We start from the raw sequence: 256,897 nt of genomic DNA, 5'->3' as shown, positions 1-256,897 counted from the left end.
TTTATTTTGTACACCAACCTCTTGTGTGAAACCGTATCAAAAGCCTTTGCAAAATCTAAGTAGACCACATCAACTGCATTACCCTGGTCTAAATTCCTACTTACCTCCTCAAAGAAACAAATAAGGTTAGTTTGGCAAGATCTATCCTTCATAAATCCATGCTGACTATTACTAATAATTTTGTTTTCCATTAGGTATTCCTGAATATTATCCCGTATTAAACCTTCAAGTAGTTTCCCTACTATTGAAGTCAGGCTTACAGGTCTGTAATTTCCCGGTTGTGATCTAGCTCCCTTTTTAAATATAGGCACCACATCTGCTTTACGCCAATCTTGTGGTATTGAGCCTGTGGAAATGGAGTCCTTGAATATTAAATATATTGGTTTTGCTATTACTGAGCTTAACTCATTGAGAACTCTTGGATGTATGCCATCGGGGCCAGGTGCCTTATTAACTTTAATTTTTTCAAGTCGCTTATGAACTTATTCCTCAGTTAACCAATTGTTCATTAATATGGAGGTTGTGGCTTCCTTCTGCGGCAATACTATTGAACTTGATTCTTCCCTGGTAAACACAGAGGCAAAGAATTTGTTTAATACCTCAGCTTTTTCCTTATCTCCAATAATCTGCCTACCCATCTCACACTGAAAGGGTCCTATATTTTCTTTTCTCATTTTTTTGTTATTAAGGTACTTAAAGAATTTTTTAGGGTTACCTTACTTTCTATTGCAATCCTTTTTTCATTATCCATTTTTGCTAATTTGATTGCCCTTTTTCAATTTTTGTTACAGTCCCGATAATTCTGATACGATGTCTCTGTCCCTTCTGACTTAAAGAATCTAAACGCCTTCCTCTTCTTGTCCATTTCCTCTCCTACCTGTTTATTTAGCCACATTGGTTTTGTAGTTTGTACCACACTGAGAAAAGACTATTGCAGGTGATTCTAAAGTAAGTTATCAGGGATGGACTGACAGTAATAAAGATGTTTTCTCAAGTAACATTAAATTATCTAAAGGGGGGGGGGGGTGCGATGTTTGTCAATCAAGTATCTTCTCTTCAATTATTGAAACTGGTCCTTTTTTTTTTTTTAAATAAGAGAACCAGGGAACGAGGAGGGCTCTGGCTGTGTAAACTCTTGCTAAACCCAGTTTTAAATGTTTCAATGGATTACAAGCAAAAGGTGACACTGTGTGCTCATTTGCATGTAATTTCCCAGAATCCCTAGCTGCAGTGGAAGCACTGTATGCTATCCGATAATGGGGGAAAGGCAGGGTTGCAGACCTGTCTGAAACGTGAATGTGCTCACAAGTGATATTCTTATTTGTTAAACACAGTGAAACTGTTCAAAAGGGAGTAGACAGAGGAAATTAAACCCCATCCGGGTACCATGTTCACAATCTAACTGGAAAACATGTTTATCTTGGGTAAAAGCTGTCAATCGGCCCGTAAAGCTTTGAATGCCCCATGATGTAGCTACAACATTGTGAGGCCTGCCACGCCAGGCTCCCCATATAGTAGTAGCTGCGTCATGAACCTTTTGTGCTCGTTTGCTATTCACGGGAAGGAGCAATCACATCATTGGGAAGTGCTGTAGGGGCTGTAGCACTCTGGTACCACAGTCCTTTCGGCACTTAATCCTTTTGAGTGCCTGAGGGGCCCAGCACCATAGGGCCGCATCGTAACCACTGATAACATGACGGAAGAAGAGTACTTTTCCATCGCTCAGCCGGCCAGATCACATTCTACAGCCGCACAGAGAAGAGGGGCACATGGCGTAACCGCTACATCATGGAGCCTCTGACGTGCCAGATCCTGTTACATGGTTGCTGCTATTGGGCACCCAGGAGGTTAAAGTGTTAACAATGTCCTGCAGAAAAGAAACACTCTACTCCGAATGAAACAGAATAGAAAATACAATTTCTTAAAAAATTGGAACATAACCCATTTTAAACTCAAAGGTCTTTGTTTAATGAATAGTCTGAACATGCAGGCTTTAGCATGGGCTGGCCAATAGCAATATTAACTTCAAAGAAGTCTGTCTGAAATAATTTTTCTTCTGAAATCTAGTCATTATAAAAATGTGTTAACTGGGATAAGACTGCAGTATTCTATAACACAGGTGTGAGTAATGTAAAATGAAGAGAGAAAAAAGATAATTAATTGAAAGGAAATGCCTTTTTGTGGAATTTTATAAAAGGGATTAAAGGATTAAAGAAATAAGATTAATTAGAAGTCCCCTGAAATGATTTATTTATTTTTTTCTTTTTTTCTTCTTTGGACAAAGATGTCTCCAACGTGTATTGGGTAGAAACGAAAACATGGGAAATCATTTTCAAGAATTCTTTGCAAATAAGCAATGTCAATTTTTTCCTTGGATGGTAAAACTTCTAATTTAAGTCTGGTTACCCAAAACGGAATATATTCATGTTTGTGGCACAAAGAATATGAACTCAGAAGTCATTGACATGATTTCCACAGGCCCCCCAAAGGCGCTCTTACTTCATTGCCATATGATTAAACTGCAGGTGAGGATTGTGGGTAATGACATGTAAATGAGCACATTACTTTTTCGGCTTCCTTTTACTTTTGAACATGGCTATTTCCCTTGTCAGTGGTTGAAGTGTGATAACAGAGTACTAATACTTTTTTTTTATATATATAGACTAATCCCATTTTCTATCCGAAGAAAAGGTTATTTTAGGAAGCCACTTTCCCGTTTCAAGATGTATGTAGTCCCCTATGCCTATGGGAACTACGCGGGTGACTACGCGTGCTGCTGTACCTGTTACTCACTGGAGGCCTAAGCCTCCGCCTCTGGGTGCCTGGGGTGAGCTCTTTCTCTTTGCGTGCAGCGCCTCCACCTGTGAGGGATCCCAGCATTGGTGGGATAACCTCTCACAGGAACCAATCACAGTAATGAATAATACACACACAAGGTATATAATTAATGTTTACTGAACACGCATGCAATAACAATAACTAACCCCCAGTGTGCACCCAATACCCAACATGTGTTGGTTCCCCAAAAGTACTGAGGGTGCAGTGGCACCAATACCCCTCGTGTCCTTCTCAGCAAGTGCCACCCAAATGTGAGGTAGCGCTACCCCTGTGAACTGTTGGTGCACGTGTATACCTTCCCGGGCACTCCTGGGCACGTGTGTCCTGGGCACTTCCTGGGCACACCCAGGTGCAGCTGTCGGATAAGGAACAGTCAGGTCCCACGCCGCGGGCCTTCGACACCAGTCCCCTCACTCCTTAGGGTCCTTATCCTCCTCACGAGGCGAGCTCCAGCTGGAGGGTCTCACCGGAATGTCTATAAATCCTGTGACCTGGTCCCAGGCCGCAGGGCATTGCGTGGCCATCCTGTCACCGGTGCAACAATATCGCATAAAGGGAAGAGTCCCTATCTGGGGCCTTCCCTACAACACTCCTCTTAGGGTGACTCTGGGCTTAGCTGGTGCCTAAGGGGCAAGCCTAGTCCAGGGGCATTGCTCCATGGACACTACCTGCTATCTTGCTGCCCTCTGTCCGACTGACTCGCGGGCTTTTCGCGAGAAGGATATCTCTTTCCTCCTGCCTGCGCGACTCCTATTGGTTGGCTAGCCCCATGTGGTATTTCCCTCCCCCCAGAGGATCCTGGGACTTGTAGTCCCGCGCTGCGTCTTGCGGAGCTATCTCAAGATGTCTGCCGCACTCTGCACATGCGCGCCTGCCCAAGATGGCTGCCCCCGCACTCCCGATCCTGCAGCAACCCAGCAGCTCCCCATCACCGGAGGTAAGGAGGAGGGGACTGCTACATATATACATTTTTTAAAGCTGCAGTTCAGTCTTTTTTTTTAATTTATTTTTTTTAGTTCAATAGTTTCATGTGGGCAATCTCTAATTACCTAAAGAACTGCATAGCTGCCGATCAATTCGTTCTCCGTCTTGATCGGCAAAGTTTGGCGACATCTTTAAATATGGGGAATATAAATCGTTGCTATAGGAACAAGCATGCTTGTTAAAATAGAATACAAGAACATTGGTCTTTCAAAGTTGTTTTTTTTAAAACAGAAAATGCTAAAAGTATTTTTTCTTACTACAGAACTGATTTCTTAAAAAAAAACACACATGCAGGATATTGACTGAACTGAAGCTTTAAGGCCAGTAAACGCTTCCCCAATGTTAAATACATACAGATGATTTTTTTTTAGTGAGTGACTACTAAATATTGTGGAAAAACTAGAGCACCCAGCTTGGCAACAATGTTAATACTGAAACATGTAATACTGGGGTTTCTTTAGTATAATTTGGCAGATGAACTTAAAACAGTACACTTTAAACTGTTATCATTGACTCCATTAAAGTCTCTGTAGCAGCAAAGAGGTTACACAGGTTCCTGCAAAGAGGTTACAAAATCTCCTGCATAAGAACATATATAACTTTAAAACCCAATGTGGGCCACTTCAGATGGTTTTGCAGATTTTATACTTGCCCATATATTGTGGCACTCTCTAAAGGAGAAAGAGACCTCCGATTGTTAGCTGCAGGAAAAGGTGGTGATGATGGGCACTCAATACTTTAAGGGATAGTCTGTGGACTGGTGCAGGATAGGCAGAGATCCAACTAAATGCCAGTACAATGAATATCACAGCAAGACCTGGCGCACACAGGAGCGCTAAACATAAGTCACAGGCACATTAAACAATGATGTATTGCAGAATTGAGTACAGCAAAGCACAGTGTTCGGAGATATGACCCTCATCCCCAAAACTAAGTTCTTGTGTGTGACAGGTCTTGATGTTATATTTACTGTACAAAAACAGTCTTTCTGTGGAAGAGGAAACTTGCTAATCCCCTCCGATTTGGTAGTTGGGTACATGAGAAGCCGGAAATTTCCAACCACATGGAAAAATAGTATGTGGAATTTTCCTTCAAGTGCAACACCTAGTGCTGCATAACCTTCTTTTTTTTTTTTTTATATATATCTATCTTATAGTGACTGTGTAGTGGACATTGTTGCTTTCAGTAGCGTGTGCTCCTCCGTTAGATAGAAATCTCCATTGACGACATTATTGCAAGCATTATTTATTTAAGATGGACAAACAGTAGATATATGTACACTTCCATGGAGCCAGAAAATAATGAATGCTTGAGTAAACAAATGCCTACACACCTATTGGAGAGTCTTTCTGATGAAGTGATCAACCCCTGAAGGCCAGGTATGGGGGAGACGGATCTGGCATTATTAAAGGCTGTAGATAGGGGTGTTTCAAGAGAGTAAAGTTAATATAGGTAATGACGCAAGGGGAGAGGACAACTGTCAGGGCAATTTGTTATATTTTAGAACTAAGACGGCTTCTAGATTGTGATGATTTGGATGTATTGCATAGGGAAAGGAGGAGGAAGGCCAGCAACTTGCCAGTTTACATTAAATACTGAAAGCTGGTAAGTATGAAGCAGTATGAGCGCTTTGGCTATCCAGTAGGACGGCATTTTACCCATTTGGCATATATGGTAGTGGGATGTGGCTAAAGTGGAAATTGTATTTATTTATAAAAAAAATTACCAGGAAGTAATACATTGAGAGTTACCTCGTTTTCAAATATGTCCTGGGCACAGAGTTATGATGACAAATACATGGTTGCAAATATATAGTTACATTAAGTGAGCAGGGTTATAAATTATATACAAGACATTGCATGCACACTAAGAGATATGTTATAGGCGTATGTAACTAACAATTGCAGACCAGATTAAAATGTGAGACGGCTTTGGATTTGAAAGAACTTAGACTGGTGGCGGCTGTGACAGTCTCCAGTAGATTGTTCCAGTTGTGGGGTGCACGGTAAGAAAAGGAGGAGCGGCCGGATACTTTGAGCCGTGGGACCTTGAATAGTCTTTTGGAGTCAGATCTCAGATAGGTGCTGCATGTGGTAGGGGTGAGGAGCTTGTGCAGATGGGTGGGTAGCTTGCCCAGAAAGTATTTTGAAGACAAGACAGGAAAGATTAACTTTTCGCCTAGACTCAAGTGATGACAAATCTAGTTATTTGACCATTTTGCAGTGATGTGTGTTGTAGTTGCATTGGAGGACAAAATGGCATATTGATTTGTAGAGGGTGTCAAGTTTGCCAGGGTGGGTAGGGGGGGCCCGTGCCATATACTATGTCCCCATAGTCTATAATTGGCAACAGCATCTGCTGTGCGATACGTTTTCTGACCAGCAGACTTGGACGATTTTCCCCACCTAGTGCACCGAGTTTTGGTGTACTTTATATCAGCAGCCCCAACTGGGAGTTCTAAGAAGTCTGTGGGTTATCCTGAGGATTGCTGAGAAACATTGAGCAACAAAAACAAAATACAGACCTAGATGCTAGGGGGCAGCTCTTGTATAGATTCATTTTCTTTCTTTCACCAGCGGAATGAATGGCCAGAAATGCAGACTAGCCAATGATTAATAATTTGAAAGCCTATGAAGGGCATTTAAAGATTAAGAACATTATCAGGAAATAGGCTAGACTTGACCATGAAGAAAAGAAATGTAGCCATGCTTCAAAAAAATGTATACAGTACAAAGTAATGATAATTCATGCAATATGGGCTAAGCCTGGTTGGGGGAAAAAAAGCTTGCATAGGTTAGTGAAGCGAGTTTTAAACTTTGGTGTATGCGAAGAGGTAGTTGATGATCAAGTTAGATATGTTTTATTTTCCAGTACTCAAGGATTGATACTTGGTTATTACTTTTCTTGTATTGTTGTAGTTATTCCAGACTGTGGGGGATAGGAATTCATCTTCTGAAGACAGTAAACTATTTGTTGGCAAGGATTCCGTTTGCAATAATCTAAATCCAGGATATGTTTGTGATTAAACATTGCAGATATCATTGTGCGTAATTTATCATTTTAAGGCGCATAATGAGACACTGCATTTGCCTAAAAATACACCAGAAAATATATTCAATATGCATTTATTTGAATGGAGCTGACCTCTTTTCTGCCGCAGGGAAGACTGCATTCACAGCATGTTAGATTAAGGGATGCGTATTTTGGCACATATTCAGTGATTGTATTATTGTGACATATGCTATGATGGTAAACATGCGGACAATGAAACAAATCCGCATAGTAAGGCTGCGTTTAGAGTGCCTGGCGACGCGACGTCACTCAAACAAATACATTGAATCCGTCACATACGCTTATAGTAAGCGCGACGGCGACAGAGCGACCAAAATTTTGAAGCCAGTGAAATAAATGTGTGTGTGTGTGTGTATGTGTATATAGGCAGTCCTCGATTATCCGACATAGGGCCTCATGCAGAGAGCAGCGCAAAAAGGAATCTCGCCATTTGCCGGCGAAAATGGAGCTTTAAACCGCCGGAAAAGGCAAGTTTTAAAAAAAGCTCCATTTTTTTTTTAATTTTTTGCTTGAAATTCGCCGCGCGGCTGGAGAGTTTCTAATCTCTACAGTTTTTTTTTCCTGCCGTATGCAGAGAGCCGCGATCGCCATCTAGTGGCTGTTCGCGCCAAAAAAATGGCGCGATTTTCAACATTTTTCCTCTCCACCAAGCAGCTGGCGCTCCGCGGACGGTGGAGGGGGAAAAAAAAAAACGCGATTTTTTCCCCACTAGTTTCAACAGCGCTTATAGCGCTGGTTGAAACTCTCCATATGCAGAAAGGCTTGTAAATGCAGTTTTCTGCCCTTTCTGCATATGGAGTAAAAAACTCTCCAAAAAAGCTAAAAAAATTTCCCCCTCTCCAATTCTAAATAGCGCTGCTCTCTGCATGAGGCCCATAATGTGTTACTCAAAATGGCGTTGGATAGCGAAACGTTGTAAAGCGAAACACGTTTTCCCATAGGAACACTGTTTAAATGAAAGGTTCCGTTCCTGAAGGCATTTTTAACACTAAAATACACCAAATATTTTACGCAGGCAATAAGATATGTAGCACACATTATATAGTGTGTATATACTACGTTGCCAAGCACACTCACACACACTCACTCGCCACACGTGACTGGTTTAGAGACAATCACAGAGCGCTGCCCTCCTCCTTGGTGATGTCACTGGCCTTGTCACCAGCGACGTCGCTTAAAACTAAAGTTTAACTTTCGGCAGTGGCGACAGGTGAAATCATCGGTCGCGTCGCCGGCACTATAAACACGGCCTAAAGATTGCATATTTTTTAATAACAGCATTAGTAGTATTAACACATTGGAAACTATGTATGCTTCAATTTACAGATTTCTCATGTAGACGGATTCAAATACATAATGTGTTTGTATAGTTGGAGCAAGTGTTGCATGCAATAACTGTTTGGGGAAATTTTGAGAGATGTGAATGTTTGGGGAAAAATGAATTAACAAAGACCTACTACGAGAGAGAGACAAATGCTGGCACACTCCACTTTCTGTGTCCAACATAAAATAAATCTGTATATTTGTGTTAAACAACATTTTTGGAAATTCTTTGACTACTCCCAAGCCTCCATTGTGGGTTACCTGCAAAGGTGTCAGCAAGACTTCTGTATGATATGCCTCTCCCATCAGCTTTTTTTTTTATTTCGCATCTTTTCAGGTTTCACACCACTACTCCCTTGTTCAGTGCCCTGCCCCTATCACTATTTACTTCTTTCTTCATTTTTCTTCTGCAACGATTTCTAAGCTTTCAATATCACACTGTGCCATTTCTATGGTAACAGTGCATGCAAAGCTGGAGGTTGATAGCTCCCCCACAGGCTATGCGAATGTGAATAGAAGGTAATTAAGTTGGTGGCTACCAGTACACATCAATTGGATAAAATGCTGGCTTTAGTCTCCTCCATTCAAACGCCCATGGCGGTGTTCTTGAGGTGATTTAAAAACCTACTTCCACCTTGGGACCAAAGTGAACTTGTAGTAATGATATGGTTAGTGGGTTAAATGCAGGTGATGTTGGTCAAGTATAAGCATTTCTCTTATAATGTGTGTAATATACATGGTTTAATGGTTCTACAGTAAGCAAACGGTTTGGAGGGTGTTATCCAATTGTTACTTAATCTCTTTAGAGATGAGACATTTAGACAAATTGCAAATCCCTGCATTTTTTTTTTTTTAAACGCAATTATGATTCTATTAGCCAGGTGGCTAAGATTTGAGGTCCAATAAGTATCTTTTTGATGATGAATTTCAATTGAACCACTGAATGTAAAAACATTTATTTTTCACAGGACAGAGAATATGGTTTATATACTGGGCAGTTTAATTTGAAGGTGATTTAATGTCACTGAATTTATTTATTTTTACCTGCTAAATAAGACTGGCCAACAAATAAGGGACTCGTGAACATAGCTAAAAATTTACTTTTTTTTTCCCTTGCTGAAAAGGCAGTCCAATTACCTCCCGAAATAACAGTTTGGAACCCATGTAAATGGTTTCATTCAAGGGGCAATCCATTTTTAGGCTTGAAGTGAACTAATTCTAGTGATGTTTTAAGGGTCTCACTTGGGAGGGGGGTGATTTCCTCTGGTTACTCCCTTTTTGTGTGATGTCACTGTGTCCCCAGGAAGTGCTTATACTGCAAGAGCCCACTTCCCCATAACTTAATTGGTTCTGTGGTAAAGGTAAAGAAATCACTTGATTAAAAACACTTCCCCATTCAGAGGCCACTAAGGCCGAGGCCCCGGTGTCGGTGCAGCTGGCATCTCCTGTCTGCGGTGAACTGCAGGGGGAATGACGCAGGGCGGGGGGCGCAGCCATGATATCACCCGGCAGGTTCGCCCTCATTGGCTGAACCACCCGGGGGTGTGTGGCCAGCGCTCCCTGCAATGCACACCATAGCAGGGACCTAACCTAGGAACTTAATCTTGTAACTCATTTCCCCAAAACTGAAAGCAGCCAACCCTTTGCCGTTAGCACTGTTAGACTTTTACAAAAAGTATGTTTTCTGTGGAATTGCATCTTAAAATGAGGCATCCTTGAGGCAAAACAATTTGGTGTTGTGTAAAAAATCATGTAGGTTAGTTTTTAACTCAAGAATTCTGATGTAACTATGTATTTCCACCTTTTTACTTGTCTGGCACTCATGATGATGTCTTCCATAGACTGCTCACCCTCTCTCATCCTGTTTCCTACAACTTTTACAAGGCGCGTTCCTCTCCCCCCCCCTCACCCTCTGTTGACCAAGAACCAAGCAGAAAAAGTAGTGACATCACACAAAAGGGAGAGAGTACAAGCCCTCCCAAGTTCCATGTTACCATCCCTTTTTTAAATGAGACTGTAAGACATTTTACTTGTAACCATCCTTAAGCAGGCCATTGGTATTTGTACACTTTGCATGCAGTGACTGCACCATCAACATTTCTGTTATTCAATAGCTCCCATGTGTTCCGTGCATACTGCTTGTAGTCAGCACTTATAATATATTTGGTTGTGTAGTTTCTATTATGAAGACATTTTGTGTTATGTTTTCCCAGTGATATACTGCTGAAGACATGATTGATATAAAGGCTTGGGCAGAATATGTGGTGGAATGGGCTGCCAAGGACCCATATGGCTTCCTTACGACCGTAATCTTGGCCCTCACCCCGTTGTTCCTTGCGAGTGCAGTACTGTCGTGGAAATTGGCAAAAATGATCGAGGCCAAAGAACGGGAGCAGAAAAAGAAACAGAAACGCCAGGAAAACATTGCAAAAGCCAAGCGGACAAAGAAGGATTAAGAGGAAACTAACTAACCTTTTTATAATGTAAATAAACTAGTCTTCAGCTAAAGACGTTCTTTATATTCATCATTTTTTTTTTTTTTTTTTTAACGTTTCAAAAATGTTTCCAAAAATGCTTGATCAATCTGGAAATTCATTGCCGTACTTTGAACACATAGCTGTCGCCTCTTGAACATTATGTACATTACATTGTGCAGCTCCCTAACAATTCTTTGGTTGATCTTTCCAATATATTTCTTTTACGGTAAAATTATTTATTTAAAAGTAGATTTTTCTCAATTTTTAACATTTTATTCTGCATAGCAAAAAAAAAAATTCTGTTTTTGGTACAAGAAAAATTGTCTCCACTTTTACACTTCACCTTAATTTCCCTTTTTTCTTTTTTTCCCTATAACAAACCAAAAATGTAGTTTGTGGTTTTAATGGGGCATCCAGTTTCCGACTGCTATGGCTCAATGGATGGAAATATTAATTACTAATTGATGTGGAAACGGCTTTTCTTCAGGAATCTACCAAAAATGTTCGATTTTGTGTACGTCCGTGTACTAACGTTAATCTTTAGTAAATTACCAGATGTTTAACTTTTTGCATATCCATGTTTTTTAAAATGAATTTAGCCCAGTTTAATTTTTTTTTTCTTTTATTACTTAAAATAAAATGTCTCAATTGTTTTGCTTTTGCAATCATTACATTATAAAAAGTACATTTCATCTTGATGCTTCTAGAGCATATGACTGGCTTAATGAGGCATATACCTAGTTTAAGCCAGATGAGACCTACCCAGGACTTGAAAGTCCTGAGGAGGAATTATTGCTATCAAAAGGTACGCGTTTGGCAAGACCACACACTGACTGGGGAATGGCATTGACTGGCATATTTCAGGCAGGAAAACAATACATTTTAGTGTTATAGTGTAAGATCAGAAAAAATTCTGTTGCATTAGCACAAAGACATAGTAAATATAATTACTGACACGTACAGAAAATGGTCACTTCTTGTCAAGATGTAGGTATGTACAAATTCACTTGGTATGTCATTAACTGGTTGAAGGATAGACAACAGAGTTGTAATAAATCAAATTTCGACAGGTTGGGAGAGGAGTACCTCAAGGATCGGTACTGGGACCACTGCTTCTTAATTTGTTTATTAATGACCTTGCTGTTGACATAGAAATCAAAGTCTCCATCTTTGCTGATGACACTAAATTGTGTAAGGTAGTAGAATCAGAGCGGGATATAATTTCTCTCCAGAAGGACTGATAAACTGGAAACTTGAGCAGCAAAATGACAAATTGGGTTTAATACAGCAATGTAAGGTTCAAAGTCATGCAGAAGCTGCAAAGGAAAACAAGATCTTATCTTGCATTACATGGACAAGGGATAAAAGGGAAGTAAACATAATTATGCCCCTTTATAAAGCGTTAGTAAAACCACACCTTGAGTATGGAGTACAATTTTGGGCACCACTCCTTAGAAAAAACATTATGGAACTAAGAGTGCAGCAAAGAGCCACCAAATTAATAAAGGGGATTGGATAATCTGATTTGAGGAGAGGTTAGCTAAATTAGATTTGTTTACATTAGAAAAGAGGCGTCGAAGAGGGGATATGATGACTACATACAAATATATTTGGGGACAATACAAGGAGTTTTCAAAATAACTTAATCCCAAGGGTAGTACAAATGAAAAGGGGTCATTCTTTAAGATTAAAGGAAATTAGACTTTACCAGCAACAAAGGAAAGGGTTCTTTACAGTAAGGGCAGTTAAAATGTGGATTTCATTACCCATGGATACTGTGATGGCAGATACAATAGATACTGTATGTTCCAAAAAAAAAGGCTGGACATCTTTTTAGAAAGGAAAGGTATACAGGGATATACCTTTTATAAGTAAACATGGGAAGGATGTTGATCCTGGGAGTAGTCTGATTGCTAATATTTGAAGTTGGGAAGGAATTTTTTTTTTTTCCCCCTTTAATGAGATTAGATGATATGAAAGCTTTTAATTAATGATATCAATGTTTTTGGTCAATTACTTTTTTTTTTTTATATATTATACAAATGTTTGGGAATATACAACCAATACTACTTTCATATCTAAGTAAGGTGACCCAACATTACATGTTTGAACTGTTCGTATTTAATTTTGATGAAACATACCTTTTTTAATTCTAGCAAGAATTTAGTAGAGCTGCTATTTATACAAAATGCACACGCTATTTGTGTAAAAAAAACTAAAACAGCTTTACATTGTATTTGGTATAACCATTTTATAACAGGCATATGATACTAAATTAACATTTCAGGGGATCAGCCCTTTTCCTTTCATCGGCAAAAGGGTAAGTGGTGATTCTTCCCAAATCATCAATCTTGTACATTTTTTTCTTAAATATAATTGTATGTGTTATTCAGGACTTTTAAAGGGAATGTAGAAGGTTCCCCTTCAATACACGAACACCATATCATTTTATTCTGTTGACAAATAATTTTGATTGCAGACTTGCAACTTTGAGTGCTGATATTGTCTAATCTGTCTATAGCGTGAATAAATGTATGCTTATCACATCCATTCGAGCTAACCAGAATCCGCACTCAAATGTTATCATGAGAATAGTAATATCTTCATTTTTCTCTGCGCACATTTTTTTAAATGTTAAATTTTTCAAATATAGCATCTGTATGTTCTCTGAGATAATCTAACAATTTTTATACGAACAAATGTATCTATTGAACATATGATATTCTGGAGAGAGGGTGATTGGTTTTATACTTTTTTGGTTTCATATTTTTTTTTTGCTCTGAGCCCCTAGCATGGCTGTGTTGTGATGGTTGGTGATGTTACATGCATAAATTTTCAGGGTTTCCTTTTAAACATCTCGACTGCCTTCCAGATGTCATTTTTACCATAGGAAAAGGTGGTTGTAGAGAACCTGTTTGGTAATGGTGTCTTCTATTCTGACAACAGCCCAGTCCTGCAAGGGTGGTTTATTACAAGCAGTGATTAAGTTCTTTGGCAGCTTGGTGCGAGAGACAATGTCAAGGTTTATTACATGGTCATGCCAGAAGATGCCCAGGATCTGGCAGTTTTGGCATTGAAGCTAACAAAAAGATATGCTTGCTTTGTAGATGCAAAGACATATCTCGTTATTAATTGTTGACTATCTTCAGCCAATATTGCAGTAGGTCAGCTGTAGGATGGGCCATGGACAGATTGAAACATGACCTGACTTTTCAATGCTGAGAATGAGGCCAAATACTTTGTATGATGCTAAAAAAAATTGGCATTAGTGACACAATTCTCAACAAACAGGAGCACTTGGAGGATGCATTCAGTGATTTTGGTTTAGGCCTCAAGGTTAAGTAACACATGGTTGCCTATGTGCACCAATTTGTCGCAGTCCAAGAAGGAAGAGCTCAGGATGAGGCACAGAAGGCTGAAGAAGCCAGCACGCAGCCCTGTTTTCATTCGTCTGAGGTAGATCTGTGGGCTTTCATTCCATCAAACAGCAGAATTCCAGATTCATTCTGGTCAACTCGGTTTCTAAGGGTGCGCCTATAGTGCCCGTGACGTTACCCGTCGCCGCTAGCGAATGTTGTATTTCGCTTTGTGGTGGCGTCGCGGGTGACCTGGGTATTGATTGGTTCAGGGGCTGTCACATGAGGCGACAGCGCCTGAAAAATCAAATATTCCCGGCTTCAGAAAATCGCGTCTTTGTCGCCGTTGCGCTTACTATAAGCGCACGCGGCGGCGACAATGCATTTGTTTTCGGGCAATGTCACCGGCACTATAAGTGCAGCCTTAGAATCATCCACAGACCTCTATTGACCGTCAAAAGCTTTCACCAGGTAAGAGAGCATAAATAAGATTCTGGTTTTGCTCTATGCACTTGAATTTATCTTGCTGTGAATATTCTAAATAGTTCCACAACCAGAACGAAAGATGCATGGTCTTTTAGGAACCACATTAACAGGGCGAGTGTTCCATCAGCACCGGGGGCTGTACCTTCCTGCAGCTGTTGCAGAGCTTGTTTTACTTCATCAGCTGCCCACTGATTCAAGAGAAACCAGGGATCTGAGAACTGACCACATTTCTTCTACACACTTTCAAAGTTGTGCTGCATGGAGGATTTATACGGTGTTACACTTTTAATGTACTTATGCACTGTCTATTAGTTCCTTCAACAAGTTATTTATTGTGGTGCTTTTGTATGTAAGGAAAACCTTTTACCCCCCCCCCCCCCATTTTTTAAAATTTAGTACTTCTAATAAACAAAATGCAATGCACACACTCCAAATACTGTATACTCAAGTTCCTTAGAGTAGTAGTATACTTAAGGATTAAGTAACAGCAGCAAGGAACTTTGTATTGAAGTACCATGCTGCTGTGACCTCACATTCAGAAAAATGATTGCTGCCCAACTGCTTTCCTCTGTAAAGGAGTAGACCCACACATTACTGTACCCGTGAATGAGATGCTTATTAGATACATATTGTCTTGCACTTCATCCTTTTTGACTAATTGTAGCATCATCATTACTCAAACAACAAATGAAAAACGCTAATTAAAAATCTGTTGATTCTGTGATGCACAGACGGTCTTAAAACAAGATTAGTCGAAGATCATAAAAACAAGGGCTAAAACATTTAAATGGCCAATAAAACCAAAACATTTATGATTCTGGGTGTAAAAAGGCTCATTTCCAGCATGTCTCACAAACAAAATAAGCATTAACTTAAGATAAACCCTTTGAGATTTGAGAACTTGTAAACTATTTGTTGATTAATGCAAGATATATGACCTTTTTTGCCTTTATTTTTCTTCCTGGGATGATTTGCATTGTACAAAAATGGTCTGTGCCCCCAGCAGTAAATAAGTAAGTTTAGTTTCCCTTCCAAAGCCCCCGTTTTATATCGAGGAATGTTTAAGTAGTAAATACACTACGCATGGTAACAAAAATGAATATTTTCTCGCTCTCATTGTGAAGCCACTTTCCTTATAAAAGCAATGTCACCCGTAAGTAGTTACATTCAAGAGATATTCGTTGCCGACCATTTGATTACCAAGAATGTAAAACTGGCCACTACCAGTTCAACACACGCACTAAAGTAACAGCGGGTGAATAGAAAACAGTGTTCTCAAAATAGAACAGTGTCGTGTGGTTCTATTTATTCAAATAAGTGGTGATGGATAAATAATCACTTGCGATATTAAAGTGAAAATCAGGTGTAATATAAATCAGTGCACCTGTGAAGGTGTGTGAAATATAGCAAACCAAATGTATAAATAAACGATAAGCGTTGATTGCAGCTCTAACCCTGGTGTGGATTGCTTTTTCAATCCCGTTTTGCAGATTTCCAGGTCATGGGGAGCGCAGGTCAATATGAAAATATAAAGAGAGACACAATAGTGCAATATGTTTGTGACCTGGGTCTGTAAATCCACGGGGATATACTCACATATTCCCCATTCTTTTTAGCATATAATAAATCAAATCAGTGGCAGTGGTGTGTGGTCTTGTACCCTTGCCAGTCTTAGGCTGCGATTATAGTGGTGGCGTGCACCCGCGTGACCTACACTGAAGTCCGAGGCGACCGGGAGGCATGGCTGTGATGTCACGTGAGCGGTTCGCACTCATTGGCCGTGACCCGGCTGTTACGCGGCAAAGACAACATTCTTCAGACGCGCATGCGCAGTCGAGCGCTCTATGGGCGGCATCACGAGGGAACATACATTGGTTCCGAAGGTGCGCGCATGCCGACACTATAATTGCGGCCTTAAGTGGGATGTCCTTCGTAAATAAAAGGCAAAGAACCCAATCTTGCGGTGTGGATTGTCGGTAAAAGAATAAACCGTATCAGATTACAAGAATTACCTGTAATCGAAGAGTTTAAGGGCCATACTTTTCCACTGCTCTGCAGGTGGGAAAATAGGACCTCTCCACAAACAGCAACAGATTCATCAAGTAGGAACAAATACCGGGCAGATGTTTTGTTCTTTGATCAATATAAATGACAGCCACAAACCTATTAAATAAAAATCTAGTTCAACAAACTACAATAATGAGATATTCATTCTTTATTAGAATAGTTTACTGTATGGTGTTAAAGCTGCAGTTCAGTCAATATCCTGCATGTGTTTTTTTTAATAAATCAGTTCTGTAGTAAGAAAAAATACTTTTAGCATTTTCTGTTTTTAAAAAAACAACTTTGAAAGACCAATTTTCTTGTATTGTATTTTAACAGCCATTTGCTAAGGCACTGCCCCTTCATGTCCTGTCACAAGCTCTGGCACACCCCTTTGTCAGCCCTGTCCTCCCTCTAGCACATGTCAGTGCAGAATTGCTCATGAATATTCATGAGCTTCCACTGCCAGTCAAGCAGATTATAAACAAATGCCAGCTTTTAATATGTCACCAAATTTCGACCTATCAATACATGGAAAACGAATTGAGCTGCAGCTATACAGTTCTTTAGGTAATTAGAGATTGCCCACATGAAACTATTGAAGTAAAAAAATAAATGTAAAAAAAAAAAAAAAAAAAAAAAAGACTGAACTGCAGCTTTAAATACAGATCGTGAACCAGTGAGAAATAATAACACAGTAGGCTTACAATTCTGTACCATACCCAGTCTGTTAGCACACCCAAAACTTAATACAGAAAATGTTGGAACTGCTAAATATTTACCGCTGTGCAGTTGATATGTAATGTATAAATGCAGCAGAAAGCAATATCACCACAATTGTACCTCCTTTAACCCCTCAGTATGTCAGGAAAAATGTATATTTTACCACCAATATTAAACGCCTGCCGTGACACCATGGTAAATCTGCATTTTGTGGTCTAACTTGGTCGCAGGCTTTTAATGTTTTGGCCAAAACGTGTAACTCGAGAACCTCTTGCTAAGAATCCGGGAAGAGTTGTTGATGATGATTACATCTTGCAGGGATTATATACCAGAAAAAGGGAAAATATTCCTACAAGCTTGAGTGCAGTATTGATAATTAAAAGGATGTTGGTATTGTATTTTATGCTATATTCCGAGTACACAGATGTAGCCAGACTTCCTGTCCTTGCGGCCGCGGAGAAAAATGCAAGTACATAAGTCTCGCGGCCCGGAAGGGTTAACGCTGTGAGGTTCCATGCTTTTGAATGGAACCTTGTACGTTATTCCATCCCTTGATGGGCCATCCTGCAGGGAGAGAAACCCAATACTCTCCTTTTTAGAGCTGCGCAGCTGTATCTGGTCCCTGCCTGCAGCCGCCTCTGCCGAGTGGGTCCGTGGTCCCTGCACGCTGGAGGTAAGAGATACAGCCCTGCATTTTCCTCCCCCTGGATGATGTAGATGTCCTTATATGGGGCTCTACATCATGAGGGGGCGGCATGACCATAATTGGTCATCTACATCAAGAAGGGGCTGGACAGGTAAGGGGGACAGGGAGCGGATAAGGCCAAGGCCCCAGCGCTGATATGCGGTCTGTAGGGAGCCGGGGCTGGAGTGGGAGGGAGGGATATGGTTTAAGCGGAGGGGGGCGTGGTTTAAGCGTAGGGACCCGCTACCCCCCCCTCCCTCCATGGGCTCGAGCTCCCGGGCTGCTGGAGGGAGCTGCCTTACTCCCGGGCTGCCCTACTCACACACACACAGGCACACAGACAAGCACTCATGCACACACACACACAGGCAGTCACTCACGCACACACACACACACACACACACACACAAACACTCATGCGCACACACACACACACACACACAGGTAGGCACTCACGCTGCTTTCCCTCCACACTCTCCTCCCCGCTCCCCGAAGCCTCCCCTCCTCCCGAAGCCTCCCCTCCTCATTGGCTCACAGCCACACCACGTGACGCGTCGACGCTTGGGATTACAATTCTCTTGAATCCCCTAGCGGCTGATGCGTCACAGCGTGTAGTGAGCTGTGCCGTGAGGGGGGACTGGGACCGGCTCGGGAGGATTCCCCTGCTGGTGGGGAGCGCTCGTGCGGCCGCCCGCGCCGCCGGGCACAGCGGGTCCCAGGCCTAAGGCTGCACAGCTCTTGTAAAAGGCGAGTACCTGTGTAGTCTCTCTGCACAGGTCTCAAAACGATCAACGCTGCGGGGTCCCATTCAGGAGCACGCAACCTCGCAGCATTAATCCGTGTGGGCAGCTTGTCCTCAGTCTACATCTCTAGTCTGTTTCAGCAATATTCTATACAACACCCTGCGTAATGTAGTGTATCCTGGTGAATGCACTCAGTTCATTGTAAACACTTCTAAATCTGTCACTGTATTATCCAGAAATGGGTAATTATGTATGTTTCTATTCCTTTTCTCTTCCTAAAAGCGAAACAAAAATAATATATGCAAAGAGAGCATAACATAGCATGAGTTTTCAGATATAAATGTCCATTTTATTTAACAATAGCAATTATAAAAAAAAAATACTTCATTTAGATAAACTGGTTACTTTTTAGTGTTACTAGCACCTGGCGGAGCCCAAGATCCCGGCTCAAATGTATTTGCAGTGCTTGTTGGCTCTTCAGTGGGCGTGTTTCTTCCATAGACTGGTGCAGATGCATGCCCTTTAATCTGAGTCTGGCCTGACTGAGCAGCAAGTCCATCTTTGTATTCTTCAGCCTGCTTTACTTTATCCCTCTCAGAAACTTCAAAGCCTTTGATTCGCATTTCTGCTCTTAAGTTTTCATTTTTAAGAATTTCCTAGAAATAAAAAAAAAAGTAATTAAGTGCAGTTTCACATAAAGTAGAAAGTAAAACATTAAAAATAATTAAAAAAAAAAAAAAAAAAGCATGACTAATTGGCTTCCTTAGATTAAATTCTCCTTAAAGTAAACATTTCCGTATTTGTGTACAATGAGTCCGTTTCTATTTTCCGTTTCCACCTAAATTGTAATTATTGTTCTATCCCCTTTATACATGTTGCCATTATTTGCCAATCATAACATGTAATGAAAAAGACGGTGGAGGAATAATCTACCTGCATACATACAACAGTTTGCAAACCGTGTAATGATGTTTAATAAAGATTATAAAATCACTCCAAAATAATTTGGTTATAATGCATTGAAAGTAAAAAAATGTGTGCATATCAGTGTTTTTCAACAGGGAATCCTAGGACCCAGTGGGTTCCCCAGGAATCCCCAAAGGATCCCTGCAATTTTCAGGTCATTTGAAAATTGTACCAAATGAAGAAGAATTGACTGCATCTGATCTCAGATGCGCTATTAGAGAGGGTTGTGGTTCCTTACAATGTATCTGATCTCAGACGCGTTATTAGAGGGGGTTGGGGTTCCTTACAATGTATCTGATCTCAAATGCGCTATTCAACAAGGTTAGGATTCAGCAAAATATCACACTAATTATAAGTGTTCCTTAACCAACATTTTTTTTTTTAGGGTAAAAAGCCTACTTAAAAGTTCCCCTTCTCCAGCAATAAAATAGTGAAAGGGTTAAAAAGAAATACAAATATTTAAAAATAATAATTTGGGGCTATAGTTCACATTGTAGAGTAGTAATGAGCAACATGATATTCTGTATGTCCAGGACTGTATGGGCAGCCCTTGAGCACTCATGAAGGGCCGCACTTGAAATATATTAGTGCACAGGCAGAAGCGACGTCACAGTCGTGGGTAGAAGCTTCCCTCCGCCTCCTCCATTCAACTGCATAATGCCGTTCTGCTCTTACACATGGTTAGCACAGACGAGGAGCGTGAATGTATTTATCAGCACCCTGTCATTAAGCAGCTGAAGAAGTGGGGAGGAGTTACTATCCATGCCGACAACAGCTAAGCTCCCTCTGCTCTAGCGAGAGAGAGCGGCCAGCATTTGGGGCCCACCAATATTCTATCTAGATCGTAAATTGCAAAGTTGTAGTCCTGTTTTGTCCCGATACACAGGACTGCAACAATAGTATTTAGTTACATAGAGTAACCAGCTAGAACAGGGCTCTTCAACTGGCAGCCCGCAAACATTCGTCAAGTGGCCCTTGGAATATCTGCTTCTTCTAATTGTATTGTAGTTGCCCAAGCAATGCACACTAAAACTCAATTGGAAGCCAATGTACATATATATTGTACATGTAAATTGTTAAAGTATAATCATTTTTTTTTTTTTTTTACAAGTATTTAAATGTGTCCTAAATTATATTCTGATATGCTTGTGGCCATTCTACGCCTAATATTTTCTGATCCGGTCCCTTTGGAAACCCACTAGAATATATAGATCAATGCTACTTTTCACTAAAGGAATTTAACATTATAAAAAGATGTGTGACTTTTTAGTTTTAGCTCGCGTTTCAAACAGTATCAACATTTTAGTGATAGTTACATCTTATTTAGCAACACATTTTAGTTACAATAAAATAGGATGAGTAAGCCCTGTAGATTTTCACTCTAAAATTTGGTTCACAATTCAAAATCATGCCCGACGGTACGTGTAGCCTGGCCAGCACATTAAAGGATAAGGCTAAGGCCCCGGTATCTCCGCTGCAACGCGCGCCCGCGAGATTGGCTGCGCGTGCAGCCGATTACCTGGTCTGCAGCTCACTGCACGAAGAGAGACCGGGGGGGCGTGGCGGGGGAGTGACGGGGCGCGGCCATGACGTCACCCGGCAGGTTCGCCCTCATTGGCTAAACCGCCGGGGGGCGTGCCGTATCGCTCGACGCGAGTCCTGCTCTCAATTCTATTGAGAGCAGGAGCAGCTCTCGCCCCAGCGCTGCGGCCCCCCCTCGCAGCGAGCCCGGCGCCATTGAGGGGAGGGCTCTCGTCCGTGTAGCGTCCGCCACAGCGGACGCTGCAGTAGGCACCGGGGTCAAGGCCTAAGCCTGGCAGTTGTCCCGACCTCTCAAGATGGATGCCTATGTTACAGGATTAAAGACCATCTTATTACAGGCGAAATGACCAGTGTGTTTCTATTTATCCCCCTATAAAACAGTTTATTTCCCATGCATATGCAATGTAAGGTATTTGCATGCCTCCTTTGTGTGCTGGGCTGGTAATTCATTTAACCAGCCAGCACAGAAAGTAATCTGGGCCTGCTATCCACGTGGGCTGGGTGTGTTGCTAGGGACACTGGAGAAGTCCGTGGGCTGGGCGTGTTGCTAGGGACACTGGAGAAGTCCGTGGGCTGGGTGTGTTGCTAGGGACACTGGAGAAGTCCGTGGGCTGGGCGTGTTGCTAGGGACACTGGAGAAGTGGAGAGGGGTATTTACTCAGGTCTGGGGGAATAGGGACTTCAAAACCACAGCCATTGTTCATCACAGACACTGGGGCATCTATCTCTGCAGGAGGAGGTATTAGTCAATCTAAAAACTGAGGCCTGTGTCCTAGCCCCAACCAACTCAATTTCGATTGGTCAGTTTGAATTTCTCACTCTCCTTACGCCCAAGTTTACACATATACACAAACATTTTATCTATGACAAATATTGACTGCCTTTCATATTGCTATTTGCTTGGAATAGGATTCCATATAAATGTTATACTTTTTTTTTGTGTTTACCATTTGCACCGTTTGGTGGTTACTTTCGGTTTACATGTTGCATATAAAATCTTGTAATAGCCACTGTCTTTTTTCAAGACGTATCATTTTTCATGACTATAATTAAAATTACAGACGACATAATTATACATGTTGACTACAATTACTGCTAATACTGTGTGATCTATTAATGCTTTCTATTATTCATATTCAGAAAATATGATATCGTATTCGGAATGATGCTATCCAAAAAGTTTTTACTACCTTGCACCTGGCTTGCATTGCTGTATATAGGAGAACAATCTTGCTCAGGTATACGCAAATAGCAATAAATATGGGTGTTCAAACATGAAGGATGTGAACATATTGTGATTGTTTTAATACAACTCCATCAGAGTTTGGGTTACTGCCCGAAAAAATAATTACAAATACTAGAAACAATATTTATGCATTTACAAATCCAGCACATATGTGTGGTCCAAGAATGGCAAAATAGAAATAGCAGAACTGCTGTGTGTATTATTTGTTTATGACTAGTGTCTGCAAGTCGTGAATTACAGTGTCAGCAGTGTATAAGAAGCTTGCGTTCAAAACGAGTCACTAACGCAGCTTCTAATGTTAACAACTAAAATAAAAGGTGAGTACACCATGCTGCACGACAATGCTCTCTGGTAACATCTAGGATCATTTTGTTTAGCTTGGTTGAGAAAGATCGAATGGGGCCAGGGACAGCATAAGGAGGAAACATCAAGTTACACATCAGCAAGGAATGTCCTCAACTAAGGAAATTCCTGCTAGCTCAGCAAATCAGCACCGACTTCGCACATAGCAGCAAATGCTGCATTGCCAGAGGAAAAAACAGCACAATGTTAGAATACTCCAAACCAGAAGCCAGTAAGACACATTTAGGACTCGGTGAGAAATCTGTCTCAGGACACCAAAGGCTATCCAAGCCCTTTCTTTGTGTTCTTGCCAGCTAAAAGTAAACATTTGCCAAATCAATGTCAACCCCAATTTATTCAAATTCAATTTCAGAGCAAACATCCTTTGATCAATTATAATAATTAAAATGTGAACTGTGTTTGGGTTCTTTGAAACGCACTGCCTTTCTGTATTTTTACCGTTTCTCGAAGCAACACATTTATCTGGGAAGTCCTGGTTACTTGGGGACAAGGCCTTTGTTTTTCTCACTGGGTGGAGCTTTTTGCTGGGAGCATTTCAAGTAATGCCAGACGAATGATACAATCTCCCAATACCAGTGATTATAAAAGATTTGTAAACCAGATCAATACTAACCTTCTACTTATACGGTGTTTTACAAGTTACATCAACTCTTCTGTACCACTGAAACATACTTCTTCCACGGATATAGACAAAGGAAGCAGACAATCAGGGTTTGGTTTCTTTCAGTACCACTGTCACAGTACAGGCATACCCCGCATTAACATACGCAATGGGACCGGAGCATGTATGTAAAGCGAAAATGTACTTAAAGTGAAGCACTACCTTTTTCCCACTTATCGATGCATGTACTGTACTGCAATCGTCATATATGTGCATAACTGATGTAAATAACGCATTTGTAACAGGCTCTATAGCCTCCCTGCTTGCGCACAGCTTCGGTACTGGTATGGAGCTGGTATTGCTGTTCAGGACGTGCTGACAGGCGCATGCGTGAATTGCTGTTTGCCTATTGGGCGCTATGTACTTACTCGCGAGTGTACTTAAAGTGAGTGTCCTTAAACCGGGGTATGCCTGTACAATGGTTTTTGTTTTACAGCTAAACTAATTGATTAGTTTTACTTTAGAACTCACCTCCCCTTGTCAATAACCTTTGAAGCCACTTCCCGTGTTGGAGAAGAGTTTGCTACATGCACATGAATAAAATCTTCTCCAACATGGGGAAGCGGCTACACGGCATATTCAATAAGAGAGCCATGACGCAAGTACTGTGCCGCTAAAACCTGCAATGTAGGGGGCACTGCTGGCCGGCGCTGGAAGTTGGACCATAGGTTGGTGTCAAGTTCCTTGATGGCTGCTTCTTCTCTCTGTAATTGAGAGCGTGTGGGTGTGTGTTGTGATTGAGAACGTGTGGGTGGGGGTGGAGGGGGTTGAGTGTGTATGTGCTGAGGAATTGTGTGTGGGTGGGGGAGAGAAGAGGAGCCCTGGGTGGGGATTGTGGGTGTGGAGTGGAGAGGAATGTAGTGTGGAGGAAAAATTGAGTGTGTGTATGCGGGGGGTAATCGAGTGAGGAACGGCGTTGTGTGAGGAAGCAAGAAAGGGGGAAGAATAGTAAGACACAGGGAGAGAGGGGGACAGTAGGGGGAGGGCTAGTGAGGATGAAAGAAGGGCTGAGAGCAAGGTGTGTGAGAGGGGGGGGGTGGGGTGAGCCCGCTGACATGGTGACCACCAGTAGAAACTAAATGTATTTTATGTTTTTTGTTTAGGAAGCCCTTGCAACATTTTTGCAGGGGGTGGGGGGCCAAAAAAATGCAGTTACACCTCTGTAAAGTGAAGAAATGGATAACAGAAGGACAATTTGGCCTAACTTCCTTAATTTTACCTCCTCTTGATGTTTGGTTTTCATTCCTTATTTGTTTGCAGTCTAGCATACCTTGTCAATAATAAAGCTGCAGTTCAAGCTGCCGTTTTTTAAAAAATATATATTTTTTCCCCCATTCAATATGTGCATCATCAATATACAATCTGCACACCGACAAGTGATTTGCTAAGTTGCAGATCGATCCCTTCTCCTGTAAATCGATCGCTTGCTCTGGTTATTTAATTCAGTTCTTGCAATAATGTACATAATGTAGTCCAGCAATATTATGCGACTGGCCAGTTACTAGATACAATTGGTGCACTGCTAGAGGGAGGGGCTGATCGGGAGGGGCTGATCGGAAGGGGCTGTCACTTTGGAAATGCTTCCTACATTAGAAACATTAAAAATGTCTTTAAAACATTTTTTTCTTTTAAATGCTACAAATATTTTCTCAAAGTACAGAACTGATTTATTTAAAAAAAAACAAAAAAAAACATGTAGGATATTGCTTGAACTGCTGCTTTAAAAGTTAAAACTCTGGAGTCTTTTTTTTGCCCTCCCCCCTCTGCATGGAACATGACTCCATGTTGCAAATGTTGTTTACTTTTATGGTCAATGTTTCCAGCTTGTAAAATATTTAAAGGAGCAATTAACTCGGCATCTTTCATTTTTTTCTTCTTCACAATAATGTACAGAAACTATTGCACCAAGAAAATTACCCTCATTTCTAGGATGCTTGCGGAGCACAAGCTGTTGCAACTTCCAGCACCCATGGACTGTAAACTGCTCATAATGTGCTCCCCATCCGTGCTGACTGGCATCGGTAGTAAAACTTGCCAATTTTGAGTTGCCAGAGGAAAACATTGCCGGGGTTTTTTTTTTTTTTTTTTTACTCTCCCACCAATTAAGTGAGTCTTGCCTGTATCGAAAGAAATATATTATTTTGTCCAGAGATACAGTTTGCCTGTCCAAAACTGACAGGACATTGGTCTGTAAGGACCACATATGCTTTCTTTTACCAACGGAACAGGCTCAGTAGTGTCACACCTTAGCCCCAAAAATGTGATACAAGTCATTCAAAGTTATAGGAGAACTTTCATCCTCCTTGATTAGAGCAGTAAATCTGACAAGAGGAGAAATGCCTTTTTCGATGCCAATATTCCAACCTAGGAATTGGAAACTGAGTTGGTTACAGCTGGCCATTTTCTCCAATTGATAAGCCACCCAAATTTTGATAAAACATGGACTTTTACAAATTGTTTGGAGCAACTTGCCTATGTCATTCAATCGTCTAGGTACAGTGTAACTCTAATATCTTCTAGCCTCAGGGCTGTTGCCATTACAACCTTGACTTTGGGAAACTCGTGAGAAGCCGAAAAGGTAGTGATAACATTGAAAACGTCTTCTGGGAGATCCGCTTTCCATTGTACTTTTCCTGCGAGTAATTATTCAATCTTGTGAAAGGACCGTCATCCAGATATTTTCTTGATTACCTGCTCAAGCTCTAGCTTGAACAGAGATGGTCCATCAAAGGAAATAGCACACAGATGGGATTTGCCGAACATTCAGCCATAAGACTATCCTTGCCGAGACAGACAGTGGCAACCAAAATCCAATCAATCAAATCGAATGTCTAGTTGCATAAATAAAATTTAAATAAAAAATAAATAAAAATAAAAGCTATTGTAGCTTGATATTTTGAGTTTTCTGGTAAATCCGACCTCCTTCCACCAACTGATCTTGTTCCACTTGCGCTAGCCTTGCTCTTATCGCGTTAAGAACATGTATGCTCAGGCCACAGCTGAAAATGGTGCCAATTTGCCACAACCACGTGAAAACCCAATAACTTGAGATTCCATGCAGTAGTGCCAAATCACACCTTACTCAATTACCCCCACGTAGTGTTAAAGCATCAATACTACATTGCCCCTATTTCTTCTTATTTTTATACAGTATGTGAAGCATGTGGCAATGTATAATTCTACATTCTTACCTAAGCTGGAAATCCTTTAGTACTCCTTTTATAAATATGTAAGAATCCTGATTGTGTGCCTAACATAATGGCCACCTTTCAGTTTCAATCAACCCTTCAGTAAGTGTAACTCAGCAGCTACAATGTATTCTTATATTACTAAGGTAACATTGTCTATTACAGTTTACAGCTCAAACTGCTGGGAATATTGGCAACAAATGATCACAAACTGGAAGGTTTTACAAAAATCTTGCACTGTTGGGGAGGTGGGCTAAAACCTGCTATACAAATGAAAGGATGCTTTAAAACGCATTAAAAATGACATTAAGAATTGATTTATTTTTTAAATGCAGTAGCTATTATCAAATACTATGGAACAGATTTGTTTAAATATGAAAGTGGGTCTTAAAACTTTTTTTTATCATAATATTGATTTATTTTCGGTTGCAGAAAAGCATAGAGGTCTTTGATATGCATTTTTTTATTTCGACCTTATATAAAATTGTATTTATAAAAAGTACACAATTTGTTTAAAATATTACAGTGCACTGTACAGTATCATGTAGGGAGTAGGCAATATTTGGGTTATCTAACATCAGTAAAAACGACCCATTTTCAACTTAAGCATTGAGAATATCATGAGATTTCATGTATTTTAATCCATCTGGTGCTTCAGAGGTTAAAAAGGTACAACTTAAAAATACCATATATTGGGTTATGACAGGTCCAGGCTTATCATGGGTGGGTGCTGCGCTTCAAACATAACTTAATTGGGGGGGGGGGGGCTGTCATGGATAGCCCACTAAAAGTGACACGTGGGGTTTAGGGGGGGGGGGGGTCATAAACTCTAATCACATACTAGTCTGTCAGCATCAAATTTTGTGAATCATCGCTGGTACATTTTAGAGAAAGATGACTCACAGGGTAAGCTCCAGGGAAGGTCAGAATATCCTGTGATGTCATCTCCTTTGCATAATAAGAGTTACAAATCTGTAATTGTGTCACCGAGGAGCACATTCTGACATCCCACGCTGTATATTTAAGAGGTAATAAGGGACAGATATTCCTTTGTCGCTCAAATTTAGGATTAAGATGGTCATGTTCATAGTCTGGTCATGTCCACCATGAGCGCCTGAATGTATTGATGTGACTCACGTGTGTGCAAGTATTAATTAAGGAAAGTTATTAGGGCGTATAGATATTGAGGAGAAACCGAAACGTCATTTTTGTTGAGTTTCATTTTTAATCTGTTAGAAAAAAGAAAAAATTGTGACTATAGCGCTAAAGTGTCTAAAACTAATCAGTGATAAAACAAATAGTGACAATATTACACCCTTTACATAAAGGTTAGGCTGCCTGATAACTACTGCCTAGTACAGACAGAAACAGATTGTGACCAAAAATAAACTTGGCGCCAAATAAAAGTCCAATATGGCAAGTCCTGTAATCCTCAGTAAAACTGCACGGATGCTTTCAAGCCATGGAACGAGAAAAAAGACAAACAGAACAAATCATAGCGTAACACTGCTGGGTAATGACAGTCTATGCTATACACAGAACATTAAACAAACTCCTAGTGACAAAGCTAAAACTTATTTATTAAAATATATAATGAACTATGCCATTAACATTTCCTGCAAGGTGTTACTGAACAGCTGATCGTCCGGAGATGTAAAATCAAAACCCTACTCACGAGAAGCAGGGTAATAGCAAGCGGTGGTAGTACAGTGTCACTGTCCAGGGGATGATGTCAAAACAGAGTTTCCACTCTGCAGCGCCGGCTCACTCGCCCGGATCTCCCTTCTATCACACACGGGGATGTGTCGGTGGGGGAAGCAGTCTCTCTGGGGCGCCCACGCTGGAAGAGCGTGTAGCTAATCCCCCTCCTTCTGCTCCTCCTCTCCGCCCGACTGTAGACGCGCGCCAGCGCGCGTGTGCTTAAGGTGACACAAACTCCTCCACTTGCACGGATCTGACAGTGCTACTGCGACCAGCTAATCAAGCAAACCTCTATGCAGCCACAAGAGTGATAGATAACACCCACCCTACGCGTTTCGTAGAACGTATTCTACTTCCTCAGGGGCTACTGAGGAAGTAGAATACGTTCTACGAAAAGCACTTCCAGTGTGGGCGCCCCAGAGAGACTGCTTCCCCTACCGACACAGCTTCTCTGCTTTGTGTCTTGCAGAGGGGGCGTGGCTTCTCTCTGCAAACAGACAAGCCCTCCTTCTCTTGCTGTCTTTTTCTCGCCCCAGTTTTTTCAGCAGCATGGGGCATCAGAGCATGTCCCCCTCCCCCCCCCCAAGTGAAAGTGTGTAACTTATGATTATGATTGTGTCTGTGTTGGTTGTGATGGAGTTTGTGTTGTGTGTGTGTTGTGATTGTGTGGGTGTTATGATTGAGTATGTGTGTGTGTGGGTTGTGTTGTGTGTGTGTTGTGATTGTGTGGGTGTTGTGATTGAGTATGTGTGTGTTGTGTCTGTGTTGGTTGTGATTGAGTGTGTTGTGTCTGTGGTGGTTGTGTGTGTGTGTGTGTTGTGTGTTGTGATTGAGTGTGTGTTGTGATTGAATGCAGTGGTGCACAAACTGGGGGGGGCAAGAGGGCACAAAATTATTTAAGGAGGGCGCAGGCAGCGGGCCAGCAGACGCTGTGTGCGGGAGGGCGAAAAAGCTGTGCTCGGGCGGCCAAGAAGATGTGCGTGGGCGGGTAGCCAAAGCTGTGCGCGGGCGGCCGAACAGGATAGTGCAGGTGGCGGCCACGTGATGGTGTGTGCGCGCACGCCCGGGGGCTTCTGAGGTACGGAGAGGAGTGCGGTGAAGTCAAACGCCCCTCCTTCCGGTGTCTGTCCTGCAATAGCGCTGTGGTCCTGCTCTCCTCTGCTGGCAACCTGCTTCGCTGCGATCCTCTGTAAGTGAAAGGGTAGGCTGCCACTATATCAATCATACTATGAATGTACAGAAATAATAAAAAAAACCTGTGAAAACACAACATTGAAAACGGAAAAAAATAAATAAGAGTTTGGATGACACTGGGCATAGCAAGCCAAAGAGCAGGGAGGGGAAGGGAAATAAAAAGGTTGGGGGGAGAGAAGGGAGGTAGCAAAGAGATGGATAAATGCACCCTCCACCCCACTTCCCCCCCCCCAAAGTATTGCCTTTGTGCACGTACGCTCTCCCAAGCTTGGCGCTTGGGGAGACAAACAAAAGGATCGAGAGTGGATCAGGAAAGTTCTGGTCTTCATTTCCGGGCAGCCGTAACGGAAGTGACGCAACCAGACGCTCGAGCACAATGGACCGTGGAAAGCGGGAGCAGTGACATCGCGACTCACCCTGCATTCGGAAGTCATTGATTATTCTTTTAACGCTTTTAAGAACTTACCTCTTGTAAGCTTTAAATCTGGAGGGCTTTCATTGTGTTATAAATACTTTTGCTATTGCTGATACTGTCTGCACTATTTGTTGTTTGTTTCTCTCTCTCTCTGTCTCTCTCAGTGCAGCCGCCCACACCCCTTCTCTTTGGAGAATCACCGCTGATACAGAGCAACATGTTCCAGTTACCCTTTTTACATACCGAGTATCAAAGCCGAAGGAGCAATGTTATATTAGTGCTGCTGGAATAAATCACATCTGACATATAATACAATTATGCAAGAAGACAATTGTGCCAGCCAATATTGAGCTACACTGCTGTCTATATTTTTGGCATCAGCATCAAAGTATTCTAGCAAATGCAGGATGAACAAACAACTAGATTTTACACTGGATAATTTGAATTTGTAATTATTCTTCTTAACTTGGTACTGCATGGTGAGGGCTCTGGTGAGGCATTGATAGGATCATTTAGAGTGTCTGGTATTTTACAGGCTCGCAGTAGTCTCGGCTGAAAAATAATGAGCAAATTGGAGTTATAAAATGGGCTAAAAGAAACAATTCAAGGACAGACCTCCAGGAAGAAAGCTAGAGGCACGACTGCGGACACCAACACAGAGAAAAAATTGTAAAGTGAAGCCAAGCACGAACTCTTGTAAAAGAAGGGCTCAGTACTTTGGTTCATGTCCTAAAAGAGCCGAATATTTATATTACAGCAATTGCAGATTCTTGGTCTCTGCTTTGTATTTTTAGTAAGAGATACAATGCAACTATACTTCCCAAGACCCTTTGGACACCCCTATACTTTACTGAAAAATCTATATTTTTTACAACTTTATTCCTGACAAACATTTCCATGTCCTAATGGCAGGAAGATGTATTACTCACATTTTCATGGGTTGGCCAGTACGCCTGTTACACACCGTGACAATAAAATATCACCTTTAATAAATATTGATCTTTCAAATAATTGTTTGCCAATAGTATTTTTCTGTAACACTATTAGAGTCTTCAAGTCTTACAGACATGATGTGCATATAGATAAACGGGCATCTAAAACATATTCGAAATTGATGAAGGTCTACAGAAATAGGTCTAGTCTAAACAACTTACCCAGAAGGTGCAGTCTGATCGATGTTAATGTCAAATCATGGACTATGACGGCACTGTACATTATACAAATCAGTAGACTCGGTCCTACTAGATATACACAATCCTAGCTAGCACAAAACCCAATTCCACAGAATTATATTTTTATACTTGCATAAAAGACCAGCAAAATGATGTTTAAATTAAAAAAACATCAGGATTCACATGCATCACCTCCAATTTCTCCCCCTCTACTGCATTGTCTGCTTTCCGTATAAACTTTATAGCTATAGAACTCTCCCTATCTGCCACCAGGTTATGTGCATTATGATGTCACGTGCTAGATACAGTAGCCTACTAGGTACAACACCCACTAGCACACGCACACACACACAATAGCCAATTGGAGTGTTACTGGGAAAGTTACCTGAAATATACTGCAGTACACATCTAATATGACAAATTATTTGATTAATTTCTATATTTAGTTTTTTCTCATAAGTATGGGTCATTTAGTTGAATCTTTTGTCCAAAACATGCGAAGCCTTTACTCGTACGATTGCAATATCCTTTAGGACTAGAACCAGGAATTTCAGCCACCAGAGATTGCAACCTTGATTACTCATTTAACTGGTTCTGCTTAACCCGTTATTCATCTATACCTATACCTTCTGCGCAACAATAACAGTTATCTACTTCTGGCCGCAGTGTGAACCCCAGTGACCAAAACCTTTAGTCCCATTTCACTTTGCTGCTACACACCCTGTGAAGGATGAAAGCTTGGAATTTATCAACTTTCTATGGGGCCAATAAAAAAGTCTCATATTACCTACTTCTACTTTCTCCTTTGTTATTTTACTACATCCAAGCATTACCCCTAAAACACAGTAACTTTCTAATTCCCACAAAACCAAAATGACCATTTCTGATCATCCTTCAAAATACTGTTTACAGTGCCCAGGATTAAAGCGACTATGGGCATTGTTCATTCTCTTACTTTGCCCCCCACTTCTGGACTGACCAATTCATCTCCCTTAATGCAGGGACGCGCAAACTTTTTTTGCAGCGCCCCCCGTGCCTGCTCTCCTTCTTGGTGCGTCTCTCTACCCCTCCTCCTCCGACGTCACATGACCCGCGGCGTCATTTGCCGTCACGTTACCGTGGCAACCGTGACGTCACATGACCACCACAGCGTTGCCATGGTAAAGCGTCCTGGAGCTGGCTGAACCTCGGTAAGTAGGAGGTTGCAGAGGCCTCAAGCAGTCCCCCGGCATCTAATTTAAATGCCCGGGGGGAGGGGAAAGAGCGCGGCACCTCTGCAACCACCCGCGCCCCACCAAAAAAAAAAAATCTTGCGCCCCCCAGCCTTAATGTATCCAAAGGCCTACTTGCAAGTGAGAATATCATCTCAATATGTCGGTTTGCTAAATATTTCATAGCGATTGTGCTCACATAGTAACCAGAGCAATTAATTACAGAGACAAACTACAGTACTACAGTAGAATGGAATGGTGTATGGTAAATGCCACGAGTAGCTGCACATCAAATGGATTAATCGTTTTTGAAGGTTTATCACTGCTATGGTCGGTGTGAAGTGCAAAGATTCACTAAAGAACTTCTTCGAAAGGTGGCAAATAATTACTGAAATGTCCTCTGTGATTTATTATACTATACGTAATTGCCGAAAGAATGGTGCAGTGATTAGAAAATGACAGTAATCAACGCCGATTTATAAAGCACTTTTTCGAAGATCCACTGCTATGGCCATTGGGAGTTACCAAAAATATCTTGCATTAATATTCATCCGAAACTGAAAACAACTGGAGGATTTCACAATGAGGTATGTGTGAGGATAGAAAGGAAGCCAATTACCCCTATTCAATGTGGTGAGAAGCTGTTAAGATGTAATTAACAAAGTGTTAACTTCCATTCATGTCAACTGCCTCTCACAATATTAGACACGGAAGGAAAAAAAATAGATAAATGCATGTTTAAAAAAAAAAAAAAAAATATATATATATATATATATATATCCATGGATAAATATTTTTCTTTTAAATAAAAAAATAAGTTTACTGCACATACTGAACACATTATCACATCGTGCATACTATTTACAACATATTTCATTTAGTTTTGCCAGAGACACAGAGAGGAGGGAAGTTAATACAATTAGCTACATAGTTGGAAAGGGATAAGAAAAATGTTGTTTTTCGGTCTGCAAATACTCCGAAGGTTGGAAGGGAGAGGCATGAGATAAGGAGTATGTGGGCCATGCCTCTGGCTGTTTGATATTGGAACAGATGCACATACCGTATATAATAAAAAAAAAATTAAGTTTACACGATACAACAAAGTAAAAGCAGTCAAGCGTGCAATACTTTATTTGTTTAAAAATGTGAAATGTTCAAAAGGTATTCAAATTGTGGTCCAAAAGCAAAATAAAAGGTCTTAAAGCAGCAAGCCCAAGCCCTGCCTATCGTCCACATAAAGTGTGGGATTCACACCTCCATTTTGTTTGCCCTGGAGGGGGTGATACCAGCATCACCTTTCCAGGTTTCTGGGGGACCAGAAGCTCAGCAAGTTTCAGCTCTACAAGGAACCCCTACTTCCCACTCATGCCAAAATAATAATTAGCACAAGGAACAGATGGGATAGATTAAAATCTTAAGAGTCTCAGTAGCTGATTCTAAAGTCTTTCATTTTTACGATATGTCCACTGTGGAAAGGACTTCTTCAGTCTGCCAACTGTACAGTTCTTTACAGACTGCACAAGAAAACCAATGACCATTATAGTCTTACAAGCATTGTGAGATTTTTTGTGTGCTTAGAATAGGGCAGAGTCGGCCAACTCCAGTCCTCAAGAGCTACCAACAGGTCAGGTATTGGGGATATCCCTGCTTCAGCACAGGTGGCTCAATCAGTGGCTTCAGCACAGGTGGCTCAATCAGTGGCTCAGAGACTCAAAGACTGAGCCACCTATGCTGAAGCAGGGATATCCCGAATGCCTAACCTGTTGGTAGCTAGAGGACTGGAGTTGGCCATCCCTGGAATAGACAATAACATTGTCGTATCCATCTCAGAGAAATGTGTAATCACAGCTATATCAATATGAGAAATCATATGAATATAATATTTATCCCTAATTACACCAAAGGAACTCGAGCTGCAAACTAGATTGAATACACCAGACAAGGGGCGATTGGATACAATTTAAACGAGCAACATTCAATAGTATTGCCCAATAATAAATAAATGATATACAGATACAGTACAGTTACTGTAGTTGCAATGTATATTCTTTCAATTAAATTCTGCTAATAATGGATCAAAACTTAAATGGGCATGTGTGGGAATAGGACATTGATTGTGTATTTATACAATTGCCATCTCCCACATCATTTTACTTGGATATTAACTTAAAGTAGGAAAAATTAGCTAAAAGTAGGAACCCTTTTAATTTTAAGAACCAAAATGTCAATATTACAATTGTATATGATGCTGCACACCTATCCAATTGTCCATGGCAATAACCATCAGAAGAGCCTCTCTCACATATCACATTTTAAAATAGATGCTTAAGGAAGGTTGCAGGAAATTCCTGTAGGACAATACAAAGAGTCTGGGTCCTCTTCTCTATGTTTCCTTAGTCCCCGTTATCCAAGTCAAAGAGTCTTTAGCTGATTGGAAGTACAGAATGCAGCCATATAGCCAGTGATTTCTATAAATGTCATGTTAAAGCAGCAATACAGGTTTACTGTTTTTTTATTAATTACAGGTTTGAAGCAGGGGGTCTCCGGAGCTTAACTGTATTCATTTGAGCTCCGGGGACCCCCTGCTTCCAGAGATACTTACCTCGGTAGTGGTGCCGGTATCCCTGCAGGCAGAGAAACAGTGTGTCTAATCTAATGGCAGTTTAAATATCCCGCGTCACGCGGGCCAATAGGAAGCAGTGACATCATCTGGTGCGGCTTCCTATTGGCCCATATGACCTGGACCTTTAAACTTCACAGAGATACTGGCAACCCCCTACGTAGATAAGTATCTCTGGAAGCAGGGTGTCCCGGAGATGAAATTAACAGGGTGCAGCTCCGGAGACCCTGTAATTAAAAAGGAAAAAACATAAAAATGAAATACATATATATGCATCGCCGTTCACACAGCTTTTAAACACAGCATGGGACTAGCAAAGCAAGTCAAACCACTCACAGACATGTTTCAACCTTAATGGGTCTCATCAGTGTGAGGTTGGTTTATACTTGACAATGTCTTTTCTCAGTAAGCTCTGCGCTGTACATGGAACACACACACACAATACAGCTTTGTTAATCATAACCAACTTCTGTAATACATGAATATTCTCGTGCATTCAAGCGAGTTACTGTTACTGCTTACGGGACCACCATTTTACATTCTAACTTGCCTTTTTCGCTAAAATAAATAAATGCATTAAAAGCATTAGCATTTTTAGGCTAGTGACTAAACTGGAACATTTCAAACTTCCAATTATTCCGCACTTTCTCCTTTTTAGGTGGGTATAATAGTTACTTTAAAACTTTTTGTTCATTATCATAAGTACATCTTTCTTCACATCCATAAAAAAAAAAAAAAAAGCGTCTGTCACAACAGTAGTTATGGGAATAATGGAAGACAGCACTGTCACAAAAAAGTTTTTCATGTAACATTTTACCTCCTACCAAATTTTGCAGCTTTTTACATTATTGTATACTATGGGGAACATTGTGCAACAGAAAAGACAATCAAAACAATACCTTCAATAAGAGTTCAACACAGAAACCAACCTGTTTCTAAGACTTATCAAAGAAGCTCAAAGCTTTGTTTTTTTATATTAAATAAAATTATGTAGATGACATCTGCATACTGAAACAACTATTTACAGACACTAATAGTGCTGCAATCAAACCAAATCTGTTGCTTGCTGTGGATACATATTTGTTGCAATTCCTTTTTATGAAATGACGGATATTTGTCTCTTAGTGGCCGAAGTATTAAGGAAGCCATGTATCCAAATCTTGTGTAAAAAAACGGCAACTGGTAAACAGGCACAATAGACATGATAAAAGCAGGATGCAGAGCTACTTCTGGTCCCACCCTTCAATTTGAACATGGTCTTGCTGATCCCCAGGGTCTTTGCCATATGTAAATTACTGTAGTCCTGAGACTGGTCACTGGACCAAACTTCCCAAGACATTCTTACTTCCGAGGAAAGCCCTAGCAGTGTAATCTCAAAGTGCAGCCCCCTTTACACAATATAGTTCCTGTAGCCCTCAATACCAACAAAGATAGTCATGCCAAAGGTTTTCATGCTGTAACTACCAAGCATTGATATTGGTCATTGCACTTTTGCTGGTTAGGCTTTTGGACCTTTACACCCAAACTTTAAATATCTTTGAAATGATGATACAAATAGTTATAAAATATCAGAATGGACTTAAACCAACAAAATTTAAAAAGTTATTCTCACATACCATTTAGAACAAAAGCACTGATATCATTGGAATAATGTTGGTACCATTGCAGCACTTTATTCAGTTAATTATAATCCCCTACATATTCATTTAGACGTTTGAGATAGTGAGCCTCATGTTTGTTATTTTCCTATGTAGCTAGGTCTTCCCTGGGTCCCCTTTCACTGTTCCATTACGGCTGCTGCAGCGCTGCAGGACACACACTCTTACATCACTAACATTCAGGGACTATTTAACACCAAGTCATAAATCGCATACTACACAGAGGGGGGGGGGGGGGGGGGGTTGGTTGTTAGGTTTCAGTCACAGATAACATTCTTATATGCACTGTTTTTATGTGAAACCTTGCTTCATACAATGTACCATCGCTGCAAGAGGAGATCAGAGATCTCAAAAGCTCGCACAAATAAAAGCATTTCGTTAGCCACAGAACAGTATTGTCTATTCATTTTTGATTATTAAAGCTCGGCTAACACGGTACTGATACATATACACATACATATATAAATTTATGTACATCACCTTGAGAAAGGTCCCGTTTGGAGGACCGAAACGTTGGTTTTTTATGTCTCACTAAATACAAAATCTTTTGACTACCTCGTGGAGTGCTGCCTTTGATATTCGGTCACACGGTATCGTATTACTTATTTGGTTCATATAGGATTTGCACCCACTCTCATTTACTTGACGGAGTGCCTTGCTCTTATCTATTTATTTATATATATAGATTTATATATATATATATATATATATATATAAAAGAAGAAAAAAAGCGCCAAATCCTAGTGCATTACTGTGCAAAAATCGATATATTTAATTCCCAAAAATCTCAATAAAAATGAACTCACAAACATAAAACAATTAAAAGCATTGTATGAGATATACTCATGCTCCTAGGACCAGGAAACGTTGCTCTGCTGCTGCTCTGCTGCTGTAATCACTTCGTGACTCCACTGAATCAGAATGCTGCCTCCGTTGTTCACCGCCTGCAGGAACTGACGTATCAGGCACTCCGCGATGGTCTCTCACCGGGTACACACCACCAGATGCTCCTTGGTTCCCACCGGGGACGGTAGATGCCGTGGACCAGCGGATGACGTCACGGGAATTGTACTGGACACCGGATCGGTAGAGATTCGTAGCAGTTCAGTGGCAAGCGTTTGTGAAAGTCCACTGCACACCTTCCCTACGCGTTTCGTCAGATTAACTGACTTCTTCAGGGGATACGTCAGTTCCTGCAGGCGGTGAACAACGGAGGCAGCATTCTGATCCAGTGGAGTCACGAAGTGATTACAGCAGCAGAGCAGCAGCAGAGCAGCGTTTCCTGGTCCTAGGAGCATGAGTATATCTCATACAATGCTTTTAATTGTTTTATGTTTGTGAGTTCATTTTTATTGAGATTTTTGGGAATTAAATATATCGATTTTTGCACAGTAATGCACTAGGATTTGGCGCTTTTTTTCTTCTTTTATTTTTCTATGCAGGTGGAGAGGGAGGTCGTTGTGCCCTTTTAAAGAAGCTGCCTGTCTGTCCTATTAGTGCTACTGTCACTCCCCAATCATTGGACTTAATTTGTATGGACTCCATAGGACTATCTGCATTGAGCAGATTAAGGAAAGTTCACAGCACCACACAAATATATTTTTTTGTTTAAATTGTATTTATTAGCTGTTTTTTATTAGACATTGACTATTATGCAATATTGGTATATTAATTTCATTTTTTAAGGATATATTGGAATAATTTTTTATATTTATAATTTATATTTATTTAGCATTTAGATACCATTATATTTCTGGTTATTCATACACTAGCGCAGACCACTATTGTACATATATATATATATATATATCTATCTGGGAAATATATTTTAAATAACAGGGAAAAACAAGGTCCCAAAGGATAAAGACAAGGTATGACAAACACAAGATAATAAATAGCAAAGTACACAAATGGAGAGAGTATATACATATATACCAATTGAGTGTTCGATGAACAAACTGATGAGGAGGATTAGGAGTAGAGTTGGTAAAAGTCCCTAATGCCTGTAGCACGTGAAAATGGGGACTAATTGAGGCTGGTATAATGAAGTATGTTGCAGCCGATAATGATAAATGATCTTGATTGAAGAATAAACAATTCTGTTATGTTGCAAAATGTAAAACATACTGGACACCTAACAAGCTCCTATTGAACCCCCAAAATGACCACAACATATATATAAGCATATGAGTGTCACAGAGGAGTGCTACTCAGCATGGCAATATATATTTTAAAACCAGAGACAGAACATAAAACACAGACAAAGCTCAGTTTTTAGCACATCCAGTGAGACTCATACACGGTACAGTGCCTAAATATATATGTATAAATATCTAATAAGTAAAATGGACCATTTTACTTATTAGATATTTATACATATATATTTAGGCACTGTACCGTGTATGAGTCTCACTGGATGTGCTAAAAACTGAGCATTGTCTGTGTTTTATGTTCTGTCTCTGGTTTTAAAATGTTGCAAAATGTAGCCAGATCATACCCATCAGTAACAAGATGAAATGACTGAAAGCTAGGACCAAGCAATAGCAGTGAATGGAGACATAGGAACGATATCATCAGTAGTGTGTAAAATAGACAATCCCAAAAGGTGCACGCGTCACTCTGTCAGCTGCGCCCCACTGATATGCTGCTCGGTGGCAATATTATGCTGATCTGGATACACACAGATCGATCTCCCTCTTTCATCCAACCATTGCAAGCCAGCCTGACTGGTAAAACTGGAAGCCTGTGCGATGTAACACTCCAGCCTGTAGATCTATTCTCACGCAGGACTTCCAATATCAGCAACAAAACGAGTGAAGCTGCACGCTTCAATAGTCTCCGTGTGGCATACACCTCAGGAACGCCTCACTCCTCCTAGTAACGGCCAACACGAGCCATGCATGCGCAGTGAAGATACATTAGGTAGATATGCATTGCGCATGTGCAAGAACTCCCCGAGAACGATGTCCGACAACATGGTTCAAAATGGTCGGATCAGCACATTAGAGATCGCTGGAGCGCAGGTTTGGCGGGCTTTTGCCTGATTTAATTGTTTTTGGTTTCAGGCACGAGCTTCACTTTATTTTAGGGGTATATGTCACAATCATTCCCTCACTGCACCACCTTGAGAAAGGTCCCGTTTGGGGACTGAAACATCGGTTACTTGTGCCTAGGTTTGTTTACATTACAAACCTATTTACCCGACCGAGTGCTGTCCTTTGATTTTGTGTGAACGGTATTGTATGATAGATATATATCTATATATCTCTCTATATCTATATCTCTCTATCTGTCCCTCTCCTGGGTCCCATTTGTCCCCTTACCTTTCCATAGGCAGCGGAGGCTTGGGAGAGTGCAGGGGGATGCACAGTAGCAAGCGGCGACCATTAGGACTATAGCACAGCAGGGGAACTACACTCCCCAGAATGCTGTAGGGGATGATCACGCGGCGCAGCTCAGCCAATAGAGCTGAGAGATGCATGGCAGTTAGAATTCTGGCAGTTGGAGTGTCTGGCAGTTGGATCCAGGACAGAGAAAGGGAAGGTAGAGTCTGGGTGTCCGTGGCATCCAGACTAGGACAAATTAACCCTTTAGGTCCAAGATAGGCCCCCTCACCTAATCAGATTGTGGCTGCTACAGGGAAACCCTTAACTAGGGACATTTCCCCTTTAGCTGTATACAGTTAGTATATAGTGCCATTTTAAGATGACGCACAGCGATTTGCTGACTGTGGTCTGGGGCAAGACCACCACCGCACTATCATAGACTATCAAAGGTGATACCCTCCTACCGGAGTTCACCCCACGCAGAGGCGGAGACTTCACTGACATCGACATCACTGGATCAGCGGATCCCTTTTGCTCTTCGGCCATACCCGGGTGCTGGAGCACCTGGGCAGGTACCTCACAACGTGCACCAACTATAACACTTTCAGTTACTGTGGGCAGCGCTGTCTCACACATTGGGTGGGTTGGCTCTTGTGGACACCAGGGAGGTTGGGTGTCCAGGGGCACCTCAGTACTTTGGGGAAATCCCATCAGGGGTGGACACTACGGTTGGAGGGCATGGTGGGGCTACGGCCGTGTGAGGCCTATATTGTATGTGGGTTAATGATATATCTAGTTATACATGTGTTCAGTAAACTGTTATTATATACAAGTGTGTGATCTTATTGCATTGGGTCCTGTGGAGGGGTTATCCAGTGCGGTCAGGATCCCTCACAGGTGGAGGCACTGTCACCAGATGGATCAGGTACACCCCGGGCTCCCAGCAGCGGAGGTCCAGACAGAGCCACAGGTAAAGCACCACACAGTGTGTGTGTGTGTGTGTGTGTGTGTGTGTGTGTGTGTGTGTGTGTGTGTGTGTGTGTGTGTGTGTGAGCACTCCGTCAGGTCGATCAATAGGGTGGGTGCAGATCCTGTATAATAAAATAGGCAATACGATACCGTGTGGACGAATATCAAAGGCAGCACTCCAAAGTTTGGTCAAAAAAATATATTGTAATTTAACCAGACATCATTCCAATGTTTCGATCCACGTGCGGGACCTTTATCAAGGTGATGTGCTTACAAAGTGAACATGAACACATAAATACCTACAAAGACCTATAACAAACAGGTGCAACATATATCAATGATTAAACAGTACTTCACATACAATATGATTGCCTCTCACATACCTGCCAAGCCTCCAGCGTTGCCTGAAATGCAAGGACCCGCCCGTGTGGTGAAACGCACCCACTGCGCATGCGCGGGTCAGAGGTGAACAGCAAGAACCTCCGTCGCGTGTATCTCAATCTGAGAGGGCGCCTGAGGCTAATGGAACGCATGACAGGCCAATGGTGTGCGAACTGCGCATGTGCGAGCCTCTTGAGAGGGAAGGAAATAAATAATTAAGGCTGCGGTCCCAGTGATCACTGTGACACGCGTGCCCGTCCAGGGAGTGGGGGGAGTCGGGGGGGGGGCGGCGCGTGCACAGTGCTACCCGCGATCTTTAGGGAGATTACGATGGGAAGGGGGCGTGTTCGGGGTTTTGTGGGGCATGGCCATGACCTCACGCGGCTGGTTCCCACTCATTGGGTGAACCGACGGCGGTGGCGTGGCCACGCCTCCGTCGCCAGTTCTGAACTAAATTCCATTGAGTTAAAAAAAAACTGCGAGTACAGCGCGGCTGCACCTTCAGCGGGAAGGTGAGTACTGGGCCCAGCCCCATTGAGGGGTGGTGCTACACGCACAGCGCACGCCGAGGTGTGCGCTGTAGCAGTGACTGGGACCGCAGCCTAATGCATCTGCAGGAGAAGCACGCGATCGCGATGTAGGTGCAACTGCGCATGCTCAAACTGTTGAATAGCGCTAATGGGCAGTCAGATTAAGTGCAGAAAACGAGCTGGATGGGAATATACATCCCTGGTCGACCAAATTATGCCCTATTACTATGCCTGACAATGTCTGAAAGTGCCCAATGTTGTGTTATGTTGCAAAAAGGATGTAACACCAACCCCAGGGGGGCTAATACAAATGAGAGGCATTTTGAATAAATGTATTAAGTCAGATGGTTGCACATAACTGAAACAGAAGCAGAAGAGTACAAACAGTGAAAAAATTAATAATAAATATGTACATAAATGATGAGGTGGGCTGGCATGATCAAATCCATATGTATACAGTGTATCTGGCAAGATAGCTGGTATCAGGAGCTAGTAAACAAAAAGTCTGTGAAGATAATCAGTTCATAATGTGGCTGATAAGTGGCAGATTGCCACTAAAGCCACTTAGTCCACGAAAGGCATCTTATGTAGCAAAACAACTGTATCCTGGGAAAAAGGAGGCAAGACATAACGCGTAACAGTGAAGTGAATTAACCCAGAGCATTAAGAGTCACATAATCTGGAACCGGCATCCGATTCACTGTTGGTAAAACATACCTAGAGTACAGTGGGAATAAAAGGCAATTGAATCACATAGAAAGCGAGATAAATGTGCAACAATAATATCGGCAAATATTGAATAATTGACCAAAATTGCATTCCTGTACAGGAAACGTAAAGAGTCCTAATATGGACAGGAACGCCGTTCATGCGCACAAACCAAACCAGTACAGTAAACACAGTCAAATAGACTCCAATCCTTTGGACGATAAGTCACCTAATGTGGACGAATCAATGACTGGACAACCAGGTTATAGGAAACAGCTCAGTGTGAAGTCCTCGTTTAGCCCACGTGGACTGAGTGTGTCCAAACTGTAGATGGTTCTTGCTTCCAGTTGAAGTAAAGCTCTACTGTGGTCCCTCCTCTTGGAGATGCATGGATCTGTGCAATTGGCATGCAGCGCAGGGTTGCGAGGCTATGCTTCATTGCTTTGAAGTGATGAGCCACTGGTTCTTGGGTTAAATCTTCTTTGTTCTTTGTTCTCTTTCTAATGGCAGATCGGTGAAGACTCAGTCGTTCCTTTAACATGCGTATAGTCTTGCCTATATAGTAGAGCCCACATGGGCATCTGATGAAGTCGATGACAAATTTTGAGTCACAATTCAAAAAGTCTTTGATTTTGATACGATGTCCCTGATGAGGGTGTGGGTATGTTTTGCCAAGTACCATGTACTGGCAATTAACACAACCCCTGCATTTGTACACTCCCATCGGTCTGTTGAGCCAGGACTGTTTTTTGGCATATTTCGAAACAGGATCTGCTTTTGTGAGGATTGCGACCTCTACGATAACAAAACCTTGGCGGTTCCTTGAAAAATTGTCCAATTTGTTCATCCTTTGCCAGAATGTGGGTATGGTGCAGAATACTCTGTTTGATTTAGCTAGATGCCGTGGTGTAAGTGCTCGTAATATTGAAGCGGTTATCGTATGCCTTGATGGTTTGTGGTTGTAGCATTGTCGATCTTTGTATGTTTTTAGCACCCTGTAGAGCCACTGTCACCTCCTGATAGTCATATCCACGTTCCAGAAAATAGTCTAATTTCCTCCAAAGCTATCTCCAACCTAGAGGGATCACTTGTAAATCTTATAACTCTTAAGAACTGTGAAAAAGGCAAGCCCTTCTTCATAGGTACTGGATGGTGACTCGATGCAAATAGCAAGGTGTTTTTATCTGTGATTTTCTTATAAATCCTCGTTGCCAAATGCCCATTATCTTTGTAGACTACTGTGTCAAGGAATGCTACTTCAACTCTACTAAAGCTAAGTGTAAAGCGTATTGTAGAGGGTAGACTGTTTAACATGTCAACAAATGTCAATAATTCTAACTCTGACCCTGACCAGAGAAGAAACAGGTCATCAATGAAGCGAAAATCCTGGTAATATGCTTATTGTACTGCTTATTTTCCCACAAATGTTTTTGTTCATAAGAGTCCATGAACAAATTTGCATATGATGGGGCCATATTAGACCCCATCGCAGTCCCCATGAGCTGTAGATAAAAATTATTTTTCGAATTTGAAATAATTTTTGTATAAGGTCACGTCCATTAATAACAGCAAAAAATCAGGGAGAGGGCCAGTAAATGCGTCAGAGCTCAAAAGATGTTCTCTACTTGCCTCAATACCGTCAGCGTGATTGATGTTTGAATAAAAACTTGCGACATCCATGGTAGCCAAAATTACATCATCATTGATGTCAGTAAAGATACTTAATTGATTAATAAAATCTGTCGTATCTTTTATGTATGTTTTCATTTTCGCGACCATGGGCTGAAGGAAGAAATCTACGTATTGGGAAAGGGGATGAGTTAATGAACCACGAGCTGAAATAATTGGCCTTCCTGGGGGTGTTGTGATATATTTATGGATTTTAGGTAAAATGTATATGACAGGAATGATGGGACTGGCTTGTTTGAGAAATTTACTAGTCTCCTCCGAAATCCATCTATTAGTAAGACCAAAATCTATAATGGTATCTATCTCCCTTTTGTAGCCAATTGTGGGGTCCGAGTTAAGAAGTTTGTAATGTGTGTTGACCCCTAGTTGGTTCTCAATCTCTTGTTTGTAGTAAGTATAAGGCATTACTCCCACTCCACCGCCTTTATCAGCTGATCTGTTGATAATGTCAGTATTTGTGCTGAGGGATTTGAGTGCTTTATATTCTTCTCCGGACAGATTAGAATAACTGGTTTTGTAATTGTTTAATTTCTCCCTGGTATCTAGTTCTATCATGTGCATGAAGGTATGAATACTATGATTATGTGTCTGAGGGTCAAAAGTGTTGCGTGGTTTGAATTTGCCAGTGAGATCAACAGGATCAACATTGGTTCTACTCCCAGTGGATCTGCTGAAAAAATCTTTAAAGTTTAAGTTGTCTATTGAGAAGGTATAAATCAATTTCCCATTCAAAGGGATCTTGTTTGAATGTGGGAACAAAAGAGAGGCCTTTATTGAGAAGGCTAAGTTCAGCGGGTTTAAGTGTATATTTGGACATATTGAAGACTACACACTCTATGCTTTGTGTTTGTGTGTTCCTCTGGATGTCGCCTGCCTTACTGGAATCTTGCTCTTGTGTCCACCCCTCCGGGTTTTGCGCCTAATGCGCCTGATTTGGGGATGGGGGGGGAGGGGTTCCTTGTCCTAAAAAAGAGGACCCTGCAGAAGTTGTATCCTGAGTGTCTGATTGATCAGTGTCACTTGTGTTACAGGTACCACTAGTGGCTGGTGTTTTTTTGTGTTTAGAAATAAATCTCCTCTGTCTACCTTTTGTCTGATTGGATTCGTTAATTCCCAACAACCACCTGTATACGTGTCTCTCGGTATAATCTGCTTTAACCACTTTAAGTTTCTCTCTCTTATGCTTAATAAGATTGTCCCTATATGAATCAATAGTGTTTTGAATTTTATCTTGCCAATCTGTGGATGTATCTGAGTCTAGTGTGTCTCCATGTTGTTGGGTGATGGTCTCTATATTATTCCTGATTTTCACCAGTTCCTTACTAGACTGTTCAATTACTAAGATCATTAAATCGAATGAGCATTTATTAAGGATACCTATCCCTTTTTTACAAAAAATGGGGTCCTCCCGGCCAATCGTTGGCTGATTACTCACACGGAAGCTCCTAGGAATAAGGCCTTCCTTGTGGCAATGTGAAATAGTCACACCATGTAGATAAAAATCCACCTCTTTCTTCTTCAATTTAATGAGGTCATTGAACACGTCAGAAGGCTTGTCAGGTCCAAAGACAGCTTGAATGTCATCCGTATATCTAATTTGTGCGATTTCTGTATCGCTAAAACTCACCGTATCAGAGATACTTGCGAGTATGCCAGCCACATCATCAAACTCCTCCAGAAGTCACCAATAGAAAGTCACGAAAATAGTCACAAGAACAATCAATGTAATCTTCAACCCTTTAAGTCAGCAGAGTCAAATGAAGCAATTAGAGGGTGCACTTGGTTCATAATAGGATACAGTAGCACTCCGTCAGGTCAATCAATAGGGTGGGTGCAGATCCTGTATAATAAAATAGGCAATACAATACCGTGTTGACGAATATCAAAGGCAGCACTCCAAAGGTTGGTTAAAAAAATATATTGTAATTTAACCAGACATCATTCCAACGTCAACACGGTATCGTATTATATATATACACACACACACACACACACACACACACACACACACACACACACACACACACACACACCTTGGGCCCCGCGCTTGCTCCTCTCCCTCCTGTCGGCGCACGGAGCACCGGACAGGCAGAGAGGTAGGTGTGTGTGTGGGGGGTGTATTCACTCTTACCATCTCCGCTGCAGGCCGCCTCCTGCAGCGTCGTGTTGCCATGGCAATGCAATGGCGTCATTACATCATGTTGCAGACACTGGAGGAGGAGGGCTGATTGTCTAGATAAGTCACTAAAAAATTTTTTTAACAGGGGGGCCCTGCTGCCAGCGTTTTGTCTTGGGCCCTGCAGGGCCTATTATTTACTCAAAGTTATTTTGATCCAGCCAGACTAGCTTACGTTTATAATTACAAAACGTGACCATATTGTGACTTTCAATATGTAAAACGTGCAATAAAAGTAGGAATGGTCACTTTTTTTTTTTAATTCCTTTTACCTATGCTGTGTGCCTGGTTTGCAACCTGCTGTTCATTTTCGCAACATCAGACCTTGATTAGGGCTACACTGATGAGTCCTTAGCGACAACATGCAAGATTGTGGATGGTTTGATTGGCTTTACCTTTTCATTTCAAGATTAAGTGGAGAAGTCTGTGAAATACAGCAGGTTGAATCCCAAGGACATTCTTTGTAATGTGTTTTCAAACCTAAGTGTCTGCTTGTTCATTGTGATCACATTTGTATATCCATAACTTAAAATTGGGTATTCAGAAATTCGATGAAGGCTGCAAAAGATGTATGTGGCTATGTGGCTTTTCAGAAGGCATATATTAAAATCGACACTTTCAGTTGTCATACGTAAACAAAAAGCAAGCTTAAGATAAAATGAGGAGGCCTGCATTGTTCAAGACGGTTTGTTTCTAGTCTTCGAGAGTAATTCTATATCCACCAAGGAGTTTGGGCTGTTTTTGGAAATCAATCACGATGGTCATGGGGAAAATACTTTATGTCCCACATGTAATTGTAGAATTATAATTTCACCTGGTTATTATCTTTGCCTGTTGGATGGTGTCAGGCAGACCAGCATGCAAGAAATGTTCAACCCTTGCGAAGCGAGCGTACGGACACAGGGGAATGGTGCTATTGTAAATATGTCCGTACTCGCGAGGGTCCGTAAATTGAAGGTCTGTATAGCGGGGTATGCCTGTAGTGCTGGGGATGTGAGCTGAAAACTGCTCTAAAAATCAAAAGATGCTCAGTATATTAAAACTCATTAAAAATGGCAGAAAGAGTTGAATTTTAAAATTAAAAAAAAAAAAAGCTAGTAAGTTTTATCTAATATTACAGAACGACTATTTAAAAAAAAAAAAAAAAACACGTAGGATATTGCTTGGATTCAGGGCAGGCTCAACCATTAGGTCAACTTGCAGGCCGCCGAGGGTGGCAGATTTCTAACACTGCAGGGGATTTAACTGGGCAGGGAGAGAGCTGGGTAGTTTCCTCCATCCTGATTGGCTGCATTACCCAGCAGTAGCCAATCAGGAGGAGGTGTATGGAGCCTGGGGGCGGGGATAAGCATGGAGGAGAGGGGTGAGGCTGTCTCTCTGTTCTGTGTGTGTGCGCGTCCTGCTATGCGTGTGTGCGTGAGAGAGAACGAGAGAGAGAGCGAGAGAGAGAACGAGAGAGAACGAGAGAGAGAACGAGAGAGAGAACGAGAGAGAGAGCGAGAGAGAGAACGAGAGCGAGAGAGAGCGAGCGAGAGAGAGAGAACGAGAGAACGAGAGAGAGAGAGAACGAGAAAATGACAGGCAGGGGGGAGAGAATGACAGAGAAAGGGTGGGAGACAAGACCACTTGAGTGTCACTGTTACTTGTACATTTGGACTGTCAGTGGTTGCTACACCACTGTGGGACCACTGTTGCCGAGCACCAGTGGCAAGTATATCAGATACTGTGAGTGTACCACGCTTTGAATCTCACACACACACACACACACCTTTTGAACCACTGTTCCGCAAAGTATAAATTAATATAAATGCTTTGCCTGGACATTAAGTGAATGTCACTTGGATTTTAAGACAGCTCAGCCCTTCATGGGAGCCACAGGAACAGAAGAGAGAAACTACTTCTATTTGAGCACAAGGAAGCATTTCCAGAGTCATGAGATTACAGTGCCAGCAATCACATGACTATGAAGCCTAGAAGTATTGCCCCCTTTGGCAGTGAAAATGTCAATGGGCCATTGTGTGTTCCAGAGCAAATAAGTGAAAATGATGGCGGGGACTTTACCTTTTACAACGCCGCGTTTTAGCCCTATGATCCCGTATGTAAAAGTTCTAAAAAAATATCACATTCATTACTGGCCTTTTGTACGAATTACCAAGAGAAAAATTTGGCAGACAGACAAGAAACTCTGCACCACAAAAATCATCCAGCAAAGGTGGGTGAAATTAAAAACGATTTATTCACAGATGGTAAATCACACTGACATGTTTCGCTCAAAAGAGCTTTATCACAATTTGATAAAGCTCTTTTGAGCGAAACATGCCAGTGTGATCTACCATCCGCGAATAAATCGTTTTTTATTTCACCCACCTTTGCTGGATGATTTTTCTGCTGCGGCGTTTCTTGGCTGCCTGCCAAATCTTTCTCTTCGCAATTCCTGCGCGACGCACGCCTGGACTGATGCCCTGCACGTTGGAAATCTGTGGAGCCGAGAAGTCACGTCTATGTGATTAATATCTAATTTATCCTGGACATTCATGTTGATATTGGAGGTTTCTCAATGCGCTTTGTTCTCTAGCTAGCGTTAAGAGTCTAGTGCAACGCTATCCTCTTGCAAGATTTACGAAGTTCATGTTATCTCCTTTATACTTGCTCAAGTTATTCCTCTCACAATTGCATATGGGTCACGCCTTTCAAGATTATTATATTTTCCACTGAAGGATTCTTCTTATTATATATCTAGTTTTCTTCTATTTTTTTGCTGTATCCTATTCCCTTGAGCCCCAGTCCTCTCCTCCTAGGCATCATGCTGTACTCCAGTGTCATGGTACCCAAGCTAGACACAAATGTGGCAGTTCTGGGAAATGTGGATTCTGTCTCTACACTTTAGCTACAGCTTATTGCTTGATCGCAGATATGAACAGTGCTTTGAAAGAGAAGGTCCTCTCTATCATATTATGCTACAGGCCAGTGTGTGGTTGAAAAGCACGTTTCCTCTGTAGCCCATTACTCAGGCCAGGGATAAACATTTTGCACCTCACCTCAATTGTTGGAGGGTCTTTCCTTTTGCCTCGGATCCAAGCTGTAAAATAAGAGAAGGAATGTTAGAAAGGGCTCCAGAAAATAGAAAGGAATATAGTCTCAAAGAAGAAGAGAAAGTCTGTAGGTTGCAAAGATATGTGCAAAAGACTAGAACAACGTTTAAGTTGCAAGCATCTTCAAACACAATAATTCTCAGAAGATTTTATATTTTCAGCCTTATACAAATGGTCCATTAATGAATTTTCAAGATCTTCAAAAAATGTTTATCTCTGTCTGAGATATTCCCCAAAGTATCTAGAAACCTTCTCTAATAGCTCCCATTACCTGATTGTTATTTACGTGTGTGCTTTCAGAGACTATGGGAGCTTTATAGAACAGTATAACTCATAAAAGAGGAATTAGCCAATCCCAGTGCAGTATCTGGATGGATTCCAATAATTTTGACCTTATTGAAAAGCACTGTATATAGAGAGAAATATATCTTACCATCTATTGTGTTGTCTGTTGCTAAACATCCAAGATATATACAGTATATTTCTATATCTATCTAGATATATATCAGAAAGGATTCTGGGAAATGACATGCAAATGAGCACACCGTCACCTTTTGCCTGAAAAACCATTGTTACATGGAGCCCATATAAGCTAATGCTCGCTGTTAACACAGCTTTAAAGCACAGCATGGGAATTAGATGCAAAGCCAGGGAAACCATTCACAGACATGTTTAAACCTATAGTGGACACATGATACATATAGCTTGGCCCCCTGCAGACGCACTTACCAGAACTCCCTCCTACTGTCTCTGTACGTTCTCCCTACCTACCAATTAGACTGTAAGCTCCTCGGTGCAGGGACTCCTTTTCCTTAATGTTACTTTTATGTCTAAAGCACTTATTCCCATGACCTCTTATTTATATTATCTGTTATTTATGTGATACGTATTACTACTGTGAAGCGCTATGTACATTAATGGCGCTATATAAATAAAGACATACAATACAATACAATACAATACAATGGGTATCATCAGTGTGAAGTTGGTTGTACTGCTGGCCTTGCAATTTAAGGCTGTAGGATTTACCATCACGTTTTAAGTTATGGTGGGTGAAAAGGCAAAAAGAAACCTCCACTGTATTGCATATAGCAAATAAAAAGATCACTTGTGAGCACATTCATATGTCTTAAGACATGCAAATGAGCACATCATGTCACCTTTTGCCTGAAAAAACATTGTTACATGGAGCCCATATAAGCCAATGCTTGCTGTTAACACAGCGTTAAAGCACAGCATGGGAATCAGATGCAAAGCCATTCATGTCTGTGAATGGTTTCTCTGGCTTTGCATCTAATTGTATCTCCTACCTACTGGACCGAGGCCGACCTCAGTGGCGTCACCTGTTTCCACTGTGGCCAGAAGGGTCACATATCATGGAACTGTCCGAAGAAAAAAAACTCTGACTTCCAACTCTAAAACTATGACCTGCTAAATATTTGTTAAATCATGACAGTGTAATATGTCATGTGTTGTTGTTCATCTGAGGTTGTATTTACCTAATTATTAGACCTGCTAAGGAACAGATGATTGTTATTATGTCCAGATATGTAAAACCATAGAATTCAAAGAGGGTGTACTTTCTTGAGAGAGAGAGAGAGAGAGAGAGAGAGAGAGAGAGAGAGAGAGAGAGAGAGAGAGAGAGAGAGAGAGAGAGAGAGAGAGAGGAAAAGAGGGAGAGAGAGAGAGAGAGAGAGAGAGAGAGAGGAAAAGATGGAGAGAGAGAGAGGAAAAGATGGAGAGAGAGAGAGAGAGAGAGAGGAAAAGATGGAGAGAGAGAGAGAGGAAAAGAGGGAGAGAGAGATAGAGGAAAAGAGGGAGAGGGAGAGATAGAGGAAAAGAGAGAGAGAGAGGGAGAGATAAAGGAAAAGAGAGAGAGAGAGGGAGAGATAGAGGAAAAGAGAGAGAGAGAGAGAGAGAGAGAGAGAGAGAGAGACAGACAGATTTAAAACACTCGACCCTTCTATTTATAAAGTAATTATATTTTTGTTAAAAATAAATAACATTTAAAACATGGGAAATGTTCTAGAGTACGCATAAGGAAACTATTACAAAACTAAACCATTGGAAGCAGAATAGGAGATAGGAATACACTGAATAAATATGCACCTTGATGTCTAAAGACATTTTAAAATCATACCAGGTACATTTGCACACAATATTTTCTATTACTGTTCAATACTAAAAGATATCTACCTCAGTAGATCTAATCGGTAACAACAAGACCATGGCATAATGTTACATGGTACCAATTCTTCACATTTACCTCTCCTGACAGTTATTAACATGGTCAGGAATCCAGCTTCTATGAGCAAAAGTTGGTTCATTTTTCCCACTCTTCATTTCATATTTAGCGGCATAGCAAATGTAGTTTGTTTCCTTACAGTTCAAGCAATGTCAGTGGGAAAAAACATATAATTGATTGTCCTTTGAAATTCTATTAGGGGTTAATTAGGTAGCCAAGAGAAATCTATGGTTCAAAGAGCCTGCAAGGATGGAGACATCTTCACAAGAAAACAACTTTAATTAACACTCGCCGCATCAGAGAAATTCATTGATCAGTTCCGACACATTGGTAAGTGACACCAAAGCAGTAAAAAAAAAAAAAAAAGAAGAAGAAGAAGTAACTCAGTTAATCTAGGCTCAGGCAACACAAGTAGTAATTTATTAGATTTCCAACAAAGCAAGGTAAGTTGAAAGTTCAAGATGTGTGCTAGATAACATAACCTTTACAACGAAGATCAACTGTACCATAAATTGGTATTTGAAAGGCCACTGCTTGCGAGTAGAAATTAATCTTGTAGTTTGTCAATCTGAGTAATGACAGATTCTTATCTATTTTGCAAAACCATATTACATGTCTAGTTTTTAGAACAATTGAAAGTAAATGGTTAAGTGTTTCCAAATGTCAAGGTTACATTCATTTTGGAAATTTATTTTTAACTTACTTTAATGCCTTGAGTGCAAGAAGGGCCAACAATTCAGCAAAGGGACCAATTTCCTGATGAGTGTGCTTGTATTGTACAAGATATTTACTTCATGTAGCTTTTTACTGCCTACATTGTCCATACATTTGAAAAAGGTGACTAATGGTCTTTCCTGCTTCTCTAATAGAATTTGTCAATTGAGCTACATTTAGAAGCAGTTCAGACCACTCCCTCCCCCACTTTAATGTGTCAGAGAAAAAAAAAGAACAACATTGAAGTTTTGGTTGTCTAAATAAAGGAGTGTTTAAGAAATGTTCATTGCCCAAACAATGTCCAGATTGTACAAGCGCTCTTAATTGTGAACACAGGAAATCGGTGAAAAAGAAGCAATTATCTCCCGATTTAGATTTCCATGATGGGGTCATTAAATCCATACAAATTCCTTTTTAATTTCTTTTTATTTAGGGCCTCCATGGTCCCTTGTGAATTCTGCCACTACAACTGGTTTGCAGAGGTTGGCTAATTCATAATCATGAATACATTCTGCCTGCTATACATCTTCATGCCTTTTTTACAGAGTAGCTGAATGAAGACCAGATGAAGTCTGATATTTTTTTTTGTTTCTTTCTTGGGGCAAAATGCCTTCCTCTTAAGAAATTGATCGTGAATGAGTTCAGAGCGTTACCAAAGTGAAGAGAGTCTACAGTGTGAAGAAAAAAGTCTGCTGCCCAATGTTTCATACATGACCACTTTCCTTACGCACAGAGCTGAAGGCACGGCATGTAAATATATATTCTAGAATGTAAATCCATAGGCCCAGTAAGAAAATTCAAGGATCTACCTCAATTACACGGACTCCAATATTTTCTTCCGTGGTGGCTGCTCTCTCCCAGCTGTTCTGGACACACATGCCGAAGCCATCATTGGCTTCCAGATTAACTCAATAGTATAGCAATTTATCTTCCATGGTTTCTTTAGAAGAGAATCTATCTTTTAACAGAGCAGTGTTTCTTCCCAGAACACCACTGCTATCAGACACGTACTCCAAATGTACCGGAGTGCAAATTCACACACACACACAAAAAAAAAATCCAAACTCAATGTTCTTGCCTTGGTACGGGGTTTCTTGTTCAGAGAACATTCTGCTGATGAGCTCTGAGTATATATTCTTATATAAACGAGACAAACGTCATAGTGCGACTTTGAAGCCAACTTATCCAGCACAAGGTCAGGACAGGTCTCATGATCATCTGGTTCATGCTCATTGTATGTTTAGATATTGCTGCTTTACACTGTTCCATCATAGACTCTCTCACCAAGGCAAACATATGCAACATCCAAGAATAAGCTTCATGCTTAGCATTTTGAGTTTCCACCACTTTCTATGGGATTTCCTAGCACCCTTCCCCTTGGCATTTCTGGTTTATTCAAGGTTAGTGAGCTTTGCAAGCAAGGCAGACAATATTTTAGGTGATTATAGATGATTCAGGTCAAGAGAGAAGTGAGGCCTGGTGACACCAATGAGTGTTAATCATTTATGCTTGGTTAACACAGAGGCACAACTGACATTTGCTTGGCAAGTGTCAAAGTGTTTTATGAAGAGCCCCCATAATTAACTTTGATTTTACCTTGCTTCAGACTAAACTGATCAGACTTGGGAATCATTATTTCTGAATTAGGGTCACAACCAGAAAAGCTAGTATAGGTTTTTCAGACACGGATATAAAGGCAATGTAGATCAAAATGTAGAGATTACAGTATGGTAACTTAGTCAAGACAGTAAAACATGTTATGTCTGACAATTTAGCAAGTTTGGGTGCAGACATTGGGTGAGACACCTAACGCAGGGTCATACAGAACACAGCTGGGAATTTGTAGGTTGATTACACAAATCCAATTGTTCTATAGATTAAAAGTAACATCCTGCTACCTGAGTTACTGAGCCTGACCGGGGAGTAGGCTATAATCACTCTTTTAATGGAAAACAATACATTCGTCAAATGAAGTAAAAAGGACACTAAATAAATTGAGCAAAGACGTCTGATATTCCCAAACAGTCCCGAAAATACTGTAGAAATAAAAAGGCTAATTAAAGCCACCAAGTCATGTAGTGAGAACTGATCTATAGGCACATGGACATTGACAGCAGCTGTGAGGGATTACAGTATATCATGTGGATAGAGTCCACTGACAAGATACTAGCCCCAAATATTACAATTGGGCATGACCAGGTCATACAGTATAATAAAGCACAACCAAAATCAACTGAGGATTCAAAATATTAGTTTTAAAGGAGCATCTATTAAGGACACCAATCTCTCTCCCTGTGTTGGATGACAATACTAGAGAAAGTAGATGTACCTATTTACAGTAAATCAATGATAAACATGAGGAGCAATAAATGAGTAGTCAATAGAGCGGACAATACTATCTGGGGGCTTTATAGCGGGAGGCAAGACCGCAACAGCAAGCATCACACTTCTTATTTATTTATAAAATGTTTTACCAGGAAGTAATACCTCTCGTTTTTAATTATGTCCTGGGTACATAGTTATCATAATAATACAAGGTTATAATGTATTAAATTAACAGGGTTATACATTACATTTAAAGACATTGCATGAGCAGTTAAAGATAATATATGTTATAAGCATATGTAACAGTTAAAGACCCGATTAAAATGGGAGACCGCTGAGGTCTTCAAAGAACTTAGCCTGGTGGCGCCTTTGAGAGTCTCCGGTAGATTGTTCCAGTTATTAGGTGCATGGTAAGAGAAGGAGGAGCAAACCGTTTCTTTGTTGAACCCTGAAACCATGAACAGTCTTTTGGAGTCAGATCTCAGGTCATAAGTGCTGCATGTGGTAGGGGTGAGGAGTTTGTTCAGATAGGTGGGTAGCTTTCCTAGAAAGTATTCGAAGGCAAGATAGAAAAAATTCACTTTGCACCTAGACTCAAGTGATAGCAAATCTAGTTTGAGCATTTTGCAGTGATGTGTGTTGTAGTTACATTGTAGGACAAAGCGGCATATTGAGTTGTAGAGGATGTCTAGTTAGCCAAGGTGAGTTTGAGGTGCTGTACCATATACTAATGTCCGCATAGTCTATCATTGGCATCAGCACCTGCTCTTTTGATGCGCTTTCTGACCTGCTAGCTTAGAGAGGCTTTGTTCCTATAAAGTACACCTAGTTTGGCATAGGTTGTAGATGTAAAAATCAATATGTAGTCCAAATGTTAAATGGAAGTCAAACCATATGCACAGATATTTAGAACTAGAGACAGGAGATAGAATGGTGTTGGAGCTACAGATCAGAACCAGCTCTATCCTTGGGAGCTTTAGAAATATAGCTTAATAGTCCCAAATACCTTTATTACAGTTTTGTCAGTGTTTGAAAACCGTTTGTTTTGGGAAATCCAGTTGTCTTTAAAAATCAGATTGAAGTACGTGTTCAAGGTCAGAGGGGCTAGGGCTGTGTACATATAAGGCCTGGGACATAGTAAATAGAAGCTCGCTGAGGCGCGCTCCTGCTCTGCCTCGCCTGCTGAAAATCCATTGGATGGGAGCGGTCACGTGACCGCTCCTCCGCTTCCCCGAGCGGCAAATTTGAATCCTGCCTGTCTCGGCAAAGTTTCTGAGCCTCCGCACGCATGCGGAGGGGGAAACTATAGCCGCGCTGATGACAGATGCAGGGGCTTTGTGCATCTGCTTAGCGCGGCTCAGCGACGCTTAAATTTACTATGTCCCAGGCCTAAGATTGTGTCATCCACATATATGTGCATTGAAGCTCCCGTACAAGCTGCAGTTAGATCATTAATGAAGACCGAAAAGAGTAGTGGCCTCAGAAAAAGGTTGGAATTAGAGCCCGAGGTAGACATGTTGAGCTCTACCTGATAGGTAGGAGTTAAGATCCTTATTATGTGAAAATACAGATCCAGAGAGGTTTTTATTTTTACATTTCCAAATATAATTTATTCTTGGGGCAGTTAATAATAATAATAATAATAATAATAATAATAATAATAATAGCATGTTCTTGTATAGCGCTGCTAGTTTTAAGTAGCACTTTACAGAGACATTTTGCAGGCACAGGTCCCTGCCCAGTGAAGCTTACAATCTATTTTTAGGTGTTTGAGGCACATGGAGATAAAGTGACTTGCCCAAGGTCACAAGGAGCAGACACCAGGAATTGAACCACTCCTTCTCCAATAACAAGCTTCATTCAGTTCGTATGGGCAAGGACAAGTTAACAATGGAAAATAGACTTGGGCCATGTATTTTTCTGTTCTGACACATCTACTGAGAAGCATGATTCATATAGTAATTCCTAGCTACTAATTTAACCTGTGCAGCATAGCTTGTTAGTAAGAAACAGTAATACAATTAAACAATTCTTGAAAAAGTCTGGGCACAAAGCCTATACCCTTATCTTGGCCTTGGACAAACTTCGTCTTGTATCAAAATTTACTATAAACAATTCACTTGTTCTAACTTTCCTACAAATTAATTAACGGTTTCTCTTAAATGTGTTTTTCTTATATTCCATAATCTTTCTCAGTTCAGTCTGGGGATACAAAATGGATTCTAAGAGAACATTGATTCCGAATCACCTGAATTCCATTTACAGTTAGGAGTGAAACCAGTTTATAGCATATTTCCCTATTCCACAGCAGTGGAGCTTGTTTAACAAGATAAAATGAACACTAAATATCAGCGCCGCACACAGCTTTCCTGTGGCCCAGGAGTTTCCACCAGGGCCCCCTACCCACGTGTCAGTGGCCTTGCGAGAACGCCCCCCCAGTTTTCTCTTACACACACCTTACTTTCACACCTCTTACACTCCCGTCACCCTTTCCTTTCCCCCCTCTGTCTCCCTCTTCCCCTTCCTCTCTTACACCCACACATCTCCCCTCCCTCCCTCCCTCTAAAACTCCCACCTCCCCAATACACACACACACACACTAAGCCCCCTCCCCAAATACACACACACACACAGAATAAACCCCCTCCCCAAATATATATATATATATATATATATATATATACACATATATATACACATATATATATATATATATACACACATACACACACACTAAGCCTCCCTGCCCAAATACAGGGGGGGGGGGTGGCTGGGATGGTGGTATAAGTGGGGCTTGGGGCATGTGGTCTTACCTGGGGCCTTTGGATGGTCCTGCAGGAGCAATATGGCCGGTGTACAGAAGGGCTTTGCAGGCCCACGGAGCCAGCCAAAGGGCCTGGGGAATTGAGGGATAGATGGGTGGTGCCCAGCAAGGGGACGGACCCTTCAGTCCTGCAGGAGGGAAGGAAGGGACAGATGGGGTTGCATCTAGAAAAGGGAGAGCCCGCCTTGCCTGTAAAGAGAGTGAACTGTAGGGTTGCCGGCAGGGAGGCTAGGCCAAAGGCAGCAGTCTCGGCTGTTCGCCCCTGTCGGTGGCCCTGCTTTCAAAAGCCTTTGCAAAATCTAGGAATATTGTACCCGTAAGTTGTCCAAACTCCATTCCACACTGGGTCTCACTGAAAACTTTGAGGGTAGTTACCATGGAGTATTTTGGGTGAAAGCTAGATTGGCGTTGGCTTAGGAGATTTATCTTGGTATAGTAATCGCTTAATTGGGAGTGGACACACTTTTCCATGACTTTGGATAGTATTGGGAGAAAAGAGATTGGCCTGTAGTTGAAGACAATGTTTTTGTCCCCACTTTTGAAGATTGGGGAAACTCTGGCAGTTTCCCGAGTCGTAGGACTTTTGATTGCATTAGGTCAGGTCCACATTGGCTGTTTCGTTTTAATTTGAGGAGCGCTTGTGTAATATCCTCTTCAGATACTGGGACAAATTGAAAATTGTGAGCATTGTTGGAAGAGGGTGGGGCTATAGGGGTTTTCCCAGGTTGAGCTTCATGTTTTTGGGTTGTGCTTCTTACCTAATTTTCAAAGCACCATTCGAACTACAAAGTATTCATTGAATGTGTTAGCTATGTCACTGGGATTTGTCATACTATCATCATCCTTTTTGTTATTAGATGATTGTTGATGGCTAGAAGGCTCAAATATATTGTTGATGATCTTCCAGAAGTTTGCTGGATTTTATGTATTTTGGTAAAGATTGTCAGAGTAATAATGGGCTTTTGCGCGTCTTGTTTGCCTTGTGCATGTATTCCGCAGGCATCTGTAGTTAAGATACTTGGTAGTACAAGCTACTTTGTATCTTTTCCACAAGGCATCCCTAAAATGGTAAAGCGCAAGAAGGTCGGTTGTAACCCACGGAGGGTGGGCCCCCCATACTCTTATTCTGCGTAGTGGAGCAAGGGTGTCAGAGTTTTAAGAACTCTGTTTGGAAACAATCAAGCGCAGAAACGGGGTCAGGTATCAAGTTGGTTCTGTATCAAAGGCAGTTGGTAAGATCAGCCAGAAACGGTTGTGGGCTTGATTGGGGTGGTCTGATTTTATCTTAGAGACTATAGGGGGAGCCCGCAGCTGTCAAGGGAATGGATGTAGGTGCTCCCTAGGTGGATATAAATAGATAACGAACGGAGAACAAAAACCTAGATTGGGCACTCAATACATCTGGTGGGTGATGAATGAACAAATTAAAACGTAATTTTATTTACCACTTAAAATATAGGGGAGTAAAACGTGTATTAAACACATGGATCCTAAGTATGAACATGCAATGCCAAGTTCTGGATCACAAATATATTGATTGCAAAACACTATCTAGAGTGTATTGGCAATCAAAAACATGTGAGAGTAACCAGAGGTAAGAAACTCTACTGCAGTATGTGTGTCAGTACATAGACCCTGAGATCACAATAAAGCAACGAACACAACTACAGATGCGCGAGTAGGCATGCGAGTCATGCGCATGCACCCATTTGCCTGACGCGCGCGTTTCGCGTAACCACGCTTTTTCAAAGGCAAGTACAGGCAAACGGGTGCACGCGCATGACTCACATGCCTACTGGCGTGTCAGCTGGCGGCACTATCCACCGGCATTTGCTGCGTGCAGAATAATTATAAGTGGCTTCTATGACTGGATTGTCTACAGGAGCAGCTGTAAACAGAGGTTTTTTCTCTTTCTGCCTACACTATACCAGTAGGGTGCACATTAGTGTACCTATACTATGCCTGTATACTGTTCTACCCTCTCACGAGCACTGACCCTTTATTGACCAGCCCTGACTAACAGAGCAGGTGTTGGGTCAGTGCTGTTTAACCCTACCTTAACCACCTACCTTGAGGTTTGTACTATGTGAACCTCTCTGCATATACCTAGTGCTACTCATGGTGAGGGGCGATGGCCTGCTTCAAACTAAAGCTGTGCTTGTCTTTCTATTTAGTGTACTAAGTGTGTGTAACTCAGTCATATATATTTGCCATATTACAGTATATGGCTTGGGGACTATATATCCCCGCACATGAAGGTTCGCTATACTTGAGATTCATCATCTATCCAGGTGAACTGAACTATATCCATATACCCTGCTCTGGCAAATTATACCACACAGCAACGTGTATCTATACCACCATTTGCTCTACTTTTATGGTACACACCTACCCAGCCACTTGTGTCTACGTGCCACTAGCATGGTTTTTTGGCGATTGGCAGACCTGGCTAGCATCCGCATCAGTATTTGTGTTCGTTGCTTTATTGTGATCTCAGGGTCTATGTACTGACACACATACTGCAGTAGAGTTGCTTACCACTGGTTACTCTCACAAGTGGCTTATTGTAGCCACTATCTAGAGTGTATTGGCAATCAATATATTTGTGATCCAGAACTTGGCATTGCATGTTCATACTTAGGATCCATGCGTTTAATACTCCCCTATATTTTAAGTGGTAAATAAAATTACGTTTTAATTTGTTCATTCATCACCCACCAGATGTATTGAGTGCCCAATCTAGGTTTTTGTTCTCCGTTCGTTATCTGATTTTATCTTACACAATACAGTACACTAATGCATGGCCACTGAAAATGTGAGGGAGGATACCAAAGGATTGGGTTCTGTTGGGACTAGAGCAGCGGTGCGCAAACTGGGGGACACAAGACTTTATTGGGGAGAGGGGCTGGTTACAGAGGCCCCACACAGGATGCAAAGCCTCAGTAAATTTACTTACCGGCTTCAGTCCGCGCATCTCCATGGCAACGCCCTTTAACATGAATACGTGACGTCAAATGACGCCGCGGGTCACATGACCCTGCAGCGTCATTTGACGCTTCATTGGAGGCAAGGGGGAGCGCAACCGAGGAGAGCAGGTGGGGGGGGGGGCTCAGCGCAGGAATTTTGCGCACCCCTGGACTAGAGGATAAAATCCAGTCTAGCAAGGAATAGTTGTGCGATTTAAGGTTTGTCAGTGTAGGTTTGGAAATTAGTTGGGTTTGATTTAGTGACTGGAGTTGCGTCTGGATTTTGTTATTTTTAGGGTCAAGCTAATAGAGATTGAAATCCTCAAGAACTTGTAAAAGCTCACTTCCCATTCATAGAGGAAATTGTGCCAAAAAAAAGTGAGCGATACAAGTCAGGGATTGTAGTGGGACTCTCCTTAGTCATATACAAGGAATTGAATGCAGTTAAAATGCCAGTAATACCACAATCTACATATCACAAAGTACTTATGGCTGATAGATTTTTGTAACGAAAAGGAATGAATAACCCAGATATAAATAACCTTTTAAACAGGTCACTGCAATTAGTATACTTTGAGCTTAGGATCAAATAGCCATGTAAAAATACTGCAGCATAACTAAAATGAGGGGGAAAAAAAAAAACCACAGGCACGTAGAATTTATCCGATTTGTATTTTTTGCTTTGTACCTTTAATAAGAGATTTAGATTAGTGCCATTACCTTTTTGTGTGTTTAATTATGCTCTCCACTGCCAATTATATCAGTGTGGTACATTCAGAACGCAGCCCGTTTTATACAATGCTACTTATGCCTAAGCAGGGCTTACAAAGATAACTGGACATTTCATACCTTGAGACCCTGGCATTCTTTCATCTGTGCTTATTTGCATTTTGATTAGTATGCATGAGATTTCCATTGAACTTTAATACTCCTACCAGCACATAATACACTTTAATGAGCGTAAAAGTGAGCAGGCAAATTAAAACTGCCATTAATCACTAAATGTTACAGGAAATAGAAAGGATGGAAGAGGCAGGCAGTAAAAGGCATGCACTCTCCAAATCTCCATGGGCACTGGCAATGACGGATATGCTTTCAGGAGCGCTGCTGACACAAGGAGGAGACGGTAAATGAAATATTCTATCAGCATATACAGTAGGTGACCATTCAGCATGAAAATTATGGAACAGTAATTTGCAGAGTGCATCCAAGAGATACAGCACTGAAAAAAAGAACGATTAGCTTTTGAAAGTTGGCAACAAACCACACAATGCTTTATTAGAAACACTGGCGTGTTTACAAGGGATCCTTCTCATTAAGACACTTAAAAAATGTTTTTACCTGTATAGTGCAATCTCAAACTGCTATGTTTCTGTATTTTATTATCAGGTTATAGCAATACAGTATGTTGAGTATACATTGGGAAAAAAAATCTGTTTTACATTTTTAAGGATTTTGTTTTTTGGCTCCTTTTCATCAATACACAATTATATTTCTTAATAACAAATGTACAAAGAGATTCTCAAGCGCTATAATTTGCACTGCGCTATCTGCAGATTTTCATGATAAAAGATAAAAGGTTTTTGTTTTGATTCTAACACAACAATAAAACAGATAAGCAGAGTACCATATGGAATACATATACAAATGCCGTCTCCTAAAGCAGCAATCTGTTCTGCTCGTCTTGGTTCATCAGCAGGAATAGGTCTGACATTCACTATGGAAAAGTACAAAATGTCCTCTTTTGAAAAAAATAACAAATTCTTCTGAACCAGAGTCTCTCAGTGAAGAGCGACTGCAGCCTTACACAAGGAAACCCCTGCCATCAGATACTTAAACAATAAGAAAGGGGGATGAGTTCAAGGAATTTCAGCTTTATTGTTTCTGTCAATTTCATCCATGAACCAGGCTGCTCTGTGAGCCTTCAATGCTGTGAGGTCTCTCAACTCTAACAGTAGACACAGAGATTGTCCTACCGTTCAACCTTATCAATATTAGTTGGTATAATATGATTATAGTACAACTGAGGTGCAAACGGGAAGGAAATCCATATAGGGCACATAAATGTTTACCCAAGATGGGCAAACAAAAAAGATTCCCGTATATTTCGCACTCATTCAGTTAAATATATGAAATTTAGGGAAGGGCTCAGTCTTCTTCGAGTGAAATGCTCAAGTCGCCAAATAGGTAACATAACTCCCAAATGTACTAGGGGATTTTATACAGAATACATAATATATATATATATATATATACTAGCTGATATACCCGGCGTTGCCCGGCATTGAATTCTCCCGCTCCCCCCCTCTCTCCGCTCCCCCTCCCTCTCTTTTTTTCTTCGCTCCCCCTCTCTCTCTCCCCCCCTTCCCCTTTCTCCCCCGTTAACAGCAATCGGGGCCCCCCTGCACAAAAATGTGGCCCCCGTGTTAATAGCTGGGTTCCCCCCTCCCCCCCCCCGTTCACAGGCCCTTCCCCCCTTCACACCTCCGTTCCCACCCCCCCTCTCACATGTCCAATTTCCCCCCCCTTCAGAGCTCAGTGGGTGGGTGAGTGACTGGGTGGGTTGACTGAGGGACTGAGTGAGTGGGTGGGTGACTGAGTGGGTGGGTGGGTGGGTGACTGGGTGGGTGGGTGGGCGACTGAGTGACTGGGTGGGTGACTGAGTAACTGGGTGGGTGGGTGGTTGGGTGACTGAGTAACTGGGTGGGTGACTGAGTGAGTGGGTGGGTGGGTGAGTGGGTGGTTGAGTGACTGGGTGGGTGGGTGAGTGACTGGGTGGGTGGGTGACTGGGTGGGTGACTGAGTGACTGGGTGAGTGGGTGAGTGACTGGGTGGGTGACTGGGAGGGTGACTGAGTGACTGGGTGAGTGAGTGACTGAGTGACTGAGTGACTGAGTGACTGAGTGACTGAGTGACTGAGTGACTGAGTGACTGAGTGACTGAGTGACTGAGTGACTGAGTGACTGAGTGACTGAGTGACTGAGTGACTGAGTGACTGGGTGGGTGGGTGGGTGGGTGGGTGGGTGGGTGACTGAGTGACTTGGGTGGGTGACTGGGTGGGTGGGTGAGTGACTTGACTGAGTGACTGGTGGGTGGGTGACTTGACTTGAGTGACTGGGTGAGTGAGTGGGCGAGTGTGTGGGTGGCCGTGGCAGCCGCAGCCGTAGGGAGGGGGGAGGACAGCAGCGCGGGGCCTGTGAGGCGCGGTGAGGTGGCCGTGGCAGCCGCAGGGAGGGGGGAGGACAGCAGCGCGGGGCCTGTGAGGCGGCCGTGGCAGCCGCAGCTGTAGGGAGGGGGGAGGACAGCAGCGCGGGGCCTGTGAGGCGGCCGTGGCAGCCGCAGCTGTAGGGAGGGGGAAGGACAGCAGCGCGGGGCCTGTGAGGCGCGGTGAGGTGGCAGTGGCAGCCGCAGCTGTTGAGGGGGGGAGGACAGCAGCGCGGGGCCTGTGAGGCGCGGTGAGGTGGCCGTGGCAGCCGCAGGGAGGGGGGAGGACAGCAGCGCGGGGCCTGTGAGGCGGCCGTGGCAGCCGCAGCTGTAGGGAGGGGGAAGGACAGCAGCGCGGAGCCTGTGAGGCGCGGTGAGGTGGCCAGGGCAGCCGCAGCTGTTGAGGGGGGGGAGGACAGCAGCGCGGGGCCTGTGAGGTGAGGTGGCCGTGGCAGCCGCAGCTGTAGGGAGGGGGGAGGACGGCGGCGTGGGGGCTGTGAGGTGGGCGTGGCAACCGCAGTTGTTGGGAGGGGGAGGACGGCGGCGTGGGGGCTGTGAGGCACCCGCAGCTGTTGGGAGGGGGGAGGACGGCGGCGTGGGGGCTGTGAGGCGGGCGTGCCAACCGCAGTGCCCGTCCGCTCGATCACTCACCCGTCCGCTCCCACGTGCATGAGAGAGAGAGAGAGAGAGAGAGAGAGAGAGAGAGAGAGAGAGAGAGAGAGAGAGAGCGACCTTTGGCCCGTCACTACGCCTCAGGCCAATGAGAGGTGTGTGCGGGGGCAGGCGGCCAAGGGAGCAATCTCATTGGCCTGAGGCACAGGACAACCAGACACGCATACAACACTTTCAGAAATATATATATATATATATATATATATATATATATATATATATACACATACACATACACATACACACACACACACATACATATATAAATTATACATATATAAATATATACATTATACATATATAAATAACATTTTATTAACATATATACAAAATTAGTGTAATAACACACTAATTTTGTATATATGTTAATAAAATTTTATTTTTTTAGTACATTTGGGAGATATGTTACCTATTTGGCGACTTGAGCATTTCACCCGAAGACAACTGAGTCCTTCCCTAAATTTCATATATTTCACTGAATGAGTGCGAGATATATACGGGAATCTTTTTGGTTTGCCCATCTTGGATAAACATTTATGTGCCCTACATAGGTCTCTCAACGGACAACGTTTCACCGAAATGCGAATGGAACCTCAGCTATTATGGCCCAGATTTACCAAGCGGCTCTGCGCCTCATCACCCTACAGTACCTCTTGCATGGGCCAGGTGGTGTCCCCCAGCACGGGAAGCGACTTTATGGCACAGGAGTTTAGGACTATAAAACGTAGGCAATTCAAGTGAATGAAACATCAGGTGTCATGCAGCATGGGTAGGCGTCCTATGGCATATCCCCATTATGTAAATATGGCCCCACAAAGTCAGACTGTGGTTTTGCAAAACAATGGATCTTTAATATGGATCACTAAACGTTAAGGGTTTAACCCCATGTTCAGCACCATGCTCCCGTACTGGAGCTATAGGACTGCCATTTGTTTTGTTTTAGATTGATGTCCACAACCTTACAAGGATCTGTCATTACTGCAGTAACCTACCTGAAAATGCACACTAAGGGCCTCATGCAGAGAGCATAGAATTTTAAAAATGGCGAATTTCATAAAAAGTACCTTTTTTGGAGAGTTTTATTCTCCATATGCAGAAAAGTGCGAATTCTGCTATGTTTAACATGGATGCGTGTGGCGAGTTTAAATTGGCGAGATGCGCGCTTCAGAAACGTGTAAAAACAAATTCGCGCCTTTTTTTTCCCCTTTACTATAGTCGGCGAGCGCCATCTTGCCATATTTTCGTGGCGCGGCAAAAATGCGAGAATCGCGCCATTTTTTGGCGCGAACAGCCGCTACTTGCCGTTCGCACCTCTCTGCATTCGGAGAGTTTTAAAAATGGCGCGATGGAGGTTCTCGCCAGCCGCGAGGCGAATTTTAGCAATTGAAAAAACAAAATGGCGCGTTTTTCGGAACTCGCCATTTTCTGCCGGTTTCTGCGCGAAATTGAACAAAAAATGGCGAGTTTTGAAATAACGATGCTCTCTGCATGAGGCCCTAAGTGTCCTCTTATGCACACTCACCGTCTCCCTGTGCATATAGCACAGCTGTTGTATTTACAAACAGTAAGGTTTAGTTAATAAAACCACACGTTATAGTATGTAAGCAGCATGCAGGTGTAATCAATGCTACTGTACATTCAGAAGTGTATTAATGTCCAGGACAATACTTATTATTTAAGATTGGAATAGATGTGTATCACAATTAACAATTTTAAAATCAACTATAGAGACCCCATAACCAATCTTGCCTTAATCTTGGTATCTGGTTTAAAGGGTCTCTGCTTCTGAAGTTATTGTTTATACACTTACAGTATTGTATATAAGTATAATTCTCAGTGAATACTGCTTACTGCTTACTGATTTGAGGAAAAGAAAATGAAATGAATATTACCCTCCCATTCTGTAGGAATGTGGCCCAGCTCATATTCGTATGCCTTTTTATGCACGGGATCAAACATTCTTCTTTGTCGAACAGTCTGCCCTTTAAAAAAAAAAACAAAAACAAAAAAAAAATATATATCTTTTAGGTTTTTAACTCAAAACACAATTGCAATTTTGTTTAATATCTTCGTAGTAATTCATCATCATGCGCAAGATTCAGCTCGGAAAGAAATATAAAAACACGACAGTCAAGAAAACAGCAATCTAGGAACATTTTCACTTAAGCTCAATGTTATTTGGAAAAAATTTCTGTGTAACCTGGGGGGGGGAAATGGTTAAAGCAACGGGGCATTATATATGCATGGAAGATTTGAGATAGGGAGTCACTGAAGAAACAACTTAATCCCCAATGGGCTCTGATAAGTCACCAGTGGCAAAGCATTGCAAACCCAAGGCAAAGCAGTTATCCAAGCTCAGTGGGAATGAGAAAAGATGTATGTCTCTCTCCTTCAAGCTTGCAGTGCTCAGCTGATCAACACACTGATCAGAGGGACAGTTATCTGCAAATATTTGGATGACATACGGACTGTAGGTAAATATCTACAAACATTTACCACTTAGTACAGCATATTACTCCAGTTTTCTAACCAATTAGTACTTTAACGTGTCTATTTGTCAGCTTGCTACCAATTCCTAATATTAAGCGAAGGTCATGGGACTTGGTTATGGAAAATGAACCACTGCTATTGTGGCGGTAGAAGTGGTAGAAATATTTATTTAATGCGGACCCTATAATGTGATAAACAGGTGTGGCCTGAGCTGTCTACATGTATGTGAACCCTAGTGCGCTAGTGATGTGTCACCTGCAATAGGGGGATACAATGCATTGTTGCAGGACAAATCTCATCAACTTTTAAAAAGCTACAAAAGAGGCCAAGGGGCTGTTCAGACTTCCCTCGGCTGGTATACAACCTTCTTCCATCTTTGAGTTTCCCAGTTTGTATTACAGGCATTGCAATAATGTTTTGCGGGAAGCTCACAACACATCAAAGCTCCTACATTTAGGTGGATCTATATCCAATTGAAACAGAGAAAGGAGATACCCGCTCAACCCCAATGAAGTCGAAAGATAGGTACACTAAGGGAAGGGTGAACACGGTGAAACAAAGGGTCCAAACCGAAGGATGCTCTCCAGGGTGGAGAGTAAATAGGAGCGCCCCCAATTGTGCACACTCGGTATCCAACTATGTTGCAATTATGGTTCAATAATGGTAAAAACCGTCAGTGATACAATGGAGCTAATTTATACCGCAACCTATGGGTGCGGAAGGATGTCTGTGATACTTGGATGAGAGTGGCTAACTAAATAAGTAACACAGGCACCCTTCCGACTCCAAAAAGGTTGTGGTTTAAAGTGCACACAATTGGGGGGTTCCTACCTACTCTCCAACCTGGAGAGAATCCTTCGCTTTGGATATAGATACAGCGAAACAAAGGATCCAAATGTAATATTTGACAAAGAATAATGAATGACATATAATGGTTTGTGAACCTGCAATCTTTGTAACCCCTTCAGTGCTGGGGGGCGATCTGCTCAAATGAGCTTACAAGATGAAGACGTTTTAACATATGGCTGCACAGTACAATATTGAGAATGAAAATTGCATTGTGAATTAGCATTGCTTTGAACTAGAAAGAGTCATGTTGAGCCTAAAGGAATTCATATCCTCAGATGGATTAGAAAGGAACAAAATTCTTTGTCAGAAAAGGTCACTTGAAGGAAAGCGGAAGATCAAAGGGAGGCAGACGCCTCATTGTCAGCCTGCTCGGGAGTCGAGCCCAGAGGCATGATACAGCTGCCAGCAGAATGGAGAGATGCGACTGGCTGAGGAATGAATAGTGCCTCAGACTGCAGCCACATCACAAGAGCAGGTGCCTGGTCAAGCATTTTCTTCCGATGGCATTAAAGCGGTGCAACGAAACCACCTGTTCATGTTTCTGTGGCAGATTTCCCCATGACAATGAACTGCTCCGTTATACAGCGATATTAAAGGGGATGATTCAAATGGCAATAATGACCATCAGGGCTTCAACAGACGTTTCAGACTTTCCGTGTGGTAGTGCCCCGTTCGTCACAATCACAGTTTAGTGAATAACCGCCGATCTATACTTGGAATTGTTTGCCAGGAGCTTATTTACTAGAAAGGCAAAAATATATAAAACTTGAACAGAACATGGCAGGAAGGTGTGCTTCTGGCACCGGTTCCTCTTTAAATCAATGTAATAACTAACCCGAGAGCCACTTTCCATAATATATGTTTCTGTATTCGTGTTTGGAGGTAGTTAGACTGCATTGGGTGTGCACCGCGAGGGACAACAGCGGTAACAGTGTCAATTAGAAGATATTGAGGTCTTCATTGTGTAGGTAGACAAGACTTCTGACAATTGAAATAATGAAGCAATAATCACCATTGTTTTATATTGCAACATGGTCATTTAGAGAGATTAGTGAACAACAACAACGGCTTCAAATGCTCTTTTCAAATAAAATTAAAAAGTTATGATCAAAAATGTTTGTGTTCTTTTGCTTCCCTTGTGAGTAATTAGAGGAATCTTTATTTCATTAGAGAGGAAGTTTATTAGAAAATGACTTCACAAAAGAGGCAAGGTCTGTTTTTTTGGGTGTTTTGAATTGTTGCGGTTGCATCTGTAAAGCAGTTCATCCATTTTTATGGTTTGCTCTCTAGAGCTTTTGCTATTTGGAGGCCAAATATTATTCCTTGTAGCAGGCAGAAATATACAGCGGAAAGTGTCGCCCATGAAACAAAGTGGGAGCAATCAGGATGCGCCCAAGTTTCTCAGGAATCATCACATTAGATTGTGAGACGGGCGTCTGTAATTCACCCACTACTAAGGGGGAGATTCGCTTTATTTCCATTGCGGGATAACACACCTGATCCACTGTTTATCTGCCACGGATGTGAATAGCAGGTAACGCAGGATCGGGGGAATTACCCGCAAAGAACCTGATGGTCACTCCCTATGTTGTCAGCACCAGCATACATGTTGGTAAAATGTCCTTGTACACGCAAAACAAGATTGAGAGTTGTTGAAATGGTAGCTTTGAAAAAAATCTCTATCGCAGAAACAATTACGGATAATTAAAGATATATTAGTAACGTAAACAAAAAGGAAAATAATTTCATGTACCAGTATGATCGTGAACACTGCTAAGACTATACAAGAAAAAAAAGTGACTGAAGCACAAACACAAGTTGAAATCATGATGACCGATAATTTCCCAGAAATGTAGAGACCTGTGCCATATGTACCAATAGAGTGGGTACATATAAACCTTTTCAGGTATTGGACCTCAACAATAAGCACCGGGTTTGTCCTCCCAATAACAACATTATATAGAATAGATAAACTAAATGCAAAAGCTGGAATTGGAGATCTCTCTTAATGACCCAATACTTTTTGTTCCACCTTATTCTCGATATATAGGGCTCCAACATATATACCTGCCTGCACCGGTCTACTGTGAGAAGCCACTCGTCCCCCACAGGGGCCAGCGAAGACCGCGGCTGCTGCAGAACCTCATCATCATTTAATTTTTTAAGTAAAAACACGCCTCCACAATACTTTACAGTCAGTTGAAGGAAAAAAAAAAAAAACAATTATATACAATTATCTTCTTAGAAAGGAAAATCCAGAAGGAAGAAACAGTGGTAAAGTCGATATACTACTCTGGCGGTAGCGAGTTCTAGATCTCTGAAGCTGCACACGAGAAGGTCAGCCTTGCGTAGGGTGCAGTACCGTTGACGCAGAGAGGTTTAGCCCCGCCCTGATGATCTGATACTTTCCATGGTATCTCCCTTCCCTGCCACCCTCCCCCCATGCATCAAAAGAGTCTACAGATACAGTAGGCAGGTCCTTGGCCTTGCAAGGTTTAAAAGACCATAACAGCCAACTTGAACCGAACACGGAAGATCACTGGAAGCCAGTGCAGATCGTACTGGGTGAAATATGCTCAAAGCGAGAAACAAGTCACAGCATCCTGCAGCGTTCTGCATAAGAGCCCGTCGCGCACCGGCAATGGAAGCTCGGCGGTGTGGGGCAGAGAAAGGAAGAGGCTTATAGGCAGCTGAGAGCCGGGGCCCGGCTACAACCGGCAGAAGGGCCTGGCCAGAGGAAATCAGCAGCACCGGCTGGGCCCCCCCCCCCCCCCCAGCCAGCGGACCCCTGCAGACACCGGCCTGGCCTGACCCAAGGTAAGTCTGTATTTTTATATGTATTGGTGGTATTTTTCTATGTTTTTTTTTGGGGGGGGGGGGGGGTTCTAATATAGAGATATAGATCTATATGTGTGTACATATAAAAAAAACTATCTTTCTCTCTCTCTCGTGAGAGGGGGGAGGGAATGAGTGAGCATGGGGTAATTGACAGAGGGAGAGGAGAGAGGGAGCGAGTGAGGAAAAGAGGGAGTAAGAGTGAGACGCAGGGGAGATAAACATGCGAGGGGGTGAGACGGAAGGGAGAGAAATTCATGGGAAGGGAGAAGAGAGGGATCGTGAGGTGTGAAATGGGGGTGGCTTGCTATACCGCCGACACACTTGTTTAAAATGCTTGTCCTGGGCCACACGCTGTCTGTTGGCGGCCCTGCCCACAATCCCATCCAGAGCCACAAATCTTTCAGCTGCACACATTACCCCCAGTGGACAACCTTTTTTTTATTCCAAGCCCGGTGGATATGGTCAAATTATAAACACACTGTTCCAATATGGTTGGCGTTTGTATGTATGCATGTATTGTGACAGAGTCACTGTCTGTGTAGGACAGAGATAGGTTCAATATGTATGCTTTCCAGCAGGCAGAAGATTAAACTGCTCTGGAGATGTAAGCAGTAGGTGCACTAATTAAGGCAGACTGAACTCCTGACTGCAAGGGTTTTTTAAAAAGGCAACCAGCAAGCTGCCAAAGCTGAGAGACTTTCCCTAACCAGTAAGGACGCTGGTTGGTACTGTTTCCCAGGCCTGCTGGATGCAGGGCCTGCTGGACAAAGGGCCTGCTGGACGTGCCTGGGACGCACACCCAGAAACCGCAGTTACAGAAAGCCGAGGAAGCAAAGCTGCCTTTCTGCAAGGTGTCGTAGTATCCAGAGGGTTTGGCTGGAGACTCCTGGCATGGATTTTCCAGCACCGCAAGTTAATGACTATATATTTTTTACTCTATAGTTTGTAGTGTTTAGCCTGGGACTAGTCTAGCTAGCCAGTCAGATTGTGAAACTGTTATGTTTAGATAGTGTCCCTAATATGGAGTAGGCTTCTGTGATTTGTTTTTTTGCTCTGTGATGGTGTTTTTCACCAATACCATGTTTTTGATGTGAAAAAATAAACCACTTGTAAATGGGTATGTCTCTTTCTACCCGTCTTTCCCCCTGTTATGCAAGTTCCTGCTAGATGCAGGCAATAACAGGTTTGATGGACAGGAGTGCGGTGGTGACTCATGGCCTGTGTAAGCCTATCAGGGATAGGTATAGACCATGAGCCCACCCCTTCTGTTTCTTCTTGATGAGAGGCAGAGCCAAAGCTAAGAAGTCCTGTTCCTGGTTCTGAGGAGAACAGAAGCAGAGGGCTGTGAGTCTCTCCCATGGCGGGATGAGCAGGCCCACTCTCAATCCTGGGGACTGAGAGAACATCTGATCTGGTAGATGACCACATACTATCAGGGTCAAGCACCATCCAGAAGTTGGAACACTCTGAACCCTTGCACCGCTGTAAAGATCTTATGCAGTGACTGCTAAATAAAGCCCCTCTGTTAATCATACACCAGCCTGGATTGAGTCAGTGCATGGTGTGTATGACTGATGTGCTTCCGAGAGGACTGTCTCTGGTACTACCAGAGCCCCCTGAAGCTGGAGGCGCTGAACACCAAAGGGAAAGAACTACAGATGATATCCAAAAGCATGTCCTGGTCTCCATATCACCGCAGACAGCTCAGATCTCCTGAACCTAACAGGTATGCCTCAGCAACACACTGTAGCAATAGAGTGGTTCTCCCAGAGGCTGGGGGAAACAGTGCTACACACTGAAGAGTTTGATAAGGCCTAAAATACACTGTGTGGACACTCTGACCCTACAATGAGGCAGTCTTGCCACAGTATGTAGGTCTTTATTTATATAGCGCTGTACTTCAGAAACACACGTGACATAATAGGAATAAGTGCTTCATACATAAAAGTGACATTAGGAAAATGAGTCCCTGCCACAACGAGCTTACAAACTTTAGTAATCTTACAATATAAATGTGCTTTACATTAAAAAAAACAAAAAAAAAAAACACTTTAAATATTGACCACTATACATCCCCATTTTTTATGTTTCAACAACCAGCTAGACAGGACATGCTCGAAAATTAGATGTGCACATCATTGCATCTTTCCTGGTAATATATATTACATTAAATAATTAACCAGTGCTGCTGAGGCCAAAAATACATTGCCCTCCAGTGAAAGACTAAAATCATTCATTAAATGTATTACTCTGCCAAAAGCAGTCACTCTCTCAGCTTAACCTTAATGACTCCTCAGGATTCAGTTAGCTGCAAGCCCAAGTAACCCCTTTGCTCTTATGAGGGGGCTACATATTGTAATTATATTAGGGGCAGAAAAGGGGCTACGGATCTAATTTTACTTCATCTTCAGTGGAATTGCAAAATGTTCACATCAGGGTATTGCCAAGTCTAGATGCAGAATATGGAATAGGTACGGTCACAGGAGACCAGAACTTAACACAAAAGGCACCAAACAGGCCAAAGCAGTTTGATAGAGTATTTATTCCGTCCAGAGCCAGCAAACACAATACACAAACGGAGCTTATACGTGAAAAACCAGGGCGTTATGGGGGGGAGGGGGGTTGAATCACTAGCCCCACGTTTGAGGCCTACCCAGGAGTACATCCCCGTCGGTAGGGGTATTAGGCCTCTCAGACGTCAGGGATGCAGGTTCTAGGAGGTTCCAGGTCTCCTAGACCTCGGGGGTGCAGTTTGCCAGGAAGCAAACTCCAAAGTCCTGCTCAATTCTCTCGTTCTCCGCGTCTCCAGCAAGTATACAAGTCCCAGGGCACAAAGCAGGTTTGAATCTCCAGCTCAGATCGGCCCTGAGCCTCGTTCCAGTGTGTCTCTTACAAAGACTCAGGTCACACCGCTTAGTTCTGCAGGAACTCAAGATGAACTCTGGAAGGGAGATTGGAAGCTCTTTACATAGACCTTGGCCTCCATTTGAAACTATGGAGGTGGGCTGCCAAGCTAATCAGTGTACAAATGCTACATGGGCCAATCACAGAGCGAGCTAAATCTACCAATCACAGAGCAAGGCCATGCCTGTGATGGGCCAATCAGCGCCGTTGGAGGGACAGTGCTTCAAGACAGCCCAAGGAGAGTGGAAATTTCAAAATGACCAAGGAGACCCGAGTCATTTTGGGCTTAGAACAAGACCTCAAGTTCCAGTTTCAGCAGGATACCTACTGTGGAGATGGATGACTCAGAGTCTGGGCTGAACAATGGCCCTGCCCTCAGAGTCACAGCTCCTCAGGCCCGAGTACACACCTCTCCCCACACTAACAATGTCCCATTCACTTCCCCACTCCCCAACATAAACACACCAAGGAAACAAAGAAATAAATATACAGGTACAGTTGTGCACCCAGTAATACAGCACATTGAATCAAGAGTTACAGATACATTCATACAGTTCTAAAATACTGTAGCTGTTTTTTGTGCCAGATGAGTGACAGGAATATGGGTCTGCAGGGCAAATCCTGCAGATCCAGATGGGCAACAAGGTCTTCAGTTTATCCACTGTCAAGTAGGTAGAACTGGGACACTGTAGTGTAGTGTAGTCAAGTAGTGATGGTATATAGGCATAAATGTTGATCATTTATATGCTGGCCTGCAATTTTAAAGTACAGACAGTGATATTTGCACCAGGATTGAACATGCTCTGATGCGAGGTATTACAGCCGATAGTGGTGGCCATTAAGCTAATGCCGATTAACGCCCTATCGGCAAGACCCTCTGTGTTTAATTAATCTGCACCATATACAAAAAACCCCCATCTAAATAAGAAACACCTAAAACGCATGCTACAGTACATAGTGTAACAAAGTAAAAAATATATATTTAATATAGGGGAGTGAATCCATATGCACTCACAATGTTCAATATATTGTAAGAATATAAAAGTGAATCTTTAAAGTTCCAGCCCGCATAGTCTCTGGGGGAGGGTGGTTGACACCAGATCCTCCTGAAGTTTCGCTTATGTGATGAAACACGTTAGGAAAACATAGACCACGCCATATACGTTATCACGTTTCGTGGGATAGGAAATACAGACCGTCTGTATTACACGTGGAAAAGCATTTGCAAACAAATACGTATTGATGCTTTATGGAGATATAGAGCTGCACATTGAGTGCACAATCTATACGGGCGCCAACCACTTTTCCCCTCCAGGGACGTAGTGGGCTGGTAACTGTGAAAGATTCACTTTATATGCTTTAATATATTGCAACATTGTGAGTGCATATTTATTTCCTCCCCTATATTAAAAATAGTTTTCTACTTTGTTACACGAAGGAGTTGCACTCCCCGTGTTTATTTTATTTTTTTGACGATTTCTACAGATGTTGTCCACCTTTTAAGAAGATGCCATACTTTTCTACTCCTGGATTAAAATCCAGGCGAATTTTACGATATGGACATATACTTGTACAATGGACGTGGACTTTCATCACGATTTAGAGAGATCCAAATGGGTAAAAAGCAGAGCAAAGCATTCGCAAAAATATGGGGCTACCAACCAAGAGCTATGTTAAAAACAGAAAAAAGGGAACAGTGCGCAACTAAAACTGGGTAACACGTGAAGTAGAGGCAATAGTTAATAAACTAAAAAGCCCCATATAAGTGCAAGTGAACAATAGTGCAAATATATGTAATATAACCTTAAATACAGGTGTACAAAATAGCGTCTGCAGCCGTAGTGGGGGGTGGCTCAGCACCCCTGGAACTAGGAAAATTAAACAAACAAAAAAAAAAAACAGCACACAACGCTAATAGTGAAGTAAGTACTATAAAAAATTATATTAAAAGATTAAAGTTCTGCGTACATCAAGCAAGAAATTACAAGCAATCAACGAATCATGGGGTGGGTTACCGCACGCTGGAACTGAGGATCGCAGATCAGACTCACAGCAGGTCACTTCCTATACAGCAGCAGTGAAATCGTCCGATAATACGAAGTCCACAGACCTCCCTTAGGTCTAGCCACAATCAGGAGTGTCCTTAGTATAGCAATAGGTATAAGGGGAGCTGGTATATAACCACTGTGGCGTTCAGAGTACTCTCCGTGTTCCTCGCTCCACCCGACGTTACCGACACTTCCAGTCACGTGACTCAGGCGCTTGGTCACGCAATGATGACACCGCTCTCACGCGATCTTCTCCACAGAGACTAGATGTAGATTCAGTTGTAGATTCATTACGTAAGATTCCCCTGGGTAAGAACAATAGCAACACACTTCACATTGTAACCATTTACTGTAAGTACTGATAGAACCTTATCGTATGGATATAGCAATAACACACATATAACACATCAACCAAATTCTTATAATATAACCCTAGTGGCTCGGCCACTCTCATAAGGAGAAATGTCACTGTCCCGTCACTGCGTTCCCCCACACCGTATCCATTTAACTGTAATTATGTATATAGGCTCAGTCCTTTGGCCACTCCACTTGGTGTCCCCAAAGAGTGTTCGGGATCAGCGCCTGTTGACCGGTGTTGGTGCACTTTAGTAAATACCTTCCGGTCACTGTGGTGACTGGCAACAACTTCACAAAGGATCCGTCGATCCAGCGCAGTCTCTCACGAGCAGTGGATGATGCACAGCAGTCTGGGCCCAAACGTCTGTCACCAACCGCAGCTCCGCGATACGATGTCCCTGTCTGTCTATGCAGTAAGGGGCATGTGTCGCTACCAATATAGGGCGTCCCTGCAGCACCACAAGCTATGGTGACTCAGGGAATACACTAGGGCCTGAGGGGGAATCTGCCTACGCAGGTGGGTCACTGACCCCCTGCACACACACATTACCTCTCCCCTTGCTCCTCCGGTGCCCTTTGGCTAGTGTGGTCTCTCCCCCACGCTTCCCTTTCCTGCCGCCCGCGAATCCGGCCCTCCTATTCGCTCCCTGGCGTCAGGTGACTTCGCTAAGGCCCCTGGGAATTGTAGTTACTGGCTGAGCCTCTTCCTTATTGGCCAACCGTTCGCGCGCTTGCACTGCGCATGCGCGACCTCTCGCCGCTCTGACAGTGCTCCTAACTATTACGCAACAACATGGCGGTGCCCTATGCTGTCGGGCCGCCGCGGAACCTTACAAAACACTTCCTCTGGAGACACGCTGCAGCGAAGAGAAGCAAACTAAGACATCCCTACAGACATTAAAAAGAATCTTGGCTGAAGCATGTACAAATGTTTTAGAAGACAGCTACCAGTGATCGCCAACCGCAACACTAATTTGATACATTTCACATTAAAATACAGTTGATCTAAGAATCATGGTCCTATCTTACGGATGCAGCGGCCGTTATTTGAACACATCACGGCACCGATTTTGAGTTCTCTGCTGTTCCCCACGCAGCATGAACGCGGCCAATCGCCCCAGGCACCCGCGCTTATCGCGGATGTTTTGTTTGAATTTTATGGATTCGGTTTCTTCGTTTGCAATAAAATGGATGAATTGTAAAGTGTACAGTAATGTGCTTCTGTGCTACGGTGTCAACTTCATGTTTTTAATAGCCAGAACACTAAAATTCATTTTTCTGCTCTCGCCGCGCTCGCATCTTAGTGCGGCGAGGCTGGAATTCATCCCGCGGTTTCAAATCGGGATTCCGATGTACATGACGCGTTAAGTGTTCGAATAACGGCCGCTACATCAGTACATCCAAGCTAGTCAAATGGAAGACTAATCCCAAACAAGGCAATGAGAGTAGCTTCCTCTCTCAGAACTGGACTATAAGAATGGAGACTGCAGTTTGCCCACGTATCCAGACCCAATAAATGTAACCGGAGAGGGAAAAAAAAAAAAAAAAAGTACGCAGCTGTAAACAAAATAATAATAATAAATAATTGCACCAAAATGTAAAACGTATATATCCAAAATCAAAGACACAATCCCTGTAAGCTCAAACCCAGTACATTTACATATATTATTATTATTTTTGTGTGTGTCAATAGGAGTGCTACTGGGTGTGACCAAATGTATACAACAAAAGACAAAAATACTCAATGCCATCCATTTAAGATTTAAAGTGTTTATTTCTAAAGAGCACAGCCATTGTCCAGCTTCAAATTCAACTTCAAAGTTTTTTTAGCACCGGATTTGTGGATTACTTAGTAGCCCACTACCACATATACAATGCTACATCCAATATGACAAAAAAATATAAAGTTAAATACTTAAATGTTTGTATTCTCATAAGGGTCATTTAATTAAACCCTTTGGCCAAAGCGTTATAAGCCTGCAGCCACTTCACGGCATGACCAGTATGCAGGTCCTAACACTACCTGTGACAATTCTCATTTTCCTCTACAGTGAAGGGAGAATATCTCAATAGACCAGTCTTGCATAAGTACCAGTACATGAAAAAAAAAACTGCTAATTAAAAAGTGGGGAGCTCAAACCCTTAGACCTTTCTCCCTCTATTGCAGAGGTAAATGAGAATACTCACAGGTAGTGTTAGGACCTGCAGAGTGGTCATGCCGTGATGTGGCTGCAGGCTTATAAGGCATTGGCCAAAGGGTTTAACTAAATGACCCTTACTTAGTAAAATACTTAAATGATTGTATTCTCATATGTATTTTCTGTCACATTGGATGTAGCATTGGGTATTTTTGTCTTTTGTTATATATCCAAAATCCCCTGTATTTTGTAACATCACACATTACATAGTTGATACCATACATAAAGTAAAAAAATTAAATAGATGCCATAATTACAAATACAACAAATTGGTTGTTTTATTCAGGATCTGTTTATCACCGATGTCGCTTTAAGAGCAGTATTACTTGTCCTTGTCTTCCCTTGTACAGTAGGTAACTATGTATATAATCTAATTCCTGAGGCAAACGCTTCTATGAAACTGGTCAGTAACTGAAATAAAATATTGAACTACCATGTTTTATATTTTCAGTTGCAACAGTAAAACAAGGACAATTCCTATTCCTTTAAAAGTTGGCTCATATAAAATATGTTTCATCAGCAATACACTAAATGCACACAGTCCTGCCAAGTGTCACACATTAGGACTGCATCTCACTGTACCGGGAGGGCTCGACATACATTCTGAACTTGGCCCACATACGTAATTCCCCTGCCCACATACTTCATTACCCACAGCAGACACTCCCCATCTCTCTGCAGTCACAGATCCTCTGCTCCAGAGGGGAGTAGAGATGGATTTTGTTGCGGATTTGGATCCGACTGGGATCGGTCGGTTCCTTTAGTCTGATCCTTTGGTCTAGAGCTGTGGCTAAGAAAAGCAGTAGTTGTGGATTTTAGTCATGTTGGGTCCGACACCATTCCAGTCATTAAGTTGGTGCCTTAGACCAGCGGTGAGCAAACTTTTTATGCAGAGCCCCCCTTTTTATCCATGAAATTTCCCGGGCCCCCCCTGCCTGATGTAATCAAATTCACATTAAAAAAACGGTATACAATGTAAATACATACATGTCTAAGGCCGTGCATATAGTGCCCGCGACGGGGACGCTAGCGAAAGTTGTATTTCGCTTTGCGGCGGCGGCGGCGTGGGCGATCAGGCTATTGATTGGTTCAGGGGCTGTCACGAGACGACAGCCCCTGAAAAATTAAATACTGCCGGCTTAAAAAAAAATTGCGTTGCCACGTCACGCTTACTATAAGCGCACGCGGCGGCGACAATGCATTTGTTTTCGGGCGACGTCGCGTTGCCGGCACTATAAGCGCAGCCTAAATACTTACATACTTCAACAGCTCGCTCTTGCAAAATTAGGCTGCGTCCACGCTGCCGCTGAGAGCGGTGACATCACCAATTCTCAGTTTGTGCACCTCTGCATTCAATCACAACACACACACACACACAATCACAACACACAGACAGACAACAGGCACAGCACACACACACACACACACACACAACACCCACTCAATCACAACCAACACAGCACACACTATATTATGTGTGTGTGTGTGTGTGTGTGTGTGTGTGTGTGTGTGTGTGTGTGTGTGTGTGTGTGTGTGTGTGTGTACACACACACACACACACACACATATATATATATATATATAAAATATACATATATATATATATATATATATATATATATATATATATATATATATATATATATATTATATATATACACACACACACACACACACACACACACACACACACCTGGGGGAGGGAGTAACTAAGCCTGCTCAGGTCCACCCATGTGCGGCAGAAAATGGGCGGGTAACAGACAGGAGGAGGAGGGCTTGTCTGTGTGCAGGGAAGGCCCCGCAGCAAGGCCCCGCCCTCTCTGCAGGCAGACACAGCAGAGAACTGGAAGCAGCTTCTGCACAGCTCTGCCCGCCCCCAGGTTTCCCCGCACGCAGCCTGCGCCCCCCCCAAATAATCTTGCACCCCCCAGTTTGCGCACCGCTGCCTTAGACTTATTATCAACACTATACAGTGGCGGCCGCCTTTATCCTAATGCGGCCGCCACTGCGGGAATTTAAAAAACGCGGAGGCGCGTGGCTTTTCGTCCGGTTTCCCGCGCCTCGGGCGCTTTCAATGATAAGCACTTATCTGATGATGCGGCCGCCGCGCGGGAAACTCCGATACAAACGGAGAAAATGCCCGGATAAATCCGGGTGTTAGAATAAAGGTGGCCGCGACAGTATAGTTGGTATAGAAATCCTTTTAGGAAGTGTGGGATGGGACTCAATTATACTTTGCATATCTCCCAGCTAGGTAGAAAAAAAAAAAAAGAGAGAAAGAGAGAGAAAGAGAGAGAAAGAGAGAGAAAGAAAGAGAGAGAGAGAAAGAGAGAAAGAGAGAAAGAAAGAGAGAAAGAGAGAAAGAAAGAGACACACACACACACACACACACACAAACTGCCGACATTTATTACATTTGAAGTATGCATGTTCCTTTTTAACAATCCAACAACCGATTGTGTTCAATTACGGATTTGAAAGAATCCATACGGATTTTTTAGTTTACAATTCGTAGCCGACTTTTAGTGAGGGGGTGGGAGGGGGGATTTGGCCAAAACAATCCACGAAATTTCGGGAACCGGATTTGGGCTGTTCCACGCATCCCTAGTGAGGAGGGATCTCACGCATGTGTGAGGCCCAGTCTTACGCTCTGAAGTAGGGGACCTTTGGCAGCTCATAATTGGTTTTCTTTTGGAGAATGCTTCAGGCTAGTCCTTTGCATTCTTATGGGCTTATTCAGTAAACAGAGATTTACCATGCACAAATGGCAGACAATTTAATGCTGTAAAAATCGCGAGCTCATTATGGTTTTAATAAAAATTATCTGCGGTATGCAAAAAGATTGCTACAAAAAAATAAAATAAAAAAACATTTGCTATACTGTACATGCCAGTACAGTGATTTCACTGTGGAATTTAGATCTGTGAGCAGATGTGTTATCACAGTGTAGCCTAGTGCCCCCTGGCTACTTAATTCTCTGGCCCTAACACTAAGTCCTGGTAAGGAGCAGGCAGTGTTGGGTATAAGTCCATCATAACATGAGTCATCCTGTGTGTTCACCATGAGGTTGATCATTTGTTGTGGTCTACAGGTGCTGGCTGGGACCGTCGAAGCATATGACGGAGCATGTGACCATGGGGGATGGGTTTCCTGGAGGGGTGCTGCCCTCTTACCGGGCCTAATGAGTGGGATCCTCCCCTGGGGTATATAACATGGCTCTCTGCTACATTTAGGCAGCTCTGTTCTATGTGGAGTTCCAGATAGCCTCTCCTTAGGGAATGGGTGAAAACCCCTTACCCCATCAGGGGGAAAGGGAGCGAAGGGTTCTTGGGGCCTCAAGCTCTTTGGGCTGATTCCAGGGATGGGACTTGCGAGCTAAGCTCTGGTCCAGAAAGATACATACCAGCTGTGAGGGGTAGGAGAGAGAACTGCCTATGATTGTACAACTCTTGCATGGGAGATGAGATGACCATCTGCCACAATAAAGATCCAGTTGTACCATCACTGCTGTGTGTTCTATGGAGGAGAGAACTGCCTGTGGGGGTTACCCCTGTTTCTATAAGGGTCCCTGCAGGATGGAGGCCTTGCATCAAGGAGAAAGAAATATCCCTAAAAGCCTGACCCCATGATCTTCACTACTACCGGCGGATGCTCAGAGCTCCTGAGAACCTACAGGTGAGCACCACAACACCAGGTAGCCAGACAAATTATCCCTGGTGTGGGGAGGGGGGGGTAGAGAGAGGTGCTACAACGGCATCGCTGGATTTCTTATTGGGAGATGGGTGAGCAAGTTTACCATCTCCCACCGGGCTGCTATCACACATGCAAAGAAACATATTACTATTCTATATGAATAAAGAGCACACAGATATGTTCCCCTTTCTCCCTATAATCTTATTTCACGTATTCATATTTACATTTGGGGATATGTAAAAAAAAAATTTTTTTAAATAAATAACAGTCCAAGGTTATGAAAAAAGCCTTAATAAAACTTGTTAAAATGTTGATGTACAGGGATGCGCTGCTCATTTGTCTTGTGTAGATAAGTGAGACAGTAAATTCTGGTACCATGTATTGCATGAAAAGACGATGCTGCTATATGAATGATTGCTGCAGCACTTGTGTTATTGATGATAAAATGTTCTTTTTCATTTATATTTATCCAGGACTGTTCCAAGGTTTATTGCCTATATTTTGTGTTATCTAATTCTAAAAGCTACTTTGTTATTTCAAGAGTTGATGATAATATAACCACAAGAATTCATTGCTCTTCGCTGCTGAAAAACACTGCAGGACTGGCACTGGTATTGTGCCAACAATTCCACTATCATCTCCTGCACCCACAGAAGAATTTGCACTGCATAGTGATAAACAGAACATTGTCACTACAACATTACAAGGAATATGCGTCAATATGGTGCAGTTTGCTCCATGAAGCAGAGCAAAAGTTTCCTTTTGTGTCATATGTATTGTGACGAACGCCCCTCTTTTGTAGCGCTGACGTCTGTCTGGGTTCTTCCCGACACAGTCTTCTAGGGTTATTTATACAACAAACAGTAACATGCAAAGTATTACGTTGCTTAACTCAAGCTTCTGCCTGCTTTATTTTCATCCAAGTAAGGTACTGCAGCTTTAACATGTGTAGGCAGGAGGCACTCAGACATTTAACCTTCGGCGGTTTACTCATATCAGTGTTATAGCATTTCACACAGTGTCACTTTTCAGAACCAAACCAAATCAAATAAACCAAATCCTATCCCATTCAGGGATCTAACTACACATCAGAATCAGCCTCTAACTGCTGCTGGGCCAACTAACCTGGTTCCCCAGTTTAAAAGAAGGCCCTCTCATTTAGGGTCACTAGATAAAGCATAGTCTTTTAGATAAGCAATAAAGATTTGTTTGTCTTATCTGTTCGTGGTGGGAACTCGGTCCCAAGTGTCCAGGCAAATCCTCTGGTACTGTGATACTTGAAGGGGCCATCCACCCCGAACTGGAGTCCGGGGAGCAGCGACACCCCCAGCCCCCAGGCTCTAAGGAGAGAGACTGAAAAGCAAACCTCTCTGCTCTAAATACCTGTTCTAGTGATTAGGAGAGCAGGTGAGGGAGAACTAGACCCATTGTAATCTGTGGTCTGGATTTTCCATCCACCAGCCTGAGTAAATGTGAAGCTGTGGAATGGATCATTAACTATTCCTGCACTTTCTGACCTAAAATGGGGCAGAAAGCTGCCTAACATCTTTGGACTATGTCACAGTATGAAACGCGTTATATTATCTGACACAATCTCTTGAGCATAGAGGGACATAACGCCACACACTCAGATCAGGCAGATGTGTCAGATACCCGCATAATTTTGTGGATGCATTTATTGATACCTCGCATTATACTATTGCTCCAACCAACCCACTCCCTATCCACTTTACAAAGCAATCCTAACATCGCCGTCACATGTGGAACAAAAGCACCTTGATACACTGACACAAGCGTGGCGCAGTCAAATGACATAATGGCCCTTAGTGTGTCATTCCCCCCACTGTGGGAATTAGAGGCACATTACAGGAGGCCAGTTGTAATTGTTGTTGAAAGCCTAGAACGTACTCTATGTCACAGTTCTCTAGATAGAAAAAGCTTTTGGCACTGGCCACATCTTGTTTGCAGTTTTTATTTCAGCGAGAGGACCTACACATTTAGAGAAGAATTGCAAGCTCTTCAGGGCAGGGCCTCTTTTTACCTTGTTGCCATTTACTTGCATCGCTTGTCCCCACTGTTTGTACTTTATTTTTCTCGTATTATAATTTTGTAAAGTGCTGCATACACTGTTGGCTGTATACAAAATACAATTATACATATGTAGCCAGGTCCCCCTCTTACCTTCAGGCTGTGTGAGGGGGACGGCTGTTGTGCTCTGCGATGCGGGGAGTGGGCGAGCGAGTCGCCTGTGTTCCGGAGTGGGTGTCGCCATCTTGTAAGGAGCCGCGCATGCGCAGTACATCCCACGCATGCGCAATGGATTTTACTAGCGCGGCGGCCATCTTGGTACACCTTGCGCATGCGCAGGAGGCATACAAGCGGCGGCCATTACAACCAAGCTCCGCAGCACAGGGGAACTACAAGACCCAGCAACCTCAGGGGCTGCCTGCCACAAGCACAGTAAGAGCCAATAGGGCTGCAGGGTTCTCGGGCTGGCAAGAGATACATTTGGCGCGCTCAGGGGACCACACCAGTCGGGAGAGGGAGCTGGATCAGGCAGGTAGTGTCTCGGAGCCACTAGGCCTAGTATATCCCCCTCAGGCCCTGGCTCATCATAGCTTGTGGTTACTTCAGGGAAGGCCCCCTTAGATAGGGACACTTCCCCATTCTACTGTCTAGTGTCAGGGACACCGTGAAGACGGCGCGTGGTGAGCGCAGCCCGTGGTCTGGGACCAGATCCCCTCCGTTGCAAGAGACTCCAGTGATATTATCCACGCCGGAATTCACCCCACACGGAGGCGGACGATGACAACATAGGATCACATGGATCCCCTTGTTCATCGGCATTACCCGGGTGCTGGAGCCCCGCCAGGTACCCAACTAAGTGCACCAGCACTTCAAGGGATAGCGCTATCTTCTACACTTCTGGGTGGGCACTGACATTGGGGGTAACAGACATCAGGGTATTGGTGCCAAGCACCCTAGGTACTTTGGGGACACTCAGGGGTGGTATCGGGTTGGGCCTATTCTACTGTGTGGTACAAGGTACTGCTTGTTGCATGCTCAGTAAAGGTTGTGATTATATACCCGAGTGTGTGTGTTATTGGTATTGTTCCTGTAAGGGGCTCACCCCACCACGTTGGGATCCCTCGCAGGTGGAGGCGCTGCACCGAGACAAATCAGGAATCACCCCAGGCTCCCAGTGGCGGAGGCTCAGGCCTCCTGGTTGCCAGACAGGTAATAGCAGCATTGGTAGTTCCTTCCCTGGTACGGGGGAACAAGGGCTACACATACAAAGAATGGAAACACACAGCATTCATTAGGTAGTGTCTCTTAATATTGGTACCACTATCACTGCCAACAGAGTTCCCACATCGGTCTGAGAGGTTAAAATTAGAAATAATATATCGATCGTTATCAAAAAACTTTAGTTATAGTCAAAAAGTCCTCTCAATACCAATATCTGTAAAAGGAAAAAGCACAAGAGTCTACCAAACACTAACAACCAAGACGCATCTCCTCCCTAAGGTGTCAGCCTATAGATTATTTGCTTATTGGGTAAGAAGGTTTTACCATTATTTACGTGTTACTATTTTGGTCTCTGATTGTATTTTATCAGTACGCATTTTTGTATTATATCTAGGACACTATAGTCCTATTGTGAGATGATATTGTACATTTAAATACAACACTATTTTGCATCAACATTTTATGATTTCTCACTTTTTTGGGTGTTTGGACTAGCTTGTGGCTTTTATACAACTATTAATACAAACAACTATCATTATTGTGCAAATAAATGCACCACCATTCACCCGTCTGACCCCTTTGCAACAACAGAGGCTGACAAGTTAATGTAAAAGGTCGGACTTTAATGCACACAGCACAAGGGAGACGAAGCCCCGAAAGGGGATGTTTTTACCACTCTTATCTTTCCAGTGACGGGCAGTTTTTTCCCCATTTCATTCCAACTATTTGAAACTTGTGATTATGGAAGACTGAATGTTACTGAGCAGCAACCCACCTGTCTTGCCCAGTGCTTTTTAAATGGTGAATGGTAAACAAAGAAGGTGATGGAATTAAATAAGAAGCTCTAGTCCTCTCCTCGCTTCTCTCATGGCAGGGACAAACATGTTGCATTGCTGACGCATTTTGCTGGTGCCGGCTTTCTTCTTTGTGATTATTCAATATTCATTTAACAACATTTATTTCAGCCTCAAGCAAACATCTAGACTTTCAACCTTTAACACAGAATGCAATTACCTTATAAAATGCTATAGTGCGCACGCACACACACACACACACACACACACTTTTCTTGTTGGAGGTCATATGTTTCATTCTGATTTAAAAAAAAACAAAATGTAATTTAGAGGAAAGCTTTATTTTAGCTATTCCTTTTAATATCAATTTATATAAAAAATAAATAAAAACAAAACAAAAACCATATACTGTAGTTAGGTGTTAACAGCCCGTTTGAGAATCAATGTATTACACCAACAAAATATTAGTTCAATTGAGATGGGGTGGGCTGGTGCTTCTGTTTATATTGCATACATCTAACAGATATATATTTCTATTTTGAGTCGGAATGGTACAAATTACTGTAAATATTTGTAATATATTCAGTAGAAAAGTAAGCAGAATAGATTTCATCCTTTGTGAGACGCGGCTTAAAGTGGTGGCTATAGAGTACATGAATTTAGCAATATGGGAAAGGAACGTACTTTGTACTTTTATTAGATGAACATATTGTGTAGGTAAAAGGAGAGCCAGTCTTGCTGAAATTGACAAAGTAAAAATGACAGCTAATGCATGAACTGTGAATTCACAAGGAGAATAAAAGTTACAGCTGCAGAGAGCATCAATTAATTAACATAACCCAATGCAACAGTAGCTCTGAGATGTACTGGTTTAAAATTGGAAAAATCACCTATGTCACTTTATTCTTTTTTTTTTTTGTCTAACATTTAAAAAAAAACTCAGCAAGATTGTAAAGTATATGACAACAAAAGGTACGAATGTCTGGCTTCAAAACACTGATGTCTTCTTTGGTACTCGAGGAACAGAAATATAAAGTAACTTACAGAAGGTCATTTGGCACCAACTCATTTGTACCCAAATTCTTCTCCCGAAGCCGCACCTTATTGCCAATGTCAAGATGTGTTACACTTGCTAATGTAAACGAACGTGTTGGTGTCAGAGACGCTTGCAATGCATTGCCCATGTTATAGCCATACGAACGCACATCTTCAATCAAACAGCCATTTAACATTCGATAGAAACGGCTGTGGTCAAATTTACTACTAATAAAAATGATGAGGGCTACAAGAGAAACACACGGATGTCCAATATGACATCACTGTCCAATCCATTCATATGTATCAGGGACACAAAGGTCAAGATAAATTCTAATGACTAGTGAACACAAGCCAGATTGGATTGACAGAGAAACACAGACTAAAGTAATTTAGATTTTCTGTTGATAACTTTGAAACCAGAGGTGTGAGGTTTATTTGCGACCTTTTGTGTAAGTATTTCTAAAGTTTTCCGTAATGTGGACGACTTTAAATGTTATGGTTAGTGCTAACGCCGACCACACTTAGGCTGCGCTTATAGTGCCAGCGATGCGACGTCGCCCAAAAACAAATGCATTGTCGCCACCGCGTGCGCTTATAGTAAGCGCGACGGCGACGGGGCAACGCGATTTTTTGCAGCCGGGAATATTTGATTTTTCAGGGGCTGTTGCCTCATGTGACAGCCCCTGAACCATATCAATGGCCTGGTCGTCTGCGATGCCACCGCAAGGCGAAATACAACTTTTGCTAGCGGCGACGGGTGACATCACGTGTTGCATCGCCGTCACTATACGCGCGGCCTTACTGCTGCTGCCCATTACTTTATTTCTATTATATTGTACATAAGGGATTGCCAGGAGTGATTGTGCAGCTCCTGGGCTGTAAGAATAAGACCTAAAGCAAAATTTTAAGGCAGGGGTGGGGAACGCCCTTCGCGCGCTCGCGCTGTGCCTGCAAGAAAGGAGGGAGAAAAAAAACCTCCCCCTTTCTTGATTGGCTGCCTCGTGTTTGCATACTGCCAAGATTGTTTTTTTTTGGCCAAGACGATCCCCTCCCACACCCCTCCCTTCGCACGTCCACAGAAGAGCGAGTCTGAGGAGGGAGAAACACTTCAATACTGATTCTCCACACCGGGCAGCAATTGCATGCATGCCACCCCCCCGCACGCAGACCTCCTCCGATCCCCCCCCTTCTCAGAATCCCCCCCCCACGCACTTACATGGTCCTCCTCCCCACACCGGGCAGCAGTCGCGGAGGAGGGCACATGCTCCGATCCACCCTCCCCCCGTGTGTGTCTGAGAGTATGTGTGTGTGCGCGCGAGAGAGAAAGAGAGAGAGAAAGAAAGAGAGAGAAAGAGAGAGAGAGAAAGAGAGAGAGAGAGAAAGAGAGAAAGAGAGAAAGAAAGAGAAAGAGAGAGAGAAAGAGAGAGAGAGAAAGAGAGAGAGAGAAAGATATAAAGATATAAAGATATAAAGAGAGAGAGAAAGAGAGAGAGAAAGAGAGAGAGAAAGCGAGAGAGAAAAAGAAAGAGAGAGAGAGAAAGAGAGAGATAGAGAAAGAGAGAGTGCGTGTGTGCCTGAGAGAGAGTGTGCGTGTGTGCCAGAGAGAGAGTGTGTGTGCGTGTGTGCGAGAGAGAGAGAGAGCGCCTGAGTGTGTGATTTCCCTCCCCCCTGCCCGATTTCTCCGTGTCTGTGTATACACACACCAACCCACAGTCAGTGATAGTCACCCACCACCCAAGAGTCAGTCAGTAACCCAAAGAGAAGCAGTTCCAGCCATCATATTAGTAGGTGAGTTAATAAAATGTTTGACAAATATAGCAGGCTAATTTTTAAGTTGATAATTTTGTATGGCCCTCGAATGATTTTATAAATATCAAAATGGCCCTTGGCAGAAAAAAGGTTCCCCACCCCTGTTTTAAGGGGTCACTGGGACCATAAAAATAAAATCAAAAGACAACATGAGAACCCACAGTTACATGGGGAAGAAAGAGGCTGCAAGCAATTTCCCTTAAAATAAGAAAACCACATTAATTGCATGTTCTGTCATTATAACATAATGCATGTTTCATTAGTAGATACTAAAAACAGTGTCAATGTTATGCTTTCAGATTTTTAACCACTTCATGCTGTCTCCATTTCTTTTCTTTTTTTTTAGAGCTTCTATGTAATGTCTCACAAGCTTTGTGCCAGTGTTTATAATCTGTTGGAACCAGGCATAGTCGCCCTTATTTTTAAATGCACTTTAACCTCCACTAATGTAATTGAACACACGAATACTGTATGCTAGAATAATCAGCAGAAAATAGATATCATAAAACCTGAAGCTCTGTAGGTTATTCGGAGCTATGGTTATGATGGCAACGTAAAAAAAACAGAGCGTATGAGGAAAAGGCTTTCAATGAGATGTTTTAAATTTTTTACCCAAGACAAATCTGGGTGCACTGTTCATTTGAAAATGATTTCCCTCCTCAGTTTGGCCTTACTGGCAACATTCGCTGCCTCCAAAAGCAAGAAATGTTCTGTTCCTATGAAGACACCTACTGGGCATTGTAGGAACAGAGAAAAATCAAGTACCTACAACAGAGCAGGGGAAGAAAAGAGATCTGGCCTAAAATATCATCCAGTGAGCAAGCCCAGGAGGAAACACATTAAGGATTTATATTGCGTGCATTACTCTACACTATTTGCTGTTCTGTTTCAGACTATATGCAGCTAAATGCCTTAAAGCAGCAAAACATTTACAATCCTATATGTTTGTTTTAGTAGTATTAGATAATACTTCCTCCATTTTGACCATTTTTATGAATTTAATGAACTGAGCATCCTTTTGTTGCTATAGCAGGCTCTGGCACACCTCTTTTTGAGCCCAGCACTGGAAGAGCTTTGGCAACAAATGATGACAAACAGGAAAGTGATCCCAGTCATGAGAGAGTTGAAATCTGCAACCATAGACAATGTTACGCTTTGTAATGTAAGGTTGTATTGTAGTTGTTGCGTGCTATTGACTGAAGGGTTGATTGAAAGGCAGCCATTAGGTGAACCCAGGGAGCAGGATAGTCGCTGACCAATCACAGGAGAACGGATTGATAGGCTGCTTAGATAACTAGCTTTCATTACAAAGGTATATGCTAAAAAGGTATTTGCTATGGTATATGTTAAATGCTGTATATCTTAAAACTAAAATGAATTTTTTTTAAAGTGTCGTCTTGAATGCTGCTTAGGCATACAAGCCAAACAGCTACACACATTCATAGAACATAAGCTCAAAGATTCCAGCAGTCTAGCAATAGGCAACTCTCAAATGCAAAAAGGATACAAAAATGGTTTGCAGTATCCTATTAATTCATGGTTATTGCCTGCGGTATCCAATCAGTTCAGCAACAAGGATGCAGTTTTAAGTCAATCCTAATTTGCATGAAATGTATGTAGCCATGTCTGGTTTTGACTATCCGTCTGCCCTTCCTGACATGCAAGCCCTGGTACAGTGCAGGCAGTGACAGGACCAAACCTGGGTTTTCCCCACCAGCAGCAGCTCCCATGAGTGACAGGGGAGGAGGTGGGCTAAGGCCTGTGTTCTGCCCAATCAGGGTCTCAGACCTCGGACCTTCCTCCTCGGTACTTAAGGGGCTGCACTTCCTAAATTTAGTTAGTGTCTCTCCCCCCTTGAGAGAGACAGGTACCACAGCAGGGGTGTTCAGAGCTCTGGTACCTTCTGTCCCCTTCGGGAGTGGGGCTGAGTACCTTACCTCTGACTATTAGGGAGTCAGGGAAGAGTTGGGACTGCCCTTGGTGCCCTACGCAAGGGGTGGACGTCCAGGGACCATCCTAAGGTTGAAGGCCAATTGACTGTGAATGCAGATACCGGTTATGTTGTGTATGCAGAGGAGGAGAAATATAATAATGTGTTCACGTTGAATATACTCCTGCCTGGTGTGCAATCCATCAGTGAGAAATAGTGTAAATTCTTCTGCAGGGATTGCCTTCATCTTCCTGGAGCCTGCAAGGGATGGAGGCGCTGACATCCATGAGCTAAAGAGCAACTATCTACCCCAGAAGCCTGTCCTGATGTCCCCACTACCACAGGTGGATGACTCCACATCCTGTAAGCCAGCAGGTATCCAGCATCACACACACACACACACACACACACACACACACAGTAATAGGAAGATCTCCCAGAGGGTGGGGAAGCACCGTTACATGTATAAGGCTACGGCCCCAGTGCCTGCGCGCTGGAGAGGCTGGCGGCACGTGCAGCAGGGTTCCCCGGTCTGCAGTGAGCTGCAGGGGAAAAGACGGGGGGGGGGGAGCGTAACGTGGGCACAGCCATGACGTCACCCGGCAGGTTCGCTCTCATTGGCTGAACCCCTGGGGGCGTAGCCTAGCACTCCGTCGCTACTACTAAATCTCAATTTTCCTGTCTGCAGGAAAAACGCACCATACGGCGCGGCGGCTGCCCATTGATGGGCGGCTCTTCCCCACAGCGCCCGCCATAGCGCACTACAGTAGCCAGCAGGGACCAAGCCTAACACTTGTGGATGGTAAATAGTGGACTTCATCACTTCAAAATATACTAGTACAGTAGGATGTTGTGGGTTTTCATCTCTCTGTAAATTGCACATCTGTGTTTTAACGCTTTGGCTCCCTGAAGACATAGCTGCTACGTCAGGAGTGGCCAACTCCAGTCATCAAAGGCCACCAACAGGTCAGGGTTTTAAACGCAATCTGCATTACGCCAGTCGGACCTGGGACACGGTCAGGGTAGGAGGTATGTGCAGGTGTCTGTGGCACCTGCACTAGTCTAGAGACGCCCTAGGCCCCGACTCCCCTCACTTGTAGTTGCTGCAGGGACAGGCCCAGGAGATAGGGACACAGCCCCTGTAGCATCAGTATTAGGGACAAAGCCAGTACGCGGCTGCATCCTGGCCTTAGGTGATCTGGGACCAGATCACCCAGCTGCAATTCAGAGACATTCTACATGGTGGTACGCTCCACGTGGGACTCACCGGAGAGGTGGAGGCTACGCGACATCGCTGGATCAGTGGCTCCTCATCACCCTCCACCATACCTGGCAGGTACAACAAGTGCACCAACTTACACATCAGTTCTTGTGGGCAGCGCTGACCTACTGTCACGGATGCTCACTGCAACCTGGACTGAACCGCGGGGTCGAGGTGGGAAATATATATATATATATAAAACAAACAAACAAAAGCACAAGCTCCATAGCACGTAACTGAGTAAAAAATAAGGTACATTTATTTAAAAAATCAGCAACCCATAATGTGCACTTACAGGATTTTAAACAGAACCATTTGTGGGAGAGAAATCTCTATTGTGGTCATCTGTGGTGGTAGGGTGAGTCCCAGGTTTGCTGAGTGGATGTAAACAGCCCAGGTTCACCATGAACTCCTATGGAGCGCAGATTCACATTGCGGCCAGCTGACATTTAGTACCCGAATTCAAAGACTGTATCATTGATTTTAAGGAGCCTTTCGACACACGCACCAGAGAACATCTACCAGCAGCTTCAAGTGAGAGTTGGACTGCAGGGTCTGGATGCCGAGTGACCAGAGTTGGCGGTGATATATCACACACTGCTTGATTTTAATTTACCCTTGTGAGTGGATTTTCTACCACCACCTCCTCCCCCAAATAAATGTACTGTATTACGCTATGGGGCGTGCACTCTTCTTTTTCTCCAATATAAATATATATATATATATATAAAAAAATCAAAAAATAAATAGATGATACCGTTCGGTGGTTAACGGTACTGATACCTCTACATGAAAATATGGAAGATACCACATTGTACCGCACTCAAATGAAGCTAAAGGATTTACTGAAAAAACAGGCACACGGTATTGATACCTCTACATACATACATACATACATACATACATACATACCACCCTAAGCCACGGGGTTGGGTCCGGATTGCAGGGTCGTGAACGTAGCCGGGTCAGGATAGGAGAGTGGAGAGGGTAGTGGGATTGGAGAGCGTAGAATCATCGAGATCCGTAAGCCGTAGTCGAGGATTGGAGAGCGTAGAGTAGTAGATATCCGTAAACCGAGTTCGTGGAGTAGAGAGCGTGGAAGTCCGTTAGCCAAGCCAAGGTTCAGGGGAACAAGAAGTGACAGGTCAGGTACAAGCAGGGTCACCGAAATAAATACCGAAGGGAACCAATCAGGGAGAATAGGGAGGAGTGGCTCAGATATAGGTAGACCTGTGATAGCTGAGGCAGGGTGAAACTCAGGTGTAGCCAACCTGAGATTAGTTCAGGCATTCTTGTAGGTGTGTTTGTCTCTTTAAGAGACGTGCGTGCGACGGGAGTGCAACTTGCTGAGGTGTGCTCACGGACGGGACCCGCTCCGTTCCCCCGGGAGTCGGGGACAACGCGCCGCCAGGATGGGGCCGACGGAGGATGCGGCTGCGCGGACCACCGTGGTAAGGAGGCGCGGTAGAATGTAGAAACCGGACGCGCGGTCCTGACACCTACACATTTTAGGTGGGATAGTCGCTTGTGGACACCGTTGTGGTTGGGTGCCCAATGGCCCCTCAGTACTTTGGGGCTCTCTCACAGGTGGGGTCAAGGTGTTGGGGATTACAGCGAAGGTACGCTCGTGTTTTGTTGCATGGGGTTCCTGTAACGAGTCATTCCAAATAGTAGAATCACGTAGAGTATCATCGACTCGGGTACACGCCAGGCTCCCAGCAGCGTAGGCTCAGGCCTCCAGTGAGCCACAGGTATTGCAACACACACACACACAGGGGGTGGGGGAAAGTGTGCTACATACATACATGTTCCAACACAAAGAGTTGCAGTAATAAATTGAATAAACAAAATAATCATTCGTCCCATAGAAGTAAATAAGTGAATTATTCAATACCATTACAATATTAATAATCTATTAGACCCAAATGTTTCATGTAGTCAGAGAATGAAGAGCCGTTTTTTGAGAAATCACCCTTTTGTATAACGAATATATGCTAAATATACAGTGAATGGTGTATATTCATATAAACACGGTCTTAGAGCCTTTTTCTATATGGCCATTTTCAGCTAAGAAGCCCCATTGAAGTCTTTAGGGATTTTCTGCCGAAAAACGGCTTCAGACTTTGACGAATAACCCCCTTAATCTGCTATTAAGGAGGAAAGAACAGAGGCTGAGAAAGCGTTAGAATAAGGATTAGATAGCAACTCAAAAACAGATGCAATCCACAAGATGCTGTATTACTGTAGGTTATTTTAATAACTAGAAAAAAATAACCTAACTGTAACAGAGCTTATATTTAGACAAAGCCAGACCTATGTAAATATACGAATATTACAATAGATTTAACAGTAGAAACCCTTGACCGAGATGGTTACAAGCTGCCAGGAACCTATTTCACATACGATTCACCCATGTGTTGTAGATAGCAAAATGCAAAATATTTAGATGTCAAGCTTAGACGTTTTTAGTTCAAAATCAATTAAATCTCATTCTCCTTTGACTGCTTTCATTTCAGTTATTCCTGGTCAGCCAGAGTCCTTATTAAAAATAATTTGCAACTATCAGGCTGGGGGAAAAATATGCTAGCCTCACGATTTTTGTCATATTTTCACTTTGCCCTTAGGCTGCTATTGTTGATGGCCTTTATGGAAATCTAAATTCAATCAGCAGCTGCAAATTTCATGAAACGTCCATCTTCATGCCGAATTTCTAACCGAGTGTCAAAACAATCCGTGGATTTCTCCCCAACGAAACACGCATTGAATTGTAAATTTCTGCAATTTCCTCACGTTTGAATTTCAGCTGCTGGAAAATAGTGCAAGCCTAGACATCCTGTCTATCAAGTTGAGGCAAGTCATTTTTTCCTCGTTATCCATGGTACACTTTTCAAAGTGTTGCGCTGTGGCAATCCACTAAACTAGAAGGCTGGGGGGGGGGGAGGTTCTCCCCAAATTAAGTCATATTCCATATCGCGGTTATCACAAGGAACTGCGTTCTGTTTTATTGCTAACAACATTTAATAGCAAACTGTGCAAATGTTAAAACAAAATGCACACAGCCAATGAGAATTTTGTTCTAAATACAGCACAATGGCCGTTGATCTGTCCTCTTAGTATCATTTCTATCCCACTCCTCACAGTTTGACCAGCAAGGAAAGACAATTACTGTATATCTATATTTTTACCTTTTGCTGTTTGAGGCCCCGCTCACACAGCGCGCTACACGACGTGCGCACGTTCGTCACAGATTCCTGGCGGCCAATGGTAGTGTTCAGTATTGAAACTGCCATTGGCTGCAAAGTACGGCGTCGACGCTGGTGCAGTCGCGGGAGTCTTTTCAATCTGTGATCTCTGGCTGCAGCAGCGGGATGTCAATTTCAGCAGCCAATCAAACGTCCTCAACTTAATATGCACAGCAAAGCGCTTGTCAGCGAAGGGGAGGGGAGGGGATAATTAGTTATATATTAATATTCTGAATTATTTTATATTCTCCCCCCCCCCCTTTGCCCTTAACCCTACTTGCTTTATCTTTCGCCCCGTTCCTCTCATCGGTTCTGCTTCCCTCTCCCGCTGAGAACACCCTTCCATCTCTCCATTTCCTTATTCATGCTGCTCATCTCAGTTCCTCTTCCCCACTGCCTCCAACTTCCCCCATTCTATTTCTATACAGAGACACCCGTACACTTTGTGTCGCATCATTCCGTCTGCTGGGGATGATCACACATCGCCCAGCAGACAGAGGCGCGCACACGTGGACGCGGAAGTTAGTGCTCAGAATGTGCGATTTTAAGACTGATTGGCTCTTGCTACAATGGTTTGGTAGGAAAGTTAGAGAAATGAAAACGGATGTTTGCACCTTTTATTTTTGTAGTTATATCAGGAGTGGCCATGTTGTGCAGTGGCAGCCATTGGCAGGATAGGCTCTACAGGGACTACAAGCAGAGGCAATAGGGCTGCAGCATTCCCTGCACCTGGGAAAGGATACATTTGGAGCACCAGGGACCACGCTAGTCGAAGATGGGACAAGGAAGGGGTAGGTTGTATGTGCAGGTGTCTGTGGCACCTGCACTAGGACAGGTACCCCCTATTATGCCCCAACTCATCTTTGTTTGTGGCTGCTATAGGGACAGGCCCCATAGTCGGGGACACTGGCCCGCTTAGCATTCCTAGTGTCAGGGACACAGCAGAAGCTACCCAGCATTTGCGGCCTGTGGTCTGGGACCAGACCACCACTAAAAGGCACAGAGACTCTTCATGGTGGAACACTCCAACCTGATACCACCCCATGCGGAGGCGGACTCATCGTGGACGCCGCCATCGATGGATCAGCGGATCCTGTCTTCATTTCTGTCAGTGCGCCCGCACCCGGCAGGTACCTCATCTCACCAAAGTGCACCAACTATACACAGGCTAGTGGGGCAGTGCTGTCACACACTTGGGTGGGGGGTTGGTTCTGTGGACACTGGGATGGTACAGTGCCCAGAGCACCTCAGTACATTGGGGTAACCCCACAGGGGTATGGGCACTGTACAGAAAAAAGAAAAAGAAAACAGCGCAAAAAAACCTCATGGTGTAGTATTAAAAATAAATTTTATAGGGTAAATTGGTGATTATTGCACGTACATCAATAAAAGCATAATTCAGCATGACATGTTAGGGACATGTTACCACTCGCAGGAAACAGCTATGTGCAGGCTGATGTGTATCTGGATCGTCCTCTGGTCCTCTGTATACAGCTCAGCAACGGGTTGCACGTCTCTTAGGAAATCCTCCTCGTATGATGTTTACCAGTCTCCGGCAAGCCGCTTGGTGGGAAGTTTAAACCTCCTTCAAACCCTCCTCCTGCAGCAGCCGTCAGCTCCGACACGGTATTCTCACAGGCAGTTCCGGATTGACCGCAGTAGCGTCTGACGTCATCAGACGGCGCCCGTCTATGCTCGCGTCTCTCTGCTCACAATGTTCAATAGAGTGGAAGTCCCACAGGTCATACGCACAAGTTATGCAGTGAAATAAAGCCGCAATGGGGTTCAGATAAGGAAGGTATTGGAACGCGCCCTCTCCTACGCGTTTTCCCTTCAGGACATTCCCTGAAGAAGTATTCATTACGAAACGCGTAGGAGAGGGCGCGTTCCAATACCTTCCTTATCTGAACCCCATTGCGGCTTTATTTCACTGCATAACTTGTGCGTATGACCTGTGGGACTTCCACTCTATTGAACATTGTGAGCAGAGAGACGCGAGCATAGACGGGCGCCGTCTGATGACGTCAGACGCTACTGCGGTCAATCCGGAACTGCCTGTGAGAATACCGTGTCGGAGCTGACGGCTGCTGCAGGGAGATCCCTGAAGGAGGTTTACACTTCCCACCAAGCGGCTTGCCGGAGACTGGTAAACATCATACGAGGAGGATTTCCTAAGAGACGTGCAACCCGTTGCTGAGCTGTATACAGAGGACCAGAGGACGATCCAGATACACATCAGCCTGCACATAGCTGTTTCCTGCGAGTGGTAACATGTCCCTAACATGTCATGCTGAATTATGCTTTTATTGATGTACGTGCAATAATCACCAATTTACCCTATAAAATTTATTTTTAATACTAAACCATGAGGTTTTTTTGCGCTGTTTTCTTTTTCTTTTTTCTGTATTAGCTGGATAGCTGAGCCATCCCCTAAGAGCAGCAGCACAAAACCTCCCTATACCAAGGTTGTATTTATCTTGATCACAATATCACTTAATCCTTATATACCATTTATGAGCGCAATATTTGTTTGTTCCACGTATGGGCACTGTGTTGGGAATACACGGTGAGGGGTTTCGGCCCTGTGAGGCCTAGGGTTGTAATAGTATTATCAATGTTTGTCATTGCATATATGTTCACAGTAAATTGCTATTGTTTTATTGCATCAGTGTGTGTGTGTTGTACATATATGGTCCTGCACGGGGTTATCCCACATAGTTGCGATCCCGCACAGGTGGAGGGGCTGTCACATAGAATCAGGTACACCCCAGGGTCCAAGCGACGGAGTTTCAGGTTTCCTGCGAGCCACAGGTAACGCATACACACCGTAGACGGCTTATCTCCCAGGGGATGGGGGAATTGTGCCACACACACACACTTAACTTGGGGATGGCCTCTCCCCCACACTGCTACGGGCCTCCCATGCTGGTGGCTGCAGCGGGCCTGGCCGGTGCTGCAATAGCTGCCGGGCCCCCACTCTACCCAGCTGCTGCAAGCTTGCCTCTCTACCTCACCCTCCTGCGCCCCTCTTTGATGCTGGCACGCACCGGAAGCTGGGCTCTGCTTCCACTGACTGTCAGAGAGAGGCCCTCAGCGGGACAGTGAGGGAGGCTCACATCAGCCTGGGAAAGCCAGGGCCCAGCGGCAACCAGAGGCCCGGCAGCCGGACAAAAAAAAAATTAGACCCGGACAGAGCCAGCCGGTCCCCCCCGCAGCCACCAGGTCCGAGATAATTGCGCCAGCTCACCCCCGTCGACAGCCCTGGTACAGTATTTTCTGCACCATCACAAATGACTTCCCAGTGACATTCCGTGGTGTCATAAAATTAATTGGAGATGCTACAAAGCACCTAAGCAAGCATGTATTCTTATTATTGTACGGAAATGTAATAAAACATATTACAAATATTGGCGATACGTTAAAGAAAAACTGGATCAGGTCATAAAACTATAATTGTTCATCACTGCGCTTTCACTCCTCAACTATGTGCTTTGTTATACTTGTGTTTCAGGTATTTGAGCCATGTTTTCTATTCCGATGCATTAAAACATTAGGATGTACTGCAAGCAGCTTGTCAATTCTGGTGCGCCAATGTGCTGTAACCAAGAGCTGTTAATGGCATCCATCGGTGGGAGAAACCACAGGCATTTCAGAAATCACTCAGCAGAAAGCCTGTAGTTTAATATTTAATACAGGATACCACTTCAGAATGTTTTATTTTGGGGTGGAGGCCAAATTGCACAATCAAAGCTGTTCCCTGCCATATAACAAGTTAGTCAACCACCGTTAACCAGAATGTTTACGTTGCTAAGAACAAATAAACTAGTTTTAGATATGTATTATCCCACTACCAAACATGCATAAACCAAAGTTCAGTAAATGGAACAGTTTTCTTTTTGAGGATTTCGGTCTCCTATTCCTATGCTCCCTTAGGACCGAGAATGTGTTAAATGACAGAGTTTCCACATTGCTGAATCATTAGCGAGTGTGGTTTAGTGGGACTGTACCTTTAATTTTCTTTACAAAAGATGCAGACTCCTCACACATCAATACAACCACAAACAGGTAAAGTATTTTGGGAAGGTCACCCCGCAGAGCGTTTCTATTGCGACATTGTCCTCACTCGTCCAAAGACCTGCCAATATTCACAAGTATTGCATTCCTCGCTGAAGGAGATTAGATGCTAGACAGGTAGCAAGCAAAAACGGTGATGAAGGTCAGAAGAAAAAAAAATGCTTAGCTGACCTACACAACTATGAAAAACCCATTGCTTGCAAGCAATAAAACTTAATTGGAAGTGACACAATGATTGAGTATATCCAAGTGTAAATTAAAAAAATAAAAATAAATAATGAAAGAAAATACTACCATCTTGTCTACCTATTACATTTCTATCAATCATAACGTCCTACTTAATCCTTTATTCAAGAGTCCTGTAGTACAGTATTCAAGCATGACTTCTCCCCACTCCCAAACCTACAGCTATATGCTGTAACAGGATATAGATACACACACACTCACACTCTTTCTCCCATATCAACTTATTCTTCATGCATGAAAAACACCAAGTGTACGGAATCCAGGTTTCCGGATATTCCGCTGTATTCTGTAACAGATAAGTGGCAGCACAGTATCTTTAAAAGGCCCGCCAACCAGGAATGCTGCCCAATTAAATATGACAAGACTAAAATGATGTGCAGCAGGAGAAATAAGAATAAAGACATTACATTAAAATAGATTTGAAACAAAATTACCAATAGGCAATTTTATTTCAAAAGGAAAAAATAAAATCACATTGTCGGTCAATTAAAAACAAAACAAAAATATTGGGTGGTTTCATTTTGTTGAAGTGCAATGCTGATAACTATGAATCGTGTGCTGCAGAAGCATTGGACTGAACAGAAAAGGCTCTTTCATTAAACGGCATAAGTTCCTATAGGGGCCCTATATGGGAGTTTTCGTGCGATAGTGCCCTGATTGGCGCTGTCACAGTTGAATTGAGCGAGGTGGTGTTGTAGTGGTATATACACAGTACAGTAGCTTGTAGGGTTGATTTCAGTCTCAAACACTTATGTGATCTTGGTGAAATCATTTACTGCTCTAAACTGCAGTGTACGTATGTGTAATTAGATAATGAGATCACTTCCCTGTAAAAAAGGGAAATCTTCCGCTTTGTCTCATTATTTGATCAACTGCAATTGCAGGAGCTCTGATCTCCAAGATATTGTAGCCACTTTAGTCAACCAATTTTCCATAAATAAGGTCCCCCAACTAAACAGTTCCAGTCAGTGTCAGATTAAAGGGGTTACACCCCATTTGGCCACCCTCTTCTCTCACCTGGGAAGCAAGGGGTTAACTGGACTGGGGTCCAGTAATGTGTTTTTGCCTTGCTTCAGCCATCCAACTGTTTATTCCCCTGTATAAATGTATTGTTTCTGTGCCAGTGTCTGCACCACACACCCTGGGGCTTAAGGGGTTAATGAGCTACAGTTTAGGAAAATACAAATATCTGTGGTGTCTTTTCAGAAATATCTGGGCTTCAAAAGGCTTGATTGAAGTTGGGTGTGAAAAGTACAGAGGGGGTTTAGTGTACAGTATGTTAATACCTAATTGGCAGACCAAGGGTATATTGCTGGTAGAGACAGCTAGGCCCATGTCTGGAGCATTGGGTGTGAAATCTAGCACCTGTGACAAATGTTCTCTACACACGAGTCCCTGCTTCAAAGGATTTATTAACAAGGGGTTATGGGGGCCAGGGGTGCGGTTACCCAAGGAGATATCAGAATGAGTGACCTTATTAAATATAAGAATATTATGAGATGTCCTCGGCTGAATGTGCTAAAAGCTACATATGTGTATTCGTGGGACTGATTCGCACATAAGGATTACAGACACATGATGTCTAGTAAGTACTAAGAGACAGATATTAATATCTCTCTTAATTTTAGTATTACACGGTAATATTTAGTCTTATTGGGAGCGTCATGCGTGCCGGAATGTATTAATATGTCTCACGTGCCAGTAAGTACTACTGAACTGAAGTTATGAAGCTATTTAGATAGGAAAAGCAGTTTTTAAACGTCCTTGGGTGGGATGAGTTTTACTCTGGGGTAAGACTGTCAACCTCAACACTGATTTATGAGAGGGGCTGGGTTTAGGTTGTGTTCAATGGGAAATAATTGTATATAAACCAGGCTCAGCCTATGGCTATTGTCTTTCGTGTCTGTGTCATTCTGAGATTGCTGTATGAACTGCTAGTCACGATTTCTGACTATTTCATAATTCCCAAATTTAAGTAAGTGCATATTTTGTCTGTTATTTGTATAATCTGTTGTGTTCACCTTTTTCAAGGAATAAATTATATTTTATCATATCTAAGCCTCGTTCAGTTCAACCCAGTTATATTTTTGGTGTGTATTATTAATAGCCTGTCACAAAGTTACCGTCACAGTCAGTGTTACGTGATCAGGGTGAAAAGGAAAAAAATCGGAAAAAAGTATATACATTTTCTCAGCAAGTGGTGCTGCAATGTTAACATGAGAGTACATCAATCTTCTTCCAATGGCATTATATGCAAACCTTTAAAATGTATATTCCTCTCAATGTTTTTTAACCACATATAAACCCCACCCCCCCAGATCTGCAATGCTATCCCCTAATTACATTCTTTTCAATGCAGCCTAACCTTCACTGCCAGAAACTGTCAGCCATGTATCTTCCTATGCTTGTAAACATGTCTCTTGTGGCATAAATAACATCCATGTTTCACTGCCTGTGTGTGCCGTCGAAGAGCATATAAAACACAATATACATGCAGATTAGATGCTACAATGACATAGGAGTTTACAGTGCATTATAAATATATATATATATATATATATATATATATATATATATATATATATATATATATATATATATATATATATATATGACACACACACACACACACACACACGTTAATGGATTTGTAATGCATTTTATTATACATACAAATAATTGTTTTATTCCATTGGTTATCCCAATAGGAAAGCTGTGTATAAATGCATATTGACCGACAGTCCCCGATATGCTTGCAGCACAATATCAATACAATGGCACCATACCACTAAACAATGTATAAGCACATTGATGAATTTCTCTGGGGGGTGCAATGAATTGCAATGTTTTCATGTCTCTCTGTCACTGAATTGGTAAAAAGTAATATCCCATCTGCACACTTCAATTAGCCAGAGACATAATGCTAATGTTTTCTAATACTGATGTCATTTTTTAACTGGCGTCTCAGTAACAAAACAGTGGCAAATCAGATTTACCCAGAATAAGCAAATGTGACATGTCAAATGCAAGGGATTTACATATCTGCGTTAACAGACAAACATAACTTTAACACACAGATAAGCAACACAAGCATGTGTGCAATGTCTCATCTGCATATGGAGCAAAATTACAAGCAGTTCCTTATCTCTAGGGTTTTATAGTGTGCAAAATATGTATATTCATATATGTAGCATGAATAGGATAGCTCTACTGATGACACAGTTAGCTCCCATGGGTCCACCATTTGGGCAGATCGCCAATTTCGGTAGTCCCTTTTGCTAGAATATAAGTTTTATACTGACACTCCAGAGGTGTTTAAAAATGTATGCAGACAGATACCAACTTTTCGGTACTCGCCGTCTTGATAAAAGTTCACGTGAGGACGAAATTGGCGTTCCTGTACAAGTTGCATCACTTATCCATATATGTATATACAGTTCTGCCAGTGTGTATACTGTATAGTCTCAAACGAGTGGAGTGCAGGTTTTGGGTGGGGGTGCTATACATACAAATTCAGTAACACACATTCATTCTAAAAATGTATAACGGCAGTGGGGACTGCAGCCCCCCGCACTACTAGTTCCAGTGTGTGATAGATAGGATATAAAATATAAAATATTTAGGCGCCAGCAGTTTAAGCACCAAGGGGCGCGTTCCTGCTTCCCATGCGTTCATGATAGCTAGCTACCTACTCATGTGTGCTTCCAAATAGTACTCATTAAGAGCAATGCTAGAATCCTGATAGACGAAGAAGCGCTGTTAATGTGCACTGTATCAGAATTCGCCTACCTAATCTCATAACGCCAAGAAAAAATACACAATAGGTCAAGAATCAGAGTAAACTCCTGCATACAGCAATACAGAGTGTCACTTAAACACAACATGCACAGTCTCAGTAAGAGATTATGGCTGTCAATTTGTTTATGCTTTTTGTATGTTATATGTGTAGCCCATGGACCCCGGGGCAATCGCAAATCAGCCCCCCTACACTGTACTAGGGTCTGGCTACATGTCTGAGTGTGGTGCATACCTGCTGGCAACAGGAGGGCCTGAGTCTCCCGCTATGGTATGGGGGATGACAGGATCAGGTTTCTGGGGTGAATGCCTTCGTTTCATCTAGTGGTGCAGCGTCTCCATCTCTGGTAAGCCCCAGGAATGCGGGGTGGAATCCTTCCAGAGAATTCCCACACAGGGAAGAGAGATTCCAGTCTCACACGGTTGATCTTTCTTAAAAGCAGCAGGTCTTTATTCACCCAGCAGCAGTAGCAGCAAAAACAGCAACAGCAGCAACAGTACGTTCAGTCAAGTACAGGTTGTCAGCTCCTCCAGACCGCTCTCCCTCAGGATTGTCTCTTTCCCTGCCACCACCCCAGGCCAAGGGCACCCAGGGTGGGGCTAGCTCTTCCCTCACCCCCTAGGCAGGGTGAGAGGAATTGGTCCACCTCCCTAACTATACTTCCATCAGCTCTACTCATAGGCTGATGGCTTCTTCTCCAACTGAACACTCACTAACTACTCAGTCACAGAGTCCTCTGCAACTGAACACACTAGCTAAACTCAAGATCCCACTCAATAGGCAGTGCACTGCTCTTTATCCTTTCAGCAGGCCCCTCCCGTGTCTCTTGCCTTAGATACAGGGTCAGGTGACCTACCTCCACCACTCAGAGCAGTGCTTGAAGTGGGGGAAACCCACGATAACTTCTGGCAGCCTGCCCTTACCAGGGCTTATACCAGAAGGAGGAAAGATATATAGCCCAATTTCTTACCAGGGCTACATATGCTTAAGTGTCTATTTGCCCCGTTGCACAGATAAAAATCTGGCATTATAGCAATTCATAGTTAATGGGAGTGGATTAGCAAATTTTAAAAAATAAACAAAAAACCCAGCCGCTTTCACAGCTCGTGTTGCAAACAGATTAGTCATCAAGGTAATTGTGAGATGGACATACACAGTCTTAGCAACGTCAAAACACACACATACACACACACGTTATGGTGGGTAAAAAAAGTGACAAAAACCCTCCACAGCAAAGCATATAGCAAATGGAAATATTACTGTATGCTCATTTGCATGTCTTAGACAGGTCTGCAACCCTGCCTTTCACCATCACCCAGCACACAGCACACAGCACTTTTTACTGGCTATGCTCAAAGCTGTGACCATGCAGCAAGCTTAAGCCTATTTGGACCAATGTTAAAAATGGTTTTGAAGCAAAAGGTGGCACTGTGTGCTCATTTGCATGTCATTTCCCAGAATCCCTTGCTGCAGAGGAAGTGGTGTGTGATAATGGTGAAAGGCAGGGTTGCAGACCTGTCTAAGACATGCAAATGAGCATACAGTAATATTTCCATTTGATAGATTATATATGTGTCATTTTGAGTGCTACTGGGTTTATGACCAACATGTACTGTATACAACGAAAGTAAAAACGGGTAAACTAGTTATCCCATCAGGTGCATCAGAAGGAAACGTGGCAGTTGCTGCGTATAAATTCACTCTATCAGGATGTTTGGCAGTTAGGCGTAACCTCTGAGTATGTATATATCAATATAGCAACTGGCCCAGCTCTGGGCACCAACAAAAAAGGTTAATACTGTTTCAACTGACAACAAATACAGAATTTCAACATTTATAAACTGTCATACTAGATACGTTGTATATGTAATTTTATGTGGTTGCAATGCTAAATATGTTGGCAGGACCATCCGCCCACTACACAAAGAATATCTGAACACATGAGACTGATTAAAATTAAGGATCTCTCCCACCCAGTATCCAAACATTTTACTTTATGCTCATTAGGCGGTTTTAAGAACTTTAGATTATTTGGTATTGCACATATCCCCACACACGTCAGAGGTGGTGATAGACTAAATAGGTTAAACAAAATGGAGATGCAAATGATTTTTTCTCTAAACACTCTCCAGCCACATGGTCTCAATGTTGACTGGGAATTGCAACATTTTCTCCATGATTAAATATTTTCATTTATATATTTATTTATTTTTTTGTTTGTTTCACTGTACCCATTCCATTCCTCCTCCCCCCCCCCTCCCTTTCCCCGTCATCATTGTCAGACCATTGAAAGTTGCTGTTACAAATATGTTGTTGTTACAAAATGTTGCTGCCACGGATCACCCATCCTCAACAGGGATGTCCATTTGCTATTAATTGTATTAATCAACATTATATCAGACATATGTATATTTGCTTATGATTATATTTCTTTTGTTGCCGGGAGTATCTTATTATATATATAACATGTATTTATTTGTCTCCTTATACATTGTACTGTATCTCTTGGCATTGTTTTTAACCTTGTTTTTAACAAGTGGCTGTTATGTAGTGATTAGACAAGTCACCCTCCTCACCTGATTTCTACCTGGTGCAGGTGTTTTGTGTTGACTCTGCCTATAACTATGTCCCTCCCACAACTGATGGATCACTCTTTGACAAAGGCCTGAGGGCTGAAACGCGTCAGAGGATCCATCAGCTGCACATGTCTGCTCAATAAATCTTTTAGTCACCACATCGGTCTAGCCCTGTTTACTTTACGGCTGTGCTCCACTTTGCTTCTTGCTGCTGCTGGAGGAGTTTCCTGCTGTATACAACGAAAGAAAAAAAAAAGGTCTACTACATCCAATATGACAAATTATTTAGTACCTTAATATGTATTTTATCTATATTCTTTCTTAATAAATATGGGTCATTTAGTTCAACCCATTGGTCAAAATATTTAAAGCCTACAACCATGTCACGGTAAACCCATTTCAGTAGTGGGAAAAATATAATAATAATCATACTTCCCATGCTTGTAGCCATAGCAGGTACATCTCCACTGCTCCCCTGGGAGGGCCGAGCTTTCTTAATAAGTTATTAATTCGTGTGGGTTCCAGGACCCACTGATTAAGTGGGATGTTTCCTCTTGAGGGATTGAATTCATTGTGGCATTATTGACAGTGAGAGAGAGTGTGACAGTGGAAGGGGTAAAGAATACCAATTCTGTTTTGGACATATTAAACTTTAGGTAACGGCGAGACATCCAGGAGGTCCAGGAGGTTGCAGAGAGACAATTGGAGACAGGGGAGAGGTCAGGAAGGAGAGAGAAATGTGGGTGTCATTGGCATATACTGTAGGTGATACTGAAAGCCAAATGAAAGTATTCGTTCACCAAGGGAAGAAGAAGTGTATAGTGAGAAGAGCAGAGAGCCAAGTACAGAGCCTGGTGCGACTCCAACAGAGAGAGGGAGTGAAGAGGAGACACCAGAGAAGGAAACACTGAAGGAGCGGTTCGACAGGTAGGACGTGCGCCAGGAGAAGGCTGTGTTATGGAGGCCAATCGAGTGGAGAATGTTCACAAGGGGGTGGTCAACATTGTCGACGGCAGCAGAGAGATCCAGGAGAATTAGTAGGGAGGAGTGACCCTTAGATTTAGCTATGAGCAAGTCATTGGCCACTTTTGTTAGTGATGTCTCAGTGGAATGTAGAGGACGCAAACCAGATTGCAAAGAGTCGAGCAGGGAGTTGGAGGAAAGAGAGGTTAGGTGGTTGTATACAAGTCACTGAAGTAGCTTGGAGGCAAAGGGGAGAATAGAGATAGGGGCAGTAGTTAGAGGGGGAGGATGAGTGAAGTGAGGGTTTCTGAAAGAATGGGAGCGATTAGTGCATGTTTGAAAGAAGATGGGAATGTGTCAGAGGTTAGAGAGAGGTTATAAAGGGGAGTTGGGCTTAGTGTGTCAGAGAGGGTGCGGAGATGTGATGAAATAGGATCAAGGGGGTAGGTTCAAATGTGAGAGGAGAACGAAGACCTCATCCTCAGTCACAGGGGAAAATGAGCAGAGTGGATTTGTGTGTGTGAAGGGAGGTAGATGTTGCTTGTGGAGCTTGACATAGAGATGTCATGTCTGATAGACTTAATTTTGTCTGTGAATTAGGTTGGCAAGGACTCAGAACGTGAGGGTGGAGGGCGGTGAAGGTGAAGTTGGGCAGAGAAGGGAGTTAATGGTGGCATATAAAAGTGTTGGAGGTCAACGTTTGTATGAGTGAAGAAAAATAAGTTTGCTTGGCAGGGGAGAAGGCAGTGTTATAAGAGGAGGGCATACATTTATAGTGGAGGAAGTTTGCTTTAGAGCAGGATTTCCTCCTGTAACGTTCTGCAGTATGTGAGCACTTTGGAGGTAGTGAGTGAAGGGTGTGTGAGGTTGTGGCTTGGATCGGTGGGAGTAGTCATGCCTAAGGCTGATGAGAGTATGCTGTTGTATGACAGGTTGCTAGGTTGTGACAGGAAAGAGTAGAGATGGAAGAGAAGATGTTGTAGAGATGTTGAAAATTGGACAGGGTCTAAGGTATATAGGTTTCTGTATATGTATGTGGAGGTAGGTGTTGTGGAAGGTGCACATAGTAGAGTGAGGTTAAAGGTTAGGAGGTGATGATTAGAGAGAGGGAAAAGACTGTTAGAGAAGTTAAGAGACTGAGGAGAAGCGGGAGAAAACCAGATCAAGTATCCATTGCAGTGAGTAGGAGATATGGTCGATTGGGATCATAGGATTTGGTTAGAGCAGTGGTTCCCAAAGTGGGTGATACCGCCCCCTAGGGAAGGGGGAGCGGTGGGAGAAGCTAGGGGTTGATAACAAGCCGCCGTTAGAGAGATCAGATGGGCATCTGAAGTGGCAGTGGGATTGTCAATAAGTACATTAAAGTCTCCCAGTATGACAGTAGGTGTATCAGAAGGGAGTAATAAGAAAAGCGGCGGTGCATCTGCTGCTGTTGAAGATGAATTGTAACCCAAAAACTGCAGACTGCAAAGATCTAGGTTGAGCGTGGGATACCACGTGAAACGCGTCAGAGTGACCTTTGGCTGTTTTTAAATATGCCTATAATAAATTTTTGCACCTAGATCTTTGCAGTCTGCAGTTTTTGGGTTACAATTCATCTTCAACAGCAGCAGATGCACCGCCGCTTTTCTTATTACTTTTGCAGATACTCCTGGGTAGGAGCACGCCGACAGGACCAGGACATCCCCCAAGGTCAGCAGTGAGTAATTAAGTTTATCTCATTCATGTGATCAGTCCTTCACATTACCACATAAGATATACCTATATAGGCTAGTGGCAAGTGTATGGGAGTGTGTTTGTTACATTGGACAATTGGATTCCTGAGTCTCATGAACTGTCTTATGCAAGGAAGATGTTGATCTATTATATCAAGGCATAGTCTGCTCCAGGTTAGAATCACACCCTCCTCTTTCTCTTTTGTATCAGAAGGGAGGAAGTGAGGGAGCCAGGCTAGATGACAGAGACACAGAGGGAGAGTGGGGGGTGAAGGAAGAGAGACAGACAGCGTGGACTTCAAAGGGTGAGAAGCGGAGGGAGGAAAAAGGGGGTATGACATGAAATGTGTAGCGTGGGGAAAGTAGTAGGCCAACTCCTCTACCCAGTCTATTCCTTGGTCTGGGGGTGTGGCTGAGGGAGAGACCAACATAGGGGAGTGCAGCAGGAGAGCCAGTATCCGAGGGGGTGAGATGCTGTATAAAGCATCTAATTATTCAATATACAGATGACAAGCAGATATATGTAATGCACAATATAAACTCAAATGTGTATGTATGAAGGTTTGGAAACCTTAAGGGATCCTGTCAAACCCTTAAAGTGTGTTTATGTATATACAGGCATACCCCGGTTTAAGGACACTCACTTTAAGTACACTCGCGAGTAAGGACATATCGCCCAATAGGCAAACGGCAGCTCACGCATGCGCCTGTCAGCACATCCTGAACAACAATACCGGCTCCCTACCTGTACGCAAGCGGGGAGACTATAGAGCCTGTTACAAATGCGTTATTTACATCAGTTATGCATGCGCAGTATATGACACATATAGGACGATTGCAGTACAGAACATGCAACAATAAGTGGGAAAAAAAGGTAGTGGTTCACTTTAAGTACAGTTTCGCTTTACATATATGCTTTGCACCCATTGCGTACGTTAATGCGGAGTATGCCTGTATCAATTTAAAAAAAAAAAAAAATATAGATCCAGCACTCTTAGGCCAAGTCCCCGCTGGAGGCTGCTGCACGAGCGCCTGGCATCCTGGCGGCGCGTGCACAGCGCAAAACCGCTATCTGCAGGCAGGGTTCGGAGGCGCGGGGTGGGGAGTGTGGGCAAAATGTGGCGGGTGGGTGCGGCCATGATGGGGGGGGGGCGGGATTATTCTCTTTGAAGAGCATTGTACTTGCAGTTTGTTGTTTGCAAGTTGAGATTAAGAAGCAGTTGTAGATTTATGTAAATGGCGGCATGGCCATCGTTTAACCGCTTCCTTGCCAACTTGGTAAGAAATATGCTGCTACCCAGTGCTGGTCGGTATTTAACCCTTGCTCTGCCAGATGGGTGCTGTGCAATGCGTTACAGGCCCATCTGGGCCACCCCTTTTCTGTGCTCTGGCGTTGACAGGGTTAAAGCCTCAGCATGCTCTCCCCAGGGAGGTATGAAGAAGCAGGGTTATGAATTTCCATATGCCCGATGGTATCTCTCACCTGTCGGCCTGGCAGAGAGCAGCAAACCACCCGCAAATAATGTTACCTCGCCTCTAACACCCCATCAACCGCTTATTATGGCTTTGTGTGCTTTTATTTTCATGAAGCATGAGAAAAGAACAAAATCAAGATTGGAAAAAAAACATACATGTGCATGCAGACACCTTACACCAGGCCTGCACAACTCCAGTCCTCGAGGGCTGCAAACAGGCCTGGTTTTCAGGATATCCCTACTTCAGCACAGCTGGCTCAATTAGTGGCTTAGTCATACTTAGGCACTAATTAAGCCAGCTGTGCTGAAGTAGGGATATCCTGAAAACCTGGCCTGTTTGTGGCCATTGAGGACTGGAGTTGTGCAGGCCTGCCTTACACTATACACATATAGATAGATAGATAGATAGATAGATAGATAGATAGATAGATAGATAGATACAAAGAAAACAAAACAAACAGTGGGATTCGAAGGGATCTAGCCTCTGATTGGCTCCCGGCACACCATGTGACCGCGTCGCCGCACGGCAACACAAACCAGTTGTATCCCCTGCTGGCTGACGCGTCACAACACGAAGAGGGCCAGGAAGCGAGGAAACACCCGGGTCTGCTAGTGAGGAGGTAAGGGATTGGTGTGAGGCGCTCACGGCCGCCGTCACCAGTGGGGACCTAGCCTTAGGATTTTTCATTTAAGAAATATTTAATGTAGTGATCACTACATTAAATATTTCTTGAATGAAAAGTCCCAATTTGTTGGACATACTACCACAACCGTGGCACCTGGGTTGGTAATCACATAGAGAAGTGTCTTACTTCACAGAATAAATTTATGTATACAGTAAGTACGCTGATAATCTAATCCCTAGTACAGCACTTAATTACCATCACGAAGGATTACCGTATGAAAAATATTAAGCAGTGAAGAATGATAATGATGAGATTACCAGAGAGATAATACACGTTAGCCATCATCCAGAGCTGGCACAAGGGCCCAATTCTCACTGCGGTTACAGTCCTCTCTGCTCCTCTCCTCCACAGCGAAGATCAGGCTCCGTCCCCCACACGCGCACACTAGCTGTGCCTTTCGGGCTTTATACAGTATCTTGATTCTAGATGTATCCTGCCTCTGTCCCCACAATTTCAAACTATTTTTGAACCATGTTTTTTTTTTTATGTATGATTTAAATAATGAGTATTTATGGGAAGTTTTTTTTTCTATTTTTGTAATATTTGCAGCTATAACCCCTTGCATTGCCCCTCAAGTAAGTCTTTGCTAGTTAAAACGTCCGTGTGAGGACTTACCTGTACTTCCGGCAGTGACGTATACAAGGGGTTACATTTGGATGACTTCTGCCTTTTTTATCCAAGTATTTTTATTGTAAATATGGTGATCTTAGAGTTATGAGGGATGGGATTTTCTTAGGCTGCTCCCTTTTGTCATCACTTGATATCATAGTATGTTCCATAAGAATGTGTGGAACCAGAGCTCCCTCTACCTCCCTCCCCTTAGCTTTATTGGTTCTTATAAAGAACAGGATGGGAAAGGGTAAATGAAACACTTGATGGGTCCCCCATTTACAGACTCCAAAAAAATGCAATTTGCCATTCATTTTATTAGAGAAACAGAATAAACCAAATCTTTAATTGTAACTGTTCGATTAGCTTAAAAGGGAGCCAATGAGATTGTTAAATTGTTTGCAAAGGGGTGTTTTTTTCCCGGCCTGCTGCATTGTGCACCTTTAAAGCCAAAATAGCTCAATAGCCTGGGACATTCCAGTGTGATGAATCTGTTCCAAGGTGGCAAAAAAACCAAAACAAACAAAACACAAAAAAAACACACGTCTCGTTCCCGCATAGTCCAGAAAATAAGCTTTGCGTTTTTCTGTTTTGCACCCTCATACTGTACATGCAGTGTCCTCAATTATGACAATTGATCTTTTGTAAATAAACAAATCTCCCACGCACCTAGCAAGATGCTGGCTCCTAAAAATTCAGGCAGGGTAAATATAAGTATTTTATATTTGTTGTCCAACCCTGAGTCGCTTACACAAAGCTTTTTAAAAAGCTGAAAAACAAAAACGAAGTGTGTATATATATATATATATATATATATATATATATATATATATATATATATATATATATATATATAAACAGTTATAAAGACAGCGCCCCTTTTTCAGTACACCCAAATTGCTGCCACTCCGGTGACGTGTGCCAAAATGTTGCACCAAATATCAATAGTGATTATGATGTTTGCATGAACCAACTAGTGTTTGTCTATTACTAAACGATTATTAATATATATAAAAACAACATAAATCAAACAAAAAATGATGGAAAAAATGTGCAAAAATATATGCAGATATAAATAATCTGTTGGACATATAAAATAGCATAAAAATACAAAAATTGAAACTATAAAAATTGATACTTAAGTCCAAATAAAGTCCATGAGTAAATACAACAAAGGTCCAGGCTGCTTCTTCTTGGGTTCACCAAGTTCCCATAGTACCTATTAGAAAAAAGAAAAGAGAAAAAGCGCCCGATCCTTGTGTAAAATCAGATTGACATTTTAATAAACCATGGACAAGACAATTGCACACTTACAATTAGTCTGATTAAAATAAGCATTTTATGGGACCTGCCCATGCACCAGACGAAGACTTCACAGTCACCTCCGCTCTGTAATCTCACGATCAGTTTAGGGACCCAGCAATTGAGAACGCCGTTTTCTCCAAGGTGTGTATATAACAGACATCCGTCAGGAGCTTCTCAGCAGCGTGCGTCCGCCATTACTCCCACACATGTGGTGCTGGATACCGGAAGGACTTTCCTTGTGTTTCCTTGGTCTCTCTCTTGGTCTCTCTCTGGTGCCGAAGGCAGGTCAGCCACCGTAGTTTCAATGCAAACCGTCCCTACGCGTTTCTTCCGCCTTTGCGGATTTCATCCCCTGCTGGGTCCCTAAACTGATCGTGAGATTACAGAGCGGAGGTGACTGTGAAGTCTTCGTCTGGTGCATGGGCAGGTCCCATAAAATGCTTATTTTAATCAGACTAATTGTAAGTGTGCAATTGTCTTGTCCATGGTTTATTAAAATGTCAATCTGATTTTACACAAGGATCGGGCGCTTTTTCTCTTTTCTTTTTTCTAATATATATATATATATATATATATATATATATATATATTTATTTAAATAAACAGAACTTAAGGGTATGGGTTCCTGATAAATAAGAAAAGCAAAAACAGAAGGTGCAGGGTGAGTGGGGCAGGGGGAGTACTCCTTTTCTGCTTTGAACTTGTACAATTTGCAACACTACTCTGTCTTTTTGGCTCTTTGTCTCTTCTCCGTGCAGTCCAATGCCAGTCTCCCCAGAGGGCAAGCTGCGGCCCCTCTAGATCTTGAATCCAGTTACTAATCCCCGCCGAACGAGAGAGAGTGCACCCAATACAATCATAGCAATATTGTGGCCAAGCTCACCCCTAGGATGTCCGAATGTGCCAACCATGGTAGCCAAACTTTTTGGAATTTAGAGCCTGTATCATTTAACAGGTTTGTGAGCTTCTCCATCTGACAAACCAAAATGTTATTCCCGATTTAAGATAACGACGGAGAACCCTTCTGTTTCCATAATGCTGTGATCTCACACCTCATTTCTGTCGCAAAGTGCACAATAAGCTTATTTTCATCTCTGGATAGCTCATGTGCTGGTATGTTCTATAGGAACAGCCAGGGGTCCAGTAGAATTTCGAGGTTCAATATCTTCTGTAGCCAATCCTGAATTCGCACCAAAGTGGGAGATATTCGAGGGCTAGACCACAGCATGTACAACAGGTCCGCTTGCTCTCCACATTGTGTCCTAAACAATGGGGAGTAGCCGTCCACAAATGTTGACAGTTTTAATGGGGTGAGGTACCACCTCATCATCACTTTATATGCATTCTCCTTCAGCGAGGTACAGATTTATCTCTTTGCGACCGCTAGAAATATTTCATCCCACTCCTTATCTTCTAATGTTTCCCCTAAATCTGCCTCCCATTGAGATATGAATGGCAGCTTCTGAGCATATACTGGGCCGGAGCAGATCACTTCCTAATACACGTGGACTGACATCTCAAATGTATCTGACTTACTTAAACAATGAGTTTTTCAAAATTTGTTAAAGGGGAGTGGGGGGGGGGGGGGAAGAGGGGAAATAGTGAAGTCCCGGTCAACCTAAAGACCTTGCTTTATTTCAACTAGGAAGGTTTAGATTTGTAGCCCACACCCCCAGTAAGTGTGTTTTCTCCTGTATATTGTAATCCATTGTGTGTACGCCTGTTTCTAAGGAATACATTGCAATCTGTTTTACTTCTTGGTTTTGCTCAGTGATATGATCCCGGTATGAAAGGTGTAAATCCCTAGTCTCCCATGACAGTCCCCCACTGGGCTTTTGCAGAAGTGCTGTAATCCCTGTCCGGGGGAGGATGTCCAAGCCATCCCTCTCTGTGATAGCAGTCTCAGGCCCCATCTGAGCCCTCAAAAAGGACCCTAGTCTGTTTAAGTTCCTCTTACCCTTGTTGCTGCAGTCCACCGGGGTCTAGTGTGCCTTGTCGGTCTGGCACAAAAAATGTTTTCACTCCCCCATCTACTTACCAGCTGGCGCTGGACTCTGTGGCGCTGGAGCTTCAACTCTCCCCTCTGGTGACGTCCGTTGACTCTCCGGTCTTCTCCATGCGCCTATGACATGTGCCCTGAAGGGCCACATCTGCGTTCCTCATCGGCTCAGTCTCTGTCTTCTGTCTCCCCTCGTCTATGGGCCTCGCAGATCTCCTGGGTAATCTGTTGCTGTTCTTCTCTGCAGCAGAGTCCATTTCATCCATTCCTGGCCTTCTTCCCCTCCATCAATAGTCCATTCCATAGTTTCTGGTTTGCTGCGGCCACCTTGACCAATGGGGGCAGTGCTGGGCCCTCCCTCACAAAAGCCGGACCGGAGCAGAGGGCATGTATGTAAGTTAACAATAGCAGCTTGTGTCTTTAAATGTTGGCGAGTGTTACTAATCAATATATTTTCTCCAATAGGGACGCAGAGAGGCTGAATTGGTTGCCATGTCCTGGCTGCCATGATGGGATCCTCTCACTTCGGGCCAGGACTGCACCCGGACAGGCTCTTCTTCAACCCCGTGTTGAGTAGCTAGCATTGCAGTCGCGGCGTCAATTTTCTTTAGCAATGCCTCTCCTTCGGAAAGCTCTAATCACATTAGACCTGCCATTTTTTATGACCAGTAGGCCGAAGGGGAACATCCACCTATACAGCAACCCTTTGTCCCACAGAATTTTTGTGATAGGTTGGAGTTTGCGGCACTTATTAAGTGTTGTGTGTGAGAGATCTTGAAACACCTGAATATTTATTTTTTCCAAAAGGTGATGGTTTTCTGTTACGGGTGATGTTGCTTAGGGTCGTCTTAGTTTTGTAGCGGTGGAAGCGAAGGGTAATGTCCCTCGTGGGGGAGAGTCCCCTGGTTGCGGCCCATTGGCAGCGATCCATTTCCGAAACAGCCCTGTCTGGCATCAAGCATGTCAGCCATTTTGAAACCAAATCGTCTGGGACCCCTCTTAAATAATATTATTGCGCCTGCCCCTATTCTCAGAGTCCTCCTGCGACTCCGTCAACTACTTTATCAGACTTTTTAGCTATATTGAGGTCTTAATGGTTTTATTGGAGGACTTTGACGGACACATCCAGTTTTTTTTCTAAGTCATCAGTTTACCTCCAATGAGAGATAGCTTTCCTAATCTCATGAACCTGTCTGGAAAAATGATTTTAGCTCACGAAGGAGGTTTTAATGTCTGTTTTGGTGAACATATTTGTAAATGGATCTGTCTGCCCCTCTTCAAAAATCGATTCCCGTTCAGAGTCAGAGCCTCCGCCATTTGCTGTGTCTGGCTTTGCAGCCGTTCGCTGTAATAGCTTATCAGGTCTGGCGATTTTCTTTTCACCTGGACTCTTGTGGTCATTGCGGCAGGTCCAGCGATCAGCACTTATGTTTATTTTGTCGCTGGTGCTGTTTTTAACTGGTGTTTCTTTTACTTGTATTATGTGGGTATACGGAGCTGTCACATTAGACGTCCATCTCCGTCTCACATGCGCCTCAAAAGAAGTATTTTTTAATTTACAAATGGTCTCCACCTTTTTTATGCTAATCCCAGTTTTTATTCTGAAATCTTCCAATTGTTTTGGAAGTTATAAAAAAATAAAATAAAATACACCTTAAAACAGCAGTCTGCACTGATTGATATATATAAAAAAAAATTGCACTTTGTTTTAACCGACTCTCTCTTCTTACCCTTTTTAAATCGGAAACTTTGTTTAGACGTTTAAAATATTATGTGCCCAAGAGAATAAGATGGAGCTCTCCCTAAAGTCCAGTGGAATCTAAAGGTTACTATGGTAACCCCAGAGCCTGGGAGATTCAGAAAATCATGTTTGCAGCACTTGGGAGGGAAAAAATAAATAAATAACAGAACATGCTAGGTTTCTGGGGGGGAGGGGGGTTCTTTAAGGGTGCCCATCAAGTGTTTTCTTTATCCTTATCATGTCCTTGCCAGAGAACCAATAAAGATAAGGAGGTGAGGAGGGGGGACTCTGGCTATACAAGCAATTGATGATCTCACAGAAGCAAGATCAAACCCCTCCCAGATTTAACTTAAAAATAAATAAATAATAATAATATAGGTCATATTTTGCTTAAAATAAAAAGAAGCATCAATTACCCAGGTGAGACCCCGTAAATCCGTCCCCGGAATTAGTTCACTTTGGTCCTAAGAGGGATTTCCCCTTTGAAGTGTTTGCTGTTGTAAAGAAGCATACATTTGCAACTCATCTCCTAGCCACTGAACTCTGGAATTGCTGAATAATTAGAGATATAGATATCTCAAATGCTATAGGCAAAATACCAGAAAACAAAAAACAGAAAAATGCAATATATTATTGAAAAACCATTTATTTCAGTCCCCAGAGGGAAACTAACTTCTGTTGTACATCTACAAAAATGGTCAAAGGGGGTTTTCTCCAGAACATTAGACATGGTAAACAAAACTTGAAAGTAATCTTGTTTACCTTTTGATATTTTATATGCTCATCACTGGAGGACCAAAACACCATATACTGTGATATCATAATATATTAATTCTTATTTCTGATTCTAATGTGTCTATAGAAATAGATTTTCTAATCATGATTTATTGTACTATGTAGCATTTATAAGAAAATTGCTATTTCATGTGCTTACGATTATTTATATAAATATACAAACACATACTGTATATAGTCAGTGATATTAGTTGGTAATAGAAGTGCTGTCCTTAGTTACTTTTGAAAATATATGTAGCCCCTGCTACTAATATATGTATAGTGAGGACAATACAGAATTAATCTGCTCCACCTATTACATGGTGCCATAAGGAATAAGAGACACTGTCCCTGATCTGCCTGGCAACCCACGACAGGAGATATGGGATTGGATAAGAAAAACAGAATCTGGAGTCCAACTGTCTGAGACAGAGATAGGTAGTGACAGTCTGAGGCGCACACAAAAAGAGAGACAGCCAAGGTGACTGTGAAAGGGGCTTTCGAGAGACATCCTGACACAGAGGTGAAAGAGACAGCATCAGTGCAAGGCAAGGCAACACCCACCTTAGACAAACCATTTGCTTTAACTACCCTCACATGTGCTAATTAAGTTTGTTGTGCCAACCAGGTAAAAACATATTCCAATTGTCTGTCTATCCTGATATTCTCCCATGCTGTGTATTTAGTTCTATTTAGGTAAAAACATATTCCAATTGTCTGTCTATCCTGATATTCTCCCATGCTGTGTATTTAGTTCTATTTAGGTAAAAACATATTCCAATTGTCTGTCTATCCTGATATTCTCCCATGCTGTGTATTTAGTTCTATTTAGGTAAAAACATATTCCAATTGTCTGTCTATCCTGATATTCTCCCATGCTGTGTATTTAGTTCTATTTAGGTAAAAACATATTCCAATTGTCTGTCTATCCTGATATTCTCCCATGCTGTGTATTTAGTTCTATTTAGGTAAAAACATATTCCAATTGTCTGTCTATCCTGATATTCTCCCATGCTGTGTATTTAGTTCTATTTAGGTAAAAACATATTCCAATTGTCTGTCTATCCTGATATTCTCCCATGCTGTGTATTTAGTTCTATTTAGGTAAAAACATATTCCAATTGTCTGTCTATCCTGATATTCTCCCATGCTGTGTATTTAGTTCTATTTAGGTAAAAACATATTCCAATTGTCTGTCTATCCTGATATTCTCCCATGCTGTGTATTTAGTTCTATTTAGGTAAAAACATATTCCAATTGTCTGTCTATCCTGATATTCTCCCATGCTGTGTATTTAGTTCTATTTAGGTAAAAACATATTCCAATTGTCTGTCTATCCTGATATTCTCCCATGCTGTGTATTTAGTTCTATTTAGGTAAAAACATATTCCAATTGTCTGTCTATCCTGATATTCTCCCATGCTGTGTATTTAGTTCTATTTAGGTAAAAACATATTCCAATTGTCTGTCTATCCTGATATTCTCCCATGCTGTGTATTTAGTTCTATTTAGGTAAAAACATATTCCAATTGTCTGTCTATCCTGATATTCTCCCATGCTGTGTATTTAGTTCTATTTAGGTAAAAACATATTCCAATTGTCTGTCTATCCTGATATTCTCCCATGCTGTGTATTTAGTTCTATTTAGGTAAAAACATATTCCAATTGTCTGTCTATCCTGATATTCTCCCATGCTGTGTATTTAGTTCTATTTAGGTAAAAACATATTCCAATTGTCTGTCTATCCTGATATTCTCCCATGCTGTGTATTTAGTTCTATTTAGGTAAAAACATATTCCAATTGTCTGTCTATCCTGATATTCTCCCATGCTGTGTATTTAGTTCTATTTAGGTAAAAACATATTCCAATTGTCTGTCTATCCTGATATTCTCCCATGCTGTGTATTTAGTTCTATTTAGGTAAAAACATATTCCAATTGTCTGTCTATCCTGATATTCTCCCATGCTGTGTATTTAGTTCTATTTAGGTAAAAACATATTCCAATTGTCTGTCTATCCTGATATTCTCCCATGCTGTGTATTTAGTTCTATTTAGGTAAAAACATATTCCAATTGTCTGTCTATCCTGATATTCTCCCATGCTGTGTATTTAGTTCTATTTAGGTAAAAACATATTCCAATTGTCTGTCTATCCTGATATTCTCCCATGCTGTGTATTTAGTTCTATTTAGGTAAAAACATATTCCAATTGTCTGTCTATCCTGATATTCTCCCATGCTGTGTATTTAGTTCTATTTAGGTAAAAACATATTCCAATTGTCTGTCTATCCTGATATTCTCCCATGCTGTGTATTTAGTTCTATTTAGGTAAAAACATATTCCAATTGTCTGTCTGTAAATCACCCCCCTACTGTCTTAATTTAATTCAGCTTTCACACTTGTGCAAGGCAAGGCAACACCCACCTTAGACAAACCATTTGCTTTAACTACCCTCACATGTGCTAATTAAGTTTGTTGTGCCAACCAGGTAAAAACATATTCCAATTGTCTGTCTATCCTGATATTCTCCCATGCTGTGTATTTAGTTCTATTTAGGTAAAAACATATTCCAATTGTCTGTCTATCCTGATATTCTCCCATGCTGTGTATTTAGTTCTATTTAGGTAAAAACATATTCCAATTGTCTGTCTATCCTGATATTCTCCCATGCTGTGTATTTAGTTCTATTTAGGTAAAAACATATTCCAATTGTCTGTCTGTAAATCACCCCCCTACTGTCTTAATTTAATTCAGCTTTCACACTTGTGCAAGGCAAGGCAACACCCACCTTAGACAAACCATTTGCTTTAACTACCCTCACATGTGCTAATTAAGTTTGTTGTGCCAACCAGGTAAAAACATATTCCAATTGTCTGTCTATCCTGATATTCTCCCATGCTGTGTATTTAGTTCTATTTAGGTAAAAACATATTCCAATTGTCTGTCTATCCTGATATTCTCCCATGCTGTGTATTTAGTTCTATTTAGGTAAAAACATATTCCAATTGTCTGTCTATCCTGATATTCTCCCATGCTGTGTATTTAGTTCTATTTAGGTAAAAACATATTCCAATTGTCTGTCTGTAAATCACCCCCCTACTGTCTTAATTTAATTCAGCTTTCACACTTGTGCAAGGCAAGGCAACACCCACCTTAGACAAACCATTTGCTTTAACTACCCTCACATGTGCTAATTAAGTTTGTTGTGCCAACCAGGTGACTTTCTAAATGTATATAAGTAAACTCCTAACAGCCATTGCTGCTAGCAGCCATGCTTTTAAGCAGATATGCTTTTAAGTATATATGTTTCAAGTATTTATGAAGTTTAAAAAGGAAGTTCAAAAAGAAGTGGAAAAGTGGACAACACCTACTGCTTCTGATTCCTGCTTTTGATCTACATTGGAAAGAGGATATCATCTATCTAAGACTGCACATCTCAACACTTAACTATTGCTGTGATGCCGCCTTTATTTTTTATATTTGCTGCAACCGCACTTATTCTCAAATTATGCACTTCCTTCCACCAGTCTCCTTATGTCTCTAACTCTATTCATATATCTCCATCTCTCCTTTCTTCCCCACTTCTCAGTTCACATGAACTCCTTTCTTACCTGCGTCCTCTGTCACCACACAGCTATACCCCCTGCACTAAAACACACCCCTACAAATCATCCTCACACATCCTCTTTCTATCCATGCTTCTCCTCCTTGCTTCTGGGGATATCTCTCCCAATCCTGGTCCCTGCCTTATTTCTACTTGCTCTCGTCCTCGCCTTCCACATGCAACTTCTACTCCTTCTGGTGTTAACCCCTCCAACCTCATACCCATCCCCTGCCACCCTCCCTCCTCTCTCCCTTTCTCCTGTGCCCTTTGGAATGCTCGCTCCCTTTCTAACAAGTTCCTCTCTGTGCATGACTTCTTTCTCTCTCACTCTCTGCTTCTCTTTGCTATAACTGAGACCTGGCTCACTCAGTCTGACTCTGCTCTGGAAGCTGCCCTCTCTTATGGTGGCCTTTCCTTCTCCCACACTCCGCGCCTTGATGGCAGGGGTGGAGGTGTGGGGCTCCTGCTCTCCTCTCTCTGCCGTTACCGAACCCTTCCTATTCCTCCCTCTCTTGCTTTTCCCTCCTTTGAGGCTCACACTGTCCAGATTTTCTCTCCTCTCCCTGTCCATGTGGCGGTCATCTATCGCCCACCTACCTCTACTCATCCCCCTTCTGCCTTTCTCTCTCACTTTGAATCCTGGCTCTCTTTCTTCCTCTCCTCAGACTCCCCTGTTCTACTCCTTGGGGACTTCAATTGCCACATTGATGACCCCTCTCTCCCTTGGGCTTCCCGCTTTCTTTCTCTAACCTCTTCTTTTGGCCTTCAACAGTGGACTGCAGCCAGCACCCACAAGGATGGCCACTACTTAGACCTGGTTTTCACTAAAAATTTCTCTCTCTCTGATTTCTCCATTTCCCCTTTTCCTCTCTCTGACCATCACCTCATCTCATTCTCTCTATCTCGCTTCTCAACTTCTCCACCTCCATCTACACCCCGGTTCTGCAGAAACCTGCGCTCTATTCACTTACCTGACTTTGAGTCCACGTTACACTCCTCCCTCTCCTCTCTCAGATCTGCTACAGACCCTGACAAACTGGTCAGGAACTACAACTCTGCCTTGTCCTCCTCTCTTGATCTACATGCCCCGCTTTCTCTCTGCCGCACTCGCCCTTTTAACCCTAGACCCTGGTTAAATTCCCACACGCGCATGCTGCGTTCCTCCACTCGTTCCTCTGAACGCCTCTGGAGGAAATCTCATACTCTCGCAGACTTCCTTCACTACAAATTTATGCTATCCTGTTTCAACTCTGCCCTCTCGCAAGCTAAACAAGCCTACTTTTCTTCACTAATCAACATGCACAAGTCTAACCCACGCCGACTGTTCTCTGTCTTTGATACTCTACTCAAACCACCCTCCGCTGCCTCTCCTTCCTCCATCTCCGCTCAGGACTTTGCTGACTATTTTAAGGAAAAGGTGGAATCCATACGTCAGAACATCCCCTCTGTTTCTTCCTCCCATCCTACACCTCTTCCTAACTCTCCTCCTGCCTTCCTTGACTCTTTTTCCACTGTCTCAGAGGAGGATGTGTCGCTGTTGATCGCCTCTTCTCCCTCTACCACTTGCCCTCTTGACCCCATTCCCTCCCATCTCCTAAAACCTCTTGCTCCTACTATAATCCCTACGCTCACGCACATTTTTAACTCCTCCCTCTGCTCTGGAACCTTTCCATCCTCCTTCAAACATGCAACAGTCATACCATTACTCAAAAACAGCAAGCTTGACCCTACCTGTCTTTCTAACTATCGGCCTGTCTCCCTCCTGCCTTTTGCCTCTAAACTCCTTGAACGTCTTGTATTCGCTCGCTTGCTCCATTTTCTCAACACCTATTCTCTCCTAGACCCTCTACAATCTGGCTTCCGTACTGCTCACTCCACGGAAACAGCCCTCACTAAAATAACTGACGACCTCCATGCTGCCAAAGACAGAGGTCATTACACTCTGCTCATATTACTCGACCTCTCTGCAGCATTTGACACCGTGGACCACCCTCTTCTCCTTCATATTCTCCATACTCTTGGTATTCGGAACAAAGCTCTATCCTGGATCTCATCCTACCTCTCCCATCGTACTTTCAGTGTCTCTTCTGCTAATACCTCCTCCTCCTCTATTGATCTCTCTGTGGGGGTACCCCAGGGCTCTGTCCTGGGACCTCTTCTCTTTTCTCTGTACACACTCTCTCTAGGTGACCTAATAACATCTTTTGGGTTTAATTATCACCTCTATGCTGACGACACACAAATATATTTCTCAACACCCGACCTTACACCTACTGTACAAACCAAAGTTTCTGAATGTCTCTCTGCTATATCATCCTGGATGGCCCTCCGCCGCCTTAAACTCAACATGGCTAAAACAGAGCTCCTCATACTTCCTCCCAAACCTGGCCCTACTACCTCCTTCCACATTACTGTTGGAACTACGATTATTCACCCAGTAGCCCAAGCACGCTGCCTAGGGGTCACACTCGACTCCTCTCTCACATTTGCCCCTCACATTCAAAACATTTCTAAAACCTGTCGCTTTTTCCTCCGCAATATAACAAAGATACGCCCTTTCCTCTGTTGCTCGACTGCTAAAACTCTGACTCAGGCCCTCATTCTCTCCCGTCTTGATTACTGTAACCTCCTGCTGTCCGGCCTTCCTGCCTCTCACCTGTCTCCCCTACAATCTATCCTTAACGCTGCTGCCAGAATCACTCTACTCTTTCCTAGATCTGTCTCAGCATCTCCCCTCATGAAATCCCTCTCCTGGCTTCCGATCAAATCCCGCATCTCACACTCCATTCTTCTCCTCACTTTTAAAGCTTTACACTCTTCTGCTCCTCCTTACATCTCAGCCCTAATTTCTCGTTATGCACCATCCAGACTCTTGCGTTCTTCTCAAGGATGTCTTCTTTCTACCCCCTTTGTATCTAAAGCCCTCTCCCGCCTTAAACCTTTTTCATTGACTGCCCCTCACCTCTGGAATGCCCTTCCCCTCAGTACCCGACTAGCACCCTCTCTATCCACCTTTAAGACCCACCTTAAGACACACTTGCTTAAAGAAGCATATGAATAGGACTGTGGCTATTCTGAACACATGGCACATAAAGCTTGGCCCCCTGCAGACGCACTTACCAGAACTCCCTCCTACTGTCTCTGTACGTTCTCCCTACCTACCAATTAGACTGTAAGCTCCTCGGAGCAGGGACTCCTCTTCCTTAATGTCTAAAGCACTTATTCCCATGATCTGTTATTTATATTATCTGTTATTTATTGGATTACCACATGTATTACTGCTGTGAAGCGCTATGTACATTAATGGCGCTATATAAATAAAGACATACAATACAATACAATACAGAAACACATCCCACACACACAACAAACGAGAGGAGGAAAGCCCACAGAGAGAGAGATCCACATACTGTACTTACCAGGCTCTTAAAACGCAACCGGATAACAGACAGCCGGGAGGCCCTTTCCCACAACTTTCGCGTATCCTTGGTGTATTACACACACCTCACAATTGTTTCACCCTTAACAGGCCTGCAACGCAACTAAATGTAATTTTGAGACAAAAGCACCATCGCAGTGCTGGCAATAATATTGGCCTAAGTGACTATGTTGGACACTGGGACTAATATAAGAGACAATAGCGCAGTGACATATAGTTTATTTTTTTGGGGGGGGTGGGGTTCTTAAAATAGTAATGGCCGCAAGGTTAAAGTTGCCATGGGATCATAAAGCACTGGTTAAATTTCATTCGTGAAGTATGGGATGCAGGGGGGGTGGAGAATGATCTGGGGTGCAGGGGGGAATTTATGTGGGGTGCAGGGAGGGGAGACCGCAGCTATGAAGGAGGGGGGGGGGAACGGAGCTGTGAAGAGGGGGGAGTAGGTGTGAAGGGAGGGGAGTAACCCACCTGTCAAGGGGGGGTAAATCCCAAAAAACGCTGGGTATATCAGCTACTGGGATCATAAAGCACTGGTTAAATTTCATTCGTGAAGTAATAGTGGGTAAAAAAAAAAAGTGACAAAAACCCTCCACTGTACAGCAAATTCATGTCATTTAACGTAATTGTCATTCATGCAATTGCTTATTGGACCGACCAGGAAGTGCCTTTATGAGTTGGAGCATAAGCAAACTTTGAATGTCTTATTCTGCATATGGCGAGCCTGGGGAACATCTTCTACATTGTCCAAGTGAGACTGTGCCACAAAAAGCTTTCTGTAGTTGTGTTTCCTTCACAGGGAAGGTTTCTAAAAATCTGTGTCCCCTACAGTTATGTAAATATCCTGTCCTGCATTTAATTTGAAAGAAAAATCAGGCATTCGACACACTCATGGCAAATTGACTCCATAAAGATACATATAGACTCCACCCTGCCCAGCTAAGGATAGCAGGTTTTATGCGTTCGCACTCACTTCAAGATATCGGCTATAAAAAGTGGCTTAGAAAATGGCTGCAATTTAATCAAAACACACCATACGAAAAGTACAGAGGCTACTCCTGTATAGCGGCAGTTATTTGTAGTGTCCCAGAGCAGGGAGCCATGAATACAAATATTTATGCGCCATTTTCACCAGAATTGATCAGAAACAGTTTAAAAGTTGGTTAGTGTTGTGCACGTTACCCAGGACCTAAGCGGCAGTGGATATTCACAGTTGAGTGCAAATAGCCGCACGGCTATTCGCACTCAGTAGAAAATAAAATGGAAAAAAATAAACATCCCAGCCAGGAATTGAACCCTGGTCCACTCTGCTAATGGCCTGGAGCATAACCACTGAGCTATAAGACTTTATGATGCGTTTCTAGTGAATAAAGGCATAGAAACCTACTGACATTACAGTGTTCATAACAGCTCGGCTATTCGCACTCAGTTAAGTTGAGTGCAAATAGCCGCACGGCTATTCGCACTCAGTAGGAAATAAAATGGGAAAAAAAAGACAGAACACTCCCCTATTGACATTCTATACCCCCTGCATCTGTAATCAGCGCGGCTTTAGGCTGAGTCCCCAGTCAGCACTGTGACACGCGCCCCGCGGGGGGGGGGCGGCGCATGCACAGCGCTAGTCCGCGATCTGCGGTCTGAGGGGAGAGAGAAAGTTTGTGACGGGAGGGGGTGTGGCGGTAGGTTTGCGGGGGCGTGGCCATGACGTCCCGCGGCTGGTTCGCCCTCATTGGCTGAACCGCCGCCGGGGGCGTGGCCACGCCTCCGTCACAAATGCCAATCTCAAACTCTCAAAGCCTGAGATGGAGCGTGGCGTGCTGGCACACGAGCGCTGCGCCCTGCTCGGCCGTGCAATTTGTGGCTAGGTGCACGCTCATCTGGGGGCGCGGCCACAACGGCACTGAGCTGGTTCGCCCTCATTAGGTGAACCGCTTACGTGACGCGCTTGGAGGCGGCAAATTCAATTTTGCTTGCTCTGCAAGCGTCTCAAGCCCCGATGCTCACCCTGGCCAGACACATAAGGCCTCGGCCAGGGTTCCTGCTAGCGTGCGGAGGCGCGCTGAGGCTCAGGGAAAGCGGGTGCTTTCCCTGGCCTTAGACAGCGCGCCATCCGGGGGTGCGTCGGGGGCGTGTCGGCGGGCGGGCCAGTGACGTCACGGAGCTGGTTCGCCCTCATTCGGCGAACCGCTCACGTGACCGGACCTGCGCGCCGGCAAGCGGGGAAATGTAAAATTTCCCTAAGACCTACGCTTCCACAAGCGCGCAGAAGCGTAGGCGGGCCCCTACTGAAGCCGCTCTCATTGCGACTGTAGGGGCTCAGTGCCGAGCGGAAGCGCGCCTCCGCCCGCAAGCACTAAACATGGACGCGGCCTTATGCATAATGATGTATACCAATTATAAACTGGGTTACGATATATATGTGCTGTACACCATTGATCTTAATCAGGGCCGCCAACAGCGGGGGAAAAAGGGTACTGGCGTCCCTGGCCCCATGGGTTACGCGCGGCCGGGCGCCTGTTATTTTTTTTAATTAAGAAATCACTGCAAAAAAAAAATCACGTTGTCTACCTGTGGTAGCGCCGGAAGTAGTCTGGGTTAAGCTTCCGGCACGCCGGCGTCAGAGGGAGCCCCATTTCGCGTGGGACCTGCATTGCGAGACAGGTGCTTCATGGCCGGTGTCAACTCCTCTGATCCCCCCCAGAGGGGGCGGTGGCGGTGCAGCGGGGGGCCCGGTGGCTGGTCACAGCAGTTGCCGCCAGCCCCGCTGCAGGGATCACGCCACTGCTCAAGCGCGCACCAGTGTCCTGCGGGGGTGGGGCTGATGCTGACCCGATGGGGGGGGGGGGGGGTCAGAGCAGTTGACACCGGCCATGAAGCACCTGTCTTGCGATGCAGGTCCCACGTGAAACAACATGTTTAGTGCTTGCGGGAGGAGGCGCGCTTCCGCTTGGCACTGAGTCCCTACAGCCGCAATGGGAGCGGCTTTAGTAGGGGCCCGCCTACGCTTCTGCGCGCTTGTGGAAGCGTAGGTCTTAGGGAAATTTTACATTTCCCCGCTTGCCGGCTCGCAGGTCCGGTCACGTGAGCGGTTCGCCGAATGAGGGCGAACCAGCTCCGTGACGTCACTGGCCCGCCCGCCGACGCACCCCCGGACGGCGCGCTGTCTAAGGCCAGGGAAAGCACCCGCTTTCTCTGAGCCTCAGCGCGCCTCCGCACGCTAGCAGGAACCCTGGCCGAGGCCTTATGTGTCTGGCCAGGGTGAGCATCGGGGCTTGAGACGCTTGCAGAGCAAGCAAAATTGAATTTGCCGCCTCCAAGCGCGTCACGTAAGCGGTTCACCTAATGAGAGCGAACCAGCTCAGTGCCGTTGTGGCCGCGCCCCCAGATGAGCGTGCACCTAGCCACAAATTGCATGGCCAAGCAAGGCGCAGCGCTCGTGTGCCAGCACGCCACGCTCCCTCTCAGGCTTTGAGAGTTTGAGATTGGCATTTGTGACGGAGGCGTGGCCACGCCCCCGCTGGCGGGTCAGCCAATGAGGGCGAACCAGCCGCGGGACGTGATGGCCATGCCCCCGCAAACCTACCGCAACACCCCCTCCCGTCACAAACTTTCTCTCTCCCCTCAGACCGCAGATCGTGGACTAGCGCTGTGCATGCGCCGCCCCCCCCCGCCGGGCGCGTGTCACAGTGCTGACTGGGGACTCAGCCTAAAGCCGCGCTGATTACAGATGCAGGGGGTATAGAATGTCAATAGGGGAGTGTTCTGTCTTTTTTTTTTTCATTTTATTTCCTACTGAGTGCGAATAGCCGTGCGGCTATGAACACTGTAACGTCAGTAGGTTTCTATGCCTTTATTCACTAGAAACACATCATAAAGTCTTATAGCTCAGTGGTTATGCTCCAGGCCATTAGCAGAGTGGACCAGGGTTCGATTCCTGGCTGGGATGTTTATTTTTTTCCATTTTATTTTCTACTGAGTGCGAATAGCCGTGCGGCTATTTGCACTCAACTCTGAATATCCACTGCCAAAATTAAGCACCCAAGTCTCATAATATTTGCATGGTTTTAGCCATAGTGCATTATCCACAATGCCGTTGATGGGAATATGGGGTATAGTCAGGGTTGCCACCACTACGGATTTCGGTTACATATCTCCAGGCTTTGATTTTAAATCCTTGGACGAAACAGATTTTGTATATTTTTTTAGTCACAAAAATACTTTGAGTATCTACACCAGGGGCACAAACCGGGGGATGGGGCAGCGGCAGGAGAAGAGGATGGAGGACCACCAGAGCTGCACAGGCGACAGGAGTAGGATGGCGGGAGCAAACTTGAAGCAGGGTGGCAGAGGACGGCCGGTTAGGAGCGTGCCGCGGCAGTCCAACCCAGAAGTCTTTACCAATTTCCAGTGTCTGACGCTGCTACAGCGTGCTCCTCCCCGGTCGTCATCGTCCTCTGCCACTTTGCTTAAAGTTTGCTCCGCCCTCTTCTTCCGCCGCCCTCCTCCACTCCTGTGGTCCTCCTCTCCTACTGAAGCCAGGTAGGCATTGTTGAGGGGGTGACCGGAGGAGGGGGGGGAGGGGGCAAAAAAGGAGATGAGGGGAGGGGGGGGGGGTGTGAGAGAGATGAGGAGGGGGGCCCCCTCTAATTCTTTGTGTAAATATAATAACGAAGATTCACTTAGGTCCTTTGTGGGGTAATGTACCTGAACCAGTTAGATTGTAAGTTCTGCAGGGCAGGTACGTCCCAATTTCTTGTTTAACACACTTGTGTAACTTTGATAATGCAGACAGTACAGGGAGATAATACACATTCTGTAAAGTGCTACGTACATTGGTGGTGCAATAAAAACATATCTATTAATGAGCAGCACCTCATTAGAATAGAGTTGTGTGCAGAACTTGCTTAACCCTTTGCAATAACTCATACAAATTTTAATAAACTTTTTTTTATTTTCATTTTCTTCTGCTCTGACAGTGAAAGTGTTAAAAACATGAATTCATTTCCCCCCCCCCCTTCCCCAACCCATGAAGCTAACAAGAATTGGCAAGTGTTTGATTAGTGTTTTATTAACAACTAGCTGAGAGACCCGGCGTTGCCCGGGATGTAATGTTCCCGTTCCTCTCTCTCCTCCCCCCTCTCTCTGTTTGTCCCCATTCACATCAATCCAGTCCCCCCCCTCCCTCCCTCCTTTACAGCTTCATGTAGGTGCGTGTGTGCGTCAGTCACTGTGTGTTTGCTCGCGCGTCAGTGAGTCTGAGGCAGAAACACAAACACACACAGACTGACGCACACACAGTCAGTGTGTGCCTCAGTCAGTGTGTGCGTGCGTCAGTCAGGCAATTGTGTGCGCGTCAGTCAGTGTGTGCTGTGCGTGCGGCAGTCAGTCAGTGTGTGCGCGCGGGGCGTCAAAGGCAGGGGGGGGCGTCAAAGGCAGGGGGGGGCGTCAAAGGGAGGGGGGGGGCGTCAAAGGGAGGGGGGGGGGCGTCAAAGGGAGGGGGGGGGGGCGTCAAAGGGAGGGGGGGGGCGTCAAAGGGAGGGGGGGGGCGTCAAAGGGAGGGGGGGGGGGCGTCAAAGGGAAGGGGGGGGCGTCAAAGGGAGGGGGGGGGGGCGTCAAAGGGAGGGGGGGGGCGTCAAAGGAGGGGGGGGGCGTCAAAGGGAGGGGGGGGGGCGTCAAGGGGAGGGGGGGGCGTCAAAGGGAGGGGGGGGGGCGTCAAAGGGAGGGGGGGGGGCGTCAAAGGAGGGGGGGGGGGCGTCAAAGGGAGGGGGGGGGGCGTCAAAGGGAGGGGGGGGGGCGTCAAAGGGAGGGGGGGGCGTCAAAGGGAGGGGGGGGGGCGTCAAAGGGAGGGGGGGGGGCGTCAAAGGGAGGGGGGGGGCGTCAAAGGGAGGGGGGGCGTCAAAGGGAGGGGGGGGGGCGTCAAAGGGAGGGGGGGGCGTCAAAGGGAGGGGGGGGCGTCAAAGGGAGGGGGGGGCGTCAAAGGGAGGGGGGGGGCGTCAAAGGGAGGGGGGGGGCGTCAAAGGGAGGGGGGGCGTCAAAGGGAGGGGGGGGCGTCAAAGGGAGGGGGGGGGCGTCAAAGGGAGGGGGGGGGGCGTCAAAGGGAGGGGGGGGCGTCAAAGGGGAGGGGGGGCGTCAAAGGGAGGGGGGGGGCGTCAAAGGGAGGGGGGGGGGCGTCAAAGGGAGGGGGGGGCGTCAAAGGGAGGGGGGGGGGCGTCAAAGGGAGGGGGGGGGCGTCAAAGGGAGGGGGGGGCGTCAAAGGGAGGGGGGGGGCGTCAAAGGGAGGGGGGGGGCGTCAAAGGGAGAGGGGGGGGCGTCAAAGGGAGGGGGGGGGGGCGTCAAAGGGAGGGGGGGGGGCGTCAAAGGGAGAGGGGGGGGCGTCAAAGGGAGGGGGGGGGTTGCGTCAAAGGGAGGGGGGGGGTTGCGTCAAAGGGAGGGGGGGGTCAAAGGGAGGGGGGGGGCGTCAAAGGGAGGGGGGGGGGGCGTCAAAGGGAGGGGGGGGGGGCGTCAAAGGAGGGGGGGGGGCGTCAAAGGGAGGGGGGGGGCGTCAAAGGGAGGGGGGGGCGTCAAAGGGAGGGGGGGGGGGCGTCAAAGGGAGGGGGGGGGGGGCGTCAAAGGGAGGGGGGGGGCGCCTCAAAGGCATGGATTCCTCCCCCTGCATTTCCTGCAGTGGACAGGAGGGGGGGGGCAGTGGACAGGAGGGGGGGGCAGTGGACAGGAGGGGGGGGGGCAGTGGACAGGAGGGGGGGGGGGGCAGTGGACAGGAGGGGGGGGGGCAGTGGACAGGAGGGGGGGGCAGTGGACAGGAGGGGGGGGCAGTGGACAGGAGGGGGGCAGTGGACAGGAGGGAGGGGGCAGTGGACAGGAGGGAGGGGGCAGTGGACAGGAGGGGGGGCAGTGGACAGGAGGGGGGGGGCAGTGGACAGGAGGGGGGGGGCAGTGGACAGGAGGGGGGGGGCAGTGGACAGGAGGGGGGGGGGCAGTGGACAGGAGGGGGGGGGGCAGTGGACAGGAGGGGGGGGGGGGCAGTGGACAGTGAAGGGGGGGGGGGCAGTGGACAGGAGGGGGGGGGCATTGGGACAGGAGGGGGGGGGCAGTGGACAGGAGGGGGGGGCAGTGGACAGGAGGGGGGGGCAGTGGACAGGAGGGGGGGGCAGTGGACAGGAGGGGGGGGGCAGTGGACAGGAGGGGGGGCAGTGGACAGGAGGGGGGGGCAGTGGACAGGAGGGGGGGCAGTGGACAGGAGGGGGGGCAGTGGACAGGAGGGGGGGCAGGGACAGGAGGGGGGGGCAGTGGACAGGAGGGGGGGGCAGTGGACAGGAGGGGGGGGCAGTGGACAGGAGGGGGGGGCAGTGGACAGGAGGGGGGGGGCAGTGGACAGGAGGGGGGGCAGTGGACAGGAGGGGGGGGGCAGTGGACAGGAGGGGGGACGCAGTGGACAGGAGGGGGGGGCAGTGGATAGGAGGGGGGGGCAGTGGACAGTGAGACACACACACACACACACTCACACCTCAGTTGATGCGCCCTTTCTCAGTTCCGTTTGGCGCCGGAGGTGGGGAGCGACACCTACCTGTACTTCCGGGCGCCGCCACCGTCTGACTCGGCGCCGCGAGGGAGGAAGGGGGTCCGCCATCTTACGCGCCGCGTGGCAGCTGCGGGAAGCGAGGTGATTTGGAGCGGGGAGGGGGGAGAGTGATTTGGAGCGGGGAGAGGTGATTTGGAGCGGGGAGAGGTGATTTGGAGCGGGGAGAGGTGATTTGGAGCGGTGAGGGGGAGAGGTGATGCCGCTGGGGAGGGGAAGAGGTGATGCCGTTGGGGAGGGGGAAGAGGTGATGCCGCTGGGGAGGGGGAAGAGGTGATGCCGCTGGGAGGGGGAAGAGGTGATGCCGCTGGGGAGGGGGAAGAGGTGATGCCGCTGGGGAGGGGGAAGAGGTGATGCCGCTGGGGAGGGGGAAGAGGTGATGCCGCTGGGGAGGGGGAAGAGGTGATGCCGCTGGGGAGGGGGAAGAGTGATGCCGCTGGGGGAGGGGGAAAAGGTGATTTGGAGAGGGGAGAGAGGGGGGGGGGGTGTGTGTGTGTGTGTGTGTGTGTGTGTGTGTGTGTGTGTGTGTGTGTGTGTTATTTATTTTTTTGGACCTTTGGCCCGTCACTCCGCCTCAGGCCAATGAGAGGTGTGGGGGGCGGGCCAAGGGGGTGGTGTGAGTGTGTGAGGCCAATGAGAGGTGTGCGGGGGCGGGCGGGCCAAGGGACCAATGAGATTGCCGCTAGGGACACCGGACATCCAGCAGGCAGGCATGCATGCATGCATGCAGGCAGGCAAACATACAGTGCTTTCACTAATATAGTATAAGATGCTGCCCCCTTCTGTCTGAAATCAGAGAAAGGGAGAGATCCCTAAATATTGCACACAGACCCCCTGTATATAGCATATGTCTGCTAAAAACAGTTGGAGTAAAAGTTAACCCAAGTGCCAATATTATGCCCTGAGGTGTATGCGGGTGTAGTCTCCCACACTTGACCCAGAATTCAAAGGAGATCTCTTTGGGGCTAACAGATAGTAAACTAGGGTCAGAGTCCGTCTATCTAATTGCAATCCCCAGTAATGTGTGAGGGAGGACCCTGCAAGGCCCTGCAGCTGGCCCCACTCTAGCTATATTAGATGTTGAAGTAAACTAAATAGCTACATGAAATTAGTCAAGGTTTAAAATATAAGTTCTGGGTATTAAAACGGAGGTACTGGAATGCTCTGATGGGCCATCCATACAAAGCACAACTATTCCCCCCCCCCCCCCTCTTCCCGTAACTTCTAGGTCTGGGTCACGCTGCAGTGACATTACAATACCGACGTGCAATTCGCTCATCAGTGCATCTTCGATGGAGTAATCCACCCCCCTGAGAACCTCAGAGCATAATATTGGCACATGGAGACAACTTTTACTCTCTTCTCAACTGGACAAATTTATATGGGGCCGTTGAGAGGTTTGCCGGGGGGCTTTAGTCATGACCTGGGCTTGGCCGATTTGTGGAGGGGTGGGAGGGGAAGGGGGAATCTAAATAGGTACATATGCAATTTATATAAACAAACATGTGTAGCCATGCTGTAAAATGGCTAACAGTCATCTCTCCTACTGACAGTAAGGCCTGGTAAGTTGTGGGCATGCCAGTAGTAATCATGGAGGTTTGCCCTCACACCCTGGTGAGGTGCCCTATGTGAGGATGGGAGTGGCTACATACTCTGGGTCCACCCTTAGTGACATCAGAGATGTGCCCGCCCCCTGACGATATAAGGCACAGCACTGTTCAAAAGTAGAGGTTCGGTTCTGCAATGTTATGCAAGGAGTAAAAGTAGTTGGTGTAGTTAGACACTGAAAAGTGATGAGACTGTGACCAGGGACCTGGCACAGGAAAGACATCCCTGCGGGGATAGGGAATCCCCAAATCAAAGACAGAGACATACCTTTCATAGGGAAGCAGCTGAATCATTATGTGTGGCTAGAAGATCACTGTGAGGGGCAGTTAGCCCACAACCGTCAATAAAGATGTTCCTGATTAAAGATACTCTCATGTGTAAGTGTGGAGTCATTACACCGAGAGGGGCACCACGGAGGAGTTCCTCAACAGGACCATCCCCAAGCGACAGCAGGGATCCTGATGAGGTGGAGGCGCTGCACTGGATATAGGTAGGACTCAGCACACTACCTCAGCTGCCTGTCTGGGTTGGCAAATCCCCACACACCATCATTCGGGAGACTCAGGAGTCCTGTTGCCAACAGGTGCACCACCAGACATCACACTGTAATGGGGACTGGTTAGACCACAGGGGCCAATATGAGATTGGGTGGGTCAGGCCAGTCCAGAAAACCCGTTACACATGGGTTCATGTTTATGAATGGGACCCCTCGCAACGTTAATTCTCCAGTGCCGTGACCGCGGGTGGCAGTTTGTTTAGTCCTGTTTACTATTTAAGTACAACAAATATAAAAGCATAGGAAACAAATCCATGCACTGTTGAGTCTACTATGCTGTATACGCAAATCTCAATATAAAACAAGAATCCACCCTAGGAGAGAAGATCCTCAAAACTGAGCAATCACGATGGAGAATATTCTATACCAATGTATATATAAAAAATATAAAGTCGTCAAAATACAGAGCACCTCTAACACCATAGAGGTGGTCTATGTATAAAGCGTGCCGATAAATTATAAAACCGGCCTGCAGATGAATAGCAAGTTGTGTATAATACCAAACTTTACTTAGTACATCCTTATGTATTGTACGAACACAATGCAGTGTTTTTCAAAACGGATTCCTAGGACCCCTTGGGTTCCCAGAGCATCCCTCAAGGGTTCCCTGCAATTTTCAGGTGATTTGAAAATTATATCATATACTGTATATAAGAATTTACAATGCATCCGATCTCAGATGCGCTATTAGAGAAGGTTGGGGTTCCTCATTATTTCACAATATAACCAGGGCTGGTGTGATGGCGGTGCCGTCGCATCAAGCCCCATGCTTAGAGAGGCCTCGTGCTCTCCCCCACAACAATTAAACTGATTGCCGGGGAGAGCGCAAGTCCTCTGTAAGTCTCTTACTTTTTCCAGCGGCATCTCGTCATGAAGGGTCCCGTCATCGTGGCTCGTCGGCGTTGCCATTTGACGTTGTGGAGCCATGATGACGGGACGCTGAGGAGATGCCGCTGGAGAAGGTAAGAGCCAAGGCCCTGCACAGAGCCCCTCAAACATGCTCGTCTGCCCCGAATATAAATTATAGGGTACCTTAACCAAAAACAAGGTTGAACACCGCTGACAGTCGCTCTGTTGACACTTCATCAGCCAACCATTTCTGTAATTGATGAACGGTGCATTTGAATAACGGTAAAAGAAGAGAACGTGAATCAATTGATCTTGATAATTCATGTACTTTTTAATTGGGTATCAAATCGTGACATTTCTGTACACATAATTTTACATGACGCACTTACCAAAGTATGTCACGAATTATAGGCAAGTTAATGAATTTAACGCATCACCCACTTATTTTATTTGGAAAAGTCTTTATACATAGTCCGCATATTAAAAGACCAAAAACCTTCGCAAACGCCAATATAAAGTGTAAGGACTGCTGAGAATATTAAAGCAACAATCTAAAAAAAAAAAAAGAAAAAAAAATAGGTTTAAACTGGATTATTTTGGGCTGCAGGGACCTCCCAACCACCCCCAAGCTTACAAGATACTAACTAGTGAAGTTACCTGTATTATTTTCTGGTTTTTGAAAGGGGATTATAATGGCTGTCCAAAAGGAGGACAAAACAGTTGCCTTTGAGGCTTCCAATTGGCCAGCATGATCTGGTGGCCATTTTGTTTCCCCTACAGGAAGAGCTTAAAAAAATAAAATGGGGGGGGGGGGGGCAGGGGCATTGGCATTGGCATTAACTATTGCAGAGGGCCCTTCTGGCAGCAATAGGGTTAAGTACATAGCCGAAGATGAACAAATCTGAAACCAAATGTTAGTAACGTATACTAAAATGTAACCACAAAGTAACAAACGAATTTAATTATAATACTGTATATATTTGATTTCTTATATAATGCTGACAATTTACACAGCGCTGTACCAACAATTTTGTAGTCACAATGAGTCCCTGTGCATAGAGCTTACAATCTAATTTGTTTTTGTCCCTGAGGCACAGGGAGATAGTGATTTACCAAAAGTAACAAGGAGCAGAATGAAATAGCTTAAATGATTGCTTTATTATTTAGAGGCCCCAAAAGCAACCTTTTGTAAATAATGTAACAATCTAACCATACTAAAAGCAAAGATTTCACATTCTTAGGGTCTGGAGGAGTGTTTATCAATCAAATGTTGTTTTCCTTAATCCCACACTGTCCATATCAGACAAAGATACTGTAAGCAGCAGGAAGGGGGGGGGGCGGGGGGAGAGATGTTAAGGGTTGTGTCTGTGCAAACTCTTTTTGAACAGTGATCCCCGCAAACACCAAATGAGATGCAAGTTATTCAGATCACTGCGGGCACACTGGGCAGCCCTAATTTTGTACCGATCTTGCTTTGCCATGTAGGTGTGTGTGCTGCAAACTTTTCAAAATAGTTTGCGAACATGTGAAACGAGCCAATTTAGCAAACTTTTTTTGCAAAAAAAAAAAAACAGAAAGCTTCACCTCCCTAAAAATTGGACGGTGACATTGTCGGTTGTCAAATAGTGAAATGAATTGGCGCAAAAAAAAAAATTAAACAGAAATTGGATTTTTTTGTACAAATTTTTTTTCCTTTTAGCAAATTTAGAATATTTACAAAAAAAATTGAAATGTGTAAATAATATAGTTACATAAGGACTATACAGGTTAAAATGCACTTGAGCTTAACAGCAAATAAAAATACGCTGTACGTGGAGTGGGTGTGTCACTTTTGACTCCCAATAACTTACTTTGTGTACCTGATCTTAATAAGAGAATGCGTGGTGCAGAGGTGCGTGTGTGTGTTGAGAGGTGTGTGTGTGTGTGTGTGTGTGTGTGTGTGTGTGTGTGTGTGTGTGTGTGTGTGTGTGTGTGTGTGTGTGTGTTGAGAGAGGTGTGTGTGTGTTGAGAGAGGTGTGTGTGTGTGTGTGTGTGTTGAGAGAGGTGTGTGTGTGTTGAGAGGGGTGTGTGTTGAGAGGGGTGTGTGTGTGTGTGTTGAGAGGGGTGTGTGGGAGGGGTGTGTGTGTGTGTGGGGGGGGGGGGGGTGTAGAGAGGGGTGTGTGTCACTGCGCACATACACAGACGGCTCTTCTTACCTGTCCACGTTTTCTGCTCAGGGACATAATAGTATTTATTTCCAAACTGGTCATTGCCGACATGCTGCCTCACAGTCCCCAGCATCCTCTGCAGGAAGGAGCGCCACTTGTCCATGTCACGGGGTGGCAAAAACAACAACAGGAACGAGTGAGGTTAGCCAGCAGCAGGAACTACAGTAACATGCAACGTAAAAGGCCTACTGAGCAGCAGCTGCCTTGCAAGCAGATAAGGTTAACAGGGACAGTAAGTCACACCCCAGCACTTCATTGGCTCAGCATTAGTTGTGCTTTACAATCTGAAACCTGTTTAAACCCCTCCCCCTGATGTCTGCGGACCTGCCCCTCCATGCCAGAGACTGCTCACCGGCTGCTGCAGTGAAGATGAGCAGGGTGTATTGGAAAAAGCTGAGAGTTTAAAAGGGACATTGACTATTACCTGTCTGTTGTTGTTTTCTAATAAATGCAGCAGTTCTATACATTTATGACAATGCAATGCTGTACCCTGCAGAGTGATCTGTTTTGTTAGACAAAAACCTGCTATTATTATCTTTATTTGTAAAGCGCCAACAGTGGTTTTCAACCTCTTTTCGATTGTGAAATTCTGGGGCACCCCAATCCTCACCCCTGTCTCTCCCCCCTCACACTTTCCCTCTCCCACACACTTTCTCCCTTACACTTACTCTTCCCCCTCTCTCCTATACACACACACACTCTCTCCCCCCCACACACACAATGTCACTTTCTCTACCCCTCCCCCCACAAAGACACACTCTTCCCCCCCCCCCACAAAGACACACACTCTCCCCCCCCACAAAGACACACTCTCCCCCCCACAAAGACACACACTCTTCCCCCCGCCCCCCCACAAAGACACACACTCTTCGCCCCCACACAAAGACACACACTCTCCCCTTCCCCCACACAGACACATACTCCCCTTCCCCACACAGACACACACTCTCCCCATCCCCCCCACACACACACTGTCTCTTTTTTTTTTTTTTTTTCAACAAAATTTTTTTATTAAGCGCTTGATACAGGCATACAGCAATCTTTTAACACATTGTCTTGAAAATCAGTATCTACAGCACTTATTTTAAGTAACATCTGCAATAACTGGACATACTGGGAAGACGTACAGACGATCCTACTTACAACACCGGATTACATTTAAGGGAAATTGGAGGAGGGGGGGGGGGGTGTGTGGCTGCAGTCTTGAGTTTCTCCATCGGGGTGCCTATGTAGCTGGTCCCACTTGTGGGGGATCCAAACGGATTTGTATTCGCCTATATTGTCAGTGAACCGTTGTGGTTTTAGTCCGCCCTACCTGTCTCCTGTTGCCTATTGTCAGTTCTGGCCCATCCAAGGAGAATGCATTTCCTATTATCAGAGCAGTATTGTAGTAGCATCTATCCCTGGGATGTCTGATTGGGCTAGCCATGGAGCCCACACTTTGAGAAAGTTTGTGCCGGTGTCATTGACCATGCTCGTCAGCTGTTCCATCCGGCAAACGTACCAGATTCTATTCCGAATTTTTGGGATATTGGGTACTTCCGGTTGCTTCTACAATGCTGCGATTTCGCACCGCAGGGCCATAGCAAAATGTGCAATCAATTTGTGTTCAGATCTGTTTAGTCCCTTGCTGCGCCTGCCCAACAGGAGAAGCCAAGGGTCCAAAGGGACCGTGTGGCCGAGTAAAGTCTGCAGCCAGTTACTAATGTCTACCCAAATCAGGGCCACCTTGGCGCAACCCCACAGCATATGTAGCAAGTCTGCCTGCTCCCCACATTGTTTTGGGCACAAGGGGGAGGGGGGTAGTCCCTGACAAACTTAGCCAATCTTTTCGGGTTAAGATACCACCTCATGAGAACCTTATATGCATTCTCCTTCAATGTGGAGCTCTTTGCCGCTGCCAGAACTATAGTGTCCCAGTCCTCGTCCTCTAATGTCTCCCCTAAGTCTTCCTCCAATCTAGTCCTGTAACTCAGTTTGATGTCAGCGTCTTTTGCAGGACAGACCACCTCCCTATACAGTAGATGCCAGAGATAAGTCCCTTGGTACCTGTCCCTCTGGTACAGAGCTGCTCAAAATTAGTACGCCTGGGGCGTTTTGGGATTTTATTATAAAACGCTCGGATCTGGAGGTATCTAAATAATTCTGAGTTTGGTATGCCTTTTTCGGATTTAAGTTGTTCAAATGATTTTATTGAGATTCTACCCTCCAGGTGTAAGAGCCTCGTGAGGCCTTTCTGTTTCCAGATTGTGAAATCCTTACTCAGCAGACCAGGAGCAAAATCAGGGTTACCCAAGAACGGGGTTAATAAGGAGTGCTGCCCTGAAAGGGCATATTTATATCTGCTGCTCTCCCAAACCGCCAAGGAGCTGCCCAGCGCGGAAAGCGGTTCACTGACGGTGTTGATCACTTTCTTAGGAAGCCAAATTATGTCCTGCAGCTCTACTGGTGCACAGCACGCTTTCTCCAATTCTACCCATCTTCTAAGGCTAGGGTGAGTATGCCAGAGAGTAATTTGGGATAATTGGGCCGCTCTGAAGTATGAGAACAAGCAGGGTACCCCCAGCCCCCCTCTGGAAGTGGGTCTAACTAACGTGCTTAATTTTATACGTGCAGTTTTATTACCCCAGACGCATTTCACCATAGACGACTGCAGACGGAGGATGTCTTCTCTTACTAACTGTATGGGAGGGTTTGGAATAGATACAGAATTCTAGGGAGGAAATTCATTTTAACACTCTGGATTCTACCTATCCAGGATATGCCACTCCCTGACCATCTTTTGAGATCCTCCTTCAGGGTCTTTGTTAGTCTGGGGTAATTTGCCTTATAAAGGTCTCTATAATTCTTTGTAATATTAACCCCTAGGTATTTAATCAATCTGGGTGGCTTGCCATTTGAAGTTGAAATTTATCTCGAGTAGTTTTGCTGTGGGCTTGGGCAGGTTTAGATTTAGGGCTTCTGATTTTGTTTGGTTGATTTTGAAACCAGATAATTTGTTGAATACCCCTAACAGGCTAAAGACATTCGGCAGAGAGGTAAGGGGCTGTGATAATATTAGGATAACATCGTCTGCATACAGGGCCACTTTATGTGACTGCTCTCCGATTTGAATTCATGCTATGTTGGGGCTAAGTCGAATATGCGCTGCTAAGGGCTCGATGCAAAGTGCGAAGAGGAGCGGAGACAGGGGGCAACCCTGTCTGGTGCCACTCTTTATCGGGAATTTCTCCGACGGGAAGCCCTGGTGCCTGACCCTCGCCGTCGGTCCCTGATACAGAGCCAGAATGACGCCCAACATTCTCCCACCAAAGCCCATCTGCTCAAGCGTCGCTTTCATGTAGGGCCAATCTACTCTATCAAAAGCTTTTTCGGCGTCTAGACTCAATACCAGTGACGGGATATTTTTCCTCTGTGCCAAATCAATTAAGTCTATGATCCGTCTGGTATTGTCTGACGCCTGTCTGCCACATATGAACCCTACTTGATCAGGGTGGACCAGCATAGGCATAACCCGATTAAGTCGATTAGCCAATAATTTGGAGAATATTTTGGTATCCGAATTAATGAGGGAGATGGGTCTATAACGTTTGCAATCTGCTTGATCCTTCCCTTGTTTGTGGATAACTGAGATGGACACTTGCAGCATTGGGCCCGGGATAGGAGCGCCCTCCAGAAAGGAATTGTATAGTTTTAGTAGCTGTGGGGCCAAAATTTTCCTAAACTTTTTATAATAGAGATTCGAGAAGCCATCCGGGCCAGGGGCTTTGGATGCCTTCAGTGACTTTAATACCTCCGTAAACTCCTCCATCGAAAAGTCTTCCTGTAGCGCCTCCCTTTCCTCTCTGCTTAAGCTGGGTAGTTTAGCCTCTTCTAGGAATGCCTTTAGGTGTCTACTAGTGTTTGTTCCTTGGGTGACTTTCGCCCCATCATATAGTTTTTCATAGTACTTTTTAAACTCTGCCACTATTAGTTTGGGGTCAGATGTGAGATCACCCCTCTCGTTTCGAATCGCCTGGATGTGAAAGTTTTGGGCTCTGTTATTAAGTTTTCTGGCAAGGGGGGTATCCGGCCTGTTCGCCTTCTCATAAAATTTCCGCTTTGTCAAGACAGTTCCCTCTCAGCACGGGAGGCCAGCAGCAAGTTTAGCTTGGTTTTGGTATCTAGCAGTGTCTTTAACGATGCCCCTTGTTTCTTATCTTTATGTAAGGAGGACAGGATGGATAATTCAGTTTGTAATTGATTAATTTTCTGTTCCTTCTCCCTTTTGCGCCTGCTTGCTAACCCGATGAGTACTCCTCTCAGAGTTGGACGAATTCATATCCCAACCACACCTTCCTAATAATTAGAGAGCAGTATATGTCACTTGTGTTTTTGTTTTACACTTAAAGGGAACGTATTAATCCCTAACTCCCATACTGCTCCTACCTCTATTAAGAGATCATTACTTAAATTTATTTAAATTGAATGATGACAGGGTTTCTATCTACTAGTTGGGATACCAGCTCATGGCATGATGAAGCTAAAAATGTCTTCTCTTTGGAAAACACTTATATTCCATCAAATGAATCAGATAATATCACTGACTTTTTTTAAACATTAAACAGACTATTCAAAATCTCAGGCTCAAACTTGGTGGGAAGTCTCTAACTTACAGAACTATGATACACATGATATGATACCAAGAGGTTTAAGAATTGGTCTCACACCTGCATATCATATAACAACAGCTGAATTTACAGAGAAATGGGAAGCTATTCTATCTACTTGCTCCTTAGCCTTAATCAAATTGTTGGCAGAAACTCAACAAACTAGATTACTAACCATTCAAAAGGAGCTGGATGCACATCTAACTAAATTGGAAGACTTTAGAACTAACACTGAGTTTGAGGAATTGGAAACTAAACTTGAAAGAGAAATAGCTAAGTTTAGAAGTGAAATCAAAGACAGAAAACATAGAAAATTCCAGAGAGACAGTCTTGATTATAGTCTGCATCAAGTCTATACATATAAAACCTCTCAAAAGAGAAGACAAAATACAATCAATTATTCATCCTCAGAGGCAGAAAATTCAGAAACAGAGACAGCAACCAATGCTGAACCCAGACTACTTGGTCCTCCGCCTTCTACCAGTAGAATTACCACCAATACAGAAAAAGCCACTTTTTTAGACTACCCAACCGCCAAAGACCAACGAGGCGAGGAGGCAAAAAAGCAAAAAGAAAAATCAGGTTGAGGCAATCGCAGGAAATAAATAGTCAAGAAACATCAGCAAATAGATTGAGGGTATTCAACCTATCTAAAATATCATTAACCAATGATCATATATCTTTATTGGAAAAGGGGCTGTCCTTCTCACCTACCAAAGATTTCAATCTATTTGGTTGGATTAAGGACCTCAATCTATTTTCACGAAAATTACTCCTTCACAAATTTTATACTAAACGAGCTAGACGCGATATTGAAAATACCGGCCTCACTTCCACAGATCAAACACATCTACAACAGCTTGTCTCATTACTTGAAGACAACGAATCTAGTAGAACTGGCCAAGAGGGTCCATTCACCAATTTAAGACCTAAAAGCAGATTTACACCCCTTATGTCTATCTGCCCACAGATAGAGGTCTTTACAGACCTTGTTACCAAAGATTTAGAAAACATGAAATCTAGAATACATATGAACAGCAATATCACTAAAGAGGAAAACATTGCACTAAAGGATCTTATGTCTCAAAAGGAAATCATAATCAAACCATCTGATAAGGGCGGGAATATCATTATCATGGACACGGACCAATATGTTAAGGAATGTAAACGCATTCTTAAAGACTCAAACAGCTACCAAATATTAGATCGAGATCCCACAGTAAAGTTTACTAGGGAACTTAATATAATACTGAAGAGTGCGTTTGATAGAAAATTAATTGATCAAAAAGAATATGACTTTCTGCTTCCTAAATCACCTACAACGGCGACCTTTTATATATTACCTAAAATTCATAAGGATCAAAAGAGACCGCCAGGCAGACCGATAGTTTCAGGAAACAATAATCTGACCGAGAATATCAGCATTTACCTTGATCAACTCCTTCGTCCGTTTGTTACAACTCTACCCTCCCATATCAAAGATACTAGAGACACATTATTAAGATTAAATGGTATCCACACTGACGTATCAACCCTCTTAGTGACTATTGACGTTGAATCTTTGTATTCCAGCATCATTCATGTCAATGGCTTAAATGCATGTAGACATTATCTTTCTAATAGGGGACCAAGCTTTTCAGATCACAACACCTCATGGAATTTGTACTCCGCCACAATTACTTTTTATTTGATGGAAAAGTCTACCACAAGACCCAGGGTACAGCTATGGGCACATCATGTGCCCCTACTTATGCCAACTTGTACCTGGGCTGGTGGGAAGATCAAATTGTATTCACAGACGAACTTATTGAATACACTAATCATATCGAGATCTGGCTTAGATTTATTGATGATATTTTGTTAATATGGAATGGGCCTGAATCTTTACTTCTTGAATTTGTGGCTAGGCTAAATTCCAACAAATTAAACCTGAAATTGGCATCTGATTATAGTACCAGTGATATTACCTTTCTTGACTTAAAAATATCTAAGAATCTACAAGGTGATATACAGACTACAGTTTTCCGCAAACAAACCGCTACTAACAGCTTACTAGCTGCCTCCAGTCTACATCCACCGTCACTAAACAAGGGGATTCCTGTAGGACAGTATTTACGCCTTAGACGCAACTGTTCTACAGTACAGGAATTCCAGATACAAGCTAAGGACCTGAGGGATAGATTTCTAGATCGTGGCTACCCCATAGGAACCCTCAAGCAGGCCTACAAACGGGCATTACAGAGTGACAGGGATAAACTTTTAACAACAACTATTAGACCTCCCAGTAAAGAAATCCGATGTATAGGAACTTACAATTACAGATGGAAAGAGATTCAAATTATATTTTCAAAACACTGGCACATTCTTAAATCAGATATCGATCTCACGAAGGTTTTGAAGGATACTCCGAGTATCACTAGCAGACGTTCAGCTAATCTTTATGATGGTTTAGTGCATAGCCATTTTCAAAGGCAAAGCAAACCTACGTGGTTACAACTTCCTATAAAGGGTATGTTTCAATGCAAAACATGCAAAGCTTGTCAATACATAAAACCAGCAAAAACATTTCATAATAGTGACATGACACGAATGTACGAAATTAGACAATATATTAATTGTAAGTCAATTAATGTAGTATTTTAATAACATGTACATGTGGACAAAGATATGTGGAAAAGACAATTAGAGAGCTCAGACGGAGGGTTCTAGAGCACGTAAATTCAGTTATTAATGAACTACATACCCCAGTGGCCCGTCATGTGAATCAATTCCATCATGGGGACGTTAAATGTCTTTCATTTATAGGCCTAGAACACCTTAGAAATAACATACGAGGTGGTAATATTGACAATCGGCTGCTTAAATGTGAAGCAGAGTGGATTTATAAACTAAAAACTCTTTATCCACATGGCCTAAATGAAGGCTTTACTTATACCCCTTTTTTTTTTTTAAATCCATCAATAAATCAAAAGTACATCTATCTCATCCCACAACATGTACACCTTTTTGAGTACATTTGCTCATTATAATACATTGTGATTTGTCTGATTATATTGACACATTTTATATCATGGTTCTACATTGCATTAATGCATTACATTGTGGTTTCATCATGCATTACAATATGCCATCCTTTCCCTTTAAGGTATTTCTTTTGCCTTATTTGTAAGTATGCTTATTAGCTCATTACCAACTCTGTATAGAGTAGCTTTTACAAAGTCATGTGCATCTGGCTTGCATGTTGAGTTGATCAAGCCTCTCTTGCCATTAGCAACAGGTACCCTACTCGATACTTACCTATTTTTAATTACATTTTTCTATGTTTAATGTAAAGTCTGCACCCCTAGTGGCAGTTAGAGGCTCCTAATATGTGATTACAAGCGCTAATACCTATGCGCATTCCTATTGGTGACTGGTTGCTATGCCAACCAGAGACGCTATAAATTACCAGACCTCCCTCCACTGTCACTCATTCGCCCCTGACGAACCTCCGTGTAGGAGGGAAACGCGTAGGGCGTCCAGCGTAGTGACGTCGCTTGGAAGGTGCCATGCAGTGTTACAAACTGGTAACATGTATCTCTCTTGATCTTGGTTATATACAAGAAACTGGCGGCGGGCCAATTATTGCCGTCTATATTTGTCATCACGCTTGCTGCCTGTGTTATGTGTTTATTAGCTGCTGTATGCTGTTCGTTGTATGTACATGTAGCACCTCCGTGTGCATCCTAACTCAGAAGTGTGCTGAACACTCATTGTGATTGCGGGTGCTCTAGACTGACATGACATTAGAGGATCTGATTGCAGAGAATCTGCGGCTTGTCTGTTCTATGTACTAGCACTGACAAATCATGAATTGAACGATAGGTGGTCTGTTTCACTTATGGCCATATCTCTCTGAGTTACATACATTTAATCAATTGACTGCACAGCAAGCATCTTTTGTATGCATTGTCAGATTCAGTCACTGGTTATATACATCTACTATAGTCAATTACTATACTTTTGTTATTGCAATATTGTTGTCACACACGGAATTAATCCACATACCACCAACCAATGATTGTGTTAACTCCACCACATCAATTTAAGAGAGTGAGACTCCACCCCATATAGATTGATACAGACAACTATATACCTATTCTGTGATCTTTACAGGCATTGTTCTATCACCTTTAGTATATCAGGATAGGTACCAGTGTTGGACTTTACTATATAGCGATCATGGGTTGGCTTGATTGGTATGCTGTGTTAGTGACTGGATTTTGATACATTGCATATTTATTGTGTCGCATTTCCAGACAGCACAGAGATATTTTACCACTTTGTATCTGATGGTTTTTGGGTTGTCCCATACGTGTTTTAACCTATAATAATTAGGACAACACTTATTTGGTTTTACATCCAACCCTCACCCAACCACTACCATAGCCTTCCAACTTATATGAATATTGCATTCTTGTATGTCTATATGTGTTGACTGTATTTTATGTGAGACTTATTAAAAGTTATATTTTAACTGTCCCAGGAGTGCTACAACAAATGAGCTTCTAGCTAGAAGGTATAGGTGTCAAATACACCTTCTCTTTCTAATTTTTGATACTACTCCTCTCAGAGTTGCCTTATGGGCCTTCCATAGGGTAGATTGTGAAGTGACACTGCCGGCGTTCTCCTTAAAATAATCCCTGATGCTATTTCCCACGCTCTGTTCGATCTCAGGGATTTTTATCAAGAGTTCGTTAAGTTTCCAATTCGCTCGTGGTCTGTCCAGTCTATAGTCAAAGCACCGCAGCTCAATGGGCGCATGATCGGACCATGAAATATCATGGATACCCGTATGGGCGATCTGAGAAACCATTCAGTTAGATACAAAAAGGTAGTCTATCCTGCTGTATCTGTCGTGTGGGTGGGAGTAGAAGGTGAACCCCTTTTCACCGTGGTGCTGTTCACGTCAAATATCTATAAGATTATTTGTCTGTAACCCCTGGAGCCACGCAGAGCGCGCCCTCGGTCTCTTATGTCCTCCTGGTGTACATCTGTCCAAGGTCGGATCTAAAGTCTGGTTAAAGTCCCCGCCTACCACTACCCCACCCTGTGTCAGCTTATTGAGAGTAGAGAAAAATTTGGTCATGAAGGCTTCCTCGTGCTCGCTCGGTGCGTACACCGTAGCTAGTGTAATAGCCTGCCCCTGTATGTCACCCACCACAATCAGGAACCTGCCATTCTTATCTCGTTTAGTGTGTGTGACAGTCAGGGGCAGGCGATTGTGGATGAGGATCGCCACCCCCTTCCGTTTTTTATTCGCAGAGGCTGCATACCATTGTCTGTACCTGCCGTCTATATACTTCTGTGAAATGTTTTTTGCAAAATGTGTCTCTTGGATCATGATGATGTCTGGATCTGATCTCCGATAGTCTGTCATGGCTATTCTCCTTTTTTGCGGGCTGTAAAAAACCCTTAACGTTGTGGGAAATGATTACAATATTCCTACCCAGGTGTAGAACCTGTGTTCGTCTCTATGTAACCGACCTTCCGAATGCATGGGGCTGCCCTGTTTAAGGACCTCGTTGGCTGCGTCTCCCTCTTTGTTCTGAGGGACCTGGACTGCAGAGGGGAAAAACAAAGGAACACACATAAGGGAAACACAATGACATCGACACAGATAGCAATGCTTGTGGGTGTGCGGGGTTGATCCCCCATCACCCCCCAGCTGCCCCTCTCGGGCGTTCAGCCTGGGCACACTCCCGGGCGGTCTTCTGCCCTCCTTCCTCGCCCATCTCGGCTGTCCCGTAGGGGACTTTCATGAGCCAACTGGGGCTGAGCTCCCAGTCACCCATGCAGAGTCCCAAGGCGATGGTAGGTGTGGATCTCCACCCTCCCTCCACCTCTTTACATGAGCTATATAGCAAAACAGGAACATAACTCTAACTTAGGAATCAGCTTTTATTCTCCTCTCTTAACTAGTTTCCCACCCCCCATCCTCTGCAGGCCCTTGCTCTACCTTATTGCCTTATCCCCCTTTGGGCCTGTCCTCTGCTTTCCTCTAGAATAGCGCGACCGACTCTGTGTGCCCGCGAATTTTCCCCCTCCGCTGCTCTTCTGGGCGGGCCTCATGACTCTGCATCTTCTTCCTGCTCCTGGGCTCACACCCTGCCTTCAACCCTGGGAGTGACCCTCACCTGGGATTTTGCTGCGGGGGCACCAAGGCCGGTACTACCGGGTCACAGATAGTTCTGACTAACCTGCCCCTGACCGCCCTGTCCCCTTCCTCTGGCTGGCTGCTTATGCCCCTACCTTTCCCATCAAATCTATGTGTGAGGGGATAGGCTACTCTAACCCTTTTAGTGTTCCCTGGCTTATCTTTCCTCTCCCCTTGCTGACTCTACCCCCCTTCAGCCCCTTAGTCTCGTGCCGTTACTTCGGTTTCCGGCGCTCAATGTTCTCCCGATCTTTTCCTCCCATCCGGCTGCTTCTGGTGTCCCCCGGCAGTGACGCACGTCCGGCTCTCAGGCGCGGACTTCCGCAGGAGACCGGTCTGCCCCCTGGCCGTCTGCGAACATCCGATGACGTTCTTTCGGTCTCCGCCATTTTGTGGCCGGATGTTCCTGGAAGCGGATGCTTTCCCGCTCAGCTCTCCCGCCACTTCTGCTGCTGCATCCGCGTTCTTCAAGCATGTCGTCCATCGCAGCCATGTTGATCCTTCTGCATTCCAGCGCCATCTTTCATGGGGGACCTGTCAGTTTTGGACCTCTAGAACAGGTAAGTCTTCATTTTTGCAGTGGATTTTGGCATCAGAGGCAGGGGGGACCTCGGGCCTCTCCCGTGTCCTTCCGGCAATGCGTTTCCACTACTCCATGGGTTTTGCAGGTAACCTATTGGGGTAGGTGTGGGGGAGGGTGCAGTAACTTTAATGAAACTTGGCTGAAACCCTCGGAAACGTCGAGGAACTTGAAACTCCCAAACACTGGGGTCTGGCACTTTATTCTTTTTCGGCATCCGCCGTGTCACGGTTATCTCTGCGACACCGCACCGTCTGCCAGTCCTCTTCTGGTGCTGGATCCCTGCGGGGGCTCGCTGTTGGACCCTCTTTAATCCCCAGCTTTTGGAGGAAGCTCTCGCTCTCTATTTCGCGGATAGAGGTGGCCTTCCCGTTCTTGATGACCAGCAGGCCAAACAGGAAGGTCCACCTATACCGGATCGCCCTCTCTCTGAGTAACTTTGTTACTGGCTGTAACTTTCGCCTCCTGGCAAGGGTGACCGGGGATAAGTCTTGGAAAGTTTGCAGAGCGGCATTTTCGAATCTGCAGGAGGCCTCTGAACGTGTTTTTTGGAACCCCGCTTCCCTGGTCTAAAATAGTGCAGACGAGCAATAACGTCTCTGGGCAATTCAGATGCTGCCGGTCTGCTCTGCAGGGCCCGGTGGCAATGGTCCATCAATAATTCCGATTCGGGCCTGTCAGGGAGCAAAGTCATAAGCCACCTGCTGACAAATCCCTCCACATTCTCTACCTCCTCTGGGATGCCGCGGATCCGAATGTTATTGCGGCGATCCCGGTTCTCTGCATCCTCTTGGCGGTCCGCCAATTCGTTTATTTGGGATAAGCTGATCTCTTTTCAGTTTTTTTAATGCTTTTTGTCGTTGCCGCCATTTTCGGACGGGCAGTTATTCTGGCTCTCCTACCGAGTCATCTTCTCTGTCGGAGTCAAAACCCGCGGCCGAGTTTGCCGCCGTTTCAGCCTCGGCTCCCCGTGTGGCCGAGCGATTCAAATATCTAAGCATTTCGCTGTTAGTTTTCTTTTTGGTGGATGGTGGGGCCATCCTTAGGCGTTTACACTGAGGGCTCGAGGGGTTTTGGGTTGAAAATCGTGTTTTTATCCTGCTGTTTTGCTGCTTTTAATGTGGTGGAGGATGGAGCTCACCGACTATGCATCCATCCACCTCACCATCGCGCATGCGCCTCTCACACACTGTCTCTTAAAGGGGGCTCTCATTCTGATGGTTCCTCTCCCTCTTGTCAGCCTGAATTTAGCGAAAGAAGCAGGGAGAGGAAAGATAGCAGTGACCGGCCGGTTGCTGATGCCTGGTCACTGCTATGTGGGGGTGCCACCAGGTCTGGGACATATGGGAGAGTTATCCCAGCTCTCCCCTCCACTTGGCGGCTACAGAAACCCGGTTCAAAATCACTGAATCCACACAGCTGATCCCATTAAGGCTTGAGGGTGGGATGTTAGGGGTATTACATAGTGTTGAGATTGCTATAACCAGGAATATTTTTATGGGGGAACTTCTTTATATGGCAGTTTTGTTTTAGTATTCTTTTCTTGGGGTTGAGGAGGAGCGCAGGATAAGCTCGTGATATGTAAAAAAATATATAAATATATATAGTGCATATGGTAATTCACTGCTACAGAAAATATAAAAAACGTAAGAAATGAACTCACAAAAATCGTATTAAATCACCGCATGTCAGAGATCCTTCTCTCTCTGACTGGAGCCCTTTGTGTAACTGGAGTCTGTATGCCTCTCAGTGAAGTGGATGATATGAAAATAAAGAAAACCACAAATAGTGCATATAGTATGAACTATACATATGTATTATACACAGGTATTCAGGAAACTCACATTTTCCATAATAAAGATGGGTGATGGAGAGAACCGCCGATAGAAGGTGGGTTGAAAAGTAAGCTGCTGCTCGGTGCTTCACTTTCCCCTCACAGTGTAGTTCCGTATCAGTCAGTGCCGTCGCGTCACTTCCGGTTTCGCGTCACGGGTGAGGGCGGGAGGCCAGAATGGGAGCAATCTCAGCAGTAGTTTGCCAGTCCTTCCAGGCGCAGGATCTCTCAGAACTCTAACTCTACGCGTTTCGCAACAGCTTCGTCAGGAGTACAATTGTATGGGTGTGCTCTAGTATAATATATAGGCCCATCAATTAATGTAGAAAAAAATCGTGATTTCATTAAAAAGTAAAAATTAACCCCCTCAGCGCTCACACATAGCGCGAGGTCCAAAGCCCCTATGGTGAATAAATACATAAATACATGACTAAATAATCTTTATTAAACTGTTAAAAGATAAAAAATAAGGTATTTTGATTCAGAACATATTTGTGTAAATAAAAATGTTTCAAAATAATATATACACACTAAAATGTTCCTATATACTGTTACCTAAAAATACACTGGTTGTGTATAGAAGTAGAGAGGTATATGGAGGAAGGAGAAAGAGGATAGACATAATTAATAATCATGGTACAGTCTTAAATAACTTAATATCATAAAAGGACCTAAATGTCATATAAAATAGATCATATGAAGAAAAAAAGGGGGGACACATCCTTAGTAGAATATACCCATAGATTACATAAATTTCCATTTATGTTTAAAGGACAGTTTATATTATTGATAATAAATATTATAGAATACATTTAAAATATAGGATAAACAATATACTATGCATGCTGTATAGTATTTAGACTAGAAAGGCACCAATATCTATGTCTACGTTGAGACCTAGGGGGGACATGGTTTGCATTTTGTGAATCCAGTAGGTTTCTCTTCTGGCCAGACTATTTAGCCTATTGCCCCCCCGCCAGTGTTTGATAACTTGTTCGATACCCATGTAAGATAAGTATTTCGGATCGGAATTATGAAAGTGCAAAAAGTGTTTAGTGTTCTAATATGCGTGTACGTATTGGTCTTGACGTACGACCAATATACTGTAACCCGCATGGGCATTGCAATAAGTATATTACATAGTCTGATTTACAGTTTATATAGCTTTCAACAGTAAAGGTCTCCCCTGTTGTTTTCGAGTTGAATTTAAACTTATCCTTTCCTTTGTATTTGCATGCCGTGCATGAATAACAGCCATAAAAACCTATTGGTTTATCCAACCAAGTCCTTGCGGTATCTTCCTGTCTGGTTTTAAATGTGGTTGGTGCCAGTTTATTTTTGAGGTTTGGTGCTCTCTTAAAAAGGATTGTTGGTTTCTCAGGAATATGACCCCTGAGGACAGGGTCATTTTTTAAAATATGCCAGTGTTTACAGATAGTTTTTTTAATATCATTGGCATCTTTATTGTAAGGTGTAAGGAATGACATACTGTAATTTATTTTATTGTTGGTAGTTGCATCTTTGGTTTTATCTAATAATAGTTTTTCTCTTGGGACAAGATTTACTCTATCAACAGCTTTCTTTAAAACGTGCTCATCATAATTTCTATCTCTAAATCTGTTAAGGAGGATCTCCGACTGTTCTTGGTACATTGCTTCTTCGCTACAGTTTCTTTTAATTCTTCTTAATTGCCCGTAGGGGATGTTTTTTATCCATTGAGGATTGTGACAGCTATTTTCTAATATAAAGTTGTTGCTGTCAACCTTTTTGAAAAAGGTCTTTGTTTTCAACTCCCCATTTTCTATAAAAATGACTAAATCTAAAAACTCTACCTCACATTTGCTCCATTTGTAGGTAAAAGAGATATTGCGGTCATTATTTTCTAAGGCCCCGAAGAAATACATTAACTCTTCCTCACTCCCTTTCCAGATTAGTATCACGTCATCAATAAATCTGTGCCAGGAGACGAGATTTGCACCGAGTTCATGGGGGGGTTCTAAAAATTCCTCTTCCCAAAACCCCATGAAAATATTAGCTACAGAAACCCGGTTCAAAATCACTGAATCCACACAGCTGATCCCATTAAGGCTTGAGGGTGGGATGTTAGGGGTATTACATCGTGTTGAGATTGCTATAACCAGGAATATTTTTATGGGGGAACTTCTTTATATGGCAGTTTTGTTTTAGAACTGAAAGTTTATTGATTATGGATGAATAAATCAGGGAAGGGATACATAAAGGGAAATAAGGGAATTTAATTTGGGGGCAACACATACTTCATAAGAACAAACACAAACAATACAATGAAAATAATAAGACTGGTTAAGTACCTAAAGGTAACAATACTTATAAATTTATTAAACGAATTAGAAGTAAAATAAAGGAGTTATACGTACTCGTCTTTTTACAACAAACTGCACCATCAAAGCCACACTACCCATCTCGTTTATCCAACATTCCCTGCCAAATTTCCTACGTGACATTCCTACGTGAATTCTTGAGGAATGTTGTAATTTTTTTTAAATGACATAATTTGTTAGATTTTGTTTATACCAGTTTTGCCCGTTTTTTTTTAATAAAGTTAAGTGGAAAAGTATATACTTGCATTATAATCAGGCCCCGCCCACTTTGCAAACCAGTCAGCAGTCGGATGTAGAGAGAGAGAGAATTATAGGGTCGCCCTATAAATCGGGCAAATACGGAAGTTTGCAGATATTTGTGGAGTCGGGCCTTTCCAAGACGCTGCAATGCAGCACCTAGTTGCAGATAATATCTGCGCAATTAGTTTACTTCCACCAGTGAGGCATTTTGCACTGGTTTATTAGGGCCGTCCAAGGGTCAAGCCCCAATGAGAGATGAACTACTGAAAATGTTGTTTAACATTTCTGTCATCATAGGACATCTCTACCAAATGTGCAGGGAGGTACTAACCTCACCACATCCTCTAAACGGCACAGAGAGGAGATTCTATTGGATACCAGTGAGTCAGGCTCACTGGTATCCAATAGAAAGCCATGACATCATTGTTAGATGAACTTGCAGCTTCCCTATTGACCCCACAGTTATTTTTGTTTTTCCTCGCAACTACTGGAAAAGGAAAACATGCAATATCTTGGTCCCTGGAGGGTTGAGAGCCCCTGGTTCATATAAAGTAATATTTTTAGTGTAGATCTTTAGTGGTCTGTATATCGATGCATTCGAGTGCAAGCTTTGTAGATTAGTGTTCTGTATCTGCATTAGACTATAAGCTCTGGGAATTAGTGTAAGATCTGTATATGTCACTTTTAGTGTGTCAGCATAATGGAGGGGTGAACTTTGGAGTTTTTGATGCTAACAATGTTCAAACCACAACAATATTATTCTTAATATAAACTTTAGTAATCAATTATGCTTTTTTCAGTATACAATGTGTAACATGATCCGTATTTTCTGGCCTATCTCTCCTCCCTGTCATGTAACTCCTAGCAGTCTAGGCTATGACAGGTTAATATATGGGCTTTTTGACCCCCCTCATGTCCCTTTTATGAGTGACAGAAGTGTGGTGGTGACTCATGGCCTGTGTAAGCCTATCTGGTATAGGTATAGACCATGAGCCCGCCCTTTCTGGTTCCTCCTAGGAGAGAGTGGCAAATTTAGTCAGTCCTGCTCTGGAGGTGGAAGAGAGAGCAGTGGAGCTGTGAGTCTCTCCCATGGCGGGATGAGTGTGCTCACCCTCAGCCCTTGGGCTGGGGGAACATCTGATTCAGCCACAGATGCCCTGTATGACCAGGGGCCATCACCATCCAGAGGTCTGGGACCTATGAGACTCTGCATCGCTGTAAGGAAGATCTGCAGTGGGTGCATGCCATGCAATAAAGACCCTTGTTATTACACTCCGGTCTAAGTATAAGTCCTTGGACAGGAGGAAGACGAATGCAATAGTGGGGGCTGATCTCTGGACACCCTGGAGCCCACTACGGCTGGAGGTGCTAACACCATGAGAAGAACTACAGAAAGAACCTAAGCCTGTCCTGATCTCCATACCACCGCAGATCCAACTCATCTCTCCTGATCCTAACAGGTATCCACACCACACACAGGTAGGAGAAGCTGTGCATCTCCCACTGGGGGGGAGGGGGGACAGTGCTACACGTGTATATTACAAAGCTGCCCATGGATCAGCGGTGCGTAAACTAGGGGGGGAGGCTGGGCGAATTTCTAAGGGGGGCACGGCGGGTTACAGAGGCCCTCCGTTCTTCCCCACGGCATTTAAATTAAATGCCAGGGGAGGTGTGAGGCCTCTAACTCACTTATCTGCTGCCAGCCGGGTTTTGGCGACGCATCGCCATGGCAACATGCGTCAAATGACGCGATGAGGTGATGTGATGTCACATGACCCGCGACGTCATTTGACGCCGAGCCATTGGGAGAGGGGAAGCACGAACACTGCGGCTCCCGGGAAGTGAGCCCCAGCTCAAGAAGTTTGCGCACCCCTGGGTTATTTTATGTTCTCTCCAACTGCAATCCAGGGGGAGCATAAAGGGAAATAGAACAAAAAAACAATCTAAGTGCAGACAGTTTTTTGAAGGGGTGTATACATTTGTGTTGTCTCGGCTCTTATGTGTTGCCTACTTACAAGATGTAAGTCAAAAACGAGCGGTTTTGACACACAATGGTCTCTGCTAGGAAGATTTCTTAACCAGGTGTAGGGATCTCCAACTCTCAGCTCAGCAACAGTGTATATGTAAAAGAAATAGTACCATAGTGCAGACCAGTAACAATAAAAAACTCGACTTTATAGGGTAAAAATAAACACTTACAATAAAAACAATTGGTTAAGGCATGTATCACATTGATAGTGATTGAGGAGAGAAAATGGTTAGCTCCAGGCTCACCCGCCTCCTCCGGTGTGACTGTGTATGGACCACCGCTCTTTGTGACCTTTCACCTCCGCTGGTGTTCGCTGTCTCGCTGGTCTCGTCCCATCAGAAATGCCCTCTTATGTGGGCTAATCGGCTACCTTAGCTGGGTGCATGCAGGTGCTGCAGAGGACTCAGACTCCAGCTCTCTCACCGATCGATGGTCCCGCCTTGCTTCCTCCGATACGTCACTTCCGCTTGGTCTATTGCGTCACTTCCGGTCGCGGCTGTAAGGGTGTCAGCTCCCAGATCTCTCCTCTCTTCTCACAGGGTGGCTAGCACTCTACGCGTTTCGCCAGGTGTGTGGCTTCCTCAGGAGTGTACCGCCCCCTCCTCTCAACTATCTATATATACCTTCCATGATTGGTTTTTAATTAATCAATAAAACACTTGTAAAATCAATTGGTCTGCACTGTTTATGTATCCATTTGTATGAAGGAGCTCATTTTTTAACAGGAGTGGAATCCTATACATCTTGATGTAGTTTGGCATGGTTATGTGGGATATAAGAACCATGTAATCCTTAATATTTAGAGGGAATGGGTAAAATAAACTAATAGTTCTCTACGTTTAAGGGGAATGGGTGGTCTAATTTAATGATTGATGCTCAATTGATGTTTTATTTATTTTCACTGAGAATTTAGACTCTTAATAGTATAATTAGAATAGTTCCCATGTGGGACAGGTTTAGAGCAGGCTTAATTATTATAAAATGAATTTTTCTAATAATGTAGCCCGCCAGGGAAGAGTTTGAAAGGGCTTATGTAAGTATTTTTTTTATGTCTATATTCTATAGGGGGAGAGAGAATTTCTCATGGCTGGACTAAGGGGGCATGACAGTCACGTTATTCACTATTGTCACACAGTTTTATATTGTGGTACTTCAAAATTATATAAGAGTGGGGGAGCTCCGTCATAGATATAGATCTTCTATAATATGGGAATGCATTATAATTTTATGAGGGGTTCCATGATATAAGATTGACATAAAACATTTCAGGACATTAACTCAAATATATAACACAGATACCATGATGGAATGTGAACAATAAGTCCATATCACAGACCACCTTACAGATATTCCATATATATGTATACGAGGGTGTCTACATACACGGATACTAGTTTATACAAATGGCATAAAATCCTAAACAATACACCTAACCTAGGGGTGACAGGCAGTGTGTTACATCTTAGTTCTATTGTAGTTTATGATAAAAGATAGCGGATGGCAGTTGCGCGCTGTGTGAGAGAACAACAGAAGGAGGAAAAGACAGAAGAACCGGTTAGTGCAACACATCGACAATTATACATCTTACAACAGGTTACAGGAAGGGTGTAATCTCAATTTCCATATTGAGACCCCTGGGGGAGAGTGTCCGCAACCTGTGAATCCAGAAGGTCTCCCTTCTCATGAGTTCCAGATTGCGGTCACCTCCCCGCCAGTGGCCCGAGACCTGTTCTATAGGTGTGTAAGTCAGACCTGTCGAGTCCCCCTGGTGCTTCTCCATGAAGTGTTTGGAGAGACTGTGAGTTAAAAGAGATCTCTTAATACTGCTCAAATGTTCGATGATCCTAGTTCTTATTGGTCTCTCAGTCTTCCCTACGTATTGCAGTTTGCAGGGGCACTCCAGGAGGTACACAACATGGTCTGACCTACATGTTAAACTGGATTCTATATTGAATCTTTCCCCTGTGATGTTAGATGTAAATTCCAATTTATTGTTCGATTTAAATTGACATGCTCTGCATGTCTTGCACCCATGAAAACCTTTATTGGATTGTAGCCAGTTCTGGGGCTTGGCTTTCTGTTTCAGGACACTGGGAGCTAATGTGTTTTTTAAATTGCGTGCCTTCCTGAAGATGATGTTTGGATGATCTGGCAGTTCGCTTCCCAAAATTGGATCATTCTTCAGTATTGGCCAGTGTTTGTTTATGATCTTCCTGATTACCCTGGCTTCCCCATTATAATCAGTGAGGAACGCAAAGTCTGATTTGTTCTTTATCATTTTTTCCTTAGATTTAGGTTTTAGAAGATCTTCCCTCTCCAGTTTGTCTACCTTTAATAAGGCCTCATCTATCTTTCCCTCCTTGTATTTTTTCTCTATGAATCTTTCCTTTAGTTCATTAGATTGTTGTAAAAACGTTTCCCTCTCACTACAGTTCCTCTTAATTCGGGTAAACTGACTTGATGGAACTCCATCCATCCACCTCGGGAGATGGCAGCTCGTCCGTAAGATGTAGTTATTTTTATCAGTTTTCTTAAAGAATGTTTTTGTTTTTATTTGATCTTTTTCTATATATATTTCTAGATCTAAGAAATTTACTTTTCTGTCACTATATTCGCTTGTAAATTTAAGATTAAGTTCTATGTTGTCTATGCCTGTTAGAAAATCTTGTAACTTACTTTCTCCCTTTCCCCAGATTAGATACACGTCATCGATGAAACGACGCCAGAGGACGCCAGAGGTTACAGAGGCCCTCCGTTCTTCCCCACGGCATTTAAATTAAATGCCAGGGGAGGTGTGAGGCCTCTAACTCACTTATCTGCTGCCAGCCGGGTTTTGGCGACGCATCGCCATGGCAACATGCGTCAAATGACGCGATGAGGTGATGTGATGTCACATGACCCGCGACGTCATTTGACGCCGAGCCATTGGGAGAGGGGAAGCACGAACACTGCGGCTCCCGGGAAGTGAGCCCCAGCTCAAGAAGTTTGCGCACCCCTGGGTTATTTTATGTTCTCACATATTACAGACATTTCAGTCCAAATGCTAAAAAAATGCATTGCAAATGGAATAAAGTTATGCAAATATGAACTTTTAGAAATCCTTCATTCAATGTCACACTTACGCAATCTATGAATCATTTTGCTCCCCTTTCTTAAAGCTACTAGTACTTTTAAGAATATTATTTGTAGTGAAATCATAATGTACATTAACACAAATTATTTGAATCTTAAATTTACAAAATTTTCATAAAAATAATTGTAGCCATGTCTGTTTTTGGCTACCAGTCTGCCTTCCCTATCATGCAAGCGCTGGTAACAGTGCCGGCAGTGACAGAACCAATCCTGGGTTTTCCCCACAGAAGCAGCTCCATTGAGTGACAGAGGAGGAGGTGGGACTAGGCCTTTGTTTTGCCCAATACTGGGTTCAGACCTGGTACCTTCCTCCCTTGTACTTAAGAGGCTGCACTACTCAATTTAGTCAGTTGTTTCTATCATTGAGAGAGACAGGTAATCACACAGAAGTGCATATTGGCTTGGCACCTACTGTCCCCTCTCCCTGGGGAGTGAGGAGTAATACCATATCACTGGCTCTATTAGGGAGTCGGGGAAGAGCTAGGACTGCCTCGAGTGCCCTTGACCTGGGGTGAATGTCCAGGGACCATCCGGAGGCTTGAGGCCTAACGTATTCAGTTTATGCTGTAAGCAACAGAAAGAATACAGTGATCATGTGTTCAATTATACTCCTGCCTGAGTCTGTTATCTATCAGGGGGAATGGGGTGAATTCTCCTGCGGGGATTGCCTTCACATCTGCTGGAGCCTGCAAGAGATGGAGGCGCTGTACCTGAAGAGATAAAAACCAGTAATGTACCCCAGAAGTCCGTCCTGTTCTCTCCAACAACACCGGCGGAGACTCAGATATGCCAGCAGGTATTTATTTATTTATAAAAAATGTTTTACCAGGAAGTAATACATTGAGAGTTACGTCTCGTTTTCAAGTATGTCCTGGGCATAGAGGACCACCATACACCATGTAATGGCAGAATCTCCCAGAGGGTGGGGGAAACACTGTTACATAATATTGAATTTTTGGATCATATATATATAGAGAATAACACTATTAATTCCAAAACCTTCCTCAAGAAGGTAGAGGGCAATAACTATATACTCAAGGCTAATTGTCACCACCATAAGTGGACATCTAATATACAAGTCGGCTAATTTAGGCGTATTACATGCAACTCTTCTTATTCTGAGACCTTTGAAGAGCAATCTCTAATTCTTGAAAATACATTTTTGGACTAACTATCCTCAATCTGTAATTCATGAAGCAAAAATAAAAATGCCTAATTTAGATAGAAGTTCTATTTTGAGACAAAAAATACAAAAGAAGGAAAACTTAATTCCATTTAGTACACAGTACAACAGGGAATATGATAAAATAAATAAAATAGTTTTTAAGAAAGGATGTGTGTGATGGGCACGCACATTTTAGGGGAATCTTCTTTTTCTTTTGTCACTGTTTTGTCATAGAAATTGTATTTGTGATGGTGATGTTTTTAATTAAAAATCAAAACAATTTCAGTGCCAAAACGCAAAGAAGTATGACAGTACGTGTGTTTTAGCTATTTGCACTTCTATATTTATAGTAAATGTGAATTCCTTGTGTGTGTGGTTGTGTCAGTCAGTGTCTGTGTGTGTCAGTGTGTGTGTGCGTGGTCTCCGTGTACTGCTGCTGGTGCGCTGGTGCCTTCTGCACAGGCGCGCCAGGCCGGAACCTACTGCGCAGCCACGCCCAGCCAGAGCCGGCACCTACTGCGCAGGCGTGCCCAGCTGGAGCCAGAGCCTACTGTGCAGGCACGCCCATCCTTCGGCAACGGCTCAACATGCCGAGCTGGCAACACTGATGGCCTCTTCTGCCAGCAGTGATGTCACTTCCGTGGCGGCACTTCCGTCACCATGAAGGTGATTTACAACAAGGCAAATTTTCATCTGGTAGGTGCCAGCAAAGAAGTTTCCCTTCAAAAACACTTGACATATTTTAAAAAATTATTCCATTCTTAAAGAGTACTTACCGGAAAAACCTCATTGTTTTCACAAAGTTACAACATTTAAAAGATACATGGCCCCAAGCCTTTTGAAATAATGAAAATAACAGTTGGTTAAATAATAAGCCCAAATGTTTTTTCAAATCCACAATGTGTAAAGCATGTGTAACCATGCTGTAAAATGGCTGCAGTCATCTCTCCTGCTGACAGTAAGGCCTGGTAAGTTATGGGCATGCCAGCAGTTATCATGGAGGCTTGCCCTCACACCCTGGTGAGGTGTCATATGTCCCATAGAAAGTGACAACATGCTGTGTGTCCACAGTTAGTGACATCAGAGATGTGCCTGTTCCTAGGTGATATAAGACACAGCACTGTAAAAAGTTAGTGGAGTTCCTGTTGTTGTGCTGCCTCTGTTCAGTAAGAGGCACATGGAGGTCTGCAACATTGTTGCAGTAGTCTGATGCAGAGCTGTGAGTCTGGCAGCACAAGGCAGACAGAGAGAAGCTGGTGAATCTTCCTTAGGGGAGAGGTGGAAGCAACTCCATTAGAAAAGGAGGAACCTTTCAGAGGGAAGCAGCTGAACAATGGAGGGCTAGATACACCCCATTGTGGAGGGCAGTTGGCCACTTCAAGCAATAAAGATGCATCTGATTAAAGACACTCTTGTGTGCAAGTGTGGAGTCATTGCACAGAGAGAAGCACCACAGAGGAGTTCCTTATCAGAATCATCCCCAAGCGGACGCCTGGATCCTGATGAGGTGGAGGCGCTGCACTGGATCTAGGTAGGACTCATGCACACTACCTCAGCTGCCTGTCTGGGTTGGCAAATCCCCACACACCATCATGCGGGAGACTCAGGAGTCCTGTTGCCAACAGGTGCACCACCAGACATCACACTGTAATGGGGACTGGTTAGACCACAGGGGCCAATGTGAGATTGGGTGGGTCTGGCCAGTTCAGAAACACCGTTACAATTGGAGGCGCTGCTGAGATGCCTGTCAACAGGACAGGCTTTTGCTAGGTCACTTGGAAACAGGGAGAGTGTCTGCTGCCACTTTGTGCTGCGTTGGGACGGACCTAGGGGTAGTCAAGGGGCTGATGGAGTTTGTCAGTTCGCAGGGACGACCTAGGGGCCTGAAAGGAATGAGGGGTTTGGACCCGGGCTATAGCTGTCCTAGTCACCTTGAGGTAGTGCTAGTTGGTAGGATGCCTAAAAGGGATAGCCTGTTAACGTGGTCAGGAATCCTGGAGAGGGTCTGCGCTAGGCTGACCAAGATAGGTAGACGCCCAAGTACTGCATGGAAGCCCCAGAGTACTCTAGCCCATTCCAGACCACTTACCAAAGGGAGCACAGACTGGGAGGAAGGAGATACAGCAGACACTGAGAGAGTGAGCCTAGCCTGAGGTAGTGCAACACGAGTCCAGCCTACATTAGGTACACAAGGTGGTGCATCAGGGCAATCTTTATTGTACCGGTGTGGTGGCTGCCCCGCAGAGAGGAGTCCCATGTACAATAATTCTAAGTACAGTGAACAGCAATCAGCGATGTCTGTTCCCCCTGAGGAAAGTACGGGATGCAGAGAAGAACACCCCTGGCTGTATAGAGTCATATGGTCCCCACGTTTAGTATTGCCGATAGCATTATGCCCGTGTGCGTTCAGAGACTGGGAGGTGACTGGTGGCTGGGCAGACGGGTCGCTTACGGTACCTGTAGCGCTCACAATGACAGTGGTAGATGGAGAAGAATGGATGCACTGCTGCCTGAGTGAATGTGGTTGCCCCGTCGGTGAACTGACCCGAGGACCCCAGTGTGCCTGCTGTGGGGCACGGTTCCTGTGTCCCAAGCAGTTGCAGACTGCGGAGCCGGCAGAGAAAGAAGGATCTGCTTGCCAGCCGGTGAGCGCTATACAGAATGCTAACCAAGATGGCGGCTCCCGCTTCCCTGGGAGATCGCGTGGGCCAGTTGCAGAAAATTCACTCTCCAGAGAGTTGGCCAGGAGTGGCGCCAACAGGAAAACCCCGCCCTGATGGGGGGTATGGCACGAAAGCTGCAGTCGCGCCCTCATGGACAGTGACTAATTCAACCCCAGTGCTGGGTCACCCGATAAATCTATGGGACCCTCCCCTAATCTCAACCAGGGGGAGTGGTTTCCAATTATGCCCCGAGGGCATGAATCCAGCGGAGCAAGGAACTGGTGAGCCGGCCTCACCCTTACAGAATGTAATCCCTGTAATTGGTGCTGCTTGTGAGGGAAAGGATAAAGAGACTGAGCAAATTTGGCCGGGGATGGCGCCAAATAAGGAGTGGTGCTCGGGTGTTGGCGCGAAACCTGAAGCCACGCCCCCCAGGACTGTGAAAAGTTCAGCCCCTGTGCCGGGGCATCCAATTAACTTGTGGGACCCTCCCCAAATATTCACCAGGGGGAGGGGTCTCTATCTCTGCCAGGCAAGACCCGAGTTGTCTGAGGGAGGAGCTGGGGGTGAGGTTCCTGACCCACAGTTGCGAGCTGGTGAACAGGAGAGACCATTGTGCAAAGTGTATCCCGTAACCAGCACAACAAAGAGTGAGAGTTTTGAGCAGTCATCAGCCATTTCTGTTCACCAGGAGGAGGAGCCGCGACTCTATATCACTATGAGTCCTGCTGAAGTTCAGGCTGTCTTCAGGGAGAAGTTACTTAGTGCCTCCCGCGACCAACACCCAGCAGTGGTGATGCCCCAGCCGGCGGACCACATCAGTGAAGCTGGAGATAAAGAATCACCTACCTCAGCTGTGGAGGTTGTGGAGGGCCCGTGTGCCCAAGTGAACATTTTAGACCCGGTCCCCGAGTCGGAGTTCGGTTCCTCGAAAGAGGAACAAGCGACCCTAACGACGGTGGTGATGCGCCTACCGGCGGACCACTACAGCGGTGCTGGAAAAGAACCAGCACTTACCTGTGTCGCGGCGGAGCGGAGTCTCGTGTCGCCGGTGCAGAAAGAACCTGAGAGGCGGAGTTCCATGGCCGTGGTGACTGGCGGAGTCGACGGCGGAGGAAGAACCATCCCGAGCCGACGGAGTGGTGAGACACATCCTTACCCTCCACAGGCGCCGGTGGGGGCAACGGTGGAGGAAGGCCTAGCCCAGGCCCGAGCGGAGAGCAGAACCATCACTTCCGGCGGCGGATGTCGTTGTGGAGGAAGAGATCCCGCATGGGGATCCATCGCAAGATGGCGGAGTATCCGGTTCCGGTGATGACGTCATTTCCGGCGGAGGTAGCGGAACGACCAGAGAGAGAACCACAACGCCTCGGCGATCGGGCAGTGCTTCCCGATCACCTGTGTCAACAAAGAGCTGGCAGGCTGCGAGGAGAGCTGAGACGGGTGAGGCCCAACCAGCGGCACGTCCGCACAATGATACGGGATTATCCGAAGGCAGAGAGCGGGTCGGAACCCCGCGGATGCCCATTTCCTGTCCCTATGCCCAACCCCATGCCCTAGCTAAAGCCCCTGTCCTTGTCACCATTTCCTGTGGGTCCACATCCAGTTTGGGAGTGTCGGAAGGGTCCCAGGGAATCGGTGAGGAACGGACTGGGGAGAGACTGAACAGCTATGCCTCTGATGGTGGGTCGAGGGGTGGAGGACAGTTGGGAAAAGTATCTGAGTCCCGATGGGTACCTAGTGTGGCCGTAGTTAAGTCTCAGGATAGCTCCAAACGAGAGGTGGTCTAGGCCTCTTTCATCAAGGACCTCTGGGGTATCTTCTTGGGGGGATACAGAGGAGGGGGACTCACTAAAGTGGGGGTCTGAGGAACGTAAGGAGACCCGATGGTGGGCTCCCTTATTTGAGGGATACGTGGGGTGGATGGACCGCACACGGTTCTTACTACAGAAAGAGGACGTAGTGGACTATTGGTGGGCGGTGGGGGGAATTTACACCGGCCCAGAGGAAGAGATGCAGGAACGATGGTTTCAGATATGTCAGCATAAAGAGAGCCTATGGGGCCTGGGATATTATCTGACCCTGTGGACAGAGACGAGCCCCTGTCATGGGTGTTGCCAGGGAGGGCAGGGAACGCAGAGCTGACAAGGAGCAGCCGGGCCGAGAGGGCTCTTATAGCCAAGTACAAACACTCGCATGGCCTGGAATACCCATACGTCCCTGAGCCCCTCATGGAGGGAGAAATTGAGTTTAAGATGGGTTCCACTGGTGAGGATAGGGGATATGGCACTGATGAGGAGGAAGGATCAGGGGAAGAAGATTGGGATCCTGGCGGTTAGATGAGAAATGTCACCCAGAGGGTTACAGCATTGCTGCTTTAAGCCCAGTGGACCATGCTGTGCGCAAGCCACCGTAAGAGGGTATGGTAGTACCAGTAATGGATACTCCATAAGGGAGTAATCCTGGTTGTTATACATCTATGTTAGGATGTATCTGTTATTATGTATGATAAAGATATGTACTGTAATGTTGTGACTAATTATGTGTGTCATCCATTTTACAGTGCTTCCTGAAGAAAGGTACTTCAAATGTAGGTCCAGCCGGGGACGGTGGGATTCACCAGGGGGAGAATGTAACCATGCTGTAAAATGGCTGCAGTCATCTCTCCTGCTGACAGTAAGGCCTGGTAAGTTATGGGCATGCCAGCAGTTATTATGGAGGTTTGCCCTCACACCCTGGTGAGGTGTCATATGTCCAATAGGAAGTGACAACATGCTGTGTGTCCACAGTTAGTGACATCAGAGATGTGCCTGTTCCTAGGTGATATAAGACACAGCACTGTAAAAAGTTAGTGGAGTTCCTGTTGTTGTGCTGCCTCTGTTCAGTAAGAGGCACATGGAGGTCTGCAACATTGTTGCAGTAGTCTGATGCAGAGCTGTGAGTCTGGCAGCACAAGGCAGACAGAAATAAGCTGGTGAATCTTCCTTAGGGGAGAGGTGGAAGCAACTCCATTAGAAAAGGAGGAACCTTTCAGAGGGAAGCAGCTGAACAATGGAGGGCTAGATACACCCCATTGTGGAGGGCAGTTGGCCACTTCAAGCAATAAAGATGCATCTGATTAAAGACACTCTCGTGTGCAAGTGTGGAGTCATTGCACAGAGAGAAGCATCACAGAGGAGTTCCTTATCAGAATCATCCCCAAGCGGACGCCGGGATCCTGATGAGATGGAGGCGCTGCACTGGATCTAGGTAGGACTCATGCACGCTACCTCAGCTGCCTGTCTGGGTTGGCAAATCCCCACACACCATCATGCGGGAGACTCAGGAGTCCTGTTGCCAACAGGTGCACCACCAGACATCACACTGTAATGGGGACTGGTTAGACCACAGGGGCCAATGTGAGATTGGGTGGGTCTGGCCAGTTCAGAGAATCCGTTACACATGTAAATTTGGTAAAGATAGAATGAATAGCTTTGAGTCCAATGTAACCAAAGAATCCTTTAAAATAACAAGTTTTATCAATTGTATAAGTGAATCAGTGATTTACATGCTTGTATGTCCCTGCAGGCTACAGTACATTGGACGCACCATACGCCCTTGCGCATCAGAATTGTGGAACATATTTAGAATATCCCAATAGGTCTACATACTCACGCGTTTCATCCCACTTCAAAAAGCTTCACAACTCTAGCCCCATTGGTCTAACATATTTGGAGATAGATATTGTGAAACCTAATTGGAGAGGTGGCAATAAAATACAGCAAGGCCCTGCTTCTTGGCGATCCGCTGATATAGAGGTACTGAGAAGGGGGCAGCCATGTCTGCACATGTGCAGAAAGTGGAAGTCAGGGGTGGCGCATGTGCAGAACGGGCGGTTGACGAAGGTGCGCATGCACAGAACGAAGGTTGCGCGCACCTAACGGAGGTTGTGCATGCGCAGAAAGGGGAATGCCGGTTTGTGCATGCACATGCCGAAAATCGCTGGTTCTGTTTCCGGTAATTTTCGCTTTGCGGCAGGCCCTTAGGACAGAACCCGCCACATGCCCGGGGCCCTCCTGTAAAGGACATTTCCCAACAGGAATCCTTTTGGATCTACAAAATGCGTACAGTACAACCTTTGGATCTAAACATCGACATAGATCTGAATTCTTTCCTCATCGGACTCTTTCCTCATCCAGTTTCATTCCCATAACTTATTTATTTTCAGCCTTTGAATTGGGTTGATGCTGGATCACACAATCTCCAAGATAGGTGGTTCAATGACAATCATTTTATCTACATCTAAGTAGTTTATATTATTCAAGATACATATTATAGTAAAATCGGGTAGAGATAAACCCACTGTGTATATTAAAATATACATATATAATATTAAATTATCTCTTGATTTCATGCATTAAGTTTCCCCGTATCATACAAGGTTATGACTCCAATTAATTTTTTTGCCTGTAGCATTATATATACCTGTTTATCTTTTTAGATACATCGTCTTTACTATAAGCAAATGTTTCTATTTACGTTTCTATATCTTTTTTTGACAAGTTTCATGTTTCTCTAATACTTTATTATGTGTTTCCAATATAATTAGCCATAATGTTAGTATTTCCACTGTTAAGTGTTTGATCTCATTGCAGTGCTGTTAATGTATATTTTCGTCTATCAGCACTAGTAATGACATGTGCAATAACAAGTCAAAGTTAGGATGGGAATTATGTAATGCGTTAGTTTCGTCGTTATGATGTCACTTTAGGGGACTATTTCATTTCATATCTCACCATGGAAGGATCATTATACTGAGCAGGGCCAGCTGGGACGTTTGCAGGGCTCGGTGCAGGGCCTCAGCTCTTATCTTTTCTGGCGGCATCATCTGATGGCATCTCCTCCTCCCGGCATCTCCCCCTGCATAGTTCAGTCATCATTACCCCGCGACGTCAAATGACGTGACGTTGCGTTGCCATGACAACAGGACGTTACGTGATGTGCATGCAACACAGTGTCACATTATCATGGCAACACAGGGCGTCTCGGTGTCATGGCAACGTGGCGCAGCATGGTGACACTATGTCACGTCCCACTGTCATGGCAATACAATGCCATTGGGCATCGTGGAGACATGATGACGGGATCATGCAGGAGGAGATGCTGGGAGATGCCACCGGAGGAGGTAAGAGTTACAGAGGCACTCTGCTCTCCCCCGGAAATCAGTTTAACTGCCGTGAAGGAGAGCGTGGGCCTCTCTAACCGTGGGACTCGGTGCAGTGGCACCGACGGCACCGCCATCATACTGGCTCTTTCCCTTAGGAAGTACATAGAACTGAGTGAAATGCGTAGGGTGGACCTTTGAGCACGAGTGTGCAGGGTGGTGCGCTATCAGACCTTGGCTGGTGTATATGCTGTTAACTTTCCTGGAGCACGAGTCCACTGCTCGTGTACATTTTCATTTGATAAAACGTTTGCACTATGTCTTTATTTCTTTTCTCCACATAATCATTGGGAGTTTTGTATATGCAAACGTCCTATAAGAGAAGACCAAAGACTTCATATGTGTAAATCCTTCATACATTTGAAAGTGCCTGAATTTTTCTGACACATGAGCGGGCAATTTATAATACTTTTTGAGCACTTTTTCTTTTTAACACGGTCAGGAAGTTGGCACTATGTATATTTTTTTCTATTCTATGATCCTGGAGAGAGTTTGCACTTTGGATTCATTGCTGCCTCCACTTAGATTAAAACAGCAGTCCAGGTTGCATTTCTTGGTATTTAAACTTTTATAGGATTGAAGCAGGGGGTATCCAGAGCTGAACCCCGTTAATTTTAGCTCCGGGGACCTTCTGCTTCTCGAGATACCTGCGTATAGGGTGTGGGTAGCAGCTCCGGCTGGTCTGTGTGCACCTTACGAAATGGCAACATTTAAATCTTACGTGGTCCAATAGGAATCCGTGATGTCAACCCTTGCGGCTTCCTATTGGCTCGCGTGACCAGGACTTTAAAACACTCCAGAGATACCAGCATCCCCTACGGAGGTAAGTAGCCCGGGAATATATATATATTTTATATTATTATTATTATTTTTCAAGAAACGCAACAAGGACTGCAGCATTAAGGCAATATTTGGCTTGTTTCTCTGGGGGAGTGGCTGGTTTATTGCTACACTGTTGGGGTGCCTCAGTAACTGGATAGAGGCAGAGAAACACTGGTATAGAGAATTATTCAGAACACTGCTCTAGTCATTAGCGATCATTAACATCTATTAGAGTCAGTAGACATTAATAATCCCTACTATCAAAGTACACAGGACCCTTGGAGAGCTTAGATTAATGACCGCATTTTTACACTTGAGCTATTTCAGATTTAAAATAGCTCATAGCAATGAGGCTGCTTTTTCAGATATCTTTTTGCATTATGATAACCAATATCACACTTAGAATTAGAAGCCAGTAGCACAACAAAGTTCCACCCGACTTATTGAAAACGCTATGCAGTCAACTGTATTAATGATATTAACACTGTCATTTCACTGTACCCCTCCTATTATTTGATAGACAAAGCCAGCAACAAGGAGGAAAAGCTGGACTTGCTGTCCCACGGCACATGAGTGAGGGGACCCCTCTGTCCAGACCCTCAATGTCCCACATGTTCAGAATCTCTGCTTCCCATACATGTTCCTGGCTCAGTGTAACTCAGCGTACTTGGGTTGCCTGAAGTCCTGCCCGTTCAGAAGCCTCATTTACACTAGGCTCATGCCTAAATTCTTTCAAAACTAAAGCTGACTCACATTTTAATTGACCCGGAGACTACAGGTTTTGACCACGTATCTCAGGGCTCCGGGTTTATCCTGTAAACTTCCGGGTGGTGGAGTGTGATTGCGTTCGGCGGTGGCGGCGGCGGCATTTCCCTGGCGGCCTCGGAGTCCTCCAGGTATCTTTCCCTGCTATAATTCCGTTCAATATGGCTGCGCGGCATCAAATGGCGCCGTGTTGGCAGGGCAATGGGGAAGCGTTGTGACGTCACAGCATCATGTGACGGCCATTGCTATGACAAGACACTACGTGACGCCTCGGCGCCATACGGCATTCCGTTGTCATGGCAACTTGATGCTGCGTGACGTCACTTAGTGTCCCATTGTCGTGGCAACGCGGCGCCATGTGACACCGCGTGGCTATATTGACGGGTTGGAGCGGGAGATGCCAAAGAATGTTGGAACAGTGCCAGAAGATGCCAGGGAGATGCCGCCGAAGAAGGTAAGTGCAAAATGTAAAAACGTTGTTTCCGAGTTGGCCTTCAGTAGAAGGTGACAACCCTGGTAACTGTTACATACGCCAATAACATATATTATCTCTTACTGTGCATGCAATGTCTTGTATATAATGTATAACTTTGCTCACTTAATGTATAAATGTATTTGTCATCATGCCCAGGACATACTTGAAAACGGGAGGTAACTCTCAATGTATTACTTCCTGGTAAAACATGTTATAAATAAATAAATGCCACCCATTTTCCGACACACATGGGGCACTGCACCATCCCGGGCCCCAACCCACCACTTGGTGACCCATTTATTTATCTTTGCTTAAAGTAACTCCACTAAGCCTGATTTGGCATAATCTCTACTGACTAATTTACTGTATGAAAATATATATATATATATTTCTTTTTATTGTGCATTTTTACTTACTTGAGGTGCACACACATGGCCACAATATAGCATAACATTATTTTTAATATCTTCTGCATAGATTTCCTATTAATGCATTACAGAAAATATTCACCAGGTGGCGATATTTTTCTAAAAATAAATACAAGTATTTAAAGCATGCATTTAGCAAATGGCATACAATACATATACAGTATATTATGTTTACTGATGACCATTTTCATAGAAATGTTTCTAGAAATGTTTTTTATTTTAATTAAAAATGTAAACACTGATGAGACCCAAAAGGTTGAAACAGCTGTGTGTGAGCAGCTTTTTGTCACGCTGTGCTCACCACAAACAAGGCGGACCACGGTGCCGAGGTGGGAAAGTATATTACGCCACCCACAGCCAAGGGGGCGCGCCTGGAGTGTAGAGTTGGTCGGGGTAGCCGGGTCGGAGAGGTGCGGATGGTCGATATACTTGCCGGATCAGAGGATGAGAGGTGCGGAACGCTGCAGGTACTATTAGCCGTGTCTGGGTTTGGAGAGAGCTGTGAGGATTCGCCATCCTGATGGCTGGAACCCACCTCTCCATCTTACCCCTTCAACCTCAACAGGCACTCAGGATGCGCCGCATTAACCGCGCACGCGGACGGCGCGCGATCGTCTGCCCCTCCGCGGGTCCCACCTCCAGTCTCCGCCCCCGCTCTGACATGCAGCGCGTCCGTTCGGCCAGCCTCCCCTCCGGATCTTTTTCCAAGCTCTGCCCCCGCTCTGACGACTGACATGCGTCGGTGACGCGCGCGGGATGTAGCTCCACCTCCAAACCTAATCTGGCTACACAGTAGGGCGCACCTGCGTGACCCAGCAGCCTATCTGCTTCCTTCTTGCTCCGCCCTGGCTTACTATTGGAGGGAGGCTCCTTAAATACCTGCTCCACTCAGTCTGTCATTGCTGAGCATAACCGTGTGTGACGCCGTGCCTTGCTGCATTCATGCCTTGAGCCTTGTCTGTCTTTATCCTGCTGCTGGATGATGGAAGAGAGGAAACACCCTTTAACTTGCACTCGTTGTCATTAATTGATATGATGATTCAAGTTAATACTTATTAATTAGAATTAAAAAAAGATTCAATAAACAATTAATCTAGATCATGAACATGCATTAGAGCAACAATTACAGACATATATACAAACATAAACTGGATGGGGACCTATTAAATTTAACTGGGACACGAACCAGGTTCATCTGCTTCAAAAGTAATGATGACATTACCACTGAACTTGTCCTGAAACAGGATAGTTTATTTCTACAGTATGTATTTTTCCTGCTCTCAGGCTGCCAGCCATCCCCTGCTAAGTTGCAGGATGTTCCCCTGCTCTGAAGCAGCCAGAGCTGTGTATGTTGTGTTGCCAGGTACCCTCCGGTCTCCCCGTGCTCCCGGTTCCCCCCCCCCCCCCTTACCCTCAGTGTAATGCAGGGTAAAATAGAGTGCCGGTTCTCGCCCAGGGTGCCGCCATGTTAGGTGTGCGCGCGCATGAGCGCATAGTTGGACATGCGCAGAAGCGGCAAAGGCCGGGAAGAGCTCTGGAAGGTTGCGCATGAGTGGGGCAAGGTCGCGGCGGCCATTAGAATCGCGCAGGCGCAGTGCCCTATGCGCACGCGGTCGCAATGTTAATCAGGCAGCTCAAGGACTACAACTCCCATGATGCTCAGGGAGGAAGCTGCCTGGTGACTTACGAGAGCCAATAGGATGGCTGGATTGCTTCTGGAAGAAGGAAAGACTTGCCTGCTGGGACAGGAAATGCCAGTGAAGTCCAGGAGCCCAAAGTTGCAGGTTGGTCCACGGAGAAGTACTCCAGGGACTAGGCCAGAGGTCAATCCCCCCAGGGCCCAGTTAGTTCCCTGAGTCACTGTATATGTGTTCTGAGTGCTTGCTATAGGGAAGGCCTTTATGTAGGGACCCTTTCATATAGCATTAGAGAGGTGTATGCTGCAGGACATTGCCTGAGAGCCAGTGCAGCCTGAGTGCTGAAACAGACGCTGATTCCTTAAAGAGACAGTCAGTCAAGGATCACCCGGCTGGAGATCCCTCCCCTTGGGAGATAGACAAGGGATTCATCTCTGCCAGAGCACCACATTGCGCCGTGGGATCACTGTGCGGTGTTGCTGATTCACTAAGGATTCTCCTTGTTAGGACCATAACCAGGGAGGTAGTATATTAAAGTGCACCAACGGGCCCCAACAGAGGGAAGCGCTGTCCCTTACACACACACTAACTTCATAGCTGGTGGACACTGAGAGGTTAAGTGCCCTGGCACATTGGTACACTAAGGACAGAGGATGGTGCAAGGATGGACACGTGGGCTGGTGGGAAGTTATGCAATGTTATGTGATGCGGTGCCATTCATATGCCAAGGATAGTATGCTGATTAGTAAATACTGTTTCACACTGCTGTGTGTGTATTTACTGTATGGTTGTCTGGTGGGGGCACACTCCCACCACGTTGGGATCCCTCATCAGAGGAGGCGCTGCACCGAGTGTAAGTACACCCCAGGCTCCCAGTGCCGGAGGCTCTGGCCTCTTGTTAGTCTCACAGGTGACAGCAGTACCAGTAGTTATAGTACTCTAGGGGATCCCCCGCTACAGTTGCAACATTATTGTTACAAATAATAATCCCCTTTACACAGCCATTAGCCAGTTGCCATGGCAATCTCCCAATGCTCATATTTGAGAATGGTTTAGTCCTCTCCCCCTGCCTTTATCTGCATATTGCTATGCCCTTTAACTTGTTCCTGTCTGACAGGAAAGTGTGCTCCCTCTTTTCCATCAGCAGACACTGAGTAAGACACATCTTCCACTGCTCCCTAAGAAAGGAAATCCTTTTCACCTTCTCCTCAGAGAAGCACTTCCCTCCATAGCAGAGCACCTTTATCTCACCAAGATAATTCCACTGACAAGAGACATTTGCTATTACAATCCACATTCAAGAACTTGTATATTTCTGTTAACCTCTCCCAATAAAGTTGAAGAGAATAGAAGGACTTTGTGTGCTTTAAAAATGGGATGAGTTAAGCAACATGGACTTACTCCTGCTACTTATGAGCCTGGGTCCAGAATAGAACTACTTTTATAGCACCGTGGTGTCCACAGGTTTGCATTTGAATAGATCAAGGAAAACACAACCCGCTTTTTCTTATGTCTTTGTAGACTATAAAGTTAGATACTCTTTTACTGTTTGAAAAAGATCTGTAACATGTAGAATAGGCAGGACTATGCGAGGAATCGTCATCGCTGGGTGCACCAACATATCTGACATCGCTGGGTGCACCAAGATAGCCACCGGAACAGGAAGTTAGCTTCCTCTTTGAACTGGTAATTGTCTGCACCTGGTCTAACCCTATAAATGTTCAGCAGAGTGATCAGTCCTTTGCCCGAGCAAGGTATCTCATGCCTTGTTATCAAGGACCCTAGGTGCCATTTGCAGGAGAGGATCACAGTGGTCGGTACAGTAGATGGAAGGGAAGACATAATGGGGTCACATACAGGGGTCCAGGGCAAGCGATGAAGTAGGAGATGTCGGGATCACGGGCCAAGATCAGAGACAGGCAGAAAAGAGACAGGAACAGGACTGGAACACCGGGACAGGACTGGGAGACAAGAACAGGGCTGCAACACCGGGACAGGACTGGGAGACAGGAACAGGGCTGGGACAAGCCAAAAAAAATAGGCAGGGATCTTTAATAATTAAACTACAACTCAAACATGGACAGGCAAACGGGTCAGACAGAGAACAGGGCGCAGGCAAGTAAGAGTCTGTAGCAAACAAAACAAAGGAAAACACTAGATAGGAAAAGGAAACAATAAACACAGATAATCAGACAGAAGACATGGGCAGAGAGGATACAAAATAGAACCAAGAGGGGAATCCCAGTGAGGGCAGGAGCTGCAGCATTCCTGGTGGAGCTGTAAGGAAACTTTAGATCAGGCATGTCAGGATGAACCTGACATTACTCCACTCTCGCAAGAGCATTTTCCAGACGATCCTCCAGGGTTAGCAAAGGTGTCTTGTCTTGTCTTGTTAGCTCCAGGTGCCTGGAAAGTGCCATAAGGAAACTCAGACGATTGAATACCATTTCCTGATGAGAATCTAAATACTTGGACATGCAAAGTGGTAGCAAAGCTGGGCACAGCGCAGGCTGTATAAGCCATCGGAAGGCCTAAAGAAGGATGTGAATTTATTTGTAGGAGTATCAGACCAAGACGCAGTAAGCACAGAGGGTTGGTCAGAACCATAAAGTGATAGTTCCAATGGAGCAATTCCACTACTCAGATCAGCATGCAAACGTTCATGAGGATGCTCTTACACAGATGGAGTATGTCCAAAGACAGTATATTCAGTGACTGAGGGCGTCCAATGGAAGGCTCAGATACTATCCTCTTATAAGGGTTAAATTACACATGGAATGGAACTGGCTAGTTCAATTACACATAGCCAGTTATCAGTGACAGGCGAAGTGACGAGATGTTGAATTGGGCATTGGTAGGAGGCCAGTATTTTGGGGCAGTTGAGTGTCAGGATGCATCCACACATGGAAAAAATGTGTTCACTCCCAATTAAGCAATAACTATACCAAGACAAATTTCCCTAGCCAATTCCAATCTGGCTTTCGCCCCAAACACTCCACGGTAACTACCCAGCTAAAAGTTTGCAATGATATCCAGTGTGGAATTAAACTGGGAAAACTCACTGGTGCAATATTCCTTGATTTTGCAAAGGCTTTTGATATTGTTGATCATGTTATCTTGCTTAACAAACTGCAGTGCTCTGGAAAAGGAAAGCATGCTTTAAACGGGTTTAATTCCTACCTATCAGGTAGATCCCAACATGTGGGGGAGGACACAAAGCGCAAAAACTTCCTCTCAGGGTGGAAAAATCACATGGAATCTCAAACCGATGTGGGCAGCATATGTAGGGAAAAAAGAAGAAAAAATATAGTGCAACACAGTTTTATTTAATATAAAATACTCGAGCAAGGCGCTCCAATAAACTCACATGCTCCAGAACAAATAATAGCAGTTTAACCACTCTGGGTTCAGACGCAGCTGGGTAAGGCTCCAGTCAGCTACAACACGTCCTCTGCTTCCGCATTCGGGCGGCGTTTGATGTCACGGACCGATTCCTTCAGTTATCCAGCAGTAGGGGATGGATCATCTGGCTTCGTGGTAGTCAGCAGCAACGTGTGTGGGCAGGAGGACGCGATGGCAGCACAGCTGATGTCCCAGCAGAGAGTCCGCAAGGAAACTAACTGCTTCACAGGTCTGAGCGCACAGGTAACCCTACACGTTTCATCCGATAGTTTGGACTTCTTCAGGGATGTAGGGATACAGCGCAATGACTCTGAATTAAATAGTCCCCAAAATGGGGAAGCAGAGGACGTGTTGTAGCTGACTGGAGCCTTACCTAGCTGCGTCTGAACCCAGAGTGGTTAAACTGCTATTATTTGTTCTGGCGCATGTGAGTTTATTGGAGCTCCTTGCTCGAGTATTTTATATTAAATAAAACTGTGTTGCACTATATTTTTTCTTCTTTTTTCCCTACATATGCTGCCCACATCGGTTTGAGATTCCATGTGATTTTTCCACCCTGGAGAGGAAGTTTTTGCGCTTTGTGTCCTCCCCCAGATGTTACTTTGAGAGATTGAGAAATCTCTCACACCAGCTGCATCTCCTCTTGGTGATATTTATTTGTTGTTTTTTGCTTATTTATTAATGTATTATTAAGGTTTGCGCTCAATTTCCTGGCACCAGATCCCAACATGTGTCCATCTCAGGCTCTAACTCCAACCCCTTGGATATCATCTGTGGTGTCCCGCAAGGCTCTGTTTTGGGGCCCCTACTATTCTCAGTATTCATCAATGATCTTCCTACAGCTTCTAAGGGAGCTTCAATAAACATGTATGCGGATAACACAATCTTATATGCACACAGCCCTAGCCTCTCCCACCTTGAACACATACTTCAATCCGACTTTTTGAGACTTGAAAATTGGATTTCCCAAAACAAACAGTTTTGAAACACTGACAAGACTGTAACAATGGTATTTGGGACCAATGCTAAATTTTGAAAGCTTCCAATGACTGAGCTCCAGATCAGAAACAACTCTCCTACCATCATAGCACCTGTTACTAGTTTCAAATATTTGGACATACTGTATGGTTTGACTCCCATTTAAAATTTGTATTGCCCATTGATAACCCTGACATCCAAAAACTATGCCAAACTAGGTGTACTTTATAGGAAAAAAATCATCCCTACATCTGCTGGTCAGAAAGCGTATCGCACAGCAGATGCTAATGCAAATTATGGGCTATGGAGACATAGTATATGGTTCTGCACCCTAAACCCACCTTAGCATACTTGATACCCCCTACAATTCAATATGCCGTTTTGTTCTCCAATGCAACTACAACACACATCACTGCGAAATGCTAAAAAATTAGATTGGTCATCACTTGAGTCTAAGCGCAAAGTTCATCTTTCATGTCTTTCCTTCAAATACTTTCTGGGCAAGCTACCCAGCTACCTGAACAAGCTCCTCACCCATACCACATGCAGCACTAATCATCTGAGATCTGACTCCAAAAGACTGTTCATGTTCCCAACATTCAGCAAAGTATCCGGCCGCTCCTCCTTCTCTTACCGTGCACCCCACAGCTGGAACAATCTACTGGAGACTCACATCCGCCACCAGCCTAAGTTCTTTCTAAACTAAAGCTATCTCACATTTGAATCTGGTCTGTAATGGTTATATACGCCTATAATATATATTATCTCTAACTGTGCATGCAATGTCTTCTATATAATGTATAATATGTTCACTTATGTAACTATGTATTTTTAACCATGTATCTGTCATCATAACTCTATGACATACAGGACACCTACAAGCTCATATTGAACCCCCAAAATAACCACAACATATATATATAAGCATATAAGTGTCAAAGAGGAGTGCTACTGAGCATGGCAATATATATTTAAAACCAGAGACATAACATAAAACACAGACAGAGCTCAGTGCACATCCAGTGAAACGTATACACGGTACAGTGCCTAAATATACATGTATAGATATCTATTAAATAAAATGGTCTTTTAGTTTAACATTTTGGCCAAATTGTTGTAAGCCCCTGAGCCACTACACGGCAGACCACATCTCAAGGGTCCCTAACACTAATATAAATTCTTAATAACCTGTACATTACCAGGAAGAATGATTTATAATAAATCTGTCAAAATTAGTTGCATAGATCTAAGTCTGATTGAAGCTTTTATTAACCTGTACATTACCAGGAAAAGCACTCTGTATTAGATTTTTCACAATCACACTGCAAGCAAGCAAGTTCCCCTGAGAGTGGGAGATGCTATGAAGCGAGCAATTTCTGCCGCTCTTGTGATGCCTGCCAGCGAGTAGGTAAGGCGGGCGACCGTGTGAAGGCACCCCTAAAACACCTACCGATAATAGGGGAACCCTTCCAGAAGGTAGCGATGGACCTGATAGGACCCCTCATGATTCCTAGCAGGTCAGGGAAGCGCTACATCCTCACGGTGGTGGATTTTGCCACCCGGTACCCTGAGGCGGTAGCGCTTGGCACCATAAGTGCCAAGACAGTGGCAGCAGCTTTGCTGAACATTTTTGCTAGGGTGGGTTTCCCTAGTGAGATCCTAACTGATCAGGGGTCGCAGTTCATGAGTGAACTGTTACATTGTCTCTGGGATGCCTGCGGTGTACCATCCCCAGACAAACGGATTATGTGAGAGGTTTAACGGGACCCTGAAGCAGATGCTTCGGACCTTTATAGAGGCGGAGGGGAAAGACTGGGAGATTCATCTGCAGCACTTGCTGTTTGCATACCGAGAGGTACCACAAGAATCTACAGACTTCTCCCCCTTCGAGCTACTATATGGCCGCAGGGTACGTGGACCTCTGGACCTATTCCGTGAGGGATGGGAAGGGGAGACTACTGCTACTGATGCTTCAGTGATCCAGTATGTAGTAGATCTCAGATACCGGTTAGAGATGCTCATGGGGGTGGCCCAGGACCATCTCAGGGCTGCTCAGACCAAGCAAAAGCGATGGTATGACCAGCAGGCCCGTAGCAGGGAATTCATCCCAGGACAGCAGGTGCTTGTTCTCAAACCCACTTGGGAGAACAAGCTGATGGCTGCCTGGTCGGGACCGTACTCTGTTATCCGAAAGGTGAATGAGTGCAACTATGTTGTACAGGTAGCGCCTGAGAGGCACAAGACATACCACATCAACATGTTGAAGGAATACAGGGCACCGAGTATGGGAGCAGTGCTGCCCATTTGTAGCCTACTGCTGGAAGATCCGGGGAGCAATGCTCTGCCTGATCTCCTAGGGGAGGCAAGGCAGGGAAACACTGTAGAGCAGGTAGAGATAGGGGCACAGTTGAGTGCAAGGCAGAAGGGAGAAGCAAGGGACATGCTAGCTCAGTTTAGCGCCCTCTTCACTGACATGCCAGGGACCACAAATTTCACAAAACACCCAGTAAACACAGGGGACCTGCAGCCTCTGCATAAGCACACTTATAGAGTGTCAGCAGAGGTTAAGACCAGTATGGAGAGAGAGAGATTGAGGAGATACTGACCCTAGGGGTAATTACTCAGTCCCAGAGCCCTTGGGCAAGTCCAGTAGTCCTAGTTCCTAAAAAGGACAAAACCACCAGGTTTTGTGTGGACTACCGGTTGCTCAATGCTGGGACGGTGTCAGATGCTTACCCCCTGCCCCGCATGGATGAGTTACTAGATGAACTCGCGGGGGCAAAGTATCTGACCACTATGGATTTGAGCAAAGGCTATTGGCAAATCCCACTGACCCTGGAGACTAGGGAGAAGTCAGCATTCATCACTCCAAGTGGCCTCTATGAGTTCTTGGTGATGCCATTTGGGATGAAGAATGCCCCGGCTACCTTTCAACACCTGGTCAATAGGTTACTGGAAGGGATGCAGAGCTATGCCAGGGCTTACTTAGATGACATTGCTGTCTTTAGTAATTCCTGGGAATCCCACATAGGACATGTGTCTGCGGTGCTGGGTAGGATCAGGGAGGCTAGGCTTACCTTAAAACCCACTAAGTGTATGGTAGGGATGGCAGAAGTCCTGTACTTAGGGCACAGGGTGGGTGGAGGGCATCTCAAACCAGAGCCAGCCAAGGTAGTAGCCATAGTTGAGTGGCCTGTTCCAAAAACCAAGAAACAGGTCATGGCATTTTTGGGCACCGCAGGGTACTATAGGAAATTTGTCCCACAGTACAGCGCCCTGGCCAAACCCCTGACTGATCTGACCAAGAAGCAACTGCCTGTGCTTATTACCTGGACTCCTGCCTGTGAAACTGCTTTCCAGGCCCTGAAAACTGCGCTTGCTGGAGCCACTATACTGGCTGCCCCAGACTATACCAAGCATTTTCTTATACAAACTAATGCCTCAGACTTTGGTGTGGGGGCTGTGTTGAGCCAGGTGGGGGACGACGGCAAAGAGCACGCTGTGGTGTATCTCAGTCGCAAACTGCTCCCCAGGGAAGTGGCATATGCCACCATTGAGAAGGAGTGCTTGGCCATTGTGTGGGCACTCAGAAAGCTTCAACCCTATGTATATGGGAGGGCTTTCACGGTCATCACAGACCACAATCCCCTGAGTTGGCTACAGAGGGTATCAGGGGAGAATGCCAAATTGCTGAGATGGAGCTTGGCTTTGCAAGAATTTGAATTTACCATTCAGCACAAAAAGGGCAGTGAAAACAGCAATGCTGATGGACTTTCACGCCAGGACTATCCCTCTGAGATTGAATTCATTAATGGTGCCAGCAGTGCCCCACTCCCCGTTAGGGCCAGTGGGCCACAGGTCATCCATTAAGAAGGGGAGGTGTAGAGGGAGAAAGGGGTGGCCCGGGATTAAAGGGGTTACACCCCATTTGGCCATCCCCTGACCTCACCAGGGAGACCAGGGGTTAACTGGGCTGAGACCCAGAACTGTGATTTAACTCCTGTTATGACATGTAAATGTGTATTCCCCTGCTCCCCCTGTTTTATTGTAACATCTGGTTAATCAGTGTCTGCATCACACACACACTGGGATCCATCCGGGAGCATAAGGGTAATAGTTGTATAGTGATTATAGCCCTTTGTGTAACTTTCCCGCCTTTTCAGGCACCATTTTGCAGGCTCCCATAGGCCGCCATTGGAACTCCATGTCTTTCAATGGCGAATCTTGCTGTTGAGTCCTGAGAAGACCAGCAGATGGCGTCCGAGAGGGAGAGCGGCGGATTCCCATTGAAAGTAGGGAGTAAGTTGCTGCGCAGCTGGGGATCGGCGCACGTAGTCACGTGACCGCGCCGCACGCATGAAAATGCGCGACGCATCCGGAGGTGCGGTGATACTCAGAGACACGAGTGATCCAGCTGCATGTGCGCGCATGCTCTGACAGCAGAGCGGGAGTGCGCGCGTTCTCAGGCACCAACGCGGGGGTTGCTGGGAAGCCAACGCTTCAGCACGGGAGTCTGGAAACGGAAACCAGGAACATGGTACAGGAGCATGGGCATGAAGTCCAGAGCACAAGGTAACAGAGAATGATTGCTTCTTTGAGAATGTCCAGACTTCTTAAAGGCATAGTAATAAAAACAGCAAGGTGCAGCGAAACTAAATATAACATAAGGGTTCTTAGTCTAATCCATTGGCCAAGGAATTATAAGCCTGCTGCCACGTCAAGGTGAACCCTACTAAGCAGGTACCTACACTACCCGATGGTAAACTAACCTTAGTAGTATATGAGTGACTGTCCCAGTCTTCCGGAATTCAAAAGGAGAGTAAAGGTCCCAAGGAGGTCCAGGCAGGAACAGTGTGCGATGGGTACTAGCAGACACCAAGCCAGGCAGCAAAAGACTAAATGCAAAGAGAAAGTCAAAGAGAGGCTTACTTCCTGTCAGGAGGAAGAGGGCAGGATATGCCAGAAAGCAAGATGGCGTTGCTTGCTTCAGAATCCTTAAAGACACAGGATCTTGACTCGCAGCTAGAGGGCGGCGATCAGAAGTAAACAGGTAAGGAAGGGACACGCCGCAGGGTGCGTATTCCGTGCATCGTTACAATTTCAAGGTATGGGTAAAACCCAGAGGAAATTCCTTTGCATACCAGGGTAGCATATGGCCAGAAAGGCGACCCAATGTCTAGGACTTGAGTATGTTTCAAAGGATTTTGTCACCTCCACTGTTTGCATGAGGGCGGAGATTACTCAAACCAGAGCAGTCTTCAAGTGTTCCATTTCACACCTCACAAACAAAGAATATCCTGCCAGAATCCCAAACTGGTAGACTAGCTGGCATTCCTGATGTAGAGGAGGGGTTATAGAAATGAGACCCCAGAGCTCTACTGCGCATGTACCAACTAGCAGGGGGCATGAGTCAAATTGTGTTCCCACGTTAACGAGTGGCTAGAGGTAATTGAAAACCAATCCACGGTACTCAATGTTAAGGATAGGGCACAAAAGGTTTATAAACTGTTGTTCCCCTGTATCCTTGGTCTTCAAAATATCATCTGATTGCTACCTCATTGCGAGAGAATTGCTATGCTTCATACTTCTCGCTCCCCAACCCCAAAGTAAGTGTACTTCTTGTTTGTTACTATATTATTCGTGTGTTCACCTATCCAAAGGAATAAATATACTTTATTATATCTCAGACTCGTTCAGTTCAACCCAGTGATTTGTGTAACCTTTAATACCTGTGGCAGGCTATCGTCACAGTAACTCTCAATGTATTACTTCCTGGTAAAACATTTTATAAATAAATAAATAAATAAATAAACACAGATGCTAGAGAATTCGTGAGTGGAAAACTTGTCCTTGGATGGTAGTTAAGGATCAGAAATGGGTACATCAGGTTCTGCACAGAAATCAGTGTGGGGGATTAGCCTCCTTAACCCAGCAGAGGACTTCTTGCTCTAACTCATCTTTCGCTTGTTTGAAAGAGAATTTTTCTAGGCATTGTGCCATTACCTCTTCCTTGTTACTTGCATAACTATCTGCGTTTGGCTCAGCATCATTTATCTCCAGCAGCTCAACCTTAGCTGAGCTTTTATCAGCTCTGACTGTACCCCGTAGCATCTCTCTTTCGCAGTCGTCAGATTTTTAGTCTTGTGCCTCTTTTTCTCGATGCATTCATTCAGACAAAAGCACAGCTGAATAACCATTGATGTCTTTCTCATTGTGCAATAGTGAATACATCTCTGTTTTATTCTAGTCACAGACTGAATCTTAATAGTGGCAGCTTTCATAACAAGGAATCTGTTTTGGATCATGTGAGTACGTTAAAATGACTGGATTTGTATTGCACTTCTCACTCCTAACTTGGTTCTTTTCAGCCTTTCGTGGAAAGAATACTGTAGTACTGAGACAGCAATGCGAATGTGTGTATAGGAATGCACAGCTTGCTTGGTTATGATGAAGGATCTGTATCTGGACGGAATGACACAAGCAGTTTTATTCATATTCCTGTAGCGTCTTTGTTGCTGAAACTTTCTAAAATTTGACTGGAGTACAATCACACATTGCTTCAAATGTTCATAATTCCTTCTTTGTCATTGTATTTTCCAAATCGACTGAGGAATACAGGTTTATTCCAACGATAAAGCTGGCGATCTTTCATCTTCCTGTAAGCAGCCTGTATGATGACTGTTGTGGAGTTGCGCAGATTACTTTCTCTCTCCATCCTTCCTTGGATAAGAGCTCAGTAGTACTTCTGAAGTGTTAGAATTCTTCTCTTTCTTCTTTCAGAGTCTGCTCTGATCTGGGAAAGTTATATCTGGAAAAACAGGGATTTGCCTCTTTCCTGTTCCAAGGCTCCCTCTGCTTCTTCCAGTGCTAATTGCATAGTTGACTTTTCTAGTTTCAATAGTTTCTTCTCCTCTTCTATTTAATGGAGTTTCTAATTTCCTTCATTTACCTCGTCATTCAAAGCTGAATTTACTCCTTGCAGATTCTTGTACTCTCCCTTTATAGTCTCTGAATCACCACTAATCTTTTCATAGGTATCCTTCTATGTATACACCTCCGTATTGAGACTACAAACCTCCTCCCAACAGATTCCCAGTCCTGTGGTAAGGGAGCCCTCAAGTGCTGTTCTGAGACTGCAAATCTCCTTCTGGGAAACTTCCAGCTCAGTGCTAACTTGATCAATGAGGCTCTGATTCTTGGCAGCATCAGTGCATGACCTCTCCCAGTTATCCAACCGCTCCTCCAAGTGGCTCTCCAACTGGTGCCTTACTTTCTCCAATAATACACACTTAGCAATTGCTGCAGACGGACACTTCTGTACCTCATCCATGGCTTTTTACTCTTTATCCAATCGTCCCCAGAGGCAATCATTCTCATCTCATGCAGATTGAAGTGCCTGAGCTAAAACATCTTTAGCTGGGTTCAAGGCTTCATCTTTCTTTTGCCCAACAGTTTCCTTTGCCGCCACTCCCAGGACGATTCTGCGAGTCGCTCTAGGCTGCAGCATAGCTTGGCTCCATTCTGACGCATACTTGCCAGGTGTTGCAGGGTCATCTTTAATTCCTTCTGCAACTTCCACAGTACGCGGAGAACCTCCTTTCTTCTTCTTTTTCTTCCTCTTTACCTTGGGAAGCTCTGGAACATCAGCGGTACCGTGCTCCCACTTATTGCTCAAAACGTCAATATATTTCCCGTACCTATCACGTGTAGAATTAGAAATGGGTATCTTCGGCTCTGCACATAGAATCAGAATTAGGGAAACCAAACACCCCAGGAAACCCAGTTAAAAGTGAATGTGTCTTTAAAACAGAAACCTTGGAATTAGCAATAGAGATATCATGCACTGCAGGGAAACCAGAGACAGAGAAACTTGCTTCCACAGATGAGGTTTTAGAACCAGTAACAGGAATTTCGCACATTGCGGAGGAATCAAATAGTGCAGGAAAAACAATCGGAAGTACTCTTGTCTTTGAAATGGGAACCTGTGATTCACCAGTGGTCACACACGGCACTGCAGAGTAATCAGGGAAATATCCTTGTCTCTGAAGTGGAGTCTTTAGAACCAGCAGTGGTTATACCAAGCACTGCAGAGAAATCAGGGAAAGGTAAGCTTGTCTTTTTAAGAGGTTGTCTTAGAACTAGCTGGGGTTAAATCAGGCATTACAGAGGTGTAACAGGGTATGTCTTTTCTGCCTGTCTTTTCTGCCTGTCTTTTCCCGCCCTGTTATCCTTGTTATGTAAGTCCTGTTAGCTGCAGGCAGTAACAGGTTAAATCTATGGGCTTTTGACCCCCCTCATGCTCCTCCTATGAGTGATAGAAGTAAGGTGGTGACTCATGACCTGTGTAAGCCTATCTTTTATAGGTATAGACCATGAGCCCGCCCCTTCTTGTTCCTCCTAGGAAAGAGTGGCCAATTTAGTTTAGTCCTGCACCTGAGCTGGAAGAGAGAGGAAGTCCTGTTCCTACTCTGGAAGAGAGAGGAGGCAGAGAGCTGTCAGTCTCTCCTATGGCAGAATGAGTGTGCTCACCCTCAGTCTTTGGACTGAGGGAGCATCAGATTCAGCCACATAGGGCCTGTAAGACCAGGGGCCATCACCATCCAGAGGTCTGGGACCTCTGAGACTCTGCATTGCTGTATGAAGATCTGCAGTGGTTGCCTGCCATACAATAAAGACCCTTGTATGACACTCCTGTGTAAGTATCAGTCCTTGGGCAGGAGGGAGAGAATGCAGTTGTGGGAGCTGATTTCTGGACACCCTGGAACCCACTATGGCTGGAGGCGCAGAACACCAAGAGAACGAACCTAAGCCTGTCCTAATCTCCATTACATCGCAGATCAGACTCAGCTTTCCTGACCCTAACAGGTATTGCCCCACCCACTACGTAGCATAGGCTGTGTATCTCCCCCTGGGGGGTGGGGGACGACGACAGTGCTAGAGAGGATTCAAGGAAAAGTGCACTGGTCTTTGAAGTAACAGCTTTAGAATCAGCAATAGATGTTTTAGACAAAACAAGTGTACCTGTCCTTAAAGGGGGTGCCATGGAAGGTTTGTTTCTTGGGACAGGGAAAGCCATTTCAGCTGGTGTTCCCCAAAAAAAGGTAAAGGGCCTTTCTGATGGACAAAACCCAATAAAAGTCATAATAAGCACCACAGAAGAGTTCAAGTAAAAAAATCTTTACAATCCACAATAGGATTTTCAAACAAATAAAAGTTTTTTTTCCCTCAGGGCGATGCAGAGTCCGTAACAACGAGATCCAGGAGTGGTCTTTGTTTTCTGTCATGGACTCTAAGTGGCCTATTCACAAAGCAGTGATAAGTGGTTTAGAGGGCGATAAATGCCCTTATAGCACGATACTGCCTGATCTGTTATTCACACAGCAGTGATAACAGTGCAGTAGCGCGCTTTAATGTTTTTTTTTTACGCCCCTAAAGAGATTAAAAAGGCGTCCAATACGCCAAAAAAAGGCAAAAGCGTGATTTTTTGCCATTAACAGCTATTCACAAAGCTGCAATAAGTTTATCGTATAAAAACTCACCATATTTTTTCACCAGCTAAAGGCTGGCACAAAAAAAGATTGAGCATGTTTGAGGCAGAGAAGTAGCATCATCGGAGGCAGGCAGGGACACAGGAACAGGACTGGGACACGGGACACGGGACCAGGACTGGGACAATCCAAACATGTAGGCAAGGATCTTTAATTAAACTACAACTCAAATATGGACAGGCAAACCAGAGGTCAGGCAGAGAACATGGCTTGGGCAAGTAAGAGTCTGAAGCATACAAAACAAAGGCAAAGACTAGACAGAAACAGGAAACTATAAAGACAGTGAATTAGACAGAAAACAGGTGCAGAGAGGATACTAAATAGAACCAAGAGGAAACAGCAGAGGAAGATCCCAGTAAGGGTAGGATCTGCAGCATTCCCAGTGGAGTTGTAAGGGAACTGCAGACCATGCATGTCAGGATAAACCTGATACTTGTGTTCCTGGACCCCGAATGTATCCTGTTACACTCTGTCTTGCTACACCTCTGCTGGAAGTAGGACCCTGTTGGCCTCTCACTTGCCCTGACCTTGGAAATGTGACCCCCGACTGTTTCTGCACTTTGGTGAACTGAGAACCGTGATCCCATCTTCAATGGTTCACCTTGCCTTGAACTTAGGAACCGTTACCCGACTACTCTGCCATACCTTGCCCTGTACTTGGAACAGTGCCCATGATCCAGGAACTGGACCTGAGTATTCTTTCTTATTTAGGCACCAGACCCCAAGTCAAGGGTGGGTTATTATAGTCCCTACCTCTGCCTTGCGGGTCCATCTCTTGGACTGCCGTTAGCAACCTAACAGACACTGGCCTTAGGCATGGACGCAGCCCCCTGGTTGAATTTTAAGGTGCCTCAGATGGGCACTCACCCCTAGTGACTTTTGTTTTCAGGGTGGTTTGGAGAAGAGATAGAGAGTTAGCTGCCTTGAGTTTAAAGGAGATTCACAAAGCCAATGATAAATCCCAGCCCATACTTCCTAAAAGTATTTCCATAGCAGTGAGCAGTTGAAAAGTATGCTGTGACAGTGATGCTACCCACCAGCTGGCTTAGCGCACACTGCTAGAGCTGCTGCCCAGAATAACAAAGGTTGTGGTTTCTAATCCTGCTGGCCCTGACACCGATATCTCAAAAACTGCCTTAGACTTGTCAACTCAATATAGTTCTTAAAGAAATCCTTTAAGGAAGTATTGGATGTGAGTCCTTTATGTATACTTTGCATATCATGTTCTTGTCACATGAGATCGGGGCAGGGGACAATGGACCATCTCCGCTCTTTTGCACCATGGAGAGGCTCTGCAAACTAGCCTGTCTGCAGTCTGGTGAAGAATTTTCATAGTCCCGTTATGGGGATTTTGTTCTTTTTTTCTCTGATAAAGTAACCTCCGTCCGGGCTGGGGTCCCGACTACCCTATTGCGTGCCAAGGTTCCAGGCATGAAAATGCAGGTTCTTTGGCTTTATGGACTAGCTTTAACCCTCTGGATGTGGAAGACATTGTGCAAACAATCCAGGGGTTGCGAACCCCTACCTGGGATTTGGACACAGTCCCAACACGCCTTCTCTTAGGGTTTGTCAAAATAGTCCTGTGCTCTTTCCAGGTGGGGATATTTCCAAAACCGCATAAGGAAGCAGTCATCAGACCTCTTCTAAAAAAGCCTACATTAGACCGAGATGCATGGCCAATTACAGGCCCGTACAGGTTATTGAGAAAGTGGTTGTAACCCAACTGGAAATCTATGTTTCACCCCATGACTTTTATGACCCATTTCAGTCAGGATTCAGAAGAAGACATAGTACTGAAACCGCTCTGGTTTGTGTGCTTAACGATCTCCTGGTGGCGAGAGACAGAGGTAACTGTTTAATTTTAGTACTCCTTGACCTCTCTGCAGCATTTGATACAATGAACCATGGGATCTTAATGGAGCACCTGAAAGATCTGCGGACTGGGTGGCAGAGTTCTGAGCTGGTTCAGATCTTTTCTCACTGGCAGGTCACGGAGATTATTTTCAGGAATATACTCACTTGCACCAATGTCCCTGTCATGTGGAGTGCCACAGGGTCCTATCTTATCTCCTATGCTGTTCGCACTGTACATGTTGCCACTGGGTAACATAATTAGACACCATAGCCTGGGTTATCACTACTACAAAGGACCTATTATCAGTCTTCAATAGATGTTTAATCAGAGCTCCTAGAGTGAATGAGTGCCAGTTGGTTGAGGTTGAGTCCTGATAAGACAGAAGTGCTTGTGGTGGATGCTCACCATCAGTAGACAACAAGATTGCAATATGGTTTCAAGGGGAAGTATTGCTGAGACAATGTGTCTACATCTATCCGAGAATCAGGCATGATTCCCGGGTACGTTTATTGGGGACCCGGTAACTCCAGACCCCAACCTCCTAGCACATTCTGTCTACGGTTCCTCCGCAAAAAAACCCCTTGAAACTCATAACTAGCAATCCCTGCATGATTGTATGCTCGGAAAGGGAAAAACACAAAAAACGGTTTTATTACACAAAGTTTGATGTAATCATACAATGTTATTGGATCCAAGAGCTAACTCTCTAGGACCCTTATACACGGAGAAGGTAACCATACGGGCTTGACCTTTATTATGTTGCCTGGTTACCCCCTCTTGTCACAATCAATGGGTTTATGTTTTACATTTATTTTTCTGCTATTTGTAATGGATTGATTTTTAATACATGTCTCTTGGGGGGGTTTGGAAAGGCCGAAAGCAATATTAGCCATATTTGTCTAACAACAGTCTAGAGGAGGATGGGTTTGATTTATTGGGGGAGGGGTGAGGTGACAATAGGGGAGGTGGGTGGTGGTTGGGAGAACCCCTTGTTTGTCTTAGCAGTTAATAAAACAATTAAAATGAATGCTTTATGCTTTATTAGTCATTGAGGTAGTCAAGAGGGATATGTAGTAGTGTAGTTTTATTTTATTATTAATCCTTTTATAGCCCTTAGGGGTCAGCTAGTCATGGAAGAACATGATTAGCTGACCACTTGGGCGGCTAAGGGTTAACTTACTATGTACTGTAATGTGTAGTACTTAATGTGACTTGCTTTTTACCCCAAAACCCTACCTAAGACTTAGACTCCCAAAGTTTGGAGTCTTTAATGTACAGGGAACAGAAAAGGAAAAAATGTCTCCATGTTGGTTTCCATGTTGGTTTAGAATATCCTACCCATCTTGGACATTATATACATAGGCAGATAGGGCTAATGACAGCCTGCCGTGGGTAATAAAAAAACCCGCTGTATTTATTGGCATTACCACGGTTCTGATAAATATTGGGACTTGATGTATGGCATCAACATGACTAAAACTACGGTATTTAGTCATTTTAATACGAATCTTGATACTTTTAGCAGTCGCTGTAAAAAATGCGTTATTTGGAGCGGGGCAACATTGACTTGATATATATTTCACCATAAAAATAATGCTTGTTTTGGGGGCGGGGGGAATAATACCGCATTTCTGCCTTAATGGAGGTTGATATATCTAGCCTAAATCCCTTAAAAATATTACTGCAATTGATTTGTGGTCCAAGGCTACTTTATGTATTAGATAACTGGGATTTTGGTTCTTCTAATATAAAAAATACTGCTTTTTTTCTCTCTGCAAGTACAGTTAAAAGAAATAAAACCTGCTACCACCCATTAAACAGATCACAATAAAGGACTTTATTAGTAGCCGCTGGATATTACTGCCAGCTTATTTAACAAAGCCAGCTTGTTGATTGAGTTTACTATTGATACTTAAGGCAATAAAGAAAATCCCGGGTTATAAAAAGCATTTGTAGATTTTATAGTGACTGCTTTAATCCCAGTGTTTGTATTCTGTTCATTCATAATGCACACCATATATTACTCTTCAGCAGCTTGTTTGTTGTGGTAAATCTCTCACAAAGACCCCCGGAATTTAATGCATTAGCTTATATAAATAAAATAAGATGGTGTGACAAACGCCCCTCTTTTGTAGTGCTGACGTCTGTCTGGGTTCTTCCCGACACAGTCTTCTAGGGTTAATTATACAACAAACAGGATCATGCAAAGTATTATGCTGCTTAACTCAGGCTTCTGCCTGCTTTATTTTCATCCAAGTAAGGTACTGCAGCTTTAACATGTGAAGGTTAGAGGTACTCAGATACTTTCATTCAGCAGTTCACATATTTCAGTGTTACAATATTTCCCACACTGTTATTTCAAGAAATAAAACCAAAATCATATAAGCAAAATCCTATCCCTTTCAGGGATCTAACTACACATCAGAATCAGTCTCTCTAACAGCTGCTGGCCAACTAAACTGGTTCCCCAGCTTAAAACAATGCTCTCTCATTTAGGGTCACAAGATACAGCACAGTCTTTTAGCAACAGCAGTAACCATTTGTTTTGTCTTATCTGTTTGTGGTGTCCAGGCAAATCCTCTGGTACTGTGATACGTGGAGGGGCCGTCAACCCCGACACTGGAAACAGGGGAGCAGCGATACCCCCAGCCTCCAGGCTCTAAGGAGAGAGAGTGAAATGCAAAACCTCTCTGCTCTAAATACCTGTGCATGTGATTAGAAGAGCAGGTGAGGGAGAACTAGAGCCATTATAATCTGTGGTCTGGATTTTCCATCCAGCTGCCTGCGTTAATGGGAAGCTGTGGAACGGATCATTTTTAACTTTTCCTGCACTTTCTGACCTAAAATGGGGCAGAAAGCTGCCTAACATCTTTGGACTATGTCACATATCCCCCTCCCCAGCTCACACCTACTGGGGTGAGCGGTCATGGACCTCACTGGGGTGAGCGTCCTACCTGAAATACTTGAGCTAACTCCTCAGTACAATATTAAGTATTCACATGACACGAATATGAACTTCATTATATATTTACCAACCGAAAAGGGCATTTTTTTTTTATATATTGTAAGCTACCACTATTTTTTTTTTTTTTTTTTATACTACAGCCTTGTAATCTTAAGGGCCATCAACCCTGTATATTAATTTGTAGTTTTACCTACATTTTCAATGAAGAGAAAAAAAAATTACAACATTGCAATATTTACAAAAATGCTTTTCTAAAGGCATAGTATAGCATATACTGTAGTAGTGACATAGTCCACTCGTATAACATAAAAATCGGTCAGTTCCCAAACATTTCTCCTTTTTTTTTTTTTTTTTCTTGACTTCCAGTCCATTACACCCTCTGACTTTATTTCAACACCCGCTGCAGCCTGCAAATGACTGGACTGTTTCTTCAGCCACTGACGAGACCCTCGGTCCGGATTCTCCTTGGCTCCACAGTATGGTCCAGAGTGGCGAGATCTGGAACTATTCAGGCGCCGTGTTGACCTTCGTTGCTTTTTCTTTTCAATCTTTGATTTCCCTTTTGGGCCATTACCAGGCCTTTGCGTTTTGAAGACCTAGTTGCCTCTGTACAAACGTAGTCCATATTAACAACGTCATCAGGATCTGTCAACAAGTTTGTGTTTTCAGGAACTGCCACCCACTTGGCTAAAACATCTTCTGTGGTGGCCTGGCTGCGTTCACTAGTTTGATAATCTTCTGGACAACGTAAATGAAATTGAGGATCTGGATTTTTGAATCCCAGATCAGGGAGAATATTCTCAGGAGGGTGCCTATCTGTTTCTGGAATAACAGCGGCACAATCAAAGTCAATTCTTTCTCCTTCCTCTTTGTCATCAGTGAGGACATTGACTTTAAGTGTATAGGAACGTACAGCTTGCTTGGTTAGGAGGTAGGATTGATAGCCCGACTGAACCATTTTAGCAGCTTCTCCCATGTCCTGGTAGCGTCTTTGTTGCTGTCCTTTATTTCTTTTTCCACTCAGTGCAGCTGCTAATTCAACTTCTTTGGAGTTGAGTTGCGACTCCATGTCTGTCATTTGTTTCAGAGCAAAGTTTAACTCTGTTTCATTTTTTCTATTCTTGACCTGCAGCTGCAGGTGCTCCTCTCGGGTCTTGTTCAGCTCCAGCAGCAGCCGGGCCCCCTCATTTGCCGTGTGGTCCAGCTGCTTGTGGACATCGGCCATCTCGCTTTCATAGCGCAATGTCAGGCAGACCACCTGACGGACGGACACCTCCTCCATTTCGGCGCACTGTATCTCGCGCTCAGCCATCTGCTTCTGCAGCTCTTCCTGTATTTCTAGCTTTTCCTGGATCAATTGCTTCTCCACTTTTGCTGCTTGGTGAAGCTTCTTATCACCTTCACTGATCTGGTCAGTCAAGTCTGAATTTTTCTGTTTCAGAATTACATTCTCTCTCTTTACAGTCTCTAAATTACTCAGGGCATTCTCATAGGTTTCTTTCAATATTCCCAGCTCTGTGTTCAGACCGTGGCCCTCCAGGAGTGAGTTTTGCACCTCTGTGCTGAGCATGTGAACCTCTTGCAGAGCCTTCCCGTATTTCTGTTTTAGGATAGCAATCAATTTGTCAGACTTAATCTGTTTTTCCTCTATGGTGGCAATTACGGTGTTGGCCTTTTTCAGACTAGTCGTCACCTCTTCCAGCTCACTCCGTAAGAGAGACTCTGTTTTCTTCAAAGTCTCGTGCTCTTGTAAAGCTGGAAGTATACACCTCTGTAACTCGGCGTTCGCTTCTCGCTCCTTGTTCCAACATTCTCGCACCTTATTGTTAGATTCTTGTTCCTTCTTCCAACATTCTCGCTCCTTCATCAATCCCTGCCGCAGGACTTCATAATCATGGCGGGCAGCTTGGAGTGCAGAAACCAAAGCCTCTTTATCCTGGTTCAAGGATTCAGCTTCCCTTTGCTCCTCCTTTTCCTTTGCCACTGTTCCCGTGACAATTCTGCCGGTCACTCCGGTCTGCAGCACATCTCGGCGCCTTTCTGACGCATGTCCTGACAGCGCAGGTTCAAGTGGCTCGGTCACTTCCCCTGTGACTTGAGGAACAGTTTTCTTTTTCTTCTTTCTTTTTGCTTTATTAGCTCCAGAGATATCAGTGGTACTGGGCACACGCTCACTGGTATCAGCTTCCACATCTTGCTTGCACTCATAGGGCGTTGCTTGTTTTTGCAGCTGTTTGTCTTTGAAAATTTTGGGGCACACATATGAGTCGTCGTCATCATCATCATCGTATGGCCTGAAGGGACACTGTTTTTCATGATTATGTACATTACAAAACAAACATTTCACGTCGGCCATTTTAGAAACCCGGCAGGGACAATCTGCTAGCTGCAATTTCACTCACTTCAGCAACTTGCATACAGCACTTGCTAGCTGCAAATTCACTCACTTCAGCAAAAGGCATTAGCTTTACAAACAGCACTTGCTAGATGCAATTTTTTTTTTTTTTTCTTCAGCAAAACATTTTGGTTTTCTGTTTGGGTTCAGGGTGCTATTGCATCCACACTTCGGACATTCTCTGTGTATGCTAGAAGCACAACTGATATACACAGTGGGACAGACTTCACTCATAGCATCTGTACTTTAGTTCAGCTGGGCGGCCATTTTAAACCCCCGCATTTATTTGCAAACCCACAGACTTTTTAGTGTCGACCCGCATTCTCCACCATATGTGACAAACGCCCCTCTTTTGTAGTGCTGACGTCTGTCTGGGTTCTTCCCGACACAGTCTTCTAGGGTTAATTATACAACAAACAGGATCATGCAAAGTATTATGCTGCTTAACTCAGGCTTCTGCCTGCTTTATTTTCATCCAAGTAAGGTACTGCAGCTTTAACATGTGAAGGTTAGAGGTACTCAGATACTTTCATTCAGCAGTTCACATATTTCAGTGTTACAATATTTCCCACACTGTTATTTCAAGAAATAAAACCAAAATCATATAAGCAAAATCCTATCCCTTTCAGGGATCTAACTACACATCAGAATCAGTCTCTCTAACAGCTGCTGGCCAACTAAACTGGTTCCCCAGCTTAAAACAATGCTCTCTCATTTAGGGTCACAAGATACAGCACAGTCTTTTAGCAACAGCAGTAACCATTTGTTTTGTCTTATCTGTTTGTGGTGTCCAGGCAAATCCTCTGGTACTGTGATACGTGGAGGGGCCGTCAACCCCGACACTGGAAACAGGGGAGCAGCGACACCCCAGCCTCCAGGCTCTAAGGAGAGAGAGTGAAATGCAAAACCTCTCTGCTCTAAATACCTGTGCATGTGATTAGAAGAGCAGGTGAGGGAGAACTAGAGCCATTATAATCTGTGGTCTGGATTTTCCATCCAGCTGCCTGCGTTAATGGGAAGCTGTGGAACGGATCATTTTTAACTATTCCTGCACTTTCTGACCTAAAATGGGGCAGAAAGCTGCCTAACATCTTTGGACTATGTCACAAGGGGTAATAGTGTTTCCCATTTTGGCCTGAAAGACTAACTTTTTGCAGCGCACCAATACATACCACAGAACATATATTACATGGTACTCTCTTTAGGTTATAGCTATTACCCTGCTGTGGAAAAATGACACAGTGATTTGGAAGCAAAAGGTATTAGGACTAGGAAAAGGGAAAAAAGAACAGTGCGCAATAGTGTAAAGAAAATATAAAAGTGACGATACAATTGCATAAAACTAAACTGTCCCTGCAGCTGAGGTTTGAATCTCTCACCCAGAAAGAGAAATAGCAGAAATCCAAGAAAGCAAACCTATAGCGCAAAGGATAAAGAAAATAACATAGTGTGACCTGTAAGGGAAAGGGGCAATTCACCACTCTATTATCCACACTCACAGAAAATCTTCTTGATCAGGCGTTTGGATAGAACAAAGATCAGGCACCGATGCTGCTGGGCTTGTTATCCCTTTGATCGGATGTCAACTCAGAGGTTGGTATTTGTATACATGTGTAACGGGTATTCCCCCACCCAATTGCATATAGAGTGTATGTGAGGGGGGACCTATATGTTACCAGGTGTGGTGCTTTACCTGTTAGGCTCACAGGAGGTCTGAGCCTCCGCTAGTGAGAGCCTTGGGTGAATCCTCTCGAACAATACTACTATATGGTACAGCGCCTCCACCTGCGATGGCTCCCAGCAGAGCGCGAGTTGTTCCTCGCAGGACACATACAAATGAACACATACACTGGATGTGAAATAGCAAGGGGCTTTACTGAACATAACATATCTCTTAACGCTCTAATGTACTGACTTATAACTCTATGATAATATCTTATCACTCCACCCACTGAAGACACAACTAGCCACACACCTCGCAGGGCCTTGTACCCCACACCTTATTCCCTTAGTCCCAAGTGTCCCAAGAGTTATGCAACCTTAGGCGTGATCAGTGCCTGTGTGGTACCGGTAATGGTGGTGCACTTGGTGACTGTACCTGCTGAGTGTATCCACATTCGGTATGATGAATCTTCACAAAGGATCCGCTGATCCTGCGATGAAACCTGCCTCCGCGTGGGGGGATGTCCCGCCAGATGCTCCCACGTGAAGACTGTCTCTTTCCTGAAGAGGTCTGTTCCCAGACCAAACTTGTCAGGCCACGTGCACACAGCTGTGTTCCTGACTCTTTTAGAATACACCTGACTGCTGAGGGGACCCGTTCCCTATCTAGGGCATGTCCCTGTAGCAGCTCCAACCTTTCATTGACTCAGGGCCTAACTGGGCCTGGGGTATAGGGCCTAATGTAGGGGCTACTTGCCTCCCTACACGCAGAGCTCCTTCTCCTGCTCTAATGTGACAGGTCCCTATCCTAGGGCCTGTCCCTGTGACCACCCACCCTCACTAGTGGGGAGTCAGAGCCTCAGCTCTAGCCTGGGGATTTCTGGCCTAGGGCAGAAGCTCGCAGCTCTCTGCCCCCCTTCTTTCCCCTCTGTATCCTCAGTCTGACTGTCTCATGTCCTTCACAGTCTGCTTCCTGACTGCACACAACAATGTAACCAATTCCCTGCTGCAGAGAATCTGCAGTCTCAGTGGCTGGCTGGCTGGCTGCAGGTGACAGGGATCATAGGGCATTCCCCAGAGGCTGCTGGGAGATGTAATGCAGAAGATTCTTCGATGGGGGTGCAGCTGTCTTGGAAAAAATTCATGGGACCAAACTTGCAAGGAACTGGGTACAACAAAGTTTAATGGCACATAAAACAGCAACAGACAAACTCTGACGCGTTTCAGCCGCAGCGGGCCTTTGTCAAAGAGTACAGCTGCGGCTGAAACGCGTCAGAGTTTGTCTGTTGCTGTTTTTATGTGCCATAAAACTTTGTTGTACACAGTTCCTTGCAAGTTTGGTCCCACAAATTTTTTCCAAGGCAGCTGCACCGCCATCCAAGAATCTTCTGCATTGCATACCACTTCGGTAGGAGCACGCCGCACAGCACCTGGATTTCCAGAGACTTGTGAGTTCCTTTTTTTTCCTTCTTTCACTGTACCCATGGCCTGTGACACCCATACAAAATATACCCCTTACAGAGGTTAGTGGGAGTCCACAAAGAGTGGCTTTAAGGGTTATTAGTGATATGAATATACTGACTCAACTACAAAGCTGTGTGTATATGGAACAATATTACTGATTGCATTGATACATGGACGTTCCCTGTGAGCATTGCATAGGAGTTCTATTTCCTATTCCTTCACCTTGCTGGGAGATGTAGTCCACTCAGGACCTCTTTCCTATGGGAAAGGCGTGCGCGATCTCTCCTGCCCCTGTGCTAAGCTGTAATGGCCGCCGCTACGCTTAACTGCACCTGCGCAACTTCCCAGAGCTCCTGCACACTTGTAATGGCCACCGCTACCCTTGTCAACCTCTGCGCATTGTGCGAACCTCGCGTCACAACCAAGATGGCGGCGCCCACCGGGAGAAGTCACCGTCCCTTTCCCCCACTGCCACAGGGGTAAGACAGGGGGCAAAGGGACATCAGGGAAACCGGGAGTGACCCCCTTACACATGAAAAGATATGGCAGAAGGTAAAACCATAGTGTAACCTGGTTTTAATACAATAATTTAAAAAAACGCACATTGCATTCACATATTGGTGATAGGTATTACGTAGTTTGAGTATTTCTCCAACTCAGTATGCTGAAACGAAGGTCTGCTCTGTTCGTCTGCATCCAGCGCCCGTGGCATCCAACGCACAGTCCTTCAGCGTAACGGACTAAGACGCCACGTGGAGTTCTCTTAAGAACTCAGTTTAGCTTCTTTTCATCTGGCAAATGTGTGAACCTGGATTTTTAAAATATATTTGTAGAGATTAAAACCAATCTACACTATTTCATTTTTTTACCTCTCTGAGCTTTATTCTTGTATAGTTATTCTAAGATTCAAAGAGTATACAGCAGAGCCCCGCTTCTCGGAGCTCTGCTTTTCGGCAATCCTCCGATACGGCGGCACCGAGAAGGGGGCCGCCATGTTGGAGCCTAAGTCGCGCACGCACAAAACGGGCGGTTGCGCCCGGCGCGCATGCGCAGACCGTAGTTTGCACGCGCATATTGTAGTTTGCACGCGCAGACCATAGGTCGCACATGCGCAGAACGGAAAATCGCCGGATCCGCTTTCCGGCGATTTTCACTATACGGCGGGCCCCTGGAACGGAACCCGCCGTATACCCGGGGCCCTGCTGTACTCAAATTGGAGCCGCACAGATACCAACACAGAAGATATGTTATTATAAACTTCTACGGATATTCATATTGATTTTCATTTGTTATTCAATTCTTTCCCCCTCCCCCTCCCCGTGGGTGTCTAGGGGTCCTGGGTCATCCCCACGGGTGTCTGGGGGCTCGGGTGGTTCCCATGCGTGTCTGGACGCCCTCGGGTGGTTCCCACGGGTGTCTGGAGGTCCTCGGGTGCTCCCTGCGGGTCACTGGGGGCCCCACAGGGGTCCCCGGGTCCTCCCTGCAGGTGTCTGTGGGTCCTCAGGTGGTCCCCATGGGCGTCCGGGGGTCCTCGGTTGGTCCCCATGGGCGTCCGGCGGTCCCCGCTGGCTTGCGGTACCATTCCTGTATTTAAAAAAATAAATCATATAAATATAGTGACTTGTCGCTCTCCTAATAGTACGTTTAATAAAAAACTTGGTGCATAGGGAATAATAGTATATAACCAACACTTGAACAAGTGACCACCAAGGGTCACCAAAAGCCCTATAGATTGCACTCATAAGTTACAGTATCCACATTAAACACTGTGGTAATGGATATTGTATAATGATATAGGACCAAAGGAAGGTCAATTGCCCTGTAACAGCAGACTCAAATGCAAATTAAAACCAAAAATAACAAAATTTTATTAAAACTATTCTTAACACACCAAAATATATATACACACATACAGGATTAAAAATCCTCAGGTGGGAGAAACGGTGGAAACAGGGGGTAAGCAGGTATATATCTAACCGTAGCTTAAATAAGGGACTAATGTCCACTTGGATATGAGGTATCTATGATATAATAACCATAATAGCCACTGGAAAAAACTAGTCTCAGAGATAAATGCCTACTGATATAAATACACTATCTGCCCAGTCTACGCAAAGTGACACTTATATAAATATCTCCAGTGAGAGGTGCCCTGGCAAAGAGAAGGTTACCGGAATGCCTGTAATACTAGCAATACCAGGGTAAAAAACTCAATGCTGAATTGTCAAGGGGATCACATATCAAAGGGTAGTCCCGCTGTGTCAACGTGTATTTATCAGGGATAACAGCTGGTACAGTTGCGTATCCTGCGCCCAGCCTGAATGATAATGTATTCAGAAAAAAAAACGTGAAAATCGGTTATATCCAGCGCTTGGTTACCTCGATTGTATTTCCCCCTTACCAAACCGTCCCTCCTGGTGTACGTCACGCGTCCGACGTCACCATGCCCCGTCGGACGCGTGACGTACACCAGGAGGGACGGTTTGGTAAGGGGGAAATATCACATTGGTGAGTAACACGGATACTTGTGGGGGCCTTATCTCCGTATCCTTCTCGGGATCCACGAGTTCAAAGTCACCAACTGGGTTTGGTGGTGTTTCCGCGGATTGCGCAAGGAACATGGGTCCTGTGAGTCACAACGTATTTTGCAGTTGTGCTGCAGGTACTGATCTTGTGGCATGGTCTGCAGGATTTTGCTCTGTGGGCACATGGTGCCATTGTTCTGGTCGGGTTGACTTCCTGATTCTTTCTACGCGGTTGGCCACGTATACGTAGAATCTGCTTTTCTTGTTGCATATGTAGCACAGGACCACCTTGCTATCTGTGTAGAATCTGACGGCATCTGGTTTACTGTCCATCTCGTTCTCGATGAGCTCCGCCAGTTCTACCGCTAACACTGCGCCACATAGCTCGAGTCTGGGTATAGTATGGTCGGGTTGTGGCGCCAGCTTAGCCTTGCCAAGGATGAACCTGATATGGTAACTTCCACCCACGTCCGTGGTTTTAGGTAGGCCACTGCTGCTATGGCCTTTGTGGAGGCATTTGAGAATACGCAAAGCTCTTTGCTGTGTGCGGCGGTGAGAGATATAGGTGAGTAGGTGCGTGGGATCTGAAGTTGCTCAAGGGCCTTCAAGGAATACTTCCACGTTTCCCACTCTTTCCGTTTTTCTGGAGGTAGTGGGGTGTCCCATTCCAGCTTTTCGAAGGATATTTCTCTGAGAAGAGACTTCCCTTGGATAGTGACAGGAGCTACGAATCCTAGCGGATCGTAAAGACTGTTAACGGTGGAAAGAACTCCGAGACGTGTGTAGGGTTTTTCTTCGCTGGCTACCTGGAACGTAAAGGTATCTGTTTTAAGATTCCAGCTTATCCCTAGGCTCCGCTGTATGGGAGGCATGTCGGTCCCCAGATCCAAATTCTTGAGATCGTTTGCGTGATCATCTGCGTGGAACACCTTCATCACTATGGCACTATTGGAAGCTATTTTGTGCAATCTTAGGTGGCGTTTGCTAACATCTTTTGTGTCCTTTATAGTAGATCTATGGCTTCTTCTTCGGTGGGAACTGATTTTAATCTGTCGTCCACATAGAAGTCTCTTTCGACGAAGTTCCTGGCGTCTTTCCCGAACTCTGCTTCTCTGTCTTGAGCCGTACTGAGGCCGTAGGCAGCCACCGCAGGTGATGGGCTGTTCCCAAAGACATGTACTTTCATGCGGTACTCTATGATTTCGTTTTCTATGTTGTCATCTTGGTACCACAGGAATCTTAGGTAGTTACGGTTGTCTTCTCGCACAAGGAAGCAGTGGAACATCTGTTGGATGTCAGCTGTTATGGCGATTGGCTCCTTGCGGAAGCAGATCAACACTCCCAGAAGACTGTTCGTCAGGTCCGGCCCGTTGAGGAGAACATCATTTAGGGAGACTTCCTGATGCTGAGCACTGGAGTCGAATACCATTCGAATTTGGCCAGGTTTCTGGGGGTGGTAGGCGCCAAACGACAGGAGGTACCAGCATTCTTCGCCTTCTCTCAGTGGGGGCGCTGACTCTGCATGACCACTGTGGAAGATTTTCTGCATGAAGGCAATGAAGTGTTCCTTGGTCTCCGGTTTTCTTTGTAGGTTACGGCGAAGCGAAGCGAGCCTAGACATGGCGTGGTCTCTGTTGTCTGGGAGGCGTCTTCTTGGCGAGCGGAATGGTAGTGGGGCCACCCAAATGCCTAATTCGTCCTTGAAGAGCTCCTTATCCATTAACCTCAAGAATTCTTTATCTTCCATTGATGGCGCCTGTTTGTCGTCGTCCTTTGTTGCCTGGAACGCTGTACATCCTAGGTGATCTGTGTATTTTTCTGTCACGAGCGCGTCTCCATATTTCCTTTTGGTCTCGAGCTTCTCGTGGACCTGGAAGTGATTCGGACACGGTTTGAAGTGGGATGCACGACCGTTCTCCAACAAGTTTGTTCGTAGGGCGTCTACGTTGTCGGGTCCTCGTATTCTGTCTATGCATACTTCTCCCACTACCACCCATCCTAGATCGAGCCTTTGAGCGCTTGGGCCGTTGTGGTCCCCGTTTCGTTGTTAGCGGATCTTGTGTGCTCTCATGATGTCCCTGCCAAGTATCAGCATGATCTGGGCGCCTTTGTCTAGTGGTGGGATACGATCGGCAATAGCTTTCAGATGGGGATGGTGTCGCGCCACGTCTGGTGTGGGAATTTCGCTCTTATCTTCTGCCATGTAATTGCACTCGATGAGTGTGGGAAGGGGCATTTTCACTTTGCCGTCTATTTAGCATATGGTGTAGCCATTCACTCTTCTCCCTGTAGTTTCCATTCGCCCTGCGCACGTTCTGAGAGGGTAAGGAGAAGCGCTGTCTCGTATGTTGAACATGTCGAAGAATTCTGACCTGACCAGCGATCGTTTGCTCTGGTCGTCGATGATAGCATACATTCTTTTAGCTCTTTGGGGTTGTCCCTCTGGGTGCACTGCTACAAGATATATTTTAGAGCAAGATCTACCGTCGCTTCTTTCTTCACATACCTCTGTGCATTTGGATGCTACCGACGTCATTGGGGGTGTATCTCCCTCTTCTTCCTCCCCGCCCTACTTTGTCGAAGGGTTAGGGGCTTTGCTTGATTTGGGCTTCATAGCCTCCGGGTGTAAGGCGGCTATGTGCCTGTCGCTATCGCACTCTGTGCATTTCATAGCTTCTTTGCAGTCCTTTAATAAATGAGTGGTGGAAGCACAACATTTGAAACAAGCTCCCCATTCCCTGAGTAAGTTCTTTCGCTCCTCTATGGGCTTCATTCTGAATCCGATACAATTGTTAAGCGGATGCGGCCTTTTGTGTATAGGGCATTCTTTGTTAAGGTCCCTTGGTTTCTTGTCCCTGACGGCCGCCTGACCGGGACTCGCGTGGGTCGTAGGGGGCATGTCCGTCCTGTGGACTGAGATGGGTGTTCTGGCATCCTTGTATCTCGCTGCTGACCTTTCGTTCCTCTGGTGGCTGGCACTGGATGTGGTCTGCGCACCTAAGATGAAGCTGGGGTCGTTTCTCGTCCTTGCTGCTTCGCGAATGAAGCTTAAGAAAACTGAGAATGGGGGGTAGGCGACTTGCTTCTCCCTTTTGTATTTGGAGCCTTGTGAAATCTACCTTTCTTGGAGGTTGAAGGGTAGCTTCTCCAGGATGGGTCTCACTCCACGAGCTGAGTCTAGGACGTTGAGACCTGTTAGGAAATGGTCTTTTCTTGCAACCTCCAGCTCTTGCAGCAGGTCTCCGAGCTCTCGTAACTTCGAGTAGTCTCTAGCTGTGATCTTGGGAAACCTGTCGACTCTTTTGAAGAGCGAATCCTCAACTGCTTCGGGGCTACCATAGCACTCTTCTAGCCTTTCCCACACTAGGTCAAGACCTACTTGGGGATGGTTCGCATTTGCCGTCCGAAGTCTCTTCGTGTGCTCCCTTGATTAATTTCCCAGCCATTTGAATAGCAGGTTGAGCTCTTCCCTTGCTGAGAAGCCCAAGCTGTTGATTGCGTCCTTGAACGTGAACTTCCACGTCCGGTAGTTCTCAGGACGGTCGTCAAAGTTGATGAGTCCTGTTTGCACCAGGTCACGCCGGATCATGTACTTGGCTATGTCTGTCCGGCCTGAGGCGTCGGCGTGTTGGTCCCGTGCTGAGGTAGTTGCTGGGAGGGTCCGTGCGGTCGCCTCTTCCTTGGCGTGGACACGTTATGACTGCTGGTCAGTGTGAGGGGCTGTGTTCTCCCATGTGGGTGTACCTGGATTGCGAGCCTGTTGTGGTGCATCCTTGTGCGCGCTGGCGTGTGGATCACTGTTGCGGCTGTGGCTATCCCAGGCAGCATGTGCCATTGAAGGAGCAGCATCTTCTCCTCGTGGACCTAGCAAGTCTTCGGTGTGTGTGGAATCACTCCCTCCATGCTGAGATGGTGCGCTGGTGTTTACACTGAAGAGGCTCCTTACGTAGTCTTCAGTGCGTTGGATTGGATCCTCTGAGGCTATCTGTCTGTATGGTTGCTCCCCGCCGTCCTGTCGCGCGGCTGCTTCTAGGACTTCAGCTTGGGCTATGGTTGCTGCGGCTTCCTTTTCTTGATTTAGGGCCTCTAGGTTAACGTCCACCTTTGTCTTTTTCCGTGCAGCGGTGGCAGTGGCTGCAGCGGCGGTGGCAGCGGCTGTCTGCTCCTCCTCTTCTATGAGGGCCCTTTCTAGTTTCATGGCTGCCCCTTTCTGAGCGTATGCGGTCCTGGCACGTGCGGCCTCTGCGGTGGCTTGCGCCTTGGTGGCATTTGTGCTTGCACTAGACACGTGAGATTGCGCTGATCTAGCTGACCTTGATGAATGCCTGGATGTGCTTGAGCGCTGTGATGCGGTTTCCAGGAGGAGCTCTTTTCTCTCGCTTTGGGCGTCCGTGATGGCGGTCTGCACGATGCCATCACGTTCTAGGTAGATCGCCTTTTGCAGGTCGCGTTCTCGCAGGCTATCTTCCGTGTTAGTTCTTGTTAGATAGGTGAAATATGCCTGTGACAGTGCTTGGTAGCGCGAGTGATCTACCTTCAATTGAGTTATTGCCTGCTCGAGTTGTTGTACATAGTTACCAGCGCCGGCGACATTCCATATCCCAAGTGTGGTTGTTTCCCAGGCCAACTCTAATTTAGCGCGGTGCGCTTCAATGTCAATCTCATATTTTTCGCGTGCCTTTTGTGTCAGTGTGACTGTCCGTTTAGGCCTTGCGTCTGCCTGCGCCTGTTGCAGTTGCGCATCGGTCTCTGTGTCTGAGTGGTCACTCTCCTGCGTCATATCTGGTGAGGCTCTGAGTTCTGCCATGCTGTAGGTGTGTGTAGGCCTTTAGCCAGTGCGTGTGGCGTGCGGTCTTTTACCTGTGTCAGCGATGGACGACTGTCTCAGATGATGCCGAGCGGTGTCCTGCAGCGTTCAGTGTAGGGGTTGCTGTACTCACAGGTGTCCGGTGGCTCTGACCCGTGTCCTGGCGGGTGTCCGCTGGCATGGCCCTTGTTGGCGCTGGCCATGGGGATGTGCACAGGGGTAGGTGAGATGTTAGCTCCTCACTATGGGGCTGTGCAGAGTGTGACTCATACAGAGAAAAGACAATCAAGGTTCTGTGTATGGTGCACTGTTTGACTGCAGTGCTGGAGCCTGGAGTGTTGGTTGCAGGCTGTGTGCAGTGCAAGCTGGTTGCTGTTAGTAAGGCTGCTGCTTGTCAGTCTGCAGAGACTGTTCTGTGTTAGCATAAAGTCTTAGAGTAGCAGCTCCTGTATGTATATTTCCAAGACAAACGGTCTTCCTTTTCACTATTCTGGATCTAGGGTCATGTCAGGAGGTATGAATGAATCCAGTTAGCTTCAACTCAGCCCTTTTTCCAAAACACAACAAGTCCTGTATATTTTCTTCACTTTATTTAGGGAAAGCAGCAATAAAGACAGGCACTTGTGGAAGAGATGTTTGTGTTTGAATAATGTCTCTCTGTGGGTGATTTGTTGTAAAGGTAGGTGAAAAGGATAAGGCCCTGCCACTAGAGCAATAACAGGAGGGGTACTCACTCAGCCAATGTTGAAGGTGGAAAAGGAAGTGCCAGTGTATTCTGGGTAGCAAGATAGCCTGGGGACAGACCATCTGGAGGCAAGGCAGAGGGGGAGAAAGCAGACTAGCCCATTTTGAGAGAAATACTGAGGTTGCTATAGCAACTCGCTGAAATGTCTAAGTAAACAACAACATGTAGCAATAATGTTGCATTTCACATGCAGCAAGCTGCTGAACAGGGGAAATAACAGGCAACTGAACAAGGGAGAAATGAATCCCATAAGCTGAAAGGGGAGACAGAGGAATATGGAATCTAGTTCCAGGACAAACCAACACAAGACTTAATAAATACAACCACTAGACAACACCAATTTAAACCATTAGCCAACAAAATACATCATTAAATAAAAACGCTAAACAATCTGAAAAAAAAATTAAAGCCATCATAAATCAAAAGAATTTAATCTAAACAATATAAATAAATAGAAAATATAACAGTCAAAAGAATAATTGCATTTGCCAAAAATTACACTGGCTATTACTGTATTTATCCGTACCGTAAACAAGTACAGATTAATACATTAGCAGTCAATGGGCAATGAAATACATAAAAAATAAAAAAAAATAAAAAAAAAAAACCTGTAAAAATCAAAGTACATACATTCAATATTTATCTTACCTTTAGAAGCGTTGTACCTCCGAATCCCGGTGAATCAGGAAGCTCTCGTCCGTTGACGTCAGGAAACTTAACCAAACACCGTGAAGATCCGGACCAGGTAATCAAAATCTTCTTTCTTTCATCTTGTATCACCTTCTTCTTTCTTCATCTGTGACTATTTCTTTCTTTTCTTTATCTTCTTCCTTCATCTGTCAATCCAATAACTCCATGTTAAATCCACGATGTTGACACAATGACTTCTTGAGCTCAAATGAGGCGTCACGGCCTTAAATATGACCTGTGACATCACATTTCATTGTAAAATGGTTCTCACACCTCTGATTGGCTGTGAGAATCATTTCTTTTCTTTTTTTAAATGACGTCATGCAAAGGAAGTGAAGCCAGCCAATCAGAATGGCTGTGCTTCCTTTCCCTTTAACATGATAAATCCAAAATAGCTGCGCTCATGTCGTACTTCAGCCAATCAGATTGGGGATATGGTTCTCACAATCTGATTTGCTGAAGTTCCAGGACTCTTCTTCACCTATTGGAGACTGTGACAGGGTAAATATAAGCCACCAGCTATATGCCTGGAAAACCTATGTCTAGTCTGCAGTGCAGCAGTGACTAGGTTAACTTCAGCTGGGAACCTCAGGACAATTAGTTGGATCCCAGCTGCCTAATCAAGGTGTGTTAAAACCCCAGGCTGTAGACACATGGGTGCTGGCTGTTGCGGAGAGAGGAGAAAGCTACTGAAGAGATTACTGAAACAAGGTCTGTTATCAAAGTACATGAATTATGAACTGGCTGTCTCCTGCATAGAAAAGGGTAGCTGCCTGATTTTTTACACTGTCTGCTAAAGAGAAACTGTTTTGTTTTGTCTGCTGAAGAAAAAGCCAGTTTTCTTTTTGTTTGCTGATGAAAAGCTATTTTTGTTTTTGTGTGCTGTATATCTTTTAAGGCTAAATAAATAAGCCTTGTCCTCGGTTGGTCCCCATGGGCGTCCGGCGGTCCCCGCTGGCTTGCGGTACCATTCCTGTATTTAAAAAAATAAATCATATAAATATAGTGACTTGTCGCTCTCCTAATAGTACGTTTAATAAAAAACTTGGTGCATAGGGAATAATAGTATATAACCAACACTTGAACAAGTGACCACCAAGGGTCACCAAAAGCCCTATAGATTGCACTCATAAGTTACAGTATCCACATTAAACACTGTGGTAATGGATATTGTATAATGATATAGGACCAAAGGAAGGTCAATTGCCCTGTAACAGCAGACTCAAATGCAAATTAAAACCAAAAATAACAAAATTTTATTAAAACTATTCTTAACACACCAAAATATATATACACACATACAGGATTAAAAATCCTCAGGTGGGAGAAACGGTGGAAACAGGGGGTAAGCAGGTATATATCTAACCGTAGCTTAAATAAGGGACTAATGTCCACTTGGATATGAGGTATCTATGATATAATAACCATAATAGCCACTGGAAAAAACTAGTCTCAGAGATAAATGCCTACTGATATAAATACACTATCTGCCCAGTCTACGCAAAGTGACACTTATATAAATATCTCCAGTGAGAGGTGCCCTGGCAAAGAGAAGGTTACCGGAATGCCTGTAATACTAGCAATACCAGGGTAAAAAACTCAATGCTGAATTGTCAAGGGGATCACATATCAAAGGGTAGTCCCGCTGTGTCAACGTGTATTTATCAGGGATAACAGCTGGTACAGTTGCGTATCCTGCGCCCAGCCTGAATGATAATGTATTCAGAAAAAAAAACGTGAAAATCGGTTATATCCAGCGCTTGGTTACCTCGATTGTATTTCCCCCTTACCAAACCGTCCCTCCTGGTGTACGTCACGCGTCCGACGTCACCATGCCCCGTCGGACGCGTGACGTACACCAGGAGGGACGGTTTGGTAAGGGGGAAATATCACATTGGTGAGTAACACGGATACTTGTGGGGGCCTTATCTCCGTATCCTTCTCGGGATCCACGAGTTCAAAGTCACCAACTGGGTTTGGTGGTGTTTCCGCGGATTGCGCAAGGAACATGGGTCCTGTGAGTCACAACGTATTTTGCAGTTGTGCTGCAGGTACTGATCTTGTGGCATGGTCTGCAGGATTTTGCTCTGTGGGCACATGGTGCCATTGTTCTGGTCGGGTTGACTTCCTGATTCTTTCTACGCGGTTGGCCACGTATACGTAGAATCTGCTTTTCTTGTTGCATATGTAGCACAGGACCACCTTGCTATCTGTGTAGAATCTGACGGCATCTGGTTTACTGTCCATCTCGTTCTCGATGAGCTCCGCCAGTTCTACCGCTAACACTGCGCCACATAGCTCGAGTCTGGGTATAGTATGGTCGGGTTGTGGCGCCAGCTTAGCCTTGCCAAGGATGAACCTGATATGGTAACTTCCACCCACGTCCGTGGTTTTAGGTAGGCCACTGCTGCTATGGCCTTTGTGGAGGCATTTGAGAATACGCAAAGCTCTTTGCTGTGTGCGGCGGTGAGAGATATAGGTGAGTAGGTGCGTGGGATCTGAAGTTGCTCAAGGGCCTTCAAGGAATACTTCCACGTTTCCCACTCTTTCCGTTTTTCTGGAGGTAGTGGGGTGTCCCATTCCAGCTTTTCGAAGGATATTTCTCTGAGAAGAGACTTCCCTTGGATAGTGACAGGAGCTACGAATCCTAGCGGATCGTAAAGACTGTTAACGGTGGAAAGAACTCCGAGACGTGTGTAGGGTTTTTCTTCGCTGGCTACCTGGAACGTAAAGGTATCTGTTTTAAGATTCCAGCTTATCCCTAGGCTCCGCTGTATGGGAGGCATGTCGGTCCCCAGATCCAAATTCTTGAGATCGTTTGCGTGATCATCTGCGTGGAACACCTTCATCACTATGGCACTATTGGAAGCTATTTTGTGCAATCTTAGGTGGCGTTTGCTAACATCTTTTGTGTCCTTTATAGTAGATCTATGGCTTCTTCTTCGGTGGGAACTGATTTTAATCTGTCGTCCACATAGAAGTCTCTTTCGACGAAGTTCCTGGCGTCTTTCCCGAACTCTGCTTCTCTGTCTTGAGCCGTACTGAGGCCGTAGGCAGCCACCGCAGGTGATGGGCTGTTCCCAAAGACATGTACTTTCATGCGGTACTCTATGATTTCGTTTTCTATGTTGTCATCTTGGTACCACAGGAATCTTAGGTAGTTACGGTTGTCTTCTCGCACAAGGAAGCAGTGGAACATCTGTTGGATGTCAGCTGTTATGGCGATTGGCTCCTTGCGGAAGCAGATCAACACTCCCAGAAGACTGTTCGTCAGGTCCGGCCCGTTGAGGAGAACATCATTTAGGGAGACTTCCTGATGCTGAGCACTGGAGTCGAATACCATTCGAATTTGGCCAGGTTTCTGGGGGTGGTAGGCGCCAAACGACAGGAGGTACCAGCATTCTTCGCCTTCTCTCAGTGGGGGCGCTGACTCTGCATGACCACTGTGGAAGATTTTCTGCATGAAGGCAATGAAGTGTTCCTTGGTCTCCGGTTTTCTTTGTAGGTTACGGCGAAGCGAAGCGAGCCTAGACATGGCGTGGTCTCTGTTGTCTGGGAGGCGTCTTCTTGGCGAGCGGAATGGTAGTGGGGCCACCCAAATGCCTAATTCGTCCTTGAAGAGCTCCTTATCCATTAACCTCAAGAATTCTTTATCTTCCATTGATGGCGCCTGTTTGTCGTCGTCCTTTGTTGCCTGGAACGCTGTACATCCTAGGTGATCTGTGTATTTTTCTGTCACGAGCGCGTCTCCATATTTCCTTTTGGTCTCGAGCTTCTCGTGGACCTGGAAGTGATTCGGACACGGTTTGAAGTGGGATGCACGACCGTTCTCCAACAAGTTTGTTCGTAGGGCGTCTACGTTGTCGGGTCCTCGTATTCTGTCTATGCATACTTCTCCCACTACCACCCATCCTAGATCGAGCCTTTGAGCGCTTGGGCCGTTGTGGTCCCCGTTTCGTTGTTAGCGGATCTTGTGTGCTCTCATGATGTCCCTGCCAAGTATCAGCATGATCTGGGCGCCTTTGTCTAGTGGTGGGATACGATCGGCAATAGCTTTCAGATGGGGATGGTGTCGCGCCACGTCTGGTGTGGGAATTTCGCTCTTATCTTCTGCCATGTAATTGCACTCGATGAGTGTGGGAAGGGGCATTTTCACTTTGCCGTCTATTTAGCATATGGTGTAGCCATTCACTCTTCTCCCTGTAGTTTCCATTCGCCCTGCGCACGTTCTGAGAGGGTAAGGAGAAGCGCTGTCTCGTATGTTGAACATGTCGAAGAATTCTGACCTGACCAGCGATCGTTTGCTCTGGTCGTCGATGATAGCATACATTCTTTTAGCTCTTTGGGGTTGTCCCTCTGGGTGCACTGCTACAAGATATATTTTAGAGCAAGATCTACCGTCGCTTCTTTCTTCACATACCTCTGTGCATTTGGATGCTACCGACGTCATTGGGGGTGTATCTCCCTCTTCTTCCTCCCCGCCCTACTTTGTCGAAGGGTTAGGGGCTTTGCTTGATTTGGGCTTCATAGCCTCCGGGTGTAAGGCGGCTATGTGCCTGTCGCTATCGCACTCTGTGCATTTCATAGCTTCTTTGCAGTCCTTTAATAAATGAGTGGTGGAAGCACAACATTTGAAACAAGCTCCCCATTCCCTGAGTAAGTTCTTTCGCTCCTCTATGGGCTTCATTCTGAATCCGATACAATTGTTAAGCGGATGCGGCCTTTTGTGTATAGGGCATTCTTTGTTAAGGTCCCTTGGTTTCTTGTCCCTGACGGCCGCCTGACCGGGACTCGCGTGGGTCGTAGGGGGCATGTCCGTCCTGTGGACTGAGATGGGTGTTCTGGCATCCTTGTATCTCGCTGCTGACCTTTCGTTCCTCTGGTGGCTGGCACTGGATGTGGTCTGCGCACCTAAGATGAAGCTGGGGTCGTTTCTCGTCCTTGCTGCTTCGCGAATGAAGCTTAAGAAAACTGAGAATGGGGGGTAGGCGACTTGCTTCTCCCTTTTGTATTTGGAGCCTTGTGAAATCTACCTTTCTTGGAGGTTGAAGGGTAGCTTCTCCAGGATGGGTCTCACTCCACGAGCTGAGTCTAGGACGTTGAGACCTGTTAGGAAATGGTCTTTTCTTGCAACCTCCAGCTCTTGCAGCAGGTCTCCGAGCTCTCGTAACTTCGAGTAGTCTCTAGCTGTGATCTTGGGAAACCTGTCGACTCTTTTGAAGAGCGAATCCTCAACTGCTTCGGGGCTACCATAGCACTCTTCTAGCCTTTCCCACACTAGGTCAAGACCTACTTGGGGATGGTTCGCATTTGCCGTCCGAAGTCTCTTCGTGTGCTCCCTTGATTAATTTCCCAGCCATTTGAATAGCAGGTTGAGCTCTTCCCTTGCTGAGAAGCCCAAGCTGTTGATTGCGTCCTTGAACGTGAACTTCCACGTCCGGTAGTTCTCAGGACGGTCGTCAAAGTTGATGAGTCCTGTTTGCACCAGGTCACGCCGGATCATGTACTTGGCTATGTCTGTCCGGCCTGAGGCGTCGGCGTGTTGGTCCCGTGCTGAGGTAGTTGCTGGGAGGGTCCGTGCGGTCGCCTCTTCCTTGGCGTGGACACGTTATGACTGCTGGTCAGTGTGAGGGGCTGTGTTCTCCCATGTGGGTGTACCTGGATTGCGAGCCTGTTGTGGTGCATCCTTGTGCGCGCTGGCGTGTGGATCACTGTTGCGGCTGTGGCTATCCCAGGCAGCATGTGCCATTGAAGGAGCAGCATCTTCTCCTCGTGGACCTAGCAAGTCTTCGGTGTGTGTGGAATCACTCCCTCCATGCTGAGATGGTGCGCTGGTGTTTACACTGAAGAGGCTCCTTACGTAGTCTTCAGTGCGTTGGATTGGATCCTCTGAGGCTATCTGTCTGTATGGTTGCTCCCCGCCGTCCTGTCGCGCGGCTGCTTCTAGGACTTCAGCTTGGGCTATGGTTGCTGCGGCTTCCTTTTCTTGATTTAGGGCCTCTAGGTTAACGTCCACCTTTGTCTTTTTCCGTGCAGCGGTGGCAGTGGCTGCAGCGGCGGTGGCAGCGGCTGTCTGCTCCTCCTCTTCTATGAGGGCCCTTTCTAGTTTCATGGCTGCCCCTTTCTGAGCGTATGCGGTCCTGGCACGTGCGGCCTCTGCGGTGGCTTGCGCCTTGGTGGCATTTGTGCTTGCACTAGACACGTGAGATTGCGCTGATCTAGCTGACCTTGATGAATGCCTGGATGTGCTTGAGCGCTGTGATGCGGTTTCCAGGAGGAGCTCTTTTCTCTCGCTTTGGGCGTCCGTGATGGCGGTCTGCACGATGCCATCACGTTCTAGGTAGATCGCCTTTTGCAGGTCGCGTTCTCGCAGGCTATCTTCCGTGTTAGTTCTTGTTAGATAGGTGAAATATGCCTGTGACAGTGCTTGGTAGCGCGAGTGATCTACCTTCAATTGAGTTATTGCCTGCTCGAGTTGTTGTACATAGTTACCAGCGCCGGCGACATTCCATATCCCAAGTGTGGTTGTTTCCCAGGCCAACTCTAATTTAGCGCGGTGCGCTTCAATGTCAATCTCATATTTTTCGCGTGCCTTTTGTGTCAGTGTGACTGTCCGTTTAGGCCTTGCGTCTGCCTGCGCCTGTTGCAGTTGCGCATCGGTCTCTGTGTCTGAGTGGTCACTCTCCTGCGTCATATCTGGTGAGGCTCTGAGTTCTGCCATGCTGTAGGTGTGTGTAGGCCTTTAGCCAGTGCGTGTGGCGTGCGGTCTTTTACCTGTGTCAGCGATGGACGACTGTCTCAGATGATGCCGAGCGGTGTCCTGCAGCGTTCAGTGTAGGGGTTGCTGTACTCACAGGTGTCCGGTGGCTCTGACCCGTGTCCTGGCGGGTGTCCGCTGGCATGGCCCTTGTTGGCGCTGGCCATGGGGATGTGCACAGGGGTAGGTGAGATGTTAGCTCCTCACTATGGGGCTGTGCAGAGTGTGACTCATACAGAGAAAAGACAATCAAGGTTCTGTGTATGGTGCACTGTTTGACTGCAGTGCTGGAGCCTGGAGTGTTGGTTGCAGGCTGTGTGCAGTGCAAGCTGGTTGCTGTTAGTAAGGCTGCTGCTTGTCAGTCTGCAGAGACTGTTCTGTGTTAGCATAAAGTCTTAGAGTAGCAGCTCCTGTATGTATATTTCCAAGACAAACGGTCTTCCTTTTCACTATTCTGGATCTAGGGTCATGTCAGGAGGTATGAATGAATCCAGTTAGCTTCAACTCAGCCCTTTTTCCAAAACACAACAAGTCCTGTATATTTTCTTCACTTTATTTAGGGAAAGCAGCAATAAAGACAGGCACTTGTGGAAGAGATGTTTGTGTTTGAATAATGTCTCTCTGTGGGTGATTTGTTGTAAAGGTAGGTGAAAAGGATAAGGCCCTGCCACTAGAGCAATAACAGGAGGGGTACTCACTCAGCCAATGTTGAAGGTGGAAAAGGAAGTGCCAGTGTATTCTGGGTAGCAAGATAGCCTGGGGACAGACCATCTGGAGGCAAGGCAGAGGGGGAGAAAGCAGACTAGCCCATTTTGAGAGAAATACTGAGGTTGCTATAGCAACTCGCTGAAATGTCTAAGTAAACAACAACATGTAGCAATAATGTTGCATTTCACATGCAGCAAGCTGCTGAACAGGGGAAATAACAGGCAACTGAACAAGGGAGAAATGAATCCCATAAGCTGAAAGGGGAGACAGAGGAATATGGAATCTAGTTCCAGGACAAACCAACACAAGACTTAATAAATACAACCACTAGACAACACCAATTTAAACCATTAGCCAACAAAATACATCATTAAATAAAAACGCTAAACAATCTGAAAAAAAAATTAAAGCCATCATAAATCAAAAGAATTTAATCTAAACAATATAAATAAATAGAAAATATAACAGTCAAAAGAATAATTGCATTTGCCAAAAATTACACTGGCTATTACTGTATTTATCCGTACCGTAAACAAGTACAGATTAATACATTAGCAGTCAATGGGCAATGAAATACATAAAAAATAAAAAAAAATAAAAAAAAAAAACCTGTAAAAATCAAAGTACATACATTCAATATTTATCTTACCTTTAGAAGCGTTGTACCTCCGAATCCCGGTGAATCAGGAAGCTCTCGTCCGTTGACGTCAGGAAACTTAACCAAACACCGTGAAGATCCGGACCAGGTAATCAAAATCTTCTTTCTTTCATCTTGTATCACCTTCTTCTTTCTTCATCTGTGACTATTTCTTTCTTTTCTTTATCTTCTTCCTTCATCTGTCAATCCAATAACTCCATGTTAAATCCACGATGTTGACACAATGACTTCTTGAGCTCAAATGAGGCGTCACGGCCTTAAATATGACCTGTGACATCACATTTCATTGTAAAATGGTTCTCACACCTCTGATTGGCTGTGAGAATCATTTCTTTTCTTTTTTTAAATGACGTCATGCAAAGGAAGTGAAGCCAGCCAATCAGAATGGCTGTGCTTCCTTTCCCTTTAACATGATAAATCCAAAATAGCTGCGCTCATGTCGTACTTCAGCCAATCAGATTGGGGATATGGTTCTCACAATCTGATTTGCTGAAGTTCCAGGACTCTTCTTCACCTATTGGAGACTGTGACAGGGTAAATATAAGCCACCAGCTATATGCCTGGAAAACTATGTCTAGTCTGCAGTGCAGCAGTGACTAGGTTAACTTCAGCTGGGAACCTCAGGACAATTAGTTGGATCCCAGCTGCCTAATCAAGGTGTGTTAAAACCCCAGGCTGTAGACACATGGGTGCTGGCTGTTGCGGAGAGAGGAGAAAGCTACTGAAGAGATTACTGAAACAAGGTCTGTTATCAAAGTACATGAATTATGAACTGGCTGTCTCCTGCATAGAAAAGGGTAGCTGCCTGATTTTTTACACTGTCTGCTAAAGAGAAACTGTTTTGTTTTGTCTGCTGAAGAAAAAGCCAGTTTTCTTTTTGTTTGCTGATGAAAAGCTATTTTTGTTTTTGTGTGCTGTATATCTTTTAAGGCTAAATAAATAAGCCTTGTCAAGAAACCCGCGTGTGTAGTTGCATGTACCCTGCAACAGAGACATTATTATTGTTTTATAATAATCTTAACATTTTTCACATCACACTCTATTACATTTTTGTACACAATATTTGCATATTTAGTTGTGTTTATTATAAGGGTATGTCTTCTTTCGCACACTTTTCTCGTTTAGTTTTTTTATCACGTCTGGGAGGAGTGAAGAAAATTCATGCATCATTGGAAAGTCATGTCAACACACCAAGGAGGCGGGACAATGCTGGACTAGGAACGTGATGACGTAACGAGCATCACGGCACCAATAGGATTGAGGACGCACGATGATGACATCACGGAGATCATGAGACTGACTGGGAGAGAAGGATCAACGAATGAGGAGGAGGAACTGCCCATGAATCACTGGAAAGTGGCGGACTATCATTGAAGGAAGGCTATCAGAGACAATTAAAGACACATGTGGTGGGGTCTATTAAGGAACTTTTTAATGCTGTTTGTTCACTATGCCATTTGCATTTGAGAAAGGCCCATGAGGCCGAAACGTCATACATCTTTGGCTCACAAATACATTTTCTAAGCAGAAATTCGCAATGTCACCACCGACATGTCGTCAAATCCAAAACAGGATCTGAATGCGGTCTTAAAAAGGATTAATGTGTTCATTACCTTTGCCATACTAGATGCCTAGTCAAAATAAAACAGAAATTCTATGCAATAGCTCAATTTTTCTATGGCATTGGTGCAACTGATCTCACACACACACCTTTCAGCATTGAAACAATATTTCTAAAAAATATTACCATTCATTGAATGTTCAAGTTGACATCAAACTAATTATTATTGACATACAGGCAGTCCTCGTTTTACAACGCTTTGCTTTACAACGAATGGCTTATCCAACGCTATGCAATGCATACCTATATTCATTTTTACAACGCCAAAACGGCTTATCCAACGCTCTTACGACGCTTTGCAAAGTTGTTTATGTGTTTATAATATATATATCATATAATATAATATTATATTATACTATATAATATATTATATTATTAAATTACATGATAAATTATGTTATATAATATATATAATACAGTATCTACACTATATAATGTATGTGTGTGCTGCATATCTTATTGCCTGAGTAAATTTTTTGTGTATTTTAGCATTAAAAATGCCTTCAGGAACGGAACCTTTCATTTAAACAGTGTTCCTATGGGAAAACGTGTTTCGCTTTAAGACGTTTCACTATCCAACGCCATTTTGAGTAACGCATTGTGTTGGATAACCGAGGACTGCCTGTAGTTGCAAAATTAGCTGGATCTGCACGAATCCTTCATATTTCAATAGTGGTCTGTATCTGAAATTCAGGCGCCATCCTCCGATGGAGTGGCTTCTTGGTATGCTTAATTAATATGATTGTCTTCTGTTGCCAAAAAGAGTCTAAATGTGTTATTAAAGTGTTATTAGTACAAAAAAAAGGTGATTCCATGATAAATAATCATTTTCAATGTTTGTGATCTTCTCACAGGAGACAGTGGCTCGCCATTGTGTTCTTGGGTACCAACTCCAATTCTGAATCCTCAAAATGTGCAAGAGGAAAATTATACATCTGCACATTTAGCTACCAGAATTGTGATGAAAATAACAATTGGAGTACTCACAAGTCTGTATCGATGCCTTGATCGCACAGGTAGAGACCTCATGTATGACTATTTTTGGGGCCTATGTACTAACATATTTATTCAAATGTTTGTTGCATCAGTGCTAAAAAGTAATACAAACCTTCATAAAATGTGCATCCTATGTTTGATGGTCATAATGTGACTTCGTACATATGATGCACAGGGCAACAAGCATCAAGTGCCAATACAGGTTATTGCACCCGTTCCGGTGTTAACTCCCAGTTAAGTCAATAGGAGTTAACGCCGGAGCAGGTGCGTTAACCCTGTACCGGCACTTGGTGCATGTGTCCTACAGTATAAGTTGTTGTTTGAAATTACTATGAACACATTGTGTCATTTTGAATACTGTACCTCTTTGATACACTTTAAATAAAAAAAGAATGGTATATTTTTTTTCTTTATAACATGTATTAGTAAATATCAATTATTAGTGTAATATGATTTATAATAGCCGTACTGTGAAAAGAATACATTTTATTAACCTATACAATGAAACATCCATGCCGCGTCAACCCCATTTTTTCGTTGATACACAGCAAATCAATTCTGCGCTCACACTATCAAGAGCCCTTTTATCATGAAGCTAAGTTGAATTTGGTCAACTATTTTGATGCACTGTTTTTTTCCAATACAAATATTTTTATTTTCAGAGGGGTAAGAAACTTAAGGATACAAAAATAAAAAATAAATTGCTTTTTGGAACAGACAATCCCTGGTTGCTTTCACAGTGGTGCAACCTCCAAGATCACAGTCTGGGCATACCGGTTCTCAACTGCCTACCCATTCAGCCAGCACACCATCAGTCAACCCCCTTTGATTGGTTATTGTGAAAAATCCATGGTTCCCATGTGTTTGTGAATGTAGACTGTTTATCCTCCAGGAAGCATGTAAGCGTCTCCATAATCATACTATCATTAAACTTATCCCTGACAGTGGATTCACCTGCTTATTTTATTTTTGGCAGCTGAAAATATATGTTTTATTCAGAGTCTGTAATTTTTTGTCAAGTGTTTCTGTAGGCAAGCCAACCAAAACAGAATCCATGTTCCATGGAGGGCACACCCTCACAACCTGCATGATTCGGTTTTTAATCCTCCTCCAGAACTTCTCGATTTCGGGACACGACCACCAAATGTGCTTAAACTAGCCTATATGGCCACATCCACGCCAGCATAGTGGTGAGGCCATGGGAAAGAAGGCATGCAAGCGGTCTGCGGTGTAGTACTATCTATGAAAAACTTTGAGGTCGGTTTCTCTGATTGCTGAGCACCTGGAAGATTTTGCTACTCTTTCAAATATGTCACCCCAGTCATCTCCATCTAGTTGGTGCTCCATGTCTCTCTTCCAGCTGTGTATATTTTTGCCTTTCAGGGTATTGACTGAGGTAATCATTGTCTGATTATAATAAGGCTATTGTCCCCTTGTGGTATTCAGAGTTTATATACAGGTGCTCGAATGTCGTTAATGGTATGTGAGTCTTTTTTGTTGGTTATTGATGCCACAAAGTGCCGTAATTGTAGGTAATGGAATAGATGTTTGAAGGGTAAATTGTACTCAGTCTGGATTTCAGTAAATGTCTTGATTTTGTTCCCCCTCATCAAGTCCCCAACCCAGCTGATACTCACGTGGCGCCAAGCTGTGTATGTACCTGTGTGGCATCCGGAAGGAAGTTTGGGTTTTCTAGGAGTGACTGTGGTGTTGATATGGTTTTTGTTTGCAAATGAGGTCCCAAACCTCAATGTCTGCTGTATAATTGGGTGTGTATGAGTGTGTCTTTTATTTTTCTCAAGCTACTGGAGGGTTGCCATATATTCTGTTTGAGCTTTCACCTTTGCTATCTCTACCCATGGTTTTGTTCTCTTTTCTAGTGACCAGTATATTACAGTACTCGGCTTTATCAAGAAAAAGAGGTGGGGGGGAGGCTAGAAGGAAGAGGGAGGCGGGGAATGAAGAGGGAGGTGGGGAAAGAAGGAAGGGGGAGAAAGTGAAGGAAGAGGGAGGAGGGAAAGGAAGAGGGAGGAGGGAAAGGAAGAGGGAGGAGGGAAAGGGAGAGGGAAGGGAGGAGGGGCGGAAGAGGGAGGGGGAAAGGGAGGGGGGAAAGGAAGAGAGAGGGGAAAGGAAGAGAGAGGAGGAAAGGAAGAAGGAGGGGGGAAGGAAGAAGTAGAAGGAAGGAGGGTGAAAGTAAAAGGGAGGGGGAAAGGAAGAGAGAGGGGAAAGGAAGAGGGAGGGGAAAGGAAGAGGGAGGGGAAAAGGAAGGGTAAAAGTAAAAGGGAGGGTGAAAGTAAGAGGGGAGAAGAAAGTGAGAGAAGGAGACAGGGAAGCAAGAGCGAGGGAGGGAGGGGAAGGAAGAGAACGGGAGGGGGAGTGGAAAGGAAAAGGGAGGTGGAAGGAAGAGGGATGGGAAGGAAGAGTGAGGGGGGAAAGGAAGAGGGAGGGGGATGAAGAGGGAGGGGGCTGAAGAGGGGGAGGGGGGAAAGAGGAGGAGGGGGAAAGAGGAGATTGGGGGGAAGGAAGAGGGAGTTGGGGAAAGAAGACAGAGGTGGGGAAGGAAGAGGGATGTGGGGAAGGAAGAGGGAGGGGAAAAGGAAGAGGGGGAAAGGAAGAGGGAGGCGGAAAGGAAGAGGGACAAAAGGAAGAGGGGAAAGGAAGAGTTGGGAAAGGAAGAGGGAGGCAGAAAGGAAGAGGGAGGCGGAAAGGAAGAGGGGCGAAAGGAAGAGGGGGAAAGGAAGAGGGAGGAGGTGAAGGAAGAGGGAGGAAAATATACATTAAATATATTATGTGTATATATTTAACAGTTTTTAATTTTTTTTTATTTACTATAGTTACATTTTATTGGTGGCTTATTTGCTCACTATCTCGTATTGTATATCTAAACCACAAAATAACAGTGTTCAGTTGCATATTGAGCTGTCCAACATAGAAAAATAAAGAGTTTGTGTGAATTCAACTCTGGGCAATATCACCAGAAACTAATCTTCCAGACAACATATTTGCTGGTCCAATTTAGTCAGGGCTTATTTGTATATAACTTTTTTTTATAGGTATAGCCATGCATAATAATGGTATATTACTTTCCTCTCTGTTGGCAGTAAGTCCTGATAAGAACGGGTATGCCAGCAGTAGTTATGGAGGTTTTCCCTCACACCCTGGTGAGGTGCCCTATGTATGGAGGTGAGTGGCTGTATGTTCTGAGTCTCTGGATAGTGACATCAGGGATTCGCCTGCCTCCTGAAGTATATAAGGCACAACACTGTCAGTTAGTTTGTGTTCCAGCAGTTATGTGAAGTAGCTGGTAACTTGTATTTTCCTGCATAAGGGATTGTAGGAACACTTTGTGACCCTAGTGCAGTAACTAGCGGTCCAGGTTGACCAATCAAGCCTGTCTAAGCCACTCTGTGTCCAGGGAACTGGCACAGAGAGGATCTCCCTAGGAGAAGAGGGAATCCCACTTCAATACGGGAGGGCGTACCTGGCAAAGGGACAGCACGAAGAGATGTGCGGCTAGAGCCGGCAGCTGCATGGGGCAGTCTGCTACATCCCAATCTACAATAAAGATGACCTTGTTAATGAAACCCTCACTGTGTGAGTGTGAGATTACTCAGCAGTGGCAGTCACCACCAAGAAGGAGTTCCTCACCAGGACCATCTCCCTGCGGAAGCACAAATCCTGATGAGGTGGAGGCGCTACACATGCTGTAAGTTGAACTGGCACCCACTACCACAGCTACCTGTCCTGATGACATCCCCTAATACCATCAAGCGGGAGACTCAGGAGTCCTGTTGCCTACAGGTGCACCACCAAACACAAACACGTAATGGGGGTTGGTTAGACTACCTACCCGGGCCAATGTGAGATTGGAAACCCGTTACAATTGGAGGCGCTGCTGAGAGGAGACCTGTTAACAGGACAGGCTTTTCCTAGGCACACGCTAGGAAACAGGGAAAGTGTATGCTGCCACTTTGTGCTGTGTTGGGATGGAACCGCAGGGATGACCTGGGAACCGGAGAGGAGTTAGTGGGTCTGGAGAGGGGCTATAGCTGTCCGAGTCACCTTGAGGTAGCGCTAGGTATAGGATGCCTGAAGGGATAGCCTGTTAACTAGGTTAAGAATCCTGGAGAGGGTCTGCACTAGGCTGACCAAGAGAGGTAGACGCCCAAGTACTGCATGGAAGCCCCAGAGTACTCTAGCCCATTTCAGATCACTTACCGAAGGGAGCACAGACTGGGAGGAAGGAGATACAGTAGACACAGAGAGTGAGCCTAGCCTGAGGTAGTGCAAACACGAGTCAGATCAACGTTAGGTACATAAGGTGGTGTACAAGGTATGTTTATTGTACTGATGTGGTAGCTGCCCCGCAGAGCGGAGCTCCCTGTACAATAATCCAGTATACAGTGATCGAGAAACAACTGTCAGAATGGAGGATCTGCAAAGGGCAGAAGGTCCAGGATGCGGACTGAGGAAGAAGAACAAGCTACAGAAGAGACTTTTGTGAGTTTGTTATGGAATGGCGTGAAAGCCGTGGCTGCGCCATGTTTGTCCTGCCTATGTTCTCGGGAAAGTACCCCTGAGATGAGTGAGGACGACAGTCTTGTGAGATTGGAGGAACGAAATGGACTTTGTTATACACCAATACACAAACAGCCAGACGCTACCTCAAATATGGAAAAAGACAATACTAACCAAAATGGCGGTTCCCGTGTTCCCGGGCCACCGCGTGGGCCAGCTGCAGAAAGTCTTGCAACTTTGCAGTTTGCTAATTGTTGGCCAGGATTGGCGGCAACGAGAAAACTCCACCCTGCTGGGGAGTTTGGCGCGAAAGCTGGAGCCGCGCCCTCATGGACTATGACTCACTGTGCACCTGTGCTGGGTCAGCCTACAAGTCTAAGAGACATCCCCCTAGTTTCAACCAGGGGGAGTGGTTTGCCTTTCCGCCGGATGCCGATGGAGAAAGAAGGAGGTTGGAATTGCTCAACCAGCCCCTGCCCTTAAGTTGCGAAGAGACATTGATCGATACAGACCTCTAAGAAGAGTGCCTCCGTTGGTGACTATGGCTGAACATTCCGAGAAAGTGGACCAGAGTCCCTTGATCTCTACCCATCCCTACTCGGCTCCAGGGGGCTTCCTGATTATCCGCGTAGAGGGTGTGGAGACAGTGGTCTGTCTCTGCCTGCAGTGCAGACTGCCGGGTGGAGCTGTGGGCAGCGAGGCTCGATGCCCTCACTGTAGACTGCAGTATATGTGGCCTATGATGACGTTTGTGCCGGTACAAGCCGTGGGAGTGAAAGATTCTACCCCGATGTCGGCGGCGGAGCTTCCGGGTGCACTGTGGAGGGAGAGTGCAGGCCCCGCGGAGCAGGAATCAGGCCGGGTTCTCAAGGCAGAGAAAACCAGCCATCAGAGAGGTGACCGGAAAGGAGCCCATCGGCGGTCCCCTACTGGAATGCCCCGTCCGAACTGTAAGTTGGAGTCCTCAGACGAGGAGTGTGCCCGACTGGCTGATACCCAGGACTTGTTAACCGAGTACCATACCAGTGGTACACCTTGGCGAGATGCTATCCCGCGTGGTGTGGAGACACGGAGTCGAGTGTCTCCAGTACCGCGACAATCCGATCGCCGGAGTCCCACTGCCGTGGTGACTAGCGGATCGGAAGGAGGTCAATCCACCCCGACGCTGCGATGGTTGCTCCCCGCCGTCCTGTCGCGCGGTTGCTTCTAGGACTTCAGCTTGGGCTATAGTTGCGGCGGCTCCCTTTTCTTGATTTAGGGCCTCTAGGTTAACGTCCACCTTTGTCTTTTTCCGTGCAGCGGTGGCAGTGGCTGCAGCGGCGGTGGCAGCGGCTGTCTGCTCCTCCTCTTCTATGAGGGCCCTTTCTAGTTTCATGGCTGCCCCTTTCTGAGCGTATGCGGTCCTGGCACATGCGGCCTCTGCGGTGGCTTGCGCCTTGGTGGCGTTTGTGCTTGCGCTAGACACGTGAGATTGCACTGATCTAGCTGACCTTGATGAATGCCTGGATGTGCTTGAGCGCTGTGATGCGGTTTCCAGGAGGAGCTCTTTTCTCTCGCTTTGGGCGTCCGTGATGGCGGTCTGCACGATGCCATCACGTTCTAGATAGATCGCCTTTTGCAGGTCGCGTTCTCGCAGGCTATCTTCCGTGTTAGTTCTTGTTAGATAGGTGAAATATGCCTGTGACAGTGCTTGGTAGCGCGAGTGATCTACCTTCAATTGAGTTATTGCCTGCTCGAGCTGTTGTACATAGTTACCAGCGCCGGCGACATTCCATATCCCAAGTGTGGTTGTTTCCCAGGCCAACTCTAATTTAGCGCTGTGCGCTTCAATGTCAGTCTCATATTTTTCGCGTGCCTTTTGTGTCAGTGTGACTGTCCGTTTAGGCCTTGCGTCTGCCTGCGCCTGTTGCAGTTGCGCATCGGTCTCTGTGTCTGAGTGGTCACTCTCCTGCGTCATATCTGGTGAGGCTCTGAGTTCTGCCATGCTGTAGGTGTGTGTAGGCCTTTAGCCAGTGCGTGTGGCGTGCGGTCTTTTACCTGTGTCAGCGATGGACTACTGTCTCAGATGATGCCGAGCGGTGTCCTGCAGCGTTCAGCGTAGGGGTTGCTGTACTCACAGGTGTCCGGTGGCTCTGACCCGTGTCCTGGCGGGTGTCTGCTGGCATGGCCCTTGTTGGCGCTGGCCGTGGGGATGTGCACAGGGGTAGGTGAGATGTTAGCTCCTCACTATGGGGCTGTGCAGAGTGTGACTCATACAGAGAAAAGACAATCAAGGTTCTGTGTATGGTGCACTGTTTGACTGCAGTGCTGGAGCCTGGAGTGTTGGTTGCAGGCTGTGTGCAGTGCAAGCTGGTTGCTGTTAGTAAGGCTGCTGCTTGTCAGTCTGCAGAGACTGTTCTGTGTTAGCATAAAGTCTTAGAGTAGCAGCTCCTGTATGTATATTTCCAAGACACACGGTCTTCCTTTTTACTATTCTAGATCTAGGGTCATGTCTGGAGGTATGAATGAATCCAGTTATCTTCAAATCAGCCCTCTTTCCAAAACACAACAAGTCCTGTATATTTTCTTCACTTTATTTAGGGAAAGCAGCAATAAAGACAGGCACTTGTGGAAGAGATGTTTGTGTTTGAATAATGTCTCTCTGTGGGTGATTTGTAGTAAAGGTAGGTGAAAAGGATAAGGCCCTGCCACTAGAGCAATAACAGGAGGGGTACTCACTCAGCCAGTGTTGAAGGTGGAAAAGGAAGTGCCAGTGTATTCTGGGTAGCAAGATAGCCTGGGGACAGACCATCTGGAGGCAAGGCAGAGGGGGAGAAAGCAGACTAGCCCATTTTGAGAGAAAGGCTGAGGTTGCTATAGCAACTCACTGAAATGTCTAAGTAAACAACAACATGTAGCAATAATGTTGCATTTCACATGCAGCAAGCTGCTGGAACAGGGGAAATAACAGGCAACTGAACAAGAGAGAAATGAATCCCATAAGCTGAAAGGGGAGACAGAGGAATATGGAATCTAGTTCCAGGACAAACCAACACAAGACTTAATTAATACAACCACTAGACAACACCAATTTAAACCATTAGCCAACAAAATACATCATTAAATAAAAACGCTAAACAATCTGAAAAAAAAAATTAAAGCCATCATAAATCAAAAGAATTTAATCTAAACAATATAAATAAATAGAAAATATAACAGTCAAAAGAATAATTGCATTTGCCAAAAATTACACTGGCTATTACTGTATTTATCCGTACCGTAAACAAGTACAGATTAATACATTAGCAGTCAATGGGTAATGAAATACATAAAAAATTTAAAAAAATAAAAAAAAAAAACCTGTAAAAATCAAAGTACATACATTCAATATTTATCTTACCTTTAGAAGCGTTGTACCTCCGAATCCCGGTGAATCAGGAAGCTCTCGTCCGTTGACGTCAGGAAACTTAATCAAACACCATGAAGATCCGGACCAGGTAATCAAAATCTTCTTTCTTTCATCTTGTATCACCTTCTTCTTTATTCATCTGTGACTATTTCTTTCTTTTCTTTATCTTCTTCCTTCATCTGTCAATTCAATAACTCCATGTTAAATCCACGATGTTGACACAATGACTTCTTGAGCTCAAATGAGGCGTCACGGCCTGAAATATGACCTGTGACATCACATTTCATTGTAAAATGGTTCTCACACCTCTGATTGGCTGTGAGAATCATTTCTTTTTTTTTTTTAAATGACGTCATGCAAAGGAAGTGAAGCCAGCCAATCAGAATGGCTGTGCTTCCTTTCCCTTTAACATGATAAATCCAAAATAGCTGCGCTCATGTGGTACTTCAGCCAATCAGATTGGGGATATGGTTCTCACAATCTGATTTGCTGAAGTTCCAGGACTCTTCTTCACCTATTGGAGACTGTGACAGGGTAAATATAAGCCACCAGCTATATGCCTGGAAAACCTATGTCTAGTCTGCAGTGCAGCAGTGACTAGGTTAACTTCAGCTGGGAACCTCAGGACCATTAGTTGGATCCCAGCTGCCTAATCAAGGTGTGTTAAAACCCCAGGCTGTAGACACATGGGTGCTGGCTGTTGAGGAGAGAGGAGAAAGCTACTGAAGAGATTACTGAAACAAGGTCTGTTATCAAAGTACATTAATTATGAACTGTCTGTCTCCTGCATAGAAAAGGGTAGCTGCCTGATTTTTACACTGTCTGCTAAAGAGAAACTGTTTTGTTTTGTCTGCTGAAGAAAAAGCCAGTTTTCTTTTTGTTTGCTGATGAAAAGCTATTTTGTTTTTGTGTGCTGTATATCTTTTAAGGCTAAATAAATAAGCCTTGTCAAGAAACCCGCGTGTGTAGTTGCATGTACCCTGCAACAGAGACATTATTATTGTTTTATAATAATCTTAACATTTTTCACATCACACTCTATTACATTTTCGTACACAATATTTGCATATTTAGTTGTGTTTATTATAAGGGTATGTCTTCTTTCGCACACTTTTCTCGTTTAGTTTTTTAATCACGTCTGGGAGGAGTGAAGAAAATTCATGCATCATTGGAAAGTCATGTCAACACACCAAGGAGGCGGGAGAATGCTGGACTAGGAACGTGATGACGTCACGAGCATCACGGCACCAATAGGATTGAGGACGCACGATGATAACATCACAGAGATCATGAGACTGACTGGGAGAGAAGGATCAACGAATGAGGAGGAGGAACTGCCCATGCATCACTGGAAAGTGGCGGACTATCATTGAAGGAAGGCTATCAGAGACAATTAAAGACACATGTGGTGGGGTCTATTAAGGAACTTTTTAATGCTGTTTGTTCACTATGCCATTTGCATTTGAGAAAGGCCCATGAGGCCGAAACGTCATACATCTTTGGCTCACAAATACATTTTCTAAGCAGAAATTCGCAATGTCACCACCGACATGTCGTCAAATCCAAAACAGGACCTGAATGCGGTCTTAAAAAGGATTAATGTGTTCATTACCTTTGCCATACTAGATGCCTAGTCAAAATAAAACAGAAATTCTATGCAATAGCTCAATTTTTCTATGGCATTGGTGCAACTGATCTCACACACACACCTTTCAGCATTGAAACAATATTTCTAAAAAATATTACCATTCATTGAATGTTCAAGTTGACATCAAACTAATTATTATTGACATACAGGCAGTCCTCGTTTTACAACGCTTCGCTTTACAACGAATGGCTTATCCAACGCTATGCAATGCATACCTATATTCATTTTTACAACGCCAAAACGGCTTATCCAACGCTCTTACGACGCTTTGCAAAGTTGTTTATGTGTTTATAATATATATATCATATAATATAATATTATATTATACTATATAATATATTATATTATTAAATTACATGATAAATTATGTTATATTATATATATAATACAGTATCTACACTATATAATGTATGTTTTTGTGTATTTTAGCATTAAAAATGCCTTCAGGAACGGAACCTTTCATTTAAACAGTGTTCCTATGGGAAAACGTGTTTCGCTTTAAGACGTTTCACTATCCAACGCCATTTTGAGTAACACATTGTGTCGGATAACCGAGGACTGCCTGTAGTTGCAAAATTAGCTGGATCTGCACGAATCCTTCAGATTTCAATAGTGGTCTGTATCTGAAATTCAGGCTCCATCTTCCGATGGAGTGGCTTCTTGGTATGCTTAATTAATATGATTGTCTTCTGTTGCCAAAAAGAGTCTAAATGTGTTATTAAAGTGTTATTAGTACATAAAAAAGGGGATTCCATGATAAATAATCATTTTCAATGTTTGTGATCTTCTCACAGGAGACAGTTGCTCGCCATTGTGTTCTTGGGTACCAACTCCAATTCTGAATCCTCAAAATGTGCAAGAGGAAAATTATACATCTGCACATTTAGCTACCAGAATTGTGATGAAAATAACAATTGGAGTACTCACAAGTCTGTATCGATGCCTTGATCGCACAAGTAGAGACCTCATGTATGACTATTTTTGGGGCCTATGTACTAACATATTTATTCAAATGTTTGTTGCATCAGTGCTAAAAAGTAATACAAACCTTCATAAAATGTGCATCCTATGTTTGATGGTCATAATGTGACTTCGTACATATGATGCACAGGGCAACAAGCATCAAGTGCCAATACAGGTTATTGCACCCGTTCCGGTGTTAACTCCCAGTTAAGTCAATAGGAGTTAACGCCGGAGCAGGTGCGTTAACCCTGTACCGGCACTTGGTGCATGTGTCCTACAGTATAAGTTGTTGTTTGAAATTACTATGAACACATTGTGTCATTTTGAATACTGTACCTCTTTGATACACTTTAAATAAAAAAAGAATGGTATATTTTTTTTCTTTATAACTTGTATTAGTAAATATCAATTATTAGTGTAATATGATTTATAATAGCCGTACTGTGAAAAGAATACATTTTATTAACCTATATAATGAAACATCCATGCCGCGTCAACCCCATTTTTTCGTTGATACACAGCAAATCAATTCTGCGCTCACACTATCAAGAGCCCTTTTATCATGAAGCTAAGTTGAATTTGGTCAACTATTTTGATGCACTGTTTTTTTCCAATACAAATATTTTTATTTTCAGAGGGGTAAGAAACTTAAGGATACAAAAATAAAAAATAAATTGCATTTTGGAACAGACAATCCCTGGTTGCTTTCACAGTGGTGCAACCTCCAAGATCACAGTCTGGGCATACCGGTTCTCAACTGCCTACCCATTCAGCCAGCACACCATCAGTCAACCCCCTTTGATTGGTTATTGTGAAAAATCCATGGTTCCCATGTGTTTGTGAATGTAGACTGTTTATCCTCCAGGAAGCATGTAAGCGTCTCCATAATCATACTATCATTAAACTTATCCCTGACAGTGGATTCACCTGCTTATTTTATTTTTGGCAGCTGAAAATATATGTTTTATTCAGAGTCTGTAATTTTTTGTCAAGTGTTTCTGTAGGCAAGCCAACCAAAACAGAATCCATGTTCCATGGAGGGCACGCCCTTACAACCTGCATGATTCGGTTTTTAATCCTCCTCCAGAACTTCTCGATTTCGGGACACGACCACCAAATGTGCTTAAACTAGCCTATATGGCCACATCCACGCCAGCATAGTGGTGAGGCCATGGGAAAGAAGGCATGCAAGCGGTCTGCGGTGTAGTACCGTCTATGAAAAACTTTGAGGTCGGTTTCTCTGATTGCTGAGCACCTGGAAGATTTTGCTACTCTTTCAAATATGTCACCCCAGTCATCTCCATCTAGTTGGTGCTCCATGTCTCTCTTCCAGCTGTGTATATTTTTGCCTTTCAGGGTATTGACTGAGGTAATCATTGTCTGATTATAATAAGGCTATTGTCCCCTTGTGGTATTCAGAGTTTATATACAGGTGCTCGAATGTCGTTAATGGTATGTGAGTCTTTTTTGTTGGTTATTGATGCCACAAAGTGCCGTAATTGTAGGTAATGGAATAGATGTTTGAAGGGTAAATTGTACTCAGTCTGGATTTCAGTAAATGTCTTGATTTTGTTCCCCCTCATCAAGTCCCCAACCCAGCTGATACTCACGTGGCGCCAAGCTGTGTATGTACCTGTGTGGCATCCGGAAGGAAGTTTGGGTTTTCTAGGAGTGACTGTGGTGTTGATATGGTTTTTGTTTGCAAATGAGGTCCCAAACCTCAATGTCTGCTGTATAATTGGGTGTGTATGAGTGTGTCTTTTATTTTTCTCAAGCTACTGGAGGGTTGCCATATATTCTGTTTGAGCTTTCACCTTTGCTATCTCTACCCATGGTTTTGTTCTCTTTTCTAGTGACCAGTATATTACAGTACTCGGCTTTATCAAGAAAAAGAGGTGGGGGGGAGGCTAGAAGGAAGAGGGAGGCGGGGAATGAAGAGGGAGGTGGGGAAAGAAGGAAGGGGGAGAAAGTGAAGGAAGAGGGAGGAGGGAAAGGAAGAGGGAGGAGGGAAAGGGAGAGGGAAGGGAGGAGGGGCGGAAGAGGGAGGGGGAAAGGGAGGGGGGAAAGGAAGAGAGAGGGGAAAGGAAGAGAGAGGAGGAAAGGAAGAAGGAGGGGGGAAGGAAGAAGTAGAAGGAAGGAGGGTGAAAGTAAAAGGGAGGGGGAAAGGAAGAGAGAGGGGAAAGGAAGAGGGAGGGGAAAGGAAGAGGGAGGGGAAAGTAAGAGGGGAGAAGAAAGTGAGAGAAGGAGACAAGGAAACAAGAGCGAGGGAGGGAGGGGAAGGAAGAGAAAGGGAGGGGGAGTGGAAAGGAAAAGGGAGGTGGAAGGAAGAGGGATGGGAAGGAAGAGTGAGGGGGGAAAGGAAGAGGGAGGGGGATGAAGAGGGAGGGGGCTGAAGAGGGGGAGGGGGGAAAGAGGAGGAGGGGGAAAGAGGAGATTGGGGGGATGGAAGAGGGAGTTGGGGAAAGAAGACAGAGGTGGGGAAGGAAGAGGGATGTGGGGAAGGAAGAGGGAGGGGAAAAGGAAGAGGGGGAAAGGAAGAGGGAGGCGGAAAGGAAGAGGGACAAAAGGAAGAGGGGAAAGGAAGAGTTGGGAAAGGAAGAGGGAGGCAGAAAGGAAGAGGGAGGCGGAAAGGAAGAGGGGCGAAAGGAAGAGGGGGAAAGGAAGAGGGAGGAGGTGAAGGAAGAGGGAGGAAAATATACATTAAATATATTATGTGTATATATTTAACAGTTTTTAATTTTTTTTTATTTACTATAGTTACATTTTATTGGTGGCTTATTTGCTCACTATCTCGTATTGTATATCTAAACCACAAAATAACAGTGTTCAGTTGCATATTGAGCTGTCCAACATAGAAAAATAAAGAGTTTGTGTGAATTCAACTCTGGGCAATATCACCAGAAACTAATCTTCCAGACAACATATTTGCTGGTCCAATTTAGTCAGGGCTTATTTGTATATAACTTTTTTTTATAGGTATAGCCATGCATAATAATGGTATATTACTTTCCTCTCTGTTGGCAGTAAGTCCTGATAAGAACGGGTATGCCAGCAGTAGTTATGGAGGTTTTCCCTCACACCCTGGTGAGGTGCCCTATGTATGGAGGTGAGTGGCTGTATGTTCTGAGTCTCTGGATAGTGACATCAGGGATTCGCCTGCCTCCTGAAGTATATAAGGCACAACACTGTCAGTTAGTTTGTGTTCCAGCAGTTATGTGAAGTAGCTGGTAACTTGTATTTTCCTGCATAAGGGATTGTAGGAACACTTTGTGACCCTAGTGCAGTAACTAGCGGTCCAGGTTGACCAATCAAGCCTGTCTAAGCCACTCTGTGTCCAGGGACCTGGCACAGAGAGGATCTCCCTAGGAGAAGAGGGAATCCCACTTCAATACGGGAGGGCGTACCTGGCAAAGGGACAGCACGAAGAGATGTGCGGCTAGAGCCGGCAGCTGCATGGGGCAGTCTGCTACATCCCAATCTACAATAAAGATGACCTTGTTAATGAAACCCTCACTGTGTGAGTGTGAGATTACTCAGCAGTGGCAGTCACCACCAAGAAGGAGTTCCTCACCAGGACCATCTCCCTGCGGAAGCACAAATCCTGATGAGGTGGAGGCGCTACACATGCTGTAAGTTGAACTGGCACCCACTACCTCAGCTACCTGTCCTGATGACATCCCCTAATACCATCAAGCGGGAGACTCAGGAGTCCTGTTGCCTACAGGTGCACCACCAAACACAAACACGTAATGGGGGTTGGTTAGACTACCTACCCGGGCCAATGTGAGATTGGGGGGGGGGAAAACCCGTTACAATTGGAGGCGCTGCTGAGAGGAGACCTGTTAACAGGACAGGCTTTTCCTAGGCACACGCTAGGAAACAGGGAAAGTGTATGCTGCCACTTTGTGCTGTGTTGGGATGGAACCGCAGGGATGACCTGGGAACCGGAGAGGAGTTAGTGGGTCTGGAGAGGGGCTATAGCTGTCCGAGTCACCTTGAGGTAGCGCTAGGTATAGGATGCCTGAAGGGATAGCCTGTTAACTAGGTTAAGAATCCTGGAGAGGGTCTGCACTAGGCTGACCAAGAGAGGTAGACGCCCAAGTACTGCATGGAAGCCCCAGAGTACTCTAGCCCATTTCAGATCACTTACCGAAGGGAGCACAGACTGGGAGGAAGGAGATACAGTAGACACAGAGAGTGAGCCTAGCCTGAGGTAGTGCAAACACGAGTCAGATCAACGTTAGGTACATAAGGTGGTGTACAAGGTATGTTTATTGTACTGATGTGGTAGCTGCCCCGCAGAGCGGAGCTCCCTGTACAATAATCCAGTATACAGTGATCGAGAAACAACCGTCAGAATGGAGGATCTGCAAAGGGCAGAAGGTCCAGGATGCGGACTGAGGAAGAAGAACAAGCTACAGAAGAGACTTTTGTGAGTTTGTTATGGAATGGCGTGAAAGCCGTGGCTGCGCCATGTTTGTCCTGCCTATGTTCTCGGGAAAGTACCCCTGAGATGAGTGAGGACGACAGTCTTGTGAGATTGGAGGAACGAAATGGACTTTGTTATACACCAATACACAAACAGCCAGACGCTACCTCAAATATGGAAAAAGACAATACTAACCAAAATGGCGGTTCCCGTGTTCCCGGGCCACCGCGTGGGCCAGCTGCAGAAAGTCTTGCAACTTTGCAGTTTGCTAATTGTTGGCCAGGATTGGCGGCAACGAGAAAACTCCACCCTGCTGGGGAGTTTGGCGCGAAAGCTGGAGCCGCGCCCTCATGGACTATGACTCACTGTGCACCTGTGCTGGGTCAGCCTACAAGTCTAAGAGACATCCCCCTAGTTTCAACCAGGGGGAGTGGTTTGCCTTTCCGCCGGATGCCGATGGAGAAAGAAGGAGGTTGGAATTGCTCAACCAGCCCCTGCCCTTAAGTTGCGAAGAGACATTGATCGATACAGACCTCTAAGAAGAGTGCCTCCGTTGGTGACTATGGCTGAACATTCCGAGAAAGTGGACCAGAGTCCCTTGATCTCTACCCATCCCTACTCGGCTCCAGGGGGCTTCCTGATTATCCGCGTAGAGGGTGTGGAGACAGTGGTCTGTCTCTGCCTGCAGTGCAGACTGCCGGGTGGAGCTGTGGGTAGCGAGGCTCGATGCCCTCACTGTAGACTGCAGTATATGTGGCCTATGATGACGTTTGTGCCGGTACAAGCCGTGGGAGTGAAAGATTCTACCCCGATGTCGGCGGCGGAGCTTCCGGGTGCACTGTGGAGGGAGAGTGCAGGCCCCGCGGAGCAGGAATCAGGCCGGGTTCTCAAGGCAGAGAAAACCAGCCATCAGAGAGGTGACCGGAAAGGAGCCCATCGGCGGTCCCCTACTGGAATGCCCCGTCCGAACTGTAAGTTGGAGTCCTCAGACGAGGAGTGTGCCCGACTGGCTGATACCCAGGACTTGTTAACCGAGTACCATACCAGTGGTACACCTTGGCGAGATGCTATCCCGCGTGGTGTGGAGACACGGAGTCGAGTGTCTCCAGTACCGCGACAATCCGATCGCCGGAGTCCCACTGCCGTGGTGACTAGCGGATCGGAAGGAGGTCGATCCACCCCGACGCTGCGATGGTTGCTCCCCGCCGTCCTGACGCGCGGTTGCTTCTAGGACTTCAGCTTGGGCTATAGTTGCGGCGGCTCCCTTTTCTTGATTTAGGGCCTCTAGGTTAACGTCCACCTTTGTCTTTTTCCGTGCAGCGGTGGCAGTGGCTGCAGCGGCGGTGGCAGCGGCTGTCTGCTCCTCCTCTTCTATGAGGGCCCTTTCTAGTTTCATGGCTGCCCCTTTCTGAGCGTATGCGGTCCTGGCACGTGCGGCCTCTGCGGTGGCTTGCGCCTTGGTGGCGTTTGTGCTTGCGCTAGACACGTGAGATTGCACTGATCTAGCTGACCTTGATGAATGCCTGGATGTGCTTGAGCGCTGTGATGCGGTTTCCAGGAGGAGCTCTTTTCTCTCGCTTTGGGCGTCCGTGATGGCGGTCTGCACGATGCCATCACGTTCTAGATAGATCGCCTTTTGCAGGTCGCGTTCTCGCAGGCTATCTTCCGTGTTAGTTCTTGTTAGATAGGTGAAATATGCCTGTGACAGTGCTTGGTAGCGCGAGTGATCTACCTTCAATTGAGTTATTGCCTGCTCGAGCTGTTGTACATAGTTACCAGCGCCGGCGACATTCCATATCCCAAGTGTGGTTGTTTCCCAGGCCAACTCTAATTTAGCGCTGTGCGCTTCAATGTCAGTCTCATATTTTTCGCGTGCCTTTTGTGTCAGTGTGACTGTCCGTTTAGGCCTTGCGTCTGCCTGCGCCTGTTGCAGTTGCGCATCGGTCTCTGTGTCTGAGTGGTCACTCTCCTGCGTCATATCTGGTGAGGCTCTGAGTTCTGCCATGCTGTAGGTGTGTGTAGGCCTTTAGCCAGTGCGTGTGGCGTGCGGTCTTTTACCTGTGTCAGCGATGGACTACTGTCTCAGATGATGCCGAGCGGTGTCCTGCAGCGTTCAGCGTAGGGGTTGCTGTACTCACAGGTGTCCGGTGGCTCTGACCCGTGTCCTGGCGGGTGTCTGCTGGCATGGCCCTTGTTGGCGCTGGCCGTGGGGATGTGCACAGGGGTAGGTGAGATGTTAGCTCCTCACTATGGGGCTGTGCAGAGTGTGACTCATACAGAGAAAAGACAATCAAGGTTCTGTGTATGGTGCACTGTTTGACTGCAGTGCTGGAGCCTGGAGTGTTGGTTGCAGGCTGTGTGCAGTGCAAGCTGGTTGCTGTTAGTAAGGCTGCTGCTTGTCAGTCTGCAGAGACTGTTCTGTGTTAGCATAAAGTCTTAGAGTAGCAGCTCCTGTATGTATATTTCCAAGACACACGGTCTTCCTTTTTACTATTCTAGATCTAGGGTCATGTCTGGAGGTATGAATGAATCCAGTTATCTTCAAATCAGCCCTCTTTCCAAAACACAACAAGTCCTGTATATTTTCTTCACTTTATTTAGGGAAAGCAGCAATAAAGACAGGCACTTGTGGAAGAGATGTTTGTGTTTGAATAATGTCTCTCTGTGGGTGATTTGTAGTAAAGGTAGGTGAAAAGGATAAGGCCCTGCCACTAGAGCAATAACAGGAGGGGTACTCACTCAGCCAGTGTTGAAGGTGGAAAAGGAAGTGCCAGTGTATTCTGGGTAGCAAGATAGCCTGGGGACAGACCATCTGGAGGCAAGGCAGAGGGGGAGAAAGCAGACTAGCCCATTTTGAGAGAAAGGCTGAGGTTGCTATAGCAACTCACTGAAATGTCTAAGTAAACAACAACATGTAGCAATAATGTTGCATTTCACATGCAGCAAGCTGCTGGAACAGGGGAAATAACAGGCAACTGAACAAGGGAGAAATGAATCCCATAAGCTGAAAGGGGAGACAGAGGAATATGGAATCTAGTTCCAGGACAAACCAACACAAGACTTAATTAATACAACCACTAGACAACACCAATTTAAACCATTAGCCAACAAAATACATCATTAAATAAAAACGCTAAACAATCTGAAAAAAAAAATTAAAGCCATCATAAATCAAAAGAATTTAATCTAAACAATATAAATAAATAGAAAATATAACAGTCAAAAGAATAATTGCATTTGCCAAAAATTACACTGGCTATTACTGTATTTATCCGTACCGTAAACAAGTACAGATTAATACATTAGCAGTCAATGGGTAATGAAATACATAAAAAATTTAAAAAAATAAAAAAAAAAAACCTGTAAAAATCAAAGTACATACATTCAATATTTATCTTACCTTTAGAAGCGTTGTACCTCCGAATCCCGGTGAATCAGGAAGCTCTCGTCCGTTGACGTCAGGAAACTTAATCAAACACCATGAAGATCCGGACCAGGTAATCAAAATCTTCTTTCTTTCATCTTGTATCACCTTCTTCTTTATTCATCTGTGACTATTTCTTTCTTTTCTTTATCTTCTTCCTTCATCTGTCAATTCAATAACTCCATGTTAAATCCACGATGTTGACACAATGACTTCTTGAGCTCAAATGAGGCGTCACGGCCTGAAATATGACCTGTGACATCACATTTCATTGTAAAATGGTTCTCACACCTCTGATTGGCTGTGAGAATCATTTCTTTTTTTTTTTAAATGATGTCATGCAAAGGAAGTGAAGCCAGCCAATCAGAATGGCTGTGCTTCCTTTCCCTTTAACATGATAAATCCAAAATAGCTGCGCTCATGTGGTACTTCAGCCAATCAGATTGGGGATATGGTTCTCACAATCTGATTTGCTGAAGTTCCAGGACTCTTCTTCACCTATTGGAGACTGTGACAGGGTAAATATAAGCCACCAGCTATATGCCTGGAAAACCTATGTCTAGTCTGCAGTGCAGCAGTGACTAGGTTAACTTCAGCTGGGAACCTCAGGACCATTAGTTGGATCCCAGCTGCCTAATCAAGGTGTGTTAAAACCCCAGGCTGTAGACACATGGGTGCTGGCTGTTGAGGAGAGAGGAGAAAGCTACTGAAGAGATTACTGAAACAAGGTCTGTTATCAAAGTACATTAATTATGAACTGTCTGTCTCCTGCATAGAAAAGGGTAGCTGCCTGATTTTTACACTGTCTGCTAAAGAGAAACTGTTTTGTTTTGTCTGCTGAAGAAAAAGCCAGTTTTCTTTTTGTTTGCTGATGAAAAGCTATTTTGTTTTTGTGTGCTGTATATCTTTTAAGGCTAAATAAATAAGCCTTGTCAAGAAACCCGCGTGTGTAGTTGCATGTACCCTGCAACAGAGACATTATTATTGTTTTATAATAATCTTAACATTTTTCACATCACACTCTATTACATTTTTGTACACAATATTTGCATATTTAGTTGTGTTTATTATAAGGGTATGTCTTCTTTCGCACACTTTTCTCGTTTAGTTTTTTAATCACGTCTGGGAGGAGTGAAGAAAATTTATGCATCATTGGAAAGTCATGTCAACACACCAAGGAGGCGGGAGAATGCTGGACTAGGAACGTGATGACGTCACAAGCATCACGGCACCAATAGGATTGAGGACGCACGATGATAACATCACAGAGATCATGAGACTGACTGGGAGAGAAGGATCAACGAATGAGGAGGAGGAACTGCCCATGCATCACTGGAAAGTGTCGGACTATCATTGAAGGAAGGCTATCAGAGACAATTAAAGACACATGTGGTGGGGTCTATTAAGGAACTTTTTAATGCTGTTTGTTCACTATGCCATTTGCATTTGAGAAAGGCCCATGAGGCCGAAACGTCATACATCTTTGGCTCACAAATACATTTTCTAAGCAGAAATTCGCAATGTCACCACCGACATGTCGTCAAATCCAAAACAGGACCTGAATGCGGTCTTAAAAAGGATTAATGTGTTCATTACCTTTGCCATACTAGATGCCTAGTCAAAATAAAACAGAAATTCTATGCAATAGCTCAATTTTTCTATGGCATTGGTGCAACTGATCTCACACACACACCTTTCAGCATTGAAACAATATTTCTAAAAAATATTACCATTCATTGAATGTTCAAGTTGACATCAAACTAATTATTATTGACATACAGGCAGTCCTCGTTTTACAACGCTTCGCTTTACAACGAATGGCGTATCCAACGCTATGCAATGCATACCTATATTCCTTTTTACAACGCCAAAACGGCTTATCCAGCGCTCTTACGACGCTTTGCAAAGTTGTTTATGTGTTTATAATATATATATCATATAATATAATATTATATTATACTATATAATATATTATATTATTAAATTACATGATAAATTATGTTATATTATATATATAATACAGTATCTACACTATATAATGTATGTTTTTGTGTATTTTAGCATTAAAAATGCCTTCAGGAACGGAACCTTTCATTTAAACAGTGTTCCTATGGGAAAACGTGTTTCGCTTTAAGACGTTTCACTATCCAACGCCATTTTGAGTAACGCATTGTGTTGGATAACCGAGGACTGCCTGTAGTTGCAAAATTAGCTGGATCTGCACGAATCCTTCAGATTTCAATAGTGGTCTGTATCTGAAATTCAGGCTCCATCTTCCGATGGAGTGGCTTCTTGGTATGCTTAATTAATATGATTGTCTTCTGTTGCCAAAAAGAGTCCAAATGTGTTATTAAAGTGTTATTAGTACATAAAAAAGGGGATTCCATGATAAATAATCATTTTCAATGTTTGTGATCTTCTCACAGGAGACAGTGGCTCGCCATTGTGTTCTTGGGTACCAACTCCAATTCTGAATCCTCAAAATGTGCAAGAGGAAAATTATACATCTGCACATTTAGCTACCAGAATTGTGATGAAAATAACAATTGGAGTACTCACAAGTCTGTATCGATGCCTTGATCGCACAAGTAGAGACCTCATGTATGACTATTTTTGGGGCCTATGTACTAACATATTTATTCAAATGTTTGTTGCATCAGTGCTAAAAAGTAATACAAACCTTCATAAAATGTGCATCCTATGTTTGATGGTCATAATGTGACTTTGTACATATGATGCACAGGGCAACAAGCATCAAGTGCCAATACAGGTTATTGCACCCGTTCCGGTGTTAACTCCCAGTTAAGTCAATAGGAGTTAACGCCGGAGCAGGTGCGTTAACCCTGTACCGGCACTTGGTGCATGTGTCCTACAGTATAAGTTGTTGTTTGAAATTACTATGAACACATTGTGTCATTTTGAATACTGTACCTCTTTGATACACTTTAAATAAAAAAAGAATGGTATATTTTTTTTCTTTATAACTTGTATTAGTAAATATCAATTATTAGTGTAATATGATTTATAATAGCCGTACTGTGAAAAGAATACATTTTATTAACCTATATAATGAAACATCCATGCCGCGTCAACCCCATTTTTTCGTTGATACACAGCAAATCAATTCTGCGCTCACACTATCAAGAGCCCTTTTATCATGAAGCTAAGTTGAATTTGGTCAACTATTTTGATGCGCTGTTTTTTTCCAATACAAATATTTTTATTTTCAGAGGGGTAAGAAACTTAAGGATACAAAAATAAAAAATAAATTGCATTTTGGAACAGACAATCCCTGGTTGCTTTCACAGTGGTGCAACCTCCAAGATCACAGTCTGGGCATACCGGTTCTCAACTGCCTACCCATTCAGCCAGCACACCATCAGTCAACCCCCTTTGATTGGTTATTGTGAAAAATCCATGGTTCCCATGTGTTTGTGAATGTAGACTGTTTATCCTCCAGGAAGCATGTAAGCGTCTCCATAATCATACTATCATTAAACTTATCCCTGACAGTGGATTCACCTGCTTATTTTATTTTTGGCAGCTGAAAATATATGTTTTATTCAGAGTCTGTAATTTTTTGTCAAGTGTTTCTGTAGGCAAGCCAACCAAAACAGAATCCATGTTCCATGGAGGGCACGCCCTTACAACCTGCATGATTCGGTTTTTAATCCTCCTCCAGAACTTCTCGATTTCGGGACACGACCACCAAATGTGCTTAAACTAGCCTATATGGCCACATCCACGCCAGCATAGTGGTGAGGCCATGGGAAAGAAGGCATGCAAGCGGTCTGCGGTGTAGTACTATCTATGAAAAACTTTGAGGTCGGTTTCTCTGATTGCTGAGCACCTGGAAGATTTTGCTACTCTTTCAAATATGTCACCCCAGTCATCTCCATCTAGTTGGTGCTCCATGTCTCTCTTCCAGCTGCGTATATTTTTGCCTTTCAGGGTATTGACTGAGGTAATCATTGTCTGATTATAATAAGGCTATTGTCCCCTTGTGGTATTCGGAGTTTATATACAGGTGCTCGAATGTCGTTAATGGTATGTGAGTCTTTTTTGTTGGTTATTGATGCCACAAAGTGCCGTAATTGTAGGTAATGGAATAGATGTTTGAAGGGTAAATTGTACTCAGTCTGGATTTCAGTAAATGTCTTGATTTTGTTCCCCCTCATCAAGTCCCCAACCCAGCTGATACTCACGTGGCGCCAAGCTGTGTATGTACCTGTGTGGCATCCGGAAGGAAGTTTGGGTTTTCTAGGAGTGACTGTGGTGTTGATATGGTTTTTGTTTGCAAATGAGGTCCCAAACCTCAATGTCTGCTGTATAATTGGGTGTGTATGAGTGTGTCTTTTATTTTTCTCAAGCTACTGGAGGGTTGCCATATATTCTGTTTGAGCTTTCACCTTTGCTATCTCTACCCATGGTTTTGTTCTCTTTTCTAGTGACCAGTATATTACAGTACTCGGCTTTATCAAGAAAAAGAGGTGGGGGGGAGGCTAGAAGGAAGAGGGAGGCGGGGAATGAAGAGGGAGGTGGGGAAAGAAGGAAGGGGGAGAAAGTGAAGGAAGAGGGAGGAGGGAAAGGAAGAGGGAGGAGGGAAAGGGAGAGGGAAGGGAGGAGGGGCGGAAGAGGGAGGGGGAAAGGGAGGGGGGAAAGGAAGAGAGAGGGGAAAGGAAGAGAGAGGAGGAAAGGAAGAAGGAGGGGGGAAGGAAGAAGTAGAAGGAAGGAGGGTGAAAGTAAAAGGGAGGGGGAAAGGAAGAGAGAGGGGAAAGGAAGAGGGAGGGGAAAGGAAGAGGGAGGGGAAAGTAAGAGGGGAGAAGAAAGTGAGAGAAGGAGACAAGGAAACAAGAGCGAGGGAGGGAGGGGAAGGAAGAGAAAGGGAGGGGGAGTGGAAAGGAAAAGGGAGGTGGAAGGAAGAGGGATGGGAAGGAAGAGTGAGGGGGGAAAGGAAGAGGGAGGGGGATGAAGAGGGAGGGGGCTGAAGAGGGGGAGGGGGGAAAGAGGAGGAGGGGGAAAGAGGAGATTGGGGGGATGGAAGAGGGAGTTGGGGAAAGAAGACAGAGGTGGGGAAGGAAGAGGGATGTGGGGAAGGAAGAGGGAGGGGAAAAGGAAGAGGGGGAAAGGAAGAGGGAGGCGGAAAGGAAGAGGGACAAAAGGAAGAGGGGAAAGGAAGAGTTGGGAAAGGAAGAGGGAGGCAGAAAGGAAGAGGGAGGCGGAAAGGAAGAGGGGCGAAAGGAAGAGGGGGAAAGGAAGAGGGAGGAGGTGAAGGAAGAGGGAGGAAAATATACATTAAATATATTATGTGTATATATTTAACAGTTTTTAATTTTTTTTTATTTACTATAGTTACATTTTATTGGTGGCTTATTTGCTCACTATCTCGTATTGTATATCTAAACCACAAAATAACAGTGTTCAGTTGCATATTGAGCTGTCCAACATAGAAAAATAAAGAGTTTGTGTGAATTCAACTCTGGGCAATATCACCAGAAACTAATCTTCCAGACAACATATTTGCTGGTCCAATTTAGTCAGGGCTTATTTGTATATAACTTTTTTTTATAGGTATAGCCATGCATAATAATGGTATATTACTTTCCTCTCTGTTGGCAGTAAGTCCTGATAAGAACGGGTATGCCAGCAGTAGTTATGGAGGTTTTCCCTCACACCCTGGTGAGGTGCCCTATGTATGGAGGTGAGTGGCTGTATGTTCTGAGTCTCTGGATAGTGACATCAGGGATTCGCCTGCCTCCTGAAGTATATAAGGCACAACACTGTCAGTTAGTTTGTGTTCCAGCAGTTATGTGAAGTAGCTGGTAACTTGTATTTTCCTGCATAAGGGATTGTAGGAACACTTTGTGACCCTAGTGCAGTAACTAGCGGTCCAGGTTGACCAATCAAGCCTGTCTAAGCCACTCTGTGTCCAGGGACCTGGCACAGAGAGGATCTCCCTAGGAGAAGAGGGAATCCCACTTCAATACGGGAGGGCGTACCTGGCAAAGGGACAGCACGAAGAGATGTGCGGCTAGAGCCGGCAGCTGCATGGGGCAGTCTGCTACATCCCAATCTACAATAAAGATGACCTTGTTAATGAAACCCTCACTGTGTGAGTGTGAGATTACTCAGCAGTGGCAGTCACCACCAAGAAGGAGTTCCTCACCAGGACCATCTCCCTGCGGAAGCACAAATCCTGATGAGGTGGAGGCGCTACACATGCTGTAAGTTGAACTGGCACCCACTACCTCAGCTACCTGTCCTGATGACATCCCCTAATACCATCAAGCGGGAGACTCAGGAGTCCTGTTGCCTACAGGTGCACCACCAAACACAAACACGTAATGGGGGTTGGTTAGACTACCTACCCGGGCCAATGTGAGATTGGGGGGGGGGGAAACCCGTTACAATTGGAGGCGCTGCTGAGAGGAGACCTGTTAACAGGACAGGCTTTTCCTAGGCACACGCTAGGAAACAGGGAAAGTGTATGCTGCCACTTTGTGCTGTGTTGGGATGGAACCGCAGGGATGACCTGGGAACCGGAGAGGAGTTAGTGGGTCTGGAGAGGGGCTATAGCTGTCCGAGTCACCTTGAGGTAGCGCTAGGTATAGGATGCCTGAAGGGATAGCCTGTTAACTAGGTTAAGAATCCTGGAGAGGGTCTGCACTAGGCTGACCAAGAGAGGTAGACGCCCAAGTACTGCATGGAAGCCCCAGAGTACTCTAGCCCATTTCAGATCACTTACAGAAGGGAGCACAGACTGGGAGGAAGGAGATACAGTAGACACAGAGAGTGAGCCTAGCCTGAGGTAGTGCAAACACGAGTCAGATCAACGTTAGGTACATAAGGTGGTGTACAAGGTATGTTTATTGTACTGATGTGGTAGCTGCCCCGCAGAGCGGAGCTCCCTGTACAATAATCCAGTATACAGTGATCGAGAAACAACTGTCAGAATGGAGGATCTGCAAAGGGCAGAAGGTCCAGGATGCGGACTGAGGAAGAAGAACAAGCTACAGAAGAGACTTTTGTGAGTTTGTTATGGTATGGCGTGAAAGCCGTGGCTGCGCCATGTTTGTCCTGCCTATGTTCTCGGGAAAGTACCCCTGAGATGAGTGAGGACGACAGTCTTGTGAGATTGGAGGAACGAAATGGACTTTGTTATACACCAATACACAAACAGCCAGACGCTACCTCAAATATGGAAAAAGACAATACTAACCAAAATGGCGGTTCCCGTGTTCCCGGGCCACCGCGTGGGCCAGCTGCAGAAAGTCTTGCAACTTTGCAGTTTGCTAATTGTTGGCCAGGATTGGCGGCAACGAGAAAACTCCACCCTGCTGGGGAGTTTGGCGCGAAAGCTGGAGCCGCGCCCTCATGGACTATGACTCACTGTGCACCTGTGCTGGGTCAGCCTACAAGTCTAAGAGACATCCCCCTAGTTTCAACCAGGGGGAGTGGTTTGCCTTTCCGCCGGATGCCGATGGAGAAAGAAGGAGGTTGGAATTGCTCAACCAGCCCCTGCCCTTAAGTTGCGAAGAGACATTGATCGATACAGACCTCTAAGAAGAGTGCCTCCGTTGGTGACTATGGCTGAACATTCCGAGAAAGTGGACCAGAGTCCCTTGATCTCTACCCATCCCTACTCGGCTCCAGGGGGCTTCCTGATTATCCGCGTAGAGGGTGTGGAGACAGTGGTCTGTCTCTGCCTGCAGTGCAGACTGCCGGGTGGAGCTGTGGGTAGCGAGGCTCGATGCCCTCACTGTAGACTGCAGTATATGTGGCCTATGATGACGTTTGTGCCGGTACAAGCCGTGGGAGTGAAAGATTCTACCCCGATGTCGGCGGCGGAGCTTCCGGGTGCACTGTGGAGGGAGAGTGCAGGCCCCGCGGAGCAGGAATCAGGCCGGGTTCTCAAGGCAGAGAAAACCAGCCATCAGAGAGGTGACCGGAAAGGAGCCCATCGGCGGTCCCCTACTGGAATGCCCCGTCCGAACTGTAAGTTGGAGTCCTCAGACGAGGAGTGTGCCCGACTGGCTGATACCCAGGACTTGTTAACCGAGTACCATACCAGTGGTACACCTTGGCGAGATGCTATCCCGCGTGGTGTGGAGACACGGAGTCGAGTGTCTCCAGTACCGCGACAATCCGATCGCCGGAGTCCCACTGCCGTGGTGACTAGCGGATCGGAAGGAGGTCGATCCACCCCGACGCTGCGATGGTTGCTCCCCGCCGTCCTGACGCGCGGTTGCTTCTAGGACTTCAGCTTGGGCTATAGTTGCGGCGGCTCCCTTTTCTTGATTTAGGGCCTCTAGGTTAACGTCCACCTTTGTCTTTTTCCGTGCAGCGGTGGCAGTGGCTGCAGCGGCGGTGGCAGCGGCTGTCTGCTCCTCCTCTTCTATGAGGGCCCTTTCTAGTTTCATGGCTGCCCCTTTCTGAGCGTATGCGGTCCTGGCACGTGCGGCCTCTGCGGTGGCTTGCGCCTTGGTGGCGTTTGTGCTTGCGCTAGACACGTGAGATTGCACTGATCTAGCTGACCTTGATGAATGCCTGGATGTGCTTGAGCGCTGTGATGCGGTTTCCAGGAGGAGCTCTTTTCTCTCGCTTTGGGCGTCCGTGATGGCGGTCTGCACGATGCCATCACGTTCTAGATAGATCGCCTTTTGCAGGTCGCGTTCTCGCAGGCTATCTTCCGTGTTAGTTCTTGTTAGATAGGTGAAATATGCCTGTGACAGTGCTTGGTAGCGCGAGTGATCTACCTTCAATTGAGTTATTGCCTGCTCGAGCTGTTGTACATAGTTACCAGCGCCGGCGACATTCCATATCCCAAGTGTGGTTGTTTCCCAGGCCAACTCTAATTTAGCGCTGTGCGCTTCAATGTCAGTCTCATATTTTTCGCGTGCCTTTTGTGTCAGTGTGACTGTCCGTTTAGGCCTTGCGTCTGCCTGCGCCTGTTGCAGTTGCGCATCGGTCTCTGTGTCTGAGTGGTCACTCTCCTGCGTCATATCTGGTGAGGCTCTGAGTTCTGCCATGCTGTAGGTGTGTGTAGGCCTTTAGCCAGTGCGTGTGGCGTGCGGTCTTTTACCTGTGTCAGCGATGGACTACTGTCTCAGATGATGCCGAGCGGTGTCCTGCAGCGTTCAGCGTAGGGGTTGCTGTACTCACAGGTGTCCGGTGGCTCTGACCCGTGTCCTGGCGGGTGTCTGCTGGCATGGCCCTTGTTGGCGCTGGCCGTGGGGATGTGCACAGGGGTAGGTGAGATGTTAGCTCCTCACTATGGGGCTGTGCAGAGTGTGACTCATACAGAGAAAAGACAATCAAGGTTCTGTGTATGGTGCACTGTTTGACTGCAGTGCTGGAGCCTGGAGTGTTGGTTGCAGGCTGTGTGCAGTGCAAGCTGGTTGCTGTTAGTAAGGCTGCTGCTTGTCAGTCTGCAGAGACTGTTCTGTGTTAGCATAAAGTCTTAGAGTAGCAGCTCCTGTATGTATATTTCCAAGACACACGGTCTTCCTTTTTACTATTCTAGATCTAGGGTCATGTCTGGAGGTATGAATGAATCCAGTTATCTTCAAATCAGCCCTCTTTCCAAAACACAACAAGTCCTGTATATTTTCTTCACTTTATTTAGGGAAAGCAGCAATAAAGACAGGCACTTGTGGAAGAGATGTTTGTGTTTGAATAATGTCTCTCTGTGGGTGATTTGTAGTAAAGGTAGGTGAAAAGGATAAGGCCCTGCCACTAGAGCAATAACAGGAGGGGTACTCACTCAGCCAGTGTTGAAGGTGGAAAAGGAAGTGCCAGTGTATTCTGGGTAGCAAGATAGCCTGGGGACAGACCATCTGGAGGCAAGGCAGAGGGGGAGAAAGCAGACTAGCCCATTTTGAGAGAAAGGCTGAGGTTGCTATAGCAACTCACTGAAATGTCTAAGTAAACAACAACATGTAGCAATAATGTTGCATTTCACATGCAGCAAGCTGCTGGAACAGGGGAAATAACAGGCAACTGAACAAGGGAGAAATGAATCCCATAAGCTGAAAGGGGAGACAGAGGAATATGGAATCTAGTTCCAGGACAAACCAACACAAGACTTAATTAATACAACCACTAGACAACACCAATTTAAACCATTAGCCAACAAAATACATCATTAAATAAAAACGCTAACCAATCTGAAAAAAAAAATTAAAGCCATCATAAATCAAAAGAATTTAATCTAAACAATATAAATAAATAGAAAATATAACAGTCAAAAGAATAATTGCATTTGCCAAAAATTACACTGGCTATTACTGTATTTATCCGTACCGTAAACAAGTACAGATTAATACATTAGCAGTCAATGGGTAATGAAATACATAAAAAATTTAAAAAAATAAAAAAAAAAAACCTGTAAAAATCAAAGTACATACATTCAATATTTATCTTACCTTTAGAAGCGTTGTACCTCCGAATCCCGGTGAATCAGGAAGCTCTCGTCCGTTGACGTCAGGAAACTTAATCAAACACCATGAAGATCCGGACCAGGTAATCAAAATCTTCTTTCTTTCATCTTGTATCACCTTCTTCTTTATTCATCTGTGACTATTTCTTTCTTTTCTTTATCTTCTTCCTTCATCTGTCAATTCAATAACTCCATGTTAAATCCACGATGTTGACACAATGACTTCTTGAGCTCAAATGAGGCGTCACGGCCTGAAATATGACCTGTGACATCACATTTCATTGTAAAATGGTTCTCACACCTCTGATTGGCTGTGAGAATCATTTCTTTTTTTTTTTTAAATGACGTCATGCAAAGGAAGTGAAGCCAGCCAATCAGAATGGCTGTGCTTCCTTTCCCTTTAACATGATAAATCCAAAATAGCTGCGCTCATGTGGTACTTCAGCCAATCAGATTGGGGATATGGTTCTCACAATCTGATTTGCTGAAGTTCCAGGACTCTTCTTCACCTATTGGAGACTGTGACAGGGTAAATATAAGCCACCAGCTATATGCCTGGAAAACCTATGTCTAGTCTGCAGTGCAGCAGTGACTAGGTTAACTTCAGCTGGGAACCTCAGGACCATTAGTTGGATCCCAGCTGCCTAATCAAGGTGTGTTAAAACCCCAGGCTGTAGACACATGGGTGCTGGCTGTTGAGGAGAGAGGAGAAAGCTACTGAAGAGATTACTGAAACAAGGTCTGTTATCAAAGTACATTAATTATGAACTGTCTGTCTCCTGCATAGAAAAGGGTAGCTGCCTGATTTTTACACTGTCTGCTAAAGAGAAACTGTTTTGTTTTGTCTTCTGAAGAAAAAGCCAGTTTTCTTTTTGTTTGCTGATGAAAAGCTATTTTGTTTTTGTGTGCTGTATATCTTTTAAGGCTAAATAAATAAGCCTTGTCAAGAAACCCGCGTGTGTAGTTGCATGTACCCTGCAACAGAGACATTATTATTGTTTTATAATAATCTTAACATTTTTCACATCACACTCTATTACATTTTTGTACACAATATTTGCATATTTAGTTGTGTTTATTATAAGGGTATGTCTTCTTTCGCACACTTTTCTCATTTAGTTTTTTAATCACGTCTGGGAGGAGTGAAGAAAATTCATGCATCATTGGAAAGTCATGTCAACACACCAAGGAGGCGGGAGAATGCTGGACTAGGAACGTGATGACGTCACGAGCATCACGGCACCAATAGGATTGAGGACGCACGATGATAACATCACAGAGATCATGAGACTGACTGGGAGAGAAGGATCAACGAATGAGGAGGAGGAACTGCCCATGCATCACTGGAAAGTGGCGGACTATCATTGAAGGAAGGCTATCAGAGACAATTAAAGACACATGTGGTGGGGTCTATTAAGGAACTTTTTAATGCTGTTTGTTCACTATGCCATTTGCATTTGAGAAAGGCCCATGAGGCCGAAACGTCATACATCTTTGGCTCACAAATACATTTTCTAAGCAGAAATTCGCAATGTCACCACCGACATGTCGTCAAATCCAAAACAGGACCTGAATGCGGTCTTAAAAAGGATTAATGTGTTCATTACCTTTGCCATACTAGATGCCTAGTCAAAATAAAACAGAAATTCTATGCAATAGCTCAATTTTTCTATGGCATTGGTGCAACTGATCTCACACACACACCTTTCAGCATTGAAACAATATTTCTAAAAAATATTACCATTCATTGAATGTTCAAGTTGACATCAAACTAATTATTATTGACATACAGGCAGTCCTCGTTTTACAACGCTTCGCTTTACAACGAATGGCGTATCCAACGCTATGCAATGCATACCTATATTCCTTTTTACAACGCCAAAACGGCTTATCCAGCGCTCTTACGACGCTTTGCAAAGTTGTTTATGTGTTTATAATATATATATCATATAATATAATATTATATTATACTATATAATATATTATATTATTATATTACATGATAAATTATGTTATATTATATATATAATACAGTATCTACACTATATAATGTATGTTTTTGTGTATTTTAGCATTAAAAATGCCTTCAGGAACGGAACCTTTCATTTAAACAGTGTTCCTATGGGAAAACGTGTTTCGCTTTAAGACGTTTCACTATCCAACGCCATTTTGAGTAACGCATTGTGTTGGATAACCGAGGACTGCCTGTAGTTGCAAAATTAGCTGGATCTGCACGAATCCTTCAGATTTCAATAGTGGTCTGTATCTGAAATTCAGGCTCCATCCTCCGATGGAGTGGCTTCTTGGTATGCTTAATTAATATGATTGTCTTCTGTTGCCAAAAAGAGTCTAAATGTGTTATTAAAGTGTTATTAGTACATAAAAAAGGGGATTCCATGATAAATAATCATTTTCAATGTTTGTGATCTTCTCACAGGAGACAGTGGCTCGCCATTGTGTTCTTGGGTACCAACTCCAATTCTGAATCCTCAAAATGTGCAAGAGGAAAATTATACATCTGCACATTTAGCTACCAGAATTGTGATGAAAATAACAATTGGAGTACTCACAAGTCTGTATCGATGCCTTGATCGCACAAGTAGAGACCTCATGTATGACTATTTTTGGGGCCTATGTACTAACATATTTATTCAAATGTTTGTTGCATCAGTGCTAAAAAGTAATACAAACCTTCATAAAATGTGCATCCTATGTTTGATGGTCATAATGTGACTTCGTACATATGATGCACAGGGCAACAAGCATCAAGTGCCAATACAGGTTATTGCACCCGTTCCGGTGTTAACTCCCAGTTAAGTCAATAGGAGTTAACGCCGGAGCAGGTGCGTTAACCCTGTACCGGCACTTGGTGCATGTGTCCTACAGTATAAGTTGTTGTTTGAAATTACTATGAACACATTGTGTCATTTTGAATACTGTACCTCTTTGATACACTTTAAATAAAAAAAGAATGTTATATTTTTTTTCTTTATAACTTGTATTAGTAAATATCAATTATTAGTGTAATATGATTTATAATAGCCGTACTGTGAAAAGAATACATTTTATTAACCTATATAATGAAACATCCATGCCGCGTCAACCCCATTTTTTTGTTGATACACAGCAAATCAATTCTGCGCTCACACTATCAACAGCCCTTTTATCATGAAGCTAAGTTGAATTTGGTCAACTATTTTGATGCACTTTTTTTTTCCAACACAAAGATTTTTATTTTCAGAGGGGTAAGAAACTTAAGGATACAAAAATAAAAAATAAATTGCATTTTGGAACAGACATTCCCTGGTTGCTTTCACAGTGGTGCAACCTCCAGGATCACAGTCTGGGCATACCGGTTCTCAACTGCCTACCCATTCAGCCAGCACACCATCAGTCAACCCCCTTTGATTGGTTATTGTGAAAAATCCATGGTTCCCATGTGTTTGTGAATGTAGACTGTTTATCCTCCAGGAAGCATGTAAGCGTCTCCATAATCATACTATCATTAAACTTATCCCTGACAGTGGATTCACCTGCTTATTTTATTTTTGGCAGCTGAAAATATATGTTTTATTCAGAGTCTGTAATTTTTTGTCAAGTGTTTCTGTAGGCAAGCCAACCAAAACATAATCCATGTTCCATGAAAGGCACACCCTCACAACCTGCATGATTCGGTTTTTAATCCTCCTCCAGAACTTCTCGATTTCGGGACACGACCACCAAATGTGCTTAAACTAGCCTATATGGCCACATCCATGCCAGCATAGTGGTGAGGCCATGGGAAAGAAGGCATGCAAGCGGTCTGCGGTGTAGTACTATCTATGAAAAACTTTGAGGTCGGTTTCTCTGATTGCTGAGCACCTGGAAGATTTTGCTACTCTTTCAAATATGTCACCCCAGTCATCTCCATCTAGTTGGTGCTCCATGTCTCTCTTCCAGCTGCATATATTTTTGCCTTTCAGGGTATTGACTGAGGTAATCATTGTCTGATTATAATAAGGCTATTGTCCCATTGTGGTATTCAGAGTTTATATACAGGTGCTCGAATGTCGTTAATGGTATGTGAGTCTTTTTTGTTGGTTATTGATGCCACAAAGTGCCGTAATTGTAGGTACTGGAATAGATGTTTGAAGGGTAAATTGTACTCAGTCTGGATTTCAGTAAATGTCTTGATTTTGTTCCCCCTCATCAAGTCCTGAACCCAGCTGATACTCACGTGGCGCCAAGCTGTGTATGTACCTGTGTGGCATCCGGAAGGAAGTTTGGGTTTTCTAGGAGTGACTGTGGTGTTGATATGGTTTTTGTTTGCAAATGAGGTCCCAAACCTCAATGTCTGCTGTATAATTGGGTGTGTATGAGTGTGTCTTTTATTTTTCTCAAGCTACTGGAGGGTTGCCATATATTCTGTTTGAGCTTTCACCTTTGCTATCTCTACCCATGGTTTTGTTCTCTTTTCTAGTGACCAGTATATTAGAGGACTCAGCCTTATCAAGAAAAGAGGGGGGGGGGAGGCTAGAAGGAAGAGGGAGGCGGGGAATGAAGAGGGAGGTGGGGAAAGAAGGAAGGGGGAGAAAGTGAAGGAAGAGGGAGGAGGGAAAGGAAGAGGGAGGGGGGAAGGGAGGAGGGGCAGAATAGGGAGGGGGAAAGGGAGGGGGGAAAGGAAGAGAGAGGGGAAAGGAAGAGAGAGGAGGAATTGAAGAAGGAGGGGGAAGGAAGAAGGAGAAGGAAGGAGGGTGAAAGTAAAAGGGAGGGGGAAAGGAAGAGAGAGGGGGAAGGAAGGAGGGGAAAGGAAGAGGGAGGGGAAAAGGAAGGGTGAAAGTAAAAGGGGAGAAGAAAGAGGGGGAAAGGGAGGGGGGAAAGGAAGAGAGAGGGGAAAGGAAGAGAGAGGAGGAATTGAAGGAGGGGGAAGGAAGAAGGAGAAGGAAGGAGGGTGAAAGTAAAAGGGAGGGGGAAAGGAAGAGAGAGGGGGAAGGAAGGAGGGGAAAGGAAGAGGGAGGGGAAAAGGAAGGGTAAAAGTAAAAGGGGAGAAGAAAGTGAGAGAAGGAGACAGGGAAGCAAGAGCGAAGGAGGGAGGGGAAGGAAGAGAAAGGGAGGGTGAAAGGAAGAGGGAGTGGAAAGGAAAAGGGAGGTGGAAGGAAGAGGGATGGGAAGGAAGAGTGAGGGGGAAAGGAAGAGGGAGGGGGATGAAGAGGGAGGGGGATGAAGAGGGGAGGGGGGAAAGAGGAGGAGGGGGAAAGAGGAGATAGGGGGGAAGGAAGAGGGAGTTGGGGAAGGAAGAGGGAGGTGGGGAAGGAAGAGGGAGGTGGGGAAGGAAGAGGGAGGGGGAAAGGAAGAGGGGGGAAAGGAAGAGGGAGTTGGGGAAGGAAGAGGGAGGTGGGGAAGGAAGAGGGAGGTGGGGAAGGAAGAGGGAGGGGGAAAGGAAGAGGGGCGAAAAGAAGAGGGGGAAAGGAAGAGGGAGGAGGTGAAGGAAGAGGGAGAAAAATATACATTAAATATATTATGTGTATATATTTAACAGTTTTTAATTTTTTTTTATTTACTATAGTTACATTTTATTGGTGGCTTATTTGCTCACTATCTCGTATTGTATATCCAAACCACAAAATAACAGTGTTCAGTTGCATATTGAGCAGTACAACATAGAAAAATAAAGAGTTTGTGTGAATTCAACTCTGGGCAATATCACCAGAAACTAATCTTCCAGACAACATATTTGCTGGTCCAATTTAGTCAGGGCTTATTTGTATATAACTTTTTTTTATAGGTTACTCACAAAGCATAATTTCATTTTTCTTATTTATTGGTAATTCAATGTCATAAACTCAAATGTACTACAAGCAGGGAAACTACTGATCTCAGTAATTGACAGATTCTGTTGTATCTAATCAACCTATGCTTTTATACAACCTCTGATAACAATGTGCAGATAACACTTGCTTCCTGTTTTTTCTTGCATCAACGTAATCTAAATGGTCTTCAGTTAAGTCACACTTACTACTGTACATACGTACTAAGCCACAGGGCAACTTAACCTTAAAAGGCTGCAAGGTGTTCTCAGGCCTATCACTTAAGTAAACCTGACCATAATGCCATAAGCAAAGCAAAAAGACACAACCAGCACCTTTCCTACCCAACATAAAAGATTTAGACCAATATTTACTTCGCTGTGCTTTTCTATAAAATAACTTCCAACTCTTAATAACCATATGAATGGGCCTTAAAAGTCTCTTCCGGTTCTGGAAGTTGTTGCATGGCATAGCATCGCTTAGTATACATGTGCCATTGTGTATTACTAATGACACATATGATAAAAAAATATATACAGGTACAATCGAAAGACATAAGAAAATACACATCTAGCTGAAATATGTCATGGGATATGTTGTGGAGCTTTGGTCGTAATGTTTGTTTAGAATAAAGTTTTGTAATTTGTATCAGTTAAGATTGTTCTTTCGGGTTCCCCGTGAAGCATAAAGACTTCTTCATCGGAGAATACAACAGAGCCTGTGACATGGAGTGGGGGTTAAGGGGCTCACTGCGGTAAATTGGGGCTACCTATGGAGATGGTAATTGTCCCGGTGCCGTAGGGGCAGGGGGCACATATGCATTTTGAGAGTGGTGAAAATTTTCAGTTGGCAGCACTTCAAAGTTGCAATTTTGACACACGCTGCAGCACATTCCTTAGAGTTTTAACACATTTCTTATTGTTAGTCTTATACTTTATTTTGTCTGGCTTACTTCCAGACAACATTTTACTTGTTATTACCCATGATTAGCTTATAAAGGAAACTTATCTTAATACAATATAACCTTATCTAAATATCCGTGATATAGGGTCCCAATAGACAGCCCAGTATACAGGCAGGACTTTATACTTTAATCCCTGTTTTAAAGTGGGGACTTTCCCATTATACAGACAGGACTCTTTACCTTCTGTTGTTTTTTTTTGATTTTTTAATATTTCAATATTTTAGATTGAAAACAATGAAATTTAGATTTCAAAATTTGACAGCAGATAGGAATCACTTGGCCAGCATTTCCTGGCCGTTTTCCTTTTTTTTTTTTTTTTATAACAGTTGGGACTTTTAACCCGGTTTGTCATTTCTAATAAGATTGGACCCTATATCTTAACAATTTCTAACAAGCGGCACAGCGTTATTTACATGCAATTGATACAAGCCTTATGCACTTTAAGACACACAAATATAGTTTCCTCAGACACACTAGATCGTGTCTTTTTTATTTTTTTTATTTTATTTATTCCCTATTTTATTTCAGTTGGGGACTCTAACCCGGACTCACTATATGAGACTTCAAACTCATATAAGCCTCTATATTATTTCAGTCAGGGACTCTTTCTAACCCTGGCTCACTATATGAGACTTCTTACTCATATAAGTTTTACCTTAACTCTCGACCAGTTTTACCTTAACTCTCGAAACTAAATTTGGGTAGTTTTGGATTCAGGGACACCGGGAGTTTATACGGACAAAATAATATCACGTACTTACCCCAATGGCGCTGAATCCCACTTCTGACACCATATGTTAATTAACCGCTTTCCGCCTTATGGAAGAGACCCTCTCCTTGGTTCAAGATTCTCCCGGGAGGAACACCTACGAGCTATTGTGCTGTGCTGGATACAACGGATCCGGAAGAAGTAATTAATTCGGATACGCACGGTTCTTTCTCAGTTACTTCTCGTTTATTGTTTCAAGTGCATAAGCTTTTATATGCATTCGTGACGTACCATGGAACACCACAGTATGTATCACAAGTTTACATACGTCAATAACATCTTATCTTATTGATATAAGTCATTGTCACGCATTGCTATTCAAGCAAAAACTATATGCTGAGGGGGTTCAAATGTTCTAGGAAAAGTGTCAACAGAAAGTCCTTGATACAAAAATAAAGCGCAAGCAGTTTTTCTTATAGCAATAACAAGTTTTAGCTCTATAAGCAGTTTACTATAACAATAACAAGTTGTTTATGATTTTAGGCTGTTACGGCAAAATTCATTATGGTTATACTTGCAGACAAAATACAGTAGATGATGCACAAAATGGAGACCTACCCCTTGTATATCCATTAACAATGTCACTGAATGGTAGGCTATTTAAATGTGGAGCTTCTAAAACACAAATATTCTGTTACCCTGAGGAAGCAGTGTTAACTGTGAAATGTGTAGGGCTGGACTTTTCTACCGCTGTGACCTCCCCACACCTATGTTCATTGTGACATCTGCTTTCTGCTCTCCTTCTTCCATGGAGGCTCGCACTGCTAGCGCAGAATTTTTCATATTGTGGCGTAGGAACAGAACATCAGCAGAGGTCTGTGGCGGCAGGCTGGATTTTTTTTCTACTGCTGTGCCCTTCACCCCTGTGTCCATTGCATCATCTGTTTGCTGCTCCCCTTCCAGTGGAGGTGGGCGCAGCTAGCATAGGATACTTACCATTGTGGAGGAGGAACTTAGATCAGAGCATAGGTGGAGGTCTGCAGTGGTGTCCGCGCTGTGACCTTGGGTGGTCTGTCTCAATGCCTATGTTTTACCTGTAGCATGTGAGTTTAATATGATATGTTTACTCTTTTTAATTGTTATTAAAAGCAATACTTGTACTATGTCCATTTTCTTTCTTTCTTTCTCTATAACATACTGAAGGGATTATCTGATATACCCACAAGCTTAATGTGATCCTGGATATCCTTTCAACATCATTAGGTATAGGATATCCCTTTCTTCCCTGAAGTTTGATGTGGTATTCTCAGAGCTTAACGGCTCATTGCCCAGTTTGCGTGCAACACGTCTGCTTTATTCAGTTAACCTCTGAGTACATCTATTACACTTCTACCTGGGAATACACACTGTATTACACAGAATTGCACTATTTGTGTTTTTTCTCTACCCCACATGTGGTTCCTTGGAGTTGCACTTCAACTTTTGCATCTGTGTTCCTGTGAGACTTTGTGGAGCGTCTTTCCCATGGAAAAGCACGTCAGAACCTGTTCAAGGGGTTGTATTTGATACATTTGATATATTTGTCACTTATAAATAATTTATTTTCACGTATATTTAGCACATCGGAATTCTATCAATTGATGTGCTTTGTATTTGATTGTTTGATAGCACTTCGGTAAACCTGGACCATAATGCCAAATGCAAAGCATAAGTGTTGTATAGCATAGCATCGCTTAGTCTACATGTGCTATTGTATATTACTAATCACACATATGATAAAAAATATATACAGTTATAATGGAAAGTCACAAGAAAAGACCCAGTCCAACATTTATCTGAAATATGTCATGGAATATGTTACATTTGAACAATTATCGATCACTGTGCTTGTTACAGTCATACAATCAGTTTAGGTTTGGTTACCTATGCGTAACTATCAAACAAGTTATGTTCCGATGATGACATCTTGGCTTGTTGAACCTCTCTGTAAGAGGGAAGGTATATAATACTTATGTGCTTGTGTTTAACCAGATCAGTGCTAGAGAAAACTTCATTACATCCCCTTCCAGTGTTCTGTGGGTGCCTCCACCACTTGTGTTGTTAAAGCAGATAAAGTTATATTCATTCAAATGTATCATCTGTTATGAGCCAGATCAGAGTCAAATGATGTAAAGTGGGGCCATGGAGAAGATCTTCAAGGCAAGTAGGCATAAAGTAACAGAGGTGAGCTTCTAATAGATCAGTAACTGATCTAACTGTGTTACATATGTTCTTTCACCTTTGCTTTCAACTCATTTCTTACTTATTTACTTTGTTATACATTAACAGCTTATTTGTGCATGAGCATTACAGAGTTTGGGGCTGATTGGTGACACCATAGGGTAATTGTCAGGCCATGGTATGAGCTGACAGAACACGCCTTAACTATTGCACCTGTACAGTAAACTGGGAGTGTAACAAGTGAGGTTTAATCAGTAAACTAAACAAACAAAGCATGGAAGACATAAAAAAGAATGTGATTCAGAAACATGTGCATCTTCTCTCTCATACTTGTAAAGAGCTGCATAGTAGAGGCAATTTAATCTCACTGTTGCAGTTTTCCCCCTCCTTAAATGGACTGCGGCACTGTTTTTATAATTCCAGCTAAACAGTAGCTTTTAATTACACGAGAGGGAAAGATACACACAACTGGGTTGCCGATGGCATGTTTAGGAGCAGCCAGTGAAATATGCAGAAACTCCAAAAGGAAGAAAGATGATAAAAATGCAAGGGAAAACAGAAATCATGTGTTTGTGTGTGCTTCTGGGCCTTTCATTTATTTCTTTATTCTCCTAAACACAATATTCTTTTGAAGCATTTTTCTTTCTAGGTTTCAACCCAGCTATCTCTTAACCCACGTAGCCGACAGAAAAACACAATTAAAAAAAAAAACCGTACTTGGATTATTTCATTTGTAAAATGAATATGTTTTTTGTGCATCCTCTAAAATTCATACTTTTTAGAAAATTACAGATGTAGCCAACTTAATTTTACCTACTGATAAAGCAGCATACTGCTTTATAATGCAGAATAGCACAGAATTTCCTTCGGATTTAAGGCTGTGATAACACAAAATATCACAGAATATCCTGATAAAACGCAGCTGCAGGAGCACAACCCTAACTAGATCTGTACTTAAAGTGACGTGAAGTCTCACCGTATTTCTTCAAAGACCAATAACGTAGCGTCAAGTCATATTTTCTCCCGTAATGAGCATCGTGTTAACCATAATGGCCATTTGTAATAACTACATGCAAATGAGATGAAATTGAGGCATTAAGGTTAACGTGGGGACTTAACGTTACGATAGTTAGGTCATACCTACATTTGGTGTCAGTCACATCCAAACCCTCAAATAGGACTTTTGCGGGGTTTGGATGGGTATAACGCTGCAGTTAAATATTAGTTAGCTTACATAGCGTTATTTATAGCATTACTTCCTTCTTCCTTACTCTTTTTCTCAACTTGACTTAAACTTCTATTTTTAGGGTCTGGATCGGAGTAACACCAAGACATATTTAATGTCATGTTATTGGAAGATAACACAATGTTCTGCAACAATAACGTGACGTTAAGCCTATGCTAATGAAATGTAAAATGGCCATTGTTTGTATATATTATGAGATTTGTGGATATACGATAAGCTCAGGGAAAATAATGTAAAACAAATATATATATTCACGGCGCTTCTCCGTGTAAGGAGCATGCTGCTGGTGAAAAGATTGGCCATACATATTTGAGAAAACAGAAAGTGAATCCCTGCGCTTCTCCCATTGGGCTAACAATAAATGGGGAAATAAATATACATAGTGAAACCTAAGTCTGTAAGACAAAGCAGACCTTTGGTTACATCCTTTGATCAAATAATAACAAACCTGCTAACCAACGTCAAGGTAAGTCTCAGTAGCAGGTCCCTGTGCAAAATGCATACAAAATGTTCCGTGAAATATACCCTGAAGGGGTTAATAAACTAAGCATAAGCTTATGTAACTTAGTGCAGTTAAAAACTGGTATATACCAGTAAAAATACTTACATGTGCAAGTAAAGTGGAAAGTGAATTTACAGGGACCTTACTGGGAGATTCTATACCTTAAAAAGTAGGGACTAACCTCCCACAGAAAAGGGGGGGAAGGAAAACACAAAATGGATGTGTCTCCTAAAAGAATTCACTATAATGCACTCCTACTTAATTTAAAATTTAACTTAATTAAGTTAAATTTTAAATTAAGTAGGAGTGCATTATAGTGAATTCTTTTAGGAGACACATCCATTTTGTGTTTTCCTTCCCCCCCTTTTCTGATTCACTTTTCAGTTCACAGTTTGCACCCACTTTTTTGGATTACCATTTATTTACTCATTATTTGCTTCAATTGGTGTGGTTTTGTGATCACTCCCTAACCCTAGTGTTTCTTCTGGACTAACCTCCCACACTCTGCTCACTAAGCAGTTACAGGTGGATTGGCTAAATACATTAATCATACCCTAATAGGGATTTGATTCGGCACAACAGAAAATGTAAAACATATATATACAAATATACAAATATATGCACAAATAAGCTGTTAATGCATTCCCAGTAAAATCAACCCCACACTGATGAGACCCATCAAGGTCGAAACAGCTGTCTGTGGGTGGTTTTCTGGGTATGCACCTTAACCCTGGCTGTGCTCAAAGCTGTGACCATGCAGCAAGCTTAAGCCTATAGGGAACCATGTTAAAAATGGTTATTGAGGCAAAAAGTGACACTGTGTGCTCATTTGCATGTCATTTCCCAGAATCCCTTGCTGCAGTGGAAGTGCTGTATGCTGGGTGATAATGGGGAAAGGCGGGGTTGCAGACCTGCCAAAGACATGCAGATGAGCATACAGCTATATTTGTATATATATATATATATATACAATAAAGATCTGCGCTTGTGTGGAGATGTCAGAGAATAAAAGTAAGTCAAAATGCTAAAACATATATTATAAAAAAATATATATATAAATATATATATAAATGTAAATACCGTAAATATATTAAATAATATATACACTAATATAGCATAATCAAATGATATCTAAACCATAATACATGGATAAATACATATGTGGTGCTGTGGAACCTCCTATAAATGCACAATGCAGACTGTCCTTTGGAGTCCAAAAACAATGTCCAATGAAGGGAAATAAAACCAAGCACTATCAGGAAACGGGCAGCTTCTTAACGAGGGTGCAATGACCTCCCTCTCCACCTGCATAGAAAAAAAGAAGAAAAAAAGCGCCGATTCCTAGTGCATTACTGTGCAAAAAAATATTTAATTTCCCAAAAAAGGCTCATAAAATGAACTCACAAACATAGAATATTTAAAAGCATGTTATGAGATAATACTCATGCTCCAGAGGATCAGCAACCTCCGCTTCACTGCTATACTGCTCCGTGGCTCCACCGTGTCAGATCTTGCCCTCGTTGTTCACCGCCAGCAGGAACACACGATATCAGGCTCTCCGCAACTCCTCTCCCCGGTCACACACCAACAGATGAACTTTGGTTCCCTCCGGGGACGATAGATGTGGCGGGACAGCAAATGACGTCACCCGGTAGATGTGAATGGCAAACGGGTTTGGATTTTCCAGCAGATCTGCAAGCAGCGTTAGAGGATCCACTGCACACC

At 44.3% G+C, this 256,897-nt stretch overlaps 2 protein-coding genes and 1 long non-coding RNA gene across 5 annotated transcripts in view; 2 read left to right on the top strand and 1 right to left on the bottom strand.

Annotated features, from left to right (window-relative positions):
- Nucleotides 1-11,346, top strand: part of SMIM15 (small integral membrane protein 15) — a 16,117-nt gene extending 4,771 nt beyond the window's left edge. The window contains exon 3 of the mRNA XM_075589766.1: nt 10,431-11,346. Coding sequence (XP_075445881.1) covers nt 10,449-10,673 — 225 coding nt within the window. The 5' untranslated portion in view covers nt 10,431-10,448 and the 3' untranslated portion in view covers nt 10,674-11,346. The remainder of the gene's footprint in view (nt 1-10,430) is intronic.
- A 7,180-nt stretch (nt 11,347-18,526) lies between these two features.
- NDUFAF2 (NADH:ubiquinone oxidoreductase complex assembly factor 2) lies at nt 18,527-137,244 on the bottom strand. Of its 3 annotated transcripts, none has more exons than XM_075589738.1 (4): nt 136,972-137,239; nt 66,381-66,465; nt 49,485-49,525; nt 18,535-19,386 (listed from the first exon to the last, which is right to left on the bottom strand). In XM_075589738.1, the coding sequence occupies exons 1-4, from the start codon at nt 137,032-137,034 to the stop codon at nt 19,132-19,134; spliced, it is 444 nt and encodes a 147-aa protein (XP_075445853.1). In that variant the 5' UTR covers nt 137,035-137,239; the 3' UTR covers nt 18,535-19,131. The 3 variants fall into 3 exon arrangements, with proteins under 3 accessions (XP_075445861.1, XP_075445853.1, XP_075445844.1); XM_075589729.1 differs by having other exon boundaries at nt 18,555-19,386; nt 66,381-66,470; nt 136,972-137,233; XM_075589746.1 differs by lacking the exon at nt 66,381-66,465 and having other exon boundaries at nt 18,527-19,386; nt 136,972-137,244.
- Nucleotides 88,089-92,594, top strand: LOC142489274 (uncharacterized). Its single transcript, XR_012799832.1, has 3 exons — nt 88,089-88,734; nt 90,920-91,060; nt 91,374-92,594. It is a non-coding gene; the product is annotated as an uncharacterized LOC142489274 (long non-coding RNA).
- Nucleotides 137,245-256,897: the final 119,653 nt, after the last annotated feature.

This window comes from Ascaphus truei, chromosome 1 (genome assembly GCF_040206685.1).
Source record: "Ascaphus truei isolate aAscTru1 chromosome 1, aAscTru1.hap1, whole genome shotgun sequence".
NCBI classification, from domain to species: Eukaryota; Metazoa; Chordata; class Amphibia; order Anura; family Ascaphidae; genus Ascaphus; species Ascaphus truei.
The sequence above is the reverse complement of the archived record's forward strand: the minus strand, read 5'-3'. Positions and strand labels throughout refer to the sequence as shown.

Excerpts from the sequence above, each read along its gene's own strand:
- NDUFAF2 (XM_075589729.1), bottom strand. The coding sequence starts at position 137,086 with ATGGACAAGTGGCGCTCCTTCCTGCAGAGGATGCTGGGGACTGTGAGG. Across the intron at positions 66,471-136,971 it reads TGAGCAGAAAACGTGGACAG|GGCAGACTGTTCGACAAAGA; the intron begins GTAAGAAGAGCC and ends TTTTTTTTAAAG. Across the intron at positions 19,387-49,484 it reads AAGACCCTCCAACAATTGAG|GAAATTCTTAAAAATGAAAA; the intron begins GTGAGGTGCAAA and ends TTTTATTTCTAG.